The 255,332-nt window shown below is 34.5% G+C and overlaps 6 protein-coding genes and 2 long non-coding RNA genes across 9 annotated transcripts; 5 read left to right on the plus strand and 3 right to left on the minus strand.

The window, feature by feature from the left end:
* Positions 1 to 11,023: 11,023 nt before the first annotated feature.
* On the plus strand, positions 11,024 to 18,058 carry LOC128985725 (uncharacterized). The gene is made up of 3 exons (XR_008490066.1): positions 11,024 to 11,165; positions 13,247 to 13,349; positions 17,977 to 18,058. It is a non-coding gene; the product is annotated as an uncharacterized LOC128985725 (long non-coding RNA).
* A 31-nt stretch (positions 18,059 to 18,089) lies between these two features.
* Positions 18,090 to 123,532, plus strand: LOC128984127 (leucine-rich repeat serine/threonine-protein kinase 1-like). The gene is made up of 21 exons (XM_054403413.1): positions 18,090 to 18,200; positions 18,243 to 18,347; positions 18,513 to 18,617; positions 18,648 to 18,752; positions 18,918 to 19,074; positions 20,908 to 20,948; positions 23,506 to 23,671; positions 45,063 to 45,222; positions 47,091 to 47,235; positions 52,318 to 52,454; positions 54,769 to 54,852; positions 56,263 to 56,410; positions 112,486 to 112,782; positions 113,450 to 113,644; positions 116,117 to 116,296; positions 117,268 to 117,413; positions 118,669 to 118,813; positions 119,360 to 119,536; positions 120,093 to 120,229; positions 123,189 to 123,389; positions 123,421 to 123,532. The coding sequence occupies exons 1-21, from the start codon at positions 18,090 to 18,092 to the stop codon at positions 123,530 to 123,532; spliced, it is 3,054 nt and encodes a 1,017-aa protein (XP_054259388.1).
* On the minus strand, positions 57,795 to 66,482 carry LOC128985721 (ookinete maturation protein 1-like). Of its 2 annotated transcripts, none has more exons than XM_054405532.1 (2): positions 66,393 to 66,482; positions 57,795 to 61,040 (listed from the first exon to the last, which is right to left on the minus strand). In XM_054405532.1, the coding sequence occupies exon 2, from the start codon at positions 60,986 to 60,988 to the stop codon at positions 57,860 to 57,862; it is 3,129 nt and encodes a 1,042-aa protein (XP_054261507.1). In that variant the 5' UTR covers positions 60,989 to 61,040; positions 66,393 to 66,482; the 3' UTR covers positions 57,795 to 57,859. The 2 variants fall into 2 exon arrangements, with proteins under 2 accessions (XP_054261507.1, XP_054261506.1); XM_054405531.1 differs by having other exon boundaries at positions 57,795 to 61,112; positions 66,393 to 66,468.
* A 22-nt stretch (positions 123,533 to 123,554) lies between the features above and the next one.
* Positions 123,555 to 153,788, plus strand: LOC128984128 (leucine-rich repeat serine/threonine-protein kinase 1-like). The gene is made up of 20 exons (XM_054403415.1): positions 123,555 to 123,661; positions 124,581 to 124,762; positions 134,004 to 134,194; positions 135,106 to 135,253; positions 135,374 to 135,651; positions 137,838 to 137,983; positions 140,005 to 140,149; positions 140,589 to 140,695; positions 140,895 to 141,034; positions 143,166 to 143,390; positions 143,900 to 144,022; positions 146,369 to 146,565; positions 147,195 to 147,315; positions 148,098 to 148,270; positions 148,356 to 148,516; positions 150,186 to 150,421; positions 150,996 to 151,147; positions 152,037 to 152,149; positions 152,995 to 153,166; positions 153,573 to 153,788. The coding sequence occupies exons 2-20, from the start codon at positions 124,591 to 124,593 to the stop codon at positions 153,786 to 153,788; spliced, it is 3,216 nt and encodes a 1,071-aa protein (XP_054259390.1). The 5' UTR covers positions 123,555 to 123,661; positions 124,581 to 124,590.
* Positions 153,789 to 155,528: 1,740 nt separating this feature from the next.
* On the minus strand, positions 155,529 to 158,488 carry LOC128985722 (zinc finger BED domain-containing protein 4-like). The gene is made up of 2 exons (XM_054405533.1): positions 156,540 to 158,488; positions 155,529 to 156,066 (listed from the first exon to the last, which is right to left on the minus strand). Exons 1-2 carry the CDS (start codon positions 157,284 to 157,286, stop codon positions 155,764 to 155,766), a joined length of 1,050 nt encoding a protein of 349 aa, XP_054261508.1. The 5' UTR covers positions 157,287 to 158,488; the 3' UTR covers positions 155,529 to 155,763.
* A 778-nt stretch (positions 158,489 to 159,266) lies between these two features.
* Positions 159,267 to 172,604, plus strand: LOC128984129 (leucine-rich repeat serine/threonine-protein kinase 1-like). The gene is made up of 11 exons (XM_054403416.1): positions 159,267 to 159,312; positions 160,504 to 160,835; positions 163,879 to 164,130; positions 164,500 to 164,622; positions 165,559 to 165,751; positions 166,477 to 166,663; positions 167,590 to 167,677; positions 168,543 to 168,706; positions 170,938 to 171,137; positions 172,327 to 172,445; positions 172,563 to 172,604. The coding sequence occupies exons 1-11, from the start codon at positions 159,267 to 159,269 to the stop codon at positions 172,602 to 172,604; spliced, it is 1,746 nt and encodes a 581-aa protein (XP_054259391.1).
* An 81-nt stretch (positions 172,605 to 172,685) lies between these two features.
* On the plus strand, positions 172,686 to 178,290 carry LOC128985724 (uncharacterized). The gene is made up of 2 exons (XR_008490065.1): positions 172,686 to 172,814; positions 173,763 to 178,290. It is a non-coding gene; the product is annotated as an uncharacterized LOC128985724 (long non-coding RNA).
* Positions 178,291 to 178,823: 533 nt separating this feature from the next.
* LOC128986195 (zinc transporter ZIP3-like) lies at positions 178,824 to 198,142 on the minus strand. Its single transcript, XM_054406401.1, has 2 exons — positions 196,854 to 198,142; positions 178,824 to 179,094 (listed from the first exon to the last, which is right to left on the minus strand). The coding sequence occupies exon 1, from the start codon at positions 197,988 to 197,990 to the stop codon at positions 196,854 to 196,856; it is 1,137 nt and encodes a 378-aa protein (XP_054262376.1). The 5' UTR covers positions 197,991 to 198,142; the 3' UTR covers positions 178,824 to 179,094.
* Between the last annotated feature and the right edge of the window lie 57,190 nt (positions 198,143 to 255,332).

Genomic DNA, 255,332 nt, shown 5'->3' on the forward strand with positions numbered 1-255,332 from the left:
TAAAGTCTAGCTAACGAATTTGTTCTCAGCGTCCTAATAATGTTCGGACGAACATTTACCTATGTTGTTACGATATTCCCCAAAATTTTATCATTTTAAATTAAAGTATACACTTGGATGTACAACATATTAAAAAATCATTCAATTCTAAACATATATATTTAGGTTAATTTTAGCCTAAAGTCTAGCTAACGAATTTGTTCTCAGCGTCCTAATAATGTTCGGACGAACATTTACCTATGTTGTGACGGTATTCCCCAAAATTTTATCATTTTAAATTAAAGTATACACTTGAATGTACAACATATTAAAAAATCATTCAATTCTAAACATATATATTTAGGTTAATTTTAGCCTAAAGTCCAGCTAACGAATTTGTTCTCAGCGTCCTAATAATGTTCGGACAAACATTTACCTATGTTGTTACGATATTCCCCAAAATTTTATCATTTTAAATTAAAGTATACACTGGAATGTACAACATATTAAAAAATCATTCAATTCTAAACATATATATTTAGGTTAATTTTAGCCTAAAGTCTAGCTAACGAATTTGTTCTCAGCGTACTAATAATGTTCGGACGAACATTTACCTATGTTGTGACGGTATTCCCCAAAATTTTATCATTTTAAATTAAAGTATACACTTAAATGTAGCACATATTAAAAAATCATTAAAATCGAAACATATATATTTAGGTTAATTTTAGCTTAAAATCCAGCTAACGAATTTGTTCTCAGCGTCCTAATAATGTTCGGACAAACATTTACCTATGTTGTGACGATATTCCCCAAAATTTTATCATTTTAAATTAAAGTATACACTTAAATGTAGCACATATTATAAAATCATTAAAATCTAAACATATATATTTAGGTTAATTTTAGCCTAAAGTCTAGCTAACGAATTTGTTCTCAGCGTCCTAATAATGTTCGGACAAACATTTACCTATGTTGTTACGATATTCCCCAAAATTTTATCATTTTAAATTAAAGTATACACTTGGATGTACAACATATTAAAAAATCATTCAATTCTAAACATATATATTTAGGTTAATTTTAGCCTAAAGTCTAGCTAACGAATTTGTTCTCAGCGTCCTAATAATGTTCGGACAAACATTTACCTATGTTGTGACGATATTCCCCAAAATTTTATCATTTTAAATTAAAGTATACACTTAAATGTAGCACATATTATAAAATCATTAAAATCTAAACATATATATTTAGGTTAATTTTAGCTCAAAGTCCAGCTAACGAATTAGCGCTCAGCGTACTAAGAATGTTCGGACGAACATTTACCTATGTTGAGACGATATTCCCCAAAATTTTATCATTTTAAATTAAAGTATTCACTTAAATGTACAACATATTAAAAAATCATTCAATTCTAAACATATATATTTAGGTTAATTTTAGCCTAAAGTCTAGCTAACGAATTTGTTCTCAGCGTACTAATAATGTTCGGACGAACATTTACCTATGTTGTGACGATATTCCCCAAAATTTTATCATTTTAAATTAAAGTATACACTTAAATGTACAACATATTAAAAAATTATTAAAATCTAAACATATATATTTAGGTTAATTTTAGCCTAAAGTCTAGCTAACGAATTTGTTCTCAGCGTCCTAATAATGTTCGGACGAACATTTACCTATGTTGTTACGATATTCCCCAAAATTTTATCATTTTAAATTAAAGTATACACTTGGATGTACAACATATTAAAAAATCATTCAATTCTAAACATATATATTTAGGTTAATTTTAGCCTAAAGTCTAGCTAACGAATTTGTTCTCAGCGTCCTAATAATGTTCGGACAAACATTTACCTATGTTGTGACGATATTCCCCAACATTTTATCATTTTAAATTAAAGTATACACTTAAATGTAGCACATATTATAAAATCATTAAAATCTAAACATATATATTTAGGTTAATTTTAGCCTAAAGTCTAGCTAACGAATTTGTTCTCAGCGTCCTAATAATGTTCGGACAAACATTTAATTATGTTGTTACGATATTCCCCAAAATTTTATCATTTTAAATTAAAGTATACACTTGGATGTACAACATATTAAAAAATCATTCAATTCTAAACATATATATTTAGGTTAATTTTAGCCTAAAGTCTAGCTAACGAATTTGTTCTCAGCGTCCTAATAATGTTCGGACAAACATTTACCTATGTTGTGACGATATTCCCCAAAATTTTATCATTTTAAATTAAAGTATACACTTAAATGTAGCACATATTATAAAATCATTAAAATCTAAACATATATATTTAGGTTAATTTTAGCTCAAAGTCCAGCTAACGAATTAGCGCTCAGCGTACTAAGAATGTTCGGACGAACATTTACCTATGTTGAGACGATATTCCCCAAAATTTTATCATTTTAAATTAAAGTATTCACTTAAATGTACAACATATTAAAAAATCATTCAATTCTAAACATATATATTTAGGTTAATTTTAGCCTAAAGTCTAGCTAACGAATTTGTTCTCAGCGTACTAATAATGTTCGGACGAACATTTACCTATGTTGTGACGATATTCCCCAAAATTTTATCAATAACAATTTTATCAAATTTATTTTATTTAACAAATTTTATCAATAACATACCCAAAACAAAATGACGATTACAACTGTGGAATCTTTGTCATATATTACATGATGAAAACTGTTGAAATGGGATTAGAGAGTAATAAGCCATTTGAAGAATTTGATACACACGAGTTTAGAATAACATGCTTAATGATATTAGAAGATCCAACACAAAGTTTGATTCTTCCATGGATGGCAAACGGCTTGATTGCATTATCAAAGTATTACACTCCAGAAACAACAAAGATGAACTCAAAAGAAAAGGAATTAGTCCAGCGATTAACCGTAGCACGGATGAAAAACAAGAACATGGGAAGATACTTGGAACATATTTCACAAAAGGATTTTGCATCACTCACGAAAGGACACTGGCTGACTTCTGTCATAGTTGATTACTGCAATGCTACATATGTAAAAGATGGACAGTTTTGTTTCGCCATTGGGGAGGCTACATTTGCTCTCCAAGAGGGAAGACCTCGCTACACCCAGGTTTTCAAACCAATTTCAACTGAATTCAAGAAACTAAGTTTGGTCTTTGTCCCATACAACGAATGCAGTCACTTTTGTTTGTACGTTGTAGATCTGAAGAATAAATTGTTGACCCATCTAGACCCAATGAATGATAGTCCAACAACAAATGAAAGGAAATGTGAGAAAATCAAGGAATTCCTAAATATCAGAAACCGTTTATCTACAAAGGAATCAATAAATGTTGACGAATTAAACTTCATTAAAATAAACTATCCCCAGCAAACTGATGGCAACAGCTGTGGTGTTTACGTAATTTATTACATATCAGTATTAAGCGAAAAGAACATGATTGACAATATAGACATGACATTTGACAGCACGGAATTTAGAGAGAAACTTAAACTACGTTGTCTACGATTATCCGAGCGTATGATAGACATTTGCTTAGTATGCGGAAAAGGGTCTGATCAACGTCGTCATCAGTGGTGCCAGTGTCAAACATGCAAAAGATGGCTACATTACCTCTGCATGGAAACACAGCAATCCTACGAATGTCTTCAAAGAAGAAGCATTTCATTTCGATGTTTACTTTGTACTTTATATAAAGCAACTTAATTGTTCTCTATGGTTTATGTGGGTAAAATAGTATTCCCAAATTCATATTGTAAACTTAATGTATTCTTAATAGTGTTTAATTTAATTATGCACCCAATTTGTTCTGCGCCTACAATGGCTGCAATCATAATAATTACAAATTGTTTTCAATTTGTTCTGCGCCTATAATGGCTGCAATAATAATAATTAATTACAAATTGTGTTTCAATTTGTTCTGCGCCTACAATGGCTGCAACCATAATGATTACAAATTGGTTTCAATTTGTTGTGCGCCTACAATGGCAGCAATCATAATTAATACAAATTGTTTTACAATTTGTTCCGCGCCTACAATGGCTGCAACCATAATGATTACAAATTGGTTTCAATTTGTTATGCGCCTACAATGGCAGCAATCATAATTAATACAAATTGTTTTACAATTTGTTCTGCGCCTACAATGGCTGCAACCATGATGATTACAAATTGGTTTCAATTTGTTATGCGCCTACAATGGCAGCAATCATAATTAATACAAATTGTTTTACAATTTGTTCTGCGCCTACAATGGCTGCAATCATAATTAATACAAATTGTTTTACAATTTGTTCCGCGCCTACAATGGCTGCAACCATAATGATTACAAATTGGTTTCAATTTGTTATGCGCCTACAATGGCAGCAACCATGATGATTACAAATTGGTTTCAATTTGTTATGCGCCTACAATGGCTGCAATCATAATAATAACAAATTGTTTTTCAATTTTTTCTGCGCCTACAATGGCTGCAATCATAAACAATTTAACAATAACTTACTATGCGCCTAAAATGGCTGCAATATGGGAGATAACTGTTGTTCGCGTCCGTCAAACGGTATAGAAATAATGTTTCTATATTGTTTGGCACGTGTCTCCTGGGTAACGCTAAATGAACAACGCCTGTTAATATTTTGTTTAGGTATGTTTCAGGTAAAGTACAGTAAAATCACCATTGTAAAAAAACAGTCAGGAAGTAAGGCTGTTTAATAACTGGAGGGAGATAACAAAAAACTAGAAGTCAGACTAACATAAAGTCCTGAGGTAAGCCCAAGTTAACCTATATATATATATATATGTTTAGATTTTAATGAATTTTTAATATGTGCTACATTTAAGTGTATACTTTAATTTAAAATGATAAAATTTTGGGGAATACCGTCACAACATAGGTAAATGTTCGTCCGAACATTCTTAGTACGCTGAGCGCTAATTCGTTAGCTGGACTTTGAGCTAAAATTAACCTAAATATATATGTTTAGATTTTAATAATTTTATAATATGTGCTACATTTAAGTGTATACTTTAATTTAAAATGATAAAATTTTGGGGAATATCGTCACAACATAGGTAAATGTTTGTCCGAACATTATTAGGACGCTGAGAACAAATTCGTTAGCTGGATTTTAAGCTAAAATTAACCTAAATATATATGTTTCGATTTTAATGATTTTTTAATATGTGCTACATTTAAGTGTATACTTTAATTTAAAATGATAAAATTTTGGGGAATACCGTCACAACATAGGTAAATGTTCGTCCGAACATTCTTAGTACGCTAAGCGCTAATTCGTTAGCTGGACTTTGAGCTAAAATTAACCTAAATATATATGTTTAGATTTTAATAATTTTATAATATGTGCTACATTTAAGTGTATACTTTAATTTAAAATGATAAAATTTTGGGGAATATCGTCACAACATAGGTAAATGTTTGTCCGAATATTATTAGGACGCTGAGAACAAATTCGTTAGCTGGATTTTAAGCTAAAATTAACCTAAATATATATGTTTTGATTTTAATGATTTTTTAATATGTGCTACATTTAAGTGTATACTTTAATTTAAAATGATAAAATTTTGGGGAATATCGTCACAACATAGGTAAATGTTCGTCCGAACATTATTAGTACGCTGAGAACAAATTCGTTAGCTAGACTTTAGGCTAAAATTAACCTAAATATATATATTTAGAATTGAATGATTTTTTAATATGTTGTACATCCAAGTGTATACTTTAATTTAAAATGATAAAATGTTGGGGAATATCGTCACAACATAGGTAAATGTTTGTCCGAACATTATTAGGACGCTGAGAACAAATTCGTTAGCTAGACTTTAGGCTAAAATTAACCTAAATATATATGTTTAGAATTGAATGATTTTTTAATATGTTGTACATTCCAGTGTATACTTTAATTTAAAATGATAAAATTTTGGGGAATATCGTAACAACATAGGTAAATGTTTGTCCGAACATTATTAGGACGCTGAGAACAAATTCGTTAGCTGGACTTTAGGCTAAAATTAACCTAAATATATATGTTTAGAATTGAATGATTTTTTAATATGTTGTACATTCAAGTGTATACTTTAATTTAAAATGATAAAATTTTGGGGAATACCGTCACAACATAGGTAAATGTTCGTCCGAACATTATTAGTACGCTGAGAACAAATTCGTTAGCTAGACTTTAGGCTAAAATTAACCTAAATATATATGTTTAGAATTGAATGATTTTTTAATATGTTGTACATTTAAGTGAATACTTTAATTTAAAATGATAAAATTTTGGGGAATATCGTCTCAACATAGGTAAATGTTCGTCCGAACATTCTTAGTACGCTGAGCGCTAATTCGTTAGCTGGACTTTGAGCTAAAATTAACCTAAATATATATGTTTAGATTTTAATGATTTTATAATATGTGCTACATTTAAGTGTATACTTTAATTTAAAATGATAAAATTTTGGGGAATATCGTCACAACATAGGTAAATGTTTGTCCGAACATTATTAGGACGCTGAGAACAAATTCGTTAGCTAGACTTTAGGCTAAAATTAACCTAAATATATATGTTTAGAAATGAATGATTTTTTAATATGTTGTACATCCAAGTGTATACTTTAATTTAAAATGATAAAATTTTGGGGAATATCGTAACAACATAGGTAAATGTTTGTCCGAACATTATTAGGACGCTGAGAACAAATTCGTTAGCTAGACTTTAGGCTAAAATTAACCTAAATATATATGTTTAGATTTTAATGATTTTATAATATGTGCTACATTTAAGTGTATACTTTAATTTAAAATGATAAAATTTTGGGGAATATCGTCACAACATAGGTAAATGTTTGTCCGAACATTATTAGGACGCTGAGAACAAATTCGTTAGCTGGATTTTAAGCTAAAATTAACCTAAATATATATGTTTCGATTTTAATGATTTTTTAATATGTGCTACATTTAAGTGTATACTTTAATTTAAAATGATAAAATTTTGGGGAATACCGTCACAACATAGGTAAATGTTCGTCCGAACATTATTAGTACGCTGAGAACAAATTCGTTAGCTAGACTTTAGGCTAAAATTAACCTAAATATATATGTTTAGAATTGAATGATTTTTTAATATGTTGTACATTCCAGTGTATACTTTAATTTAAAATGATAAAATTTTGGGGAATATCGTAACAACATAGGTAAATGTTTGTCCGAACATTATTAGGACGCTGAGAACAAATTCGTTAGCTGGACTTTAGGCTAAAATTAACCTAAATATATATGTTTAGAATTGAATGATTTTTTAATATGTTGTACATTCAAGTGTATACTTTAATTTAAAATGATAAAATTTTGGGGAATACCGTCACAACATAGGTAAATGTTCGTCCGAACATTATTAGGACGCTGAGAACAAATTCGTTAGCTAGACTTTAGGCTAAAATTAACCTAAATATATATGTTTAGAATTGAATGATTTTTTAATATGTTGTACATCCAAGTGTATACTTTAATTTAAAATGATAAAATTTTGGGGAATATCGTCTCAACATAGGTAAATGTTCGTCCGAACATTCTTAGTACGCTGAGCGCTAATTCGTTAGCTGGACTTTGAGCTAAAATTAACCTAAATATATATGTTTAGATTTTAATAATTTTTTAATATGTTGTACATTTAAGTGTATACTTTAATTTAAAATGATAAAATTTTGGGGAATATCGTCACAACATAGGTAAATGTTCGTCCGAACATTATTAGTACGCTGAGAACAAATTCGTTAGCTAGACTTTAGGCTAAAATTAACCTAAATATATATGTTTAGAATTGAATGATTTTTTAATATGTTGTACATCCAAGTGTATACTTTAATTTAAAATGATAAAATTTTGGGGAATATCGTAACAACATAGGTAAATGTTCGTCCGAACATTATTAGGACGCTGAGAACAAATTCGTTAGCTAGACTTTAGGCTAAAATTAACCTAAATATATATGTTTAGAATTGAATGATTTTTTAATATGTTGTACATTTAAGTGTATACTTTAATTTAAAATGATAAAATTTTGGGGAATATCGTCACAACATAGGTAAATGTTTGTCCGAACATTATTAGGACGCTGAGAACAAATTCGTTAGCTAGACTTTAGGCTAAAATTAACCTAAATATATATGTTTAGAATTGAATGATTTTTTAATATGTTGTACATTCAAGTGTATACTTTAATTTAAAATGATAAAATTTTGGGGAATATCGTCTCAACATAGGTAAATGTTCGTCCGAACATTCTTAGTACGCTGAGCGCTAATTCGTTAGCTGGACTTTAAGCTAAAATTAACCTAAATATATATGTTTAGATTTTAATGATTTTTTAATATGTTGTACATTCAAGTGTATACTTCAAATTAAAATGATAAAATTTTGGGGAATACCGTCACAACATAGGTAAATGTTTGTCCGAACATTCTTAGTACGCCGAGCGCTGGATTTCAGACTCAAATTTACTTAAGATTTTATGTATATATTATTTTATATGTAATGAATTTAAGTATTTCCCCCCATTTCATTTGTGAAAATGTGCCGGAAAACGTTACAACATGTGTTATATCGTTTAAATTAAGGTTTTAACATTTTTAACACAGTTGAGGTCTATTATCGTTTTATTAGATTGTACACAGGTAGGGTAGTGGGGGTGTGGAATTCTCCGCCCGCCGTTAGCTGGCGATAGCTGTCTTCACGATCGTGTTTACTCTCAGCAGCAGATTAGTGGAATGGGCACACGGGAGGGACTAAGGCTAAGGTGTAGTGACGTAATTTCTCTAGTGGCTTATGTCTTCTCTTGAGGCAACACGATTACCGTAACGAAACGATGTGATTTCAGCGGCGTTCGTAGCATAGTTGGTAGCGTTTTGGATTGATGTTCAAGAGGTCCCGGGTTCGAATCCCGCTAGCAACACAAACTTTTTGTCAACAAATTTTTCATATCAGCAAGTTTGGTTGGTTAGGTTAGGTTATAACAGTTTAATTTTATAATACTAAATTTTAAAATTAATTTTATAATTAATTAAAAATTAAAAGTACTGTAATCATTAATTAGATTTGTATCTTATATAGTTTTTGTTATTATCAGCAAGTCTGGTTGGTTAGGTTATGTTATGACAGTTTAATTTTAAAAATTAATTTAATAATTTTAAAACAATATTTTATAGTTAAAAAGTTAATTTTATAACTAAAATTTAAATTTTTTCAACTTAGCAGTTCTAGCGGCGAACGCTGACACTACAAGATATGATAGCCTTAGTCCCTCCCGTGTGCCCCACCGGCAGATTAGTTGCCTAGAATAAATCAATGGCAAGAAGATAAACTGCGTATCGTTTCTTGTCATGTAAAATAGAACTTTATGAATCATAAATAGCTAATTGAACATTTTATAAGGTTCATCGCCATCATTTTTACTTTGAGACAGCTACGCACACCTAAATGCGTATTTTAAAGCGGAATATATAAATGCAAGGTAGAATGGGGCGAGGTTGTTTGTAGTTTAAGCTTTGTTACTGACTCAGATCAAATGTTTCTTTGTATTTGTTATGTCATGTTTCACAGCCTAGCTAAAGAAATTAATTCTAAAAGGATTTTACCAATAGCACAGAATAAATGTATTATAAGTGTAGTGTAAGCATTATGTTTTGCATTGCAGTGTCAAAGTCTGTCACGTCAGCTATTTTTTTCTTTTTTTTAATTATTGAACTATTGTTACCTTGGCCTTTGTTCTTTCAGAAAGATATTATAATCCTCCAATATAATTCGCCACAGTGTGTATGGCATCTTCAGGGAGACGAGAAGTACTATTTACACATTACAGTTTATACAAAACGGTGTATACACACATCACAACTACGTAAGTTTACGTCTCGGCGACTTACATATAGGAGAGTTTATTGGGGGGACTCATCGAGGAGCCTATTTTCAGATCCTAGCCAAATTATATCCGCCATGCCACATGTAAATATTGTATAAGTTATATTGTAAATAGTGTAAATATATGTTTTTATTGACAAACTAATATGAGTTGACGCAATCTATCCTACATTGTCACTCAAGGATGAAGACCTCAAGTATTTCAAGTATATAGGCACAGCCACCTTTACTCCAGACCGCGTGGTATTGGTGTATGGTGCGTCCGCGCCCGCGTTCGCGTTCGCGAAGTTGCCGTGACGCAAACTTGCGTAAATAACGTACCTAGTTGTGATGTGTGTATGTGTATACATCGTTGTGTATAAGCTGTATAGTGTGTAAATAATACCTCTCGTCTCCCTGAATATGCCACACACTGGTGAAATATATTGAACGATTATAACTTCTTTATTCTTTCTGCAAGAGCAAAGGCTAAGGTAACAATAATTCCATTATATTCTAGTTCTTGCCACTGGAAAATACATCAAATGATATTTGTTTTTTTGTGCCTATGGCCTATATGAAAATCATGGCCGGACATTGATTGGTATGTATAGAATTGCGTTTTCTTTTGCCGATTGTCATGAACTTTGTAGTTTTATCGACAATTAATAATTGCATTTCTTTTATTTAGCACCTTAGCTGATTAAAAACATTCATGTCATACTAGAGGATCCATGCTGCTCCGCAGCGTTAAACTAAAAATATAATATCCAAGAATTAATCAAATTTGTGATTTTGCAGAGTAGTACCTGCTGGTACGTGAGCACATTTCAGTTCATTTAGCTGTTTGTAGGTTAATTAATACTGTATAATTATCTTGACTTTAAATCTATAACAATTTTCACTTGTTACCCAATTCAACCATAGATAAAACATTCAACTTTGTGCTCTATACTTTTTTTTACTATACATACAGTTTATAAATCAGGTAAAAAGTATACATGAATTAAATGTGCTTGTTTTTTTCCTTCCGTCATGCGTGTGCTAGTTCCTGTTCCTGATAGGCAAGTCAGCTCAGCTGTTTTTGACACTGGAGCAACGGGACCCGTATAACGAACATATGTTTCGTTGGAGGTTAGTTTTTCAATTTATTCAATTCCAGTGTTGTTTCGTTTTCCGTCTGCTCTGCTGCAACAACAAACGAACCATGAAATCACTTCTCAGGAGGAGAAAGCTCTAACTTAAATAAAATTCTGTTCAGGTAAAGTTGATAATGATAACTATAATTATAATTAATTTAGTAAGTACTATATTATTAAAGAAAAAATTGCATCAGTATTCCAGTGATAATTTATTATAACGGTTGCCCTGTTTCTGTTAGACATGAATTTTAACCTAACAATAAGGATACAATTATAATTTAGGCATCCCTCGATATTTCACATTCATTAACTATTTTATTTCTCCATCTTTCGTATGATACCACTATCACAACTTTGCCTTTTTGTATAGTTTTAGGTAATTTTTGATTGTAGGCCTACACTCCAATCATCATCAGATCCAATACATTTAAGTGAGTCATATACATTTTTTGTACACAATCAAAGTCAATCCTTGAACGGTAGCCTACTAGATCCAATATTGAGCAGAGCATGTTTTAGTTCAGTGATTTGCTCACACACAATGCATTTTAATAAGTTATGTAAGTTAGAAGGGACCAATTTTTAGGCTAAGTTGCATCTTAACTTACCGGTACATCTGAAATCGGCTATTTCCAGCTATTCCAGTTGAGGTTTCTTTACCATAGGTTCAGACAACCATCTGACTTAGGCAGCACAATTTCAAATTGAAAAATACAAAAGGTCACGTAAACTTCTGTCACAAAATATACAGTAGGGAGCCTAACTTACTAGCAGAGAAATGAAATGAAATGAAATGAAAAATCATTTATTTATACAGGCAAAGTTAGGGCCACATGGCCCTTTCTTACAGTTAACCTGTACTTTAAAACATAATATAAATATTTTAACATAAATATTTTAGCAGAGTACCCGTCCTTCGAGGTTGACACATATTTGTCAAGGGCTTATTGCTGTAATACCCTTGCTTAACTTAGCGTTCACAACACAGTGAGAACACGGAAAATTGGGTCCTTAAAATTTACACTGTACAAAATAGTAACCGGTACACATCCGCCTGCCATTAATTTTGGGGACAAAATTCAATTACCACTACCGTCACCTCTAAGTTAATTGTCAAACTTTTTTTCATTTTTTAGTGAATTTCCCATATAAGGAATAAGCTATTACTGTAGGTCTCATGGTAGCCTAAGTAAAAACCATCAGATTTTGAAGTACGGTAATTTGGTTATAAAAACATGTAAACATGTGACGTTTATTCTAACGAGTTTCCAAACCAGCAAGAGTGGACTATGAGAACAGGGTTTGATGGGATAACAGTTGGTTTTCCTATTTTAGACCCACATAACATAAATTTTGCTATCTTGTCCAAACCATTTTCTAAAGCATTAAGAAACAAATAAGTTAGGTTAAGTTAGTATTAGTAAAGCACTATTGTCAGTGTCAAATGGTTACAGAGAAAATAAAATAAACTGTTTAAATTATAAATTCTCAAGTTATTCTTATAGAGAACTAGCTGAGTAGGGCCTACTCGTCCTGTGTAAGGAGTTGGCGTTTAAGTATAAAATGCGTATTGCAGTTATACTTATGCTTTGCGTAACTTGCGATGGGAGAGGACTCAGTTTAAGACAATTTGGTTCTTTTAATTTACGGTATGCTATAGTATAGCACATCCTAAGTTACCATGTAGCGTTAATGTTTAACTACTGCACCTAAAAAATAAAAAAAGTGAAATTCTCATAAACAAAATTAATAGTGCTGCACCATGGTGGTAAACCTTAATACCTTTGTAATGCTATTTTAATATCATAGAACCAACTTGTGTAGTTTAAACGGCTGACAAAATTCCTTTATTCCTTTAAAATATGAATACTCATAAGGTTAACATGGGAAAATCCAGAGCAACTGGGGCGGAGCCCGAAAGGATTTTTGAGATAAGAATATGTCTATATTGTGAGCTATCATAACACCAAATTTCAGCCCAATCCGACCAGTATTTTTTGCATTTACTTGTCACAAATATCTATCCATACCGGTACATCCAAACTTTCTCACTTATAACATCAGTCGCATATTTATAGGGGTTTCATGATAAAACTTTAGTTTAATGTTCTAACTAATACATATAACTATCAATATTTGATCTTATGCATACTCCTGAGAGCATGTGTAACATTATTAACCGTAAGTTTAATTTTCACAGCAGCTCCATTGGCAGTCGCTTGAGGCCAGTGGCCAGTTGGACTTTCATGATGGACTTGTCAACTCCTGAAGAGGAAGACTTTCCTGGTAGATTGCTACATCAGGTCTGTACCAACAATTCTCACAATGGCTTAACAATTTCAATTATAGAATAAATCAACTGTATGGATAACAGCTACTTTAAGCCCTTTGTAATATTAACAAAGAACGTTTTTTGGCTTTTCTGGCTTAGCTAAAACCTTCTCTTTATACAATAGGCTTGAATTAAGATAGGCCTACACTTAAGTTTTTGACTAGCCTACTACTTTTATTAAAACCATTTCATACTAAACACACCATGTGAATGCACAATAACTGGAAATGTGAGCTTCTTAAAAGTGATATACTTACTGATAAAACCAGTAAACCCTACTGTATTCAGTTGTTTACGATATTCAATATCCATTACAGAACATACTCCCCATCGTTCACACTATTATTTTTTGTATCGGTAGTGTTTGTTGTACTACCATTAAAAGAAGTTAAGTTCTGTATTTATTTTAGAAAGTAAGCTGTGATTAACTCACAGCCATTCCAGCCATTTCTGTATAAAATAATAGAACAATACTGTGTCACAAAAAAACTGTGAATTTAAGCTCAATTAGTGAATTTCCCATATTAGTCCAGGACCTGACTAGGGTTCTGTGTGCATGTCGTGTATAGAGAATTTTGCTTTTGCATTTCAATATAGGTGTATTAGGAAGTGTTTTCCACTCGGGTGTCAAGTTCGCACCTGGTACGTTTTCGAGCTATGACGTCATCAAGATGGCGGCTCGGCAATTTTTAAATGCGTATATTTCGCAAACCGTTTAACGGATCGGGATGATTCTTTTTTTGTTTGAAAGATATTTTTACAAGCAATCTTTTTTGTATTTACATATTTGTTGTAAACTTAATATTTACCGCACAATATTGAAAAACGTCGTTTTTATTGTTATTATATTTATTGTTATGCTTATAACTTCTTAACCGCTGATAAAATCAAATACCACCCATTGCAAAAGTTGCAGATAATTCTATACCCTTTCCAATGATATCAAACAATATGTGATTAGACCTAAAAACATAGACCCACAATATTAATAAATGTACATTTAATTGTTGTTTTTATTTTACTTTTGCTTATAACTTTTTGACAAATAGTAGGTTAACAACAAAAGTGTAAATACAAAAAAGATAGGCTTAAAAAATATCTTACAAACAAAAAAAGAATCATCCCGGTTCGTTAACCAGTATGCGAAATATACGCATTTGAAGAATTGTTCCAGCCGCAATATTTTTTGGACTTTCTACCATGTTAAGTGTTAGTTAACGGTTTATTTAATCTCTTGGCTTTAGTTTTAGTTTCAAACATTAATTGTTTGGTATCGATGGAAAGGGCATAAAATTATCTAAAACTTTTGTAATAGGTAGTTATTTCATTCTATAAGCGTTTAACAAGTTATGAGGAAAAATTCAAAAACAATGATATTAAAAACCACGTTTTTTAATATAGTGAGATAAATATTACGTTGACAACAAAAGTGTAAATACAAAAAACATTTCCTGTAAAATTATCTTTCAAACAAAAAAAGAATCATCCCGATCCATTAAACGGTATGCGAAATATACGCATTTAAAATTTGCCCTAGCCGCCATTTTGATGACGTCATAGCTGGAAAACGTAACAGGCGCGGACTTGACACCCGAGTGGAAAACACTTCCTAAGACACCTATATTGAAATGCAAAAGCAAAATTCTCTATACACGACATGCACACAGAACCCTAGTCATGTCCAGGACTGAATCTTTCCCGGACCGTACACCACTTTCAGTGTTTTTTTACGGTTTATTCAATCTCTTTGCTTTATTTTTAGGTCTAATCACATATTGTTTGATATCATTGGAAAGGGTATAGAATTATCTGCAACTTTTGCAATGGGTGGTATTTGATTTTATCAGCGGTTAAGAAGTTATAAGCATAACAATAAATATAATAACAATAAAAACGACGTTTTTCAATATTGTGCGGTAAATATTAAGTTTACAACAAATATGTAAATACAAAAAAGATTGCTTGTAAAAATATCTTTCAAACAAAAAAAGAATCATCCCGATCCGTTAAACGGTTTGCGAAATATACGCATTTAAAAATTGCCGAGCCGCCATCTTGATGACGTCATAGCTCGAAAACGTACCAGGTGCGAACTTGACACCCGAGTGGAAAACACTTCCTAATACACCTATATTGAAATGCAAAAGCAAAATTCTCTATACACGACATGCACACAGAATCCTAGTCAGGTCCTGGACTATATAGAGAATAAACTATTACTGTAGGTTTCATGGTAAGACCTAGACCCGGGACCGATTTACTTTTTAGTTTTATGTCTCCAGAGGCCAAAAAAACCATCTGTTCAATTTCATATATTTGGCCTGAATATACTAGTTTGAAAAATATATGTCCATTAGCACAATAACTCAAGCAAAAATCACCCAATCTTGATGAAATTTGGTACCGTACAAACGTGTTGGCTTAACTTACATTTATTTGAACAAGTTTCAGAACCAGCATGATCAGACCATGGGAACGGGGTTTTATAGGAGAAGAGGTTTTTTTTATTTCAAAACTCTAAAACATAAAATTTCCAAATTTTTCTTCATACTATCTTGTAGAGCTTAAAAAACAAATAATTTAGTATTTTGGAGTGTTAGTGTACGGTTGTTGGCTACGGAGAAAATTAATTTTTTTTTTTTTAATTCCTATGTTATTCTTATGGGTACCTAATCACTAAATTATTGTAGTTTACTTGTTTATGGATATATTTGTTAATCAAACTTGGCAAATTTATTTAATTTATACTATAAGCTATTACTATTTCACAAGAAAAAAACACCATTACCCTCTCTATAACTACAAACCTAGACCTACTTGTTAAATTTAATGTTTAAAATGTGAAAATCAAATCAAGTAAATGAAAATTCGCTTAGTCTGCAGGATTGCTGTAGCAGGGTTATTTAATACTTCTCTCATTATTATAAAATACACATTTTATGTCTTTTTTGTGTGTAAATTTGCAATGCAATTTTATTACACAATTATTAGGAACAAATTAGTTCCTCTAAAACAATTACAGTTGGCATCATGATAAGGTTTAGAACGGATTCTTTTCTAAAGGAACAGGTTTTAAAATTAAATCAAATGAATAATTAATTAGAAACATTACCGTTGTTTACTTACAGATGGTTCTTTAGGTGAACCATTCAGATGAATCACTGAGAGTGCCCCTTTTATAAATATAGTTGATAACACAGTGATAACTTGCGGACTCACGTGACCTTGTTTACAGACCAGCTCTGTTGGCAACATGTCTAATGAGATTCAGTTTAGTTGAAACAAACAGGTAGGCAACAGTCAAACAAACCAATGAAAACCAACTCATAGGTTTTAATAATCAGTGGTATTTTTTATTTTATTTGACTACAATAGCTTGTTTGAATGGCTTATGATTTCCAGATCCATGAAGTAAGTCATATTAAACCTAGTTTTTGTCTAGTTGAAAATTGAGACTGAGCTTTAATCATTCTTTGATGAAAACTATTATTGATATTTGGTTTTTATTAGAACTGTTTAAGTAGGGTACTCTTCTGAATTTCATATAAATTCATTTTCATTTAAAATGTAATTACTAATGATTAAATAGAAAAGAAAGAATATTATTTTAAATATCAACCTAAATTACTTGGATTGGTTTTGAAAATTATTGCTTGCTCATAGAGATTAGGTCTACATTCAGGTTATGCTAAACACCCAAATAAGCTTATATCCAAAACTATAAATTTGACAAAAAACAACATATTTTATACAATACACATTTACACAGATGCTCTATGGCAAACACAGTTTTGATATTCAGTGAAATTATGTTGTGATTAATCATACACGGAGGTGTAATCTCCAACACTTGTAAGATCAGCCTAGACTGAAGAGTTCACCATAGCAGCAAGGGTGCCGCTGATTAATATGAGCAAACCTCTATCTTGTTCCAGGAACCAGGGTAACGGTCATCACCTGTAAACTGTTTATATAAAATGCTTGTTTCTATAAAAAAAAAATGTTTTTGGGCTTTCTTAAAGCTATAATTCCCTTTCAAATACATTCTCATTATACTTACTTGTCTCTGCAATCTGTATGTGATGTTTAACTAGCCTAATCAAAACAATGTATAACACTGATGATACTATAATTTACCCTAAAAATGTAACATTTTAAATAATAAATTATGTAGGTGCAAAGGTAGCCCTGTTTGTTGTTTATAATTATCAAATAGCTTTCACCAGTCACTTGTTGCAACTGGAATAAGCTTTTACTGTAGTTCTTATTTTTGTCGATTTACTGTGTTTCCACACTGACAATAGTCACAGACAATAGCTCAACATTGTCCTATCAGGCTCCCATCCTCATACAAACAGAACTTATTAATTATTGATATTCAACTTTAGTTATTAAATGATTTGGTTCTTTTGGTTATGTATTACACCTCAGTTATTTTTTTACTAAAAATAAACCACACTGATTTTGGGACACTTTAAGTTATCCAACACAAAAAAAACTTTTTAAATTTTGTGTTACCACCCACGAGCCATGCCTTCCTTCCAAACCACATTAAGAGGTGATAAAAATATCATAACATATGATTGGATGGGTTGCAGGCAGCTCTGTGGGACAATGCAGAATTGTTGGAGGACTTGTTTAGAGGAGATCAATCTTTCCACATCAACAGCCAGGACTCATTGTTACTATTGTTAGACAAGGTATATATCTGATGATTGGATGGGTTGCAGGCAGCTCTGTGGGACAATGCGGAGTTGTTGGAGGACTTGTTGAGAGGAGATCAATCTTTCCATATCAACAGCCAGGACTCATTGTTACTATTGTTAGACAAGGTATATATATCTGATGATTGGATGGGTTGCAGGCAGCTCTGTGGGACAATGCGGAGTTGTTGGAGGACTTGTTGGGAGGAGATCAATCTTTCCATATCAACAGCCAGGACTCATTGTTGTTACTGTTGTTAGACAAGGTATATATCTGATGATTGGATGGGTTGCAGGCAGCTTTGTGGGACAATGCAGAGTTGTTGGAGGACTTGTTGAGAGGAGATTAATCTTTCCATATCAACAGCCAGGACTCATTGTTGTTACTGTTGTTAGACAAGGTATATATCTGATGATTGGATGGGTTGCAGGCAGCTCTGTGGGACAATGCAGAGTTGTTGGAGGACTTGTTGAGAGGAGATCAATCTTTCCATATCAACAGCCAGGACTCATTGTTGTTACTGTTGTTAGACAAGGTATATATCTGATGATTGGATGGGTTGCAGGCAGCTCTGTGGGACAATGCAGAGTTGTTGGAGGACTTGTTGAGAGGAGATCAATCTTTCCATATCAACAGCCAGGACTCATTGTTGTTACTGTTGTTAGACAAGGTATATATCTGATGATTGGATGGGTTGCAGGCAGCTTTTTGGGACAATGCAGAGTTGTTGGAGGACTTGTTGAGAGGAGATTAATCTTTCCATATCAACAGCCAGGACTCATTGTTGTTACTGTTGTTAGACAAGGTATATATCTGATGATTGGATGGGTTGCAGGCAGCTCTGTGGGACAATGCAGAGTTGTTGGAGGACTTGTTGAGAGGAGATCAATCCGTCCACATTAACAGCCAGGACTCATGGGGACGCACAGCCTTACATGCAGCAGCCACTACAGAAAACTCCCGTTGTTTGAGAGTCCTCTTGCAAGCAGGAGGTATGATACTTATATTTAATTTTTTTAGTTTATTAGGAAAATTAGAATAGATATGATAATTTAAATATTTTTGACCTGTTTGTCCTTTTCTAGTGGATATGATTTTATATGAAGACCAATTCGAACTTCATGCTCCATTTTACTACTAACCTCTTTTTAAGTATATTATTTAAAAAACCACTTTACAGTTTTTAAGAAGGATTTTATCCTCTCCAATAACATTATATTTTGTATTTTTACTCTGACAAGGCAGATATATAGGCCTAATTAATAATTATGTGTATTTTAAGATTAAGAGAATCAATAAGATAGCAGCTTTGTCAAGGGCAAATATCAGCTAGTTCTGTAGCCAGAACCATTTACTAAAATTCCTGAATCTTTTTGCTCATGTTGGATGTCTTAGCAAATATTCTTTTATAATATTCTTTTATTTTATGAAAAATAAAGTGAATAAAGTTAGTACAACACAGTAGAACTCCAACTATCCAAACTCCACCTATCTGTATAGCTAATTCTCTGAATCCCCTACAGAAAGAATATAAAAACTTAAAACTACAGTAATAAGAATTGTTGAAGCTTGAAGCCGTGATCAAGGCTAAATCCAGGTCTCACAACTGCCCAGAAGCTCTCATAAGCCCCGTGTACACGTAGCTAGTTTACTAGCAGCTAGTATTCGCTGCTAGCACTAGCTGGGCACACTAGCGCGAAAATTCCCATCTACACGTGGCTAGTTATTAGTGCTTATTATTAACGCTAGTCATGTAGAAGTGAAGTGTTCATTGGTCGCAATAGTCATTTCAGTTTAGCACAAAATGTCTTCTGTTCCCTTAAATCGAAATATTTTGAGACAAATTTTAAGAATTGGTGTACAAGAGTTGTGTGAACATGAACTTAATAAAAAGAGTCGATCTGTGTGGGTTCGAAAGTGGATTAAGAGGCGAGAACTTCTTGGTGCGTCCAATTCTATTTTAAGAGAACTGGCATTGGAAGACCCTACAGAGTATTTTAAGTTTTTGAGAATGAATGCTTTAAAGTTTGAAGAGCTGTTGGAAGTAATCACTCCACTGATTAAGAAAAATTATACTGTTATGAGAGAGGCTATAACGCCAAAAACTAAACTTCAAATAACTCTGAGGTATTTGGCAACAGGAGATTAATTTCCTTCTTTACAATACACAAACTGGCCACAACACACAACCACAACAACACACACAACAACAAACTGATCACCGGCGTGTGGCGAGTGGCGATTAGCACTAGCAGAAGTGCAAATGCCCCGCTAGTACCGCGCTAGTTCGCTAGCGCTAGTGGTCACGTGACCACCCCCTCCATTTATTAGCGCTAGTAATATCAAACATGTTCAAAACGACTAGCAGCGAGTAAAATGCTAGCGCGCTAGTAATTTTTTACGCTAGTAGACTGTTTACACGGAGCGAATTTACTAGCGCTAATCAACTAGCTGCTAGTACTAGCCTCGTGTACACGGGGCTATACACACAGTTTGAGATGTAAAGTTCCCAGATGTTAGAGGTTATGTTTGGAACTTAAAAGAGCTCAATGCAATAAAGAAAATTGAGTATCTGAGGCTATATTATGCATCTTTTTAACTTTAAAATATTGGAATGATTTTTTAAATATTAGATGCTTCATTGATGGAAAGGTCAAATGATAGTTAACAAATTATTTATGTTTGATTTATAGCCTAATAATATGTTACTGTAAATTAGTTCATTGTAATTTTGGTTTAAAATTTGGCTAAACTCCAATGCAACTGTATACGCACTTATGTTTATTTACAACAAAATGGAAATAATCTTTAACTTCTCTTTTCAGCTAATCCAAACATTCCATGTGGACCAAGAGGTGATAGTCGGGTGAGTAAAAATAATTAAATATCTAGACGGCCTTAGCAAAACACAATGCATGCGACAAACTAGTATATATAGAACACTCTGTGAAAATTGACATTTGCTAAAGCTTGCATTGTTTTGAATAAATTCTAAAACTAATACAACTACTCTAATAATACTTTCCTAAATTGTTAATATCAGTATTACATCAACCACTTAGTCATCTTTAAGTTTTAGCCGGGGGGCCGTTTGTAGGGGTAATTATGGGGGTTATGGTATGGTACCGGGAAGGGAATTCGGGTAATCAGGAGGGAATAAACAGGGTAATGCTAATAGGTTAGGAATAGGTGTGTCTGGACCAAACTTAATTTAAGCGTGCTGAATCTAATACCAATAAAATTAGGAAGATTGCTGGGGACCAGAGGGACGGAGACCTTTTACCCAGATCAGAACACTTGACTATCCAGTTTTGATTTGCACTAATTGAACTAAATATTTAAGTATTAACCTATCCTTCCAACTATGAACTGAACTTGGATAATTACTTACTAATATTGATGAGTGAGTGAAATAATATGTAAATTGAATACTGAATGGTAATATGTATGAATTTGATTGATAATTGCTAAGCTACATTCTGGGAACATGTGGATTAGTTTTTCATGTTTGAAAAGGTTGGTTGCAGAAGGCAACCAACCGACTGAGTTCTGATTTCCTACATTTCAATGGTCGGGTGAGCCAGAAAGGCTCCCCGCTTGTTACCTGACTTAGCCAACCATAATTGGTACTTATATCTATCTACATAACTAAACTAATTGTAACTTATCAGTTTCGGGTCACGGTCCTAGAAATTGGTTCTTGTTTCGTTTCAAGATGCCGAAGTTGAAGAGGGAAATCAGCCAAGACGGGGGACAAGAGTAGGAAGGTGGGGATAGAGCGTTGATGCAGTCGCGGCAGGCAACGAGATAGTCATGCAGCCCGGCTTCGCGAAATGCACACACTATATAAAATATAGCGTGTCGCTATGCGTCACAAAGGATCAGACCAACATTCATGATTTTTTGCAATCGTTATAGAGGTAGACATTGCTAGATTTCTGTCCCCCCTTATTGGAAATTTTTTGTGAATTCTTTCTCAACTTAGCATTTTTGAAAGCTCAAAAACAATGTAAAAATTATTATAAAAAATGCAGATGACACGACTCTTTTACTACCAAACAAGCCACCACAAACTCTACATGTAAAAGTACTATATTTAACTGGCAAGGCACTCCAATGCTCACTTTAAAATGATTCGACTATACATCCTTCTAAAACAACCCAGATAAATTTTTATCAGAAAATGGGAAAAATCCTGAAACTCCACATATTTTAGTTTAAGCAAACAAAACTGCTTTGAGGATTTATGCTGACCTGTCATGGACCAATCATATTCATGAACTAACCAGGAAGCTCTCATTGGGAAGACACGCAGTAAAGAGGATGATGTGGATTGAAGGAATAGAATCAGCTAAGGCAGCGCAATATGCCATGGTGGAATCACACATTAGGTACAGGCTGATTTGTTGAGGTAGCACCTCTGACAACAACCTCAATAAAATCCTGGTGGCTCAGAAAAAGACTTTTAGGATACTCTCTGGCCTCGATTCCTCAGTAAGCTGTAGCCTTTAAACCCCTCAAAGATTTAACAATTCCAGCACTCTATGTTCATGAAGTAGCAATGTAAACAAGCAAGCTAAATCCTCCTAGGAATCAGGATTTTCACAACACCATACTAGAGAAGCTAGAGACTACAGCCTTCCCATCCTCCTCACCACACAATTCAGTAAGAAACCATCGTATAGGCCTATTAGCTGCAAAATTTCTAATTCCCTCACACTGCACATAAAAACCTATCAGGAAAAAACTGAAAAAGAACTTTGCAACTTTCACTTGTAAATCAATTGGTGCACTCAATCAAGTAGTTTTTTTGCCAAACAAGATAATAGAAAACCAAAGAAACTACCTCAATAATCGTTGTAAACCAAGATCAATTTTATATTCTTTATCGTAATTTTCAATAGTATTTTAAATCAGAGGAATGATACAAGACCAAGAGGGCAAAGTACAGATGATAATGCCACCAACACAACACTGAAAGTATGATGCCAGTCAGCTACTTGCTCGAATGTGATTATGTGTGTAGAACAGGCCTGTTTCTTTAAAAAAAAACCGTTTATGTATATGTGTATATCGCGTGTGACAGTTTATGTTATGTCTATTAATGACACCATAAAGGCGGAACGACTGATGATGGCACAGAGATGCTGAAACCACCATAACATTTGTTACACTACTAGGAGCTGATTGACAAAGGTAATTCTATTTATTTAATGATTTAGTCAAAGAAAAAAGTCCAAAAAAAAGGAAAAAGTACAACGTATCTAAGCCTAAAAAAAATGTAATGTAAATATAATGTATTTAATATGAATTTTAATTTTTTACTTTGTAGAATAATTAAATTTAGGTAACGAGAAAAAAATGAGTCAGGTTTATTAATTTCCCAAAACAGATCTTGTAAATTGTAGTATTTTTGTTGACAGACAGCACTGCATGTAAGCGCAGAGCATGGGTTTGTGGGTAACGTGATGGTGCTGCTGGCTCACAACGCAGACATGCTAGCACGGGACTCTACTGGTCTGACACCGCTCGACATTGCAGAGAAGGGTGAACACGCAGAGTGTATGCAGGTCCTCAAACAGGCAGCCGGTGAGTGCAGATGTCTGGAACATTGATTTGTGAGTCTCATAGTAGATCGTATGACAGGTGTGTCAACTCGATAATACAGTAGACCTGATACTTAAGACTTCAGATAATCTGATTATCCAAAAAGTAATGTTTCTAAATCTTTCCGATATTTACTTGTGAATGTGCAATGTTCCTGGCTAAATCTGTTAAATATTTCTTGAGTAACCTCCTTCAGATACAAATGAAGAAACTCAAACGATACTTTTTTTGTAAAAGTGTTATGTGCATGTTAGAGTGATCAGTAAATTTACTGTACTCCAGCTGATTTTACTGTGCTTCAGCTGACTTTACCAAACTCCAGCTGATTTTACTCTTTACTGTACTCCAGCTGAAATTACTGACGGTCGCTTTCTATAAACAATGACTTTCTCGTGTACAAAGAATACAGAATCCAGCTTCTTAATGTTTTTAGTGTGGTGGAAAAAAATCATAGCATTTAAGACAATTCTATAGATTGCTATAAAAAGATATAAAATTATTTATCTTTTTGTGAATGTACATTTTACATAATATACTTTTGATTTTTTTAAATGCCAAGAAGTTTTACGTATTCTGAAATTATAGTTACTATAAGGTATAAGGTATCACAAAAATGTTCACCTACTGGAGCAAGCTATTCTAGTGAAAGCATCTGAATATGTTGCACAACTGACAAGTTAAACAGTGTATGCGTAAAGGGATCTTGGGTTTTGTTCTATGGTGTTTTGTCTCTCATAAATCTCAACTAAATTTGAATGGACCTTTGCCAGACATTGTAAAAACATCTAGAGACATCTATTTGATAATGTCTTGATGTGTTCGATGCAGTGTGTGTCCAGGGCCAGATTTAGCATTTTGGCGCTAAGTTGGTTCGGTTAAAGTTACTTTCCCTCAAATTGTTATTAAAAAACTATCAGGCATAATTCCTTTAATACCACTCCACGATGCAATGAAAGTTTTATCATTGCAAGTTTTTGGAAGAATTTACTTGGCTCTGGCCTTAACAAAATGCCATCTTAAACACTTATTAATTTTATGTATTTAATAGTAAGTTCACGTTTGTGGGATAGAGACAAAGCAATCTGATTAACCCACAGAGCATTCCAGCAAAAAAACCATGGCCATTGATGCTGCCACAGTGGTTTCAAATCTCAGACCAAAAACATGAACCCCATACATTACGTAATACCATAGATTAAACATACTTCCTTAAGGCCTTTTCACACCGGCATACTGGACGTGCTACAGAAACTACCAAAACGTCCACTTGTTCGTTTGCAGTCAGACAAGTAACACCCTCACTCGTTTCTAGCGTATTGATGTTAAGTGCATTTGTTACCTGTGTATATACAGTATGTCTCATCCACAAGTTCCTTGGTGTGAGCCTGGGTTTTCTGTGCCATGGATTAATGAACAGAGTGATAGTGATAGTGATGATGACCTAATGTTGTTATACTTGGTTACGAAAAGGAGCAAGTGGGTCATCCCAGATAACAGGATGATTACGAACTTCTTCAATTAACGCTTCCATGGTACACCAGCAGCGCCAAACACTAGGAACACCAAACAACAGCAACAAACACAGCAGACCCAACGATGTGCAGACCATGTGGCGGCCGAGCAACAATTTATCTATAAATTATAAACCACGTAGAATGTACTTACAATGGGTAATCAGGGTAATCTTTTTTAGTTTTTTCATGGGTAATATCACAGCCACCTCTAATACAAGGCCGCGGCGAGCAAAAAGTGGCAACGTCGCATCTTGGTCTTGGCGTGCGGTCGTCTTACCATTACAGTGACTGGAAGAGTCGCGTGCCGACGTACTTATTCGCGTTTATATTACCCTTAATCATTAGTAATGACATTGAAATTGCTACTGCATCGAGCCAGATAGATGTGTTGTGCCTGGGTGCAAGAGTAATTACGAAAGCTCGATTAAAACTAAAGGATACACGCAGTGTTTTAAAATTCCAAGTGATTCGGTGCGTAAGCAACCGTGGATTAGTGCTATTCCTCGGTCAGATTGGACACCTTCAAACAATTACCGTGTCTGCATGAAACATTTTCACAAAGATGACCTTAGTTTTGTGGAAAAATACAAGAATAAAGATGGTGATTGGTACGAATATAGACACGAGAAGCCAGTTTTAGGTGAGAATGCCGTACCTAGACTGTTTCCCAATTTACCTTAGTATCTTGATATACAAAAAACAACAAGGAGAAAGACTCCTGAAGAAAGAAGACAAGAGGAAGGCAACAGGATGAAGAAATTTGACTAGCAAAAGTAAGGGACTTTACTTCATTTTGCAACAATTAAGGCTGTATATTTAGCACATAATTAATAAATAAATAATTATAATAAATTAACGTGTATTATTTGCGTCATTTTGCACATTATAATGAATATGGAAAGCCATACGAAGGCCTAGCTTCTGAGATCGTGTCCACAATGGCAAACGTATTGCTAAATAGTTATTCAAAGAAAATAAACTATTCAGTCAGTAGGCCTTCAAACAAGAAAAGAAAACTTAAAATTTTGTCGTAGCTATCTAGACTTTTGGTTCGTCAGGTATGTTAAAACAATAATATGAATATTTAAAATTGAAAATAATTTATTTTAACAATCCAAGATATTTTTTTTATTTTACTCTTTCATTTGTAATTGGAAGTTTTACAAGACATTTTCACATGCATTGCAATTATTACAATACGATAAATAGGCATACAAGCAAACAGACATTATGTTTGTATTTTAGTACGAAAAGCACTATTATATGCGAGACGTAGGAATTGGCTAACTCAGGAACTCGCTAACTCGGTCGTGTGTCGGAACTGGCTAACTCTGGAACTGGCTAACCGGCTCAGTCAGGAATTGGCTAACTCTGGAACCCGCTAACTGGCTCAGTCAGGAATTGGCTAACTCTGGAACCCGCTAACTCGATTTTGTCTCGCGGCGGAATTCGCTAACTCTGGAAGTCGCTAACCCGGCCGCGCCCACTGCACGGAGCGTTGCCAACCTTGTACGACAAAATAATCGTACACTGCCGTATTTCAAAATGTCAGTGTCAATAAAGATACAGTAAATGTTATTGTTTTTTGTTATCAATTCCACTTTTAACACATAACTAGCCCAAAGTAATTCAAAGACAATTAAAAAATCACGAAAAAGTGTTTTTTAGCGAATTTCCCATATAGGGAATAAGCTATTACCGTAGTACTCATGGTAAGACCTGGACCCGGGACCGATTTACTTTTTCGTTTTGAGGTCCCTAGAGACCAAAAACACCATCAGTTCAAATTCATATATATATATAATTTATATATGTGTCCGTTAGCGCGATAGCTCGAGCAAAAATCATCCGATTTTGATGAAATTTGGTACAAACGTTTAAACCTACGTTTATTCGAACGAGTTCGCAAACCAGCATGATCGGACTATGGGAACAGGGGCTTATGGGGGGTTTTATGGGGTAAAAATTGGTTTTTCCCATTTTTGACCCAAAAAACTTAAAATTTAGCAATTTCTTTCTAAACCATTTTGTAGAGCTTAAAAAAACAAATAATTTTGTATATTGAAGCGTTATTATGCGCCTAATGGTTACGGAGAAAATTCAAAAAATCTGTAAATTTAAAATTCCCATGTTATTCTTATGGAGAATAAGTAAACTGTTGTAGTTTGCTTGTTTATGAACATATTTTGATTAAATTTAGAAAATGCATTCATTTCATACTAAACTATTACATTTTACAAATAAAACACCTTATTACCCTCCCTGTTGCAGCAAACCTAAATACTCTTGAAACTAATGTATTTAAATAGGGAATAAATGTGATATTTTTTAAAGAGACATTTGAGTTTAAATCCAATCAGGCAAATGGAAATTCGCTTAGTCTGCAGGTTTGCTGCGGTGGGGGTATTTTATTAAACTGTACAATGGCCAGTTAAATGTTTATGATTTCGATCTTAAATATAAATGCCATCAGTACATAAAGAAAATAATAGAATATGAAAAATATTGAAATTTTAGTTTAATTGAAACTAAATAATTTAACCTCTACGAAACTAAGCTAAAATACACGCAAGTTCTTAACACGTTCGCTACTGCAATAGTACGAAATTTTCCATTCACATGGACCAGCGACGCACATATGCGACGGCCGGTTTCCACCCATAGACTGCTGTCGCATATATGCGACGGCTAGTCACATTAAAATAGACTGCCGACGCATATTTGCGTCGGGGTTCTAATGTTATTAAAATGCTTATATCTTTGTAGTGGTCTATTTGAAGGCACTGAATACCCTGCAGTGGTCTACAGAGATGTCTGACGCACAACTGCGTCGCTTGGTCTGTGGATATGATGATTGGTGATGTCATATAATAGTTGGAAAATCTGGTCTTTACTTTTCTGCATCACTGTATGTATGTGTGCAGTATGTATGCTGCATTATCCTATGTAACTTTTATATTTGTTCAGTTATAAACTGTTCTTGAATAGTCTGTTTATTTTTTACTTACTTTTACCTTAAAACACAAAAAAATGAACTGTCGCATATATGCGACGTTTAGTCTATTTTAAGAAAACTGTATTAGTTTTCACTATTGTCTTCGCTGTAGACCGGGCGTCGCAAATATGCGACATTACAAAAGGTTATAAAAAATACAAAGAAACAAGAATAATTTATTTACAAACACGATTGTAGCATATTACAATGTAAATGATCACTGTTTTACAGGTTTTCGCCCGTGGTCTGTGTGTGCTGTTATCCAAGTGACAGCCGGTCTATGTGTAAGATTCAAATGTATACCTCGGTCTGTGGCAATGACCGCGGCGTCGCATATATGCGACGCTCAGTAGCGAACGTGTTAAACACGGAAAACAGATTTTTGTTACATGTTATAAAACCGTTTATAGATTGTACACCTAAGCACCACTAGTAAAAAATAGTAGAAGACATAATATTCATATAATAAAACGTGACACGGTAATTTTAATTCACGATTCTTAATAAACGAATTGACGGACTTTCCTGATTTGAGTGTTGGGTTACCACTACAATGTAATTCTTTAATGACGTTTAACGTGTAAATTTTATTATGATTTATGATTCAAGGTTACAAGCCCAGTATATAAAATACGAACTCAATAATTTTATTTGCAGAAATTTACAAAATGGTATTTATTTGAATAAAAGAAACAAATGGCGGACTACGAAAATAGATATTTCATAACATGTAATAGATCCAAATTAAATGTGCATTTTTATCTTTTTGCATACCAATAAGCTACTATTTAAGTAAGAAACCCACATATAAAACATACTCCCTTATATTAGTACATTTCTCATCCTTATGGATCAGCTGAAGACAGTTTTATTGTTAGTTCTGTCCGGTGCACTGTCTTTAGAGGTCGTGTTTTGTTTACAATTGTTTCTTGTTTTCAGTAATTTAAAACCTCGTTTAACCAAATAAAACGTTCTAATCACAACTAATAACACGTCCCCTAGTTATATAAGCAAACAGTAAAGAACAAATCATGAAGTTAACTATAAAAAAATAGAAACACAATTTTGTCGACACTAGCGATTAGTGTCACCGGACATGAATTTGACACGAAAAATGAGCTTCAAAGTTTACAATGGGATGTAAAGTTTACTTGTGTTGGTTAGTCTATGGTAAGACTATAATGAATTTTCCACAATAATAATCATAGGAATAATGTTAAACATACTTCTAAATATATTTATTTTATCGACTACGTTGCTCTAACTTCTAATTAATCGTAGGATACGACATTATGGTACCGATACAATACAGGTACTACACTTTCGGCAACACTGGCCAAAAATATTCGTGCTTGGCTCCCATTGGACGGCTCGCGAGGCTTCTGACTGGGAGTTAGCGAGTTCCGCCGAGGGACCGAGTTAGCGACTTCCGTGCGAGGACCGAATTCGCTAACCCGGCTCTAGAGCGGGTTAGCGGGTTCCGGAGTTAGCCAATTCCGAAACCGAACAAGTTAGCGAGTTCCTCTCATCGACCAAATTTGAAGATAGGGCGTTTAACATGGGGTTAGCGAGTTCCAGAGTTAGCCAATTCTGCGGACCCTTATATGCCATTTAAATATCTTTCATTCATCCTATAGAGCAGTGAAAACAGCATAACTCTCATTTAAGTTGTAGCCTAGCATGTGTGAAGACGGACCCAGAAGGGGTGTGATTGCGGGGTTGCCAGTTCGAACGTCACGGCCTTGTATTAGAGGTGGCTGTAGTAATATTCATCATGCTTATTTGACTTAGTTGTTTTTTCTCTTCCTGTGACTACATTCTCCTCCTAAATATCCTCTTTGACCAACGAAATCAGGCAAAAAAATAGTTATATTTTTAATATGATTTATTTTAGTTAGTCCTCCAGAGTCTTAATTATTTATTTTTATTTAAATTTTTAATACATTTCCAAAACTTGCTGTGGCTAAATATTTAAAAAATTACTTACTGAGTTGAAAGGGGGTAGGTTTTAAAACTCATTTAAAAAATATCATTTCTTTTTTTTAGCTTCTTTCTGTTTCAAGGACAAGTTTTTATAACCATTTCCTATAATAGTAAATCTTGATCAGTTTTAGCAAATTTCCCTATAGGGAAGTAGCTATTACCGTAGGTAGCACGGTAAGACCTAGACCCGGGACCGATTTACTTTTTCATTAAGATGTCCCCTGAGGCCAAAAACACCATTGGTTAAAATTTTTATATATATATATATATCCGTCCGTGAACGCGATAACTTGAGTAATTTTTGTCCGATTTTGATTAAATTTGGTTAAAATGTGTAAAGCGGGATAAACTTGAATGAGTTCGCGAACCAGCATGATCGGACCATGGGAACGGGGCTTTAAGGGGGGTTTTATGGGGTAAAAATTGGTTTTTCTCACTTTTGACCCTCAAAACACAAAATTTTCCAATTTCCCTTTAGACCCTTTTAAAGAGCTTAAAAAAACAAATAATTTAGTATATAAAAGTATTTTTGTTCGGTTATTAGTAACATAGAAAATTTAAAAAAATTTTAAATTTAAAATTCCTATGTTATTCTTATGGTGAATATTGTCAAATGTTGTAGTTTGCTTGTTTATGGATATATTTTGATCAAACTTGGCAAATTTATTTATTTTGTACTAAGCTATCAATATTTTACTAACAAACACACTTTATTAGTTTCCTTGTAGCAGCAAACCTAGGTACTCGTTAAACCTAATGTTATTAAAATATATTTAATTGAAAATCAATTCAGACAAATGGAAATTCGCTTAGTCGGCAGGTTTGCTGCGGCGGGGGTATTTTATGTAGACCATAGCATCTCTGTAGGATGTGTGCTTGTGTATCTACAAATTACAAAATAGGCAACACACAATCCTGCTACAAAAATATAAATTAGGTAACTAAAGATTTACAGAAATATCACAAGTTTGCATTACACCTTAAGTTTGGAATTTGTACACTTTTGTACTATGGTACCACTGTATATCCATGTTAAAAAAACTAATGGGATAGACTCAATGTATTGGAGATAAGCTCTATTATGAAAACATTATAGTCCTTAAAAATTTTAAGTTTGTTTTGTAATTCTTTATATTTATTTTCTTAAATTTTCCCTGGAATAGTGCTCAAGGTACATTTGTTACTGTGTAGCAGTACAGTAGTCAGTTTTGCACCAAGAAGGTTTGTGTTAATCTCGAGGAAGTGTTGAGGACAAGGAGAGGGGGCCTTGGTGTTATCTTGTTATCTGTTCAACTTCCTCTCTACTACCTGGGTGGTGAATGGAGGCAGGTGTGCATTCTACTTGACCTGTCCACTATTTTAAATTGAAGAAGCTTAAATTTATGTACTTGGTACTTGAGGACACTTATGGTCAAAAACTGGTTACCTTTATGTAGTATTCAAACTGTATAAGACAGGTAAATATATGGATGTTTTGGTATGCAATTTTGTGTGACACACCATTGTAGCTGAGCTGGTTCATGTTGCTGCTTGGAATCGATACAGTCAATCAGACTATCAAATTACCATTCCAGTAGTTGGCATGTATCAGCTGATTGACCAAAACTGTTTATATATAACTACTGTTTATACTTACTTACTGTTTATATATACTGTTTATATAGTGTTTATATATAGCCTACAGGTTGGGTATGCAACATCGTATGACAGACTAGTGTAGCTTAGCTGTATAATGAATCTGCTTGGAAGTTACACTGTCAATCATCTATCTTATACATAAAAAAAATGAAAAACTTATGACAGCTAGCCTAATTATACTACTGGACTGAATTATATGCGGTTGGTACCAAATGAAAGATATTTTCCTGTAGATGTGCAAAATCCCTTTATAAATTAAAACAGGCTCAAAAATAAGCATAAAAATCATTAATTTTAAATAAAAAAAAAAATTACATGGGCCTTATTGTTTGCCATGTTGGTGACGAAATAACAACAAAATATAAACAGAAAATCAAAACAAATTAAATAAATTCTAATCACATGTTTTATTTACAGCGTGGGTTGTAAATAGAGAAGTTTGCACAATACACATAATTTTAGTCGAGTTTTCGACCACGGCTCTCTATATAGATCTTGTCTTATATATTAAAAAAGTTTGCAAAACTTATGACAGATAGCCTGATCATACTACTGGACCAAATTACATGCGGGTTTTACCAAAATAAATGTTATGGGTCCTATATGTGCAAGTTTTATTTGTATTATGAAAATATTTATGTTAGTTGGGTCAAAAATGGAGATTCAACTTTTCTTATGGAGATTTAACATGGGCTAATTCTATACATCAATAGACAAGTGTTACGCTATCTCCAAAAGAGCACAATTTGTGCACGGCACTGTTTGTAAATTAGGTACGGTATTTAAATAAATAAACAAATAATAAAATTGTTATTTGTAATATAAAAGTGTATGGTAAAAAAAGTAATTTTCAGTGAACAGTTTTGGAGAATGCCTAGAGTATTCTATAGTCTTTCAATTGCTGGCCATGTTAAGAAGCTAACTCAAACCAAATGGTAAAATATACTATTCTAATGATAAAACTTGTTCATCTTACTGATTGAAAACAATTTTCACCGTGTCAATGTTTACAGTCTAAAGTTACTTGATTCAAATCTCTAAACATCTTTTTACTCAGATTAATCATCTTATGTGACTGAGTAAAACCATTAAAACACATAAATAAGTACTGTGGAATCTTGATAACAAGAGTCATGTTCAAATCCACTAGAATTTATTTTACACCTAAGCACACGTTATTTAAAACCTCAATAAGAATAATAAGATGTGAACCTTGAATCTTGATAACAAGTCTTAACACTCTCCATGAGAATCTTGCTATTGAGGTTCAACTGTACCTATAAATCTTATACCCAGTGTTGTACAGTATAAACCTGTTTGTACACCCCAAAACAGGTATAAGGAACAGGAGATTTTCTAAATACTAGATTTAATGCTCAAAACTAGCTTAGGTTCTTGTTTATATAATTTCCTGGACAACAAATATTTAATTGCAGGCGTCTTATATAAAAACATAGTTGAGTCTGATTTCCTGACACACTAGTCTGTGTAGACTATTGGCATGAATCCAAATGTTATCATTACCATATTATTGGCAACAGCAAGGTTGACCAGGGCTTATATAGTCGCAGGCCAGTTACTTATAAGGTGATTGGGATCAGTTTGGTCACCAACGGTGTATGCTATAAGTATCACATGGAAATTTGTTTGTAAATCTTTCCTCAAACAAACCCATTCTTAGTTTCTATTCTTCTTAGTACCTATTCTTATTTTCTTAGGCTTAGGTTACCAAAGTACCTTGTAACCTAGCCAAGTTTTTTTTTCAAACAAAAATCATAAGTAAAAATTTAAGATTAAAAGTTTGTTTTAGTTGACTCAATCCCAACCATAAGATCCTGATTCTCTTTAAATGAATATTGATTATAAAAATCAACAATTGTCTTTCCGAGTTTGTATAATAGCGTGAAGATACATCTGTTTGCCTCAGGAGTAAATGATAATGGGATTGGGACACAACTACATGTAGGGGGTTTGGGATACTCTTCAAGCCAGTAGGTGTAATCTATACTCAAATAAAATGCCTGTGTTATCAAACCTTCCATCCGATACATCTGTGAAATTTTTGTTAATTGTTTTATACGTCTATGAAGGTTTCTGTCTAATTTACAAATCTTAAAATCAGGAAGGACTCTACTCCAGGACTTTTGAAATTGTTACCATGTTAACCTTATGAGAATTAATTGTTTGATCAGTTTAAAAGAAGTAACAACAATAAAAATACAATATTTAAATGTATTTGTTTTAATTCATAAACTTTTTATATTTATACTGTCAAACAGGGATAGGTAAAATCAGATAAAATGTTATGTGTATGCCATTTACGAAAATAATAATAATAATTTAGATGTTTTCACAGCAACTTGGAAGAAAGAATTTCAATTTTAGTTGCTTAAGATTTGTAAAGCTACTACAGTATTGTTACTCAAGTTGTGTAGCAAATGCAGTACATAAGATTACACTTAGAGCTGTCAGTTGTCTGGTGTCAGGTGTACCCACTCTGTAGTAGATGTAGGGTTCAGACTGCTGTCAGTTGTCTGGTGTCAGGTGTACCCCACTCTGTAGTAGATGTAGGGTTCAGACTGCAATATCATCCATCCTTGACACAAGGTTTCTCTCCCCCACCTGTCTTACATGTCACTGCAACTCCCCTCTTAACTGGTAACATAGGGTCAATATCACATTTGGCAAAAATAAAATATTTTCCTCAAAAATTTATTTTTGGGATTTTGTAAAATTGCTTAGCTTCTATTATTATTTTAAACGAGGTGTTAGCCCGTCCTACGTACGGGGGTAGTCAGTTAAAACGGTGTAGGCCTATAATTCAGAACAGCTAGTTTACACGTATAAAGACAAATTTTATTGCAGCCTTCAGTAGAAAGAGTAATAATCAATTGAGAAGTGTATAGGCCTAGTCAATGATATCACCTTCCATCACATACCTACCTCTTCCATAATCAATATCACCACAATACAATTACTCATACTATACACAATTTCCAGTAGATCTGAATTGAAACTCTCTAAAATAAAACGAAAACATCCAATAAAATTCACAGTACACATAATTATAAAGTTGGTGTCCTGACATCATTAAACGAATCGTCCACACACATCCTTTATGCCAATTTCACTGCATCAATTGCTAAATAAATAAGCGTAAGCAAAGAAAAGTAAACACAACAACATATTAGTTTGTTTTGTAAACAGCTGAGTCAAAAATAATATTCATTTGAACAAAAGAACTGGTCACATGTTGAAGGAATTTAAAAAGTAAAACGCTATTAAAGCTAGTGACGTAATTAATTGTCTATGTCTATCATCCATTCCATCAGTTCCAATATCCTTGATATTTAAACCACCCTCATTGAATCAATGTACATCGTAATTCCCCATATTCATTTATTTAAACTATAAAATATTCAGCGCCTCCAAACGTAGCCACAACTAAACACACTCCAAACAACTTTTTAGATTTCATAAAAGGATGGTTAGTCTAATTGCAGTATCCTAGGTCAATGATGACGTTGTGTTCAATCTATGTCATTCATCTGTATATCTTTGGATAACACCCGTCTGAGGTTGTGGTGGTAATTTAAAATCGTATTCCTGAGGATTCTTGATCTCCATCTTTATGACATCAATATTTCCGGGCCTAATCCAAACAAAGTTCAAGCATTCAAAAACATTGATTGTAAACAAAAAGCTGCCAAGATGAATTAAAACCTGTAAACATTGTGATTTTCCTACCCTTTCCAAAAAAGTTGAGCAGTAAAATAATTTGCATATCTTTTTATTTAACTCGTGTACAGAGCCTCGACTTGTACACATCGATGGTGTTACTTATCTCGGTGGTCTACTAATCTTACTTATTTCCTATAATCAATGACAAAATCAGAGTAAATAACCTCATAGTTCTATAGGGCATTTTTATAACTAACCAGCTGTTAGTTAAAACAAATTATATTGCTCTAAAACAAATCGAAGATTACAAAGATTCCTTTAAAAAATAATTTGAACATCCTAGTATTTTACTATGTATATTAAATTAATCTGTCATCCTCTTACAGAAGAATTGAACGTATCAATGATTAGCATTACACATAGTATAAATAAGTCAACCCTAAGTATGTCTTTACATTTTTATCCAAATGCTGAATTTGTGACACAAAAGCTGAATGTTTACAGCTGTTATGTTCAGCAGATTATTTTATGCCAAAAGCTAGTTTAGAATCTTAGCGTCGGCTGCTAGACTTTTAAAAAATTAAAACTTAATTTCTAAAAAACTGGGACCCTAAACTAAAATTATGGCTTTGACATTCCCTAGTTCTCAAAATTATCTTTCTTTCAACACAAAAATCATGAAAATCCGTCGAGTGGTTGAATCAGAATCGTGAAATAAAAAAACACTCTTTCGTTTTAATATTATATAGATTTAACACTTTGTTATTTAAAGTGTATTTTATATTTAAAACTTAAAATATTTATCGGTTTAATGTAACACTGCCTACTAGTACCCCAAAGTTAATTTAAAAGTTTGATACTCCAATATGTAAGTTTATACCTACTATCCGAACCGTACATAAAATTGTGAAGAATGAATTGAAAACTAGAGGTGTAATCAAAGTTGGTTCTATACTTAATAATGAATTGACTTGTTCAGTCTAAGTGTATAAGGTTGTTTTTATGGAACCGACAGCAGAATTTCTTGAATGAATTCCATAAGGTAAGGACAATTTTTTTAATCCAAATAAATGTATACATTTAGGTGAATTTCCCTTTATGGATTTAGCTACGGTACTTTTTAATTTTTTTCTCTAATAAAAAAGTAAAATAACCAATATCTGGTCAAACTCGTAAAATTAGTTTCATCTTTGCATGTAGGTTATTTTACATATTGTGCATCAACAATGTTGTGACAAGTTGTAATAATAGTGATCGATGGTGACAAGTGGTAAAAAAATATATATGTTAAGGTAAATGATATGAATATATGTCTTAAAATTGTGCACTCTTAATATTATTAATGTTTTACCTTTTAATAAATCAAATCGAGATATTTAATATCGGTATTTCTGTTGATTTTATAGCCAAAATAAATTCTTAATTACAACTTTTTTTTTGTTTAAGATTAAGCGTCCAAAAAATCTAATTTCAAAAATCCTCTTTATTTAAAGAACTTTATTTTTATTTTTTAAGGTGGTTTTTATGTCTCGTCAAAATTTACAATTTGTTGATAAATTTTAAATCCTTGTATTATTTGTTCTTTCAATATTTTTTTAAAATTAATTTCTTACACAACAATAATTTATAAAGAAAATGTCAAGTAAAATATGTCTAATAAAATATATTTGTTATTTATTGCAAACGCTAAGACAAACAACACTAACATTATACCTAACAATCAATATGCACTACTTGTTTACTTTGATCACATAAGTAGTAGCCCTATAGTACTATAAAATGCAAACATAATGAATTGAATCAAATTGTTTTGTGTAAAGAGTTATAATTTCTGTTCATTGTTAACCCCAAATAATTATATTGTTGTTTATAATGTGTACACTAACTTACATAACTTCACACATAACACAACAAACCCACTTACAATAGTATATTGTTTTAAATAAGTCTTTCAAAATATTCCAAATATCTACATGTTTAAGTAGACGTTTGACATGAATGCAGTACACCCTATTGTTACATTTTCTGTAAGCATTTTTTCCCCTTTTAAAAACTAATTTGTTAATCATGAAACTCATTTTAAATTATCCTTCTTCCTATTACATAACCTGATTGTAAGATGTGCAGTTTCACATAACCTTGCAAAGACTAGCTGACTAGGGTTGATCGTGACGTGGTAATTGGCGGTAATCTCTGGCGAACAGACAGACAGATAGACAGACTATGTGTATGTGTGTGTGTGAGAGAGAGAGAGGGTGGGAGAGAGAGGGTCGAAAGTTTGCCGCCACCGCGCCAGTGACCAGTGTAAGTGTAGGGCCCGCGCCCGCTAGACCGGTTACGGAAGTGTCAGTCTGTGTAAATGCCGGTGGTGTTGGTTGAGACGATCTTGCTGTGTCACAATTATTGTGTTTATTGTTATAAGCTATTGTTTTTCTTGTTGTAGTCGAATTATCGTAGTGTTTTACCCACCGTTTAGTTTTGTAGGTATTCATCTAGGTAACCTTTAAATTCTAGTTAGGCGAGTTGAAACAAATTACAGTAATATCAATGTAATGATATTCTCTTATTTAACTCTTGGTTCAAATGTAAAAAAATAAATAAATAATAATCCTAAATTCATACACGTATTACTATTTTAAAACATTGTAAGCCTATAAAGTTTTTTACAATTTTGTGCAATTTCCTGTTAGTATTTTTACTTCAGGCTTTTATTGCCATGCAACTTTTTGTTTACATAAGATCATGCATGTTACAACACCTCTTAAAGTTAAACAATGAATATTAATGTAAACTGAAACTTGCATAGTTGTTGGTACGGTACATTTATCTCAAAAATAATCTTTAAATAGGCAGTTTGACTTTAAGAGATTTTGTAAAATTGCTACATTATATAATCAACACTTAAGATGCTTGAATCAAAATTATTCGTAGAGAAATTTTACTAACCTTGTAGATTGGTATATCTGTACATACTTATTATATTTTCAATCCTTTAGTTTCATTAATTTGTAACATACTAAAATATTAATTTACAGCACTGTATTTTTGTAAATAGTTTTTCTTCAAGGGACTAGGCTATTTCAAAAGAAAGGGGTTTTAAATTTTGAGGGTAATAATAGAGGTCATGTAAACAGGTACATTTTGGAACCAAGTTGGAAGGCTAAAAAAACTTCATTATGTAGGCCTACCTTTTATTTTAAAAACTAAAAACAAAACTGTAACTAAATCATATAGTTAATAAATTATTATGATATCTGTTTGTTTTATTATTCTAGTTAGTAAAGTATTCAGTAAATTATTGTTAAAACAATAATTACATTTGAATTTTGGCTCCTAGAAATTGATTAATAAAATGCTGAACATTTTATTGACCTTAAGGTTTGAGGTTCTAATAACAATCAATAACATTTTTATGACAGTCGATTTTAAACAAACATATTAAGTTAGTAGCTTTATTCTCATTAGGCCATAGCTATTTAAAATAGTAAATTACACTACATCTATATATACCCTACATATTAAAAAGGTAACTGGGATATATACATATATATAGTATTAATTGGAATGGCAGTGGGGCCCAATTTATATCTTAGGTCTACATCAAAACCCTGTCATATAACATATCCATTGAATATTGAACCATATGCAAAGCAAAATTTGAGAAAATTATCAAAAAATCCTATCTATGGGCTTGTTTTTTCCTATGATATACAGAATATCAAACAGATATAGAAAACAGTTTCTTACTATCTTCCTTAGGAAGTGAATACTGTACATGATTACACACATGATACAGATGACTGATTACTAAGTATTTGCCAATGTGTTATAAAAAGTAGAACATGTCACTCTTGAGAGTAAGAGTCCTTCAAGGTTCAGTTTATTCCCTGGTTGGTGGGAACAAAAAACCCATTAGCATACTCTGTGAATTCCTGTCATGGCTGGTAAACACCACACCACTCCACTTGGCGTAATGTACACCAACAGTCAACAGTCAACATTACCACAGAGAAGCACAACTTTCTCCTTAATACACTTACAAGTTACAACAGTAGTATCCTCTCAGTGATGCAGCATCGTGATTAAATGTTTATATATAAAATCAAAATACCCCCACCACAGCAAACCTGCAGACTAAGCGAATTTCCATTTGCCCGATTGTATTTTCAATAAAATTTATTTAATTATTCTTTTTTTTAAATAAGTACCTAGGTTTGCTGCTACGGGGAGGGCAATAAAGTGGGGTTTTTTTTTAAAGATCAATAGATTTGTGTAAAATAAGTTAATTGGCCAATTTGATCAAAATATGTCCGTAAACAACCAAACTACAACAGTTTAATCATTCTCCATAAGAATTGCATGGTAGTTTTAAATTTACAATTTTCCCATGATTAATAACTGTAAAAAAAACCTTCAATATACTAAATTATTTGTTTTTAAGCTCTTTAAAATGGTATCAAGAGAAATTGGGAATTTTTTGGTTTTGAGAATAAAAAATGAGAAAACCCAATTTTTACCCCATAAAACCCCCCCATATTCAGTAATTCCTTTTACATTTACAGAAGGTATATCATCTCTTCAGAAGAGTGATCTGGTGTTCATGGCAAATCAGCAAAATCTCTCTTTCTCTCTTCTTCAATCAGACACCACTTTTACTTCCATTGTTGAATACAACTCATTTTATTCAGCTATCCAACTGTTTATCTTTTAGTTTCTTATTTACTAACAATACAGTAAAGTTAAAGTGAAATTTAAGAGCTTATCACCCCATCCCACTGCTGATGGAATAGTTTGTTTTTACTATATCAGAAATGTGGAATAATCAAATTTAAAATCATACTATAAGCCAAATTCTTTTGTTTTCAGTCAATACATAGCACATAAAAATGACAAAATTTGAGTTAAAATGTATTAATTACATTAATATGTTCATTATTTTTTGATTTTCAAAAATACAAAATATGAAAAAAAATATTTAAGAGTCCCCTATATTTAAAGAGTTAATCTCAGTTTTCTGTCTTGTTATTGAATTATCACAACAAGTAAATATTTCTAAAAATGCATTTTCATGCAAAAATAGTGGTAGTTAACAAAAAAATAATAAATAATTATGAATACTTCCATTTATAAATAACAATTAAAATAATGAAACCATACACTGTATGCAATCATAATAGTCGAGGATTAAAATAATACAAAAGTTGGGAAATCAAATATTTCTGAAAACGGTTTTTAATTTCACAACAACTTCTAATGACTTGTGGACTATTTGATGTTTAATGTACACTATAGTCGCTTCTCCTGATGAAGGTATAAACTCAGTTGTTGACTGTAGGATGAGTAGTTGGTTATATAATGTTGATGTTGATATGAAGGTCGGTGCAGCAGAGGTTATATAATCTCCAGGACCTGTAGAGGTCACTGGACTATATTGGCATCTCCCTCTCACCAATCACCAGCCACCACTGGTACCGTTAGCTTACCTCACAAACCCTCTATTATGTAATAATATAATATGGATAATAATTAGATTGTGATATCAAGGAATAAGAGTTTAAAATGGCTTCAAACATACTTTACAACAACAATCACTTAGATTGTTAGCCATTTATGTAGTTGGAGAGAAATCCCAGACACACTCAATAGGGAATTAAAGAAAGTAGAGTAAGACTCTCTAAATACTTCTTCTGAAAGGCGATGCATTGATGTTTTCTAGCTATATGTAAAGAAACATTTTCTTGTTGATAAATTAAGACAATTTAGAAGGTATTACATAATACAGAAATTTTACATATCCACATTACAAATTCCACTTCGCCAAGTTTTAAATTTTCTTTCTTTCTGACTTGATAACCTAATCATAATCACCAAATTTTATAGTTGAACATATAGGAATAAAAATGTTGGAAGGTAAAAATCACATCTGTTTTAGATTAAGTAAAAAGAGAACGTAATTTCATAACATAAACCCCTGTGTTTAATTTAGTTTGAATGTCCAAGTAAAATATATTATATCATTTACATTTTGACAATAGTATTGTTGTAGCTAACTGACTACTTTTATGCATTCTTTTTGCAGCAAAGTTCACTGAAAAATAAAGGTACTCTATACAAAAGAGTACCGTACTATAGTTGGCCAGTACAAAAAAATTACACTGAATGGATTGGAAAGGTAAAACTCAACAGTTACAAATCGTGCAATACAAAAAAATTAAAACAATAAAATTAATAGTTACATTTTCTATTCTGAAAAGTTCATAAGTTGTAAATTGGTATTCAGAAACCAAATGCAAAATTTCCGTTTACAAGTTCATTAATAGTTAATTTGTGTTTGTTATAAAACATATTTTTTAAGGTTATCAACCTCTTAAAGACTGGATACAGTGAAAGTTACCGAACAGTGTCTGTGATATTCATTCTACTGGTGCTACATGGTGTTTTCTGTATGGTGCTGTATGGTGTTTTCCGGTGCTACATGGTGCTATGGTGTTTTGTGTGCTATCTGCCAAGTGTTGTTTGTGTTTGACCTGTGACCTGCCTGGTCATGACTGAAGATTTCCTGCAGTTGATCTTTGATGATGATCTAGTCAAATCTCCAGATCTCCCTGAAACTGCTTTTGAGGCTTGCAGTTACTTCGTTGAAGATGTTGAATTTGAAACTGGTATGATTCTTAAGTCTTATTGTAGGATAAACTATTTTATCATTTTTACATAGTTATATTTTTGCATAGTTACTTTGAATGTGAGGGATTATTATTTATTTTTTTGGGAAATGTGTCATATTATGGATGATTATTTAACGTTTATAACTGTTACATTTGAGGAAATATTATTTATTTAAGTTTAACAGCATGACTGTACAAACCTTTAAAATTCCTCCCTTAATCCACTCTCTCTGTGACTTAGATAAGTGCCTGTTTAGTTTTAATCATAACTTTTTATTGGTTTTGGGTGTTTGTAGAAAGCAGGATTCATGTGCTTCCCTTTATCCCATTTTCTACAGGGCGTGTTCTCACAGTGATGCATTATATAAAATGATGTTCAAATCAATTAATTGGATTCTTATAATAGGATTTGTCAGTGCTTGTCATTTAGCACAAAACCAAGCACTGAAAATACAATGCTGGTATTATTGAGCCAGTAAGTGTGGCAAGTGCTGAAAGGACATTCAGCAGCCTTAAGCTCGTAAAATCTTGGCTACGTACAAGAATGGTTGAATGGATTATGTCTCTTCATGTTTCAAGTATAGGTGGCAGAGAAGGAAAGGACAACATTTTTTTTTTGTCTATCACCTTGACAATAAATAATCTTTTGATTATTACATACTTTTTAGGTTAGTTTAGTCTTAGATAAAGGTTTACCGCTGTTAAAGTAAAAAGACAATTTTTTTATACTTTTTGGAGTTTTTTAAACTTTTTTCAGGGGGAAATGGGTTTTTTAAATCTCTCATAACTTTTTAACTAATGAACCAATTTTATTGTTTGATGTCTCATCTTAAAGAGCAAAGAAGTAATAACTTTTTCTGCTTACTCATGTTTTTTCTTAATTAGTTTAATAAATAACTTTAACAAAATTCCTATGCAATTAGTATTTTATTTAATATTTTTGTTCATATACTTGTATTAAACCTATTACAATATCCATGGACAAAAAGCTGCTTTATAATATAAACAATGTGTGTTAAAAATTTCATTTGTATACCTTTAATAGTTAAAAAGTTATAAGAATTTATATGTAAAAAATAACAACGTTTTAAAGTTGCGGAAAACAGCGGTTGAAGTTTATACTAACCAGCTGCCTGGCTCAGTCTGATGCCTGAAAACAGGTGTGCTCGCTCCACTTCAAATATTTTTTTCACAGTGGTAAAAATATAGATTAGGTATACCATATGTTATGTTTTTCTGAAACTTTATAGAACAAGAAAAAAATCATATTTTTACAAAATTAGTCATTTTCAGTAGCGACTCCCCTTAAGTAGATAAAGTGAGTACTGGGCGTCCAAAAATAACCCAGTTACCGATACGGTAATAGAAAATATTTTGACTTGTGGGCTGCCTAACCAGCTTCCTAACACCTGAGGATCTAGCTAGACTACTGTATTGTAATGGGAAAATATGTTGTAATAACCATGTTTATGCATATTATTTATCCCACCTGTCTACCCAAGCAACAGCCATTCAAAATCCTGGCATTCCTTTTGGAGGCTGTAAGTGGTAAACGATTTGTCCAAAAAATAGTCCAAGAATCTACTAGTGTGGAAGTATGAGGTGCCTTGACAAATTAGCATGCTGCGTACTATTTGCTGTACTAATTTGAAAGTAGCTCAAGAACAGGTTTTGATAACTGGCAAGGTCAGGTTCCTACTGTATTAGTTTTGATTCTAGACAGAACTAATAAGTGTGAAATAATAGTAAATACCCCCGCCGCAGCAAACCTGCCGACTAAGCGAATTTCCATTTGTCTGAATTGATTCAGTTAAATATATTTTAATAACATTAGGTTTAACGAGTACCTAGGTTTGCTGCTACAAGGAAACTAATAAAGTGTGTTTTTGAGTAAAATATTGATAGCTTAGTACAAAATAAATAAATTTGCCAAGTTTGATCAAAATATATCCACAAACAAGCAAACTACAACATTTGACAAATTTTCCATAAGAATAACATGGGAATTTTAAATTTAAAATTTTTTTAATTTTCTCCGTTACTAATAATCGAACAAAAATACTTTTGTATACTAAATTATTTGTTTTTTTAAGCTCTTTAATAAGGCCTAAAGAGAAATCGGGAAATTTTGTGTTTTGAGGGTCAAAAGTGAGAAAAACCAATTTTTACCCCATAAAACCCCCCGTAAAGCCCCGTTCCCATGGTCCGATCGTGCTGGTTCGCGAACTCATTCAAGTTTATCCCGCTTTACACCTTTAAACCAAATTTCATCAAAATCGGACAAAAATTACTCAAGTGATCGCGTTCACGGACGTATATATATATATATGTCTATATATATATATATATATACATATATAAAAATTTGAACGAATGGTGTTTTTGGCCTCTGGGGACATCAAAATGAAAAAGTAAATCGGTCCCGGGTCTAGGTCTTACCGTGCCACCTACGGTAATAGCTACTTCCCTATAGGGAAATTCGCTAAAATTTGAAGTTTATTAAAATAATTGTCAATACTCACTTTTTATCTGCAATATATAAAGTGTATTATATAAAAGTGTAATATATAAAGTATTTTATCATGGTCATGCAATAAACGGCCAAAACTCAATTCCTCTCTACTCTGGGCTACCCTTCTCCATTAGCATGGTGATTATTCAGTCAGTTCCTATCGTAAATGGAAAATGGTTCCAAAACGCAGAACATTTTTACACAGTGTAAAATGAACACAACGAATATTCTTCTGTAAGCTGAAAGCTCTTCAGCATAATCAATTAACCAACCTCCAATCTACAAGAACTTAAGGTGATGTCAAAAAGAATTAGGAAAAGGAAAGTACTGGAAGAATTGGCATATCTATTAGACTATTTATCTAAAGCTGTTGTCTGTTTTGCAGATTCCAGAGAACAAGTGCGTCACAACTTCCACCAATCTCTGAGAGAAGCTTGTAGTAATGGAGACATTGCTCTGGTGAGGTCTCTCATCTCTCAACTGAGCTCAGAGGCTGAACTGGTGGTCAACATGGCTCCCAATGGCTCCAACACGCTGCTTTATACGTGAGTATCCTCAATCCTCACATGTTAATACGTGATACATGTTTTAGATTGTGTTGTGACAGTGGCGGATCCTAGGGGGGGGGGGGGCAAAGGGGGCAATTTGCCCCCTCCCACCAAGAATTTGAAAACAAAAAAAATTGTGATTTGTTTCTAATATCAATTCAGGTTAACGAGTGCCACTGAGTCACTGTCACGCAAAACAGATAGAATAATATTTATCAAATCAGTGCCATAAGACATTAAATTTACTTGCTGGAAAGCTACGGGGCGCAGGCTCTAGCAGTATAAATTAGAAGCCTACCTAACTTTGGCCGCTGAGTCTAGATCGTGTGCAAAATAGTTCCTTAACCTTATCCATTCTGCATCGTTGTTTTACTTAGGTTGGTAATGTTTTTGTGTTGAGCTGTAACTGAGACTGCTGATGTTATGAAACAAGCTACCAAAATGACATTGTCCTTCAAATAGTTAAAGGCAACGCCAGGTAAGCTTACTCTATTTCATATGTCATCATAATGATAGTTAGTAGGTTTAATAGTTCACCTACACCTAACAACATAACCTTCGATTGGTGCTCGTCCATGACAGATCTAGAGCATGTGAAAACTCTTTAAAAATTATTCATAAAGCTATGCTATACCATGTTAAGACCTACTAACCACCTCTTAAAAGCTGGGCGTTTAGCGAAAAATGCCCAGAGTAGTAAAAACCCAAAGGCATAGAGAAAACCATGAAGCAGAGTCAGTGATGGAATATTATAGAAAGTCCATGTGCATTCCCCTTCTCGACCATGTCATCAATGATCTACAAACCAGATTCTCCAAAGAAAATCTGTTGTGCTTCGACCACAACCTTTTAATGCCAGCAAGTATATTCAACAATGTCAACAAAAAAGGTTTAAAGTTGAACGAGAGACTGCATAAAGTTTTCAAAACTTTAAAACTCTTTTGCCTAATGATTCTGAAGCTGTATTTGAAGGGGAGTCAAGCATTTGGAGAGCTGAGTGATCAAGGGAGAAAGAAGAAGGAATGAAAAATCCTAACTTTGCCATAGAAGTGTTCAAATGCTGCGAACAAGATATATTTCCAACTATACGAACTCTTCTACAAGTACTCATCACACTACCAGTAAGTGTGGCAAGTGCTGAAAGGACATTCAGCAGCCTTAAGCTCGTAAAATCTTTGCTACGTAAAAGAATGGTTGAAGTCAGGTTGAATGGATTATGTCTGTTATGCATACATCACAATTTTGAGGTGAATGTTGAAAACGTAATTTAGCGTTTTGCTAAAGGAGGAAAAAGAAGGCTCGACTTGGAACTTGTTGTTTAAGTTTTATGGAGAAAAGTTTGTAAATAATAAATTTAAGGTTTGAACCTTCAAATTGGTCTTTTGTGTTTTTATTTCCCTTATCAAGTAGACTATTGTAAATAGATCTAATTAAAAACTATAGATTTAAATTGCAAAAATAATCAGGACTTTGTCTCTAGTTGGACTACTAACACGAGTTTTCAGTTTAAATTTTCCAAAATTTTCCGGGGGTGGACCCCAGAGCCCCCTCCAATGGGGGGTTATCCTTACCCCCCAATCCCCAAAGATTGCCCTCATCATCGAACTTGCCCCCCCCCCCCCCCCCGAAATAATGCCTTGGATCCGCCACTGTATTGTGAGCTTGGTAGTGATGACTCAAGTTTGCAGTTTACATGTTTAAGTTCATGATGCTCAAGTTGCTCTGGCTACATGTTTATAATGTGATACAACATTGCAGAGCATGTGAGCTTGGTCGTAATGACTCAAATTTGCAGTTTACATGTTTAATTTCATGATGCTCAAGTTGCTCTGGCTACATGTTTATAATGTGATACAACATTGCAGAGCATGTGAGCTAGGTCGCAAAGACATAGTGAAGGCACTGTTAGATGCTGAGGCTGATGGTCGTATTCACCCTGTCACTCGCTATTCTCCTCTGTACATCGCTTGCTTCAAGGGTCACAAGGACGTTGCTGAACTTTTACTCAAGGTAAATATCTATCCAACTAGCCTAATAAGAACTTAACATTAGGAATATTTTAAACTGTGATTTTATTCACAAAATGAAATAACGTAAGGGTTTGTTATTTGAAATCATTACTTTGCAAATAAGTGTATTTTATAAAGCTCACTTTCTGATTCCACTATATGAATTTAAGGACTTGAGTGTTAATTATTCCATGCTGTATGCGGCCTGAGAATTCAAACACTGATCTTTAGGATTTCAACAACTTATAGATAGACTATTTTGAACAACAACAAAACAAACAACATCACAACTATTTAAGGATGTTCAAATAATTTATAAAACTGTTTATACTTATTCACAAAAGCTCAGTAAAAAGGATGTACTATGTGGTATGTCCCATATCAAGCAAGGTATAGTCTTCAAAGTACCGGTACCGGTACCCATGCTGTTTCACCCATAAATTATATTTATTTTGTATCTTTTTTAAAAAACCATGAAAATGGTATATGCTGCTTTGGGCATTGTAAAATGTAATAAACAAATAAATAACTGTTGAACTCTTATAAAAAGGTGTCCTACTGATTGTAAAACCAGAAATTGTTTTGGCTACTAAAAATTCTACGAAGTATTAATCATGTGCTGGAAAGTTTTGAATTATTATCATTATGGCATGTTACATCATTATTGTGGTCTGTTAGTTGTTTTTTCACATCGTTGTGTCAAGTAACTAAATCATGGGAACAGATCTTGATATTTCCCAGTCATTGGAAAAACATGATATTCTGCAATCGCAGGAGAGGTACTTGACATTGCTGGGGTTCTGGAATGAACAGTTTTAATAGTAGCTCCAATAAAGGTTTTGTATATTTAGAACGGTTTTACTTTTGGGACTACTCTTTTAAAGATTTTGATGTGAGAATTGAAATTTGTGGATTTTATAATCACTAATATAATAACTAATGATTGGTCGGTTTTTAACGTCGGTTATTGGTTTTAGCCTATCAGTTTTAACAAAAAAATCAAACTGAATATTTAAATAAAGATCAGTTTTGGATTATCGGTTACTGTGCAATCATATTTTGCGACGATCGCTGGTTCGTTAGAAGTAATAAAATGTTAATCAGGTGTTTGTTTATGACTTTCATAATTTATTAGTACTATCTGTGGTGACGACGATGAATTATACCCAAAATCCAATGATAAAATAGGCCTACACCATAGTAATCTAAAGGGAAGGTTGGGAATAGAGAATAGGGTGCTATACTTTGGAGGATTTTTCAAAGGACAATTTATATGTTTTTATTAATTCATATAATTTCCGACAGTTTTTTTTATGTAGGCTATCTTCATCACGTTAGAGTATGTAGGCTATCTTCAATTTTTTAAGTAGTTATGTTTATTTGATAATTTTGTAGACTTTAATTCAACATGTTTACTGTTTTGAATTTTTATTTGTGTCCTCAATGAGTTTTTGACGATGTACCTGTTTGTGTCACCTTTGTAATGATTAAATTTTAGGTGCAAATGAATGGTACTTACTAATAAATTATAAGACTTATAAATTACTTATGACTTATAAAAGTGAAGTAAAAAATATCAGTAAAGTCACAGAAAACGTACTACTATAACCCAGAATGCCAACCGCATAGTAAAAAGCATTAAGTGTTTTGAGAGAGCTTTGCCTGTCAATCCGTAGGCAGCGCCACCAGCGTTGCTATGCAATAGCATGGCAACGCTGGTGGCGCTGCCTACGGATTGACAGGCAAAGCTCTCTCAAACCGCTTAACAGGGCCGGAACAAGGGGGGGGGGCAGAGGGGGCGGTTGCCCCGGGCGGCAGGGTTGAGGGGTGGCAAATTTCTGGTTGCAGTAAATTTGTTTAATACAGTTTGTAAAAAGTTTTTAATGAGCCGAACGTCATAAGGAACGTCAATTAAGTAATTTCAAAACTGCATAACGTAATAAACAAACAATAATTTTACAATAGAAATCAATATAAATTGCAACGGAGTAGAAAACACTGAGAGCCCTAATAGCATAGTTAGCAGCACAGAAAAGTTTGTTTATAATTTCAGCTGATCGCCATCCCTGTCAAGGCGCCATGCCGCCCTGCCTCACTGCCGTGGTTCGTTATATAGAGGTTAGGTTTGCAGGAATTTCGCTAAGTCGAGGTTCAGAACCAGCGTCGATCAATATAGGTCGGGACTTGACCTCATTAAAATACAGTACAATTAAAGTAGCATGGGCTACAATACTTTACAGTACAGTGTTTACATTGTACAGTAGAACCTAAATTATCCGGCATAATAAAGGGGAGGGATCTTGAATATTGCGCAATCATGACAATGGCATTGACCTTGGTACAGGTTAAAAACTATAAGTTTAAAATCACAGCTTGTTTCTAACCCTCCTAAAACCTAGCCAAACACTGTATTGCGTAGTCATAAATTATGTAAAGAACAAAACAAAACAGTAGAAAGTTTTGTAAGCTACTGCCCGCGATAGGCCGGTAGGCTACTTACAGTACAGTACTGATTTATCACAACAGAGGAATGTCAATAATAATCATTAACTATAGCATTGGTGTTGCTAATGCTAGTTGAAACAAATCGTATTGAAAACAATAAATTATTAGATAAGTCATTATAAAAGTGTATAATCATAGCCAACTTAAGGATAGTAAAAATACTCGTAAAAGGAATGTTAAAAAAACGATGTTGTTATTCTTTCTCTTTGGTTTTGTTTTTATATTCTTTCTTAGGTTTTTCTTTATCAAAAAAATTGTACAATTCACCATAGTTATCCCATATTGCCCAATCACAGCTTACTAAACATTACGTCGTCATCAGTCCTCAGTGAATGAAATCAGTTCTCAATTGCAACATAGCGCGCGCAGAGACAGCAGACAAAGATGTAAAACGGAGCAGACGAATGTTAGCGCAAGCGATGACGTGACCTTTCCATTTCATTTGATAAAGAAACAGATTTTCCCAAAACAATAATTGGGTGGGGGATTTGTTATATCGAGGGAAAGACGTAGACAATTTGTTATGCAGAGGTTAAATTCGCAATGTAGAGGTTCTGACAATGATAAATTTGTTATATTGAGGTGTCTTATTTTAGCCGAAATCACGAAAAATTCGTTAAATCAAGGTCGTTGTTATAGTTTGTTCGTTATGTAGAGGTAAAATATACATTGTGTCTTATGGAGAGTTCTAGGGGATTTAAAAAAATTCGTTATGTCAAGGAATTCGTTATATCTACCTATTCCACTTTACCCTCCATTTTTGTTTAATTTGTGAGGGATTTTTTGTTGTGGGTGAAGGGGGGGGAGGGGCGGCAAATTTTAGTTTGCCCCCACTCAAAAATTGTCTAGATCCGGCCCTGCCGCTTAATGCTTTTTACCATGCGGTTGGCATTCTGGGTTATAGTAGTACGTTTTCTGTGGTAAAGTAGATATACTTTCACATATTTTCTATTGTGTAATCAGCATTTGCATATTATTATGGAGAGAGGAAGTAGAAAACCTATTAGACATTCTGGCTCATTCTTCCATAAAGAATTTCTTTTCTCTCGGTCATAAATGTTAATAGCCTTATCTAAATATACAGTTCCGCCCTGTAGCCTACACTCTCTGTTCCAATTAGCTGCATTCAGTTGTGAATGATAGACTGTTGTAAACTACACTTCCCTGTATTTAGTCAGTCTTGACTACCTAGAATAGTGTAAGTGATTACGGAAGTTTCATGGTCAACTTTGTAAAATTTGCAGATATAGCTACGTCCTATTTAAAAGAATGCAGGTTAACTTAACAACACTTTTAACTTCTGTTAATACAAATCTAGAGAGTTAAGGGGGAAAACATGTATTGAAAAAGATTTGTTAATAGAAGCAGTAAAAATCTGCTTTATTGCTGTCAGCTTCTATGTCTATTGTCTCTTGTTCAGAAAAAATATTAAAATTGAATTTGTCTATAGCTAACCAGTATTATGTTCCTCCTTAAAAAAATTGGAGTAGACTAGTTTTATGTCGGGTTTACCAATATCAACCAACTCACCAAATGATAAATACAAAAGCCAATGAAATCACTTGAACTTAGTAATCTCAGTAAACTATGCAAATTTAAATTTAACTTTGAAGTTTATTTCTGGTACAGTGCTAATTCAGTATCATTCAAACTTCAAACTTCAGCACATTCAAAACCCTAAAGTAATGTAAAGGTTCTATTTTATATGGCTTTTGATCGTGTTTAGTTGAGTTTGAGTTCAATTAGCTAAGATAGGGTACAAATCTTAGAGTACACACAAAAATGGGCTGGTACCTGAACAAGTCTGTACGACTTTTGAAAACAGTATTCCCACAATCCTTGGAATAACAGCTATTTTCAGCTACACTCAGTAATCCATGCTAAATTTGTGGACGTACTGAGTTAGGCCGGGGCCACACTTGTAATTTTCAACCAGCGAGACTGTTTTTTCCGTTTTCACGTGCAACGCCTGTGAAACAGTTTGCCCGTGGCCACACTCGTCTTACGAGATAGGTTTTTCGAGCAAACCAGCGAGACTGATAGAGCATGCCACACTGGCAATAAAAATCGTCCGTGTCCGTAATACGCACTCCCCCCCCTTCCACGCTCTCTATACAGGTTAAAACTAGAAACGTCCGTGGAAAAAGTTCAGCGAGATAAGATGAGTGTGTTCACTCCCATAAGCCGCAATGCCCCGCGACTAGTTTTACGTGCAACGCCCGTGGGATGTTAGTAGAGAATACACGTGCAATTCCGTTTGTCAGTCTCGCTGGTAAAACCAGTGAGACTGACAAACGCGTTCACGGACGTTTTTACTCTAGTGTGGCCTGCCCCATATACCGTAATGTATCTCTCAAACCCACGGGTAACGCCCGTGGAAAAAATTCAGCGAGATAAGACGAGTGTGGCCCCGGCCTTAGCAAACCTCTACTGTTCTGCATTGGCAGAAAAATTCTAAACTTAATTCTTCTATGGCGGTAACCAAATAATTCATTATTATCAAAGTACTGTAATACAAATTTGATAACGTATAGCATCTCTTTACACTGTAGATACTGACCTTTTATGTTGTACACAGAGGTTTCCCCAGCTTGTGCAGCTGTACACAGTAGAGAAGTGGCTGCCTATCCATGCAGCTTGTATCAACAACCATGTACATATCATGGAGCTGCTACTCAAGTTCAACTATCCACCACAGCTACTCTCCACATACAGGTAATAAACCAGATGTTGTAGATGAGGCAGTCAAGACCTAACATATCCTGTTATGTCTGGATAATGATGTGGCTATTAATCGCATAATTCTCTTTAAAGTGTTGACATAAAATAGATAAAATATAGTGCCTCAAAAAATAATTGAAAACTATTATCAGAGCATTCCTACACTTTGTTTACATCCTGCTACATTAAAGTGAATATTCCATCTCTATTTTATTCATAATTTGCCTCCAGGATTGGTTAAATGACAACAATCATAGGTTACTAACCTGTTGTCAATCAATCCTAATTTGACAGGACGACTAGTTTCTGGCTTGACAATTGTCAAAAAAAAAAGGATTTGAAAACAGGGTTTTAACCCTGAAACTAGCAATCCACAACAAATTAGGATTGATTGACAGGTTTGTAACCTATTATTTTTGTCACTATATCTCTAGTTTTTTGTCTGCAATGGAGCTTTAAAATGAGTGCTATCATTGCACGGTTCTGCTATTTGTGAAGTGGGCTCTGTGATCAGATTTTTGTTTGCACCAATTCATATGTCAATTGAAATGTATTACCAGGTTTGGGGTTTTTATGGCAAAAGAGCGATGGATGAAGGCCAAGTGAGCAATCGTACTTGTAGTTTTCCAGGAACGTTGGTGCTGGAGCAAGTCTCAGTTTTTGCGATTATCTGTAAAAAACTAGAGGGCAGAAAATTTGTGGTACCATGTTTTTTATGCTATTTTATGAACCAAACTATGTGAAATTTGGAGAACGATTTCCATAATTGTGAACCAGCAATTGTCACAGATTTCGTTGTTTCCCTACTAGTTAAACAGCCACTAGACTAGGCCTAACATTGTGGTCCTGATCGTAACATTTGTTCAGATATTTTTTAAGTTAATGCTCCATTGTCACCCCACACAGTCTTCACTCGTCACTCTAGTGCAGTAAACACATCGCCTTATACATGGCGATAAATTTCAATTTGCTTTTGGTTTTTTTCCTAAAAAAAACTGATCACAGAGCATGCTGCACAACTCGTGGGATTTGTAATGACAGTGCTAATTTTAACACTCCACTACAGGAAAGATATTATTCGCATGCTCCAATGGCTGGATGCATACTGAGTGTGGAAAAGCTCTGATGCTAAGATGACGATGGTAGCAATGTCTCTAGCGGCGCACACATGAAACTTCTGTTTTCTAGACAGCCCTTGTACGTATAAGATAATATAATTGATTTTTAATGCCAGGAACACTAAGATGGAATATACAGCATTGTTTATAAACAAGTAAAAAATTGTTCAAAAAATAGAAATATTGATTTGATTAGTAAAAAAATTGCTTCAAGGATTTTTTAAACATGCTTTAAAAGGGCATTTACTCAGGGGAGGTATAGAAGAGGCTACGATGACAGCTGTGGGCTTCTTATTAGCTGAGGGAACGCCATTACCGTAACAAAACGATCAGTAGTCATCGGCTTCGGTGGTCTTATGGTTAGCGTGCCGGGCTGATATGCTGAAGGTCCCGGGTTCAAATCCCACTCGTGGCATTAACTTTTTGTCCAAGATTTTTTTATTATCAGCAAGTTTGGTTGGTTTGGTTCGGTTATGACAGTTTAATTTTATTATTAAGTCATTATAAAATTTTAATAGAGCAATTTCTAGTTTTATTTAATAAACAGAATTATTTTTTCTATTAATAAACTTTTGTTATATTATTTCATTATCAGCAAGTTTGGTTAGTTCGGTTAGGTTATGATAGTTTAATTTTATAATTAAAAAATAATAAAATTGAATTTGAGGCATTTATAATTTTATTTTATGAACAGAACTATTTTTGCGATTAGTAAACCTTCTTTGCCAAAGTACTCTCTACTACAGCGCTGTTCACGGAGGAATTTTGAACTAATGCCTCATTCGTAACTCCCCTAAGTCAGACCCCTTTAAAAGTATTAAAAATATCACAACCAGGTTGTATATGTATAGGGGTTTTATGATGGCTATACTGCATGTCAAAATTTTCTGGGCAAAAATTTAAAAATTCAGACAGTTTTGCAATCACAGTCAAAGCCTGGTAATCACAATACATTAAAGGAAAATCAGTGTAACCCTTTCAAAGTCAATCTTGTATATTTTAAAGAGGTTTAGTTTAAAGAGGTTAAAAGATGTCTTGGTCATATCTCGTAGAACACATACCTACCAAACAAAAATGGCTTTATTTTCTTTAGAAACATCTTCTTTTTTTTAAATAACCTAAGTGTGTAGTCATTAGTAAGTTTTTTTCTTGAATTGGGAATTCAGTTTTTGGTTGAATTTATGTTGAAGGGTTCGAGCTTATCATTCTAGTGACATGGAGACTTCATGGCTCAGTATCTGGGCAGCAATTCAAAATGACTTCCAGCTGTTGAGGTGGTTTGATCACTTGCATTTTGGGGTTTGGTTAACTCTGCTAACAGCTGGTTGTCTTTTGGTTTTGTGTGTTTTTCATACTAGACTTGCCTTTAAAACACTGATAATGGGTACCTATGCAAAAGTGTCATGATCATTATGTCATTTTGAGCTGTTCTTGTGATGTTAATAATGTATCCGGAAATTAGGAAAAAGTGTGTTACCACCAGTAAGCGTGTTGTGGATAAGTTTTGTATGGTTTCTGTCCCATTCCATTTATTCAACTTTCCGCCACTACATATGACACAATGTTGTGTTAAATCAGTCACAATGACTCAACAGGTATATGCTATACACTCATCACTTACTAACATTAAAAATAGAATGTTGAATTTCTATTTTTTGACATAACGTATTGACTGATCAAAATTTCAAGCACTTAAAAATTGGGTTTGCTTGGAGTCAGTGGCATAAATAATAACCCTTGCAACCCCCGCAGTGCAGAGGGGGGGAGCGCTTAGCTTAGGTCCAATTCTCACCGCCCACCTCAATCGGTAAAAAGGTGAGATTGTTTTCGTGACCGCGGTAGAGGAAGATAATGTCTTGCAAGATCAAAGAATTAATTTATGATTTTGACGCAACCACTGAAAAAAATTACGTTGTTTTCTTGACCGTGGGAGACGAACATGATGTCTACAAAACCAAAGAATAAATTCAGGATTTTGCTGCAATCACGGAAAAAGATGACATTGTTTCCATGACCGCAGGAGACGAAGATGGTGTCTTCAAGACCAAAGAATAATGCATGATTTTGCCGCAAGTCTACATGAACGCAGGAGATATTTAAGATTCGGCCACAATCACGGAAAACGATGACGATGTTTTCATCACCAATGTATGGAAAACTATGGAGGTGATGAAAAACATTCGCGAGATTTTTTGGATTTTTCCGCGATCACGGCTTTTGCTGAGATAAACGAATAAAACATAAGTGGGGACGTTTTACACATGTCCTGTGGGGGTCTCCACTCATTGTACTTACGCCACTGCTTGGAGTGCTGTGCTGTTAACTCATGAAAAAATCTTGATATGTAGTTTTAGTAAGCAAGGTTTTCTGCATTACATAAATGCAAATTAATTATAATGGCTATAACTATCTTATGTCAAAAGAGATTCCCCAAAAGTCATATTTTACTATTTTTTGCTGAAGTATCATAATATCTTAAAATGTAAAAAAATAGTACATAAAAAATATATTTATTTATAACTGTACTAGACGTTAATCTGATCGTTTCCCTAAAAACCTTTGATTTCTTTCATTGTCTAAAGTAAATTCTTTTATTAAGTGCAATATCAAAACAATTTTGTTATTGAACTAGTAGTATCAACAACATATGAATATGAAAATAACTAATGGTTTGTGTGTTACAGGGATGGAGATTGGGAGTATCAGCTGGCTTTTGACCTCAACATGAAGGATGTGACAGGTCAGAATGTGCTGTACCTAGCATGTCTCCTGGGCAACTACAAGATGGTGGATCTACTACTCAAGTTCAAAGTCAAGGCTTCAAGGATCAAGGTAAACAACTTCAATGATTTACTTCAATCAAACTTTTTGTAAATTAAGTTACATATTTAATCAATAGATTAACAATCTAGGATAGGTGAAGATAAGAAATAGTGATCAACACTGTCAGTAGAATTGCTGCTTCATTATTTCACCTCAGTTCAAATCTTAAGAGCTGACTCTGTAGTTGTTCCATGGAGTGTAGAAGAAGACAGGTGGTATAGACATACAGTTCCTGTAAGTTCCAGGGATGGCGAGTGTGGCAAAGCCATAACAGTACCAAAAAGACTGTTTTTAACATATGTTATTAATACCATATGTTGTGATTATAAAAAGAAAATAAAGTGAGTTGGACTATTGAATTATTTGCAAAAAGATAATGTTAACTGAAACTGAAATACTTTAATTGTCAAAAATAAAACTTCTTTCACACTTCCACATTTATATATTTACTTAAATTAGAACAAACTAATAACTCCGCGACAGCCAGTTTTTAAAGAAGTTAAAAAAAACCCCTAATACCGAGAATTGTTGAAAAGTGTTGGCATAGACTAAGCAATACAAGTAGACTCCTCATCCCATTGCAAATTTTGAAGCTTTTTTTTCGTGTCTAGTTCATGTACGTCCACACTGATCGCTGGGGTAGACAAAATTTTGTTTCTATCATTTTAGGATTATTTTCATGATTTGTGCTTTACTATGTGGTTATATAACTAGGAGACCAGTTATTGTTTATGATTATATCGTTTTATTTGGTTAAATGGGGTTTTAAATGACTGAAATTACAAGAAACAAATTGTAAACAAAACACGACCTGACCTCTACAGTTGGATGTACATAACTAACAATAAAATTGGCTTCAGCTGTTCCATAAGGATGACAAATCTACTAAGGGAGTACATATGTATCTATGGTGTGGGCTAGATTTTTTGGTTACCATGCCATATTTTTGCTGCAATTGTGGGATACAATAATGATGTCTTAACAATTACATGGGACAGTCAAGATTGTACTGCAATCGCAGGAGACAATCATGATGACTTTGCAATCGCATGATTTGTTTATCATTATGCTATGATCACATTAGACGATGATGATGTTGTCACGATTGCAGGAGATGTTCAAAATCTTGCCGTGATAGGGAGAGATGATTGTGATAGTTCTGGGATCATGGATTATATTCATTATGACGTTATGATAAATAAATGCACACTTTGCTAAATTTATGATCACTAAAGCTAATACTGCTTTTCTATTGGCAACCATTCAAGGGATGCAATCAAACACTATATAGTTACAATGATTAACTATTTTTATTGTCACATAAACTAGCCGCTTACCGTGTAGTTTGGAAAATAATAACCATTTTCTTTCAAAAAAAATATTTTATGTCCATCAACCACAGAATACATTGATTAGAGCCGATAGAACATTAGTGTCGCTGTAAGGCTAACTAATTATTCACTTAAAGTTTCCCAAAACTTCTATAACTTTGTCATAGGTGGATACACCTAAAATGAACTGTGATATTTGGAAACAACAAATGATGAAATTAGATATATCATAACCAAAAACTTGAATTGAGGAGTAGCCGGAAACATGCGATTCAGCTTCTTTTGGTTGTTTTGAAACAGCTTTCACCTTTGAGGCTCCAACTAATTGTGATACGCTTCTTCTATTCTGACTGTTTCTGTTACTGGGATCTCTCTCGGATAGTTTTCTTGTACATATATTGCTAGATTCTCTTGTGCTGTTTTTTTGGTTTGTAGGAATTTCTTTTTTGACCTTAACACTAGACTTTTTGTCTTGTACCACGTTTTGAACAGTTTCATGATCACGTTTTAGTTCACTAATAGGTTTATACAAACTGCCTTGTGCCAAGCTTTTTTTATCAAACCTTTTAAAGACAGAACTTCTTTCCATAGTTGTACTTTTTGGCATGTTCTGTACATCTTCTAGAAGGTTTTTGTCTTCCGTTCTGCTGATCAAACTCTTTTTATCCTTCAAGGATTCTTTAAATAGTTTTCTATTAATCGTGCTTGTCTCTTCCTGCCTATTTTCTGACACAGCACTTTTATTTGGACTGTTGAAATTGGTTCCTATCTCATTATTTTGTGTAACTATTAGTTCTTCTTGTGGAGTATTTGGGAATACTCTACTTATTTTTGATCCTTCATTAGCTTTGCGTTGCACTTGGCTACCCCTTGCACCTGATATATCTCTTACAGGTTTATCCTTGTCTATATTAGTTTCCTCTTTACTTTGAAGTTTGAACAGCTGACTTTTCCTTTGTTCTGTGTTTTTGATTTCCTCTGAAACACCACCAGTTCCTTTAAGAGTACTTTTATTGATATCCATCTGGTCTCTACTTAGATTTTCATTAACCTTACTTTTCCATTGAATTACACTCTGCCTCACCATCAATGATTTGTTTCCCCCTGTATCATTTTCAGTGCCCTTTTCAGTAACATTTGTATCTGAGAGTGGAATTTTTAAATTGCTATTTCTCTTATTATCTTGGTTGATTAGTATGGTGTTGTTTTCATTCTTTGCTACACTTAAACGTTGTTCTCTACCTGTTTCAGTTCCTTTTACTAAGCTTCTTTTGCTACTCTGTAATGTTTGGTTTTGTACCGACTGTCTGCTTCCAGTATTATCTCTTTTCATTTCATTTTTGATCTCTTCAGGTTGCATCAAACTCTGTCGTTGAGGAACATTTGTTCCTTTAATTGTTTTGCTTTCTCTTACAATACTTGGAATATTACCCAGCACTATTTTTTCTGTGTCAGGCCCTTGACTTTTAAAACAGGTGTTATCTATATTATCATTTTTAATTTCATTATTTACCGATTTACTGATTGCACTCTCTTTAAAAGAGATAGGCCTATTAGATTCCTCTAAGGGTTTTGTGTCTTTTGAGTTTTCTTTATTCATTCCCAACTGTTTGTTCGGAGCTTCATTGTAGCAAGAAAAACTGTTATGAACATTCATTGCTGATTCAGTTATTGGAATTCCTACTTTTGAATAGTTACTGTTCCCAACATTTTTGTCACTAATTTTGTTTTTTTTAAACATTGATGATATAGATCTAAACGACATTTGAGATTTATTATTACTTACTGATTTAGTTCTTGAGTTTTTCTGTTTTTCTCTCACTTCATCAAAAGTACTACTTGTTTCACCTTTTAATTCTTCAGGCTCTTGTGCTTTTCCTCTAGACATTATTGATGACTTTTTATCATTTTTAACACTCTTTCTCTCCTTGGGTATTGGTTTTGAGGAACTAACACTTGCGATTGAATGGTTACTTCTAATTTGGTTTGGATTTGATGTCATATTAGTTGAAATTTCACTTTTTCTAGTTCCGGGCATTCTTAATATTGAAGGCAAATAAGTATATGAACATTTTGATTTAGGCTTTTTTGAAACTTTGGTTATCTCAGATTCACTGTCTACGCTGTTTGGCATGTGGTTTAAATCTGACAACACACTTTCTGCCTTTAATACTGATGACCTTAGCTGCCTATTTTCATTAATATTACTGGAGCGCTGTGGGTTATTGATACTTTCCTGAGTTACATTTTCAAAGATACTTTTGCCTCCTGCATTTACAGAGTATACCTTTACACTCTCCACGGGGTTTAATAACTTGTCAATATTTGTATCGTCAAATAACTCATTGTTAATATTTTTAGAATCCAACACATTATTCTTGTTTTCCATTACAATGACTGGTAAGTAAACCACTCTAGACATGGATTTTTGGACTGAAGTAATCCCGGTTTGATTTTTAAATGCCAGTATTGGGATTTTATCATAGTCGGTTACTGAGATCAGCTTTTCTATAGTCTCATTTGGCGATTCTTTGTTGAATGGTCCAGAAGTGACAACCTCAGTTGTGTTTGTTGAATATATTTGGTACTTTGGTTGATTGACTTTAATATCTGTAGGTTTCTGGTTTTCACCCTCTGTGTCTGTCACTGACTCCTCCAGCAAAGTCTCTGGCTCTGATGGGTTAGTTAAATTGTGATAATGTTGATGTTTGATACTAAATGGTTTATGTTTTTTTGGTTGCTGAGCATAATAAACCTTAAGGCTACCATCAAAGGAACTGGTCCCAATATCTGTTGGCTTTTTTGGAGCTCTATTATTTGATTTGAATTTACGATTGTGGCTTTGTCTTTGTTTTGGCAGGTAATCAAAGCTGCTACGGTTATAACCAGATTCTCCTATAGTGTATGCCGAGTCTGTATCTGGGTATCTCGTACGTCGTGGAGATTGCTGATATTGGCTGTATTCACTGTCATCTGAATCATACTTGTAATACTCTTTTTCCGCTTCATATAAATTACTGGAGCCATAAAGATAAGGATAACTGTATACATCCTTAGTTCTTCCATTATAAAAATCATCATGTGAGGAATAATCATATTCCTTGTCAAATTTTACATGTTTTGAATTCTTGGAATTCTTAGAAAATTCCCACGTTGATGACACCAGTGATGTTTCTGATTCAGAATATATGTCATATTTAGGCCTATAATATGGACTACTTTTTTTGTGATACTTGGGCTCTTTTCGGTAGGACATGTTCTTGAAATGACTCCAGGATACAAAATCAGTCACCCTGATAAATGTATATCTGGAATACAATATAATACAGAATACAATAAAATAACTTTGATCAACAGCTTCAAGCATAGAATGGTGTCATCTGAAACAATCCATCAAAAATAATTTTACGCCACACTACATTATTTTGACAAACTTCCCATGCAAGGATTTAGTCCAGAAAACAGCTGTTTGCCGCCAGCTTATTCAAATGGGGTTTCATTGCGTACTACTGTGCTGCAATGAGTTTTGCCGGACACCAATCAGCTGATTATACTGTATTTAGGTGGCAGTGAGTGGTTATAAACAAAAACATAACCTCTCTTAGAGGTTATGACTAGTGATTTTTAGTCCTTTAGTTGGTGGAAATATATAAGGATTTGTACGGATTTAGTAGTATTGCGTAAACTATCGTACGTAACTCGTCCAAAATGTGTGTACCGGACTCGTATGGTAATCCCGTACTCGACTTCGTCTCGCACGGGAACGACCACACTCGTCCGGTAAACACTTATTTTCAGGACTAGTAACGTAATATACTATAACATCACACTGTAAGAATAATACAAATTTATTGTTTCAATACAATAAGAATAACTATCAATTTTTACCACGTGTACGTACCTGAAGCAACTGCTAGTATTGGGAGGTCATTTATTCTTTCTAGAGGACATATATAAGCAAGTTCCTGCATTACAGAATCTGACCAAATCTTAGAGCCCAAGCTTATCTATTGCTGTGATTTAATTCTCAGTTTTCTAGACTGTTTACCCAAATTCAACAGTAAAATTAACTTTGCTCCCCTTTATGTTTTCAGAAAACTCTTTAGAAAGGTCTTCACAATCTTCACTATATCAATTTGAATACTTATTTCTATCATATTATCTGTGTATGTCGGCTTAGACAGCAAACAGAATAAGGGAACTTGTATCCCTGCTTAAGGTGCGTCCACACCTAGGACGAACATTTCCCTGTTCATCAGCATACGTTATATGATCGCTTGGTGTAGAAGCCTCGGGGGTAGCGCATCAACATTTTTGTTTAGCCTAAATGCGTATTGCACATTTTTGTTCTGAACTCTATAAGCAAACTTTTGTCAAGTTCGTTGAAAGCAGCCCTTTCTATTGTGACCCATTTTTATGTGCAGCCTGTTTTTATGTGTATACTGTGAAAGTTTGTGTGGTGTTTGTAATTTTGTATCATTATAATGATGAATAAAGACCAGTTTTGGATCAAGTAAAACATTGTTACTTTAAATTAAGTTGTATGAACAACACAGCATTCTGTGGAACCCATGAGAAGTAAACTACAAAATAGACTTAATGACAGCTTAAGAGAATCACTAGAGGAATTGGGGCTGGTTTGGATTTCATAAGAAAAAAATCTAAAATTTTTTAGCACCGAATAGGAAAGAGAAAATTTTTTTTTTCGTACGTCTTCCTGATAAGTAGGCTAATTGAAAATTCTTTTCTTGCCGCCTTTATTATGTGGCCCAGGGTAGGGTTTCATTATGTTTTCATGAATCACTAAAGCGTCATCCTCTACAATTATGAAAGGCACCGCAAAAACCCTACCAGGTTCTCAACATATAACCAGGGGTGCCCACAAGGGGGGGCTGTGACGCAGACTGCGTCATTGAAATTTTGGGGGGGGGGGGTGTGGCTAAAGTTGATTGCAACAGGGTTCAACGTGACGACAATCAAAAATATTTTACAAGTCACCAGATAGAAAGTGGATTAATTAATGTCAATAGTTATATTATTGAATTCAAGTAGTTAAAATAGGATTTTAGGATAGTTTAGGATTCGTGTAGGAAGTTATTATTCAAGATTAGACAGACGTGAGATCTAGGAGGGAGGGCACGGAATAGCTTAACTGCTGAGATAGATAAAGATAACGTGTGGTACAGACAGGTCCAGCTACACCGCGACTCAGCACAGAACGCTGTGTTTGTTTACATAAAGCTCATTAAAATACAATCAAGTAGCACAGGCTACAATACTTTACACTATTGTGTATATATTATAGATACTCGATTACCTGAGCTAGTGGGGGGGGGGAGGTAATAAAAAATGTGGTTAATCCCATACAGTATAGAAACAGATGACAAACCAAACAAAATTAAAAACTCTGTAAACAGCCTTTAACGTCATGATTTGCATTTTTATAAACGAAATTCAATATTACACAATCATTATTATTGTGCAATTATGACATTTCAAATTATTTATCTTGGTTCAGTTGTACAAACGGCAACGTTTAAAATTATAGCTAACTCAAACTCAACTAATAACTAGCCAAACACTGAATTGCTATAAATAACGTAGGCCTAAATATTAAACCTTAGAAAGTGTTATTAGCTACTGCTCATGATAGACAGATAGGCTACCGGTAGGTGCTGTATCACAACATAGGAATTGATAGATAAGTATTAAAAAAGTTTAAAATTATATTTAGAGATAGTAAAAATACTCTTAAAAAAGAATGTAATAAGAACAATCTTGTTATTCTTTTTCTTTGTTCTTCTGTCATTTATTAGGTTTCTCTTCAATTCATACACAAATTCAACAAGTCGCCATTATTTAAGCCTACTCGTTGCCCAATCAGAGCCTTGATTCCCCAGCCGTTGTATCTCAAATCTGTTGTAACATAGCGCACAGCAGACAGACTGAGCAGACGATTGTTGGCGCAAGCGTTGTTTCCTTTTCATTTTCATCAAAGGAGCTGTGATGTTTCAAAAGGGAGGGATAGGGGGTCGTTAAATCAAGAGATAGACGCTGACAATTCGTTAAGCAGAGGTTACGAACGCTATATTCTGGCAATAATACATTCCTTAAATTGAGGTGACTTATAAAACTCTAATTTCATTTATATAGAAAGATAAGTTTTCCAGTCCTGTACAACATTGATTCACGGTCTTTCCCCGGTAATCAAAATTCAAGTACAACTTGATACACACAGAATCTCCGGTTCCCGACCTAGATGATATGGCTAGTCATTTAATTTAATTTACAGTTGCATATTACCCGTGATAAATCAAACCTGTTATGTGAGCCAAAGTCACACGGTTATTAATCTCACTTGGTTTTGGATTTGTTTACAAACGTGATCGGAAATGGTTACAAACGTGATCGAATTGGTTAGGGCCTACAATCGTGGGGCCTGGGTGTAGGCACATGACCGAGGCTGTAATCCTCTTAATCACGGTCGGTTGACCTGTCAGTTTTAGGTTGGTGTCGAACGCTTCCACATCATACCATGCATAGCCGAACTGTTCGCGGCAAATTGTTAGCTCTATCACCGTCGCTGTCAAAACGTATCGTTTGTAGGTTAAATTTAAATTTAATTCAACTGTCATAACCTAACCGAACTTGCTGATAATGAAAAATCGAATGAAGGTTTACTAATAAAAAATAGTTCTGTTCATAACATAAAACTACAAATGCCTAACATTTAATTTTATAATTTTTTAATTATAAAATTAAACTATCATAACCTTACCAAACCAACCAAACTTGCTGATAACTAAAAAATCGAATAATGGTTAATAATCGAAAAATAGTTTTGGTCATAAAGTTATAAATTATAACAAAAGATGTACAGTTAAGAAGTAATCACATTCTAAGCGAAATCTTTGACAAAAAGTTAACGCCTCCGGTAGGATTCAGAATTCTCGATTCCCCACCCCTCCACTGGTGACCACTACCCTCAGGCCAAAGAGGCCATAAATCAGGGGATTAACTCAAACAAAGATCTGGGACGCTGTCCGTCTCCCGTGGGGCCTACACAGTATTCGTAAACAACATTTATGTAAACATATCAGTGACATCTAGAAAAAGGAATCTTTATCAAAACAGCTGTTCGTAATTTCATATATGACGTGTTCTCTTAACAGATTATTAGCATTTCATAAATGACGTATGTAGTAAACATGGAGAAAAAAACTTGAAAAATCACACAAAACTGTGTTTTTGATAGTCTGTTATTTTATTTCCAAAATAGTGAGGCCATATTTTAATGGCTAAGGACACTCTCGCCAATCCTGTGAAGTGTGAATACAATTAAACCATTAGAATCATAATCAGTACTCTAGTTTTCTTTAGAATAGGCTGCGTAAAATGCCTTCTGGGCCGTGACAGACGGACATAAATTGAGATAAGACATGTTTCAACTTCTTCAATGTATAGAACGTAAAAATAACCCAAAATATGTATAATTCTGAGCAATGTACAGACAAAACAACATCTTTATTTATATAGATTAACTAGGTTTGAATTTGACATTTGATACCTATTTTATTTTAATATCTCATTTGAATTTTCAATATCTAAAAAAAGTATAAAACTTCTTTTAGTTTTACAAATAATGCTGGGCGGGGAATAATCTTTCTCCATTTATGAGGGGGGGCTGTTGCTCAATTGGAAGGGGGGGGGGGTTGCGTCATGAGTCTAGGGGGGATGGGCACCCCTGATATAACCTTAAGATAACTGCTAATTGAGCTTTCAAACTTATTGATTCATTGATTCACAAAAATGTGTATTCTTTTTTGAAATTTTAGGACCTATCTATACCAGCATTTCAAAATCAGAGTTTGACATGCGAGTAAAGTTGGAGAGCAAGCAACCAGCTATCAAGTCTGCTCTGAAGTACTGCCCACTATATTCGTGTTGTCTTCTTAATAACTGTCTCTGTTACCAGCGACAACACTGTTGTTAGCTGATAAGTAATATGCACTAGAAACATCAGTAGACAAAAGTAAATGCTGACGCCTACGCACATCAATCTTCACTAACAAAAAACCTAAATATGATAAATGAAATTAAATGAAAAATTATTTATCTATACACTATACAGTCAAAGTTTATACTGAGCTTAGAGCGATTATCATAATTATATTGTACGTCGAACGGCTGCACTTTACTTTACGTCCTACACTCATTCGAATGAAAATATCGATTATTCGATTGTTTCATTCGATATATTGGTTGGTTAGTTAGGTTAGGTTAACCTTACCTAACTAACCAAATGATATAACTTATTGAATAATCGATATATCGATCGATATTATTTTCATTCGAATGAGTGTAGGACGTAAAGTAAAGTGCAGCCCATCGAACAACTTAAATATATGTTCAGTGTACCAGTATATCTCTTTTTAGTTTGGCGAACAAATTATATTTAAAATGTTCTTAGCGAACGTTTGCCTCAATTGGATGCACCTTTATATGAAGAGAGACGTATGGCGAGGGAACTAAATACTATTTTAAAAACTAATCCAGCTTGATTAACTGATCACTAGTGGTTAAGAAGTACAGAAGTATGGCAGGAGCATGAGACACCACAGAACATAAAAAAGTCAGATACATTTCTTCAGATAACTTACTCAAGGTGTTATTCCAGGCAATGAAATTTTTCTAAGTGTCAGATCTAAACAATTTTCTCAACTTGGAGTAACTTTTAATCTATAACTCCATATAATATTTATACTAAACATAAAAATTTTAATATTTTTTAATACAAAAATATTTTTAAGTATAACACTTGCAGTATGATACAATTTTAAAAGTTTGTAAACAACTAATTGGTAAAAAAATAACAATCTTATAAGTTACAGCTGATGTAACCTGTTTATTACTTATGTAGGCTGCTTACAGACCCGGAGTCAGAACATTTTTATGGTAAAAACCATGGATAAAACAAAACCATTCTGAGGCAGTTGTAACTAGCAAACAAAGAAACACATAGCATTGTGCTCCATCTCAATCCACTCTCCACCTGTATCCAAACCTTAAAATTGTGCAGATGTTGAATAAATGTAAGTTAAATTTAGCAGTTTACCCTTATTTAAGAAAAACATTTTTATAATAGGCCTAGAAGAGTTTATTTCCATTTATTATAACAAATTAAAAAAATGGTTTAACCTAAATAGTAAGTCTCCAGTCTGTTATTTTTGTCTTCATATCCATACATTGAATGGGTTTGTAAAAAGTACAAAAACTAATAAAAGTACTGTATAGTAGTTTGTGAATGTACAAACAAAAAGTACAGACATACTTTGGTGTCAGTACATCAACAAACTATACAATGCCTTTTATTGTAGTGTTGAGATGCAGGTAGTAAATGACACTTGCTGAAATCTTTGTCTCAGATTACTGAAATAAAATAAAATTACCTGCTAACTTAATGAAATATAACATTTAGTCCTGATTAAACTTAACATAAACCTTGACCCTTTGAACCCTTATGCCCCCAGTACACTTTCACCGAGACAAGGCAAGCGAGTGTGAGTGCGAGAGTATACTCAGTGCGTTCGGCTTCTCTTGCCCTGATTCGGGTTGTCTCACCTCGGCAACTATAGGCGCTCGCTTGCCCACAATCAAATCTATGTATACCGTACAGCAATAATAATAAGACAAAAAATATTAGCCCATATTTGAACAGAATTGTTTTTATTGTACAAACAATAACTATAAAATATCTTCACTGTAAAACATTTCAGCCAGATTTATAAGTTTGTCAAAGCTAGTTGCTCCCAAAATGTACGTTGCTGCTTGAAAACCAATTTTTATGACAGTTTGAGAGTGTTGAAGTACTGTAGAAGATTCCTCAAGCAGGGTCTTCTCTGATTCGTTCATTTCAAATTGCTGAGAATTATTTGCACTTAGCAAGTGCAAACTTTTTTCAGGGGGTGGATAAATGACTTCTAATGGTGGATTTTCCTCCCTCGCATTTGCAGATAAATTGTCCAAATCAGGTTGAGATTGGAAATTGTTTACATCCTCAAAATGTAAATCATTAGAACATGTTGGAACAGCTTTAAGCTCATCTTCTTTTATATTGTCATCATATTTAAGTACTAGAGACTTCTTAAAAGGTTGTGTCTCTATTGGAATGTTCGATGTCTGCATTTTCATAATATGTTTACTAACTTCTTGAGATCCATTTGCATTCTCCTCACATACCTTATTGTTTGACTGACTTTCTCCCTTATCTTTCTTATCTTTTGGTATTTTTACTCTTTTTAATATCTCTCTCTTGAATTTACTCTTTGTGTTGGATAACAATTCTTTCTTTTTTCTGTTTTGAATATTTTTCTCTGAATTTTTATTTATATCATCCACCAATATGTCTGTTGAATATTTGTTGTTATTTGCTACAAAAAATACTTCCACATCATTCTGCCTTGGAGATGGGTTCTTAAATTCTTCTTGTGGCTGCATCGTGGTATAATCAGTTCCCATTCTGTAACTATTTTCATAAAATTCTGAATCTTCGTGAATAATTCCACTTATCTCACCCGTTATACATTCCTCTACTTCCTCTGAAGGAGTGAAACTTTGATACAAGTTTAAATTATTTTGACTTGAAACCGGTATCTGGGAATTTCCTGGGATTTTTTTGTCCTGTGAAGCTACACTGAAAATTCTTGAAACCAAACTAGGTTTTCTGTTGGCCATTTCTTGTTTTTGGGAAACATCAGAATTGTAGTTATCACCGAGGTTATTTGATGTATTACAAGATGTTGAACTAATTTCTTCTGTTTGATCTTTGCCTGTCATTATTGGACTTACTCTTTTATATTGAGAATTATTTGACAAACCGTTATTTTCTGGTGAGTTGTTTGTTATGTTTATAATGATGTTTTGCCCATCATCAATCTGTTCTACATTTAAATTCATGTTTGGTACATTTTTACACTTCTCTTTTGACGCTTTGTTTTTACATGGTTGTCCATCCACACTAATTGTATTCATTAAAGTGTTTTTTCTTTCATTTTTTATTTTATTTTTCTCTATTTCAAGTATCTGGTCTTTTATAGAGTGAGAACGTGTTTTTTTAGCATCACGATGGGCTTCGCTTTTATCTTCATGATTTTCTATTGCAGTTAGTGGAATACTACTTTTTTTCCTTTTAAATTCCTTGGAGACCCTTATTAACGACAGCAGAGCACCAGCAGGGGTAGATTTTGGTACTGGATGAGCAGCAATTAAGGATTCATAGCTTTTAACAGACATTGCTGTTTCCAACCGTGAGTCATATAACTTCTCTTTAACGTCCTCCTGTTGATTGGTTTTTGATGTACTTTGTTTATTCATACAATCATTTGTTTGTCCTGTTTTTGAACATCTTGTTTCATTGTTTAATTTATTTGTCTTGTGTTCAAAAACGTTACTCTGGTCCATACTCAGGGATGGATAGACTGCCATGAGATATGATGAGTTGCCCATTGCATCAGTGTTGTTAGCAAACGCTCCAGGGAGCACACCTATCTTGTTGTTGTTCTGGACATAGACTGGCAAGTAGAACAGTTGAGTTGTACCATTAGCAATATTAGCACTCACGTCTCCAGTAATCTGTTGGATATTGTTTAGTTGGGACTCTGTTAGTGCAGAGTAGATTTTAGGAGAGTCACCTTGTTGCTGTTGATCAAATGATGTTTTTGGTAAACTGTTTTTCATGGTTTTGTCTTTTACCTCATAATCTCCTAGTGGTTTTGATTCCTTCGGTGGAATTCTAAACACTGTTTTTTCTTTGGCCTTTGAACTCTTAGTCTTTGGTTTTTTAAGGCCAATTTGGCTCTGATATTGTAAGGTAATTGGTTGTGGGCTGATGTAAACATTATAATCTCCTCCATTAATAAATCCTCCGTTTTCTATCATAAATTTCCTCTTTTGTGTGGAACTATTGTTTTTTTTATGTGCTTTGTTGTGATTGTATTGTAAAGTGTCTAATTCTTTTTTATTTATTACTTTGCTGTTTCTCTCTTTTTTATATGATTTTTTTGGAATCAACTCAGTTTCACTAGGGTTTGAATTGCTACCTGAGCCTGATTCATATTGTGTCTTTTCAGTATCATGTGAGGAATCTGATTCAAAAGAAAGGTCATTGTATTTGTACTTGTGCTCCTTATAACTGTCCCTGTAATATGGGGAACTAAATGATCTTTTGTATGAACTTTCCTTGTTGTGAGGTTTAATACTTCTACCAAATCCTTTCTTATGCTTTCTCAATATTTGTTCTGACTCTACATCAAAGTCTAACTCTAATTGGTTAGCAGCTTTACTTCTTTTGAAATAAAGTGGCTGTTTACTTGTCATGTTATAACTATAGCTGTAACACCCAGATCGTAACTATAACTGGAACAGGATGTATGTATGTAGCTTTTACTTAGTTACAGCTAAGTAAAGTTGTCATATCTCACCAAGATAAGACACAAATTGTTTATAACATCAAAAACAAAGAAAGCTTATCAATTTCAGTGTTAATTTTTAGCAAATACTTAAATACATCTTCATATCACATACTTGCGCAAAATATTTGGTTTAATGTGAAGAAGTGGGAAAGTTTCCTCCAAGTCGTTAGCAAAATTGCACTGTGACTTTATTATCACAAGCCTAAAACATTTTTCACTACAAAATTTATACTATATAACCTAAAAACATAACTAATATTTATAAACAAACATTATAGAACCTTTTTATAAATAACAAAACTTTTACAAAACAGCTGCAGTTTGATAAAAAATAATCTCTTTAATCAGTTACATATGGATATGTCTATCACTAACCAAAGCTTCAACCAATAAATTAAACTTTGTAAAAGCAATGTTCACACCAGCTGGTAAAAAATGATAAAACAATATTTACTTTGGATACCACAATGATCTTATCATATTGCTTGTTTCATCTGTATCAGAGGAAGAGCAAAACTAATACAAGACTGTTAAAAAGCTAAGCTGCTGTGCAAATTCCATCCAACCAATTTAAAGGCAGATAAATAGGACATTTTTGACCTGAAAATGCATCTAAGAGTTTAAAATATTTAAAAAATCATACTAACTAATAAGTTTATCAACAGAAATCTGTAACCCAACCATTCACAAGACAGGACCTACTGAGCTAACAACATCCAAGTAGCAGAGCAAGTATGATGCAACTTAACAGAAAAATATTATTTCATTCACTGATGAAATGAGAGGATGATAGTGGTGATATTAGTTTGTTTCTGGAAAATTTTGAGCTTGCTGTGAAAAAGCTGTTAAAGTCATTTAAATTTGTAGCCATTGCAGGTGATTTTAACATAGAAATGATAAAAATGGAAAAAAAGACATCTATTGAATTTGCCAATCTGTTGCGAAGTCTAAATTTAGTTTGTACAAATAAAAAACCTACAAGAGGAAAATCATGTATAGATAATATAATTGTAAACTTTTCATCAGATTTATATAACATAAATACAGTAGGAGGTTGTTTTGCAGACCATGAACCTTTAATATTAGATTTTTTTCAGAAAACTATAAAACAATGTAACAACTCAAAAGAAGGAACAAAACAAATAATGCGAAGGCAAAATGAAAGTAATATTAAACACTTTGTTGATCAATTGGTACAAGAGAAATGGGAAATGATAATGGACTATAAAATGGGTAAAATAAATGAGCAATTACTTTTTGATGAATTTTTTAAGAGATTAGTATCTTTGTGGCATTTTAGTTCCCCATTAGTTAAGTGCAAACAAAACAATAGACATAAGAAAGGAAAACTTAATTGGTATAATGAAAAGTTAAGGAAACTTAGGGAAAAAATGCTTCTTTGTTTTTCTGTTTATAAGAGCTTACTCAAACATAAATCAAATAATTTGGAAAATGCCTATAGAACCTATATTGATTGTAAAAAGGCCTACAATCGTGAAATAAAATTAGCCAAAAAGCAAGCTTTTGAAAGATATATTGATAAGGCCCCCAACAGGTGCAAGGCTGCTTGGGAAGTTATATCGCATGAATATTCTCCTACATCAACTAAGTCGGAGGTTTTGGATGCTGACAATCTCAATAACTATTTTATTGAATGTGTTAATGAGCTAGAAAACGAAATCCCTCTCACCAACACACCTTCGCATGAGTTGCTGGGGACTCCCCCTATAGGACAATTACATTTCCAATGGAGGGAGGTATCATGGCAAGAGGTTAACAATGTTGTAGCTAATTTCTCAAATTCAAAAGCTATGGATCATTACTGGTTTTCAAATTATAGCATCAAACAAATAATTCATTTTATAAGTGAGCCTCTGGCTTTTTGTATTAGTAAATGTTTGAAAATTGGTTATTTCTCTGACCTTCTCAAAATTTCTAAAATTATTCCAGTATATAAAAAAGGTGATAAAAATCTTCCTAGTAATTATCACCCTATTTCAATAGTGCCAATCTTTCCCAAAATTTTTGAATGTCCCATGCATAAACAAATGAATGAATATTTTGAAAATAACAATTTATTGACAAATTCACAGTTTGGATTTCGAGAGGGTAAATCAACAACTGCAGCTGTCTTAGAAGTAATTAATAAATCTTTAAATGCATTTGAAAATAAAGAAACTGTTTCATTAACTTTATTTGATCTTACAAAAGCTTTTGACTCTGTACCTTTTGATATTTTATTCAAAAAACTTGAATTTTATGGTATTAAAGGTGAAACTTTAAAAATTTTAAAATCCTATTTAACTAATAGAAAGCAGTATGTATCTGTTGGAGGCAGTCAGTCTAGCTTAAGATTGGTTGAAGTAGGTGTTCCACAGGGCTCGGTTTTGGGACCCTTCTTGTTTTTAATCTCGATAAATGACCTGCCGAGGAATGTTGATGTAGACACTGTTGTATATGCTGATGACACAACTTTGATTGTAACAAATAGAGATATCCATGAGCTTGATTTAATTACTAATGAATCAATAACATCAGCACTCAATTGGTTTTCTTCAAATAAATTGACGTGTAATCAAGAAAAAACACAGAAAATTCTTTTGAGTCTATCCCCACTTGACAATGAATTAAAATCTGTAAAATTATTAGGATTCCAAATTGATTCAAAATTAAATTGGCAAGAGCACATAGAAATCACTTGTAAAAAAATTTCCAGAGTAAATTATCTAATTTGGAAACTCAGAGATCATTGTTAGTAATGAATACCTTCGGATTACTTATTTTGGTTTTTTTCAATCTCATATTTCTTACGGGATTATACTATGGGGACACTCCCCCCACACCCATGAAATTCTTTTATTACAAAAAAAGTCATACGAACAATCTGTGGGGCTGGCCCTGTGGATAGCTGTCGACTTCTTTTTACAGACCTTAAAATTATGACCGTTGTAAATTTGTATATTTTTCACATACTCCTCTACACTAAAGCCAATCTTCATCAATTCACTTGTAGAGAGAGTATACACTCTTACAATACAAGAGGCAAATCCAATCTAGATATCCCTGCCCATAGATTGGCCAAAACAGATAACTGCCATAAAATAAATTGCATACGGTTTTTTAACAAATTAGGTCTGGCAGTAAAACAGGTTCCTTTTAATAGGTTTAAGTCTAAAATGTTTGAGTGGCTCATCCAAAATCCATATTACTGTATAACAGAGTACTTAGTTTCTGATGTTAATATTAATTTTTAATTTAGAACCCACTGTATTTTATAGCCTTAGTTTTTATTTTCTATTTTTGACTATGTCTATTCCTTGTAAAAGGTCAATGACAATAAAGATCTTGATTCTTGATGTTATGAAGAACATAGCATAAATATTTTGCTGTGCCTGTTGACGATTTTTCAGAGTAACACAAAATAAAAACTTAAATTCAACAGAAGAAGAGAAGACTACAAATTAGCATCGAGTTAATTTGGGTACTGAATTTAGAATTCAAAGGACGTGTAACTACCACGTAACTACGTGATATGTGTAACTTCCAAGAATTAGAATTCAATAGCCTTCAAGACACAGAAGTAGAATGAATACTAAACTCATGAATATGAAAACAAAATAAATTAATAATTCATTATAGTTAATGTACAAAATCAATAAAAACTATTGAAATATCCCTTGAAAATCAATATCATAAAAATATTGAAATAGCATTGTCCATTTTATCCAAAAATGTTGTTGAAAGAATTCAATTCATTGATTGGTTTTAGTATATGATTTATAAAAACAGCAATAATTTATTTATCTGTTGTTACCTATGACTGCTAGGTAAAACCCATTTTTCTAACAGATTTATGCTTTAAAAATAATTAGTTGGGTTTTTTCTCATGCAAATAAAAGCCTGGGCCAAATGCATCTATAATAAAAAACAAAACAATGTTTGTAGTAGTCAATTTCTTCCATGCCACTGATATGGTACGTCTGTAAATATCCACATGAGGTGATCCAGAAATAAAACTGTTCTAAACTAACCTAACATAACTAACCAAACTTGCTGTACCATTTCAAAATTTTGTTGTAGGAAACGGGATTTGGAAATGTTACAGCAAGTTTGGTTGGTTAGGTAAGGTTAGTTTAGAACAGTTTCATTTCAATGTATAATATTTTTAAATTGTTTGTTAATACTAAACAATATTTACTTAATGTAGTTGTCAGCTGATATCTCGTTCATTAATATCGGTATATCGGATCAAAAAATAAAATATCGATGTATCGAAAAAAATCATCAATAATAATGAATGTTTCCTTTAACAGGAAAGTACCGTTTTGTCAATGAAATTTGAATTCTTCTTTAACACATATGGTTAGTTATGTGGCTTTATTTACAATTATTTTTACCAAATTTTGCAGGGCTCTTACATAGATTTAAAGTATACTTTTCCTTATAATGTAGGTATGTAATTGCAACATTAGGCCATAATAAACGATCATCACAATTCTCTTTACCTTTTATTGAGCGGAGCGAGCGAAGCTCTTATACGTCGACTCTTATGCATTTTGTAATACGCAAACTCCTCCTAGCTGAATCAATCGTTTTCAAATTTTGCATGGTGATAAAGACCATATCGGGGTGAGTGCACACATCTATATGGCGTTAAAAAAGTCTCTCAGGAATCCGCCCCACTGGGTCTCAAAGTTTCAATGCAATCCTTATGGAAGCAGTATTTGACACATAAACAAAGATATATGATCAGCTGTTGACTTTTGAATGCAGTAGATAAAGAAATAGCTGATAGCATTATTCCACAGATATTAGAACAGAAACGGTATGGATCATTAATATAATCAAATGACGAAACTAGCTTGGGGTCCGTGACGTATGAAGAGGTTAAGGAAGTAGTAAAGGTGAGCAGTCTGGAGTATGGAAACTGTTTATGACGATTAGATTAAGGTATCTGCATTCCTAAAATTCTATGGGAAGGGAGGAAAACAGGTCCGCGACGTAGGAAGTGGTGAAGGAAGTAGTAAAGGCGAGCAGTCTGGAGTGTGGAAACTGTTTATGGCGATTAGATTAAGGTATCTGTATTCCTAAAATTCTATGGGAAGGGAAGAAAACAGGTCCGCGACGTAGGAAGTGGTGAAGGAAGCAATAAAGGCGAGCTGTCCAGAGTGTGGGAACTGTTTATGACGATTAGATTAAGGTATCTGCAATCCTAAAATGCTAAGGAAAGGGAGGGAAACAGGTCCGCGACGTAGGAAGTGATGAAGGAAGCAATAAAGGCGAGCTGTCCAGAGTGTGGGAACTGTTTATGACGATTAAAATTAAGGTATCTGCAATCCTAAAATGCTAAGGAAAGGGAGGGAAACAGGTCCGCAATGTAGGAAGAGGTGAAAGAAGTAGTAAGGTGAGCAGTGTGGCGTGTGGGAACTGGAAACTGTTTGGAGCAGTTTTAATGTATCTGCAATGGTGAAATGCTATGAGAAGGGATGGAATCATGCCCACGACATAGGGAATGGTGAAAAAAGTAGTAAAGGCTAGCAGTACGGAGTGCGGAAATGTTTGTGGTAATTAGATTAACTTATCTAAAATACTAAAATGCAATGGAAAGTAATGAATACAGGTCCAAGACGTAGGAAGTGGCTTAGGAAGTAGTAAAGTATGAGCATCAGCATAGTGTGAGATCTGTCTGTGGCAGTTAGATTAGACAATAGACAATAGACAAAGCTTTAATGTACATAACGCCTGATACAATAATTACAAAAGTAATTCCCAAGCTGGTACATGGTCAATTTATATCTAATTTATATCTAGGTTCCTTAATCTAATTATACCCTGACAAGAGTAAAAACTATTACAATTTATCTTTAAAAAACGTCTGAATTTTGTAATACGCTTTTTGGCTCAAAGTCTCTTTCAGTTTATATGTAAAATTTGATTTTGATAAAGTTCTGTATGAATTAGGTAAATGATTGTAGATTTTTAATCCCATGTAAAGAGGCCCAGTTTCAAATTTTGTGTGCGAATGTTTGGGATATTGAAAAGTTTTGTTATTATTTCTCGTTTGATAGTTATGATTTATCTTATATTTTTCAAAAAAGAAAGGATTTGCATGAACATACTTTGCTATTTCAAATATATAAAGAGAAGGTAATGTTAAAATGGAATGTTTTTTGAAAAAAGGTTTACAGCTTTTTTTAGACTTCTGGTGAAAAATAGTTCTGAGAATTGACTTTTGGCAAGTGAACACTTTCTTGGCCTCTGCAGAGTTACCCCATAGAGTGACGCCATAAGCCAGCAAAGAATGAACATACGCATGATATACTGTCAAGCAGACTTCTAGCGGCGTGACCTTGGATAGTACACTTAGTGAATACCTTGTTGACCTTAATTTTTTATTTAGATGATGAATGTGATCAGACCATTTTAATTTTGAGTCTAAATTTAGACCTAAAAACTTAACAATTTTTGTATTACTGATTGTGGTGTCTGTAACTCTGTTTCTGAGTTTAAATTGAAGAATGTTAGTTTTACATTCATTTAATTTCAGGCCATGGCTCTCAAACCATTCATTGATTTGTTTAATTGTGCTGACAAAAGTTAATTTAAGTTCACTTAGTGTTTTTCTTTTTAAAAGAGCAGTTGTGTCATCGGCATACAAAGTGAAAGCACAGGAATTTGTGGAAAGGCAATTAGGCAAGTCATTAATAAATATAATAAATAATAAAGGCCCAAGTATGGAACCTTGGGGAACACCATATGTAACGCTGGCCCAGTTAGAATAATATTTTATTAGCGAATTTCCCTATAGGGAAGTATTAGCGAATTTCCCTATAGGGAAGTAGCTATTACCGTAGGTGGCACGGTAAGACCTAGACCCGGGACCGATTTACTTTTTCATTTTGATGTCCCCAGAGGCCAAAAACACCATTCGTTCAAATTTTTATATATGTATATATATATATATACATATAGACATATATATATATATATATATATACGTCCGTGAACGCGATAACTTGAGTAATTTTTGTCCGATTTTGATGAAATTTGGTTTAAAGGTGTAAAGCGGGATAAACTTGAATGAGTTCGCGAACCAGCAAGATCGGACCATGGGAACGGGGCTTTACGGGGGGTTTTATGGGGTAAAAATTGGTTTTTCTCACTTTTGACCCTCAAAACACAAAATTTCCCGATTTCTCTTTAGACCTTTTTAAAGAGCTTAAAAAAACAAATAGTATACAAAAGTATTTTTGTTCGATTATTAGTAACGGAGAAAATTAAAAAAATTGTAAATTTAAAATTCCCATGTTATTCTTATGGAGAATATTGTCAAATGTTGTAGTTTGCTTGTTTATGGATATATTTTGATCAAACTTGGCAAATTTATTTATTTTGTACTAAGCTATCAATATTTTACTCAAAAACACACTTTATTAGTTTCCTTGTAGCAGCAAACCTAGGTACTCGTTAAACCTAATGTTATTAAAATATATTTAACTGGAAATCAATTCAGACAAATGGAAATTCGCTTAGTCGGCAGGTTTGCTGCGGCGGGGGTATTGATTTTTTTTATTACTATTGTGCGCTGCTTTCGATTGAATAGGTATGATCGTAATAATTCTAGTGCCATTCCCTCCAGGCCAATATTCTTCAATTTGATCAGCAGCAACCTGTGGTCCACACAGTCAAAAGCCCTGGATAAGTCACAGAAAACTCCTGCAGTCAACTGTGACTGATCCAGAGCTTCAAGGACACTACTAATATAAGTAAAAAGAGCATTATGTGTGCTTAGATTTCTTCTAAAACCAAACTGCTCTTGACACAGTTTTGAGTTACATTCCAGGTAATTTGCAATTCTAAGATGAATAATTTTTTCAAAAATTTTAGATACATTACTGAGTAAAGAAATTGGTCTGTAATTTTGACTATTATTATGTGTGCCTTTTTTTAAAATTGGTCTGATTTCAGACAATTTTAGCAAGTCTGGAAATTCACCCTCACTAAATGATTGATTGATGAGTCTAGCTATAATATCAGAAATAATGTCAGCAGTCCATTTCAATATTAATTAATGTATCCTCAATACTAAAATGCTATGAGAAGGGAAGTAAACAGGCCCCACGACGTAGGATGTGGTGAAGGAAGAAGTAAAGGCTGGCAGTGCAGAGTGGGGGAACCATTTGGGCAGTTAGATAAATGTATCTGTAATATTTAAATGCTATGAGAAAGGAAGGAAACAGGTCTATGACATAGTAAATGGTGAAGGAAGTAGTAAGGCTAGCAGTGCAGAGTATGGGAACTGTCTTTGGCAATTACATTAATGTATCTGCAATCCTAAAATGCTATGGGAAGATAGGGAAACAGGTCCACGACGTAGGGTGTGGCGAAGGAAGTAGTAAAGGTGAGCAGTGTTGAGTTTGGGATTGGATTAATGTATCTGCAATGCTAAAAGGCTACGGGTAGAGACTGTAGACTGTATGTTAAAATGATTACGAAGCACGAAACGATACCTATTTTCTATACATGCAATCGTTTACAATCGAAATTTACAAATGAATGGAAACAACAAATGATGAAATTAGATATATCATAACCAAAAACTTGAATTGAGGAGTAGCCGGAAACATGCGATTCAGCTTCTTTTGGTTGTTTTGAAACAGCTTTCACCTTTGAGGCTCCAACTAATTGTGATACGCTTCTTCTATTCTGACTGTTTCTGTTACTGGGATCTCTCTCGGATAGTTTTCTTGTACATATATTGCTAGATTCTCTTGTGCTGTTTTTTTGGTTTGTAGGAATTTCTTTTTTGACCTTAACACTAGACTTTTTGTCTTGTACCACGTTTTGAACAGTTTCATGATCACGTTTTAGTTCACTAATAGGTTTATACAAACTGCCTTGTGCCAAGCTTTTTTTATCAAACCTTTTAAAGACAGAACTTCTTTCCATAGTTGTACTTTTTGGCATGTTCTGTACATCTTCTAGAAGGTTTTTGTCTTCCGTTCTGCTGATCAAACTCTTTTTATCCTTCAAGGATTCTTTAAATAGTTTTCTATTAATCGTGCTTGTCTCTTCCTGCCTATTTTCTGACACAGCACTTTTATTTGGACTGTTGAAATTGGTTCCTATCTCATTATTTTGTGTAACTATTAGTTCTTCTTGTGGAGTATTTGGGAATACTCTACTTATTTTTGATCCTTCATTAGCTTTGCGTTGCACTTGGCTACCCCTTGCACCTGATATATCTCTTACAGGTTTATCCTTGTCTATATTAGTTTCCTCTTTACTTTGAAGTTTGAACAGCTGACTTTTCCTTTGTTCTGTGTTTTTGATTTCCTCTGAAACACCACCAGTTCCTTTAAGAGTACTTTTATTGATATCCATCTGGTCTCTACTTAGATTTTCATTAACCTTACTTTTCCATTGAATTACACTCTGCCTCACCATCAATGATTTGTTTCCCCCTGTATCATTTTCAGTGCCCTTTTCAGTAACATTTGTATCTGAGAGTGGAATTTTTAAATTGCTATTTCTCTTATTATCTTGGTTGATTAGTATGGTGTTGTTTTCATTCTTTGCTACACTTAAACGTTGTTCTCTACCTGTTTCAGTTCCTTTTACTAAGCTTCTTTTGCTACTCTGTAATGTTTGGTTTTGTACCGACTGTCTGCTTCCAGTATTATCTCTTTTCATTTCATTTTTGATCTCTTCAGGTTGCATCAAACTCTGTCGTTGAGGAACATTTGTTCCTTTAATTGTTTTGCTTTCTCTTACAATACTTGGAATATTACCCAGCACTATTTTTTCTGTGTCAGGCCCTTGACTTTTAAAACAGGTGTTATCTATATTATCATTTTTAATTTCATTATTTACCGATTTACTGATTGCACTCTCTTTAAAAGAGATAGGCCTATTAGATTCCTCTAAGGGTTTTGTGTCTTTTGAGTTTTCTTTATTCATTCCCAACTGTTTGTTCGGAGCTTCATTGTAGCAAGAAAAACTGTTATGAACATTCATTGCTGATTCAGTTATTGGAATTCCTACTTTTGAATAGTTACTGTTCCCAACATTTTTGTCACTAATTTTGTTTTTTTTAAACATTGATGATATAGATCTAAACGACATTTGAGATTTATTATTACTTACTGATTTAGTTCTTGAGTTTTTCTGTTTTTCTCTCACTTCATCAAAAGTACTACTTGTTTCACCTTTTAATTCTTCAGGCTCTTGTGCTTTTCCTCTAGACATTATTGATGACTTTTTATCATTTTTAACACTCTTTCTCTCCTTGGGTATTGGTTTTGAGGAACTAACACTTGCGATTGAATGGTTACTTCTAATTTGGTTTGGATTTGATGTCATATTAGTTGAAATTTCACTTTTTCTAGTTCCGGGCATTCTTAATATTGAAGGCAAATAAGTATATGAACATTTTGATTTAGGCTTTTTTGAAACTTTGGTTATCTCAGATTCACTGTCTACGCTGTTTGGCATGTGGTTTAAATCTGACAACACACTTTCTGCCTTTAATACTGATGACCTTAGCTGCCTATTTTCATTAATATTACTGGAGCGCTGTGGGTTATTGATACTTTCCTGAGTTACATTTTCAAAGATACTTTTGCCTCCTGCATTTACAGAGTATACCTTTACACTCTCCACGGGGTTTAATAACTTGTCAATATTTGTATCGTCAAATAACTCATTGTTAATATTTTTAGAATCCAACACATTATTCTTGTTTTCCATTACAATGACTGGTAAGTAAACCACTCTAGACATGGATTTTTGGACTGAAGTAATCCCGGTTTGATTTTTAAATGCCAGTATTGGGATTTTATCATAGTCGGTTACTGAGATCAGCTTTTCTATAGTCTCATTTGGCGATTCTTTGTTGAATGGTCCAGAAGTGACAACCTCAGTTGTGTTTGTTGAATATATTTGGTACTTTGGTTGATTGACTTTAATATCTGTAGGTTTCTGGTTTTCACCCTCTGTGTCTGTCACTGACTCCTCCAGCAAAGTCTCTGGCTCTGATGGGTTAGTTAAATTGTGATAATGTTGATGTTTGATACTAAATGGTTTATGTTTTTTTGGTTGCTGAGCATAATAAACCTTAAGGCTACCATCAAAGGAACTGGTCCCAATATCTGTTGGCTTTTTTGGAGCTCTATTATTTGATTTGAATTTACGATTGTGGCTTTGTCTTTGTTTTGGCAGGTAATCAAAGCTGCTACGGTTATAACCAGATTCTCCTATAGTGTATGCCGAGTCTGTATCTGGGTATCTCGTACGTCGTGGAGATTGCTGATATTGGCTGTATTCACTGTCATCTGAATCATACTTGTAATACTCTTTTTCCGCTTCATATAAATTACTGGAGCCATAAAGATAAGGATAACTGTATACATCCTTAGTTCTTCCATTATAAAAATCATCATGTGAGGAATAATCATATTCCTTGTCAAATTTTACATGTTTTGAATTCTTGGAATTCTTAGAAAATTCCCACGTTGATGACACCAGTGATGTTTCTGATTCAGAATATATGTCATATTTAGGCCTATAATATGGACTACTTTTTTTGTGATACTTGGGCTCTTTTCGGTAGGACATGTTCTTGAAATGACTCCAGGATACAAAATCAGTCACCCTGATAAATGTATATCTGGAATACAATATAATACAGAATACAATAAAATAACTTTGATCAACAGCTTCAAGCATAGAATGGTGTCATCTGAAACAATCCATCAAAAATAATTTTACGCCACACTACATTATTTTGACAAACTTCCCATGCAAGGATTTAGTCCAGAAAACAGCTGTTTGCCGCCAGCTTATTCAAATGGGGTTTCATTGCGTACTACTGTGCTGCAATGAGTTTTGCCGGACACCAATCAGCTGATTATACTGTATTTAGGTGGCAGTGAGTGGTTATAAACAAAAACATAACCTCTCTTAGAGGTTATGACTAGTGATTTTTAGTCCTTTAGTTGGTGGAAATATATAAGGATTTGTACGGATTTAGTAGTATTGCGTAAACTATCGTACGTAACTCGTCCAAAATGTGTGTACCGGACTCGTATGGTAATCCCGTACTCGACTTCGTCTCGCACGGGAACGACCACACTCGTCCGGTAAACACTTATTTTCAGGACTAGTAACGTAATATACTATAACATCACACTGTAAGAATAATACAAATTTATTGTTTCAATACAATAAGAATAACTATCAATTTTTACCACGTGTACGTACCTGAAGCAACTGCTAGTATTGGGAGGTCATTTATTCTTTCTAGAGGACATATATAAGCAAGTTCCTGCATTACAGAATCTGACCAAATCTTAGAGCCCAAGCTTATCTATTGCTGTGATTTAATTCTCAGTTTTCTAGACTGTTTACCCAAATTCAACAGTAAAATTAACTTTGCTCCCCTTTATGTTTTCAGAAAACTCTTTAGAAAGGTCTTCACAATCTTCACTATATCAATTTGAATACTTATTTCTATCATATTATCTGTGTATGTCGGCTTAGACAGCAAACAGAATAAGGGAACTTGTATCCCTGCTTAAGGTGCGTCCACACCTAGGACGAACATTTCCCTGTTCATCAGCATACGTTATATGATCGCTTGGTGTAGAAGCCTCGGGGGTAGCGCATCAACATTTTTGTTTAGCCTAAATGCGTATTGCACATTTTTGTTCTGAACTCTATAAGCAAACTTTTGTCAAGTTCGTTGAAAGCAGCCCTTTCTATTGTGACCCATTTTTATGTGCAGCCTGTTTTTATGTGTATACTGTGAAAGTTTGTGTGGTGTTTGTAATTTTGTATCATTATAATGATGAATAAAGACCAGTTTTGGATCAAGTAAAACATTGTTACTTTAAATTAAGTTGTATGAACAACACAGCATTCTGTGGAACCCATGAGAAGTAAACTACAAAATAGACTTAATGACAGCTTAAGAGAATCACTAGAGGAATTGGGGCTGGTTTGGATTTCATAAGAAAAAAATCTAAAATTTTTTAGCACCGAATAGGAAAGAGAAAATTTTTTTTTTCGTACGTCTTCCTGATAAGTAGGCTAATTGAAAATTCTTTTCTTGCCGCCTTTATTATGTGGCCCAGGGTAGGGTTTCATTATGTTTTCATGAATCACTAAAGCGTCATCCTCTACAATTATGAAAGGCACCGCAAAAACCCTACCAGGTTCTCAACATATAACCAGGGGTGCCCACAAGGGGGGGCTGTGACGCAGACTGCGTCATTGAAATTTTGGGGGGGGGGGGTGTGGCTAAAGTTGATTGCAACAGGGTTCAACGTGACGACAATCAAAAATATTTTACAAGTCACCAGATAGAAAGTGGATTAATTAATGTCAATAGTTATATTATTGAATTCAAGTAGTTAAAATAGGATTTTAGGATAGTTTAGGATTCGTGTAGGAAGTTATTATTCAAGATTAGACAGACGTGAGATCTAGGAGGGAGGGCACGGAATAGCTTAACTGCTGAGATAGATAAAGATAACGTGTGGTACAGACAGGTCCAGCTACACCGCGACTCAGCACAGAACGCTGTGTTTGTTTACATAAAGCTCATTAAAATACAATCAAGTAGCACAGGCTACAATACTTTACACTATTGTGTATATATTATAGATACTCGATTACCTGAGCTAGTGGGGGGGGGGAGGTAATAAAAAATGTGGTTAATCCCATACAGTATAGAAACAGATGACAAACCAAACAAAATTAAAAACTCTGTAAACAGCCTTTAACGTCATGATTTGCATTTTTATAAACGAAATTCAATATTACACAATCATTATTATTGTGCAATTATGACATTTCAAATTATTTATCTTGGTTCAGTTGTACAAACGGCAACGTTTAAAATTATAGCTAACTCAAACTCAACTAATAACTAGCCAAACACTGAATTGCTATAAATAACGTAGGCCTAAATATTAAACCTTAGAAAGTGTTATTAGCTACTGCTCATGATAGACAGATAGGCTACCGGTAGGTGCTGTATCACAACATAGGAATTGATAGATAAGTATTAAAAAAGTTTAAAATTATATTTAGAGATAGTAAAAATACTCTTAAAAAAGAATGTAATAAGAACAATCTTGTTATTCTTTTTCTTTGTTCTTCTGTCATTTATTAGGTTTCTCTTCAATTCATACACAAATTCAACAAGTCGCCATTATTTAAGCCTACTCGTTGCCCAATCAGAGCCTTGATTCCCCAGCCGTTGTATCTCAAATCTGTTGTAACATAGCGCACAGCAGACAGACTGAGCAGACGATTGTTGGCGCAAGCGTTGTTTCCTTTTCATTTTCATCAAAGGAGCTGTGATGTTTCAAAAGGGAGGGATAGGGGGTCGTTAAATCAAGAGATAGACGCTGACAATTCGTTAAGCAGAGGTTACGAACGCTATATTCTGGCAATAATACATTCCTTAAATTGAGGTGACTTATAAAACTCTAATTTCATTTATATAGAAAGATAAGTTTTCCAGTCCTGTACAACATTGATTCACGGTCTTTCCCCGGTAATCAAAATTCAAGTACAACTTGATACACACAGAATCTCCGGTTCCCGACCTAGATGATATGGCTAGTCATTTAATTTAATTTACAGTTGCATATTACCCGTGATAAATCAAACCTGTTATGTGAGCCAAAGTCACACGGTTATTAATCTCACTTGGTTTTGGATTTGTTTACAAACGTGATCGGAAATGGTTACAAACGTGATCGAATTGGTTAGGGCCTACAATCGTGGGGCCTGGGTGTAGGCACATGACCGAGGCTGTAATCCTCTTAATCACGGTCGGTTGACCTGTCAGTTTTAGGTTGGTGTCGAACGCTTCCACATCATACCATGCATAGCCGAACTGTTCGCGGCAAATTGTTAGCTCTATCACCGTCGCTGTCAAAACGTATCGTTTGTAGGTTAAATTTAAATTTAATTCAACTGTCATAACCTAACCGAACTTGCTGATAATGAAAAATCGAATGAAGGTTTACTAATAAAAAATAGTTCTGTTCATAACATAAAACTACAAATGCCTAACATTTAATTTTATAATTTTTTAATTATAAAATTAAACTATCATAACCTTACCAAACCAACCAAACTTGCTGATAACTAAAAAATCGAATAATGGTTAATAATCGAAAAATAGTTTTGGTCATAAAGTTATAAATTATAACAAAAGATGTACAGTTAAGAAGTAATCACATTCTAAGCGAAATCTTTGACAAAAAGTTAACGCCTCCGGTAGGATTCAGAATTCTCGATTCCCCACCCCTCCACTGGTGACCACTACCCTCAGGCCAAAGAGGCCATAAATCAGGGGATTAACTCAAACAAAGATCTGGGACGCTGTCCGTCTCCCGTGGGGCCTACACAGTATTCGTAAACAACATTTATGTAAACATATCAGTGACATCTAGAAAAAGGAATCTTTATCAAAACAGCTGTTCGTAATTTCATATATGACGTGTTCTCTTAACAGATTATTAGCATTTCATAAATGACGTATGTAGTAAACATGGAGAAAAAAACTTGAAAAATCACACAAAACTGTGTTTTTGATAGTCTGTTATTTTATTTCCAAAATAGTGAGGCCATATTTTAATGGCTAAGGACACTCTCGCCAATCCTGTGAAGTGTGAATACAATTAAACCATTAGAATCATAATCAGTACTCTAGTTTTCTTTAGAATAGGCTGCGTAAAATGCCTTCTGGGCCGTGACAGACGGACATAAATTGAGATAAGACATGTTTCAACTTCTTCAATGTATAGAACGTAAAAATAACCCAAAATATGTATAATTCTGAGCAATGTACAGACAAAACAACATCTTTATTTATATAGATTAACTAGGTTTGAATTTGACATTTGATACCTATTTTATTTTAATATCTCATTTGAATTTTCAATATCTAAAAAAAGTATAAAACTTCTTTTAGTTTTACAAATAATGCTGGGCGGGGAATAATCTTTCTCCATTTATGAGGGGGGGCTGTTGCTCAATTGGAAGGGGGGGGGGGTTGCGTCATGAGTCTAGGGGGGATGGGCACCCCTGATATAACCTTAAGATAACTGCTAATTGAGCTTTCAAACTTATTGATTCATTGATTCACAAAAATGTGTATTCTTTTTTGAAATTTTAGGACCTATCTATACCAGCATTTCAAAATCAGAGTTTGACATGCGAGTAAAGTTGGAGAGCAAGCAACCAGCTATCAAGTCTGCTCTGAAGTACTGCCCACTATATTCGTGTTGTCTTCTTAATAACTGTCTCTGTTACCAGCGACAACACTGTTGTTAGCTGATAAGTAATATGCACTAGAAACATCAGTAGACAAAAGTAAATGCTGACGCCTACGCACATCAATCTTCACTAACAAAAAACCTAAATATGATAAATGAAATTAAATGAAAAATTATTTATCTATACACTATACAGTCAAAGTTTATACTGAGCTTAGAGCGATTATCATAATTATATTGTACGTCGAACGGCTGCACTTTACTTTACGTCCTACACTCATTCGAATGAAAATATCGATTATTCGATTGTTTCATTCGATATATTGGTTGGTTAGTTAGGTTAGGTTAACCTTACCTAACTAACCAAATGATATAACTTATTGAATAATCGATATATCGATCGATATTATTTTCATTCGAATGAGTGTAGGACGTAAAGTAAAGTGCAGCCCATCGAACAACTTAAATATATGTTCAGTGTACCAGTATATCTCTTTTTAGTTTGGCGAACAAATTATATTTAAAATGTTCTTAGCGAACGTTTGCCTCAATTGGATGCACCTTTATATGAAGAGAGACGTATGGCGAGGGAACTAAATACTATTTTAAAAACTAATCCAGCTTGATTAACTGATCACTAGTGGTTAAGAAGTACAGAAGTATGGCAGGAGCATGAGACACCACAGAACATAAAAAAGTCAGATACATTTCTTCAGATAACTTACTCAAGGTGTTATTCCAGGCAATGAAATTTTTCTAAGTGTCAGATCTAAACAATTTTCTCAACTTGGAGTAACTTTTAATCTATAACTCCATATAATATTTATACTAAACATAAAAATTTTAATATTTTTTAATACAAAAATATTTTTAAGTATAACACTTGCAGTATGATACAATTTTAAAAGTTTGTAAACAACTAATTGGTAAAAAAATAACAATCTTATAAGTTACAGCTGATGTAACCTGTTTATTACTTATGTAGGCTGCTTACAGACCCGGAGTCAGAACATTTTTATGGTAAAAACCATGGATAAAACAAAACCATTCTGAGGCAGTTGTAACTAGCAAACAAAGAAACACATAGCATTGTGCTCCATCTCAATCCACTCTCCACCTGTATCCAAACCTTAAAATTGTGCAGATGTTGAATAAATGTAAGTTAAATTTAGCAGTTTACCCTTATTTAAGAAAAACATTTTTATAATAGGCCTAGAAGAGTTTATTTCCATTTATTATAACAAATTAAAAAAATGGTTTAACCTAAATAGTAAGTCTCCAGTCTGTTATTTTTGTCTTCATATCCATACATTGAATGGGTTTGTAAAAAGTACAAAAACTAATAAAAGTACTGTATAGTAGTTTGTGAATGTACAAACAAAAAGTACAGACATACTTTGGTGTCAGTACATCAACAAACTATACAATGCCTTTTATTGTAGTGTTGAGATGCAGGTAGTAAATGACACTTGCTGAAATCTTTGTCTCAGATTACTGAAATAAAATAAAATTACCTGCTAACTTAATGAAATATAACATTTAGTCCTGATTAAACTTAACATAAACCTTGACCCTTTGAACCCTTATGCCCCCAGTACACTTTCACCGAGACAAGGCAAGCGAGTGTGAGTGCGAGAGTATACTCAGTGCGTTCGGCTTCTCTTGCCCTGATTCGGGTTGTCTCACCTCGGCAACTATAGGCGCTCGCTTGCCCACAATCAAATCTATGTATACCGTACAGCAATAATAATAAGACAAAAAATATTAGCCCATATTTGAACAGAATTGTTTTTATTGTACAAACAATAACTATAAAATATCTTCACTGTAAAACATTTCAGCCAGATTTATAAGTTTGTCAAAGCTAGTTGCTCCCAAAATGTACGTTGCTGCTTGAAAACCAATTTTTATGACAGTTTGAGAGTGTTGAAGTACTGTAGAAGATTCCTCAAGCAGGGTCTTCTCTGATTCGTTCATTTCAAATTGCTGAGAATTATTTGCACTTAGCAAGTGCAAACTTTTTTCAGGGGGTGGATAAATGACTTCTAATGGTGGATTTTCCTCCCTCGCATTTGCAGATAAATTGTCCAAATCAGGTTGAGATTGGAAATTGTTTACATCCTCAAAATGTAAATCATTAGAACATGTTGGAACAGCTTTAAGCTCATCTTCTTTTATATTGTCATCATATTTAAGTACTAGAGACTTCTTAAAAGGTTGTGTCTCTATTGGAATGTTCGATGTCTGCATTTTCATAATATGTTTACTAACTTCTTGAGATCCATTTGCATTCTCCTCACATACCTTATTGTTTGACTGACTTTCTCCCTTATCTTTCTTATCTTTTGGTATTTTTACTCTTTTTAATATCTCTCTCTTGAATTTACTCTTTGTGTTGGATAACAATTCTTTCTTTTTTCTGTTTTGAATATTTTTCTCTGAATTTTTATTTATATCATCCACCAATATGTCTGTTGAATATTTGTTGTTATTTGCTACAAAAAATACTTCCACATCATTCTGCCTTGGAGATGGGTTCTTAAATTCTTCTTGTGGCTGCATCGTGGTATAATCAGTTCCCATTCTGTAACTATTTTCATAAAATTCTGAATCTTCGTGAATAATTCCACTTATCTCACCCGTTATACATTCCTCTACTTCCTCTGAAGGAGTGAAACTTTGATACAAGTTTAAATTATTTTGACTTGAAACCGGTATCTGGGAATTTCCTGGGATTTTTTTGTCCTGTGAAGCTACACTGAAAATTCTTGAAACCAAACTAGGTTTTCTGTTGGCCATTTCTTGTTTTTGGGAAACATCAGAATTGTAGTTATCACCGAGGTTATTTGATGTATTACAAGATGTTGAACTAATTTCTTCTGTTTGATCTTTGCCTGTCATTATTGGACTTACTCTTTTATATTGAGAATTATTTGACAAACCGTTATTTTCTGGTGAGTTGTTTGTTATGTTTATAATGATGTTTTGCCCATCATCAATCTGTTCTACATTTAAATTCATGTTTGGTACATTTTTACACTTCTCTTTTGACGCTTTGTTTTTACATGGTTGTCCATCCACACTAATTGTATTCATTAAAGTGTTTTTTCTTTCATTTTTTATTTTATTTTTCTCTATTTCAAGTATCTGGTCTTTTATAGAGTGAGAACGTGTTTTTTTAGCATCACGATGGGCTTCGCTTTTATCTTCATGATTTTCTATTGCAGTTAGTGGAATACTACTTTTTTTCCTTTTAAATTCCTTGGAGACCCTTATTAACGACAGCAGAGCACCAGCAGGGGTAGATTTTGGTACTGGATGAGCAGCAATTAAGGATTCATAGCTTTTAACAGACATTGCTGTTTCCAACCGTGAGTCATATAACTTCTCTTTAACGTCCTCCTGTTGATTGGTTTTTGATGTACTTTGTTTATTCATACAATCATTTGTTTGTCCTGTTTTTGAACATCTTGTTTCATTGTTTAATTTATTTGTCTTGTGTTCAAAAACGTTACTCTGGTCCATACTCAGGGATGGATAGACTGCCATGAGATATGATGAGTTGCCCATTGCATCAGTGTTGTTAGCAAACGCTCCAGGGAGCACACCTATCTTGTTGTTGTTCTGGACATAGACTGGCAAGTAGAACAGTTGAGTTGTACCATTAGCAATATTAGCACTCACGTCTCCAGTAATCTGTTGGATATTGTTTAGTTGGGACTCTGTTAGTGCAGAGTAGATTTTAGGAGAGTCACCTTGTTGCTGTTGATCAAATGATGTTTTTGGTAAACTGTTTTTCATGGTTTTGTCTTTTACCTCATAATCTCCTAGTGGTTTTGATTCCTTCGGTGGAATTCTAAACACTGTTTTTTCTTTGGCCTTTGAACTCTTAGTCTTTGGTTTTTTAAGGCCAATTTGGCTCTGATATTGTAAGGTAATTGGTTGTGGGCTGATGTAAACATTATAATCTCCTCCATTAATAAATCCTCCGTTTTCTATCATAAATTTCCTCTTTTGTGTGGAACTATTGTTTTTTTTATGTGCTTTGTTGTGATTGTATTGTAAAGTGTCTAATTCTTTTTTATTTATTACTTTGCTGTTTCTCTCTTTTTTATATGATTTTTTTGGAATCAACTCAGTTTCACTAGGGTTTGAATTGCTACCTGAGCCTGATTCATATTGTGTCTTTTCAGTATCATGTGAGGAATCTGATTCAAAAGAAAGGTCATTGTATTTGTACTTGTGCTCCTTATAACTGTCCCTGTAATATGGGGAACTAAATGATCTTTTGTATGAACTTTCCTTGTTGTGAGGTTTAATACTTCTACCAAATCCTTTCTTATGCTTTCTCAATATTTGTTCTGACTCTACATCAAAGTCTAACTCTAATTGGTTAGCAGCTTTACTTCTTTTGAAATAAAGTGGCTGTTTACTTGTCATGTTATAACTATAGCTGTAACACCCAGATCGTAACTATAACTGGAACAGGATGTATGTATGTAGCTTTTACTTAGTTACAGCTAAGTAAAGTTGTCATATCTCACCAAGATAAGACACAAATTGTTTATAACATCAAAAACAAAGAAAGCTTATCAATTTCAGTGTTAATTTTTAGCAAATACTTAAATACATCTTCATATCACATACTTGCGCAAAATATTTGGTTTAATGTGAAGAAGTGGGAAAGTTTCCTCCAAGTCGTTAGCAAAATTGCACTGTGACTTTATTATCACAAGCCTAAAACATTTTTCACTACAAAATTTATACTATATAACCTAAAAACATAACTAATATTTATAAACAAACATTATAGAACCTTTTTATAAATAACAAAACTTTTACAAAACAGCTGCAGTTTGATAAAAAATAATCTCTTTAATCAGTTACATATGGATATGTCTATCACTAACCAAAGCTTCAACCAATAAATTAAACTTTGTAAAAGCAATGTTCACACCAGCTGGTAAAAAATGATAAAACAATATTTACTTTGGATACCACAATGATCTTATCATATTGCTTGTTTCATCTGTATCAGAGGAAGAGCAAAACTAATACAAGACTGTTAAAAAGCTAAGCTGCTGTGCAAATTCCATCCAACCAATTTAAAGGCAGATAAATAGGACATTTTTGACCTGAAAATGCATCTAAGAGTTTAAAATATTTAAAAAATCATACTAACTAATAAGTTTATCAACAGAAATCTGTAACCCAACCATTCACAAGACAGGACCTACTGAGCTAACAACATCCAAGTAGCAGAGCAAGTATGATGCAACTTAACAGAAAAATATTATTTCATTCACTGATGAAATGAGAGGATGATAGTGGTGATATTAGTTTGTTTCTGGAAAATTTTGAGCTTGCTGTGAAAAAGCTGTTAAAGTCATTTAAATTTGTAGCCATTGCAGGTGATTTTAACATAGAAATGATAAAAATGGAAAAAAAGACATCTATTGAATTTGCCAATCTGTTGCGAAGTCTAAATTTAGTTTGTACAAATAAAAAACCTACAAGAGGAAAATCATGTATAGATAATATAATTGTAAACTTTTCATCAGATTTATATAACATAAATACAGTAGGAGGTTGTTTTGCAGACCATGAACCTTTAATATTAGATTTTTTTCAGAAAACTATAAAACAATGTAACAACTCAAAAGAAGGAACAAAACAAATAATGCGAAGGCAAAATGAAAGTAATATTAAACACTTTGTTGATCAATTGGTACAAGAGAAATGGGAAATGATAATGGACTATAAAATGGGTAAAATAAATGAGCAATTACTTTTTGATGAATTTTTTAAGAGATTAGTATCTTTGTGGCATTTTAGTTCCCCATTAGTTAAGTGCAAACAAAACAATAGACATAAGAAAGGAAAACTTAATTGGTATAATGAAAAGTTAAGGAAACTTAGGGAAAAAATGCTTCTTTGTTTTTCTGTTTATAAGAGCTTACTCAAACATAAATCAAATAATTTGGAAAATGCCTATAGAACCTATATTGATTGTAAAAAGGCCTACAATCGTGAAATAAAATTAGCCAAAAAGCAAGCTTTTGAAAGATATATTGATAAGGCCCCCAACAGGTGCAAGGCTGCTTGGGAAGTTATATCGCATGAATATTCTCCTACATCAACTAAGTCGGAGGTTTTGGATGCTGACAATCTCAATAACTATTTTATTGAATGTGTTAATGAGCTAGAAAACGAAATCCCTCTCACCAACACACCTTCGCATGAGTTGCTGGGGACTCCCCCTATAGGACAATTACATTTCCAATGGAGGGAGGTATCATGGCAAGAGGTTAACAATGTTGTAGCTAATTTCTCAAATTCAAAAGCTATGGATCATTACTGGTTTTCAAATTATAGCATCAAACAAATAATTCATTTTATAAGTGAGCCTCTGGCTTTTTGTATTAGTAAATGTTTGAAAATTGGTTATTTCTCTGACCTTCTCAAAATTTCTAAAATTATTCCAGTATATAAAAAAGGTGATAAAAATCTTCCTAGTAATTATCACCCTATTTCAATAGTGCCAATCTTTCCCAAAATTTTTGAATGTCCCATGCATAAACAAATGAATGAATATTTTGAAAATAACAATTTATTGACAAATTCACAGTTTGGATTTCGAGAGGGTAAATCAACAACTGCAGCTGTCTTAGAAGTAATTAATAAATCTTTAAATGCATTTGAAAATAAAGAAACTGTTTCATTAACTTTATTTGATCTTACAAAAGCTTTTGACTCTGTACCTTTTGATATTTTATTCAAAAAACTTGAATTTTATGGTATTAAAGGTGAAACTTTAAAAATTTTAAAATCCTATTTAACTAATAGAAAGCAGTATGTATCTGTTGGAGGCAGTCAGTCTAGCTTAAGATTGGTTGAAGTAGGTGTTCCACAGGGCTCGGTTTTGGGACCCTTCTTGTTTTTAATCTCGATAAATGACCTGCCGAGGAATGTTGATGTAGACACTGTTGTATATGCTGATGACACAACTTTGATTGTAACAAATAGAGATATCCATGAGCTTGATTTAATTACTAATGAATCAATAACATCAGCACTCAATTGGTTTTCTTCAAATAAATTGACGTGTAATCAAGAAAAAACACAGAAAATTCTTTTGAGTCTATCCCCACTTGACAATGAATTAAAATCTGTAAAATTATTAGGATTCCAAATTGATTCAAAATTAAATTGGCAAGAGCACATAGAAATCACTTGTAAAAAAATTTCCAGAGTAAATTATCTAATTTGGAAACTCAGAGATCATTGTTAGTAATGAATACCTTCGGATTACTTATTTTGGTTTTTTTCAATCTCATATTTCTTACGGGATTATACTATGGGGACACTCCCCCCACACCCATGAAATTCTTTTATTACAAAAAAAGTCATACGAACAATCTGTGGGGCTGGCCCTGTGGATAGCTGTCGACTTCTTTTTACAGACCTTAAAATTATGACCGTTGTAAATTTGTATATTTTTCACATACTCCTCTACACTAAAGCCAATCTTCATCAATTCACTTGTAGAGAGAGTATACACTCTTACAATACAAGAGGCAAATCCAATCTAGATATCCCTGCCCATAGATTGGCCAAAACAGATAACTGCCATAAAATAAATTGCATACGGTTTTTTAACAAATTAGGTCTGGCAGTAAAACAGGTTCCTTTTAATAGGTTTAAGTCTAAAATGTTTGAGTGGCTCATCCAAAATCCATATTACTGTATAACAGAGTACTTAGTTTCTGATGTTAATATTAATTTTTAATTTAGAACCCACTGTATTTTATAGCCTTAGTTTTTATTTTCTATTTTTGACTATGTCTATTCCTTGTAAAAGGTCAATGACAATAAAGATCTTGATTCTTGATGTTATGAAGAACATAGCATAAATATTTTGCTGTGCCTGTTGACGATTTTTCAGAGTAACACAAAATAAAAACTTAAATTCAACAGAAGAAGAGAAGACTACAAATTAGCATCGAGTTAATTTGGGTACTGAATTTAGAATTCAAAGGACGTGTAACTACCACGTAACTACGTGATATGTGTAACTTCCAAGAATTAGAATTCAATAGCCTTCAAGACACAGAAGTAGAATGAATACTAAACTCATGAATATGAAAACAAAATAAATTAATAATTCATTATAGTTAATGTACAAAATCAATAAAAACTATTGAAATATCCCTTGAAAATCAATATCATAAAAATATTGAAATAGCATTGTCCATTTTATCCAAAAATGTTGTTGAAAGAATTCAATTCATTGATTGGTTTTAGTATATGATTTATAAAAACAGCAATAATTTATTTATCTGTTGTTACCTATGACTGCTAGGTAAAACCCATTTTTCTAACAGATTTATGCTTTAAAAATAATTAGTTGGGTTTTTTCTCATGCAAATAAAAGCCTGGGCCAAATGCATCTATAATAAAAAACAAAACAATGTTTGTAGTAGTCAATTTCTTCCATGCCACTGATATGGTACGTCTGTAAATATCCACATGAGGTGATCCAGAAATAAAACTGTTCTAAACTAACCTAACATAACTAACCAAACTTGCTGTACCATTTCAAAATTTTGTTGTAGGAAACGGGATTTGGAAATGTTACAGCAAGTTTGGTTGGTTAGGTAAGGTTAGTTTAGAACAGTTTCATTTCAATGTATAATATTTTTAAATTGTTTGTTAATACTAAACAATATTTACTTAATGTAGTTGTCAGCTGATATCTCGTTCATTAATATCGGTATATCGGATCAAAAAATAAAATATCGATGTATCGAAAAAAATCATCAATAATAATGAATGTTTCCTTTAACAGGAAAGTACCGTTTTGTCAATGAAATTTGAATTCTTCTTTAACACATATGGTTAGTTATGTGGCTTTATTTACAATTATTTTTACCAAATTTTGCAGGGCTCTTACATAGATTTAAAGTATACTTTTCCTTATAATGTAGGTATGTAATTGCAACATTAGGCCATAATAAACGATCATCACAATTCTCTTTACCTTTTATTGAGCGGAGCGAGCGAAGCTCTTATACGTCGACTCTTATGCATTTTGTAATACGCAAACTCCTCCTAGCTGAATCAATCGTTTTCAAATTTTGCATGGTGATAAAGACCATATCGGGGTGAGTGCACACATCTATATGGCGTTAAAAAAGTCTCTCAGGAATCCGCCCCACTGGGTCTCAAAGTTTCAATGCAATCCTTATGGAAGCAGTATTTGACACATAAACAAAGATATATGATCAGCTGTTGACTTTTGAATGCAGTAGATAAAGAAATAGCTGATAGCATTATTCCACAGATATTAGAACAGAAACGGTATGGATCATTAATATAATCAAATGACGAAACTAGCTTGGGGTCCGTGACGTATGAAGAGGTTAAGGAAGTAGTAAAGGTGAGCAGTCTGGAGTATGGAAACTGTTTATGACGATTAGATTAAGGTATCTGCATTCCTAAAATTCTATGGGAAGGGAGGAAAACAGGTCCGCGACGTAGGAAGTGGTGAAGGAAGTAGTAAAGGCGAGCAGTCTGGAGTGTGGAAACTGTTTATGGCGATTAGATTAAGGTATCTGTATTCCTAAAATTCTATGGGAAGGGAAGAAAACAGGTCCGCGACGTAGGAAGTGGTGAAGGAAGCAATAAAGGCGAGCTGTCCAGAGTGTGGGAACTGTTTATGACGATTAGATTAAGGTATCTGCAATCCTAAAATGCTAAGGAAAGGGAGGGAAACAGGTCCGCGACGTAGGAAGTGATGAAGGAAGCAATAAAGGCGAGCTGTCCAGAGTGTGGGAACTGTTTATGACGATTAAAATTAAGGTATCTGCAATCCTAAAATGCTAAGGAAAGGGAGGGAAACAGGTCCGCAATGTAGGAAGAGGTGAAAGAAGTAGTAAGGTGAGCAGTGTGGCGTGTGGGAACTGGAAACTGTTTGGAGCAGTTTTAATGTATCTGCAATGGTGAAATGCTATGAGAAGGGATGGAATCATGCCCACGACATAGGGAATGGTGAAAAAAGTAGTAAAGGCTAGCAGTACGGAGTGCGGAAATGTTTGTGGTAATTAGATTAACTTATCTAAAATACTAAAATGCAATGGAAAGTAATGAATACAGGTCCAAGACGTAGGAAGTGGCTTAGGAAGTAGTAAAGTATGAGCATCAGCATAGTGTGAGATCTGTCTGTGGCAGTTAGATTAGACAATAGACAATAGACAAAGCTTTAATGTACATAACGCCTGATACAATAATTACAAAAGTAATTCCCAAGCTGGTACATGGTCAATTTATATCTAATTTATATCTAGGTTCCTTAATCTAATTATACCCTGACAAGAGTAAAAACTATTACAATTTATCTTTAAAAAACGTCTGAATTTTGTAATACGCTTTTTGGCTCAAAGTCTCTTTCAGTTTATATGTAAAATTTGATTTTGATAAAGTTCTGTATGAATTAGGTAAATGATTGTAGATTTTTAATCCCATGTAAAGAGGCCCAGTTTCAAATTTTGTGTGCGAATGTTTGGGATATTGAAAAGTTTTGTTATTATTTCTCGTTTGATAGTTATGATTTATCTTATATTTTTCAAAAAAGAAAGGATTTGCATGAACATACTTTGCTATTTCAAATATATAAAGAGAAGGTAATGTTAAAATGGAATGTTTTTTGAAAAAAGGTTTACAGCTTTTTTTAGACTTCTGGTGAAAAATAGTTCTGAGAATTGACTTTTGGCAAGTGAACACTTTCTTGGCCTCTGCAGAGTTACCCCATAGAGTGACGCCATAAGCCAGCAAAGAATGAACATACGCATGATATACTGTCAAGCAGACTTCTAGCGGCGTGACCTTGGATAGTACACTTAGTGAATACCTTGTTGACCTTAATTTTTTATTTAGATGATGAATGTGATCAGACCATTTTAATTTTGAGTCTAAATTTAGACCTAAAAACTTAACAATTTTTGTATTACTGATTGTGGTGTCTGTAACTCTGTTTCTGAGTTTAAATTGAAGAATGTTAGTTTTACATTCATTTAATTTCAGGCCATGGCTCTCAAACCATTCATTGATTTGTTTAATTGTGCTGACAAAAGTTAATTTAAGTTCACTTAGTGTTTTTCTTTTTAAAAGAGCAGTTGTGTCATCGGCATACAAAGTGAAAGCACAGGAATTTGTGGAAAGGCAATTAGGCAAGTCATTAATAAATATAATAAATAATAAAGGCCCAAGTATGGAACCTTGGGGAACACCATATGTAACGCTGGCCCAGTTAGAATAATATTTTATTAGCGAATTTCCCTATAGGGAAGTATTAGCGAATTTCCCTATAGGGAAGTAGCTATTACCGTAGGTGGCACGGTAAGACCTAGACCCGGGACCGATTTACTTTTTCATTTTGATGTCCCCAGAGGCCAAAAACACCATTCGTTCAAATTTTTATATATGTATATATATATATATACATATAGACATATATATATATATATATATATATACGTCCGTGAACGCGATAACTTGAGTAATTTTTGTCCGATTTTGATGAAATTTGGTTTAAAGGTGTAAAGCGGGATAAACTTGAATGAGTTCGCGAACCAGCAAGATCGGACCATGGGAACGGGGCTTTACGGGGGGTTTTATGGGGTAAAAATTGGTTTTTCTCACTTTTGACCCTCAAAACACAAAATTTCCCGATTTCTCTTTAGACCTTTTTAAAGAGCTTAAAAAAACAAATAGTATACAAAAGTATTTTTGTTCGATTATTAGTAACGGAGAAAATTAAAAAAATTGTAAATTTAAAATTCCCATGTTATTCTTATGGAGAATATTGTCAAATGTTGTAGTTTGCTTGTTTATGGATATATTTTGATCAAACTTGGCAAATTTATTTATTTTGTACTAAGCTATCAATATTTTACTCAAAAACACACTTTATTAGTTTCCTTGTAGCAGCAAACCTAGGTACTCGTTAAACCTAATGTTATTAAAATATATTTAACTGGAAATCAATTCAGACAAATGGAAATTCGCTTAGTCGGCAGGTTTGCTGCGGCGGGGGTATTGATTTTTTTTATTACTATTGTGCGCTGCTTTCGATTGAATAGGTATGATCGTAATAATTCTAGTGCCATTCCCTCCAGGCCAATATTCTTCAATTTGATCAGCAGCAACCTGTGGTCCACACAGTCAAAAGCCCTGGATAAGTCACAGAAAACTCCTGCAGTCAACTGTGACTGATCCAGAGCTTCAAGGACACTACTAATATAAGTAAAAAGAGCATTATGTGTGCTTAGATTTCTTCTAAAACCAAACTGCTCTTGACACAGTTTTGAGTTACATTCCAGGTAATTTGCAATTCTAAGATGAATAATTTTTTCAAAAATTTTAGATACATTACTGAGTAAAGAAATTGGTCTGTAATTTTGACTATTATTATGTGTGCCTTTTTTTAAAATTGGTCTGATTTCAGACAATTTTAGCAAGTCTGGAAATTCACCCTCACTAAATGATTGATTGATGAGTCTAGCTATAATATCAGAAATAATGTCAGCAGTCCATTTCAATATTAATTAATGTATCCTCAATACTAAAATGCTATGAGAAGGGAAGTAAACAGGCCCCACGACGTAGGATGTGGTGAAGGAAGAAGTAAAGGCTGGCAGTGCAGAGTGGGGGAACCATTTGGGCAGTTAGATAAATGTATCTGTAATATTTAAATGCTATGAGAAAGGAAGGAAACAGGTCTATGACATAGTAAATGGTGAAGGAAGTAGTAAGGCTAGCAGTGCAGAGTATGGGAACTGTCTTTGGCAATTACATTAATGTATCTGCAATCCTAAAATGCTATGGGAAGATAGGGAAACAGGTCCACGACGTAGGGTGTGGCGAAGGAAGTAGTAAAGGTGAGCAGTGTTGAGTTTGGGATTGGATTAATGTATCTGCAATGCTAAAAGGCTACGGGTAGAGACTGTAGACTGTATGTTAAAATGATTACGAAGCACGAAACGATACCTATTTTCTATACATGCAATCGTTTACAATCGAAATTTACAACTTAGTTGACAACAGCTGATTTTTACTCTGTAGAGGCTAAAAACTATTTTTAGTCCCTAAATATTTAAAATGCTAATTTAGACCCGCAACACATGCATTAAAAACTACTGTTTTTACTGCAGTATGACAAAAACAACATAATATGGACCCTTGATGACTCCACTCCGCTCAATATTGGGGATGCCTCTGCGAACGCCACCTAGTCTAAAGGAGTTATTTCTTGTTGTAACTAATTTTGAATTTTGACTTGTCAAATGTTTTTTTTATGGTTTATCAATCAAATTAACCAATGTAAGTAAGTAATGGGAGACATTTGAAGTCTTTTTTCTGTTTTTCTTTTTTACGTCCCTGATAACTTAAGGAATATTTTGTTTGATGTTTGATCAAATTTGGCTTGAAGATGTAGGGTAGTATCAACTTGAATGAGTTTGCGAACCAGCATGATCGAACCATGGGAACGGGGGTTTTATGGGGTAAAAATAGGTTTTTTCTTATTTTTGACCCCCAAAACATAAAACTTCCCAACTTCTCTAGATCATTTTAAAGAGAGAAAACAAATAATTTAGTGCTGTATATTAAAGTGTTTTCGTACAGTTATTGGTTATAGAAAAAAATTTAAAATCATAATTTTAAAATGCTCATGTTATTTAATTTTATGGAGAATAAGTTAACTATTATAGTTTGTTTGTTTATGGATTTATTTTGATCAATTTTTTTTAACAAGTATTTATTTACAATCTATTGTATACTAGAACAATAAGTAAATTTAATAACCATTTTAACATGAGTTAGTTACACTCCATCAAGTGCACTAACATACAAAAACTTTTAAAAAGTTTAACTAAAAACGATTTGGAAGGTCAAATCAAATCAAATCAAATCAAAATAATTTTTATTCATTTTTATATACAATATGTATACATAAATGGCGTCAATATAAAACTATTACTAAACTTAAAGACTAACATAGTGTTGCTTAGTTTTTGTATGGAATTCATTAAAACTATAAAATGCACCTTCAATAAGAAAAGATTTTAAAACATTTTTAAAATTGCCAGAGGTTATTTTATTTTTAATTGAAATTGGTAGGCTGTTAAAAAAGTTAATCCCATTATAGCTTGGCTTCTTTTTAAAAAAAACTCTTTGTTATGTTTTGTAATTTGAAAATCATGTCTATGTCTAGTATTATATTATATGTTCATGTCTATTGGATTAACTTTTTTGAGCCTATATGTAGCTTCACTATTATTGAGGAGGTTAACTGCCAGGAAATTTGGATGGCTTTCTAATTCTCTTTGATATTTTTCACTTCGTTTTTTTGTTTATTCTCTAACATAGGGTAATTTTGTATCTTGATGAATTACTTTATTTGTGACAAACCAAGGTGCTTGTAAAATTTTTCTCAGTGTTTTCGATTGAAATCTTTGAACTATTTCTATGTTTGAGTTGGAAGTGGTTCCCCAGAGTTGGATACCGTAGGTCCAAATAGGTTTCAATATAATTTTGTATAAAAGTAATTTATTTTCAACAGATAATTTTGAATTTCGACCAATGAGCCAATTTAGTTTGTTTGTTTTTAAATTTAAATGAAGTCGTTTGTTCCAAATGTGTGAATGCCATGTAAGCCGTCTGTCGAGATGCATACCAAGGTACTTAACTTCGTTGGATTGTGTAAGCATGACATTATTCAATGTTACTGGGGGACAAGTTCTTGTAGACATAGTAAATGTAACTTGAACGGATTTTGTTTCATTTACTTTAATTTTCCAATTCTGTAGCCACTGAGACAAATCGTCTAATGCAGCCTGAAGGTTTGATGATGCCAGAATAGGATCCTGATTTTATGATAAAAAAGCAGTGTCATCTGCAAATGTTGCAACCGTAATACCCTGAGTACTTGGAAGGTCATAAGTGAACAAAATGTACAAAACAGGCCCAAGAACACTACCTTGTGGTACACCTGATTCAATTTCATGCACATCTGTAACTACATCTTGATATTTAATTTGAAAAAAGCATTTGGACAAATACGATTTCAACACTCCATAGTATGTATGGGGCAGCAAAGTTTTAATTTTGAACAATAATCCTGTGTGCCAGACTTTATCAAACGCCTGGGCTACGTCCTAAAAAGCAGATGAACAAAAACGTTTATTTATTTTGTACTAAGATATTGATATTTTTAAATAAAACCCCCACTTCATAACCCTCCCTGTAGCAGCAAACCTAGGTACTTGTTAAGTATAATGTTATTTAAATAGATTTAATTGGAAATCCGATCAGGCATATGGAAATTCGCTTAGTCTGCAGGTTTGCTGCGGCAGGAGTATATTAATGTTTTGCATAAAAGTTGTTTAAATTGTTTCTCAAATACCAAGTAGTAATCGGCTATTTACTACAATGCACCATCTCATACAGTAGTTCTCTTTGGCTTTAGTTGATTTATACAAGACTTTATTATTTAGGTTTAAAGCAGTAACCTTCGTGATAAATCAGAATCGAGGATAAATGAATACCGGATAACCGAGGTTTTAGTGCTATACTACAATTCTGTCGTCTCTTATAGACTGTTATATCTATTACCTATTATCTATCTATTATAGACTCTTAAAAACTGTTGTGAGACAGTTAGTTATGGTATGCATGTTGCAGTTTTACATTAAAGATGTCTTGTTTTCATTTGATTTTTTCTTATTTAAGATTTTATAACTATTAAAGTTCTGTAAGCTTTTGTTATTTTCTACACTCTTTTTGTATCGACTTTTGTAATAAATTATTACTTATTGCACTTTAAGTTTTTGTTTTATTATAGTTTTATTGTTATTTATTAACCATTGTAAATCTGCGCATCGAATAATTTCCTAAATTAATAAGATCCATACAGATCTATAACATACATGTATCCAATTTTTGTTCAATAAACAAATTGATTAATTGATAATGTTGTCTCGATCTCGTCTCGAATTATGATGAGAAAATAGAATTTTGTCTTAAACTCAAAATCCAGTCTCGTCCAACCCTATTAAACAGTTATGTATAATTTGGACAAATGTGCCATGTAGCAATCTTAGTGTTTGATTTTTTTATTAGAACAACTTTGAAAATTGAGAGAAGAATTCTGATATCTGATATCGAACCAGAGTTGTCAAACTGTAACAGAAAACATTATCGTATTTTCAGAATTAACCTTTTTACATTTACAGAAAAAAGGAGTGATTGTGTTTTTGTACAACACTATTTTAATTTAACTGAGGAGAATATCACAAAACTAAGCTGTACGCAATAGAGTTTTGCTCCTAAAATAAATTAAATATATGTTAGCATAGATAAATGGCATCTGGGTGTGGTAAAGATCTCACTTGGAATCAAACCAAAGACTTGCAGATTTAAAGACTAGCAATAATGTTTTTGAACTATTAAATACCAGTTTGAGTAGGAAATGTATTGATCATTAAAAAAGTGACATTATTAAATATTATGGTTTATCCTAAACCTAGCCAAACTATAACAATAAAATAAGTATCCATAGAGACGGCTCATTTTCATTATTTTGAGAATTGCCAACACAAGCTAATTTCTTTTACTAATAATTCTATTCTACTTTTTTGACACGTAAGTAATTACAATGAGTCATATACTTTCTATTGCGGTAGGTGTAGGTGTTGGGTTGGCAGTTAGTTGGCTGTTGGACCAAGTTTTGGGACCTCCTCCTCCTCCTGCTGCTGCTCCTCCTGTGTTAGGTGGGGCAGTAGCGTTTCACGGCCACCCTCCCCCTCAAGCAGCCGGGGGGTAAAAGTGCAGGGACAAGTGCGGGGGTATGGCCACATAAAACAAGAACAAGAACAGAAAGAAAGACCCAGTAAGAGTAAATACCCTGCAAACCTGCAGACTATTTAACAAGCCACGCCTTAAAGCTACCTGTAAAATGAGCATAAAATTGGTGAGCCGCTAGATGATCAATGGAGTCATTACTTGGAACTGTAGAGGATGGAGAAAAAGCTGAGGAACAAGAGACTGCTGAACAACGATTGAAACAGATCACAAATGGAGGATTGACAAGATAGAGGAGGATTGACATCTTGATCAAGGACTTGAATCCAACCATGAAAAACATAATTTGTCAAGATAAATTAAATCAAGAAGACGAACAATGAATTTTGCAAGACTTGTAATGACGACAATTGCATGGAAAGAAACAAACAAGGAAAATCCAAACCTGCTCAGTCTGTGAACGTGAGACCTACACCAACACTCCTAAAATATACGTTGATACATTGTTCCTTTAAAATGTGTTTTTTTTTTTTTTGCATAGTATTTGAACCCGAGCAACAGGTTTCTCTGCTAGGTTACAATAAGCCTGGCATCCGTTTTAGCTCATGGAATATCTCTGTTCTGCGTGTTTGTTAAGATTGTGTGACCCTAGGATCGCTGAACTACCTCAGTCGCTTGTCCATGTGCAGGACCCATGATGTTAAAGGTTTTTATTAATGATAAAATAAATGACTCGGAGATTTTATTTTTTAAATGTTGTTTAGACAAACAGAAATATTGCATAGTAAAAACTGAAAGTATAACATAATAATTATGGAATACATGACCACGCTTGTAGCTAAAACTTCCGACCTAGTGACATTGTTTTGCTTCAAGTTAGTATTGTTACCTAATTTAAAATTTTTGAGAATATTTGGATGTCAAGCATGGTGCATGTGCCAAAGCAGAAAAGGGAGAAATTGGACGTTAAGTCTGAAGAATGCATAGTGGTGGGATATTGTGAACATTCTAAAGGATATCGCCTCTTGTCATAAAGAATTAATAGTGCTGCACCCTCCCGACAACATCGTTGGAGCTATGATACAGGGGGAAGGAAACTGGAACTGTGTAAAGCAGTTCGTCGAAGCCATACTTCGGGATAAGAAGGTCGACCTCGATCGGCCTTAGTTTTCTGAGGAAACCAGAAGGAAAGCCCTAGGGGCGTAGTATAAAAGGCCTAGCCCGAAGTAATGTGCGAAACAGTTCCAGGCTAGTGTCCTAGGAGACGAGGGGGTTTTTTAGCCGGTAGTCCGGGGACAATGAGCCCGCGGGAGTCCGGCACTACTGAGTGGCCTACTGAGCGGCACCTCAGTGTGCGTAAATGCATTTTTACCTCCTCCCCATAAAAAAAAAAAAAAAAAATAGTGCTGCACCCTGTTGGTAAACCTTATAACCTTTTAATGCTATTTATTTTAAATCCGATAATTTTACAATAAAACAGCAATTCTGCAATTTTTACAATGTGAAAAGTGTTGAAGTGAGATTTGCAGCCGATTCGCACAGACACACACTGATTATAAGTAGCCTACAGTAGAGAGAGTAATAGTCAATTGAGAAGTGTATAGACTTAGTCAACGATACCACCTTCCATAGCATACCTCTACCATAATTATTATCATCACAATACAACTACTATACACAATTTCCAGTAGGTCTGAATAGAAACGACCTAAAATAAAACGATAATATCCAATAAAATTCACAGTACACATAAATCGTCACACCTATCCTTTATATCGATTTCACTGCATTAATTGCTAAATAAATAAGTGTAAACAAAGAAAAGTAAAAAAACAATAACAGTTTGTTTTGAAACAGCTGTTTGGTTCAAATAACATTCATTTGAAAAAAAAGAACTCACGATTACTAAAAGAACTGGTCACATGTAGCAGGAATATAAAAAGTAAACACGCTAATAAAGCTAATGACGTAATTGTCAATGTTTATTATCCATACCGTTATCAGTTCTATCCTTAATAATTACCCACCCTCATTGAATAAGTGTACATCGTAATTTCTCATATTAGTTAATTTAAACTACAATATATTCATAGTTGAAATAAAGGTGATATTTTCACGTTTGGGGGCGCTGATAGGCACCCCCAAACGTAACCACACTGAACACGATTTCATAAAAGGATGGTTTGTCTAATTGCAGTATCCTAGGTCAATGTTGACGTTGTGTTCAATCTTTGAATAAAACTCGGCTGAGGCTGTGGTGGTAATTTAAAATCGTGATTCCTGATTATTCTTGATCTTCTTTTTATGACATCAATATTTCCGGGCCTAATCCAAACAAAGTTAAAGCAGACAAACATTAATTGTAAACAAAAAGCTAACATGAAGAATTAAAACGTGTAAACATTGTAGAACATTATAGAAAAATACTCTTCTTTCCTCTAAAAGTGGAATAGTAAAATAATTTGCATTTATCCTTTTTTATTAAGACTCGTATATAGAGCCTCGATTTGAACTGTGGTTTAATTAATTTTGGTCTAAACTAGTTTAAACTGTGGTCTAATTATCTCTACTAATCTTACTTATTTCCTATAATCAATGACAAAATAAGAGTAAATAAAATAACCTCATAGTTCCATAGTTTATATTTAACCAGCTGTTAGTTAAAACAAAATTATATTGCTCTAAAACAAATCAAAGATTGCTTTAAAAACATAATTTGAACATCCTAGTCTATATGAAAATTAAATAAAAAATCATATGTTGAGGGAAACAAGACTGCCAGAAATTAGCTTTTGTTTACAAATATTCCAAATTCTAGTCTCAGTAAAAATGTTTTTTGATCTATAAAAATAATTTTGAATTTAAATTGATACACTTAAATGTATTAGGGCAATATTGTACACTTCAAAAGGCTTCAACTTATAAACCCATGAATGCAGGAGTGTAATGTGCAATATCCAAGTCCTCTTTGCTATTTAATAACATCTTATTAAAAAATTGTACTCTGACATAAAAATATATACATTCTTCAAATTAGGCCAGAAAGGTTTTCATAGAAACTTCCTACTTAGAACATCATTTTAAACAGATGAAATATTATTTGGTCTTGTGAAGTGTACACGTTTCATACCTCAAGAGAAAGTAATTGCAGTGTTTTGAATTCATAAACTTTTTTTACAAACGTCAATGTCTTACCAATTTAATTGATTACAGCATTAATATTTTTCAAAGTTGTGTCCTAACATGAATAGAAGAAGAGAAATAAGTAAAAGAACCAGAAATCAACGTAGAATGAAATCATCTAGACCGTATTATAGTTATTCTACAGCATCTGTTCGAAGAAATGAAGATAGATATGGGAGGACTTCATTGAAAAGATCAAGGGAACGACCACAGAGTGATTATAGCTATACCACTATTGAAGAGCCATACAATGATTGGAAAGATATTTATGAACCAGAATACAAGAGAAACAAATATAGTGTTTATAATGACCAGTATGATACTGATGATGAAATCTACCGATACAAAGTAAGAAAAGAATATAAGGAGGACTACTATGACAATGATACAGACCATTTATCATATTATAATGATGACTCTGATTACTCAGATGAAGAGTTTCATCATAAATGTAGGACATGCAACCATAGAGGTAGAGGAAGGTCGTTAATGTTTGATGATGCAAAATATCTGCACAGTTATATTGACAATGATTACAGACACAGACATAATCATAATGCCTATGACAAGTATGACAAAAAGTATAACATCAGAGAAACTGATCGGCTTAGGTACAGAAATAATATGGACATTTATCATGCAGGATTATATAATATTTCACCTCAAAATAAATATAAAAGTTACAAAAAACCCCTGTTAGAACCAAATAAAACAAAAACATTTAGTGAAAGTGACATATTTACAGGTTATACAAAATCAATTGAGAAAAATATAAAACCTGAATTTAATATTTACAGTGCAAAAATTATAGATCATGCGAATGTGTTTAGCAAAAACAATAAAATCCGATTACCCGAAAGGCTAATTTCTGTAACTGATTATGAACCACCTCCTGCTCTACCAATAGAAACTGAAATGAAAACCGATTCTTCACTGATTGATGGGTCTGATTTTGTTTACTTACCTGTGGTTATGAAAGATAAAGAAATTATATATCCTAATAAAAGAAACTTGAATTTGTATCCCAGACATCAGACATCCACAGAGACAGCTGAGAAACCTTTGGAGGATAGTATAAACAAACAAGGAGGGATTAAATTGAAAAAGAATAACATGTTTTCATTCAAAAACTGTATAAAGCCCTATACAAACTTCAACACTTTTATGGAAAATCAGAAAGATTTCAATGTTTACAGAGTTTCTAGTGAACCATCTCAATTTTTTCGAAACTCATCTGTAAACAGAAAAGATTTGAAAAAAAGTGTTACCAGTCTCAAAACGGACGATTTCCAAGAGGAAATTCCAGGTACACAATTAGCAGATGTTGAAGCAAGAAATAGAACTTCAAGTAATGATTTAATTAACTCAGAACCTAGTAACAGTAAGGTCAGTACAGAGGCACCATTGAAAGGGGAAAGTATTGAAGGGAAACGGAAAATTAGCGTTGCTTCCAAAAATAAAAATGCCGACAGAAACATCAAAGGATCCATTATTAGTACAAAAAGAAATAAAAGTGTTGCGAGAAATAGCAAAGCTGATGCTAAGCCAAGTTATATACACACATACACTGAAGCTTTGGATACAGATAACCAACAACAAAACACCTACCAAAGTGATGCAAACCAATCTTTGGATTATCCAACAAATAAAAGTCTTGTAAATAGGAAACATAATGTGGGCACTGACTACACATTTACAAATGATGTACAAGGTAAAACCTCGAATAATAGACCCTTAAAGAGTATTGTTAAAAAGAGCACTGTTTCCCGGGCTAAAAGTGTGCCAAAAAGCAAATATGCTGCAGATACACAAAACTTGGGTTATACCTCCCAATACCAAGGAAATAGTGTATCTGATATAGGGTCAGGAGGTCAAGACAACCTAAGGAGTCCTTTAAGCCAAAGTATGGTGATGTCAACCACAGAAAGTAAACGTTTGACTCAACAGACTAGGCCAAAAAGTTTTGTACAGCAAAACCAAAATAAAAGTCTGTTAAGTAAAAGCAGTGCCATTCAAAGAAGTCAGAGCTTTGTTGAGAGAGAAGAAATTCCAGGAATCCAAGAGCAGTATATCACAGCAAACATTGGTAGATCCAGCGAAGTTCAACAAGAACGTAGAGACATGGGGCAAGAAAGTGTTGTTCAACAGAAAGAGCAAAGCTCAATTGTTAATGATCAAAAGATGGGAACAAAAGGACAAAGTTTAGTGAAACAAAAAAGTGTAGTTTCAAGGTCTCAGAGTGTTGCAAACAATGATTTGATAAGGAGTAAATTAAGAAAAAGTGAAGCAGGGAGAAATAAAGCAGCTGACCAGACAGTCTATGGTGTTGCAGGCGAGAATCAAATACCAAACATGGAAAAACAAACAGCTCAAAAAAGTTTCTTAAGTAGAACCAGTATTCCTTTAGGAAATCAGAGTGTCCTGAGAAAGAGTCAAGCAGTGGGACAACAAGGACCAAGAACCAGTAAAATCACAACAAGACAAAGTAGTGTAGTTCAAAGAGATCAAAACAAGATACTTGAAACAGACTCAGACGAATTTGAGAAAAGAAGAGCAAGTCAAGGTAGGAAAAGTGTAAAAAAAAATAATGAAATATTAGAAACAGATGAAAAGAACTTGAAATATATTTTAGCAAGGCAGGATTCTCTAGCGAGAGATCAGAGTTTTGAAGATCAAGATAAAGCAATCGAAACGAAAAGGCAAAGCACCCGTAAAAGTGTTACAAAGCAAAGTGTGGCCCAAAGAGGTCAGAGTTCAGTAAAAAGGGATAAAACATATAATACAACAAGTAGTGTAGCTCAAAGAGGCCAGAGTTCAGTTGGAAGGGATATACCACTCGAAACCAAAACGTATGAAACAAAAAGTAGTGTAGCTCAAAGAGGCCGGAGTTCAGTAGGAAGAGATATACCACTCGAAACCAAAACGTATGATACAAAAAGTAGTGTAGCTCAAAGAGGCCGGAGTTCAGTAGGAAGAGATATACCACTCGAAACCAAAACGTATGATACAAAAAGTAGTGTAGATCAAAGAGGCCGGAGTTCAGTAGGAAGAGATATACCACTCGAAAAAAAAACGTATAATACAACAAGTAGTGTAGCTCAAAGAGATCAAACTTTACAGATTCAAGATAGTAGGCTTAAAAGTACACCAGGGGATAACAAAAGCCTAGCAAGGTCAAGTAATGTGGCTACGAGAGAACAAAGTTTTGAGGGCAGATATGACACATTGGATAATAATAGGTCAAAGAGAATTCAGGACAAAGAAAACCAGAGTTTAGTGAAGCGCAATAACACAAGACAAGGAAGCCAAAGTAAAAGTGTTGCAAGGCAGAGTAATGCTGCCGGAGAAAGAAAGAGCATAATGGATCAAAAATATGTATTAGAATCATCAGAAGAACAAGACTTAAAGAAAAATACCTATCAAAGCAGTAGGCCCATGTCTCAAAAACCTCAGAGTTTTGTAATTAGTGATCAAATGATGAAATCAGATAAGCAAAACACAAGGGATTTGCAAAGGCCAAGTAGTGTAGCTCAAAGTAACAAAGATGTGGGTAAAAGTCAAGTGAAAGCTAAAAGTATCCTAAAAAGCTCCAATAAACAAGATTTTGTCCCTGAAAAAGAACATAGTTCAGTACTCAGAGGTAATATTGCAATAGAAAATAGAGGATATCATAATGATACAAGCCCAAACCGTTTGGCTTCATCCCCACCAAATTTCAATGAATCAAGAGAAAGTTTGTTGCACACTAGTGTATCTAATATAAATCAATCAAAAAGATCAATTGTTAGGCAATCAGGTGTTAATAAAATAAAACCAGCAAAAACAGGAAAACTTGAAAGCAAATCTGAAAATCAACCACAGAATGTACAAATAAAGCAAATGTCAAAGCTGAAAAAAGCATTAGCCAAGATGGGATCAAGAACAAAAAAACAAGGAAATATTGAAAAAGATCAAGATACTGATACAATACCTGAAGATGTATCGAGTGAGGGAAACATAGTGGAGAAACCCAAAAGATCTACAAAAAGTAAGCTTGGTAATCCCTTAAAAAACTTATTGAAAAGGTCAAGAAAAACCGAGTCAAGACTTACACGTTCAAAAGACGGAGAGTCTTCTCAAGATGCGGATAAAATATATACTGAATTAAAACATCAACATTCCGATGAGTACAGTGAACAACACTCTGCAATTGGACAAATGTCAGATGAAACCTCAAACCAGACTGAAGCAGACCTTACATCTAATGAAGAATTAAATGCTACAAAACGATCTTCTCTTGATAACTTTCCATACAAACTGGGAGGATATGATTTAAGTTTGATGTTTTATTTACTTAACTTTGCTCAGTTTATTATTGGGGCTACTATGTATGATAAACTAATGGAGGTTTTTTCTATTTTATAAATTTGTTAATATACATTTTTACTATAAGTAGTGTCCGTTTATACTTATCATTACAATTTAAACAAAACCTGTGTATTATTATTTTGATGGTGTTATTTTTTGGTGACATAAAATACCAAAAGAACAAACCTAAGGACCGTTTGGTTTTTTTTTGTCCTAGGGCGTTAGGCACAAGCTCGGGATTGTTTTTCGGCCAAAACTTCTGTGGGCGAGGACGGGTCGCTACTAGCCGAACTAAATCATACGGCTACCGGTTATTGGCAGTGCTGGTGGTAGAGGAGAATGAGTAGCAAAACACAAATGTTTTCACAAAAGTACCTCCGCCAACCCCCTTGCAATCTAGACCCAACCAGATATGGTTGCACACACAGAAATTTTGGCCAAACTGTACAATGGATCGGGTCGAACTTGATGGGATGGGTGAATCCTTTGTAATGTTAACCTCAAATCAGGAATTTTGCTACTTTTTTGTTATCCTTACTGTGTAGGCCTAAGTGTCTCCATCAAAAAACTTGTGTTTCCATTAGATGAGGGAAACATGTCAAAAATAGACATTGTTAAATCACTAAAAATGTAAAATAATAGTGGTTTAGTTACCTTTACTTTCATCCCAGTTCAATAAAAAGTAGTAATATCTACAACCATGGTTTCGACGCTAGTTGGTCACGTAGTTAGCAAGTCGAGAAGTATCTTGTCATAGTCGGTCGCTTGGACGTCGTCATATTTACACAAACACTGAATATAAATCAATTCTATACAATTCTATACAATTTCTATAACTTGTACCGTCGCGGGAGCCGGCAGGAGAACACTGAGGGCGACGGCGTCTGTGATTACATGACCCTTGCACCTTCTTTGGACATGGACTCGTCCTGTAGGCTAACTGTTCACCACAGGCCTGTGTTCCGTCCACGAGAACCTTTTATTTTAATCAATGTACGTGTGTGTTTATGTCCGTGTCCGTGTTTGTGTAAATATGACGACGTCCAAGCGACCGACTATGACAAGATACTTCTCGACTTGCTAACTACGTGACCATGACGCAACTAGCGTCGAAACCATGGTTGTAGATATTATAACTTTTTATTGAACTGGGACGAAAGTAAAGGTAACCAAACCACTATTATTTTATATTTGTCTTACCAGTTCAGGGGCAAGCCACAACAATGAGTACACTAAAAATGGTTTTTGCCCCATTTGGATTTTTCACACACAAAATATATAAATACTGCACTTATAATTATTCCAACTTTTGGTTAAACATTGTTTGTGAAGACATTTGAAACTTTCAGTCTAAATTTACTCTTAAAATTAAGATCATGTTACATTCACAGCAAGTATAAAACCAATAGTCAATGATAAAACCCAATAAAGTTGTTAAAAATGTGCTGTTAGAAGGTTTACTGAAATAGAAACACTTCATATTCAGAGTTTTAAGGACATAATCGAAGGATATTAAATTACAACCTGTAACTAGCCTACTGTTTTTATTTCACACCAAGCATGGTTACTGACCAGTTCCATTGCGTCTATCTGTGTAGGAGCAGACGACCGATGGGGAGGGCGAAGAAGATGATGAAGTAGTGAGCCCGACCCGAGGCCGTCGCATCTCCGACGGCATCCTCGGCATCATGTCCCGTCTGAACCTGAGTGCTAGAGGAACTACAGAGGGCACAGAACGCCTGGTGTGTCCCTGGGACCTGGATGCTTACTGCAGCAACGGCTCAGAGACTGCTCTGCACGTAGCGGTGCGTGGTCGCCACGGGGACATTGCGGGACTGCTTTTAGCAGCTGGAGCCAATCCCAACCTTGCCACACGACGACCTCTCACTGACCAGGTACTGTAGTAGTAGATACAGCTTACTGCTACCCAGCTGTGCTTTTTGATGGTGGAAACTTGGACCCAACTGTCTTTGATCCCAGCTGTTGTGCTCCTTGATGAATGGTTCTGGCTATAGAATCAGGCTATATTAGAGAGTTTTATAAAGGTATCGTCCCATTCATTCCTCACTAATAAACTATGGTACTTGTTGTACATATTAACAAGTGTACTACTCAAACATAGTAATTAGTGAAATTATAAATAGATTTATTATGAAATACTAATGCACAAAAATTGTTGTAAGATATGCTGAACTTTCTTAAAAAACAATGAATGTGTTATACAATATTGAGTCTCAGTACTTGTCCTCTCATAAGAGGTCTCTGTTCACACCGCGACTAAGATGTGTTGAGTTGGTATGTAGGTATTAGGAGTTGACAAACAAAGCCTGGTGCGTATCCTCCAAATATATATCTCAATAATATACAGTCATACCACATTGAAATAGCAAGCGATCCTCGCAGGGAGGGTTAAAAAAAACATGGAAGGATAACTGAAGATCAGATACAATAGTTTATAAGAAATAACAATATCTTTGCTATCAGTATTGATTTAGTTTTGGAGTTTAGTTCCCAGAATTTAAAACTCATTAATAGAGTTATGCTTATTAACTGTGGTTGCAGCCAATGGTAGGCCAGCAGGTACGTTCGGGCTGTGATGAGGCTATGACTGCGCTTGAGCAGGCTTGTATCAACCGTGACATCGCCACTGTGGATCTGCTGCTGAGACACGGAGCTAGAGACGATGACTCCAGGGCACTCGCTGTCGTCGTCACCAACAAGGATGATATCCTCACAGCCAAACTTCTGTCCATCAAGGTAAAATGGTCCATGACTGTGTGGCCAGACACATACTGCACATTCCTGGCCACTCAAACTGTAAAAGTGTTTCACCTCATGGCCACTCAAACTGTAAAAGTGTTTCACCTCATAGACAAATTGCCTCCAACTCAGCATGCCTTGCATAGCTTACAACTAGTCCTAGGAATTTGAATTCTTCCAATTAATACATTTATCTGGGTTTACTTATACAGGGTGTTTCACGAGAGGTGTCTCAAATTGATTACGGAAAAACGGCTTAACGTACAAGGATGAAATAAAATTATTTCCCGCTAAATCGACCCCGAGGAATAACATAAAAATATTTTTAACTTTTTCTCAATTCAGGGTGTACCAAAAACTGAGGGTCACTAGTTCGAATCTCGGAATTTTCAAATGTAAACATATGTCATGTTATACATCATTTTAAAGGTATTTGATAGACAAACATTTTGAGGAAAACAGAAATTAATTATCTTTTTCCGTTTCAAAATGGTGGCAGTTTGTTTTTTAAATCTATTTTTTTTAATACTCTGTGTTTCCTATACCAATGCATTTGGCGCTTCTCCGGTTGAATTTCCTTACTCGTTATGAAATTAGCTTTACTTTGATATGCTACAAGCAACGGTTATTTGAAATGATAAAAATTCAAAAAAAAATTTTTTTTTTATTTGTGAATGCTCATTCTTCAAAAATTTTAAATAGCAACATATGTCAAGTGGCACATCATTTTATAGGTTTTTTAATTTCTAACAACTTTGTAATTTACACTTACTTTGTATTTCTTTTAGTTTTTGCGTAAATAACAAAAAACCTAATTTTCCTATATCAAATGCATGTTATTTGGGTTTAACAGTGAAGGCCCCATAAACCACGTCATACCCAAATAACATGCATTTGATATAGGAAAATTAGGTTTTTTGTTATTTACGCAAAAACTAAAAGAGATACGAAGTAAGTGTAAATTACAAAGTTGTTAGGAATTAAAAAACCTATAAAATGATGTGCCACTTGACATATGTTGCTATTTTAAATTTTTGAAAAATGAGCATTCGCAAATTTTCCAAAATAATTGTTTTGGAATTTTTATCATTTCAAATAACCGTTGCTTGTACATATCAAAGTAAAGCTAATTTCATAACGAGTAAGGAAATTCAACCGGAGAAGCGCCAAATGCATTAGTATAGGAAACACAGATTAAAAAAACTGCCGCCATTTTGAAACGGAAAAAGATAATTAATTTCTGTTTTCGCCAAAATGTTTGTCTATCAAATACCTTTATAATAATGTATAACATGACATATGTTTAAATTTGAAAATTCCGAGATTCGAACTAGTGACCCTCAGTTTTTGGCTTACCCTGTATTGAAAAAATAAAAAAGTTAAAAATATTTTTACGTTATTCCTTTGGGGTCGATTTAGCAGGAAATAATTTTATTTCATCCTTGTACGTTAAGCCGTTTTTCCGTAATCAATTTGAGACACCTCTCGTGAAACACCCTGTACAACTGCTCCCTTCTTAATGCATTGTGTTTTATTTCCAGTTATTTAGCTTTTTACTTATTTTATGACTATATATATATACTAGCTGACCCGGCGAACTTCGTATCGCCTAAGTTATAGGTTTCCCCTAAGACAGACCGATGGAAAGAAAGTACCGTTACGTTTAATTTTCAAGATGATCTCGTTCGCATCGCTCAATCACGTCCTGGTTGAAGTTCGTTCGCTACGCTCACTCACCTTTGGGTTGGAGCTCGTTCGCTACGCTCACTCACCTTTAGGTTGGAGCTCGTTCGCTGCGCTCACTTGCCTTCAGGTTAGCTCGTTCGCTACGCTAACTCGCCTCCAGGTTGAAGTTTGTTCGCTACGCTCACTCACCTTTGGGTTGGAGCTCGTTCGCTACGCTCACTCACCTTTAGGTTGGAGCTCGTTCGCTGCGCTCACTTGCCTTCAGGTTAGCTCGTTCGCTACGCTAACTCGCCTCCAGGTTGAAGTTCGTTCGCTACGCTCACTCACCTTTTGGTTGCAAATTAGCTGTTGTCATAAATGTAAAAGAAATAATAGTGCTGCACCCTGTTGGTAATCCTTGTAACTTTAATGCTATTGAACATCATAGAACAGAACCAACTTGTTTAATTGAAACAGCTGTTAAGATTCATTAATTCCATTTCTCATAAGGTTAACATGGGAAACTCCAGAGCCACTGGGGCGGAGCCCTTTTAAGAATTTCGAAACGGGAAATAGTTTACGTCCGACTCGCATACCTACAGAATTTACACACCAAATTTCATAACGATCGGTGAAGTCGTTCCGGAGGAGTTTGCAGACAAACACTGTGACACGAGAATTTTATATATTAGATATTTTACTGATGATGTCCTGGAAAAATCAGGCTGTAACTCAGATTTGCTTGCAATTAAGGCAATTTCATCTAATTATTCATAAGTTGTTTTTTTCTTGTGATGTGTGTAGGCCCACCCTGACCCTGAGAATAGGATCAACAAAAAGGCTATGAGCGAGCAGATCCCAGCAGCCAGTGGTCAGTTCAGTGTACAGAGTCTCACATACAGCAACATGTTTGCCAACACGCCTGTCATGATCAACTGGCATTGTCAGCGTTGTCAACTCACCCAGATACGACCTCAGTGGCTGGTCAGTGCCTTAGTTTGCAACTATCTTGTGAATTTTAAATTGAGACAGTTTAGTTTGATCTTTAACAATCAATTTGTAGAAATAATAAACTGTCTGAATAATCTCATATGGATGGATCAGTTTGCAGGTGCCTGTGTTGTCATTAGCCATTCAGCCTAATAAAGCCATATGTATATGTATATTTTTTAAATTTCTAACTAGAGGTTTTGTTTAAGAATTGTATGAAAACAAATTGAATATATTTCTTACTCGACTGTGGCAAGATCAGATACGCAGAGAGGTAAGACAATAGAGAAAAAAATTGAAACATGAAAAATAATTCACTAAAATAAAAAATAAAGTTTATTATTGAAACGAAAAAATTTTAAAATACACATTAATAATTTCACAATAAGCAAATTAACTCCATAGGTTTTTTTTCAACCAATCATCACTGTTTAAAAGATAAACAACAAAGTAAAAGCACCACTACTGAAACAAAATTAACTATAAGGTAAAGCAATACTTGTCCACTAAGCCAAAAATAAGGCATGAGAACTAGGTGGACTGTGTGGTATCTTTATCTATAGTGGTGTGCAAGTGTGGGAAAACAAAGGGTTAATTGCAGTCAATTTGCAGGCAACTAAAGCTTGCCCCATCTTTGAGCTCAGTCAGGGATGGCTAAAGGGTTGTCTTGACACATCAATGTCTCACAGTACTCGGTTGTTTAGAGGCGATCAAAGATCGGATAATGGGGACTCTACTGTACTAAAAATAAAACCCTTTTTAAATAAATAAACTTCTATTTCAAAAGAAGATCAGACCAGACCCATGGTTTGCATGTGGTGCGCTATGGATCTGAGAGACAATTGTGCCTCTCCTCCTACCTTGTGGGGAAATTTTTCTCTTCCTCGCTCCTCCAACAAAGTTAAAACCTCTTGCAACCCTGATGGATTAGACAGTAGACATGCAAAAATTGATGTCGGTTGCAGGTAGATGCAGCGCTCCATGTCAACCCCAAGTTACGTCTGAACCCTCGCAGTCAAGATGTGGTGTTGTATGCCATCACCAGGATAGATGTGTCCAACAACTCCCTCACTTGGCTGCCTCCTGTGGTCTTCCAGCTGCAGAGTCTCAGGTCAGTAGACTAACACTGACCAAGCAAAATGAAGAGGTGATGCCGTTTCAAATTACTTATAAGTTCAGTTTATCAATTTTTAGAATTCAAAGACTATTTCGGTTAAAAGAGGTCTACAACAACTATTAGCGAATTTCCCTATAGGGAAGTAGCTATTACCGTAGGTGGCACGGTAAGACCCAGGCCCGGGACCGATTTACTTTTTCATTTTGATGTCCCCAGAGGCTAAAAACACCATTCGTTCAAATTTTTATATATGTATATATATATATATATACGTCCGTGAACGCGATAACTTGAGTAATTTTTGTCCGATTTTGATGAAATTTAGTTTAAAGGTGTAACGCGGAATAAACTTGAATGAGTTCGCGAAGCAGCATGATCGGACCATGGGAATGGGGTTTTACGGGGGGTTTTATGGGGTAAAAAATGGGTTTTCTCATTTTTGACCCTCAAAATACAAAATTTCCCAATTTATCTCTAGACCTTTTTAAAGAGCTTAAAAAAACAAATAATTTAGTATATTAAAGTGTTTTTGTACGGTTATAGGTAACGGAGAAAATTCAAAAAATTGTAAATTTAAAATTCCCATGTTATTCTTATGGAGAATATTTTAAAATGTTGTTGTTTGCTTGTTTAGTTTATGGATATATTTTGATCAAACTTAGCAAATTTATTTGTTTTATACTAAGCTATGAATATTTTACTAAAAAATACATTTTATTAGTTTCTTTGTAGCAGCAAACCTAGGTACTCAGTCTTATGTTATTTAAGTAGATAGATTTATTTAAAAATCAACTCAGACAAATGGAAATTCGCTTAGTATGCAGGTTTGCTGCGGCGGGGGTATTTTTAACATTATTTCAATTAGGCCTACTGTAATTTAAAATATTTACAATAATTATACGCAAAATATATTTCTTAAAATAATTTACAGTACTTATTATCTAAATTTGATCATTATCACGGTATGAGATAACCAACATACACGATCACGGGATCTTTAAAAGCACCGTATGGAAATAAATCAAAAGCTTGGGGGGCGAAGTACTAAAGGAAATTCCTGTTTAGCTACCATTTGTCCCTGCGCTAGATTATTAGCTTTAAAATAACACCTCAGTTTTTAAATATCACTTAAGGAGGATTGGTGAAAAAGGAATGTTACAGAGAAAACCTTTTTTACATTAAGTATATAGATTTTTTGAAATTTTAACTTTGAACAAAAATCCATCAAATGAGTCCCTGATTGTTCCAGGTACCTGAATCTTGCACATAACAAGATAGAGAAGCTGCCCAGTGACAAGGATTCGCCACAGTGGGATGACAACAATAGAAAGAAGAAACTGAGACACAATCTCAAGCTGTACTCTGCTCCTCTGTTGGAAGAGTTGTATCTCCAGGTCAGTGTTAACACAGTCACCCACATCAACATCCAATGAATTACTGATAATGATAGAAGGTGTCCCCAACTGGGAATAAAGCTTTTATGTCAGTGGTTTATTTTCAACAGATGTTGTAATCATTCTTGGTTCAACAGACTAGTACTGTTTGTTTCGTTGTTGATTGTGACTCAATTAAAAAATCTTGTCATCTAAGCATTTTACAAAGTTTCTGATAAATTAGCAATTAGTTTATATCATAGACAAATAGAATAAATATAGACCGTCAGCAGTGCTGCTGTTAGCATATGTTCCAGCGCACACCGCTAGGAGTGCTGTGTAGTTACGGCGCACACCGCTGCAGCGTCTGCTGGTAGCATACGGCAAATAGTCTACGACGCCTGCAGCGGTGTGCGCCGTAACTACACGGCACTCCTAGTGGCACATCGCGGAACCTTCCTTTGACAGTCTATATTTATTCTATTTGTCTATGGTTATGTTTAAACATGGCTCACATAATGTATTTACCAAGCCGAAGTACAAGGGGGTTCTGTTGTTGTGTTGCAGTACAACAGACTGGAGGTGTTGCCAGATGAGGTGTTTGTGTTGCCAGGACTTGTGACTCTGGATGTATCCAACAACAAACTCTCCTGTTTGCCTCACAGAATGTGGCGAGCTCCCAAACTCAAGGAGCTCAATGCAGCGTTCAACCTCCTCAGAGATCTACCTACTCTTCAACCAGATGTTAGTAACGCCAAAAGTTTAAAAATTTACACACTTCATTGTTTTATTTTACTCTAAAAAATGAATCAAGTTGAATTTAGTATTTTATTTTTGCCTTATCAAATTCTAAATTTGACGAATCATCTGAAGAAAATTAAATATTGAATGTTTAACTAAGGTAAAACATATTGTGTATTTCCTGTGTTTTCTCTTTATGTACTCTGACCCTTTAGGGTTTAAATTTATCAGTTTGATCACTTATTTCCCTTTAATTGACAGAATGTCTAGTTTCAGGAGCTTTCTTTATCATGTCATTAGACTAAACCTCTTGTTCCACTTCCCTACCTGCTAGGACTGTAGAACCAGAATGGAAATCATGAGACTCCTGTCGCCACAAAGAGGCGACACAGTGTCACAGTACCTGAACACAGTGTCTGATTACCAAGTATGTCAAATTATAATTAGTAATTGAGTTGTCAAATGATAAATGTATAAGCCAAACAAAGTGTCAGGGGCTTTCTTTTTAAATGCTAAGAATCAATTTAATGTGTTACTTTCACTGACTATTGACACACAGGACATGAGTGACTCGGCCAGTGTGTGCTCCATCGAGTCATCTCGCAGTGTAGACTCTCAGCTCAGCTCTGTGGCTGACTCTCCTCTCCCTCCTCCCACGCCCGACCATGACAGCACTCCCAAGGATAGAAACGTTCGGTCAGTGTACATCCAACTGCCCAAGTAGTTAAACAAATCATGTACTAAATTCTCGTTCAGTTAGCTGTATAAGGTAAGGTAATGAAATATTATTTTAGCAAACATTAATTATATACTAGCTGTTGGCCTGTCCTACGTACGGTAATAAAATAGTCGATTAAAACTGAACATACTTACACGCATAAAGAACCATTCTGGCAGTTTTAACAGGGAAAATCATCTTGTAAACAAATATCACGTAGCCACCTAGGCCTATTTCTTTCATCCGAGGCCTATACGATATGCATTTTAAATCCATTAATTTTACATTAAAACAGTGATTGTGTTGATTTGAAAAGCCTTGTGAGTGAGATTGGTGGTCGATTCACATACACTGGTTACTGCTTTACCAGTAGCTACACCAGCTTCCAATGCATAATTTCACTACATATAGTACCTTATTTTACCTCAGTGGCCACTGAAATCTTAAGAGAATTTGCTTCCCATTGTCTTATATCCCTTGCCACTTTCTAATGTTGATCCCAGTCTGGAGAAGTCTTTCATTGCTAGGTCCTCCAAGTGGTCGTCTTACTTGCGGTACTCCTTTGAATAAATTTTTTAAAGTTGGTGTATCTCCTCCCCCATGCATAGCCTGTCCATCCGAGCCTTTTACTTCTGGAAAGCACCCATATATCTGGGTGTTTAAAACATTCCTCTTAGCTGTCTGTTCTTTCGTATCTCAACTGCCGTTATCTTGAAATGGTCCGTATATTTTCTCTGCACTGGCACTCCATTCTCAAACCCAGCAATAAGAATATTTGGTTCTTTGGTCAGGGTCCAAGTTTCTGAACTATAGTACTACTGGGATAATATGGTATGGTATGACTGGCACCCTGCAGCTTATTGGACAGTCTTCTATAGACTAACCACACCAATTGACATTTGCTTTACTAACCAAAAGTTTGGTATGCCGACATAGTTTTGACATTATTAAGTGAATGAATGAATGAATTACGAATTTATTCCACCACATATATAAAATTACACAACCAAATGTACAAAAGAAAAAAAAAGGGTTTTGTGCAAAACTAAACTAATTAACTATAACTAATTAACTATATACATGTGTCAAAGGTTGTTCCTATAGCAGACATAGGCTGTGCCTGTGCGTCTGCTAAGTAGCTATAAAGATTGAATGAAGTTAAGTGGTGCAATTTAGTTTTATTATTTTGTATGAGTGAAAAGTATATTTAAATGACTTTCAGCAGTTAAGAAATAGTAATGTAATAAGTGAACAGTACTCTACAACGAAAAAGAACATGCAATCATCATCCAACAATAGAAGCGATTTATACAAGTAAATCGTCCATACCTATCCTTTATATCAATTTCACTGCATTAATTGCTAAATAAATAATTAAACAAAGAAAAGTACAAAAAATGACATATAGTTTGTTTTAAAGCAGCTGTTTATTTTAAAATGACATAATTTTTCTATGTTTATTATCTATACCGTTATCCGTTCTAATATCCGTGATAGTTACCCACTGTCATTTGAATCTATATAAATCCTAATTTGTCATACTCATTTATTCAAACTATATAAGATATAGTTTAAATAAATGTGATATTTTGCATACATCAGCGCACCCAAACGTAACCACACGTGAACACACCCCAAACATTTTAGAATTTACAAAAGGATAGTAAGTCTACTTGCTGTATCCTAGGTCAGTGATAACATTGTGTTTAATCTATGCCATCCATCTGTTTATCTCTGGATAACCGTTAGAGGTTTGATAGTAATATAAAATTACAAAATTATTCCTGGTCATCCTTGATCTCCTTGTTTGATAACATCAATATTTTCAGGCCTAATTCAAACAAAGTTAAAACAGTCAAACATTTATTGTAAACAAAACGCTGCCAAGATTAATTAAAACTTGTTAACATTGTTATCTTCCTACTCTAAAAAATTCAAGCAGTAAAATAATTTGCTTAGGCTTTTCTTTGAAGACTCGTGGGTAGAGCCTCGATTTGCACAGTATACAGCAATGGTCTTGGTCATCTCTATTGTCTACTCATCTCTACTAATCTTACATATTTTCTTTATCCAATGCTAAAGTCATAGACTAAATATAATATCCTCATTGTTCTATAGAATATTTATATATATATATATATATATATATATATATATATATCCAGCTGTAAGTTTAAAGTAATAATTACACTAAAACAAAGATTCTAAAATCTGCTCTAAAATATATATATATATATTAGAACATCTAGCATTTTACTATTAACTGTTGGATACTGAAGGATACTATTGCTGTATTAATAGTCAAAGATTTTACTGTAAATTTAAATAATCTGTCATCCTCTTACCAAATAAATGAACGTATCAATGATTATAGCATTATACATAGTATAAATAAGTCAGCCCTACTTATGTCATCTAATTTTTATCCAAATGCTTAACTTGTGTCACAAACGCTGAATGTTTACAGCTGTTACGTTAAGCAAATGGTATTATACCAAAAGCTAGTCTTGAATGTTAGAATCGGCTGCCAGACTTTAAAAAAATTAAAACTTAATTTATACAAACTGAAACCCTAAACTAAAACTATGGCTTCGACATTCCCTAGTTCTCAAAATTATCATTCTTTCAACAACAAAATCATGAAAATCAGTCAAGTGGTTGATTCAGAATCATGAAATAAAAAAAACCCTGTCACGTTTTAAAATATAATATGATGATTGTAATAGCTCAAGCTACTCTGGATATCTGGCAGTCTAGTAACGATCTGGCTCAACAAAATCAGTTCTTTTACAAGCAGATATTTGAATTTTAGTTTGGAACTTGGATCATACAATCAGCATTCTAATCTAATCCTGTTGAAGACAAATTCATGATTTATCAGGAGTAACTTTTTAGTGCTATCTAGGAATGAGTTACAATATGAATTGCCATTTGTAGATTACTAAACCTGGTCCAACACAACTTGTGGAGTCGCAGTGTACAAGTCATGGAGCAAATCAGCAGTGGAGATGAAAATAATCAGCAGAACTGTAGTCATCTGTCAGCTCTCAACCTGGCACACAACCAGTTCACCTCCATACCCAATACACTGGCCTGCCTGGCAGTCAACCTCACTAGACTCAACCTGGCCTACAACAGGTACTGACTAGGATATTATACCTAACTGTAGTCATCTGTCAGCTCTCAACCTGGCACACAACCAGTTCACCTCCATACCCAATACACTGGCCTGCCTGGCAGTCAACCTCACTAGACTCAACCTGGCCTACAACAGGTACTGACTAGGATATTATACCTAACTGTAGTCATCTGTCAGCTCTCAACCTGGCACACAACCAGTTCACCTCCATACCTAATACACTGGCCTGCCTGGCAGTCAACCTCACTAGACTCAACCTGGCCTACAACAGGTACTGACTAGGATATTATACCTAACTGTAGTCATCTGTCAGCTCTCAACCTGGCATACAACCAGTTCACCTCCATACCCAATACACTGGCCTGCCTGGCAGTCAACCTCACTAGACTCATCCTGGCCTACAACAAGTACTGACTAGGATATTATACCTAACTGTAGTCATCTGCCAGCTCTCAACCTGGCACACAACCAGTTCAACTCCATACCCAATACACTGGCATGCATGGCAGTCGACCTTACTTGACTCAACCTGGCCTACAACAGGTACTGACTAGGATATTATACCTAACTGTAGTCATCTGTCAGCTCTCGACCTGGCACACAACCAGTTCACCTCCATACCCAATACACTGGCCTGCCTTGCAGTCGACCTTACTTGACTCAACCTGGCCTACAACAGGTACTGACTAGGATATTATACCTAACTGTAGTCATCTGTCAGCTCTCGACCTGGCACACAACCAGTTCACCTCCATACCCAATAAACTGGCATGCCTGGCAGTCAACCTCACTAGACTCATCCTGGCCTACAACAGGTACTGACTAGGATATTAAACCTAACTGTAGACATATGTCAGCTCTCAACCTGGCACACAACCAGTTTAACTCCATACCAAATACACTGGCCTCTGGCAGTCAACCTCACTAGATTCAAACTGGCTTTCAACAGTTAACAAAGGGTATTCAATTAGTATTTGGAATTTCTTTCCAATTATTACTCACGATTTTTAGCCATCTTATTAAAAATGTTACTCATGTGGTCATATGTGTATAACATTAGTTAAAAGTCAATATAACGGTTTCCATGATTAAGGTTTAAGAGATCCCCCAATTGGAGGATCAAGGGCAATACAGTATACTCCGAGTATTTCGACCATGGAGGACTGATTGACTGTACTGTTGGTATGTAGCCTGCGCAGTATGGGCCACATGACATCGTACCCTGCCAGCCTCAAGCAGCTAGACCTGAGTCACAACCAAGTGTGCTGTTGGCCTAGTCTACCTCAGATAGAGCTACTGGATGCCATGGAACAGGCGGCAATTACATGCTACTCTGGCGATGCTTGCAGTAAACCCGCCAGACCCGTATCTGGTAAGCCTACTCTTGGTAACGCATATTTGCATCCATTTAAATATCAAATCATCAATATAATTTCAAGTGTTTTTTTCAATTTCAGAGGCTTTTAATTGGACCTGTTAACAATGTCCAATTAGTTAACTATTCCATCAGAGGGCCAATACAATGTAAAGCGATATCCCCCAACGTTGAACTTTCCATTTTAGGCAACAACTTTCCAATGTAGCCCAACAATATGTGATACCAGAGATATTACTAATTCAAAATTATGTTGGTAAGTTGAACAATTTTTGCCAAATTATAAAGGGTTTCACATGTACTATTTGGTATGTTTTCAACATAAATTAAGTTTCCAGAAGTTGATTCATGGCATATATTAAGAAGCTAATGAGTGTGAGAGTAAAGATTGTCTTAGGTTTGAGTTTCAGCATGTAATAACATTGTTTTTTTTTCTAATTTCTTAGATTGATTGTGAATTAGTGATACTCACAATATTCACCAACTTAATTGCTAATCATCAAAGTCCTAGATGCTCTCAAATATTCTGTGGTTACTACTGATTACCAAACCAATGATATACAATAGCAATTATGACAACTGTTCTTAACAAGGATAGTTCGGATAACCTCATTGTTGCAGAGTAAAATATCCTTTATGTCTACAAGCATCTGGTGGGTTTATTGTGCCGATTTTTAAATCAAAAGATTCAAAATCCGCGACAGGCAATGGACAAGTCAGTCCAACATGACGTAACGCGGAAGGATACGAAGACCGGGGAACCGCGTCGTCTGCAAAGCGTCTCGTCGTCCTCGTCACTCGTGGCTCAGTACTCGCGTAGTCAACATGTGAAGTCGCGTTTTGTCGCTGGTGTAGGACAAATTCATTAATATCTTAATTCGTAGCTCGGAAATTAGCGTTCGGGCGGAAATTGTACGTGCATCAAACGATCGCAATTGTCAAAATTTCGCCGAATTGCATTTGGGGGTGTGTTTTATTAGTATTAAGTCGAGACAGTTGAGATGCCGGATTGATTGTTCGCGTTCGTGATGAAAATTCGTACATGCATCATACCGATAGCAAATGTCAGTTTCTAGCGAATCGCGGGTCGTCGTGACGGTATTTTCAATTGAATCATTAAACGCCAGCTCGAAAAAACAAGAATTAATAAGTCCTACACCAGAAAAAACCGTGTCGTGATGTTCCGCTCGGTCAGACAAAAAGTCACAAATTACCACGAGTCAGTTTTTAAATGTTCGGTACGCGTGAATCTTCGTCGGAATGAATGTGTATGTGTCGACATGTGTACGTAAGTAAATGTTTGTGTTATTTGTGTTTTAGTATTAAAATAGTCTTGCCAATCTGCCACATTTTTTCACATGTACCACTCGTTTTACAAGTTATGAATCATGTTTTGTTTGGTCTGAGATTTTCGTGTTTCATTTGGTCTACTTAGAGCACATGGTCACGATTCAGGATAAAATGTTTTATTAAATTTGATCATGTCATACAAAGAATTTAAGTTATAATGGTGAACCTAGTCAAATGAAAATTATTTATTAAATTGAATTGAAATGGTATATTAATTTAAAGAGCATTATATCACATTATATCTGTGATATTATTATTTTTGTATTCTATGTAAAGTCAGATTCTATCATCATCAGTATTATTATTTAAAACGTTTGAATTTCATGTGTAGAATAATTTTTGAACAGTATTACATTTTTTTTAATAGTGAGAGTTTGATTGTGTAACGTAAATGGGGGTAACAGAGTGCTCGGTCGAAGGCTAGGGTTGATAAAGGGTCATGAGGATAGACTCCCATTAAATTCATAAATATTAAATACTAAAAAAAAAAAAAATTATCAAATAATCGACTCAGCAGTCGATTGGCCCCGTTGCACTGATCAGCAAGGAGTGATGTAGATCACAAACCTACATAATAGTCCCTGTTTGATTAAATTGTAAACTGGCCAGTTTGATAATTACGAACATCTTTGGGGAGTCTGGTGATCCAAAACAAATAAATAAAATCATCAAGGCTAGGTTTTCCTGAGACTTTGCAGTTTTAAAAAAAATGAACAAACCGCCAATTTGAGCATTCAATCTTACAATCAACTCTCTCACTCTCTCTTTCAAAATATTGTTAAATTGTGCACAAAAAAGGTTATTACATCGTTTATATTTGTTACTTGTATCACAGCTCAATTCGACTCATTATACAGTATTTTTACAAATCACCATCTTTTCATTATCCTGTGTTTCAGCTGTTAGTATCATTAGTATAAAACTGGTAAAGTAAAGAGGTAAATGGCTTAACTGAAAGAGGTATACAAAGTATTCACAATGAGTGTAGATGATCACATTTTGTAAATATATTCTGACAGTGCAATTTTTATAAGCTCAGTTCATAATATTTAATATTAAATTGGTGAATTCATGAGCAATCGGCTTAACCGAATCCAGTATATATAAACATCTTGAAGTCATTCTTTTGATAAATATTTCCTGAACAAACAGTTTCACAAATATTTTCAATCAATATTTCAATATTATTATTTGCAATTTTACAGTTTTACAGAGTATCAATTCATATCACAATCTTTCATCAGAACAGCACATTTTAATTCGTGGAGTGTTCAAATAGACACATCTATTAGTTTTAAGAAGTGTTAGAATTAAGCTGAAGAAGGTGTGAAGGAGGACAACATATCAGACCTCTCACGGTCCATAAATCGGACTTCTGGGATATTTAATTACAGGGCCCACACTTAACATCTTTATTTCCACTGCGCAGCTCTGTGATTGTAATGTCCTCAGTAGTTCAATTAAAAGTGTAAAATAAATTCATTAAAACCCCACCAGGGGGCAACTTTTTGTTATACTCACACCTGTATGAAATACCTAAATTGTATTACATAAAGGTGTGAGGTGATTTTGCTTGATGGAATGATCAATTAAGTAAAGAGTATATTTTGAATATAAGTGAAGAGAATTTCTCTTTTTTTCTTTACATTATACAACTTCTGATATATTATATTTTTATATCAAAGTTGTTGTTTATCATCTAAAATGACTCCAGAAAAAAATAAATTTAGTGCAGGAGATAGAGTATTTGCTAAAGTTAAAGGCCATCCATACTGGCCTGCAAGGATAGATTCAATTGACACAACCTCAAATATTACAAAATATTCTGTAACCTTTTATAGCTCACATAAAATAGGTAAAAACATAAAAGAAAATGACATTTGCTTGTTCTCAGAAAATAAAGCTCGTTTTTGCCAGCTGTATCAAAAATCCAAAACCTTTACTATAGCTGTAAAGGAGGCAGACTCTAGCCTAATGAAAAAAAATCCTAAAAACTTCCATAAATGAATCATTAGGTAAAAGTAAAGGTACCGACTCAATTGTCACCAATCATTCAATTACTGATTCTTCTATTCACACAGAAAGTAACATGGAAAATGATAACAAATTACCTAATGAACAAATCAATGAAATACTAAGCCAATGTGTATCAGACTCGATATCTGGGCCCTTAGCTAACAGTAGCCCAGTATTAACCATTGAAAATCATTTGAGGTGTAGCGAGACAAATGACTCAATAACCAGCACTAAAAAACTAAGCTTCAATGGTTCTGACACTTTGGAACACATTATAACCATTCTCGGACCTAATTGGATTGTAGATAGGACTATCTGGAAGTATTTTGACCTGTTAAACAGCACTGTATTGAAAAGTAAACAAATAATATGCGTTGATCCAACAGTCTCTCAGGCAATTAAGATGCTATCTGACAACGATTTTATTTTAGACAGTCTAAATGTAAGAAATGCAAAATATCTTTTTTTACCAGTAAATGACAGTACTGATCTTAATGAAAACTCTGTTAACAAAACTAATGAGGTGAAGGGAAACGGAACGCATTGGAGCTTGTTGATTTATGACATCCTTTATGACAGATTTTTATATTGTGACTCACTGAATAAATATAATGTTGACCATGCTAAGACATTGGCAAAGAAAGTATTTCTCTATTTCAATGAAAACAGAGAACATGATTTCAACTTTGTACTGGTCGATGGAATACCGCAACAGGAGAATAATCATGACTGTGGAATCTTCACAATTGCTTACACAGAAATAATAATTAACTACATACTGCAGCAATCTCCTGACTCTCCACTCTCCTTCAGTGACCTCACCTTCCCTCTACTGAATGAAGCCACCATTCTCACTAAACGAACCCAAGTTGCCTATCTTTTACTCAACAGTACTCATATCAACTCCAGTCTCGTCAGTGCCCTACTACTACAGCCTATGAATAACAAGAATATCCCTGCCAGTGCCAAGTGTACGAGTAAACCGTCTCTTAATGCTGAAACACAGACTGACTGGGTTAAGGTCTCCAGCAAAAATAAAAAAATACCGATCAGTCAAGGAAAAGTTGATGAACCAAGTGGAATTACAACCTCCAATAAGTATGCACTACTGAGAAATGATTTAAAGACCAAAGACCTAAATATGAGTGGAAACAACAGTTTGCCGAAACATTACTCTCATCTCAATAAAAATAAAAGAGGACCGAAGTCAATCAAGCCTCCACAGCTAGTGCCATCAAAAAGAGCGGTTAACCTTTCAATATTTTCGGATAGCCAGGGGCGAAATATTAGTGAAAACTTTGACGGGTGTCTCAACTTCGTTAATGTGACTGCAAATGTAATGCCAAACGCAAAACTCGAACATGTAGTAGAAGCTGCTTTAAACTCTACACGAAGCGATGCCTTTGTCCTCATAGGAGGGACTAACAATGCACTTCAAGACAACGTGAATTCGATTTATCAAACACTTGAGAACTCCCTTATTTCTCTCAGCAGAAAAATGCCTGTTATTTTATGTACCATTCCAAACCGTTATGATCTTAATCCATCCCATTATATTCATAGCAAAGTCAATAAAGTAAACAACTACATCAAAGAGCTTGCAGCTCGTCTGAACTCTGTATATTTGATTGAACTAGACCTGTTTGACAGATTTTATCATACCAAACAGGGCCTTCACCTGAACAAAAATGGAAAGCTAAAAATCGCTAAACTAATAAAGGAAACACTGAACGTTGTTTTCTCTGAAAATTTTAACAGGGACAATATAAACATTATTAATGGCAATATGAAGAATGTAATTAAAAAGTTTCAGTTTGATGAGTCTGCTGTCTTTGCCCATTGCATTTCTGACGATCTGGGGGACGCCAAACACATGAGTGCCGGAGTAGCAACTATATTTGGTGAGCATTTCGGGAAGCCAAAAGCAACAAACAAAATATCGAAAAACTTGACATACCAGAAGTACACAAATGGAAGTTCTGTATATGGGCTTATTACCAAAAACCATTACTATAACAAACCTACGGAAAACAGTTACAGCAGTGCTTTTAAGAGCCTAATTGAAGATTTTAAAAGAAAAAATCTTAAGAGCTTGACGTGTTCCCCCATGGGTTGCCTGCGAGATAAAATATCACCTGAGACATTCATTAAAAACATAACTGATTTTCAAGAAGAAACTGGTGCCTATGTTAACATCATTATTTATGACAGACTGTCCTTCAAAAAGTCAAAAAATGGCATCACAAATAAAGTGTTGCAAGAAAAAATAGAAGAACTGACTCTACAACAGAAAAAATGTCCTCCCTTAAATCATAAGACCTTGCCTCCAGTGAAGATAACTGATGCCTGCGCTGACCCTCCGAACTCCCATCAACACCAGCTGCTTGTATCCAAAAATCAATCCGTGACAGTAGACCTGACACAGCAGACGAGTAGCCAACCACATCCACCTGCATCACCTATCTCAGCGGCTCCCCTCAACCCTCAGCTGATTGAATCATCGCCAGTGAAATTTGTGTGTGATGTGAATATGGGCAATAATGTGATTACATCAAGCTCTGTGAGTAATATAAATAATTCACCCTTACATGTTACTGAAAGTATATGTAGAAATCTGAATCATGCTAGTGACCCTTCTGCCTCACCTTTTTTAGTATTAAAAAAGTAGTTTCAACAACAAAAAATAAAATAAATAAGATTAAAGTCTTCCACCAAAACATTCAACATTTGAGCTCTAGAATTGATATCTTAGAAATTACAATTGATGAAATTTGTCCACACATAATAATTTTAACAGAACACGATGTTAAAAACAATGAGATGTCACGAATAAACATAAAAAACTATCAAATTAATGCTTTTCACTCCAGGCAAAATACAAATAAAGGTGGGGTTCTAATTCTTTCTCAAACTAATATTAAGTGGAAGCAGGTGGTTTTTCCTCAATTATTTTATGACCAACTCTTAGAAGATAAAGTGTTTGAATTCTGTGCTGCTAGTTACAGTATTGGTAATTATAAATTTGTAGTTGTAGGATTGTATAGATCCCCTGCTTCTGATACTGTTACTTTTTTAAATAGACTAGACATTTTGATAGATTTTATTAGCAAAAAATATGACTCAATAATAATAGGAGGTGACATAAATATTAATGTTTTGAAAAATAATAGAAATTATAGATTATTGACAGAAATTCTTATAAGTAATGCTATGTGTTATTTGGTAGATTTTCCCACCAGGGTAGTAGATAACACAAAAACTGCTATTGACAATTTTTTTGTTAAAAATATAGATAAGTCTAACATGGTGGTAGAAGGAATCATAACATGTCTATCTGATCATGACGGTCAAATTTTGTCAATTAATGTTCCAAATCAACAACAAAAAAAGAAACAACCTTTTAAAAAGGAGATGCGTAAATTTTCTCCTGAAAACATTAGTCATTTTTCAAATCTATTAAGGAAGGAATCGTGGGAAGATGTGTATTTTGCCCCTGTTGAATTTAAATATGATTTGTTTTACAATACTTTTAGTTACATTTTCAATCAAGCTTTTCCTAAAACTTTAATAACTTTTAAAAACAATAATAAAAATTGGGCTACTAAAGACATCAGAAGTACAAATAATCAAATTGTTCAATTAACAAGAGAAATTAGAAGAACTAGGAACTCTAAGTTATCAAAATTACTTAAAAAATTGAAATGTAACCTCAAGCATATGTTAGTAAAATCAAAAAGGGAACATTTTGAGAAGAAAATTAATAACTCAAATAATGTACAAAAAACTGTGTGGGGTCTGATTAACTCAGAGGTTGGGGATAAGCCCAGAAACAGAGTTAATAATGTTCAGTTAAATATTGAAGGAAAGAAAGTATCAAATCCAAAAATTGTGTCTAATTATTTTAATGACTATTTTTCTAGTATAGTTAAAGACAGTAATCCAAATGTTAATGCTTTGAATATTCAAAATAACTCAAAATGTAAAAGTATAGCAGATAGACTACTTAAACCTATGTTCTGTTTTACTCCTGTAAACAGTGATGAGGTGGAAAAAATCATAACCTCATTGAAAAATACGAAGTCGAGTGGGTATGATGAGGTCCCAGTAACTGTGTTAAAGGAAGTGAAAAGGGATATCAGTAAAATTCTTAGTCACCTGATCAATTCTTCATTTATCACTGGTTCATATCCAACTAAATTTAAAAAATCTAAAATTATCCCGGTACCAAAAAAAGGTGATGCTTCAGATGTAAACAACTATCGTCCAATATCTCTGCTTCCATCTTTATCTAAAGTTTTTGAGAAAATAGCTTCAATCCAGTTAAGTAATTATTTAGAAAAATACAACTTATTGGATGATATTCAACACGGCTTTAGATCTGGTAGATCAGTTGTTAGTGCCGCAGTCTCATTTGTGGAATCTGTAATTGAGTCTGTTGACCAAGGAAAATTTACAACTGGCATTTTTTTGGACTTGTCTAAAGCCTTTGACAGTGTAAAGCACTCAATTTTATTACAAAAATTACAATCTTTAGGAATGTCGAAAAATTCTCTAAATTGGTTTCAGTCATATCTTTGTGACCGCAGTCAGTATGTCGAAGTAACGTTCCTATCAAACTCAAATAAACTTATTAGTATATCTTCAGAAACTCGGCCTGTTAAATTTTGCGTCCCACAAGGTTCAATATTAGGTCCTCTGTTATTTTTATGTTATATGAAAAACATGGAAAATGCCTTGTTATTCCAACCTAATTCAAAATTAATTTTATATGCCGATGATTCAAACTTGAAATTATCATCAGAGACTTTGGAAGAAGCTGAAGTAAATTGTAAACTAGAATTAGAAAACATCAATAAATTTCTCAAGGATAATAATTTATTTTTGAATGTAGGAAAAACTAATTGTATTAATTTTAAAACAAAACAAAACAGAAATAAGAGAAAACCAGTGATAGATTTGAATTCTCAGCAAATTATAACAAAACCAAATGCTCAGTTTCTTGGCTTAACTATTGATCAGCATCTAGATTGGAATAACCATGTGGACAAAATTTTACCAAAAATTAGTTCTGGAATATTTGCTTTGAGGAAAATGTCTTTTTATTGTAATATTGAAACAATGCGTAAAATCTATTTTGCATACATACATTCCCATATTGCTTTTGGGATTTGTTTATTTGGAGTAACTTCAAAAATTAATCTTGAAAATATATTAAAAAAACAAGAATATGCAATTAGAATAATGCTAAAACTACAGCGTGATGCCTCTGTGAAAAAACACTTCGTTGAACTCAATATTTTGACAGTCTACGGACAGTATATTTTTGACTGCATTTTAATGGCAATTAAGAAAGCTGATTCTCGTCCTTCAGATTATATTTCAACCCTTCATAAATACAATACTCGACATAAAGACTCCATAATAACATATAAACATCAAACAAAATTTTTTGAAAAGAAACCTTCCTACATCGGTCAAAGATATTTAAATACAATTCCAAAAGAAATTAAAAAAGAAAGTAATAAAAACAAATTTAAAAAAAGATTAAAAGAATATCTGATTAAAACAGCTCCGTATTCTTTTGAAGATTTTTTCCACCCATCACAGTCATAATGAATAGGTACATAAACGCTTTTTCAGTCTCCTGCATAGAGTGGATAAGATTGTCACTTAGGCTAGTTTGAGTTGTTGTACAACCTGACACTATTCGATGTATATATTGTACAAAATAATGAATAAAGAAGTTTGAATTGAATTGAATTGAATTGAATTAGAATGACTGGCCAGTACTTGAAAAATTCCCATTGCAACCAAAGGACAATAAAAAAATTAAATATCTGAGAGGCCTATAATTATTTACGTTGGTTTACAGGTCGTAGACAAGCAGGTCGGTCATTGAGAACTGCTATACTCAACAGTCTATGTACTCACCGTAGACATCTGCGTCTAGACAACCTGAGGACCCTGGTGTTGGCTGATAACCAAGTACAGAGGATACAACTGACCACTGATGATGATGGCCTCAACATCTCTCAAGACAGCGAGGAGCACGACCCTGACTGGGTCAGTAATATTAGATGTGCAAAGGGAAAATACTATGACATTATTTGCTGTGGTCGTGGAAGACATTCACAATTCAGCCGAGATCGCAGAATATGCTCTTGAGTTTGATACGATTGCGAAAGATGTTCTCAATTTTGCAATGACCGCAGAAAATATTCTTAATATCTCCATGACTATGGAAGATGTTCATGATTTTACCATGATCACGAATGAAGCAATGATTTTTCCGAGGCTGCAGAAGATGTTTTTTATTTCTCTGTGACTCCAGTTGGGGAGATCATGTTCAATATTGTCAATATTATGTTCAATATCATGTTCAACAAAGTAAAAAATATTTTGTTTAGAAGTTAATGAACGCAAAACATTTCTCTGGTTTAAATTTAAAATAGTGAAATGATATACAATTCAGCTAAAATACAATTCAGCTAAAATTTAATTTTTCTTTTGGTCTATTTTTTTTCTTTTTGGTCTGTTCTTGATCAAATGCTAATATTAAAAACTCTTTCTTATTTATTTGTTCATCTTTACATTTTCTCTTTCTTGGCATAACTTTATAAAACAAAACTTTATATCTGCTCAAGTTTCATTAATCATGGCTATAAAAATCTTGAAGTAGAATACTTAAATCATTTGACATTTTCATCAAGAAAACTATTAATTGGTATTTTTTGTTATCAAGACTTTCTTAATAGATAGCATACCATTAATAGATTTCTCAACACTATTAATATTTTTGAAAATAAATATCATAAAAACCTGATCCTATTTAAAAAAATCTTTGTTTGGTTTTATTTGGTTGCTGCCTGGCTGGTCTTCAAATAAAATTTTTTTTTTAGGTAACATATCTGTTAAGGTTTGTTTCTATTGTCCTGTATTACTGTACCATTGTATACTGGTGGTTGTGTTGGCAGGACATGATGGCAGTCAGTGGAGTGAAAGTGAAGCTCATGTTCCCAGCACTCAGCATGTTAGACATCAGCAACAACAACCTGAAGGAGATCCCTGTCAGTATACACGAGCTCAGCAATCTGTCTGTCCTCAACGTCAGCGGAAACCCAGGTTTGTAGTCTTGTACTCTTAGAATTTTACATGAAATAATATGACGTCAATCGTCACATTTCCTCTAGCTGTAAATTGTGGTTGAATTTGTGTCAAACTAACATCATTTTTGTTGTGTAGACATCAGTGAGCTGCCGCCGCAGATGGGGTTGTTGTCTCGACTATGGAACCTCAACACTCGAGGATGCAGTCTACAAGAGCCACTCAAGTCCATGATAGACTCGAAGAAGTACAAGACAATGGACGTAGTGGGGTATCTCAAGTCAGTGCTGGAGGATGCTAAACCGTATGCTCGCATGAAGCTGATGATTGTCGGGATACAAGGAATCGGCAAAACATCTCTACTGGAACAACTGAGAATGGAAGGCACTGGCTCATACAAGAAAAAACCAACTGAGGTATTTTATCTTTTTATCTCAGTTTTTTAAAAGATTTTTTGGACACTTCGACCTTTTGTCCCTTTGATAGCCCAATGACAAATGGCATCTGGGTCTAGTACCAACATTCAGCGATCTTCAGATTTGAAAGCGAGTATTATAACCAAGCATTATAGCCCCATAGCATATCATAGCATGCTATGATAGCATGCTATTTTCATCATTGCTATGGTCATTGCATTGGTGCTATAGATCATTGCTATGATCTATTTGCTATGGGGTGTCATAGCATTATAGTTGAGCATTATAGCCAAGTGGCTATCCAGACAACAATCGACAATCAAGAATCGATTATAATATGAGCATTAGACAACTGAATAGGGTGCGATATCAATGTAAGCTTGTAAGGTACTAAAATTATATTAAAAATATTATTAGTATTACCATGGTGGTACTTTTAAGTATTTTCTTTTGTAGTGCTATTATTGCTGTTATTGTTTTTTCAAAAGTAATTTCATGAAAACCTGTACCTAGTTTGTTGAGGTTCAGACTGGTTACTATTATTTTGTTATTCACTCTTTTCTTAATTATACCCTGCATAATGTTCAATATGAGAAAATTTTACTTATCATTCTTTAAGTTCAGTATTCTTTAAAAGAATATATAAATTAAAATGTTCCCTCCTTTCATGCATTAGTTATGTCCCAAATTTTAATTAATGTGTTAGGAATTTTTAAAGGATTTTTAGGCTTACCTGAATGGGAAAGAGTCCAAACTGGTTCAGTATACACAAAACTTTACACTATATACACAAAACATTAGAATATTTCACTGTCACTTAAGCCTGGTTTACACGGGTCGAGTACGGCGGACGAGTCAGTGTGCGAGTTGCCACTCGCTCTCTAACTCGCATGGTGTAGACATGCAGGCGAGTCGAGCAACGAGCGAGTTGAAAAAGAGGTCAGTTGAGAGCGAGTCGAGCGATTTAGTTGAAAACCGAGTTGCTCGGCCCAGTAGCAACCCCCCCCCCCCCCACCACGATTTGCCTGGGAAACATCTGTTTACTGCTATCAAGTAAGTCTAGCGACCACAGAATTATTTTTTAAATTTGTTTGTGGTCGCTGAGTGAGTTGATCACACACAACGATCAGTTAACGAAACAAAGTTAGTTCAGTGAGTGGTGGCCTACTCACCCTCAATGTTCAATGGTTTACTTAAACAGTACAAGTGATTTTGTACAAGTACAAGTTGAACAGTACTGTGTTGCATTGTCTCTTAAATCTAATCTTATAGAATTCAGTTTTCAAAATTGTTGTAAAACTTAAGATCTACAGTTATACTGGACCGATTTTATTAATCAATGGGTCGTTAGAAAGCTCACTCCCTAAAAATGTATTCTTTCAGAAATAAATTGAAAACACTGTTTTAAAATTTTTTATTTGGAGGCAACTTTTGGCTGCCTTTATATATTATTTTAAAGAAATGCAGTATAGTAAGTAATTTGTAACAAATCTTATTCTCTTTCAGAATATCACCTTTCACTTTGGTCTATTTCCTCACCGTTTACAAGTTATTTGCAAAAAAGCTTTTAAGCAACCTCTGAATTTAAGTGGTGATTCAGTTTTATATATAATAATCTAATTCAGTGATTTAATTCAGTTACTCAGTATTAAACTATTAAAGGGCTATTTTAAACTCAAACTACATTTAACACGAAAGCTACGGTATACCGTATACCCTACACCATGGAGAAATAATAAAAATGACTTCTCTGTGCCTACACTGTCCCTGTTTGAAATAGGAATGCGTGTAGACAGTCCAGTCAAGTACCGGGCGAGTTGAACAAATCAACAACTGGGCCTAGTAACTGGGCCGAATAACTCGTCTGACATACTCGACCCGTGTAAACCAGGCTTTACAGCATGTTCAACTATGGAAGATAGAGTTTTCTTAAGCTCCAATATGGATAAAGAAACAATACGACCATATTGAACCTAAAGAAAACCCTCTCTTCCTTAGTTGAAAATGCTGTCAGTGACAGTGAAGTACTGTATTCTAATGTTTTGTGTATATACTGTAAAGTTTTGTGTATACTGTACCAGTTTGGATTCTTTCCCATTCAGGTAAGCCTGCTATCCACACAAAAAATCCTAAAAACCAAGGCCCTTGTCCTATATGTTACACCTTTAATTAATGCTTGTTTATAGCACTGGGCCAAGCGGATGGGCAACAAGAACATCAATGTGAAGACCTCACGGGGCACCAACATGTCTACTGTAGGGGTGGACATTGGAGATTGGGTGTATGAGAAGAAGGTGCGCGGCCACTCCAATCACGGACCTGTAGTCTTCAGGTCAGCTAACATAAACTCTTCTTTTCTTTAAAAAATCTTATACATGATTGTTGTTTACTACTTGTAATTTTGGCAACAACCCTCTCTCAAAAATGAGTTACAACCAATGAACCAAATATTGTTCTTGTAATGATTTCATGTTTTTTACCGGTGTTGAAGTGTGAAAATTATAAGTAAAAGTAAATAAAATAGTTTAATCATATTTTTATTTGAACTTATTTTTTCTTAAGCAGCGTGTAGGCGGGGACATTAGGGATGGCAAGTTGCTGGCTGCAAGTACTTGCCAGTTGCACTTACTGCATACTTACCTTGTGTGTAGGGATACTTTCGTTTCCAGCGGCAAGTATTTGCATGGTTGTGAAATCAGAGTTGATCGTGTTTATAGAAGTAACAATGTGATTGGTTAAAATGTCAGACAAGGGCATTTCTGATTAGAAAAATTCATTAAATGGAGCTGTGATGACATCACTAAGTTTTTGGAGATTTATCTAAATTACAAAGTTTTGTGGAACATACTTCTTTTTTGAAAAAAATAATATGCTGACAAAATTCTTTGTCACAATCAGATATGCTCAACAGTCAACACAATTCAATTCAACTATCAACACTATTCACTCGCGTCCTCAAAGTAGACTGGCTGCAAGTTCTTTCCTTGTCACTTGCCGATAGTACTTACCCAGTGTATAGGAAAACATATGGCAAGTGACGTAATGGACAGTACTTGCAGCCAGCTACTTGCCATCTCTACTGTTCCCGTCTATAGCAGCTTATAGACAGGGGCAGTAGAGACGGCAAGTAGCTGGCTGCAAGTACTTGCCATTTGCACTTACTGCATACTTTCCTTGTGTATAGTGTTCTTTCCTTTCCAGCGGCAAGTATTTGCTGGCAGCAAGAAAACCCAAACATATTTGATTTTACTGGCCTGGCCGCGGCAAGTAATGGGTCACGTGGCTGGTCACGTGACTACTGGCGGCCAGAACTTTCCTGTCAAAACGTGTACTTGCCATGCACTTGCCGCCAGTAGAGCAGAGTGGCAAGTGAAATTATAGTTGATCAGTTGATCGTGTTTATAGAAGTGACAAAGTTGTTTGTTAAAAGTACAAAGTTTGTTTAAAATGTCAGAGTTCCCTGTTGAGAAAGAAAAAAACATAAAGTGGAGCTGTGTTGACATCACTAAGTTTTTATATAGACTTTTCAAAATTACGAACTATTCTGGAACATACGTCATATTTATGCTAAAAAAACTTCTTAACAATCAGACAAGCTCAACACAAATTAAATTCAACTATTGACACAACTCGCAAACTCAAAGCAGACTGGCTGCAAGTTCTTTCCTTATCACTTGCCGATAGTACTTACCCGGTGTATAGGAAAACATAACGGCAAGTGACATAATGGACAGTACTTGCAGCCAGCAACTTGCCGTCTCTACTGTCCCCGTCTATACGCTGCAATGTTAGACTTCTATGGCCAACATAACCTTATTGGGTTAGTTCAAACAGTTATCATACTGAAAGGGAAACAAATTGTTCAATTAAAACAATTGAATAGGTCAGTGGGTTGTAGGTCTTTCATTTGTTCATAGCTGAATGTGTACTAGCACTGAGCAATCTTACCTTAACAATTTAGTCAAAACATCTGTTACTTTCTAGACAGTCCTCTTATTTCACTGTTTGCATAAAAGTATTATCCTCCGTTCACAAAATTTAGGTGGTTTTAGCGGAAGAAATCTATTGACTTAGTCTTGATCCTACCATTGCGACATAGCACAATAGCTGAGATTTGTCAAAAGTCAATCAGCAACATACATTAAGCAGAATAAAGTGGTGGGGAACATCCCCTCAAACCGCCTAAATTTTGTGAACGGACCATAAGTTTGTAAACCAACTCAATTTATACTTCATAACAATTTTAAAATCTTTTTAAACGTTTCCATAATGTTAGGCTATATCGTATACCTATTTATGAAACAACGAGAGTCAGCTTAAAATGAAAATAATTGTTATTAAATCACTATTCAGGACATGGGACTTTGGAGGGCAGAGGGAGTACTATGCTACTCATCAGTACTTCTTGAGCAAACGCAGTCTGTATCTGGTGGTCTGGAGGATACCTGACGGACAACGAGGCATTGCAGAGATACTACAGTGGCTAGTCAATATACAGGTGAGTCAGACATGGCTTACTGAAAACCATGCTGTGTTATAGTGTAAACAGTAGTTAGAAAACGTGTCATGTCAATGATAATTGATAAATGCCCTAATTTGAATGTTGAAGATAATATTATGTATAGCTAACGAGTTTAAATTAAAAATGTGTTTTTATAATAATATTGGTTTTGGTCTTCTCCTTTTTTTATATTTTAAAACCACTGACCTTTTCTAGTCAGCCTTTGTTTTTATGTGATCTAAAATTTATATGTTTAAAATTTAAAAATTTATAACCTTTCAGTTTCTAGGATCCTTTATAATGCTTTACAAAACCCTAGTGAAAAGCCTCAAATCCTGTTGGCTGTGTGGGTTTTAAGACATTGCAAAGAGATATTCATTAGTGATGATTGTTATTGTTGGTTGACAACCATAACTAAGTTTCATATATTTTGTAGGCTCGAGCACCCAACTCTCCTGTTCTAATAATCGGCACTCATTACGACATGATGCAGCAGTATCCATCCTCACGCTCAGAAGATTTGCAGCAACTCATCCGAGACAAGTAAGTTTACTAACACTCCAACAGGCAAACTTGCTTTTACTCTGATACCATTTTAGATTTGTTTTACTTAGTGTACTAACATTCATCTATGCTTCAGAGTATTTTTAACTAAAACGACATGCTAGTTTTTAATTTCGGTGTTCACTATCAACTATCACATTAACATATTACATGTTAACCGTTGTGTCTGATGCCGCAGGTTCATCAATGTAGTGGATGCAGAGAAGTGTGGTCTGCCTCGAGTGTTGGACACCATTGAGGTCAGCTGCAAGACACGACACAACATCAAACTGTTGTGCAACCTCATCTACGACACTGTCTTCAGCCTTCGCCCACCAGGTACACCCTACAGTAGGCTTAGTGTTGACCAGAAGGTTGCAGAGTTTAAAAGTTCTAGGATATTGGGAAAAAGCCTTAAATTAATACTGTGACGAACACTTTACAAATTTTTTTCTAAAAAGAAGTTTGAATTACCTTGTTTTGTCAAGTGCCCTAAAGGTACCATTGACTTTTGGATATTGAAGTAGGTAAGGCATCCAATTTATGATGCCTGGTATTTATATGAACCAGCTGTCCCCAATTTTTCACTGTAAGAGTCCAGGGACTAATAGGTACACAATAAAAGAACACAAAACATAACATCGATATTTCGTCCTGATGTAGGACTTCTTCAGTAAGTAGATTGAAAAAAATAATAATTTTCATTACGTGAGAAAATCATTCTTCTTTAACCTTTTATTCTTGAAGATGTCCTAGATATAAAGGGGAAATGTCTGTGTTATGTTTTGTAGCCATAATGAAACATATGTAGCCGTGGGGGTAAGAAGGAAGGAGGGAGACTATTGTTTGCTATTGCGGGTTCGGGGGCGATATATGGTGGTTATGGGATAATGGCGGGAATTCGGGAAATCGGAGGGAATAACAGGGTAATGCTAATAGGGTTGGAATTGCTATGTCTGGACCAAACTTAACTTAAGCGTGCTGAATCTGCTACCAATAAAATTAGGAAGATTGCTGGGGACCAGAGGGACGGAGATCTTTACCCAAATCAGAACACCTGCCTAGCCAGCTTTGATTTACACTAACTTAACTAACTATTTAAATTGTGTACCTATCCTTCCAACTATGAACTGAACATGGATAATTACTCAGAAATATTGCAAGGTGAATGGGATAGTACGTAAATTGAATACTGAATGTGAAATATGTATGAATTTAATTGATAATTGCTAAGCTACATTCTAGGATCATGTGGTTTAATTTTTCATGTTTGAAAAGGTTGGTTGCAGAAGGTAGCCAACCAACTAAGTTGTGATTCCCTACATTTCAATGGTCGGGTGAGCCAGAAAGGCTCCCCGGTGTTTCCTGACTTAGCCAACCATAATTGGTACTTATATCCTACATAATTATAACTAAATATAAACTTATCAGTTTGCGGTCGCCGGAGTTAGCAATTTCACAGTTTTCTCTTCGAAGGATCTTAGACCAAGACAAGAAGGAGGACAAGAGTAGGAAGGTGGGGATAGAGCGTTGATGCAGTCGCGGCAGGCAACGAGATGGTCATGCAGCCCGGCTTCGCGAAATGCTTACACTATATAAAATATAGCGTGCCGCTATGCGTCACAGTTTTGTGTTATTTAATTGTGTATCTATAAGCCCCATGCACTCTCATTTTCTCAGTTAAGCCAGCTGAACTCTAACCCTTTTCAAAAAGTTCCTTACTTGCCAAATGGCTTTCCTTTAAAATATAATTTCCAACAACACAATCTGCCAGTGGCTCAATTCAATTTAGTCCAATGTGAATAAAATACTGGAATATCTAGTTCTATCAATCAATAAGGTAGTACACTACTGCAGTTTTAACCTACTAGAGCCTATCTTCAAATGTGACAAAAACATAATTTAAAAATGTAATTGAAGCTTTTTTAGCTTGAATTCAGCGATTTAGAGGCTATTTCACCATTAAATGAATTTTTATAGTTTATGCTAAGATGCTAGATTAAATACCATAACATTAAAATACATAAACCTAGCTTGTTTTAAATTAAATAAATACATTACTTCATTTTATTTAAAGAATCCATAGTTATTGTGCTGATTAAATGGCTATCAACTGAGTCATCAGGTATAATTGACTACTTCTCTGAGGCTCGTACAAGGCAATGTAATGTATAACAATTGAATCTATTATGTTCCACAGTTTGCCACCCGGGTCACTCGCAGGGTTGTAAACAATAATGGCGTAGGGTCCCGTGTAACCTTTTTAAAATTCTACACAGGTTCACTGAGAAATCCAGAGTACCACCAAAATACCAGGTACCACAGGTACCAAGTTGGAATTTTGCAGTTTTAAGGTTTGCTAAATCTAACACAAAAGGATATAAATTTGGAAAAAAACCTAGTGGGTTAACTTTAAAGTTAATTAATGGGTTAATCTATGAGTTTGAATCAGTCTGGTGGCTGGTTGCAGGCAGCAAAGAGTTATTGCTAGAGCAGCGTGTGCCAGCCAGCTACCTAGCCCTGGAGGACGTAGTTGCACACATCGCAGCAGAACGTCGCGTAGCTGGAGCAGACCCTGTGTTGGACGCTGAGACTTATCGTACGTTCGTGTGGTCAGAAATGCAACATCGCTATCAGAGAACCTTCCGTGATGTGGCCGAACTGCACCAGGCTACATTGTTCCTACATGATAATGGTTAGTCAGAACTCTTACAATCCACCTAAACTAACTGAACAACTACGACTCTCAGAATGTCTCCAATTTGGACTGAAGATGTTTGTGTCACTGGTCGATTGATTGACAATGTAACATCCTTGGCATGTATGTGTGAATGTTTACAGCTAAATGTAGATGTATAAACAAGTGATGGTTATGTATTTGATTACACTTGTGAAATATTATCAGACACATTTCAATTCATATGTGTGTGACTATTGCCCAGGTTAAAATATAGTTCAGACAGTAGATACAGCTGAATCCACCTTTTAGAAAAACTATTTTCACATTTTGGTTATTATTTCATGTATTAAATGCACAACTTTTAGAGTACAGCTGTTTTGAATATTTTTATTTTATTATTTCCATAATGTGTTTCCATAATTTACATATTACAATACATTAGTTTTTTTTTTATGTTTTTAGTCTTATTTTTATGTTTAAAAACATATTATTAATTGTATTATATTGTAACTAACAAATTTCAGGAGTTCTCCTGCATTATGATGATGCAACATTGAAGGACCTCTACTTCCTTGACCCCCAGTGGCTGTGTGACATGTTGGCACATGTTGTGACCATCCGGGAAATAAACCCGTTTGCTAGAACTGGTAAGTAGACTATCTAGCAAGCAACTAGGTTTTGAAATAGCAGTTATAAAAAAAGTTAAAATTAATTGAGTTGGAATATTTAGCTCATGCCTTATATATATTTTGGTTTTAATTCATAAATTAGACAAACATTAGAATTTTAACTAGAGAACCCGTGCGGCTCAATGAGCCGCATAGTATGAAACATAACGCCGAAAAAAAAAAAAACGTTATGCTTAAAGTCGAGTAATTCCAGTTACATCTTAGAGTTGTTTAAACACTTGTTAGAAACTAATTTTAAATATCTCTATTTGCGTCGTCAAGGTTCACCGACATTATTTCTGCTCTAAGTTTTAACTGATAACTTCTAATGAATTCTAAACTAAGTCTGCTTCCAATTCGAGTTAACATGTTGCAACAAAGTTTGTCCAGCATTGAGAATTGAAGAAAACTTGTGCGTTACTGATAACCTGTGTTAATTAATTTAACTTGGGTTATTTTATTTCTTTTATTTTTGAGTCATCCCCCTAAACCAACGAATTTTCACCGTAGAGAATCCTGAAAAGTGGGGTGATATCAACCATTTTATGTGCTCCATTTTTTACACATAAACTCTGGGTTACCAACTGGGCAGCCATAATCTGCTTAGAATAGGCTAAAGCAGCAACACCATTGAACATTGGTTACGGTAACGTATTTTAACGTGTTGTCTGTCAGTCACAGTATATGCCCTGCATCAGAACTTTCTCACGTTGTTTAGTGGAATTTATCTTAATACCTGTCCCAAAGTTTTGAAAGTATGGATTCATTTATCGAAATAAGTTTGATAACTCTTGTAGCTATAAGATTTTTGGATAGAAATTATCATTTTCTCTTTTTGAGCAGCTTGACCGCAACTACTTGATCGTTGAATACATGAACACTAATTCCTTCACCTATGTTTGGTCTAATATTGCCACTAAAACTTTCAACAGCAATTGAGTTTTTGAAAATTCTTATTTTTGACTTGAAATGTCTGGATTGTGTTGGTGAATTCAGTCAAAATACTTGTATAAGTTTGTCAGAGGAACTGGCAACATATCCTAGAAGTAAACAATCCAATTGCGTTTTTCTCAATTGAAGTAGAGCGAGTAATACAACAGTTTACAATAAAAACATAAGGTCCGCCAAGATTTGGTATAATCTTACTACTTGAACTTACCATAAGCAAGGCATTATTATAGTGTCTACTAAATGTTTTGAAATATCTCGATCTGTCAGTGTCAGAAGTAAACATTTCTTGCATGCATTCATTTTATCTGACATTAGGCAAGTTTACTTTACCACCGTGACAACACTATGTGCTTCGTATATTTTTCACTTCCAAAGTAAATTGCATAGCAGAACTGGCAAATATTATTCATCTCACCAAGTGAATGTGGTGTATCTGGATGGGTATCTGTTAGACCAGGCCTCTCTTTTTCTACTCTCCTCATACGCATAAGATATCTTACTATTAATTGTCTCCACCTCCCGTTTTCAATATTTCTCCTTTGAACTTGAGGCATTTTCTGTTCTTCCAACAAAACTGATTAACTGTTTAACTTGGTCTTAACCTACTGAATATTACAAACATCTATATATAAAGCCAAAAGTACCCATGAACTTTTGAGAAAACTACAAGTCACACCCCCATAAACCATATACTTAAAATGTCCGTCATGACGAGAAACCTTGCACAAAATTATCCATTATTTCATAAGTTGCCCTATAAGGTCATAATTGCTTTCCAAAGGGAACTTTCCATTTACCTAATGTTAAAAATACCTCAGCTTTTATTATTTGTTTTGTTTGTATTCTGCTTTGTTTATTTAATCTTAACTTAACCAATCAATAGTTTTATTAATACTAATGTAGTAAAATGGGGTGGAGCCCGTGGGTAACAGCTAGTTAATATTTACTCACAAAAAGCTAATGAGTTTCTTTTTATAAACAGCTGTTTTTTGTTTTTAAATTTTCTCTATGTATTTCTTATGGGGAAAACCCGACCTTTGAGAGAGTCTCACACCCTTAAGAGTAGGAATTTTTAAATTCTAAAACCTTATTGCAAAACTTCATATTGAGTTAGATCTTTTGACACCTTAAACGTTGAAATTGGTCCACAAATAAGGGAGGAGTTGTGTTAACAAAAAACGGCTTCACGTATTATATAGATAGATTTGGCTTTGTTACAAATCTGTAGGTATAGTACTTCTTTTGAAAATTTTAAATTTTAACAAATACTGTACAAACCAGTCCACACTCTCACATCTGCCTGAGTATGATACATGTTAGGTAACAATGTAGGTTTCTTTTTTTATATAAAAAAGAGTTTTTTCTTGTTATCAGGCATAATGAAGCTGGATGACCTGAAGCATGTGTTCAAGTCCAGCAACCTAGGTCCAGTAGACACCAGGGGCTACATTGTCAACTTGCTCAACAAGTTTGAAGTTGCACTGACGTGGGACAACCGCACACTGCTTATCCCCTCCCTGCTGCCAGCTGAACAGGACGTCAGCAACCACACGGCCGGGGTCAAAGTCAAGGTCAACGATTGATTTTGTCCAAATAATCAAACTATAGTGAAGTATCATTTCCGAATCAGGAATCCTCTAAATTTCATGAAAATATTCAAATTTAAAATTTGACTACCTATCTTGAATTGAAAATCAAATCACATAGGCTATTTAGACACACCTTTTGTTTGTCTGCGCTTTCATAACCGGTGTGTTTGTTTGAGGCAGGAAACATAATAAAATCTGAGTAAGGATCTCAAACCAACAAAATTTGGTGTTCCTCTCCTCTTTTTGTAAAACAATGCTTGAGTTCTTACATAATCTGTTCCTGTTGACTTATTGTCCGGGTGACTTGTTTGCTATTGTGGTATTTTTACTTTGAAAAATCAGAGAAAACCCATCACTGTAGGACTACCTAATCAGTAATCATGTGTGTCTATGTGTGTGTTTTTATGGCAATTCTTAATTCATGCAACATTCAATGGTGTAGATCACCATAGAAGGTTTCCAAAACAAATTTGTGAAATGTTTAGAATTTGAAGCATTAATTGTACTCAAATTGTATAACATGTACCTAACTGTAGTAGCTGAAGCTCATTATGGCCTATACTGTTTGAGATGTTAGTTATTAAATACTTATCAGATCATGTCTTCTGCAGATCCCAGTAAGGTCCCGGGGATGGGCTGTGCGCAACAAGAAGGTCTCTACGGGCTCAGCCACTGCCACAACCCTGGTCGGAAACTCTTCCTTCTACGCTTCACCCCCTACTCCCGTTCACGGTATGTTTTCATATGGGTTTGATTAAGTTTTTTTAAATCAGTTTTGATCATATGTTGCACCTGTGTATGATCAAGCAAGCTAGGATTCGTCCTCTTTGATAAATTCTTTGTTTGAAGTTCATTTTTGGCGAAGGTGATTTAATCTTATTTGAAGGATTTTTGCAGATAATTTTCATTATAAATAGTTAAACCGAGTGTTCACAACATTCTTATGAGAAAGTACCTAAAACATAACAAGATTATAGAACACAAACCCAGCAAATCTGGAAAATCACCATATAAAAACCACTTAGAGGAATGTAAGTTAGTTAAAATAAGAACCACAAAATCCTGAATAAGCAACTAGTAAAAACAGAAGTTAGGCAAAAACAATAGACAAGCTTGCACAAGATGGTGGCTCTAGCAAGACACGCCCTCAAATAATATTAATCCTCCTATAAGGTGTGCGATTGATGGCTTTTTATGTTAAACATGGTTTGATGTTGCGCCTGTGTATGAGACCGGCTAGTTCGGTTATATATCTCTATTGAAGACATGTTACTTTTTTGCACTGCAAAATATTGGGAGTTTGAAACACTATAAGTTTTGGGGGGTAGTAGTACGTGATAAAACTCAAAACTATTTTGAATGGATCGAGGAACATAGAAAATAATATTAGGTAATGATTCCCAAAGTGAATAACGAGAGGAAAGCCTGATTAATTCAAACATGTTTTAATTCTTTCTTTCATTAAAATTTCAACACAATATATTAATTTATTACTCTATGTGTTGTTGTTACAGAGGTACCCTCGGAGCTGGAGTTGACTCACCGCAGCGATCCTGAGGTTTGTGTCACCAGACTGTTGCTTATGTCATACTTCCCATCGGGCTTCTGGTCTCGTCTGATTACTCGCATATTGGCTGACGACTCCATAGTCGACATCATTCGCTCATTCTTCATCATCCCTAAAGAGGTAATAGAGTTTTACTGAATTGTGTTCACCAATAACTTCCCAAGATTTGACCAGTTTTTGTCAGTAATGTACTCTGTTGCGCTAGGTGACGCAGGATGCTCGGTTGGCCCGGTTGCTAGATGTGAAGGCTGAGTGGGTGTTGTGGCAGACAGGGATGGAGCTGCGATACGCAGACTCAGTGTTGTTCCGCATGAAAGAAGTCATTCCTGCACTTCGTAGTGTACCAACAGACTACAAGAAACTCAAGTAGGTCACAATTAGGCGTATGGGCTGCGTGTGCGACAACTATAATTATGTGTATCGTCTGCTGAGGTTTCACTTGTCCTATTATGAGTTACATATGTTCCTACATTTAGTGATCAGTATTGCAACTGAAGATGCAACTGATGTGAACTATTTTTTGAGTTACATATGTTCCTACATTTAGTGATCAGTATTGCAACTGAAGATGCAACTGATGTGAACTATTTTTTACTTATTTGAGCTATGATTTGAATTAGAAAAGAAATTATTTAGGTTGCAGACTACACTTGACTTAAAAAACTGTTATTTAACAAAAACTACTGCTCAAATCATATAGAAATTTTAAGGTTATAAAATAATGTAATCCTTGGCTTTTACTTACAGGTTTTGTTTTAAGTTTTTACACAATTTGAAATACTGTATAATTGTTATGATGTTTCTAAAACAATTTCTCGTGAAGATTTTCATCATACTGCAGCATAACGGCTGTTTTCAATTCTGCAATACTGTACTTTTGTTGGGGAGCTGGAGTAGTTAATTTTATCCATTATACATAAATGAATCTAGCAAATACCGATATCAGTGCTGTGCATTTTTATAGCTATAAAAGTCGTCCGCTAGTCACGCCGAAGTAAATAGATCTGATTAACACCTTAATACCATTGTACATTATTATTAACATTTTTGTTTAGTGGGTTTATCATTGTGTTATATTTTACTACAAACTTAGCCTAACCCTTTATCAACATTTATATCAGTTAAAATGTAAAATTAAAATATTATGAATTTATTATTGTGTTGGTGGAGTAATGCATATTACTCTAAATCATAGCATCTAAATGATAGTAACGGCTGTTTGTAAATTATCTGTGTAAAAAGTACTTTTTTTAAGCACTTGTGATTTGTATATTAAGTTATTAATTCACAATAAATGCCATTTTATTATGACAATAAAAAAATAATACAATTTTTATTTTGGCACTCAATCTTCAGACTGTATCTTAGTATTTTTAGAGTCAGCCTTAAGATGGCGCCATAGAGTGTTAACATATATTAGCTCCTAATTACTATTTTGTAGTTTGTAGTTTATTGTCAGTTGAAAATTTACGTAGCCTACGCTGTGTTTTGTGTGCTTATCAACAAAACATGAGCATGAGGAAAATAAAAGGGAAATAAATTTAGTATATATCTGTATGGTGATGTTTTTGGAATAGGGGGGCGGTTATTAATTTCTGCTCCAGGGCGCTCCAAACCTGGCTACCCCACTGAAATATAAGTAGGTTTTTTCAACTACAGTAAATAAATGTTTAAATAAGTGTATCTTTTACAAATTGTGTACGATTCAATTTGTAAAAGATACACTTTCATTATTATCATACTTGCATCAGCGCCTATCATAATATAGTTTACATTATAAGATTTAATCTCCAATTACCTGTATTTAAAGAATGAACATTTCATTAAACTAAATGTGGTAACGATTAATTTTGTTTCTAAAATCAAAGTAAGACATGTTAATATTTTATTTAGCAGATTTAAAAAACAAAATTTTCTCATTTGTGTCCTCTCCCACTGCAAAGTATGGGTACAGCAGCTAGTAGTTTATAAAATAAAAATTTTTATGGTGTCATTACAAAGTCATTGCAGTATATATTAGTTATAATTGTGGCAGGCTGAGGCTGAAGCAGGAGGGGGTGTGGGGAGACGTGGACCTGGTCAACTGTTCTATACTGGAGGTGCTGCTGCCATTGGATACACTGGTGATCAAACGACCAATCACAGATGAGGACCAGGCTATCGGCTACCAGGCTATAGTGTTGGACCCCAGCCCAGAGTGTTCAGCCCAACTACTGGCTGCAGCTGTGGACCACATAGACACCCTACTGGAGGACTGGTACCCAACACTCGGTAAGATGTACACAGTCACTCATTAGTATCAAAACTCAAAACTAGAGCAGCAGTGAAATTCAGCAACATATTTATTTCACAAGAAGAAGTAAGGTTACAATTAGCTACAAATTTGTAGTCTTGTAGGTAAAACCATGTAAATTTGCTAATAACATGATCTGATGTTTCGCCTCGTTGTAAATGGTCATTTTCAGGGCTGTATTAGAAAAACGCTCATTAGCTACGATATTTAGAATCTTTGTTAGTGTTATTTATAACAGCTACCTATTAATAATCTTGTTTTGAAGTTATGATTTAATATTAAGTTTTGTTTTATTTGTTTGGAGAATTGTTCAATACATACTTTTCTGCATACATAAATCATCTAGAGTTCCACTAGTTTTATTACAGTACCAAAAATGTACAGAGTTTTCTGGTTATTAGTTTAACTATTTTTACCACCAATCTTGCTTCCATTTAAGATTGGTCTTTAAAAACATTCTACCTTTCATTTAAATATGTTATATCTTAAGAAAAATTTTGAATTTTCCTTTTTTCTTTGTTATGATCTGCGATTCTCTCTATTGTGTTGTAGGTACAAGGTTTGTCCACACTTCAGAAGGCAAGTTCCTAGTGACTAGGCTAGTGCCTTGTCCGAGGTGCCTTGCCTCAGTCCAAGACCAAGATGTTGACCTGAATAGCAAACCTCAACATTTGCAGCAGCCTCAGCCTCCCCACCTTGCTGAGGTCAGTTAACTCATTATCTCCAGTATCCCCACTTCCCAATCATTTACTTGGCAATAGTGTGGCTAAATGACTGGTTCTAGTATTACAGGTAGTAATATGGTATTTTTAGACAGTAGGATTTTTTACAACAGACTTTTTTAAACGTTTCCTACACATTGGCAAGAAAACAGAAGATCTAACTAATAGCAACCACTCTGGCATTGATGTAAAACTAAAACAAGGGATTTTTTAGCACTAATTAAAATACCCCCGCCGCAACAAACCTGCAGGCTAAGTGAATTTCCATTTGCCTGATTGGATTTACATTAAAATGTCTCCTTAAAAATATCACATTTATTCCCAATTTAAACAGCATTAGTTTAACGAGTACATAGGTTTTATACAACAGGGAGGGTAAGCTCTACATTATGGTTTGGTAGGTAAGAATTTGCTAAATTTTTTTGTTTTTATGGTTAACAATGGGAAAAAACAAAAACCAAAAACCCCATAATACCCCCCATAAACACCCATTCCTGTAGTCCGATCATGCTGGTTCGTGAACATGTCCGAATAAATGTAGGTTTACACATTTATACCAAATTTTATCAAAATCGGATAAATTTTGCTCGATTTATCTTGCTAACGGATATATATATAATATATATGAATTTGAACGGATGGTGTTTTAGGCCTCTAGGGACCTCAAACGAAAAAGTAAATTGGTTCCGGGTCCAGGTCTTACCATGATTACTACGGTAATAGCTTACTCCCTATATGGGAAATTTGCTAAAAGCGGGTTGCATCAACTCTAAAGACTAAGCTTTACCAATCTAAAGTATTAATTTTTTTCTAAATAAAGAGATCTCCCTCTTCACTATGAATAATGTTGATTGGATATGCAATGTTGTAGGCACTGCAAGTTGCAGAAGCAGAAGGTCGTCACTCTCGCAGAGTACGCAAGTCTCAAGAGAGCTACACCAGTGATGTAGACAGTGGAGTGGACCCTGACAGCACAGGCTCTAGGTAGGTAATGATAAATAAAACTAAAAACTATCATAGTTGGTTGTTTTAGTTTTAATGGCAGAATTACAGTCGGCATTCCATGAAAATGAATAATCAAGCCTCGCCTAATATCAAAACTTGAACTATTAAAACTATTTACATAATATCATCTTATTATGGAGTCCTTGTCAGACTATGAGAAAAAAATCTGTGATGTTTTAACACGTTGACTGCGCACGCCGACTTCACGTCGCCAGCGCTCCCAGGTGGCGCGCGCCGACAAAAGTCGGCACCAGACCAACAGAAATATATTGAGTAAGTGTGAGCTTAGCCTCAGACGGAGACGTTATAATCGTTGCCAGCCTGCCAGCTTAGAATGCGAGCTTTACTTTGGTGTAGGTTGGTACTAAAATTTCCCGTAATATCCTGTCTGGCAATGCTTTTGTCCCGGTTTCGGGGATTTTCTCTCTTCAACCCACATTACAAAGACACTGGATACGGATCCGTGCAGTGCTGCTACCTTTGGGTGTTTCAGTGAACTACATCCACTCTCGGGGTAACGCAGCACAGTCACCACTGCTCTTTTGTGATTCGTCAGACTGAAATATTTGAATGCCAATTGCGTTCGCTGATTCGGTTGCGCGCCGGGGCTTCGCCCGCCACTGGGGAGCGCCTGTATTGTCGGCACGCGCAGTCAACGTGTTAAGTTACTTGTGTTACATAATCGTTTATATAACTAAAAAAATTACTTTGCAACATAACTAAATACATTTTATCTACTCTATATTGATTAATAGTGTTGCTGACCGCAAGTTCCTTATTATCTACACAGCAAATGACAACATATTTGTTATTTGTATCCGCAGCCGCAAGACGTCTGTTGAAGGCCACCCTGGACTGGCAGGAGAGACTGTAGAGGACAAGCTGCCGCAGTACTCGTGGATGGTGGAGGAATGTATTCTGGCTGCATATGACAAGTCCTGTGTCAAGTGTCCAACCCATGGAGAGATATCTCTGGCCCACATCGCCCCGGACACTGTAAGTACATCAATACCATTATCATTACTACTCGTAAAGTTTATAAATCGAGATGTGTTGTAAGACATAATTTTTTCTCTTATCAACCCATAAAACCATAAAAGACCATAAAAACCATAAAACCATAAAAGAAGTCTTTAGATTCAGGTTGTACTGTGAATTTAATTGTTAATCTCAACGTTCTTTGAATGTAGAAGAATATTTTTATTTCATCAGGCTACTAAGGCACTCTAATTATGTTGCACATTATTCCTTTCCATCTTGCCTTGTAGGCACCTAAAAGACGTTTCCAGTTCAAATTGACGGTATCCTTAAAATCATCTGTGTCACTGTCAATTCATTGCCAGAGTCTTTGATTATTTTCAGTAGACATAGTCTTTTGCATGTTCATTGTTCTGCCTGTCAGATGTTCCTGGACCTGGGAGAGAGACATCTAATCAGACCCAACAGTCTGGTGAGGGGCAAGTTGCTGGGTCGAGGTGCGTTTGGCTTTGTGTTTAAAGGCACATGTCGCATCCGAGGCTCCAACGACACCATACAGGTGGCCATGAAGATGCTGCAGCCCGTGCCTCCAGGACCCAACGCTAGCCACTCTGCTGTCATAGCTTACAAGGTACTATGATTAAACAATTAAGTACTGAGAATAAAGCTTTCCCCTAAAACACAAACATGAAACAACGATGTAAGTCATAGTATACCAAGTCTTACATTTATATGACTACATCTGTTAACTTAGCATTAAAATTTGAATTAAAACAAATAAAAATACACTCGCCACAGCAAACCTGCAGACTCTTAAGCGAATTTCCATTGGCTGATTAGATTTTAACTAGTGATGGGTCGATTCCAAAATTATTCGATTCCGATTCTGAAATTTGGGATTCGATTCTCGATTCCGGGTTCGATTCCGAATACCATGGTTCAGGATGACAAAAAGGTTTTTAGAAATTAATTATTAAATAAAACCCAAACATTATTAGAACGAAACACACAATTTTAATGAGGATAAACACAATAATAATAATAATAATACAATAACAGTGAAAGAAAACGAATGAACGTAAACCGTCAAATTAAACCTACAGCACATTTTTTCAAACATTTTTAACAATGACTTTTACTTTTAAATATAGGCCTAGAGCTTATAGGCCTACAAGTTTACAATTACCACTCAACGTGAACAAAAGTGATTTTAAAAATAATTTTAAAGGTTTTTAGAAATTAATTATTAAACCCCAAACATTATTAGAACGAAACACACAATTTTAATGAGGATAAACACAATAATAATAATAATAATACAATAACAGTGAAAGAAAACGAATGAACGTAAACCGTAAAATTAAACCTACAGCACATTTTTTCAAAAATTTTTACAATGACTTTTACTTTTAAATATAGGCCTAGAGCTTATAGGCCTACAAGTTTACAATTACCACTCAATGTGAACAAAACTGATTTTAAATATAATTTTAGTCCTACCACTGGGATTATAAATGGCAATGCAGCATAATAATTGCAATTTATTTTAATTGAATTTTAGCCTCCTGATCGCATTTAAATACTATAAATTGGTGTAAAATACCTGCATTTATGCGATCTTGTGTTGTAGCTGAGTTGCTACCGGTTTCAACTCACATTGGAGTCATCTTCAGGCAGTTATAAGATGTCTTCTCGCTTCATTCGAAGGTCGTCAAATGGATAATAAATAAACAAAACACAAACACGTACACGGACATAAAAAAGAACATTTAAAGCTGTAAAAATACTGAAAACGGTAGGCCTACGGGACACGACACGACGTGATCGGGCGAAAGTTATGTCTAGACTCGAATGAAGCGAGAAGACATCTTATAACTGCCTGAAGATGACTCCAATGTGAGTTGAAACCGGTAGCAACTCAGCTACAACACAAGATCGCATAAATGCAGGTATTTTACACCAATTTATAGTATTTATTTTAAGACTGGTAGCCTACACATGTTGCATAGGGTTCCCTACCCCCATTGAAAAACGTCAGAAAACCGCTTCGCGCGGTATCATATAGCGATTCTAGTTTTGACATTTAAATTGTGAACCAAACGCCTTTTTGTACATAAAGAGTGGTTCTACTAAGTTTGCTTTTTAAAAAATGTCTATGCTTACGCAATCAAGGGCAACGACTTGTCAAAGTTAGTGAACTTTACAGTTAAAGTTCACTAACTTTGACAAGACGTTGCCCTTGATTGCGTAAGCATAGACATTTTTTAAAAAGCAAACTTAGTAGAACCACTCTTTATGTACAAAAAGGCGTTTGGTTCACAATTTAAATGTCAAAACTAGAATCGCTATATGATACCGCGCGAAGCGGTTTTCTGACGTTTTTCAATGGGGGTAGGGAACCCTCTTAACAAACTATTGACAATGGTAGGACTAATATTTGTAATATTCTATTGACAATTGATTTTGTTTGCATTAGGCTATAAAAAAAACATGTTTAGTTTTTTAACAAAATGCAGAGTATAAAATCAATAGAATGTGATTACAAGTTGAAGTTTGCATTGTACTTTAGATTTCTGTTCAAAAAAACAAGCATTTGAACTCTCTGAGGGTCCAGTCTATTTCTTTTTTTTATCACAAATGATCCCAGAGGTGGAGAAAAGCCTCTCTGAGAACACGGTTGCAGGAGGGGCAGAGAGGTACTTTTTTGATAACTTGCTTAGTCTAGGGTATGTTGCATTAACACTTGTCCAATATTCACAGACATTTTGTTCGGGGCTAGCCAAAGGTTCGAGTAGATATTGGTTTACTTCTCTTTCAGCGGACATGTCAATTGTAGATGTGGTAGCTGTAGCTTCATTCATAAGTACGGAATATCTCTTCCACATGGTCAGTTTCAGTGTCTCATTGGCAACAGGTGACTGAAAAAAAAACAGCCTTAGTGAACACTGACTAACCAGTTACAGGTAAGTTTAAGTATAAAATGAAAAAGGGTATGTTCAAGAATTGGCCTACCCATGGAAGTCTGCTACTGCTGCTGCTGTTAAGTGTCTGTTACTGTTAGTTTGGCTAATGTAACAAATACGGTAATTGGTTGGTTGTTGCACTGACTACCTGATGTGGGTTTACCTTTATGAATGCATTTATGGATTTTATGATTTAATAATGTTTTGTTTTATTATAAATTTTACAAAGCAACCATTAAAAAGTGTGATGATTAGGCTAAATTGAGCTAAGAGATTACAAGAGTATTTTTTAATTAGTGGCTCCCACATAACACGTAAGTAGGCCTACAGTTTTTCAAAAAATTAACAATGTATGAAAAATTACTAAAATTGGAGGCCTAATTAATTTAATTTGTATTACCTACTGATAATAATGAGTGATAACTTACTTTGGTTGAACTTGAAGTGGAGGATTGTTGATTTGTTTTTGTTTGCCCTGTTGTTAGTTGTGGGGTGGTCCCATTCCCATCAATCATTTTGGCCTCTTCTAGGAGCTGTGACTTTGCATTGTTTAAACAGTCCTGGCTAACAAAAACACTCCCCTTTAAACGGGGATCTAGGAGGGTAGCCAAAGAGTATGCTTTTACTTCCTCCAGGTCATTGTACCGTTTGTTGAGGGACTCGATCAGGTCCCTTGAAAATGTCACGACACTACTACTAGGTGTTAATTGTAACATTTCCAACTCCTTTTTGGCACTGTTTACAATAGGGATTATCTCAGAGATGGTAGTTTGTGCTGAACTACTTTGGAAAGTAGCATCATCAAAAATTTTTAATAGTTTTACAACACTAGCCATTAGCTCCCAATCTTGGTTTGTTAATTCGACTGGTCTTTTTAAGTCAGGCACAATGTACATGATTGCTCGCCTTTGCTCCAAAAGGCGGTCCATCATATGCTTGGTGGAGTTCCACCTTGTGGGTTCATCCTGCACCAGCTTGTGTTGTTTTATGCCTAAAGTTTGCTGGGCAGATTTCAGCATCTTGCAGGCTTGTGCTGAATGTTTGAAGTGGCCAACCAGTCGTCTACAAGATGAACTCATATTCTGAATAGCTCTTTGGTTAAGTAGGCCATCTTTAACAACTAGTTGTAATGTATGTGCTATACATGGTATGCCTTCAAAGTTTCCCGACGACATAGCTGCTACCACATTCCTACCATTATCCCTTACAACAACGTGCAATTTGTCATAAATGTTCCATTTCTTGAGGACTTCGGTTAAGAACTTGCTTATAGATTCAGCAGAGTGGCTTATTTCAGGAAATGGAATGCATTCGAGGGATATATGATTCCATTCTCCCTCAGTTACAAAATGACATGTTACGCTTAGATAGTTTCGTCATTGGCGGTAGACGTCCATAGGTCAGTAGTAATACTGACATGTTCTGCTGTCTGTACCAGGTTGTAAACTATTGTTTTAGTTTGTTCATAAAGCCTAGGTACTTCAACTGTGGTGAAATACTTGCGTTTTGGGATGTCATACCTAGGTTCTAAAAAGTTCACGAGTCGGGTGAAGCCGAGGTTTTCAACAATACTAAACGGTTGGTTGTCGAGGCAAATCATTTCCCCTATTTTTTTTGTGATGGCCCTAGCTTTCGCATCATCTTGACTCAATTTTGCCTTTCGCTTAATAAAGCCACTTAGAGTAGGTTGTTTTGTACATAGGCCTAACTCTGAATTTTGAGGTGGAGTAATAGATGTGGTACTAAAATTTGGGGAAACCACACTTGCACTACTAGATGGACCGGAAATATCCGAAGCAGTTTGTTTAGGACTTGTCAAACTTGGGATCTCTATTTCAACTGGTTCTGTGCAAGTTTGGCTAGTGCTAGTACCAATACCAAAGTTGAATAAAGTAGGCCTAGATGCTCCAAGACTAGTACTAGGCCTACCAGGTTGATCTAGGCCTACATCTTCATCATCATAACCTAGAAGCTGGTCATTTTCCTGTTTTTGATGTTTAAGTTTATTAAATTCGAGAGCATGAAAAGTCCTAATATGTTTAAACAAGTTGGATGTGGTATGTGACTTACCACCTCTTGATAGTCGTTTTTTGCATATATTGCAAGTAGCAAAAAGGCTTTCGTCATTTTCCTTTGTAAAAAAGTCCCACACTCACTTTTCTTCCTTCTAGACATGATTTTTAGTCCAAATAAACCTAACAATAACACAAACTAACAATCACGATACGATAACTAAAAACAAGGCAAGTTCAATACGTATTACTTTTGGGGTTTAATTTGATCTTAAAAATTGACGACTCTGCCTATCGGCCATTAAAATACCCAGTGTTCGAAGATTTACCCGTTGATTGCAACACTAAACAAGTTTATTTACAATTTCACGCACTTGAACATTTATAGGTTGTTAAAACCTTCCAATCCAATTCACTGTACAAAATTATATTCCCAAGTCGCTTTTAGGCTAAATAAAAAGGACGATCGCTCTAGTCTCGTTCAGTAGTGAAGTGACGTTTCGGGACCGACGGACCGACGAATCAGTGTTTCCACACGACCAAAAAAATAATCCCGCTTACAGGGTCGAAAAATCCCGTTTTATCCCGCTTTTAAATCGGTGAAAAATCCCGTTTTATCCCGCATGATTTTTTTGGTACAATTCCTAGTATTAAACTTTACGTATCATTTTTATAAGTTGTTTAATCATCACTAATATATTTTGCTACAGTATTTAAACAATTTGAGTTAGTTTTCTCTAAAATTGAGTAGAAAAAAAATAAAAATAGTCGTCAGCCGAAAATCCCGTTTTATCCCGCATCCCGTTTTAATCCCGCTCAAGGTCTAAAAATCCCGTTTTCGGGATAATAATCCCGCGAATGGAAACACTGCGACGAATACGAATAGAAGTGTTTTGTTAGACTTTGGTAATGAATGGTAGCTCAGCAGTCGGCTCTGTTTAGGGATGAGCATCGATAGTCGATGTTTTCGCATCACCGATTTTTTCTATCGATTTTCGTTGTTTTTCACATCGATGTTTTTGACCAAGTATATTGAGATATCGATGCTTTCCGTTACTGGAGAGTACAGAGACCAGACGAAAAATTAAAGAAAAAAATCTATGTCTTAGTCCCAAAGGCCAAAAACATCGATTTTTCACAACGATGTTATCGGTTACTGATAACATCGTTGTACCGATGCAATGCTTCAGTTAGTAGCACGAATACTAGAAAAATACCTGTATGGATCATGAACATAAACAAATGACGTCGTTGGCCCGAATCCTATACGAATAGCATTGAACATATGTTTTGGGTTTGGCAGTTCCATTTAAGCAATGTGAAATAATGTTTATTTTCGGGCCAAAAATGTCATTTGTTTATGGATGTTTATGATCCATACCAGTATTTTTCTACTTTTCTAGTATTCGTGGTTAGTAGCCTTGGTACCGCTGGTTGATCTAAATCGATGCTCATCCTTTCCTTGTATGTCTTGTGAGCTGTGACGCAATGCTTACTCGCTCCAGTCCAGTTTGCCCGAATCTCCAATTCCCATCGGTTAACTGTTTCTCATTGTACTAAGCCTCTGTATTGAGTTCGCATCTATTATTTCATTTGCAATACGCTCGCTCTAGTCTCGCTGACTTAGTGACGATACGACCAGAACTTGTTGTTTGCTCAGAGTTGCAAGCAAATCATTACTAGCAATCTGAATTTATTTTGTTTCTTTGTTGCTTTATATGACGTTTGTGGCTGATTTTAACCAATTTTATGAAAGAATCGAAGACAGTTGGAATCGATCCCAAACCCACGGAGATTCGAATCGAATGCTCGATTCGATTCCGGCGGAATCGAGAGTATTTTGGAATCGAGAATCGGAATCGGCTCATCACTAATTTTAACTCAATTATTTTCTTAATGTTTTTCAGATTTATTCTCTATTTAAATAACATTAAGTTTAATGAGTACTTAGGTTTGCTGCTACAGGGAATAAAATACAGTTTTTTTGTGAAATGTAGATAGCTTAGTAGGTATCCATGTAATAAATAGTTTTGTCAAATTGTATTAAATTTTATTCATAAATAAGCAGACTACAAGAGTTTTCCTATTCTTTGTAAGAATAACATGGGTTTTAAAATTTTACTCTGTAGTCATTTAGCATACAAAAGCGGTTCTATTTGTTTTTTTAGCTCCACTTAATTAACGGTTCAGAAAGAAACAAAAATGGGAAAAACACATTTTCATTTTTTACTCTACAAAACCCCTCATAAAACTCCGTTCCTATAGCCCGATGAAGCTGGTTCACAAAATCGTTTGAGTACATGTTTTTAGCGAATTTCCCACTCTAGGGAATAAGCTATTACGGTAAGTCTCATAATACCCAGCCTTTTTTTGTTTTGAGGTCCCAAGAAGCCAAATAAATCATCCATTCAAATTCATATACATAATTTTATATTATCAGAGTGTTTCTCTCACTTACAGGGAGCGCAGGGCAAGTGGGACCGAGACCCTCTGCAGTACGCCAGCAAGGCCTACTGTACGGCACGTCAGGAGCTGAACATCCTATTGACCTTGCGCCATCCCCACATAGTGCCACTGGTGGGAGTGTGTACACGACCTCTGGCTCTGGTACTGGACCTGGCACCCCTCGGGGCTTTGGACATAACACTGCGGCACTACAGACGGAGTGGAGCTAAGCTGCCTACTTACACACTGCAAGCTGTTATACTGCAGGTACTCTAGCTACTGCACACTACTACTTTCAGTACATTGTTATAGATTAAATGTGACTATGATATGTAACACAATGTTAAAATAAACATTCCTGCTTTCAAACAGAATCTAATTTAGACAATAAAGGTTTCCGTGTTTTTACCTGTTTGTCTTAGTTGCACATCCATTAAAGAGAAAGAGAGATAGGTTTTCTGACAGATTACTAATAATTACCAATACAAGGGCTCTTCCAAGGCCACACTACAAAAACAGGCAGTAATGCTCATCAAGCATGACGTCACGATAGAAGACGGCAATGACGTAGGTATTTATTTATTTATTTTCCGAGGAAAGATTAAAACAAGCAGCTGATCACAAACGGCAAACATTACGTCGTTGCCCTCTTCTATCGTGACGTCATGCTTGACGAGCATTACGGCCTGTTTTTTTAGTGTGGCCTTGGCTCTTCCTTTCCCCTTAAATAGGCCTGGTTCCTAATCTAATGAATTTAAGACTCTTATACAACTAGTTTTATCTCGTGTAGAATACGAGGCATTTTTTTTAGTACGTACAGTTTTTAAATTTCTCCGTTCCAGCGCTTCGATTGGCATTTTGGACATTTGTGCTGTGTGTGTGAATCTATTGGAAAGCCTGCGCCGGAAATTCGGCAACAATCGGCTAGTTTACATCTGGTTTTGAGCATTTAAAATGGTGCCGCCAATTGAGACTGCCGCCGACTGTGAAGTGCACGCTGTAATTCGATTTTTAAGAGATAAAGGTGTGAAAGCCATTGAAATTCATTGACAGATTAGCAGGGCCGGATTTAGCATTTTTGCGCCCCTAGGCCCAAATAATTTTCCGCCCCCTAGTCTGGTCACAGTTACTTTCCTTCAAACCTTTATTAAAAACTATATCATGCCCATTGACCTAAGTTTATTGCTTAAATACCACTCCTCGTTGGAATCATTGCAAGTTTTTTTTAAGAATTGACTTGTTTATAGCCTTAACAAAATGCCGTCTTAAACACTTTTGTCAATTTTATGCTTTTGGCAAATGCTCACGCTTGTGGGACTGAAACAAAACAACTCAACCCACCGAGCATTCCTGAAAAAAAAACATGGCCATTGATTCCAATTCCAGGCCAAAAAACATGATCTCCAAACAGTACGTGATACCATAGATTAAACATACTCCTTTAGTAGATTTGTCATCATTTTGGATTAGCTGAAAACAATTCTTGTTATTTAATAGTACCTAGTATGTTTGATCTATGTTTAAACCACGATTACTAGAAAAATACCTGTATGGATCATAAACATAAACAAATGACAATTTTGGCCCGAAAAAAACATGATTTAACATTGCTTAAATGGAACTGCCAAAACATATGTTCAATGCTATTAGTATAGGATTCGGGCCAACAACGTCATTTGTTTATGTTTATGATCCATAGCGGTATTTTTCTAGTAATCGTGGTTTAAACCTAGTTTATCTAAAATAAAACGATCTAATCATCAACAATAGGTCGTCTCCTGGTTATATTAAAAGAAATTGAAACACACATCATAGAACTAACCCTAAAATAATGGAAACAAAATTACGTCAAAACTAACGTCCAGTGTCACCAACATGAACTAGACATTAAAAAAATTTGAATTAACAATGTCATAAGAAGTCGACTTGAGTTATATTTAATCTATGGTCGTACTGCATCTAGGTTATATATTTCCAAAGCAAAACAGAGAAATATTCCGGCCAACCGTCGATCCTTAGGTCTGAGGAGAAAATGACAGCATTATTGGTGCATTGGAGGGTATTGAATTTTTCTAATGCAAACTGAGATTAATATTTTTGGTTAATTTTAATGGTAAATTCATCGTTGTATTAATATTCAACACAACTTATTAACTTGATCCTGCAGATTGTTGTAAACTAATCAAAAGATTAGTTAATAACTTTTGTTTTGTGAGGTGAGGGTAGTAACAATGTCTAGCACGCATGCGCCCCTAATCACTCTGATCAGTAGTGCCGAGCCCAAACCAGCATAGTGGCAGTGCAGTGGCAATACGATGCGTACTCCTTGGGCACTCGTAAACGTCAACATCCCTACAGCCTACTCCCGTATAACCAATGTTCGTTACCAATTTTGAAACGAAATTGATACGTAATTCTGGAAAATAGTTTAGATTTCGTAACAATTATTTCTTCTTATGAACTTCAGAATCACAATGCTTTGGAGTTTTTTTTATCAACTGTGACTATTTATTTTTTTTATTTTTAGATAGCCTAGGTATAAAAAAAAATACTCTCGGCCGTGCGCCCTCTGGGACCTTGCGCCCATAGGCCCGGGCCTATTGGGAAATCCGGCCCTGCAGATTAGTGAAGTGTATGGCGAGAACATTATTAGTGACGTGATGGTACGAAAGTTGGTAAGGGATTAAAGACGGCCCCACCAACGTTCATGATGAGCAACACACTGGGTGGCCATCTGTCATTACTGAATTGGTGCGTAAAGTTGATGAAAAAGTGAGAGAGAATAGACGGATTACGATCTCATCATTATATGATGAGTTTCCTTTACTCATAATGTTGTCGCCATACATTTCACTAATCTGTCAATGAATTCCAATGGCTTTCACACCTTTAGCATTTAAAAATCTAATTACAGCATGCACTTCACAGTCGGCAGCAGTCTCAATTGGCGGCACCATTTTACATGCTCAAAACCGGATGTAAACACAGCCGATTGTTGCCGAATTTCCGGCGCAGGATTTCCAATAGATGCACGTACACAGCGCAAATGTCCAAAATGCCAATCGCAGCGCTAGAACAGAGAAATTTAAAAACCGTACTTACTTAAAAAACATGCCTCGTATTGTACACAAGATAAAACTAGTTTTATAAGAGTCTTAAATTCATTAGATTAGGAACGCATTTGAATTGACCCTAAATATACTTTGAATGACTGACAAAGTGTTTATTGGATAAAATGGCTACTGTATTATCTGAAAGTCTGTACAGTAGGTCTAGGTAAAGTTTAATATGCTTAAAACACTTGTTACAGACGGCGAAGGCAATAGAGTATCTTCATCAGCAGCATATCATCTACAGAGACCTGAAGAGTGAGAATGTGTTGGTGTGGTCTATTCCTCCTCCCTTCCACGATCACATGGAGGTGCCTGTACACATCAAGCTGGCAGACTATGGTATCAGCCGACTGACCTTACCTTCTGGCACCAAAGGGTTTGGAGGGACAGAGGGATTCATGGCTCCGGAAATCATGAGATATAATGGTGAAGAAGAATACACAGAAAAGGTAAATATTGGTTATATAGATCTATCCATACCATAACTAATTGATACCTTTTACAACTTTCATATAGGACAAATATGCACAATCTTGGTAGAATATGTAGAATTGGTAGAATCATTGTGTAAAATAGATAGGTTAGTAATAGGTACATTTTTATGAGTTTTTTACGTGTGTTATTGGATGTGGAACACCACAGTTCTGTTAAAAACAAAATATTTCAGAGTAGAATCTATGGCAGAAGATTTTTACCTTTGTCACAATCAATCTCACAGTATATAATAGAGGAGAATATTTCTACACAATGTGTACACTGTGCAAGCGCAAGGTAAATATTTTTGTAATTATTCTTATCTCAATCTACTCTGTCTGCAGGTGGACTGTTTCTCCTTTGGTATGTTCATATACGAGCTGCTCACACTTCATCAACCGTTTGAGAGCCATGAGTCTGTCAAGGAGTGTATCCTGGAAGGTGGCCGACCTCCTCTCACTCACAGGGTCAGCACCACAAACGTTACTGATCCACATATTTTTAACAATTAAATTTCACCTGTGCAATTTTAAACATAAAAAAAAGTTCATCCTTTTAAAACTGAGTTACCAATTCACTAACCGATCTATTTAACATGTTTTAAGTAAATCAAATCAAATCTCTTTATTGTTTTCAGCTCTAGAAAAGCAATTGACATTGTCAAATGGCATCTTATCGTTAAAGCATTAAACATAGACCTGGATAAATAACAGGAACCTTGATATTAAATTATTTAAAAAATTTGTCTAAAACCTCCAAGGACAAGAACTTATCTACAGACAGAGTAAAAACATTTTAATTTTAACCATGAATCAAGGATGGTTTTTAATTTGTCATAGGAATTGTTACCGGTACTGCAGAAGGGGACAATTTATTAAAAGATTTCATACTAAGATATTTGTAGCTATTGTGTGTAAGTGTAAGTCTTGTAAGTGGTAAATTGAGATGATGGCTATTTATTGTGTAATGTGCATGTATGTCAGATCGGTGCTATACTGGTCTATATTCTCTTTTACGTATAATAAGATATTTCAAATGTATAAAGATGGAAGGGTTAGGATTTTTAAGGCCTTAAAATCTACTCTGCAATCGTCCCTGGGCTTTGTTCCTCTAATGCACCTAACTGCTTTCCTTTGCCATTTGAAAACGGTTTTGGCTCCTACAGAGTTACAGGTCCTAGCCTAAGAGAACATCATATTGTAGGTTAGAATGTAAAAATGCATAATAACAATTTAGAATAATTTGTTCACTTACATTGTCCATTAATCTTTTAAACAAAAATACAGTTCTAGCCAATTATAACTGTAACTAAAATACAGTAAATAGGGAACTGCTTGGAAGGAAATTTTCCCTAAAAACTAAATCTTGCATCCAATTGGTAATTAATAATTTTAATGTTGCAGGAAACCTTGTACCCAACCTACATGCTGGACCTAATGGTGCTGTGCTGGTGTCAGCAACCACGAGATCGACCTTCAGCCAGCCAGATAGTGTCTATCGCCTCAGCCCCAGAGTTCACCCATCTCCATGACATTGTGTCACTAGACCATTCTGCTCCTGTAACTGCCACTGTGGCCGCCCCACTTCTACACACTGGTATGCTACAGTGGTGTACACTATAGTGGTACTGTTGTTTAGTAATGGTTTAAATAAAGGTCTGATATTTTCAGATCGGGTCAGACCAGCGGTTTGGGTTAAGCCGAGCCAACCTTTTATTTTCGCAATGGCAGAAAGAGACGTGTTCTCAAATACTGACAAATTTTGATTGTGACAGTTCAACATGACAGCGACCACAGGTTATGTTAACAATTTTGTCACAATCATGGGAGACGGTGATGATTTTACCTCGACCACTGAAGATGCTCTCAATTTTGTCATGAAAGGGAAAGATGTTCATAATTTCACCATGTCTGCAGAAGATTTTTGATTTTATTATGACCTCAATTTTTGAGCAGCCCGAGACCCCATAAGTTGTTTATTCAACCTCACTCGAAGATAAAAATTCTGGCCCACAGACCCATAGTTTGAAATAATTTTTTTTTTTTTTTTTAGGTATGTAATTTGTAATGACTCAAAAACAATCATCAACCTAAACCTAAATTTGTTGATTGGTAGTAAAACAACAACACAGTGTCAATATATTTTAATATTTAAAAAAGTGCAGCTACAAGGATCTGCAAATTTACAAAATCTGTAAGCAATGGCAAAGTAATTGTTATCACTCTTTTTTACTGATTGAAAGTTTTACTGGAATTCCGGGAGCTAAGAGCAATAAAGTGCTCATCATAGGTGATAGTCTACTTAATGTTATACTGTTACAGAGGAGGGAGGTGTCGGAGGAGAGCTGTGGCTAGCCTGTGGCAACTCTCGTACAGACCAGTTGGTTGTCAGTGGCCACACTTGTGTACAGTACTCTACACTGTCCCTTCCTGAATGCCCGACTGCTGCTTGTCTCGTAGACAACTGTGTGTGGCTTGGCGACAATGCTGGGACTATTCATGTCTTTAGGTATGATTTAGGCATACTTCAAATAATTTACTTGAGGTGAATCTCGGGTTAGAATAGGACCACAGTCTTCCCCGGCATATGGTAAGAGGCGACTATCAGGGGTTGGGAGATCCTTATCTTTCGTTGAGGCCAAGTTCCCTTCGTATCTATGGCTTGGTTCTCAAAATCTTTTGTCTTTCCTTTTATTTTCCTACTTTCAACCCCATTTCAATATTTATTATGTATTCCTCCTTTTTCACTGGTGGGCACAATTAAACCCTGGGAATGTTCTTATAGTGCAGAGTGGCTCGCGCTTCTGATGGAATTCTTTGGCACGTCGTCAGGAACCAGCCTCTTTGGGCTCTAGTCACAGAGTGCAGCATGTGTTCAGAAGTCCAGCTCTGCCGCGGGCAATCCCTGATGTGATAGGATTTCAGATACTAGGCCAACAGAGGTCAGGCTGTGAGGAATCAGGGTAAGGGCTTGGTCCCGAAGGGTGTATCCGTTCCCAGTTATCCCAGACAGTCCCATGCAGGACAATGCTCTGGCTCAAGTTTTAATGGAATTGTAAATTTTAGGAAGCATATTCTAGCCCTTTTTCCCAGCTCACTTGCTGCATCCAATGTGTGATTTTTGAAGGGTGAACGACGTCCTACTCTTCAGTTTGGAGCAGTTGGAGACCGCTGTTTTATCACTGAAAAGGCTTCTAAATCTGAGGGGGTAGCTGTGGTTTTGCATGTATGTTGGTATCTTATGTTATGTCACACACAGACTGATGAAACACGGTTTTATGGCTCATGCCAACGGCTTACTTTTTCAGAGGATATTTTCTAGCAATATCTGGTTAAGGGGTCTCAATCATGCATCACTCTCTGGCAACTTCATCGTTTAACATTTGTGTTTGGTCTTTGCCCTACCTGATACATGAATGTTTGTTACTTGTGCAGGGCGGGAGACTGCAGCCATGTGTTTAGCTACACTCTGGACCCTGCGGACACAGTTAGGGTGTGTTCTCTGCTCTACCTTAGCAATCAGGTGAGATCTCTTGTATTGTACAGTACTGTCCATAATGCAGATGTTACTTGTTCTCTAATATCTCTTTGTAAGCTCAGTTTTTCCGCTTCCTTGAAATAGTGTACAATTATAAGAAGAAATCTTTTACTATTCTCCAACATTGTTTTTGTTTTATTTTATTAGGTTGGTGAAATGAAGCTTTAGTTCGTCAATCGAAGTTGATAATATTCTTAATTTTGTCAATAAATTACCAACTTTGTACTCTAAACTATCAATTGTCAATTGCTGTCCGAGCCTTAAATTAACTATGATATTAGACATAAGTAGTCACTTGATCTAACCAGAGCTCAAGTCACTAGCCTAATTTATGTAGAAAGCTCCAGATCAGAAATGGCTGTGGAGAAAGGTGATTTAAGAATTGGTATATATGGAACAGGTTGGAGACAAATTAACAACAATTTGGAACAACTTAATTAGGTTAAATCACTTAGCTGTAAATGACATGCAGGGCAACACTAAACTGTTTAGGTAATAATACTAATAGATTAAACAAGTTGTAGAATTAAAAACCCAAAATGCAATATAGACCTACCAAAGTAGCATCAGTTGAGAGCCGTTTAACAGGTATCAAATTAACAGAGATTATTAGTTAAACCGTGATATTGAATCATTTTATTTGTATTTATAATATTTAAAAAAAAATACTTAACATTACTGGGCTTCCTAATTCCCTTTAGATTAAACTCGGTCGGGCGGCAGTAATAAAGGATCGGCCGTTGTTTCGCTGATCAATAATTGGGCTGATCAATACATGGTGCCTCTATCCAATGCACCATATATAGGCACAATGGTACAAATGTCTAACCATACATTTTTTGTTTGTCAGGCTCGTGTAGCAGTCGGGCTGAGCAATGGCCGTGTGTTCTTGGTCTGCAGTGACTCATCTCCCCCCTCCCACACCTCAGCTGAAGGTAGCTTTGTCATGACTGAGCTAGGTAGCAGCACTGTGCTCCACGCCATCACTGCTGTGTACTGCAGTGACGATGGAAGGTGCTTATATTAAAAAGAAATATTCAGTTGTGCTTAGATATTTTCTTGTGATTTAAATTCATTATTCTTATTAACCCTTACAGGTCAAATTTTTTTTCCTTCTTTCGGCAAGTATAGATTTCCATCTGAGCAGTCCAAAACATGGTGTGCGGCGACCACTTAATATGAAAACAAATCCAAGATTATAGCCTAAAATTGTTACAAATAAATTTACAAAAACCCGTTACAAAATAATTCTACCATAAACCCTATTATACTTTAAGAAGGAAGGTTAAGATTCAACTACTCTAACTCATTCATTCCGGTATGTTTTTTTTTTGTGATGGAATTATCATTATTATCCTTGGTTTGTCGTTTACTCATTACTAAATTATACACAATTACTAAAAAAAGTGGTATATTTCGATTTTTTATCAAAAACCATCCTCAGCCTCTGGTAACAACATATTAGGTAAATAAACAATGATTTATAATGTTTGTTTATAAATTAACATATGTTTGAATTATTTTAAAACCAGGCTAACTCACTAAGCAGAGTTCCAAGGAGGTGATAGCACTCAAAAAGTAAAAAAAAAAACAACACGGTTTAGGGAATTTTTAGCATTCTTTCAACATCCAGGATTGTTTTTATGGAAATGAGAGTCAAATCATTCCTTAAGAGTTTGCTGAACATGTTGTTAGGATTGTTAGGATACAGGGCGAGGCAATGAGGAGCATCCCAATTTTCTTTTACTGTCACATGATAGGAAGTGCAACAATGAATGAACAGCTGTGCTAATAATCTCAATTAAACTATTCCACTTTAGTTAACATGGTGCTAATGGGTTGTTAAAACTTTGATTTTGCTGTTGAAACCTTAAGAATAGTAATTCTTTTGCAAACACTCAGAAGTTGTTTGGACCACATTTCATCGCTGGTTACATGGCACTGTTTCAGATCAGAAAATGATAGGGAACTGGGTTAACGTTTTAAAAATAACAGCCTAAATTGTAAAAATAATCGGTGGAATCTGCCAAGCCCTTCATACACCTGTAAATGTGGAAGAAAGAGTGCAAATTGCAGTAACTCAAAAGTCCAAAGAGGTTTGCCAGGAACTAGGAAGCCTCTGTTGTTGGAAGCTTACCATTGGGTCTTTTCTTTCTTTGGGTTTTGGGTTTTCTTTAAGGTTTTTCAAAGTCGCCCCAAAGATTTGCTTGACCTAAGCTGAGGATTTTTCAGGAAACTTAAGCGATTCCTGAAGAAATCCTGGGGCAAGTATTCGATGGAATTTTCAAGTGGCTAAACTAACGTAAAATAGGATAAGGACTCACTTAACAAACCAAGAAATGGGAAAATGTCCCGATTGAGTTAAAATGGCATAAGATAAGCTATGTTTTGATGTGCTATTTATATGTATAGGGTAGGCTAAATTGTATTAAATTCATACTATTAAAAAATTGTGGCACTCTCATTGCCACGCCCTACATGCATGGAAGAAATTTTGTAAAATCACTATTCCCACCTTTTAAGAAAAGCATTACAGTTGAACCTCGTTTGTACGAACCTCGATAAAACGAATTCCTCGATAAGACGAATTTTTTAAATCCCCTTGACACTTTCATATAGGTCAATGCTAAAAACACCTCTATACAACGTTGTAATTAAGTTAAAAACCTCCATAAGACGAATTTGTTTGTGACATGGGCTAGGACTGATTAACCTCTATACAACGAATATTCTTAGCACAAAACCTCTACAAGACTAACGTGACCTCTATAAGACGAATTTATCATAATCTTAACCTCCATAGTACGTAGTTTTCAAAACAAACAGAAGCTTGTCTCAACATGAAACCCCCACCCATCCCTCCTCCTTCCTCAGTCATTGTTTGGAGAAACCTTGGAGCGAGGAGAAACCTCTATAAGAAGAATAACAGCAGCATTAAACCTCGATAAAACGACCCTCTTTATTAAGAATACCTCTATAGTACGATTTTTTCCCGTACCTCTTGAAATTCGTCTTATAGAGGTTCAACTGTACCATAGACAATCCTAACTACACAGAAGGTCAGATTCTGTTGTAGATCTATTTCCTTCGATTACATCCTAGGACACTTAGGCTCTAGCCCAAAATTGGGACCTAGTTCTAGAGAACCAGTATTATTACATGGGTGATTAACGGGATTTGAACTTTGGACCTCGGAGACTAAAGCCCGCTCACTTTTTCTGCTACAGTAGTTTTATTTGTGACAGTGAGTGTGAGTTGTGGTGTGGGGAGAGCCACGGAGCATTGTCTATCTACGCCATGAAGGACAACGTGGTGACAGGACATGAGTTGCTGAACCACTATGAGCCAGTCATCGCCAACGTGGACGTGCTACAGGTGGTGTCATCTCACGCTCCTGTCCACTACAGGGACTGGCCAGCCTCCGTGTGGACCTACGTCTACCCTGGTATGTTATTGTCCCTGTTGCTGCTAATAATGCTACGAATTAAAATTATTAATACACAAAAATATGTCTTGTGGTTATTTTTATTTGCTGTTTTAGCTATAACAGTGTTATCTTTTAGCAATATACTGTTCTTGGCTTTAAGAGATTGTTTTGTAAAAAATTTCTTTTAAGAGAATTAGGCTCATATTTAGAATGTTGCGTTAGTACTTTTTAGAATCTTAATTTTCAAACTGAACCAAAAGCTTGTCTTTCTGGGATATTATTGTGATCGCTGAAAGCGTCTGCAAAGGTTACACAATGGGAAAGTCATGATTTTATCTCGATGGCAGGAGACTAAACATAATGTTCCCACGATCGGGGGGGGGGGGGGGGGATGTTCATGATCTTGATTACTGATATAATTAATAATTATGATTATCATGGAAAGAAAGATGACATTTTTAAATGCATGTCACACCTAATTTATACTTATTCTTATTTCTATTCTACTGTTAACAGTATCAAACATGTTTAAGAATCTACATACAGTAGACTCCCTCTTATTAGGAGAGCATTGTATTTAGACACGCGATCACTGGTCCCAAATCTTTCCCACGAGAACAGTCGTTTCAGTACCGCCCACTTCCTGCCAATCTAGTCCGGTTAAACCGATGTCATTTCCGCCGAGTTTAGTCCGGTTAAAAGGCGTCTGGATAAGAGGGAGTCTACTGTAAGCTAATTTAAATCTACAAAAATTAAATAATGAGGTTTGATTTTGATTTTTTCTCAAGTTTTTAATAATTATCAACCAAATAACTTCTTGATCAGCATTGTACGTGTTATTAAATTTTCAGAAAGTAAATAAAGAAACGTCTTATAACACTTAAAACATATATTTACGCTTATACTGTTACTCACAGAACGGTAAATATACAAAAAAGATGGTAAGTGGTGATCGATTTCGATTGGACACTCCAATCATCATCAGACCCCATAAGCGAACACTTACCATCTTTTTTGTATATTTACCGTCTTGTGAGTAACAGTATAAGTGTAAATATATGTTTTAAGTGTTAAGACGTTTATTTTATTTACTTTCCGTAATTATCATCCATCAAAACTCTCTAGGTGTTGTTAAAGGTATAGGCACTGCCACTTCATTTTGATCAGTCCGAGTCAATCAGTATAAGGGTATTGTGTTGTGTTTCAGGGTGTGTTGTTTACCAATGGGACCCTGCAACCAGAGCTATAGTTAACAAGCTGGACTGTTCCAAGCTGGTGCCGTGTTCTGAGAGCCTCAAGTATAAGGGTATTGTGTTGTGTTTCAGGGTGTGTTGTTTACCAATGGGACCCTGCAACCAGAGCTATAGTTAACAAGCTGGACTGTTCCAAGCTGGTGCCGTGTTCTGAGAGCTTCAAGTATAAGGGTATTATGTTGTGTTTCAGGGTGTGTTGTTTACCAATGGGACCCTGCAACCAGAGCTATAGTTAACAAGCTGGACTGTTCCAAGCTGGTGCCGTGTTCTGAGAGCCTCAAGTATAAGGGTATTATGTTGTGTTTCAGGGTGTGTTGTTTACCAATGGGACCCTGCAACCAGAGCTATAGTTAACAAGCTGGACTGTTCCAAGCTGGTGCCGTGTTCTGAGAGCCTCAAGTCTATCAGTATAGAAGAGCATCTCAGTCCAGGCCGCTGTCAGGTTTGATCTCACTTTCATACAATAATATCCTTAAAAAAATCATGTTTTTCCATCATTCAATCAACCTCATGATTGTTCGATGTTTCTTGTCTTAATACAATGATCAACAAAGCCAAAATGAATTTTGTTAAATCGTTAAATGCTTCAACTCAACAAAACTGTTGAGGCTACAAAGCTTTTTATGGTACCCTTACTCTTGCTTGAGGGACTGATATAGGCCTAGTAATGATTTTACAATTTGTCTTGACAATACTTTTCATAAGTAAACTTACTGGTGTTTTGTAATCAATCATAGTTTGAGTGTGGAAATCTATCATCATCAGTATGAAACAATGTTTACCGGTAATGGTTATTAAGTGATGTTAATGCTCTATGAAGCTTGATAATCCGTGACAATAAAGGCCTTATCTAATGTAATCTCATACTAAGCCCAAAAATAACACTCTCAACTGGTTTGCTTGTGGTAATCCACTTGAAACCAGTTGTTTTGTTCTCATGATCTGTTCAGCACTTGAAAGTCACCAGTTTTTTTGATAAGTAAAATTTTACACCACCAATTTTTTATAACTTTTTACCAATTTTTTTTTATCATTACAAATACAACCAACTAGTAAAGCTTCTCTTCTACTTACCCCAAAATTAAACTTAAACCTTATCAATCAACACAAAACAAATTACAAATGTCTAAAATTTTATTTGTATCATGTTGTCCATTGTTGTTCTAGAACCGTATTAAAAGTGTATGATACCAGTCCTACACGTAAACATTTTCTGCCAGAATATGACTTCATCAGTATTGTCTTATCTGTGGAACCCACTCAATCAAATAAGGAGAATATGGCAATTCATCATTGTTATGTTTAAGACTGTCATACACTCACCTCTCCCCGAGCCAGCACAGGCAGCAACAATACACATTAAGTCACTGTATCACTGTGTGTTTGTCAGGTGACCAGTCTGTGTGTGCTGGACTCCGAGGTTTACATCGGCACAACCTGGGGATGTATCGTGGTGGCAGAGCAAGCGACCATGCGACCAATCACAGTGTTCCGGCCCTTCCAGGAGGAAGTGTCGGCCATCTTGGCTTTACAGCCTCCATCAGGGGGTGAGACTGTCCTAGTCACTGTGGGTAGAGGCTACCGCAGTCTCATCAAGAGATACAAGGATGTGACGGGCACCTCCACAGTCAACACACAGGCTGCTACGTACGCCTTGCTGTGGGCCACTCGCAACTGGGCTGCAGTCTAGTCTGTCAATCCTTCCTAAAGTACGGCCTAAAGTTACTAATACATAAGACGTTTGTAGTGAGAATATTCTATAACCAATTGATATTAGTTTTATTTTAGATTTTTAAAATATGACGAGCGTAATCTTTGCTTCTTTTGAGATCTCGAAGCAAAACTACTGAATGCTTGTATTTATATGTATTTACAATGACTAGAGGTAACAATGAGTTTCACTGCTAGTTGGAGAATGGTAACGATAATTTAATACGTAACCAGGTAGTGAAGATGTATTTTTACATTTAACCCTTTGGAGACCAACCCTATAGTATATGACGCGCTGCTTAGGACCGGGGTACTTTTAACAGTTTCTGCAATGTTTTAAAAAAAATACTATAAGTTTTGAATAGCACCTCTCTATCACATTTTTTGCATGCTGTTCTAGATATAAAAAAAAGTTAAATAATCGTTTGTTTAAACTGCCGATATATCGGAAGTTCATCGTTAATAGCAAAAACACCAACTTCCGAAAAATCGGGAGGTTGGTCTCTCAAGGGTTAAAATAGGTTAAGTTATGCATTCAATTATTTTTTTTTTCATTTCAACAAAATTATATTTTAAAAGTCATTTAAGCCATTCTCAAAAAAAATTAAGCTATATTTTTACTGTGACAAAACTTAACATAGGAAAATGCAAACTATTATTTTTTTTTATTTAGTTTACTCCTTAAAACTTAGAAAAATCAATTTGATTAATAATTTTTTAATGTGTGAATATGTCAGTCTAATACTCATCAAATAATATTAATAATTGACAGTAATAATTGTTTGTTTTTTTCTACTGTGAGTTAAAAGAGTACTACGCTCACTTGTCCATTCCCCCGAGAGCTAACTAGGAAATGTGATATTTATACTTTCTTAGCTTTATTTTGGAATATCATATTTTCATGTCCAAATATAATAAGAGTTAGTAATTTAGTTTCTATCTATACTACAAAAGTCCCTCCTATGCTACTTACTGTGTCTCTAAGTCAAATTACCATCCATTTGTGAACAAATTATGATTATTATGATTTAAGTTAAAAGACGTTCCAAACGAATCAGTCATTCAATGTGTTTGTTATTTTTTTTTTTGTTTTTTTTTTTAATCAACAGTCAATAATTTCATTTCTTACATTAAAATGTGAAAATGAAAAATGTAAACCTCTGTTTTCAAAAGTATTTTAATACTTTAATACTTTACTTTGAAATGGCGATCATACGAATGTTTTTATTTTAAACAAAGTATGAATGGAGATGAGTATAGGATGAGTGGCGCGATCTTGTAGTGTTGTTAGTGACTTTGGCCGACATATCCCTTAGACACCGGAACTAATAATAAATTACTTTTGACATCAAGTAAAGTCCATCGTATAAACAAGAATATTATTTTATGTGTGGATGGTAATCTAACCTTGCTTTAAAAGACTTTGCCCTCTATCATAGTCTACTTTTTATCAAAGTTTAGAACAACATTAGAATAGTCACTTCACTCCACTATAGTTATTGATTTCTTAAGTACATTTTAAAAATGTAAAGTTTAAGTTCATTCATTTTAATGCAGTCATGACTGATATTAAATTATATATAATGTGAAAATATTACTATGAAATATGTTTTTTTTATTATTCAAGATGTGTATTTTTTCAGTGTTCTGAACGATAGTAGTGTTTCAAACTTTTTAATGTCTTAAAATTCTCTTGTATCTCTTTTAGTTTTATTCTTGTATCTGTATTATTTTTTTTTATTTTATTTGATAGAAATTATTTTTGTATATTTGTTTGGGTAATTTATAGGTTATTATAATCTAGTTGTGTAGATCACACCAACTAGAATAGCTTTACAGTATGTGACATATGCCATATGCATGTTTGGTGACATTGTAGTTTTGTTGTGAAATGTATAGTTTTTGATGGATTTTGCTCTCGCTGCTGATCTATTACACACAGTATGATAGATATTGTAATCAGCTAGCAAACACCAGCCTATTGTGCATTGTGTGTATGTCACTTACTGTTATTGTTATTAGCAAGCTTGGTATGAAACACAATGTATTCACAACTGCTAGTCATTAGAACTTAGGGTTTTGGTTGTTTTTACTTTTTTAGATTAACTGTTTATAGTCAAGTAAACATTTTTAGGGCCTAATACAACTAGTCTCTTCGTTAAGTAAAATAATTGTATGTTAAAACTTCAGTTATTCTTTTCCTTAATAATTGAATTGAAGACAGATCTGTACAAAATACTGAAACCAAAGTGTCAAAATGTGTTTCAAAGATATAAAAGTTTTATCTCATCAGTTTTATGGTTGAAAACAATACATTTAAATCACAACAATCCAAGTATTTGATCAAATAATTTCTAGTTAAAGTCTAATACAAAAATGTACTTTTATGTAACTTGTATTTTTTTTACAAAAGTACTATAAAATATTTTTTTAATGTTATATCATGTGAAACAGTTGAACCTTTCAGTTATAAACAACAACAAAGGGTATTTTTTTAAAATACTTAATATCTTTTAATGATTTCACCTGTAAATTGAGTCTGAATTGAATTGTATACCGTACTTTTATTTCTATTGGGTTTATAATGTGAAATTGAAATGGCTTTAACAATAAACAATTAAATGATTGGTTCTTGATCAGAAGCATTCCTTAATGAAAACATTTGACTCTGGGCTTAGTTTTGTTCCAGGAAAGTCTCTAGGCCAGGATTTTGAATTTTAGAATAAGGAGGAGCAGCTAGCTTGTCTAGAAGAAGTGTATGTAGGCTACAGAACACACAGAAGAGACACTCAATACACAATTTTTCGTCCCCTGGAGGGCTTAGTCAAGTGTAGAAAAAGTGATTAAGTTTACAAAATGGGTACCTATGTCTTTGTGTTCTATGGTCTACCTACACTTCTTCTAGGTAAGCTAGCTGTTTTCCTGCTTATTCTGCAATGACACTGGGTTTATTTTCTAGTAGTCTTGCATGATTCATTTCTATTTTAACTTAGGAGAATCTTCTTAAAAAATGAAATAACAGTTTTAACTGTATTAATTCTTTTATGTTTGTCCGGACTACAAGATACAGAATGTGTAAGTGTTGATATTTATATAAGTAATTAAGTATGTTAGCTAAGCTATTTATCTGTTGATATATATGAATATCTTTATTTTGTAATAAAGAGAAGTTTGAATGATCAATCAACTATGTCAATGTTAAGAGCATTGGTCTTGAAAAGTTGTCTATATCTGTGAACTCTTGTTAACGAATGCATTTCCTGAATGTCCGACTTAGACATAGCTTACAGCACTTTTTGTCAGTGGAATTAATAAAGTACCGTGAATGGCAAATGTCAATGGCTATAATATTCCATTGCCTTTTAAAAATTAGTTATAATATAGCCTATATTTCTTATTTGCTTTCAAAATATTTCATAAGATATGGTTATTTCTGAGATAGTGTAATAATTTTCGTATAGAACTAATATTTAAATCGGTGAAAGTTCACCACCGGATTTTATAGGTTGATGAAACCAAACTGATAGCATTCAAAATAAGCCGTCCATAATATTTTAATATTAATGCAAAGCTGTTGGCTCACAAGTATTATATTTATGAACATTATTCTCTGTAAAAACCAAGATACATACTAAACTTTAATTATCCCCTGCCTGCTGATTTTATTTATTATCCTGATATTTTATATTTTGCCCAAATCAAAAGTAACTTTTAACATCTTTAATATATACATTTGATCTCTGGAATGTATTTGATTCATTTAGTGGAACACAATTAGAAAATGTGATTAGTTTTTCTCTGTAGTATATTTAATATTTTACATTTAATTGTAATCGTTAAGGTTGTGTAATTCATTTACATTTTTAACCAAATTTTACCATTGTACTTAAAAGAATAATCATTTCATAAATCTGATAAAGTTAACTTAATGAAACTTGAAAAAATAATTAAAACTTAGCATAAAATGTTGCTACTTTTTGAAAATAACTAATCAATACATTTGTCATTCATGTTTTTATCACTTAAAAATGACTGTGTCTGCAACTTCCACTAACATTGTATTGTATTGTAAGATACCTTGTCTTGTATTGTATAGGTATTGTATTGTAAAATACCTCGTCTTTCAGTATCAATCTCATGTGTCAAATTACGCCGTTCACATACCTTAACATGAAGACAAGTTATCAATAAACAGTTAAACAAACCTTCTTTAGGTTTTATTTTTCCTCCCTAGTTGATTTTACACTCATTTGAATGTGTGATTGTAAAAAAATACCAAGAAGATGGTTTGACTGCGGCGAAGAACATGGCAGTTTTGTGCTCTTAAAAATGTGTTTTCTTCTTTGTGGTTGCCATTTTAAAAAACATGCAAGCAACATAACAGCATAAAATAAAAAAAATAAAAAAACATAGCATGAAACATAACAAGCCAAGAACAACTTAAAAAGCCTTGATTGACAAAGACACAGCTTAACCATCTTAATTTTCAATACCGGTACATATCTTTACAGGGTTGCATTCATCAGGTGTTACGATCAAGGGATTTAGAAGTTGATTCTATTTAGTTTTGTCCCATTAAAAACTTAAAACGGCGATTTAAAAAACAACCAGAATAAATTAAGGGAACATATAATTTTTATAAAAGGGCGAATTAGGGATGAAAATTAATACCATTTTCGGTTGGTTACCAACATTTGTAGATAGGATGAAGGGTTTACAACTAATACAATATTAATTTTGTTAGTAAGTTTAATAAGAAAATACAATAATAGTTAAAAAAATACTGATAATAAACAATACAACTTTTTTTTATTTCTCAACATTTTGCTTGCATTCAATGGCAATATTTCATTTGAATATCTAGTTAATAGGTTCATAGTATATTTTGAAAATCACACACATTAACCTTGGACTATAAAATCAACAGTTTCACAAATAGTAGTATAAATTCATACACATGAATAAATCAATCACGAAGGCTGAAGAACTTCATGGTACGCTGCATCCTTTATCTGAAAAAAAGTTTGTATCAAAATAAGTCATACCAAACCTACATTCCACTGAGGTGATATGAAACATATGTTATTATAACTCACAGAATCAGAACACTTGTAGCTGCTAAATAAGGATAGAAATATAGTAGTCTAAGCAAAAGTTTCAAAACTATATAAAATGCATTTAACTAAATCCTGATAACGTTCAAAGTTCATACATATTATCTGAATGACAAGGACAATGATAATTATTTAATAATAAAAGAACTTATAGTCAGATTTAAAGAGAGAAGAGAATCTGTTAATGTCTTATACATTTTTGTTCAAAACTGATTGAATATGTTGTGAACCTGTAGATTTGTTAAAAAGGATTTTAAAATCAGCTCACTCTGCTCATTTCATAGGCCAGACTTCATATAAAACAATAAGGCTACTTACTTGTGTGGGAAAAGGAGATATGGGTATTTTAACAATTTTTAATTTAGCATAACATACTGATGATTATTTAAATTTAAGTTGTTGATTTAATTATAAAGGCGAATAAACCTGTAAGCTTTGTAGGTTTATAGAGATCATAAGACAATGGGGTTGGTGTTTGGTTGTGTTATATTATTTTAATACTGTTAGCAGAAAAGTATACTGTAATGAATTTATATGAAGTGTATAGTGTGAACGCAGTATAGATATCTTAAATCTGTTAAATATTATACAGTCCATTCAATAAGTATCGGGACTGGTTCACTGTAGCCTCAAAAGAGCAGTGCAGGGGGGTGCGACAGGTTGGGTTCGATAGAAGGGTCCTTCACCATTCAGGAGCAGTTTGGTAATTGGTTTAGTCGCCTACGGCATCTGTTGGGACAGGAGGTTGATATTACCGCCGAGTGTTTTTTCATTGTGTCGTCAACATAGAGCTGTCGTCAAGGAACGCTGTGAAGTTTTGTTTTAAACTCGGAAAATCTGTGTTTATAACCAAGTAATAAGGTTGTACAAAAAATTTGACTCTTGCTGGGCGCACCTCAAAATTTCTTGCAAATTCTCCACCCTTGACAGTTTTTGTTCCTCGCTCAGGACTTTCGGCGGCTTTGCGTGGACTCTTCTCATTGCCAACGCCAAATTCTCCGTTACGATAGTGTGGATGGTTCCCAATGAAAGGCCTGTCTTCTCACTGGTGTGGGCGATGGTTAGGTGCATGTCAGAAACCAAAACTTCTTTTACTTTGATCACGCGAGCCTCGGATAGAGCGGTCGAAGTACTCATCTTAGTCATCTTTGACGAGTTACCGGCCTTCCTTAAACATTTGGTGCATATCAAAAACTCTTATGCGTCTTAAAGCATTATCCCCATAAGCCTGTTTAATGAGGGCAAGGGTCTCCAACGTGGATCTTCCCTGGTCCTAGTGATATCCTTCAAGTGCCCGTCTGTGCTTGAGATGGGTAGTGTTAAGTAATTTACCCTGGCATACACAGACAGACACTAGGATGGATTTATTCATATTGGTTTCATCTACAAGTGTATGGACATGCTTAAATCATTTTTAGATAACCTGTGGTCAAGACCTGCTCTATAACCTTCAAGTGATTTGGTCATTTGTATGAAATATCCGTCTGTGGTAAGGATATAACCTGGGAAGGATGTATGAAGTTTGACTGTTACTTTTTCAATCACGATCCTGGGGGTTTTCACTCCCCCAAATTCTACAATTGTGACTGTTAGCCTTCCCAATTAAACTCGTTCTATGAACTGCTATATAGAATTGGGTATCGTGATACCACAAAACACACTGTGATTTCTGTTGTAAACTCATAATTTTGAATCATAAATGTATTGTTGTCAATCAGCTGTGTTTAGGTGTTACCAACTTCATTAAATACAATTTGATTAAATTCCCTTCAAATCAAGGCATAAAAGTTAAGTAGTGTTTTACATCTTAACAGGTTAAAGTGGTAGGGTATCATTATGTCCCTTTAATTTCATATTTAGTGATCAGTGAGACCTTTTTGTCCTCTAAGTACCTCGCGATCATAGTTGAGAAATGGACATTCAAAAACTTCCTCAATTTGTCGAAAAGTTCCTAATTTCTTACTAGGTATTGGTAAATGACCAATTTAGCAATGGTAATTTGAGGTAAGTCAGTTTTTACGCAGGTAAATTCCTCTGTCTTAAATCTAGCAATCACAGACATAACCATCTTTTGAGCAGTTCTAGCTTGTTGATAGTTGTTACATAGTTTAATATTTTAGATAATATTTAACATTGATGTTAGCTAAACAATACAGAAGATTATGTACTAATATTTAGTTTAGATGAATCAGCATACGCACTAAACTCCCATTGTCTTTCCACGTATTAACTTATTTTACCTTTGTATGATGAAATGACATGTGGTTTGTTCAGAAAGACTAACACATTTTTTTAAAGAGCAGTTTGGCTCGTGATTTAATAAATAGTTAAAGGAAATGTGCAATATCTGTTTCTTAATTAGTTAAGGGATATACTCTGCATGAAGAAAGAGATGTCGGTACATAACAGAAGTTGGTCCACGTAAGGTAAGGTAGGTCCACAAAATATTCTTGCATACAAGACTTCATCGTAATCAAGTTAGGCAAATTTATATTTGATAAATTCGTCAAAATCGTGACTTTGAATGTTCCTCCTACTCATGATTAATAACTGTGAATGTATAAGTTAAATAAACGTCAAAAAAGCTTGTTAAAATTACGTTGTTGCGTCATAGAATGACTCTTTCTATGTTTCCAAAAAGCTACATTTGAAAGTCCTTATAAGCTCTAGGCTAATAATAGTAACTAGAAGTCGTCCAGTGGTCGAAAACTAGACCAAAAATATGTAATGTACAACAGACTTATCTATTTCCACCCTACACTGTAAATAAAACATGTGATTGGAGTTTCTTCCATTTGTTTTGATTTTCTGTTTATATTGCGTTGTTATTTCGTCACCAATAACAAGGTAACCCATAAGGTCCATGTTAATGTTTTAAAGATTTTAAATTCAATTTTTGTGCTTATTTTTTAGCCTATTTTAATTTATGAAGGGATTCTGCACATCTACAGGAAAATATCTTTCCAACAGTACTCGTAGATTCTCCCTGTGGTGCAAACGAGCTGAGAAAAAAGGTGTTAAAGAAACACGCTTGCCTATTAATATATAGATTGTTTTAGCACCGTATGTTGTTTGAGCCTTAATAATTTAGACATATCCTATAAGCAACTATATTTTTATATGTTCAATACAATTAGCCCTTTTACTGTATATCCATAGACAAATTTTGAATATCTTTCATTCATGATTTAATTAATGGCAGCTTGGTACTAAACTGAGGGAGGAGATATTAAATTATAAACAAAAAAATATCTAGAAAAATGCTTAGTAGCTTAACATTTTAAATAGAAAAAATAAAATGTTTCAATATGATATTGATTAAGATGGTTCAATTGGCCTACTAAAATTGTTGCAATACAAATGCGGTGTGAAAATTACTATAGATTTAATTAATCCCCTCAAATCCAGTAGGCCTAGTTTCCTTAACTAAGTAACTTTGAGAGCCAAAAACAGTAGCACAATATGAAAAAGGTATATTTGTAATTCAGGTGAACAAGATATCATAGTTTGTGCTAGAGGCTTTGGAGTTTCCCATGTTAACCTTATGAGTATTGATATTTAAATGGAATTGAAGAATCTTAACAGCTGGTTTAACGGTTTAACTAAACAATTTGTTTTTGTGATGTTCAATAGCATTATAAAGTTAATAGGTTTACCAACAGGGTGCAGCACTATTATTTTTATAAATTTATGACAACAGCTAATTTGCAACCAAAAGGTGAGTGAGCTTAGCGAACGAACTTCAACCTGGAGGCGAGCTAGCGTAGCGAACGAGCTAACCTAAAGGTAAGTGAGCGCAACGAACGAGCTCCGCTCCAACCTAAAGGTGAGTGAGCGTAGCGAACGAACTTCAACCAGGACGGGATTGAGGATGGATTGAGCCATGCAAACGAGCTCATCTTGAAAATGAACGAGCATTGACATCAAACCACATTAGGACAGGACGACGTCTGTCGGGCCAGCTAGTCCATCTATCTATTATAAGTATAAAAGAGGATGTTTGTATATATATTTGTTTGTTTGTTTGGCAGTGATAAACTCAGACACCGCTGAACCGATTGCCACGAAACTTGGTACATACGTGTAGAATGTCATGGAATAGGTTTATACACCATCAATTTCGTGATCCGTCCAATCGGCTCCGCCCCAGTGGCTCTGGAGTTTCCCATGTTAACCTTATGAGAAATGGAATTAATGAATCTTAACAGCTGTTTCAATTAAACAAGTTGGTTCTGTTCTATGATGTTCAATAGCATTAAAGTTACAAGGATTAGCAACAGGGTGCAGCACTATTATTTCTTTTACATTTATGACAACAGCTAATTTGCAACCAAAAGGTGAGTGAGCGTAGCGAACGAACTTCAACCTGGAGGCGAGTTAGCGTAGCGAACGAGCTAACCTGAAGGCAAGTGAGCGTAGCGAACGAGCTAACCTGAAGGCAAGTGAGCGCAGCGAACGAGCTCAAACCTAAAGGTGAGTGAGCGTAGCGAACAAACTTCAACCAGGACGTGATTGAGCCATGCGAACGAGATCATCTTGAAAATTAAGAAGTTAAACGGGGCAAAGCCCGCGGGTTACAGCTAGTCTATAATATTAAAACGAAACAGTGTTTTTTTATTTCACGATTCTGAATCAACCACTTGACGGATTTTCATGATTTTTGTGTTGAAAGAAAGATAATTTTGAGAACTAGGGAATGTCGAAGCCATAATTTTAGTTTAGGGTCCCAGTTTTTTAGAAATTAAGTTTTAATTTTAAAAAAGTATAGCAGCCGACGCTAAGATTCTAAACTAGCTTTTGGCATAAAATAGGTTGCTTAACATAACAGCTGGTAATATTAGTCTAGTTGCCAAAAGGCATTTTTCACCCAAACCTGAAAGTAAGGTCCACCCGAAGTTTTATGGTGTTTTCTGTTTCTTCAAGACCTACATAACTAAAATCTGCAAGGTGCCACTTTGTCACCCTTGAGCAAATTGAAATATTCAAGATGGCGGCCAAGATGGCTTAAAAACTGTATATTTGCTGTATCTTTCCCTATAGAAGAGACAGGATAATAACTTTTGTGTCTAATTTTATGTTTTAAGGGTCAGAGAATACCAATTATTGATTATCTTAGTAATAAAAAGACCCCCGCCACAGCAAACCTGCCGACTAAGCGAATTTCCAGTTGCCTGAATTGATTTTCAATTAAATGTATTTAATTAACATTAATTTTAATGAGTACTTAGGCTTGCTGCTACAGGGAGGGTAAAAAAGTGTTTTTTTTTGTGAAATATTAATAACTTAGTATAAAATAAATAAATTTACCAAGTTTGATCAAAATATATCCATAAACAAGCAGACTACAACATTTTACAATACTCCCCATAAGAATAACATAGGAATTTTAAAATAACAATTATTTAAATTTTCTCCGTATCTAATAATGGTACAAAAACACTTTGATATACTAAATTATTTGCTTTTTTAAGCTCTTTAAGAGGGTTTGAAGAGAAATTGGAAAATTTTGCGTTTAGAGGGTCAAAAATTAGAAAAAACAATTTTTACTCCATAAAACCCCACGTAAAACCCCGTTCCCATGGTCCGATCATGCTAGTTCTCGAACTCATTCAAGTTTATCCTGCCTTACACCTTCAAACCAAATTTCATCAAAATTGTATAAAAATTACTCAAGTTATCGTGTTCACGGACACATATATGTAATTGTCTATTATGAAAAATCGAATTTTGGTATGTTTCAAAACCCCAACTTTTTCAATCAATCAATCAATCAATCAATCAATTTATTTATTGAACTATAATGAATACATGCATATTATACAATAGGTGCAAAAACCATACAAGGCTTGTCTGCACCAACATATTATGAAAAACAGTGTTCAGTGTTCTCATGCTAGGATTTTGTCAGATCTTTTTATGCATTGCCCTATATGTATGAATGTATGATTCCAAAATATGTTTTAAATGTTCTCAAAAGCAATTTTTCCCACCTCAAAGTGCATTTTAATCGAACTAGATGTAGTGGTGCAGCCCGCGTCATGACTAGCGTTCCAAGTTGAAGACTAATAACAATATATCCCATAATATATCTTCAAAGCAATAGGCCTATACAAACTGATATGAGGTTGATAATTGTTGAAAATTGTATTCAGATTCTTTTAAGAGCCACAAAATATGAATGTTCTTATCACCTGAGTTTGTATTTGCAAACATTTAAAGGTTTTGCAAAAAAAATCTTCGAAATTTGCTATTGTTTCAATTTAAAGCTGTCTATTTTAAATAAATCAATAATGAAATGGTATAAGGTTATTATTATCTTAAAGTAAACTTGAAGAGGAATCTATTAAGACAAACCGCAAATCGTTAAGACGATTAGTTGTCAAATAATTGATGTTTTACTAAAAGCTTACATAAATCCAATATGGCGGAAGTTTTTTCAAAAATGGCGGCTTTCCACCACTTGGATTTTCTTGATTTTTAGTATAATATTCTTGACACCTTTTTTGACAAAATCCCATATATTTTGGAATATATGGGGAAGAAATATATTTTATTTCTTTTACCTTAAGTTTGATGTTGGACCGTATTTTGACTAGCCTAAAGAACAGTGTTTTTTTCTTAATTCAAGAAAACTATAATTTAAAAAGCAGTTGATAAAGTCATTCACTGTTCCTGAAGAAGGATAATGCACTGTCCCCAGTACAGCACAAGCATCAATTAGGAGAACTGCTTGTAAGTTAACTGATTTGATGACTGTGTTCTGTTTGAATGTAGCACTTATCCTCAGAAACCATAGATATAATGTTTTAAGTCAAGTAAATACTTTAAAACATTGTTAATAAGGTAACTTGGCAACAAATTAATGTGGAAATTTATTAAAAACTTATATTGATTTATTATTTTGGGTAATTTTCTAATTAAAACATCAAACTATGCACAAAATGATTATCCTGTCTCTTCTATAGGGAAAGATACAGCAGATATACAGGATTAGTAAACCGAACCGGCATGATCGGACCATGGGAACGGGGTTTTACGTGGGGTTTTATGGGGTAAAAATTTGTTTTTCTAATTTTTGACCCTCTAAACGCAAAATTTTCCAATTTCTCTTCAAACCTTCTTAAAGAGCTTAAAAGAACAAATAATTTAGTATATTAAAGTGTTTTTGTACCATTATTAGTTACGGAGAAAATACAAATAATTGTTATTTTAAAATTCACATGTTATTCTTGATTATATTTTATATATTTTTTATATTAGGATATATTTTGATCAAAATTGGTAAATTTATTTATTTTATACTAATTTATTAATATTTCACAAAAAAAAACACTTTTTTACCCTCCCTGTAGCAGCAAGCCTAAGTACTCATAAAAATTAATGTTAATTAAATACATTTAATTGAAAATCAATTCAGGCAACTGGAAATTCGCTTAGTCGGCAGGTTTGCTGTGGCGGGGGTATTTTATTACTAAGATAATCAATAATTGGTATTCTCTGACCCTTAAAACATAAAATTAGACACACAAATTATTATCCTGTCTCTTCTATAGGGAAAGATACAGCAAATATACAGTTTTTAAGCCATCTTGGCCGCCATCTTGAATATTTCAATTTGCTCAAGGGTGACAAAGTGGCACCTTGCAGATTTTAGTTATGTAGGTCTTGAAGAAACAGAAAACACCATAAAACTTCGGGTGGACCTTACTTCCAGGTTTTTTGACCGGCAACCAGACTATATTCAGCTTTTGTGTCACAAATTCAGCATTTGGATAATAATTACATGCATAGGGTTGACTTATTTATACTATGTGTAATGCTATGCTCATTGATACGTCCATTTTATGGGTAAGAGGATGGCAGACTATTTAAATGTTCATGGTAAAATGATAGATGTTCTAATTTATTTTTTAGAGCAATCTTTAAAATTTTAAGTTTGTTTTAGTGCAATTAATTTGTTTTAACTAACAGCTGGTTGAATATAAAAGTTGTCTTTCAAACTAACAGGTTAGTTTATTATTCTGGGATGTTGGCATTGAATATAGAAAATAAGTAAGATTCAAGATTCTATAACCACTGATGTATACAAATCGAGGCTCTGCCCCCCGAGTATTCAAAGGAAAAATTATGCAAATTATTTTTCTGTTCGACGTTTTGAGGAAAGAATAGGAAAATAACAATGTGTACATGTTTTAATTCATCTTGGCAGCTTTTTGTTTACAGGAAATGGTTAACTGCTTGAACTTTGCTTGGATTAGAAATGGAAATATTAATCTAATTTCAGTTTTAGTTGACTTTTCAATCCCGTACGTAGGACGGGCCAACAGCTCGTATATATATAAAATCCAAAGTTTGTTTGGTTTGTTTGTACTTTATGGACTCCGAAACCGCTAGTCAGATTGTAATGAAACTTTCAGGCATTATTAAGCATTATTCAAGGATGGTTTGTGTGAAGTTTGGTGCAGATCCGTCAAAAGGGCCCCGCCCCAGTGGCTCTGGAGTTTCTCATGTTAACCTTATGAGTACTTATATTTAAATGGAATTAATGAATCTTAACAGCTGGTTCAACTAAACAATTTGTTTTTGTGATGTTCAATAGCATTATAAAGTTAATAGGTTTACCAACAGGGTGCAGCACTATTATTTTTATAAATTTATGACAACAGCTAATTTGCAACCAAAAGGTGAGTGAGCTTAGCGAACGAACTTCAACCTGGAGGCGAGCTAGCGTAGCGAACGAGCTAACCTAAAGGTAAGTGAGCGCAACGAACGAGCTCCGCTCCAACCTAAAGGTGAGTGAGCGTAGCGAACGAACTTCAACCAGGACGGGATTGAGGATGGATTGAGCCATGCAAACGAGCTCATCTTGAAAATGAACGAGCATTGACATCAAACCACATTAGGACAGGACGACGTCTGTCGGGCCAGCTAGTCTATCTATCTATTATAAGTATAAAAGAGGATGTTTGTATATATATTTGTTTGTTTGTTTGGCAGTGATAAACTCAGACACCGCTGAACCGATTGCCACGAAACTTGGTACATACGTGTAGAATGTCATGGAATAGGTTTATACACCATCAATTTCGTGATCCGTCCAATCGGCTCCGCCCCAGTGGCTCTGGAGTTTCCCATGTTAACCTTATGAGAAATGGAATTAATGAATCTTAACAGCTGTTTCAATTAAACAAGTTGGTTCTGTTCTATGATGTTCAATAGCATTAAAGTTACAAGGATTACCAACAGGGTGCAGCACTATTATTTCTTTTACATTTATGACAACAGCTAATTTGCAACCAAAAGGTGAGTGAGCGTAGCGAACGAACTTCAACCTGGAGGCGAGTTAGCGTAGCGAACGAGCTAACCTGAAGGCAAGTGAGCGTAGCGAACGAGCTAACCTGAAGGCAAGTGAGCGCAGCGAACGAGCTCAAACCTAAAGGTGAGTGAGCGTAGCGAACAAACTTCAACCAGGACGTGATTGAGCCATGCGAACGAGATCATCTTGAAAATTAAGAAGTTAAACGGGGCAAAGCCCGCGGGTTACAGCTAGTCTATAATATTAAAACGAAACAGTGTTTTTTTATTTCACGATTCTGAATCAACCACTCGACGGATTTTCATGATTTTTGTGTTGAAAGAAAGATAATTTTGAGAACTAGGGAATGTCGAAGCCATAATTTTAGTTTAGGGTCCCAGTTTTTTAGAAATTAAGTTTTAATTTTAAAAAAGTATAGCAGCCGACGCTAAGATTCTAAACTAGCTTTTGGCATAAAATAGGTTGCTTAACATAACAGCTGGTAATATTCAGCTTTTGTGTCACAAATTCAGCATTTGGATAATAATTACATGCATAGGGTTGACTTATTTATACTATGTGTAATGCTATGCTCATTGATACGTCCATTTTATGGGTAAGAGGATGGCAGACTATTTAAATGTTCATGGTAAAATGATAGATGTTCTAATTTATTTTTTAGAGCAATCTTTAAAATTTTAAGTTTGTTTTAGTGCAATTAATTTGTTTTAACTAACAGCTGGTTGAATATAAAAGTTGTCTTTCAAACTAACAGGTTAGTTTATTATTCTGGGATGTTGGCATTGAATATAGAAAATAAGTAAGATTCAAGATTCTATAACCACTGATGTATACAAATCGAGGCTCTGCCCCCCGAGTATTCAAAGGAAAAATTATGCAAATTATTTTTCTGTTCGACGTTTTGAGGAAAGAATAGGAAAATAACAATGTGTACATGTTTTAATTCATCTTGGCAGCTTTTTGTTTACAGGAAATGGTTAACTGCTTGAACTTTGCTTGGATTAGAAATGGAAATATTAATCTAATTTCAGTTTTAGTTGACTTTTCAATCCCGTACGTAGGACGGGCCAACAGCTCGTATATATATAAAATCCAAAGTTTGTTTGGTTTGTTTGTACTTTATGGACTCCGAAACCGCTAGTCAGATTGTAATGAAACTTTCAGGCATTATTAAGCATTATTCAAGGATGGTTTGTGTGAAGTTTGGTGCAGATCCGTCAAAAGGGCCCCGCCCCAGTGGCTCTGGAGTTTCTCATGTTAACCTTATGAGTACTTATATTTAAATGGAATTAATGAATCTTAACAGCTGGTTCAACTAAACAATTTGTTTTTGTGATGTTCAATAGCATTATAAAGTTAATAGGTTTACCAACAGGGTGCAGCACTATTATTTTTTAAATTTATGACAACTAACAGACAGATTGCAACCATAAGGTGAGTGAGCGTAGCGAACGAACTTCAACTGGAGGCGAGTTAGCGTAGCGAACGAGCTAAACCTGAAGGCAAGTGAGCGCAGCGAACGAGCTCCATTGTTTATAAAAAAGCCCTTGAATAAATGTTTGAAAGCAAAACTACTTTTTCAATTTTATATAAATTAGGTAATAAATATGTTTTATTGACATTAACACAATAACACATTTTGACACCGATGAAACCTGGTATGTATGTTAAAATACAAAAGACCCGTGTCGTGTGGGAAGGCAGCTATTCAGATTTTAAAATTTAAATTACAATGAAATGGCTGATTTAAAAAAAATCTCAAGAACACTTTTGTATAACATTTTTAATTTTATACCAAACTACACCTAATTCAAATACCCCCGCCACAGCAAACCTGCAGACTAAGCAAATTTCAACTTGTCTCATACATTTTTACTAAAACATTTCCATAAATAAGACATATTTATTCCCAAGTTAAATAACATTAGATTTAACGAGTGCTTAGGTTTGCTGCTATGGGGAAGGTAACAGTGTTTTTTGATCATACGTCAATAGTACAGGATGAAATAAAATAAATTTGCCAAATTTTATCAATATATATCCATAAACAAGTAAACTACAACAGTTTTCATTTTCTCCATAAGAATAGCATTGGAATTTTAAATTACACTATTTTTGAATTTTCTCCGTGACCGTTAGGCATACAAGAGCGTTTCAATATACCAATTATTTCTTTTTTTAAGCTCTATAAAACGGTTTAGAAAGAAATTGCAAAATTTTTTGTTTTTAGGGTGAAAAATGAGAAAACCCATTTTTAACCCATACAACCCCCCATAAACCCCCGTTCCCATGGTCCGATTAGCTAGGGTTTCCAAGATCACGCCGGGCGGACAGCGTGAGTGGACAAGCGTATTTACGTAATCAAGTTTAAATTGAAGCCAAAATAGTTAATAGTTAATAAATAGTTAATTTTTATGTGGGTGCGGTTTCCAAGCGCGAGCGATGACATGAGTTTTCCCGCCATCTGTCCGGCGTGAGTCCAGAGCGTGGCACGCTGGAAATGACCCAAGTCATTTCTGGCGTGCACGCCGAGCGGACAAGTTATTTTGAACTAGTTTTTTTAAATTGTGCCTAGGGTGTTAAATTTGTGCCTAGAGAGTATTAATTGTCAGTATGGAGTCGAAAGTATTTTCATTGGTAAAAGATGAGAAACTTATTTATTTAGTTCGTAGTTTTCCGGTGCTATATGACATGAGTAGGAAGAACTACAAGGACAATATGGAAGCAGCCCTCATCTTTTCTTTTATCATACATCGGGTGTGGTTCCATAAGAACAAACCCTTCCAATAACATGGACTCTTCCTCCTCCTCTTCTTCCAGCAACAGAGCAATAGTTACAACGTCCATGTTGGTTAAAAACTGACAACTATATAGCTCATTCCCCAAGAGAAATAAGCGCGAATGTCCGCTTTCTTGCAAACCACTCTCACACCGAGCTTGATAGGACATCCGCCGGACCTTAAATTGGCGCCAACGGGTATCACGCCGGACAGATCACGCTGGTGTGTTCTTGGAAACCCTAGCTTATGCTGGTTTGTGAACTCGTTCAAATAAACGTAGGTTTACACGTTTGTACCAAATTTCATCAAAATCAGATAATTTTTGCTCGAGTTATCACGCTAACGGACACACACACATATATATATATATATATGAATTTGAACGGATGGTGTTTTTGGTCTCTAGGGACCTCAAAACGAAAAATTAAATCGGTCCCGGGTCCAGGTCATACCATGAGTACTACGGTAATAGCTTATTCCCTATATGGGAAATTCGCTAAAAGTTGGAATAACAAACAACTGAAATATGGATACTTTTTAGTTGTAAAATGATGCAAACCTAGACTAGCTTAGCCGTATTCTACCTCATGTACAAGTAAAAATCGTGATATTAAAGATTGTTGTCATTTCATTCCTACGGGACACCCTGTATAAATCGTGGTTAACTGGTTTACCGTCATTTATATTTTGAAATAAGTAGTAAATTTAATTATAGAGATAATCATATGATTAAATAAACAGTTTGCTAATTTTGAGGTCGAAACTTAATAACCTCACATTGGTATCCGGGTATCTAATTCCAATTTCCATAAGAACAACAACATTAGAGGAGAGGCTGGTCTCTATACCCCCCCCCCCTCCCCCTGGTGGGAATTTTTTAAATATACATTTTTGTGCTCGTATTGACACGTACTTTAAGATTTTAGGTGTTTACCACTTGTGAATTACATCATGTTCGAGAAAACACGAAAATATTACAATAGTTAGAATATATATACATAATTTTTTTTTCTTTTCCGATTTCGTTAGGCTCTTTTACACGCCGATTTTCATTATTGAGGTCTCAAATTGAAGGTATTAACGTACAGATTGCACATCAAGCATCGGCATATATTTGTCTACAGTCCCACTCGGCTTATACGTAAACGACATTTTCTCCCCATGTATTTCTTATGGGAGTTAAATTTGGTTTTTCTTTTCCAAGTTCGTTTGGCGCTTCTACCCACCCGATTTTCATAATTGAGGTCCCAAATTGAAGGTATGCACGCACAGATTTAACATCAAGCATCAGTATATATTTATCGACAGTCCCACTCGGCTTATACGTAAATCAAATTTGCCCCCATGTATTTCTAAAGGGAGTTAAATTTGTTTTTTTTTTCTTTTCCGAGTTTCTTTGGCTCTTCTACACATCAGATCTTTATGATTGAGGTCTTAAATTGATAGTATGCACACATATATTTCACATCAAGCATCATCGTATATTTATCTACTTTATTACTCGACCAAAAACATAGATTTGATATATTTTTTAATTCGTATTTCAATTTAAATTGTACGGTTTTTACCATTTATAATTATATTACCCTATATATTTTGGTCTAAGAACCTTTAGTGAAATACCGGCTTGCATTTAAGATATTAGTTATTCAAATCGGACGGGTTTCAAGCAAACGCAAGGTGAACATCCAACATAAAAAATTATAAGGTTTTTCTATGATTGAATATCAATAGCTCCAGTATTGTTTACGTTTTTTATATGTTTTAGACTCAAAATAATCAGTCAATTGTAGGCTTTAATTTGAGCTATTGATCGTTTGAATCAGTTAAGTTTAAGATACTGTATTACACAATCAAAAATCATAAATTTGATTATTTCTCGGATATGATATTTATTATAACGCTGCAGTGCAGCATGGGTCCTTTAGTATAGATTTTTTAGTTTGATTTGATTTGATTAGTTGATTCCTGTGCGTAGGACGGGCCCACAGCTAGTTAGAATCTCACAGTGACATGCAAGCAAATGAAATTAAACGAAGTTAGCAAAGTATTGTGCAAGTACTGTACTTGATGCTTTTGAACAATGCATTATTCTGCTTGAAGTTGAAACCCGTGATCAGAATTCCTAGATGGCCTGTTTATCAGCTGGAAGACCTGTACCCGAATCGGTGGAAGACAATTTACTCAATGTAGATAATCTAGGGAAAGCTGCATGCAAACGTATTAGTTAAGATAAGAGCTAAAAGAAATATTGTTCTGGAGTTTTACTGCTGTCCCAGGAACGTGATATTAGCCTTGAGAAGCTGATGGCATACCCATTAGATCCAGTACCATGGGCATTATCCACTGCCGATGGATGCCCAACAAAAACAGAAAAGGCCAAACTGCTCCATGCTTTGGAGAACAAGGGTATCGTAGACGAACCTCCCAAGATTGAAGAATGTATGTATGTAATTGACGGTATGGCTTACTTTTAGGTTGTTACTAATATTCCAGAAACCTCTGGTGAACTAGCACAGATTGCCTTCAGCCGTTTTCCGAAATTCAGCAGGATATACTTTATTACGGATACCTATTTAGATGTATCTATTAAAAACATTGAAAGAGAGAAGGGGATTTGGAGAAACGTTTTTAATGAGAGGTCCAAAATCAAGATCCCACGGGATGGGAAAAAATCCTAGCTAATGGTAAAAATAAGGAACAACGGGTTAACCTGCTAAATAATGAATGGTCTCAGCACAAATATGCATAAATTCAAACAAGCTTCAATACACGTTTCTAGGGTAATGTAAGGTTCTTTTTGGTGATATTTTGAAATTCACCCCCCACCCACAAACAGGGTTGCTGAGAGGAACTTAATTTCTCTTAAATGGCAACCCATATCAATCAGCACATTATTTTAATGAGATTTAAAAAAAGAAAATTACTGTCGCAAATCCGATTTTGATACGAGGAAAACAAAGTTTTAGACGTTAGTCTTACTGGAACCTTACATTCCAGTAAAATTTACGTCTAAAATGTATCTATATATTAATTTGAAACTGTTTTTCTTTGTGACAGCTATTTTGAGAGAACGGCTGGGCGTAGAAACTCGGTAGAGGTGTCTAAAGAAAGGTCCCGGTCTGTAGATGAGCCATCAAAAGAGAAACATGGAGAATTCTCTCGGGGCTCTGACCCAGTGGCCTTTAAATTCCCGTCCCATGTTATTCTTATGGAGGAAAACGAGGTTTTTGTCACAGCTAATTTGAGAGAACGGCTGGGCGTAGAAACTTGGTAGGGGTGTCTAAAGAAAGGTATTGGTCAGTAGGTGAGCCCTCAAAAGATAAACGAGGTAAATTTCCTTGGGGCTCTGCCCCAGAGGCCTTTAAAGTTCACTCTGCAATTTTGTTTACATTTCGACCATATGGATAATTTTACACTACTTTTAATGAACCAGCTGTTAATATTAAAATTGCATTCAAAGGTATACTGAAACTGTCAAAATTAAATGTTTACATTATCATTTATGATTTTAAATGGATTCTCCACTGCATGGCAAGTTTTTTATAGTTTCAACAAAATGATGAATTTATGATACGTTTTAAATGTTTTGTTCAAAAATATATGATTTATTGCTCTTAGAAAATTTTAAATTATGAAATAAGTGTGACATATCAATTTCAAAGTAACATATAACTATTCCTTATCGGGTTAGCTTATATTTATTGTAAGGTTGGCACTTGCCTTTTTTCCCTACTTTCAATCACCATTTATTTTTAAATTCAAGAAAGAACACCTGAGATTCATTTATTGGTATAAAAGGTTTTGATAATCGGGTTGAAAATTGTGTCATAGATGAGTACGTTGAGGATGAGAGCTGTGTTCAAGTTTTGGAATAGACTAACTACGGAGTCTATGGTTTTGTTAAAGTAGGTGAACTAATGTCAATTCAGGTATTAAAAAAAAAATGTGTACACAGTTTTTACTTTGATGTACACATGTAGCTAGGTCGAACAACGCATCTAAACCTCACTACATACAAAACATTCGGAAACACAACAAGTGTCATCACATCTCATCGCATTTGCATAATTTGTTACCAAGGCTGGACTAGGTTATGGATTTGATTCCGCAAATGTTCAATATTTGTGATAAAATTTCCTACAATTATGGTTAATTCCAATCCACGAAATACATGCACAGCTTTATGTGATCTATATGGCCAAGGCAAAACTACCCCACAAGTTAATGAATTATCTAGTAAGAACAGGATGATTAAATACATGGGTCGATGTGGCAAGAGAAGGAATTAAAATTGCTGAGATCGAAGTAAGAATGTTACTGCTTTCTGGAGAATCAGTTATTTTTATCAAACAAAAAAACTGATTTAATATGCTGATAGAATTCTGTATTTTTATGACCAAAGATGAAGATTACTTATAAATCAGGATACAATCTGAATGATTTTCCTAAAGCAGATGGAATTAGTGGTTAGTAATAAAATTTACTCTTTCCGTAACATGATAGGCTAATTATATGAACTCATTCTCCTATATAGTGAAAGTGGCTTTGGTATGAAACAAACTCATGAACAAACAATTATAAGACTCCTAAAAAACCCTTAGGGCAACCTAAAGCCGACAAAAAGGTAGGAAATATTGTGTTAAACGAATACATCAATCACGTTTATAGGGAACACAATCGTCATACTTATTATTGCTTATCCTCCCTTCATTTAACTAAGATTTTAATGACTTCACTCTATCCATTGCAGTTAGCTGAATTTACATAAAACCTCAAGATTAACCGTCGATTTCGACGGGGTTCCATTAGTTTAATTTAAATAGAATCTCTTAAAATCTCTTTCCTTGAGGTACTCGTTAAATCTAATGTTATTTAAATATATTTAATTGAAAAACAATTCAGGCAAATTTGAAATCCGCATTGCCTACAGGTTTGCTGCAGCGGGGGTATTTTAAAAACGTTTTTATTTTCATTTGAAGCCTTTGAATACATACTGAAGAAGTCCATAAAAAAATATTGCACCGGTAATTAACGCAGGCTACCCTTATGTAATTTAAATAAATCAGTTTTTAAATTTAACAGTTTTTCTTTATTTTCCGGAATACGCTGTAATTTAAAAGAAGCAAACAAATGAATTCTTAATCTGGTAGGTAATAAAAAAAAAGTATAAGTCATAAATTCCCACAGGGGGGGAGGGTTTCATATTGGTGGCTCATGGTCTACATATCTTTATAGATGCGTTGTTATGAAGTTCTAGTAAACAAATATTAGGCGTATTATCTCCGAAACAGACAAAGAATTCGGTTCCTTGATACAAATTACAAAATATCAATTCGTATTCGTTTTTATCCCCAATGCTTAATTTGATGCCATGTTTTTAAAACTGGCAATCAGCGTAAACAATGTTATCTACGATAACAAATCTTGTGATATTTCTTTCCGTCAATCAACTATAGGTGAGGTGAATAATATTTGTTGTTTGCACTTAGTAACACCTATAAACATTGCTCGACTAAAAGATTAATAGGATACTGAAACAATAAAACAAATGGACTAACCTAAGCGTTGATGAGGATGGCGAGAACCGCCATTGCGACAAATCCTAGGATAACGACGACCATCTGCGACAATCCCCTCCCGTTGGTGTCTCTCTTCAGGATCTCGAAGAAGACGACGTAGAGCAGCGTCCCTGTGGCCATGCCCTGCAGCAGGACCGACATGAGCGCGGTGAAGTTGCTGTCGTTGGAGGCGGATAGTGCGAGGCCGATGCCGATGCCGAAGGGAGACGCACACGAGTACACGAACGCGTAGAACACCGAGAGTGCCACAGACACTTTCCCGGAGACCAACTCGACACCGATACAGAAGGCGATGACACACTTGTGGACGGCCACGGCAGTCATGAGGTACCAAACCGCGGCCACAGAGTCCTCCAGGCCGATGGCGAGGCCCTCAAACCCCTCGTGGACTGTCAGTGCCAGGACTATGAGCAACTCGCGGAGAGAGGGCAGGTCCTCGGTGACGATGGTGTGGTCGTGCGAGTGTGGTTGGTGGTCGTGGTCGACATGGCTGTCCCTGTCATCCTCGTGGAACAAATGTTGGTGGTTGTGGCAGTGCTGCGACGGATTGCCGCACGTAGAATAATTCTTCTGGGTTACCGTCACGATGTTCACGTCCTCTTCACAAGGAGGTGCGAAAGTTACTTTCAACGAATTTTGATCGAATATTTTTAACGAATCTGTCATCGACAAATCCGCGTCTACTAGTACCGCCGAGGATACGCTTAACGGATTTTTCTTTCGCAATGAATTTTTTACATTCCGTGAGTGGAGTAGCTTATGGACTACTTCCTCAACAATGTACATAGTGAAAAAACCGCAGCACATCACTAACTCCGGCAGCGGCAAAGGGAAGTTCTTCGGTATCCCTCCATTCTCCTGCAATGTCTCGATGCTCTCCGACACTTCTGGCAGCAAGTGGAGGAACGTCGTACACAACAACACACCTCCACCGAACGCTTGGCACAGGGAGAGTATGAAGTTAGAGTTGTTACTCTTCTTCGGCGCCTGAGGTGTTGTCGTGATTCTCTTGCTGATGAACACAGGGATGAGAGTGACTATGAAGGCTGCTCCCCCCAGCACCACCATCGACGTCACCTTGGCCACAGTGATGTCCGTGTTGTAGTCCGTACCCATGTCCGCTGCCGGAGTGTACTCGGTCTGCCGTCGGACGACGGACTGCCTCAACTGCCACCGTCGAGTAACCCTCTCCCCACCATCACAACTCGATTCGTGATTAAGATTAGATATCAGGTTTCTCTAGATACTGAGATTTGTTTTATCACACGTTTTGTTATTCTTTAGGACCATCCGTCCCTCACTGATACGTTATCACCTTGTTAAGTTCTTGTCAAACAGCGCTATCTCGATCGCGACAATGTAAATATCAGTCTCCGTGTTAAGCGTCGTTTCACAATTAACGGCGTTCAGTTTGTCTTCAACTATATAAAATAGCTCATACGAGAGCTCTCCCCGTGGTCAAGACTCGACCAAAAGTATGCATTGTGCAAACTTATCTATTTTCAACCCACGCTGTAAATAAAACATGTGATTGGAATTTCTTTAATTTGTTTTGATTTCTGTTTATATTTTGTTGTTATTTCATCACCAACATGGCAACCCACAAGGCCCGTGTTACTTTTTTTAAATTTAAAATTCATTTTTGTGCTTATTTATGAGCCTATTTTAATTTATAAAGGGATTCTGCACATCTACAGGAAAATATATTTAATTTGGTACCAACCGCGTGTAATTCGGTCCAGTTGTATGGTCAGGCTATCTGTCATAAGTTTTGCAAAATATAGTATATAACGAAAGCTCGCCCTGAGGTCAAAAACTCGACCAAAAGTATGTATTGTGCAAACTTCTCTAATTTCACCCCACATTGTAAATAAAACATGTGATTGGAATTTCTTCAATTTGTTTTGATTTTCTATTTATATTTTGTTGTTATTACGTCACCAACATGGCAACCCATAAGACCCATTGGTAACCCATGTTAATTTTGTTAAACTTTCAAATTCAAGTTTCGTGCTTATTTTTGAGTCTATGTTAATTTATAAAATGATTCTGCACATCTAAAGAAAAATATCTTTCATTTGGTACCAACCACGTATAATTCGGTCCCGTAGTATGGCCAGGCTAGCTATCATAAGTTTTGCAATAGTTCTTTAGTATATAAGATATATTGGTGCGTACTTATTTTAAATAGATACATTTTTTAATGCAAACAATATTAACATATTTTAGTCAGTACTGTACTGTATTTGCAGCCAAATTTACGTTATGGTATGGTGTAGTTTGTTGATATGGTGTTGTTAACTACCAGTGTCCACCACCTGAACGCTTGTATTTTTTTTCAATTGTCAATCATTAAATGAATATTTGTATAGCGCACATATATTGGGTGATGAAACATAACTTAGGTAGGTTGTGAAACACTGAAACATACAAGAATGATTTTTCTCAAATATTTTTTATCAACGTCCATGCTTACTTACAGGCTAATGCATATCATATCCTGTAATATCATGGTAATTTGTTACTTATCCGAGCTATCATTTTGATGTTCAAATTACAATGCTCTTGTGCATGTGTAATTCGACAAGCTTTAAAATTTCAATTTTTAATTGTAGGAATAGGCTTTTGTATAATATATTAAAACAAAATTATACTTCTTCTTAATGAAAATGTTGTCATGTTTACAATTGTTTATTTTCAAAGTGAAGCTATTGCTTGTCGTTGTCTACATAGGTGAGTCTACTCTGACAGAAATAATCATACATTTATAATATACATAGAACGGCTCTGATAACAATCTAATGACTCCCAGCGTTGAGTAAACAACACAGATTAGATCTCTAATTATGTTATAATGAAAAATGAATCACGTTGATTTGCAATAAACACGAATGACCTAGTTATAATTCATTTAAATATGTATTTTACTAGATGTACGACGTTATTATGCTTGTTGCACTGGGAACTACATTTTCCTACACTTAAGGTTGTGGTCTGTGTGGCCATTATTATATTCTTAGTCACAAGTTACCAAAAACAATTACGAATACATTTGTGACAAAGTTATCTGTCTTTCAAAATGTAAAAATAAGTTAAAAGATAGCGGTACCGAGGTGAATTAGAAGAAAAATAATTTAATCAGTGGTGTAGAAAAACACGAATAATAAATGTATCAAAATGCAGTAAATGTGAACTTCAAGCTATGTTAAGATGAAATTAATGTTAAGAGTATTTGGTATTACCATTATTTATTAATTAAATACTAGCAACCTGCGTCACTTCATGACATAAAAATCCGTGATATATTTTATATATAGTTTACGGGGGAAACGGTTATTTCTCATCATATCCCTATCATTTGCATTTCGTGCGCGATCTCTTCGAGGTATCATAGAAAAATGTCTAATGCTAATGAAACATACTACGAAAACACAAAATCCAACAGCACAAAATCTAACATAAGTCATTTTCTTCTTTACGTTTCATACGAATAACATAAAACAACATTTTACTTGAATTCACTGAAACATCACCGACAGAACCCCATTTTCGTTTTTTTCACAGCATTTATTTCTGGTTCAATTATGACATTATTCACAGAAGTGTTAACAAAATAAACAAGAAATGAACAATAATAACCTCGTGGGTTCGTCCAGACCTGAGACACCCTTTAACATAATTAATTTAGAGAAATATATTTAATCTTCTTTAGGCTTCATTCATCCAATTGATCTTTCGACGTAGCCCCCTGTTCTCAGTTACTTCGCCAAGATGAAAAGTTAATGCACCGGGAACATGTTTAAAGATTTCAGAAATTTTGAGGTGGTTTTTTCAAAGGCCGAGATAGACTCCACTCCTAGCTCTTCGTGTATATGCCTGTTTCTAACAAACCAGGGAGCATTCACCGCTATTCTTAGAATTTTGTTTTGAATCACTTGAATTTTGAAGAGTTTGTTTTTTTTATATAGCTAATCCCCAGATAGGAGATGCATATGTAATCAAAGGCCGAATTATTGATTTGTAGATTAGAACTGTACAAGCTTCAGAGTAGATTTCCTATTGATTAAACGGAAAAGCTTTGCAAGGCGTGCATAACCTTGTGAAAGTTTTTTATTGACGTGGTAGTTCCAATTAAGTTTTTTGTCCAGCCATACTCCAAGATATTTTATGGCCTGGTCATCAGGGTTCCAAGGTAAAAAGTTACCATGTATTTTAATTTCATGTGGCAATGTATTTTTTTTTTCAAGGAGAATATTTTGGTCTCACTTAGTTGAATTTAGGCGAAATTTCCACTTGTAGAACCAATCAATGAGAACATCCACAGAGGATACGTGGCCTCGTGGATATCGGAATGTTAGCACAGGATAGCAGTGTCATCGGCGTAAAGAGCTAACGAGTCGTCTTCTGGAAGAGGACATGTACAGATTGAACAATACAGGGCCCAATATTGAACCTTGTGGAACTCCTGCATTGACTCGTCGAATGTATGATTTAAAGGAACATATTTTAACAGAGATGGTCCTGTGACAAAGAAACGATTATTTTACAATATCGGTTAAATATTTTGGAAATCCAAAATGAATCAATTTAAACACAAGACCGACATGCCATACCTTATCGAATGTCTGCGGCAAGAATTCCACTACTGTACTGTGTTCTGTTTCCTCTCAAACCCTTTCTTTTCTCGTGTCTACGCCAGTGGCATTTTTTTAATGATGCTGAATTCAATGACCTTTGACTATCGTTTCATATATACGTAAGATTTTGTGTATGGGCGAATGTTTTGGCCGAAATCCAAATTGATGAGCAGGAATTATATTTGCAGCATCCATGTAACAGGCAATTCGTTTCAAGATGATTTTTCAAAGACTTTAGAAAGTGTAGACAGTAAGCTGATTGGACGGTAACTCGGTGGAGAAGACTTTGGTTTATTGGGTTTATGAATAACTGAAACATCACCAACTACAGATAAACCCAATTTTCGTATGGATGTAAACACAATTTTATCATGACCATATGTTTTGATGTAAACAAATGTAAACTTGAAAAATTTCAGGTGATTGACGACAGAATTTAGCACTAACTACGAAACTTTAAAAGCCTATAGGACGAAGGGCTTTCCCGGGATATCACCAAAAGCCGCAAAAGGCACATCTAAATACCAAATATACCTATAAAAATAAATATTTATGGGTGAATTTTCTGCACACAAAAATCCAACAAATTATCTATATATAAAGCCAAAAGTACCCATGAACTTTTGAGAAAACTACAAGTCACACCAACATAAACCATATACTTAAAATGTTCGTCATGACGAGAAAAAATTATTCATTATTTCATAAATTGCCCTATAAGATCGTAATTGCTTTCCAAAGGGAACTTTCCATTTACCTAATGTTAAAAATACCTCAGCTGTTATTATTTGTTTGTATTACCATTACTGTATTCTGTTTTGTTTATTTCATCTTAACTTAACCAATCAATAGTTTTATTAATACTAATGTAGTAAAACGGGGTGGAGCCCGTGGGTAACAGCTAGTTTTAATAATATAGATAGTTACACATATACCACAGATTTTAGAACACAAAAATCAAAGGCGTACAATTTAGTTATTTATGCTATTATTTTAGTTTAATTTAAGCATAGGTGTAGCAATAAATTTACAAAATTTACCTAAATATCAGAAAATCAATGTAAAGTGCAAGTTATGTTTAGGTAATCCAACACATGCTAAAAAGTTTGAATTAAAAAATATAGCCTCAAAATTAATACAAAATATCTATATACATTGCAATTTCCATACTGTTTCCATGAAAATATATCAATAACATTATTTTCATAACTTAGACACTTTAAAAATCAAAAGCAGACCTGAGTGTATACATCAACGGTTTTAGCATCTCTTTTTGATTTCTATAATAATTTACATTGTTTTAGAATCCTACTAATATTATAAATGAGAAAGTTTGGATGTATGGATGTATGGATGTATGGATGTATGGGTGTATGGGTGTATGTTTGTGACAAGTGAACGCGAAAAATACTGGTCGGATTGGGCTGAAATTTGGCATGATGATAGCTCACATTCCCGATTAACATATAGGCATATTCTTATTTCAAAAATCCTTTCGGGCTCCGCCCCAGTGGCTCTGGAGTTTCCCATGTTAACCTTGTGAGAAATGGAATTATTGAATCTTAACAGCTGTTTCAATTAAACAAGTTGGTTCTGTTCTATGATGTTCAATAGCATTAAAGTTACAAGGATTACCAACAGGGTGCAGCACTATTATTTCTTTTACATTTATGACAACAGCTAATTTGCAACCAAAAGGTGAGTGAGCGTAGCGAACGAACTTCAACCTGGAGGCGAGTTAGCGTAGCGAACGAGCTAACCTGAAGGCAAGTGAGCGCAGCGAACGAGCTCCAACCTAAAGGTGAGTGAGCGTAGCGAACAAACTTCAACCAGGACGTGATTAAGCCATGCGAACGAGATAATCTTGAAAATTAAGAAGTTAAACAGGGCAAAGCCCGCGGGTTACAGCTAGTCAATAATATATGATAAAGTTTTAGATTAAATAAACCTACCGCATTCTTTGGATCAGCTGATGAAATAAGTGTGAAATATGCAATTTGGCAGTTGTTTAAATTTAAACATTGTGAGTATTCTCATTGCAGTCATGGAGACCAATCATATTTACTTTTAAAATCCTCACCTCAGAACATTTAAAACCAATTAAGCAAAGCCCACGGTCAGTATCGAAGTGTGCATAGTCCTATTATCATTCTTGGTATGGTAGCTATATTTTTGTAAAATTTAAGCCCAGTCGATTCAGTAGTTTTGCGCTTTAGTAATACACTTACATACAGACATTATCAGATTTGTATAGTAGTATGGACTAACAGCCTGCGTCACTTCGTGACTTCAAAATCCGTGATATATTTTATATATATATATATATGATAAGGGTAAAAACGATTATTTCTCATCATATCCCTATTATTTGTATTGCGTTCACTATTATTTCCATTGTGTGCAAAAAAAAAACAAATGCTAAAATTACAAATGCTAATGAAACATACTATGAAAACACGAAATCCAATTAACTAGTTAACTAAAAACTAGTTTATGATAGTACTTGTTGATGCCATTCTGTACTCTATGTGTACATAATGAATAAAGAAAATTTTAATTTGATTTGATTTGAATTGATGCCTTTGCCTACTTTGCCGCACAATTTTACTTCGTCCCACAGTTTTTACTTTGTTGCACACCAGTATTCCAACCAAACAACACAAAACAGCGTGCTTTAATTATGGAAGTAATCCGTGTACCAAGCGTACGCGTGCATACCAAGCGAAATAGGTTGGCAACACTTAAAGATACTACGACTAAGATCAGCTAGCTGGTGTAGCGTTTCCCATTTCGTTCAATGTTTTGATTTAACCTAACCTAAAAACGTGTTGTACAGTGTTTGAAAAACTTATTATTTATACGCTTTATAGTAACTGTAGGAAAAATATAGTGTGTAACGCGAGTGCAAAATGCCTTTGCTGCACTCGAGAACCTTACCACCTTACTCCCCATACGGCTCGTGCATAAACATTTCTGTCGTGTGCAGCAAAGAGCTACTTCGCCCACTATAGCTACACAATAGTTATTTGTGTAACTAGTGAGCAAAGTGGCACTTTGCAAAGGCCTTTTGCACTCGTGTTACACATTATATTTTCCTACAGTCACTATAAAGCATATAAATATTGTCTTTCAAACACTATACAACACGATTTTAGGTTCACCTGGCAACACAAATAGGTGCCCTAGAGAAAGTAGTCCCCGGTCCGTATCACTCCGCTATTTTCTCATCTGTAAGCAATGTGCTCCGCGACTTGAGAAAATAGTTCCGTATGTTTTTGTAATTTAAAGTGGTTTCCGCGCCTAAAAAATGCTTTAAAGGTATTTTCCTGTTTATTAAGATCGTAGGAATGTTTTTAAAATGTTTCAAAGAAAAGTACAGAAAGTTCAGAAGTACCGAAACTATAACACGAAATGACACGTTATATCGTAGTTATAATAGTCAATCAGCTGCTCATAGTATTATAATCTTTAAGTGTTGCCAACCTATTTCCAAGCGTACACGGATTACGTGCATAATAGGACCACGCTGTTTTGTGTTGTTTCGTTGGAATCCTGATGTGCGCCAAAATATCGTGGTAAAAACGTACGACAAAGTATAAACCGTACGACAAAGTATAAATATGCAGCAATTAGCAGCTTTCTGAACTATAAACAGTACAATGAAGCCAACTTTGTCGGGTGACTGTAGGAAAATAACATTGCATTAACTTGTGCGTGTTTGCTGCGCAATAAACATAACCATAAACTTGAACTTCTAATTTTCTCGTTTTGATATAGGTTTGTTATAACCTTTGCTTTTATGTTTATATTAAAATACAGTAATATTAAATTGGAAATATACGGTAATAGTTTAAGTTTTACTGAGGTCTTTTATTCTTTGTGTGAGTATTTTTACACCGGGAGGAAAAGTATCGTTCATAACTTTTACCAAATGTGATTTCGTCACTTGCTCCAATAATTCTCATCCATGGCTTCACCTCGTACGTGAAATTTGGTGTCCCTATGTTGGGCTTTGTCTCACACATGTGCGCGCACCGGAAAATGTCACTTTTGGTTCTACCTTAGACTATAATATACAATGGTAAATGAATGTAATGTAGGTTTACTACTAATGAAATAGACTGCTACCTCCTCTCCCTGTAAAAAATATACGACAATTCTAGAAACATATAGGCATTTATAGGCAGGTAAACATCATGAACTGATATCCCCGTTAGAGGAATAGAGGAATAACAATATTCAGCATTGTTAAATAGCCATATAATAATCCTAGGTTTGGGATAACCCTCAAGATTAGAGCTATCTCTGCAGATTATGTCGCCAATTGACATACGCTATCTTCAAGTGATCCTCTGCAAAAATGGCCTTCTCTACATAAAATATTTAAATATAAATAAATGAGAGGGTTATTTATTTCGTCAAGCCGCATTCCTTCATTATATATATAATCTCACCCAACATTTAAACCAGTAACACAATAACATAAATAATGTATACTGAAGAATACATTTTGCAGTCGTATACATTTAAAAAAGTTTTCGTCATGACTACAAATTTACCAATTTCACAGTTTGAAACCTAGTAATTTTTGTAATGTAATTCTACATTTTAAATTACAAAAAGCCAATATATCATAAACTAGGTGAACCCGTGCGAATTCGCACGAATAATAAATTAGGATATTATAGCAACGTCGATAGAAGTTACGTCGTTGTATTGACGTTGGTCTTGAGCTCAATCGTTGGCTATATGCATTCTAAGTTCTTTTGCTGTTCATTTAGGAGTATTTTGCAGGACGAAACTAATCATGCTAAAAACTTGCGCGTATGGATTAAAATCAACCAAGTTGAGTCAAAATGTGCATGAGTTAAGTGCTGCAAGAACCATTAGCTTTGTTTAGCATTCTTCCTTGAACAGCGGTTTTGACGTTCGTAGATATAAATTTGGGCATATGTGGGATTCTCCCCTTCTGACGGTTAAAAGGTGCCAATTGAGTGATAAAATGTGCACCTTATACATGAAAGGCCCTCCACCGTTATGTTCTTCAATTTTAGCTCGAGTGCTGACCATTGCGAGCGCAGAGTTGTACGATCTAATGTTCTCTTTGTAGTTTCTGCTCAAATGATTTGCTCCATTAAGTAAGCTCTCGATATAATAGATTTCTTGGTTAGTGATAGATTCACTTTTCTTTTATGGCAGCAGAATAAAATCCTTCACCTCGTCCTCTTTGTTCTTCTTTAAAATGTAGCGCACCACATTTCTGACATTTTAATGCCATCTCGCCAAGTGAATGCTGCTGAATTATTGTACAGTATTTGTCAGTGTAATTTTGTAAGTACACGTTGCCACTAACTGTTCCAGCTCCTCGTCTGGGCTCCTTACGTTTTGCATTGCAGGCCCTATGTTGACTCACCGTGTCCGACCGGCAATATTTCTTTGTCGTCGGGTCCTTGACATGTTTCAACGAAAATATAATGTAAAACTTTTCTCCCGTCGTGTCCTATAGGTAACATTTCTCTGCCGGGTTTCTAATTATTTTTAAAAACATGCAAACTGTTTACATTTCAAAACCAAACAAAACAGCTGGGATTTAATTTTTGTTTAAACTAATGTAATGACATCTGTTTCAGAATATAATAACATTCAAATCAATCACAATGTTATCCTTATGGAAGGAACTTTGAGGGCAGCCCACGCCCTTAAAAAGACATATTTCGAAAATCTAAAGCCAGTTTGCACATCTACACACCTAGACGAAAATTTTGGTATATAATATGTGGGGTTAAATCTTAAAACAAAAAAGCCTTATTGTTCACAAAGTTTCATGTTGCGTATTAAATATATAGATTAAGGAATATTATGCTTTTTAAACTTTAAAATTTAGAATTACGATACATTAATTTGCCAATATCTAAAATATAAATAGTTAGTAATTCTCGTCAATTCTTTAGATAACTTAAACAAATGAATCTTAGATAGTCGTCCCTGAGAAGGTCTTGCGCAAAGAAATGTTTTAATATAATTAGTCATGAACATAAAATAAAACATTAACGATCATGGGCGTAGAATGTTAAATTGTGACCAGGGCCAGACTTAAGGATATTTCAGTTTTTTAATCACCTTTTAATCATAATGAATATGATTAAATTACATACTTTTCCGTTCGAAACCCGTTCGAAATTTTTAATTCGTTGGAAAAGGAAATTTACGAAGCGTCACTTATGCATGCTTACGGTTTTTTAATTCATCAACGATTAGAGCGTCAACGAAGTACCTGAAGATACAGCTGTTGCAGATGACAGCACAAATTAATTACATAACAGGGTATCGTGAGGTACGAGAAGTATTTAGTAAACAATGTACCTCAGTCTCAATACAATGACGTGACGACGACCAAGGCTTGTGCTGACTCGTGAAACGTGACTCTACTCACTACACTCACACGCGCAGATACAACAAAACAACTCTACAAGTTGATGTTTTGGACAAGGTGAATCCCCCCCCTTGGCAAAATAATACTAAATAGGCCCAGAAATACTGCAAATATATATACATCGGAATTTTTTCAGCTTAGGAAACAAAAATTAACTTTAGGATAAGTGACATGCACGTATTCTGTGGTCACTAAAAACAGTAGGTACTTGACCGAAAGTGAAATGTGGTGTTTTGATTAGCTGCTGCGTTCTCATTATTACACTGGGGAGTTGTTTTACTCTCGAGATAAGAAATAAAAATTGCCGCGCCACGCCCGCCGCGCCACGCCCGCCGCACCAAACCTGCAGACCATACGAATATTCCCCTGATTAGATTTTCTCTAAAAGATCTCCTTATTTAAATAACATTAGATTTAATGAGTACTTATGTTTGCTGCTCAGAGAAGTTAAAAAGAGTTTTAGTGAAAGGTTATTAGTTTAGTATGAAATAAATAAACATTCCAAATATGATCTAAATTTATCCATAAACAAGCAAACTACAACATTTTACTTATTCTCCATAAAAGTAACATAGCAATTTTAAATTCACAGTTATTTTTTTAATTTTTTCCATAGCTATTAAACGTATAAAATCAAATCAAAATATCTTTATTTTGCACAGAAAATTTGTGTATAGCGTCACAAGGTTTATAAAACATGATACAAATAAAACTAAACTCAAAAAAAATACTAAAACTAACAGAATATTATGCCTTAATTTGTTTGGCAAATTAAAAAATCTTTCATAGAGTATTGACACAGACATTGAGCTCGTTCTACTAGTCGGCGTTTCACCGCTCTCCCAAATTTGTCGGTTCTTCCTCCACTCAGGGGTTCAGGCAACACATTAAAGCAATTAAAAGACTATTTGCAAATGTATATGGTTGAATTCCCTACTCAGAAATACCATGTATTAAATATTTATAATTTGTTTCAAGGTCAGTATTACTTTTTCAAAGTTTATAATTTATAAAAACATAATGGCATATTTCTTTTTATTTTAATTTTGCGCCCTAATTACTCAAAATATGACTAAAATATATATTATAAAAATTGTAGACCTTTAAATTTTGCATCGAATACGTCCATTGGATGCTTTGTTGGACCAAGGGTAACGCCAGAACAAAGCGTTAGAAAATAATTTTTTTATTGATTTTCAATGAAAAATAAGGATATTTTATACGTTCAATAAAATTTTAACACCTTTCCTGAGAATATCCGGTACACCTCTCAGGCTGTTTTTGGTATTAAAATGTTCGTAAATTACCAAATTTCATTTGAACTATTAACTATTTATATTCCATATATTTATATTTATTATATTACTATATTATATTTATATATTTATTATATTACATTTATATCCATATTTATGTTCCATGAAAGCCAGTAGGTTACCGACTGTTTTCATATGAAAACATAAAGATATAGGCTTTGATGAGACTTTTTGTATTATTAAAATTACTCTTTTTTTGGGGGGTCCATAACTAGCTTTTTAAACATTCTAAGATTTAAATTATAATTAGCGTAAATAAGAGCCGTTGGTTTATCGAGAATTTTGATACCAAAAAAGTAGAAAAGAACTACAGCATATTCTTAGGAAGGACTATAAAAATTATTTTCATTTATTAGATACCCCTCTATATCATAAAAAAATATAAAAGTTATTTTTTTACGCTTTGTTGTGACGTTATCCTTGATCGATCAAAGATCTCTTTAGAAGCATTGGATGCACAATTTCAATATCTACAACTTTTGTAACATATATCATGGCCTTTTTTCAGAGATTTTAGCACAAAGTCGAAAAAAGTGGGGATAGAACATATTTTTTATCCAAGTTATTAACTTTAAAAAGAAATACTGGCCTTAAAACACACAATATATAATTAAAATATGAGATTTTCCTGCATTGAATTTCACTGTGAGTATTTTAAAAGCGTTTACACTGCTGTAGATAGCATGGTATTTTCATAACATAGTTTTAAGTAAAAGCTTACACTGTAAATTACGTTTTCCGCCATTTTTCAAGATGGCGGGTGTTGCCCAAGGGTATTGCCCAAAAAAGTACCTGGTGGTTTTATGGTCTACATACCCTAAATAACTCAAATCAATAATAAAAAAAACTTAATAGAACAAAACCAGGTTAGCGACAAAATCCTCATTTGGCTGCCGGACTATTATAGATATATGAGGCATAGCCCTATGTTAGGCCTATAATTGAAAGCTACTTTCCACACTGGTTAAAAGTATAGTTAAAATACTACCTCAACATCACCATCCATTGCACACTTTAATGAGGTAGAAATTTTCATTATGAAAGTGGCTCTTGCCTTTTCCGCGAAACACTGAGAAATAAGGACATACTAATGCGTGACCAACAGACATACACAAAAAAATACACAATTCAATTAGGACATTTAACCAAAGCAAAGTACATCAAATATTAGTATTTGAAATCTTTGATAGTGTCATTAAATTTTATCATATCGTATTTACTTATCGCGTGTAGTGCTAATGTCGTCTGTAATAACAATTTATATATGCTTAATCCGAAGATGACCCGAAAGATGTCGAAATATGACGGCATACTATATGAAACGAAACACTAAAGACGATTTAAATTGGTAATTTACAATATGCCTACACAGGTCACGAACTATTGGTACGTAAACAACGTAAAGTGTAAACTATTTATGATGGTTTGCTAAAAAAAATGCTTCACTCAAATGTGTTAACGTTTTCATAGCATAAATTAACATTTTGGAATCCAGACAGAAAACGCAGAACCTATACAGTAAGACATTAATATGACTTTAAGAAATAAGGTGAAACACCAACGATAACTAATTAATTTGTAAATTACAGTGCAGTGATGTATTGGTACGTAAGTCAAAGTCAAAGTCCTTTATTAAGCCAGATTAACAATACATTTCTGCATGGCCAAGTCAAGAGATTACATTTATTACGTAAAAATGATTATCGCTACCACCGGTTCTAAAAAAAGTACCAGTACCAAAAACCAACGTTTACAGTTAGATAAGAACTAGTACTTCAAAACAGTTAAATGTTTTTGGTTTTGGATTTTTTTACAAAAAGTTAAATTGGAAATCAAAGTTATTTCCCATTAATTGCATTATTTGTAGGTTTTTGGTTAGGTTAAGACAGTTTAATTTTATAATTATAAAATTATAAAATTGAATTTGGGGCATTTAAAATTTTATTTCATAAACAGAACTATTTTTCCGACTAGTAAACCTTCATTAGAGTTTTTTCACTATCAGCAAGTTTGATTAGGTTATGACAGTTAAATTAAATTAAATTTCAATTTAACCTACAAAAGATACGTTTTGACAGCGACTGCGATAGAGTAACAATTTGCCTCGAACAGTTCAGCTATGCATGGTATGATGCGATCGGCACGGCGCGGTGGTGGGCGGTGGTTTCCAGTCGGGAAGGTCTCGTGCAAACAAGTCGTGCGCTTACTTAGGTCCAGTAGTATGGTCAGGCTAGCTGTCATAAGCTTTGCAAAAGTTTTTAGTATATAAGATTAATATTAAATATTGATCAATATAAATATTGAATACATTAAATATTTATTTCAATTAAACCATAGTTTGTTAAATCTGTCTCAGTACTTCGGAGATTAAGTTTTGGCAGGAGAGAGATAAGTAAAATAATCAGTTGATCGGAACTACAGTATTTTTTCCTATATCGAGTAAACTTTAGTGTAATCTTTGCTCAATAGTAACAACTGAAGTTGCTAGTAGACTTTTCTGTAGTTGATGGCTATATAAACATATTTATAAACATGTCATGTTACAAGTCTTTTGTTTACTTTTTCCTTGTTATTTTGTTCAACCAACATAGTTACTTGTCAACGCATAAAGCCCATAAGGAGTCAACCAAATCGACCGGTAGCATTCTTCTCCCGAACTGTGTCAGACCCAGGGAAACGCAATTTCTCTGTGACTCATCACTGACCAAAGAACTGTTTCATTCATGTTTTATTTAAAACATTAGAGTAAGATTAAGAACGAGAAGATAGTAGTGGCAATAGGACAATATGAAGCCACTTTAGGCATTTTTCCCCATGTTATTCTTATGGGGATTAATTTTAGCAATTTTTTAAGACCCTGATCTTTGCCTGTACACCCCTATATAAATGTTCAATGCCATTGTACAACTCCATAAACATTTCAATCCACTTCCATTCACATGTATATTCTCAAAATCAAGCGAGGTTTGCACGCGAACTCCGGCGCGCTCCCTTGGACATCCTTAGTGGAAATCCATGAGTTCTGGCTACTTGGGAACCCAAGCCATTTGACATACAATAAATCACCCTTTCTCCTAATCACCTTCTCTACCAAATAACTGTTTTAGAATCCTCCCCTGATTATATTGTCATTTTCATCTTTCAAAATATAAGTCACAGGGTTTGTATTCTTAACTTCTGCTATTGTAAATAACTCCCCTGTCCAATTTGGGGTATATCCTTTACTAAACACATGTTTATACTTGAAAATCCTCACGTTATCACCCAAATAATATCTTGGCTTTTTAAATTGCACTACTTTAGAAGTCAACCTCTCATGCACATATTTACCTTTCTTAACACTCACTTGGTTAGGCTTCATTCCTATAGATATATGCACTTTATTATTATATTTTCTAATTAACTTTGGAAGTAAATCCAACCATTTATAACTTCCCTGAGCACTAAAATCCCTATATAACCAATTCTTTAAAGTTCTCTGAAACCTCTCCACAATTGCAGCCTTAGTTGTAGAAAAAGTGTGATAGTGATTAATATTTAGTTTTTTCATTAGTTTGCTAAAATATTGATTAAAAAATTCTTTTCCATTGTCAGATTGAATGTTTTTAACCCCCTTTGGTAGAATGGTTTTAATGGCTTCTGTAACCACCAACCCTGTCTTATTCTTTAGTGGAGCAGCATAAGCTTTTTTAGAAAATGTATCTATTAAAGTTAAAATATATTTATTGCCAGAATTCTCTCTAGCATAGTTTTGCATATCAATTAAATTAAATTAAACCTTCTAATGTAATTCTTTCTTGCAGGCTTATGAAGTTCGCATGCAATTTCATTCATTGTTTATAACATCATACTTCTTTTAACTGTAAATATATTACCATTAGCCCCAATCAATAGATTATCTCCTTTTCTTTTAAATACATAGTTTCTGGTATATATGGTCTATTATCTATATACTTAAAACCATTTAAAGATGTGGGGTCGGCAACTAATAAATCAGGATTGTATTCCATCAAATATTTTTTTTCTCCATATACAAATGTCGATCCACCATAATGCATCGCCTGTGATATTAGACATATATCATCCAAATGTTCCCCTCTGGTAGATTCTTTATAAATAGTGTTTTGACATCCCAACATTTATGTTTTTTATTAAAAGTTATAGTCTGTTCTTTTGTAACACAGTCAGTGTCATCAATGGCAGGTTTAACACGTACTAACCTTTTATTATTAAAATCCCAATAGCGTGCTTCCATTTTTGGAACTTGTGAAACATTCACAGCATCTTTACTATCTATACCTTCCATTAAATCACAAATGTTCTGTTTCTTAGCATTCCAAAAACCATTCTCTGATTCTAAAAATTCATAATTATTATCATCTTGTACAAAGGTACCACCATCTTTTCTTATTAAAGTCTGTTCTGTTAAAGTGGGCACATCATTTAAACTTTCACCCTTTTTCACATTAGTAATTTTCTGTCTTTTAGCATTCCAATTTTTATTCTTAGATTCTAAAAACTCATATTTAGTTTTACCTTGTACAAATACATCACCTTTTCTAGTTAATGTCTGTCCCAAAGTTGATACATCATCTACAAACTCTCCATCTTTAACATTACCAATTTAACGGTTTAAACAATTCCAACTATCGTCTTTTAAATTTAAAGTAGGTTCATTGATAGCCCTAGGTTCTGCTGGCTTATTATATGGATTATATAAACGATAAACTTTATCCATAAACATATTTTTATTTGATAAATAATTTCACTTTCTCTCAATTCCTCAATAATAGAATCTATTTCATTATCCACTCCTGAGTTACCGGCTTGGCGACTTAGCCAAAGAAGTCTTAACCTATCTACAAGCTCATTAGGATCATCCCAATAAATATAGTCTATTTTATTACCAGTCACTTGTCTCAAACCTTCACCAACAGACTTAAAAAGAGGTTTAATTATATTAAGATATTTAGTATGTCTATTACTTGAAATTGGTGCACCATCTTTGTAACTTCTTAAATGTCCGTTTGTAGCTTCCAAAATCTCTTTATAATTTTGCAAATCAGACGGTGTATAATCCTCAGGTTCTTTTAAAGTTAACAACTCCCACAAACCTTTTGTCCCCTTGTAGGTTTTATTTGCAACTGTAACATCATCACTGGCAATTTCAACTTCCTTATTTCCAATAAAAAATTTATTTGCTTCTCGTCTAATACCATATGTAGTGTCTGTCATACTACTTTTACTGAGATAATTTCCTAAATAGTCTGATGCTAAAAGACCATAATCTAATTTCTGTGGGGTGGATGTAATCTGTGGTTGTAATCTTGGTATCATTGGTATTCTAGATGGAGTCATTGGGAGAATCTTCATTCGAGGTCTCTCTGTTTTGGAGGCCATAGTGGTGATTTTTTTTTATTCTTGCAATGGCTCTATTAAAGGTTGGAATATTTGGAACCTCTCTTCAGCCTCTAGAAACTTGCCCCGTTTTAAAGCTCTATATTTCTCTCGTATTTGATTTGCAGAGTCAACCAATACTTGTTGAATGTTTTTCATCTTTTATTTACATTTTATTTCTCATTTGTCAAAGGATTGTACTCAAACATTTTATCATATATTATTAAACAACTAGAGAACCCGTGCGGCTCAATGAGCCGCATAGTATGAAACATGACGCCGAGAAAAACGTTATGCCAAAATACGTGTAATTCTAGTTACAACTTAGAGTTGTTCGAGTTAACATGTTGCAACAAAGTTTTTCCAGCATTGAGAATTGAAGAAAACTGTTGCCTTACTGATAACCTGTGTTCAGTAATTTAAGTTGGGTCATTTTATTTCTTTAATTTGAGACATCCCCCTAATCAAATGAATTTTATTCGTAGAGAATCCTGAAAAGTGGGGTAATATCAACCATTTCATGTGTTCCATTTTTACCCACAAACACTTGGTTACCAATTAGACAGCCATAATCTGCTTTGTATAGGATAAAGCAGCAACACCATTGAAAGTTGTTTAACGTATTTTAACGTGGTGTCTGTCAGTCTCACGCTGTTTAGTGGAGTTTCTCTTAATACCACTGTCCCAAAATTTTGAAAGTTTGGGTTCGTCTGTCAAAATAGTTTGGATAACTCTTGTAGCAATAAGATTTGGATAGCAATTTACATTTTCTCTTTTTGAACAGCGTATATTATTTGACTCTCCTGAATCAGAAAAATAAACTTGACCGTAACTATACATAAACACTGAATACATAAACACTGATTCCTTCACTTGTGTTTTGTCTTATATTGCCACTAAAACTTTCAATAGCAAATGAGTTTTTGAAACTTCTTATTTTTGACTTAAAATGTCTGGATTGTGTTGGTGAATTCAGGCAAAAACTTTGTATAAGTTTGTCCGAGGAACTGTCAACATAACCTAGAAGTAAACAATCCATTTCCTTTTTTTATCAATTATTGGAGTAGAGCAATTAATACAAAAGTTAACAATAAAAGCAAAAGGTCCACCATGATTTCGTATAATCTTACTACTTGAAATTATCATTGTCAAGGCATTATTATAGTTTCTACTAAATGTTTTGAAATATCACGATCTGGCAGGGTCTGAAGTAAACATTTCTTGCATGTATTCATTTGATCAGACATTAGGCAAGATTACTTTACCACCTTGACAACATGTGCTTCGTATATTTTTTTCACTTCCAAAGTAAGTTGCTTAGCAGAACTGGCAAATATTATTCATCTCACTCATTGATCTCTATTATTACATCTCACTAAGTGAATGTGTATCTGGATGGGTATCTGTTAGACCAGGCCTCTCTTTTTCTACTCTCCTCACACGCATAAGATATCTTATTATTAATTGTCTCCTCCTCCCATTTCAATATTTTTTCTGTGAACTTGAGACGTTTTCTGTTCTTCCAACAAAACTGATTAACTGTTATTTTGGCCTTAACCATCTTAACCTACTCAATATTACAAACATTAATATTTACTCCCAAAAAGCCAATGCGTTTCTTTTTATAAACAGCTGTTTTTAAATTTGTTCTATGTATTTCTTATGGGGAAAACCCGACCTTTGAGAGGGTCTCACGCCCTTAAGAGTGGAAATTTGAAAGTTCTAAAACCTTATTGCAAAACTACATATTGAGACGAATCTTTTGACACCTTAAACGTTGAAATTGGTCCACAAATAAGGGAGGAGTTGCGTTAACAAAATACGGCTTCACGTATTATATATATATATAAGATATAAGATATAAGATATAAGATATATATAAGATAGATATGCAGATGTATTTGCTGGCACATTTTCTGCAGTTTTAATCTCTAATTTAATATCAAAAATTCCTTCCTTCACTGTTTCGTTCTGTCTAGAACAATCTATCACAATTAGTGGATATTTCTTCATAAACTCAGCCCTACTAATCATAGGATCTGGGATAGTATTTTAGTAAGTCTCTCTAAACCTCATAAACATCTCATATGCTTTAGAGACATCTCCATTTTCAAAGTCAAGATTTAAATCACTATAAGGATAATATTTAGAGTTTAGAAACACTTTAAGATTTTTTAATTTACAGTAATCAAATTCATCAGTTCTTTTTCGTGCACTATTATCCCTAGCTGTTTGGAAACCAAATATAATATACCTAGGCTTCTCCAAACTAGAAGACGTCTTTACTGACCATGTATGTCTTGTGGTATTGGGATATGATGGAAGTTCATGCAGCTCCAAACTTCTAAATGCAATTTGCAAATTTTTATTTTGCAATAACAACTTTGTAATTGTAACTTCTACCCATCTGATGGTATCACATGTGGCATCCATCACCCATTGAATTGAGTTAAGTGTAATTTTGGGAATCATATCAGCAGTGCCACTGGCTAAAGCACTAGTGGTTGTTAATATTCAATTCAAATAAATTTTGGATCTTTTCAACACTAATTCTTGTTTGACATTTACTAATACCTTATTAAAATCCTCAAATACACCCATTAACATCTCTAATGGTAAACATGTACTAAACTTGCCACCTTTATGGAACTCTTTTAAATTCGTGTCAGAATCAAATGCTACATTTGACAATTTAGTAGTTTTATTGTAAGAGCTCAATATTTTCATTGGACTAGAAATTCCTGGGTTTCTTACAATGTCAATTTCTTTACCTGCAACTTCGTATCTAATTTCATCAAATAAGAATGCAAATGCATTATTTATAAAATGACCTTTATCATGATTATCAATTTCTCCCTTAATATACAGATAACTCCTACATGGGAGAGTTAGCAAATCTTGATTATTAATACATATTCGAATTTCATCAGAATTATTTATTGCTAAAGTGTTGTGTGGAACATAGGAGTGATTTGTAATTTTAACCACACTATCGTCGAATTGGGATTTCCCTGTAACGTCTAGAAAATCTTCCATTTTTATTAATAGAAAATTTTAACTTTAGTCCTATTGATCGTAGGGACCTAGCATTTTGTACACTTATAAATAGCTGCCCACTCTTATAAATTCTCATATTTTTTTATATTACAAGTAATTGTAGTTTCTTCTCCGTTAAAGTCAATTGCCTTGTCGTGCTGATCGGCAAATGTAATGACAACATCTAAACTTCTCTTATTTACAGGAAAATATATAATATTTCTTGGAACTTCAATAATTTTGTAGCCAGGAGGAGCTTCTGGATAAAAGCTGTGTATGGTGTGTGATTTGTTGCCATGTAAATAGGACCCATTAGCAATATTACATTTTACTCTAATCACATTTACATTATTAATGTTTATTTTATTTGTAGACACGAACGGAGCACCAGGTGTAGAAACTCCTTTAAATCCCAATAAAACAGACCCTAAACATGGTTTTGTAAAATCAAACACGTGGCTAGAATGTAATGTCGCTTTCATAGTTTTATTATTAGCTGTAAGTAAAAAGTCTGGGATTTGTTTTTGAATTTCCTTTGCAAGCTCAACCACCTCATATGTACCTTAAAAATGTCTATTATAATTGGAGCTTTGTGGTTATAAAAGAAAACATCCTCACCTTCTCCAATGGTTAATTTGTTGTCTTTAAGTTGATTTAATTTTGGAATAAGCCCTTTTAATATAAGTTTGGATTTAGTATTAATTATTATTTCTCAATTTTTATGTACTATAATTTTAATTTTGCCATCTAATAACTGGTTTAAATCATCAACTAAGATCTCTCCTTTTGGTAATGCTATTTTCTCTACTTTGTAATATGTTAAAGTATTTAGTGGTTTTTTACATTAAATATAGAATTATAACTTTGAAAATCTACCAATCCAATTACATAATCATCATTTAATTCTATAGGAGGGAAGAACACCGACATTAGCTCTGGTTCTGTACCAGAAAATGTTATAGTAAATTAATCCATTTTTATAAACAAAATTTTTTATGAATGATAAACATAAAATTCCACATATGGAACTATTTAAATCTTGTATTTGATCGGTTGTATAGTAGATGTTTTGTCCCTCAAAATATTTAATTACTTCTTTTGGAGGTTGCATTCCAAATGGGTCAAAATAAATTACAATATCTTTATTTTTACGATATGCTGTCCAGTGTGTGCCAGACGAACTGTCTAAATTAACTATTCCGCACTCTTTTACTTTTGGTGTTAGATTTTTTAACTCGTTTTTTAGGTACACCCCCCGGAAGTGAGGCACGTCTTTTGCGGCCTCTAAAAGCTGGTAGTTGTCCATCTTTTTATTAAATATTTATCCCATTCCCATTTTTGCTTTTGCCTTCATCAAATTTGTCGCGGAATACGCAGCTGCTTTTTCAGCGAGATTTGCATCCTTGGCAGTAACTCTAGTCCAAGCTAAGTCTGCTAATCTCATGTCCGATTTGTTCCGAGCAGCGGTATCAGATTTATTCATGTAGAATATGTCATGCTCTTTACAATAAGAGTCTAGCTTATTTTTAGAGGTACATTTTTGGCTAAATTTTCACGTATATTAGTTCCAGGTCCACAGTACCGATACGATGGCACGTGAAGTGGTAATGGAAGGTTATTTATACGAGTATTCAATAACCCTCGACCCCTGTAGGGCTTTAAGAATAAACCTTTACCCTTTTTACATGTTTTCTTATAATTTTTATTATATAAAAAATGTCTTTTATTCAACAAAAACACAAATTTAAAATAGTACATATTAAGGAAAATATACCAAAGAAGTTGGGTCTATTTCCTACCAATATTCGATGTGTTATTTGTGGCCCAAGTGGAAGTGGAAAGACGGTTGTAATTTATAATTTAATTGTAAGAAAGGAAGGATTAACATTTACAAACTTATATTTAATATCTAAATCTTTAGAACAAGAAAAATATAAAAAAATAATTGAAATATTTAGTTTGTGTGACGAAGTAAAATTACACACGTTTATGTTCTTTAGTTAGATTGATGTAAAATGCTTCTATTGGAGGAAGAGACTCTACAAACTTATCTGGTCCCGTCATATATTCATAGGGAAATACACCTTTGCGTTGTAGTAGTGGATTGTCTATAAATCTAGATGTATTTAAATTGGAAGCTAATTTGTGTAATGGAAGGGACAGAAAGTTATAGGAATCTAAAAATATTAAATCATCAACAGAGAATGATATGTACTTTCCCATATCTTTGGCTATGCAATTTAATTTACGATTAAACTTTCCTAAGTGTTGCATTATCATATGTCCATCATAATTTTTACTTTCTCCCTCTATACCATAGTATATGGAGAAAGTATTGTTTTCGTCAAAATTGTCGAGTTTGAGTTTTGAGTGGATATATTTGTTTTGGGTCGCCCTGGACCCAAAAAAGTGGTTTTCGAAGTGATGACTGTGTATGTGTGTGTGTGTCTGGATAAGTACAGAGCTAGGGACTACACCTGTGGTCTAATAACCATGACATTTGGTATGTAGGTTCTAATCCATGGTATCTCCAGATGTGTTTTTTTCATTTTTTTGAAATTTTGATTTTTAATGGGAATTTTCCCATAAAAAACGGAAAAATCGGATTTTCTCAAAAATGGCCCGAACGATTATGATAAAAATTTAGTATGTTGTAGTCCTTTAAATTCTAAATAAAATGGTACAAATCCCATTTCTGTAAAAATTACGGTTAAAAAGATATTATAAATTATGTTATTTTCCCATAAAATAACGAACCATAATAAAAAAATAAATTAAGCTCTGGATTTTAGAAAAAAATCCGGTTTTGATTTAACAAAGTATGTTATGGTCCTTACAATTTTAATAGTTTTTTTTTCATTTTTTAGAAAATTTTGATTTTTAATGGGGATTTCCCCATAAAACCCCAAAAATAACGGAAAAATTGAATTTTCTAAAAAATGGCCCGAGCGATTTTGATAAAAATTTAGTATAGTCCATTATATTCTGAACAAAATGGTACAAATCCCATTTCTGTAAAAATTACGGTTCAAAAGTTATTGTAAATTATGTTATTTTCCCGTAAAAACCCCATAAAATAACGGAAAAATCGGATTATCCCAAAAATGGCTCGAACAATTTTGATAAAAAATTTGTATGTTATTGTCCTTTAAATTCTGAACAAAATTGTACAAATCCCATTTCCGTATATTTACTCTCACCGCTTACACATGATAAAGGTTGTTGTAGTATGGGAGAAAGTATGTGTCAGAATGTTGATACCGTTTATTAAAGTTATGGAAGAATACTGGTATTTTCTTTGTTACTTTATAGTTTAAATTACAATCATTGTGAGCAGCTCCACGGAATCGGCCAGATGAATGGCAATGAACTCTCACCCTATCAAAATATAGAGGCTTTTCGCAAATATGACAATGTTTTGAGGTTTGGAAAGGTGCCTCTTGCTCAGGAGTCATTACTAGGGGAATATATATCGCCATTTGACTTTTAATAAAATCATAAGTCTCAAATAACCTTTTGAAAAACACGTCCATAACATTTGCGCCACTATATAAACTCTTCAGAAATAATCTTAGAATCTCTCACTACAAGGAATGAAAATCCAGATGGAGTATGGTTGTTAGAGTTTACAAAACATTCAAAATCTGCATAAATCACAAATGGGGCTTTAAGTTTATATTTATAATTTTTAAATTGTAATGTATCTTGTTTAGACATTTCCACTCGTTGGGCATCAAAGTTTTTACAATATATTATGTGACGTTCTAATTTATCATTAGTGAAAAATGTTGAAAACACAACTTGCAGAAATGCTTCTTATGGTCTTGTTTTGTAGACCGTAGCATTAACCTATTAAAATCACAAATTAAACAGTAATGTGATTTACGACCTTCTTGTAATAATAATAAATCTATGTTAGTATTACTATTTAGTTTGGTTATTCTTAATGGATATAGATACATTTCTGGTCTTCAACTCCAAATAAAATTAACACTTATATTATTCTGTCTTTCAAATTTATCTATATCAGATATTTTCACGGGATACTTTTTGTTTGTCATATTCAATTGACTTTCATGGGGTACATAATTGGAGACTCTATTGGCATGTTCATTTGTACAATTCATTGGATGTAAAGCCGCTAAAATTGACCAAAGGAAGCATTTATTGTCTGAGTTTTTTATATTTAGAACTGCTTTTGTCAATTTAATACTTACTGGTGTGGGGATATACATATGTATGACTTTGGAGTAAGGAGCTTATACTTGTAAACATGCAACTACCAATATTTAGTATGGTCAAATATCCATCCACTACCTTGGGCTTGATATTTATGCATCGACGCGTCAATCTTTAAAAGTGCATTTTCAATTTGAGGCTTTAAATCTCTCTTCTCACAAGTTAAGGTAGTAATTAAGGCTTCTAAAATCCGCTATACATTTTTTTTAATTAACTAATTTTCCATTTTAATACAATGAATATTTTATAAAATTGATTCTCCTAACTAGAGTCCATTTTATCGGCAGAGGACAAGACTTAAGCCCTGTACACACCGGAGCGATACTTTATCGCTAGAGTGGCGCGATACTATTCTTAGAATTTTATCTGCGATATTTGGGCGATAATATCGCAGCGAAAACAGGTGCTTCCACACCAGAGCGGGAAAGGGACGCGCGGGAAAGCCAGTACACCTCAGAGGGTGCGGTGGTTGTGAGACTCTCTAGTTGCAAAAGTGTTGTGTTATAGTTAGTGTTTGTATACTGTACCATAGACTAAGGGAGTATGTTTTATCTATGACTGTACTGAGTGTAAACTTAAAACTATGACATGGTCTGATGAAGAAGAAGCTTTTCTGTTAACTATCCGTGCTATTATAGAAGACTAGCTGTTCTACCCGTGCTTTGCAACGGGAAGAGGACACAAAATAGAAATATTTTAATCTTTACATCTGTTGCATATAATAGTTACACATCCGCCAACGCTTTTAGAAACAAAATTCAACTTTTATAGCCTTAATAGATACGTTTAAGTTATGACTTTTAAATCTGGTAAGTAGTGGATACCACCATTTTGGGTTTGATTAATTTTAAATCTTGTGTAGGCTGATATGAGAAAAACTGACCAAATCTTTGAATAAAACTTTGACATACATGATTTACCTTCATCTCCCTTAATAGTTAATAACATATCTTTTAATTTATTATTGACATTTTAAATTTCAATTTGGAAGTTGCAAAAATACTAATTATTAAATGTAAATGAATTTTTTTTTTATTTCACTCTTCTTTATATTAAATCACACATTAATTCTTCCATCTTCAGTTTCTTCACTAACAATAAATCATTAGCAAAACTAAGTCAGCTGTTATAAGCTTTAGAAATATTGCTGTGCCTTATAAATACAGTCTTTTGAAATAGGCTTATTAAAGAAACTATATCTAGAGGTACTATAAAAAATGTTAAACAAATAATTTAGCATTAAAGACAGCAGACAAAACTAATAAGATTATCAAAGCATCAAGGACTAAAAAATGTAATAGCAAATACAGTACATGTTTCATTGCATCTCTGATTCTACTCTACAAAAATATTAACAAACATCTTAAACCAGTTCTTTTAATCAGTTCCATCGTCCATTGCCTTTACATTTTCACACTTACCATTAAGTAATTATAGTAACAGATATTTCATTAATATTAGAAACAAAAGAGCACTGTGTACTGCTTAGTTTTATGATATTTTCCTTGGATTAATTTAATCAGTGGTGTGGCAAAACACAAATAATAAAAGTATCAAATAAAGTAAATGTGAACTGAAAGCTGTGTTAAGATAAAATAAGAGTATTTTGTATTACCATTTGATAATTAAATATAGTTACACATATAGGCCCTAAAACAGATTTTAGAAAACAAAAATCAACGACGTACAATTTAGTTATTGATGATATTCTTTAGTTAAATTAAAGCATAGGTTTAGCAAAACACAACAACTTAATTTACCTAAACATGCATATAAAAAACAATGTGATGTGCAAGTTATGTTAAGTTAATATAACACATAGCAGTTAGGATTTATTTAAAGTAGCCTCCAAATTCATACCAACATATATACATTGTAATTTTCATACTGTTTCCATGAAAACATCTCAATAACATTATTTTCATAACTTAGACGCTTTAAAAAATCAAAATCAAAGCCGGAGTTGATACAGCAAAGGTTATAGAATTTTTTTCTATAATCATTGACATAGTATCAGCTGTCTGAAATTAATTGTAAAATAATGCAGTTTAGCAGTTCTTCTTGTTTACATTGAAATGTCAAAACATATGTAAACAAACATTGTTAGTGTTCTCATCGCAGCCATGGAGACCTATCAATATTTACTTTTAAAATGTTCACCTCAGAGCTTTTAAATCCAAAGGGGCAAAGCCTACGGTCAGTATCGAAATGTGAATAGTCCTATAATGGTCCTTGGTATGGTAGGTATATTTTTGTAAAATTTAAGCCCAGTTGGTTTAGTAGTTTTTGCACCTATTAGTAATACACATACAGACAGACACCATTAGATTTTTATATAATAGTATAGATGAGAGAGCAAGGAAAATGTGGGTATACGACATAAATAAAGAACGGCTGCGATTTGGCGAGTACCATATACGCTCATGACCCACTTAAGAAAAGATTAAACAAGATTCTACATATTCTGGAATTAATCAGGAATGTTTTGACGAGTTGCTGAGTTTGATTTCTGGCATTATCGAAAAGGAAAGTACCCACCCCCGTGAAGCGAGTGCCGAAGAACGGCTAGCAATCACTAGGCACGAGCCTGGGAGTGTTTTTCACATTACTTCAGGCTAGACCTAGGGGTTGCGGCATTACCAGTTAGATAAAATCCATTGGTGACTTGGCGGGGATCCAACCCAGGACCTCAGGGACCCGCGCTCTAACCACTACGCCAGCTCGCTCCCCAATCACTTAAAGGTAAGACTGTGTTTGTTTTGTTGTGAACTGATGTTCTTGAAATGATTATTTGATAGAAAAAATGTAGATTAAATTAAAAACACTGTGATGTGAACAAAAGAATGTGTATTATTATTGAAAACTGTTTACAAAAATTAATAATGATTAATAACATGTGTTAATAACAAAAGTACAAGAGAAAACTGTCTATACAGACCAAGGGATGAAATTAAATGCTTTTAACATAACTCCCCCGCAAAAAAAAAAATTATTAGGTGGGAACTTTTATCAACTTGTTGATTGGTCTTTTTATTAGTCCGTTTTGAGTTTTCACTTCCACAACTCTTACAATGTTGTCTAGTCCAGGAAATGTTTTAACTATTCGTCCCATGGCGTACTTCATTGGTGGCATATTGTCTTCTTTGACTAAAACAACTTCACCTTCTTTGACATTACCGTTTTGAAATTTCCACTTGTGCCTCTGTTGAAGAGTATGAAGATACTCCTTTTGCCATATTGTCCAAAATGAATTTTTTATTCTTTGAATAAGCCTCCATCTCTTGTTGTAGTTGATATGTCCAGCATCCAATTTTTCCGGGATAGAAACTAGATTTTCACCAATTAGGAAGTGTGCAGGAGTTAAAATATTAATTTCAGCTTGATCATCATATACTTTGCAGAGGGGTCGTGAGTTTAAAATTGCTTCTATTTGAATGATTAATGTGTTTAGTTCTTCAAAAGATAATATTTGATCTCCAATGACACGTTTTAGATGAAATTTTGAAGATTTGACAGCCGATTCCCAAAGTCCTCCCATATTTGGTGCATGGGGAGGGATGAAGTGCCAATTGATATGTCTTTCTGAGGCAGGGCCGATTTACCGAATAGGCACGGTAGGCACGTGCCTAGGGCGCGAGGCAATTGGCTTTTTTTGGGGGCGCCAAAAATTTTGAAATTAAAAAAATATCGTGGTAGTATTTGCATGCTATTGCGGTAAACTTCTGATAACCCCTCGCGGCCGTGTAGGCATCGTAATCGTCTCCCGCGTTTGCGGCAAGGTTCTTACTATTTTCTGCAGTCAAGTCGTTTAGACATAAAATTATCGTCTTCCATGATCAAGGCAAAATATAAGCATATCCAGCGGTCGTGAGGAGATTATCATCGTCTACCGCAAATGAGGCGAAATTCTGATATTTTCCCGCGGTCGTGAGGACATTATTCTCGTCTTGCGCGATCGCGGTCTAATTCTGTCCACCCCTCGTGCCCCACGGTCGTGTGGACATAGTAATCACCTCCCGCGATTGTAGAAAAACGGTAATCATCTCCCTCAGTCTTGTGGAGGTCATCATCCTCTTACGCAAATTAGGCAACATTGTGACCTTTTCCCGCGATCGTGTGGCCATAATCATCGTCTTGCGCGATTGCGATAAAATTCTGATCACCCCTCGCGGCCGTGAAAACATCATTATATCGTCCCCGTTGGTCGTTTGGACATAGTGATCGCCTCCCGCGATTGCGGCAAAATGGTAATCATCTCCCGCGGACACATGGAGATAATCGTCTTCGGCTAATGAGGCAAAATTCTGATCTTTTCCCGCGGTCATGTGGACATTATCATCGTTTTGAGCGATCGCGGCTTTATTGTGATCATCCCTCGTGGCCGCGTAGAAATCATTATTGTATTCCGCGGTTCTGTAGACATCGTAATCGTTTCCCGCAGTTGTGAAGACATCGTAATCGTCTCCCGCGATTGCGGGAAAATGTTAATAATGTCCTCCAGTCGTGTGGAGATCATCATCGTCTTCTACGATCGCGACAAAATTCTTGCAGTTTCCCGCGGTCGTGTGGACATTATCATCGTCTTCTGTGATCGCGGCAATACTCTAATTATCCGTTGCGGCTCTGTAGATACCATCATCGTCTTCTGCAATCGCGGAAAATTCTGATCATCCCTCGCGGCCGTGTGTAGACATATTATCGTCTCCCGCGATCACGGAAACGCCACTTTTGTCATGCGCGATCACGGTAAATTGAAAACTCCAGGTATAAATACAAAATTCACGGTTCAAAAATCCCCCGCATGATTCCCGGATTTCCCGGTCGGTGGACACCCTGTTATATATATATATATATATTGCAAAGGGGCGCTACTATTAGATGTGCCTAGGGCGCTGACAGGGTAAAAAACGGGCCTGTTCTGAGGTGGATTCCTTGATAACATCTTGACTTTCCTTGAGAAACTTTCTTATACTAGTCGAGGCGCTGAGGGGGTTTGAGCATGCATAAAAGTGTAACGAAATTTGACTTTTGATTGTTGCTATGGGTACCTAGTAGATAAAGAAAATCGATGTTGTCGCATTTCTAGGTGGTTAATAACATGGGGGTGAGGGGGTGAAGTTAAGGGGGCCGCCCGGGGGGCCGCCGCGCACAAAATAGCTTATATCTCGTAAACCAAAAGTCATATGAATACGTTAGACACGTCAAACTGTGCAGAAAAATGCATTCTACAAATAGATTATGTAGTAGTTTCACAGAAATTGACAAGAAGTTACTAGAAATTATATTTTTTAAATATACGATTTTATAATGGTTTTTGTTGTTGTTTAGAACCATTAATTTTTTAATTGACAACTTTTGAGAGTAGTACACTATAGGTAAATAATACTTCTGTATAATGAAACTATTGCGGTACATAACTTAACAGCTATACAATCCTCAGATCCAATAAACATAACACAAACAAAGGCGCAAAACGCGTCGCGGTCATTGTTCCTGCTGCCTTAACTATTAATGGCGAGTACAGTTCAAGCTGAGACTTATATTATACTTTTAGAACGATGGAGATTCTGAGGATTCATTTTCATATATATAAAATAGTATTGAGGGACTATTATGTAGCGAGAAATATAGTTTGTAAAAGAAGAGAGTTTATAAAAAATTTGCTAGTTGAACGTTTCCATCATCTGACCAGGCTGCACAATTGGTGCAACAGCTGCTGTTTCGGCGATCGCGTAAAGGTAGTGTAAACGATACGAGTAGAAAATGTTAAATACAAGCCTTAGCGAGTGCCTTAAAAACTTCTACGAGTGTCGTTGACACTATTTACGCGAGTTGTGTGCATTAATTAACCTGCAACAGTATTTTAATTACCAAAAACCACTACTCAAAACTTAAAAAGAGAGGTTATTTTTTCTTTGCCCCTCATTGTCTCTGACAGTAATGCAACGAATCATAGCACCAATCGTTAACAATTAAATTGACCTGAACAGCTGATTAGTTGAAGTTCGAAGCATTATAATTTTACTTCTTATCTCTCAATCCTTTTACCCTATCTGGGTACCAGTGGTGGTTATATTTTGGCCTTTTGTAGTGGTACCATATAATTCATCAGAGAACAGTTACATGTGCATATAAGTAGATATCTATTATATATTATGTTTCAGTGATAAATGTAGAATATAATAATATAAAAATATATATTTTTCAGCAATGCTTTTAGGCGTAGTAGCAAGAGGTTTGCAAATTTTTGGATTATTAAACTTAGAAATGTCTAAATCAACCCGCAAAAATCATAAAAATAATGTTTTTATCCATATTATCCAAATGTTAAGGTTGTGTAAAATATGATTCCTTACGTAGAAATATCAATGTTTTTTTTTTATACGCATAAAAATAAAATTATAAAAAACTACCAAACTACTTTAATTACCAAATTGTATTTAATTGTTGTATGAGAAATAAATTTATTGCATCAACAGTAAATAAATATTATACTGCTGTAACAATTTAGTATTTTCACAAAAATTTTCAATAGAATAATTTAATTTTTACCATATGTTTTTACTTTTATCAATATGCCAATATATCTCTCTTTATCAAACCTTGTATAATATATGGCCAAACAGACCAATAATTGATTCAATACATTATAATATAGAACATTTTCAAATAACCTTATTTCATTTAAATATATAACAACCTATAACTTTTTGTAACAAAGTTGCTTCAATTTCAATATAATGTTATTTAAATAACTTGTCAAAATTCAAATTTAGCTCTATGGCAAATGAAAATTGTTATAATATATGTGTGAACAGTGGCCTACAATTTTCCGTGATAAAGTCAGCATTGACATATGTGAATGCAACAATGCATCAAACCTTCCTCACTTCTTAAGAGTGCTGAGCTAGTATGAAGATATAAATTGTAAACTGCATATTTTAATATAAATATTTTTTTTTTTAAGTGCATATATTTGGAATAAATTAGTGAAATTTGATTAAAGAAGATCCGTCCTTGTTACAAACATTAATAACTACACAACATCAAGAAATTTAACTGTGAAGAAGACATCAATTTTGGTGAGATCACTCCAGTAGACATTTTCTTTTCTTGGATCGAAGCCATTACAACACTTTTAAGCCTAACTTTTGAACTTTTGTACCAGAATTTAAAAGTCAAGAAACTAATAGAAGGTTATATAGAACATAAATTAATTAACCTTTCAGAAAATAATTCGAACATAATTTATATTTCAAAACAAAATTTAATTAGGCTATATATAATCACAAGATTAAATTCAAACGCCGCTCGATCACCCCACCTGAGATAAAGATCCATGCAATATAACCCCTCAACCTAAATTAGAACTATTGTAATAGGCCTAGCCTAAAGCTTAATTTAGTAAATTCATTTGCCACCCTTTGTAAACTTTTATTGTGAACCCTTAGTTTCTGTTCTTTTACCATCAATTTTGTATTGTAATGAAATAAATTTAAGTTTAGATACTGTACATGGAGTTTCCATTGTATTCCTAGCTTGTATTTGTAGCCTTATTACACTGCATAATTTAAGAGTAAAAGCTCTTTCTAAAAATGTATAGTTAAAATGTAGTTGAAATCGAAATTTCCTGAGTAATTTACGTCAAAATGTGAAATGTTAACATTTTTTTTACGAAAACATAATTTTTATGAACTTTTCAAAACTACATAAAATTGTTATAACCAACCTCAGATTCGGAGATGTATAAATTGTAGGGAATTTATTGCAGTTTCAGATGGTGATGGAAACGATCCACCACCAAAATATATTTTGAACTCTCTTCTTTTACAAACTAAATTTCCCGCTACATAATGGTCGCTCAATACTATTTTATATATATATATGAAAATGAATCCTCAGAATCTCCATCTTTCTAAAAGTACAGGGAGCGGCAAAATGATCTGACGGTTTTCTTTGCTGCCCTGTCAAGTGAGTGATTGGCGTAGGGTGGTGGGAATAGAGGCGTTACAAAGCCAACGTGTGAACATTTTTAGTAGCCACGGAGCCGTGGGACAGCTGAGCACCATGACTTTGTAGTAGAAGTGTTTTTAAAAGTGGCAATTCCTGTGTAGCTGTTCAGTACACGTTTCAATGTGGGTCAATGAAGAAAAGTCCCAACTCGAAACACCATTTTGCTGTAGGTGGGTAACTTTAGAGCTACTAGTTCAGCATTGAAACTAAAATCTGACTACGTGGTGTAAAACTAAAGATAGTGAGAAAGACTATGTGGCGTGATTGAAAGTGTGATTCGTCACTCATAATGACAACTTTGTCATCACTACTTGTTCTGAAAAAGAGATGCGCTTTGCATAACCACTGGGCTTCAACTGTTGCAGTTGCACGATTGCCATTTTGTATGAATGAAAATGCAGATGGTATTGTAATACTTTTCTACTGAGCGGCCAGACAAGTGCAGAGCTGCAGCTTATTTACGTTTAGGCTGCTGAGGACTAACTTCCACAGCGTATCTCACTCTCTCGGCGCTCTCTGGTGTCCGAGCTGACATTGGACAGCCTGTTGACTTTTTTCAATGCTATACTAGTAGCTCTAAAGTTACCTACTCACAGCAAAATGGTTTTTTGAGTTGGGACTTTTCCCCTTGGACCCATATTGAAAGGTGTACTGAACAGCTACACAGGAATTTCCACTTTTAAAAACACTTCTACTACAAATACATGTTTCTCAGCTATCCCACGGCTCCATGGCTACTAAAAATGTCCACATGTTGGCTTTGTAACGCCCCTATTCCCACCACCCTACGCCACTCATTCGCTCGACAGGGCGGCAAAGAAAACCGTCAGATCATTTTGCCGCTCCCTGTATAATATAAGTCTCAGCTTGAACTGTACTCGCCATTAATAGTTAAGGCAGCAGGAACAATGACCGCGACGCGTTTTGCGCCTTTGTTTGTGTTATGTTTATTGGATCTGAGGATTGTATAGCTGTTAAGTTATGTACCGCAATAGTTTCATTATACAGAAGTACTATTTACCTATTGTGTACTACTCTCAAAAGTTGTCAATTAAAAAATTAGTGGTTCTAAACAACAACAAAAACCATTATACTCCTGATTATACTTATCGTAAATTTAAAAAATATAATTTTTAGTAACTTCTTGTCAATTTCCGTGAAACTACTACATAATCTATTTGTAGAATGCATTTTTCTGCACAGTTTGACATGTCTAACGTATTCATATGACTTTTAGTTCTCGATATATAAGCTATTTTGTGCGTGGCGGCCCCCCAACTTCACCCCCTCCCACCATGTTATTAACCACCTAGAAATGCGACAACATCGATTTTCTTCATCTACTAGGTACCCATAGCAACAATCAAAAGTCAAATTTCGTTACACTTTTATGCATGCTCAAACCCCCTCAGCGCCTGGACTATACTGTTGTTTGCTCCAACAAAACTTGTTCCATTGTCTGAATACATATGTGCAGGAATGCCTCTTCTACTGACAAAACGGTTGAAAGCTGCTAAAAAGGTATCTGTTGTAAGGTCTGAAACTAGTTCATTTTTTATGGATAAAGCTTGATCTACAGTATTGGCTCCACTTACAAGATCGTCAACATAAAAGTCTTCTTTCAATATCCTAGCCACTTCAGGAGAATAATCCTTAATGTGGTCAGATAGTTGATGTAAACAACGTATGGATAAGAATGGTGCGCATGATGTTCCATAAGTAACTGTGTTAAGGTCATAAGACTTAATCGGTTCTTCTGGTGATGATCTCCAAAGTATTCTTTGATAGCATTGATCAGATTTGCTCACTAAAATTTGCCTGTAAAACTTCTCAATGTCTGCCGTAAATACAATTTTATGCAATCGAAATCTAATTAGCAAATTCATTATGTCAGTTTGAAGTTTTGGACCAGTATACAGATGATCATTCAATGATGTACCTGATGTTGTTTTGCATGATGCATCAAAAACAACTCTGGTTTTAGTTGTTGAACTTGAATCTCTATATACTGCATGATGAGGTAGATAGTATTGTTTGTTACTGTCAATGGATGATAATTCGCTGGGTGTTTGATGCATGTGACCTAAATCAATGTATTCTTTCATGAAAGACTGATAACTTTCACGTCTGTCAGAAGTGAGTGTCGATTCTAGTCTTTTAAATCTGCTTAATGCTGTTGAATAAGAATCACCAAGCTCAGTAATTGATGGTTTAAAAGGAAGACAAACACAAAATCTTCCGGATTCATCTCGAGAATGTGTGGCCATAAAATGATTTTCACAATTGTCATTATCTTGCAATTGAGAAGTAGGTTCATGACTGATAGACTAGGCCTGTTTTAAAAAAAAGGCAATGCAAGAAGCATTTCATGTAACAATTGAGGAAACAGCGTTTTTAGGGTATTTCGACCCTGCTGAGTACGAATCTGCCTGTTGCCAAAGCGAAATTTGAACCGGAAGTGCGGTATCCAAGATGGCGGCCAAAACTCTGATTTCCCTATATCTCCCTTATTAGTTGGCCTAAAATAATGGTTTAAACTTGTATATAGGGGTTTTTCAGATGCCAAATACCTTACAACACTCAAAATTTACTTAAATTAAGTTTTGAGGGCATATCTTCCAAAATGGCGCCCAAGATGGCCGCCGAAAACTCTAATTTTCGCATATCTCCCTTGTTTTTTGGCTTAAAATAATTGTTTAGACGTCTGCATAGGAGTTTTCTCGGATGCCAAACACATTGCAACACCCAAAATTTACTTACGTTTTAAGTTTTGGTGGCATATATTCCAAGATGGCACCCGAGATGGCCGCCAAAAACTCTTATTTCCGTATATATATATACCTATACCTGTTTTTTAAAATTAATTATTTTTAAGTCTAGAGAGGTATTTTCTCGTATGTTAATCGCATTGCAACACTCATTATTTACTTCCTTTGAGTTTAGAGGACATATGTTTCCAAGATGGCAATAAAAACTTTGTTGTGCTTACGTAAAATCCGTATTATTGTATTTAGTGAAACCAGTCAGATATCTCTTAGTGGCTGAATATGTTGTACTATTTTTGAAATGTCAATTGAAATTTTGCATTTAATGTTAAAGTAGAAGGCAAGTTGTTTTGTACTCTGGTGGCACCATAGATAACGCGTAGTCCAACAGAATATGTAAAAATTATATTTTAGACAATACCAATAATCTGAAAGAGGTGGTGCATGTAATTTAAATTAAACAAAGGTACTTTAAAACATATTAATAAATAATAATAAACAATTTTGTTATAAAATTAATAATGATATTGCACTGTTAAACAGTAAACGCAATACGTTATTTTCACATTTAATAATTGAGAAAACATAACGAGTAGCGTTTGCCGTGATTATTTAACGAATGGTTCAAAAGCTCCCTATTGCTCTAAGTTTGATTTGGAGAAATAGCCTCTGTATCGTTATTAATCATTATTATAATCTAAGGCTTACCTTACGATCCAATTAATTTATTGTGGAGACCTAGGTTTCTACGCCGGAGCGTTATCGTCAGTCCTAGGCTAAGCTAAACTTTTTGTGTTTCATCTCTTGAGATGAAACTTTTTGTGTTTCATCTCTTGAAGAGATGAAACACAAAAAGTTTAGCTTAGCCTAGGACTGACGATAACGCTCCGGCGTAGAAACCTAGGTCTCCACAATAAATTAATTGGATCGTAAGGTAAGCCTTAGATTATAATAATCTAAGTTTGAATAAACCTAGGATTGCAAATTGTACGTACCTCAAATAATTATTTCGTAGCAATGCATAAAAATGTTTACTTTCTCTTCATAAACAAACATTCATAGACGGTTGGAAAACAAAAGATGTTACCTTATTAACAATTATTTTGTACGTATGTATTCAATTTCCAGTTCAAGCTTTTTTTTAATTTACAGCAACATCTGAACATAATTTCTGATTGGTTTAAAACATGGAGATTCAAAATGAGCAAAAACTAAAACTGTCCACTTTTTTTTCTCTAAATCGAAATTCTTGTCCTCCTGTCACAATAAACAACACCCAACTTCCTGAAGTAACTGAAGTTAAATACTTAGGTATCCATTTAGATACGAAATTAACATGGAAAACACACATTTGGAGAAAATGGCAACAACTAAATTTAAAATTTAATCAGTTAAATTGGCTCTTCGGAAGAAAATCAAAACTAAGCCTAGAAAATAAATTGTTGCTATATAAACCAATCTGGACATATGGAGTTCAACTATGGGGCTCGGTGAGTACTTCAAATATCGAAATTATACAAAGATACCAATCAAAAATGCTGAGACAGATAACTAATGCACCTTGGTATGTCACCAATAGAACGCTACATGAAGACCTTTAGATCCCTACAGTTAAGGACGAAATCGTTACCTTAAGTGAAAGATATATTTCGAAATTAGAATGTCATAAAAATAATTTAGCAATTGAACTTACTAAACAACACGGATACGGTTTATGCCATCAATTCTGGACCTGCCCTTCAGATTTTTGAAAAGTCTTTTATCGAAAAATATTGTTGTTGACAGTGCTTAACAGCTATTTTTAATGCTCAAAAGTTACTTTGTTGTATTGCATGGAATTTGCATGGAAATGTGATTTTTCCATGTTAATTTCCTATCTAAATGGATACCTTACCTAAGTATTTAACCTCAGTTACTTCAGGAAGCTGGGTGCTGCGTATTGTGACAGGAGGACAAGAATTTATATTTAGAGTAAAATATATGTGGACAGATTTAGTTTCATTAATTTTGAATCTCCATGTTTTAAACCAATCAGTAATTATGTTCAGATTTTGCTGTAAATTTAGAGAGGCTTGAACTGGAAATTGTCGACATGTGTACAAAATAATTGTTAATAAGGTAACATCTTTTGTTATCCAACCGTCTATAAAAGTTTGTTTATGAATAGAATAGTTATTTGTAAAACTAGTGAGCAAAGACAATGTTAACATTGTCTCACTGATGAGCGAATTGGCCACTTTCATTCCTTCACGTTGCTAGTCTGGAGTGAGACAAAGTAATTAGACTGAAAAGCGAAATGTCCACTTTGCTTTCTCAAATCAGTGAGAAAACATGTACATTGTTAGGTAACTGTAGGAAAAGTAAACATTTTTATGCATATTATAACCGTATAACCATATCATATTACAACCAAATTGTTTATAATTATTTATTAATATGTTTTAAAGTACCTTTGTTTAGTTTAATTTACATGCACCACCTCTTAATACGGAGCTCACGTAAGCACAACAAAGTTTTTATTGCCATCTTGGAAACACATGTCCTCTAAACTCAAAGGAAGTAAATAATGAGTGTTGCAATGCGATTAACATACGAGAAAATACCTTTCTAGACGTTAAAATAATTAATTTAAACAAACAAACAGGGATATATATATTTACGGAAATAAGAGTTTTTGGCGGCCATCTCGGGTACCATCTTGGAATATATGCCACCAAAACTTAATGTAAGTAAACTTTGGGTGTTGCAATGTGTTTGGCATCTGAGAAAACCCCTATGCAGACGTCTAAACAATTATTTTAAGCCAAAAAACAAGGGAGATATGCGGAAATTAGAGTTTTCGGAGTCCATCTTGGACGCCATTTTGGAAGATATGCCCTCAAAACTTAATTTAAGTAAATTTTGAGTGTTGTAATGTATTTGGCATCTAAAAACCCCCTATATACAAGTTTAAACCATTATTTTAGGCCAACTAACAAGTGAGATATAGGGAAAACAGAGTTTTGGCCGCCATCTTGGATACCGCACTTCCGGTTCAAATTTCGCTTTGGCAACAGGCAGATTCGTACTCAGTAGGGTCGAAATACCCTAAAAACGCTGTTTCCTCAATTGTTACATGAAATGCTTCTTGCACTTTGTAGAGAGGGATTTTATAATTATGGGCCTGCTCTATGACCTCTTCTATCTTCCAAAAACGCTCTACTGCAGTGTTTATGTAATTGTTTTGAATAGATAATCTGAATGAATGAATACCTTCAGATGATGGATCTGATAATCTTCCTGACAACAAGTAACCTAGTTTGGAATTGATAGCTGATGGAGTGTTTTCTGGACCTCTAACTATACCATCTATCAATAGATCTACGTAAATGTCAGCTCCTAGAATGATATCTATTTGACCTGATTGGTAGAAGTATGGATCAGCAAGTTCAAGGTTTTGAATGTGAAACCAATGATCAAAGGATGCGTTGAGTGAGGAAACGTTAGTTAGCTTGTTCAAGATGTATGCTGTAACTTGAATGTCTGTATCTTGCTTGGTTTGAATGAAAAGTGACGTTAATCCTCGTGTATAACCAGCATGGCTGTTACCTACTCCGTAGACTGAAACGTTGAATGGTTGTCGTGATAATCCTAACTTTTGAAAACAGGTTTGAGAAATGAAGCTTCCCTCACTCCCGGGATCTATCAAAGCCCTACAGTATTGATACTCACCCCAGCAGTCCTTTACCTTGATCCTGGCTGTGGACAGCATCACTCTTGTAGGAGAACCAATGCCTGCTGATAATAGTTTTGTACTATTACTACATTTTGGATTATTCTTTTCTTCTGATTTGCTGGAACCACTGTTGTGTGAGCTAACTTCAGGTTTGGGCTTAGCTTGAAATCCTGTGTCAAGTTTATGCTTAGAACTAACTTTAGGGTCTAATTCTGGCATATACTCTTTAGAGATATGTAATAAGGTATTGTGAGCTCTGGAGCAGACCTTGCATTTGGATGCTTTGCAAGTGTCAACCATGTGAGTAGCTGATAAGCAATTGAAACATCTATGAAGCTGTTTGACCTTTTGAATTCTATCATAGGGTTTGAGACTTAAAAACTCTGTACATTTAAACAAGGGATGATCTTGTACACATAAAGGACAACTCTGTGTAGTACCTTTAAATATTTCAGTTGAATTTGTCCTAATGTGTCTAAATACATTAGTACCTTTGCTGGTATCTTGACTTGTTTCTAAAGCTTGAATATACTGATTAAGAAATTGTTCCAATTGTGTGAAAGTGCCTACTTCTTTGGTTGTATTACTCAATTCCCATTTGGTTCTTAAATTTTGATCCAATTTTGATGTTAGCAAATGAACTAGTAATACATCCCACTCCTCAGTCTTGTACCCAAGGTTGTTCAATGCCCTCACATTTACATTGGTGATGTCTAATAAAGATTTCAAATCTGATAGTGAGTTTACATTGGGCAGTGAAAACAAAGCTTTAAGGTGAGTGTTAACAATTATTTTCTTGTTGCAATACCTCTCTTTTAAGAGTTCAATCGCAACTAAGTAGTTGGACTGAGTCAGGGGCAAAGTTGAAAGGAGATTTAAAGGTTCCCCTTTCAAACATGACTTGAGGTAGAAAAACCTTTGCACATCTGATAAACACTGATTTGCATGAATCGTTGATTGGAATAGGTCGTAAAATGAAACCCAATTTTCATATTTTCCATCAAATGGTTGTAAATTGAATTTAGGAAGTTTTAAAAAGTTTGATTCTTGTGACACATTGCCAATTGAACTACCAGAACTTGAATGATTCAAATTAGGCCTTGAAAGATTCTTATTTGTATCCAAAATTTCCTTGAAAGCTACTTTTACCATGTAGTAATTTTCTTCAAATTCATCAAAACTGTTGTCAGTTTCATCTAAAGTGATTGCAACTATTTTGCTATGAATGTCTGTGAATTCACTGTACAACTGTTCTAACTTTTCATTTCTGATTTCAATATCTAATAAATTACCTGTATTGATGTCAAAATTGTTCACGAAGGTCTTCATTTTTGAGAGAGAGCCTTTGATTGAAGCTCTCTTGTTTTGTAGAAGCCTAAGTTCTGCCATGATTGTTTGAAATAAAAATTAAAACTTACTGTGATGATTCAATGAACTGTAGAAAAATAAATCCATTGGCTCGAAGGACCATGTTTGTTTTGTTGTGAACTGATGTTCTTGAAATGATTATTTGATAGAAAAAATGTAGATTAAATTAGAAACACTGTGATGTGAACAAAAGAATGTGTATTATTATTGAAAACTGTTTACAAAAATTAATAATGATTAATAACATGTGTTAATAACAAAAGTACAAGAGAAAACTGTATATACAGACCAAGGGATGAAATTAAATGCTTTTAACAGACTGGTATGTAGATATATTTTTCAATGAGTTGACGGATCAATTAGCATTCCACCCACCTCCATTACCATTACCATTACCTACCATCTCTCTAGTTCGTCTATTCTGACTAGCAAAACCTCTACAATATGCTGTGCTATAGCTAATACAATATTGTATGAACTATTAAATAGTAATTTGAATCATCATCAAACCAGTATTAAATACGTTATTCTGTCAGCAATCACCCAACATTGGATTGACAGCGGCACTGGAAAAACTATTGATAATTCAAATCAAATGTTTAAGTGTTAAAATAATTAATAAATCCAAGATGTCTGAATGTTTGGGAATTCTATTGTAAATTCTTCAGAAAAACGTAGTTTAATAACAAATAATGAAGACGAACCCTATTTTAAATTTCTAGTTGCTAAAACGTGATATAAATCATAGTGCATCGGGTATGTATAAACAACTTCAAGTAAATGTTCGGTGATACACGACATGTTGTTGTTACTTTTGGTGGAGAACGACACGGAGCAGTGTAGACATCAGGCTGATGTCACCTCTATATATAGACTTTTGGAAAATGTCAAAATTTGTAACTAGAAATTATGTAATTTTGTAAAATTTAATTTTACTAATTAAGAATTTAATAAATTAAGCATTTTTATAATTGAGAATTTTATAAATTTAGAAGTTAAAAAGTTGTATTTACAATTTTCGTGGTAACTTTTATTTGTACCCATATAAAATAGTGTTAAATTTTTTTTAGAATTTTTGATTTTTTTATGTGTGCACGGCAACAAATATCACCCCGCAAGAAAGAATGTTTGGCTTTTCCAGACGTTCTGCTATGGCATATCAACACCAAGGCGTATATATTTCATACGCCTTGTATCAACTCCATCTTGGCATTTAACATCAGGCACATAGTTATGCGTAAACGTAACCGGACTTCTAAATTCATAACCCATTAGTAGAAGTGACACTCCTTTGAAGGAAATCCTGACTTAGTGACTCAGAGATATCCGATATCCAGATGAAACAGAAACTACTGTTTCATTCAACACACCACTTAGCCCCTTTGTGCGTCAAGATGAGTAAAGCTTCTGAGCAAGACATTGAAAATAACAATCTACCAGATGTGGATGAGATTGATGAGACTACTTCTGACGATTCTACTTTCAAGATTGTAGCCCTACTAGCTGTCCAACAATCCGAAACCACTAGTAGGATAGTGAAAATAATTTGAAAAATAACAAGGAGCCAATTGTAAAAAGTAATAGACCGTGGAAGCTTTCTATCTATTTGAAGAACTACTTTCATTCCAAGGAGGGAAGAATGTTATAATATGTTATTTACGTACTGCTTTTCCTTCTTTACTTAGTGTTAGTGTTATAGATTGTTAATCACACGTTACTTATTGAGCGGAGCGAGCGAAGCGAGCGAAGCTCTTATACGTCGACTTTTATGCATTTCGTAATACGCAAACTCCTCCTAGACGGCTGAATCAATCGTTTTCAAATTTTGCATGGTGATAAAGACCATATCGGTGAGTGCCAACATCTATATGGCGTTAAAAAAGTCTCTCAGGAATCCGTAGAAAAATGAAACTGAAAATGACATTTTCTTAACATTAGTCTTATGGGTTGCTAGGTAACCATGTTGGCTGAATTAAATAACAAGTAAAAAGTAAACAAAAGATTTGAAGTTTTAGCATGTGTTCATAATAAGCCAACTACCCACAGTATACTAGGAAATTACAAATACAGTACAAAAGGAAAAACATCACTTGTTAATATTGAGCAAAGATTATACTTAAGATTACTCGATACATTGTAGTCAAGGGTAGCAGTGCGAAGTCTAGGATCTGTTTATGACGAATACATTAAGGTATCTGCAATCCTAAAATGCTATGGGAAGGGAAGGAAACAGGTCCGTGACATAGGAAGTAGTGAAGGAAGTAGTAAAGGCAATCATAAAATGCTATGGGAATAGAGGGAAACAGGTCCGTGACGTAGGAAGTGATATGAAGGAAGTAGTAAATGCGAGCAGTCCGGAGTGTGGGGACTGTTTATGACGATAAGATTAGGGTATCTGCAATCCTAAAATGCTATGGGAAGGGAGGAAAACAGGTCCGCGACGTAGGAAGTGGTGAAGGAAGTAGTCAAGGCGAGTAGTCCGGAGTGCGGGAACTGTTTATGACGATTAGATTAAGGTATCTGCAATCTTTAAGTGCAATGGAAAGGGAGGGAAACAGGTCCGCGACGTAGGAAGTGGTGAAGGAAGTAGTCAAGGCGAGCTGTCCGGAGTGTTGGAACTATTATGACGATTAGATAAGGGTATGGGCAATCAAAAATGCTATGGGAAAGGGAGGGAAACAGGCCCGTGACGTAGGAAGTGGTGAAGGAAGTTGTCAAAGCGAGCTGTCCGGAGTGTGGGAACTGTTTATGACGATAAGATAAGGGTATGGGCAATCCTAAAATGCTATGGGAAGGGAGGGAAAAAGGTCCGCGACGTAAGAAGTGGTGAAGGAAGTAGTCAAGGCGAGCTGTCAGGAGTGAGGGAACTGTTTATGGCGATTAGATAAGGGTATGGGCAATCCTAAAATGCCATGGGAAGGGAGGGAAACAGGTCCGTGACGTAAGAAGTGGTGAAGGAAGTAGTCAAGGCGAGCTATCTGGAGCGTGGGAACTGTTTATGATGATTAGATTAAGGTATTTGCAATCCTAAAATGCTATGGAAAGGGAGGAAAATAGGTCCGCGACGTAGGAAGTGGTGAAGGAAGTAGTCTAGGCGAGTTGTCCGGAGTGTTGGAAATGTTTATGACAATTAGATTAAGGTATCAGCAAACCTAAAATGCTACGGGAAGGGAGGAAAACAGGTCCGCGACGTAGGAAGTGATGAAGGAAGTAGTCAAGGTGAGCTGTCCGGAGTGTGGGAACTGTTTATGATGATTAGATTAAGGTATTTGCAATCCTAAAATGCTATGGAAAGGGAGGAAAATAGGTCCGCGACGTAGGAAGTGGTGAAGGAAGTAGTCTAGGCGAGTTGTCCGGAGTGTTGGAAATGTTTATGACAATTAGATTAAGGTATCAGCAAACCTAAAATGCTACGGGAAGGGAGGAAAACAGGTCCGCGACGTAGGAAGTGATGAAGGAAGTAGTCAAGGTGAGCTGTCCGGAGTGTGGGAACTGTTTATGACGATTAGATTAAGGTATTTGCAATTCTAAAATGCTATGGAAAGGGAGGAAAATAGGTCCGCGACGTAGGAAGTGGTGAAGGAAGTAGTCTAGGCGAGTTGTCCGGAGTGTTGGAAATGTTTATGACAATTAGATTATGGTATCAGCAAACCTAAAATGCTACGGGAAGGGAGGAAAACAGGTCCGCAACGTTGGAAGTGATGAAGGAAGTAGTCAAGGTGAGCTGTCCGGAGTGTGGGAACTGTTTATGACGATTAGATAAAGGTATTTGCAATCCTAAAATGCTATGGGAAGGGAGGGAAACAGGTCCGCGACGTAGAAAGTGGTGAAGGAAGTAGTCAAGGCGAGTAGTCCGGAGTGTGGGAACTGTTTATGACGATTAGATTAACGTATCTGCAATCTTTAAATGCAATGGAATGGAGGGAAACAGGTCCATGACGTAGGAAATTGTGTAGGATGCAGATGTGTGGATTTATGTATCTCCAATACTACGGTGCTTTCAGAGTGAACTAATGATTTTCCCCGAGCAAAGCTCGGTCCCCAGGTACTATAATCAAATGACGACACTAGCTTGAGGTTCGTGACGTATGAAGAGGTCAAGGAAGTAGTAAATGTGAACAGTCTGGAGTGTGGAAACTGTTTATGACGATTAGATTAGGGTATCTGCAATCCTAAAATGCTATGGGAAGGGAGGAAAACAGGTCCGCGACGTAGGAAGTGGTGAAGGAAGTAGTCAAGGCGAGTAGTCCGGAGTGCGGGAACTGTTTATGACGATTAGATTAAGGTATCTGCAATCTTTAAGTGCAATGGGAAGGGAGGGAAACAGGTCCGCGACGTAGGAAGTGGTGAAGGAAGTAGTCAAGGCGAGCTGTCCGGAGTGTTGGAACTATTATGACGATTAGATAAGGGTATGGGCAATCAAAAATGCTATGGGAAAGGGAGGGAAACAGGCCCGTGATGTAGGAAGTGGTGAAGGAAGTTGTCAAAGCGAGCTGTCCGGAGTGTGGGAACTGTTTATGACGATAAGATAAGGGTATGGGCAATCCTAAAATGCTATGGGAAGGGAGGGAAAAAGGTCCGTGACGTAAGAAGTGGTGAAGGAAGTAGTCAAAGCGAGCTGTCCGGAGTGTGGGAACTGTTTATAACGATAAGATAAGGGTATCTGCAATCTTAAAATGCTATGGGAAGAGAGGGAAACAGATCCGCGACGTAGGAACAGGTGAAAGAAGTAGTAAGGTGAGCAGTGTGGAGTGTGGGAACTGGAAACCGTTTGTAGCAGTTTTAATGTATCTGCAATGCTGAAATGCTATGAGAAGGGATGGAAGCATGCCCAAGACATAGGAAATTGTGAAAGAAGTAGTAAAGTCTAGCAGTACGGACAGTGGGGATGTTTGTTGCAATTAGATTAACGTATCTAAAATACTAAAATGCTATGGAAAGCGATGAATACAGGTCCACGACGTAAGTGGTGAAGGAAGTAGTAAAGGCTGGCAGTGCTGAGTGGGGGAACCGTTTGAGCAGATGGATAAGTGAATTTGTAATACTTAAATGCTATGAGAAAGGAAGGAAACAGGCCAATGACGTAGTAAATGGTGAAGGAAGTAGTAAGGCTAACAGCGCAGAGTGTGGGAACTGTCTTTGGCAATTACATTAATGTATCTGCAATCCTAAAATGCTATGGGAAGAGAGGGAAACAGGTCCACGACGTAGGGTGTGGTGAAGGAAGTAGTAAATGTGAGCAGTGTTGAATTTGGGAATGGATTAATGTATCTGCAATGCTAAAATGCTACGGGAAGAGACTGTAGACTGTAATATGTTAAAAATGATTACGAAGCACAAATCGATACATATTTTCGATACATGCAATCGGTTACAATCGAAATTTACAACTGAGTTGACAACAGCTGATTTTTACTCCATAGAGGCTAAAAACGATTTTTACTCCCTAAATATTAAAAATGCTACTTTAGACCCGCAGCGCATGCATGAAAAAATACTGTTTTTACTGCAGTAAGACAAAAACAATATAATATGAACCCTTGATGACTCCGCTCAATTTTGTGGATGCCTCTGCGAACGCCACCTAGTTTTATTTATTTATTGACTGTGTGTACATACTCCTAACATGTTTCAAGTGTGATTATTTAGTGATTGGAGCCTTTTTGTTTAGGGGGAAATACTGTATTCTCTTTTGTACAACAATATAAATTACAGAAAAGTGAGAATTAAGCTTCATGGGGAAAAAAGGCCTTGTTTTAGGCGTAGAAAAAAACAAAGCTGGGCATGGAAATATTGGAATTGGACTATTGGAGGTAGTGTTCGGACATCGATAGATCACCATCGATGTTACCATCGATAGCAACATCGAACTATCACCATCGATGTTGCAAAACCATCGGTTCAAAAACATCGATATTTTCATGCGAAAAACATCGATGTTTTTAAGTGAAAAACATCGAAGTTTATAATCTCAGTATTCCGTTATTCATTAAAAAATGCGTGAATACATGTTAAAGTCAACGACCTTTAAAACGCCCAGGTTGGATAAATTACTCTTTGACTTTATAACTTCTTGATTAGCATTTTATACGTGTTGTTGTAATTACTGGATGTACTACTGGATGTATTACTGGACATCTAGTCTTTGACTTTGGTATTCCATATTCAAATAGGTACAATCAAAAATATGTGTTATTACATATCATATGTATGATGTAGTACTATCATTTGAATGAGAAACGGTTAGGGTTCACTTACTCTACGAATCATTGACACAATGAGCCTCCAAATATGTAATTCTTAAAACACATGGCTCACTTACTCTACAAATCATAGTCTATACGAGCTTCGTAAATAATATTGAAGGTTCACTTGCACTACAGGCTCGTATACTATACGAGCCGATCAAAAATATCAAATAAATTAAGAGGGTTCACTTACTCTACAGATCATTGTGCCTATGAGCCAAGCGTATGAATTCTTGAATAATTCAGGAATAAGCTCGTATAGTATACGAGCCAAAATACTGAATTTAAATAAATTACAGGAGTAGGCTCGTATACTATACGAGCCTATTTCATGATAACTATTACACAAATAGAAGACGGCTCACTTACTCTACAGTTCATTGGCACAATGATCTGTAGAGTAAGTGAACCCTCTACAAATATTAGAAGGCTCACTTACTCTACGGTTCATTTAGCTACTCGTCGCGCGGTTTGCAGCGCATCGTTGCAGGCGTGTATGGTAAACCAATACCGCAGTTCTGCCGTTCTGCCTTACTTCTGCCGTTTACTAGTCTTGCAGCGTGAAAGAGAGCTTGTTATGTTAATGCATTGTTGAATTTTTAACTTGTGTACTCGTTGCTAGAAATCAAGCAATTATCAAGTACCGGTACAGGAGCTATTTTAAGAGTTATTACAGACTTAATTTTCAATTAATTAAAAAGACTCACGTAAAAGCTTATGCAACTAATGGAATTACTTACTGTGTTATGAACATTTCTATATAATTAAAGTTGTAAATATTTTAAAATTGTTTAGAAGATTGCCTTTTTAGTGTTTTCTACAAACGTGTCTCAACTTATACACATAGACTGGTGGAGTGGTAATTTATATTTCTAATCATTTAACTTTAAATTATGAACGCTTTCAGTCACGTGAAGTTGAATTAATTAAACTGACATTAGTTTTTACCATAAATGATAAACCTTTTGAAATTGACTTAATAGCTTTGTATAGAAACTATAAATATGATTTTTATTTTTTCCGCAATGATTTGCAACGTATTTTGAGTAATTGTAAAAACACAGCTATTATGTTAGGAGATATAAATTTATGCATTTTAGAACAAAATAACAGTGTCATTGATTATTTAAGTATAATGAACTCATTTGGTTTTGAGTCGTTTATAAATGAGCCAACTTGGGGGAGAGAAAATTGGGTAAAGTGTTTAGACCATGTATTCATCAGAAGTAAGACTAATTTAATTTTTCATAGTAATTTAGAAAACTATGACTTTACTGATCATGCTGGAGTTAATGTAAATTGCGTAACAAGTTGTGATAGTGCTTTGAAAGAGGAGTTTGTCAAGGCTGTAGATCATTCAATTTTAAAAAGAAGGTTGGCTGAAGTGAGCTGGATGCCAGTGTTTGATTGTGAGGATGTTGATAAATCTCTAACAGTTTTTTACGATATTTATAATAAATGTATTGAGCAATCAAGTTTTTTAAGGCCTATTAACAGTAAAAATAGGCATCGAACTCCATGGATATCGGACACACTAATTAAAAAGATAAATGAAAAAACAGACTTCACTCTCGATTGAAAAAGCACTATGACATACATTTGTTTAATAGATATAAAGAACTCTCTAGAGAATGTTCTAATTTGAAAAGACGGGAAAAAATTAATTATTACTCATCTAAAATTGAAGCAGTAAAGGGCTGCATCAAAGTCTTATTGGAATATATGCAAATCTATTATGAGAAAGTCAAAAAATGAACTAACATCGATTAATATAGATGATGAAATTGTACAGGTTGAGGGTAATGAAAAAATAGTTGCTGACTCATTCAATAACAATTTTACTGGTATGCCGGATAAGCTGATTAGAGAATTGTATGGGCCGGGATTCCCCGCCATGCCGGATATCGGTCTAGCGTGCAGCTCAAGGTTACGTTTATCTGAAATTACTGAGGTAGAATTAGAAAGTTTAATCTTAAGCAAACCAAATAAACAGTCTGTTGGCTTTGATGGTATTTCCATAAATACTATAAAAGAAAATGTTAAGATTTTTGTCCCAATATTACGTCACATTTTTAATTTATGTATAAAGCTAGGTTACTTTCCTTCTAGTCTAAAAACAGCACTCATTGTTCCAGTATATAAGGCAGCTGATCCATTGCAAATGAATAATTACCGACCGATCACTTTTAAATACCTTTGCTAAGCTGTTAGAAACTTGTGTGAAAAGCCAATTAGTTAAATATTTTTCAGATAACAATTTATTTTCAAATAATCAATTTGGGTTCATGAAAGGTAAAAATACTGACCTAGCAGTTGAAAGACATATAAGCGAGATAGTTAATCATGTTGATGAGCGTAAACCAACAATAGGAGTTTATCTTGACTTTACTAAGGCATTTCACTCAGTTAATCAAGACATATTATTACATAAACTAAAGTTATATGGAATTCAGGGAAATAGTTTTAAGTGGTTTGAGACTTTTTTAAATGAAAGAAAACGGATGGTTAAGATAAAAAACGTTTACTCAGATGTATGTTCTCAAAGGCTTGGCGTCCCTTAAGGGGGAGTGCTTGGACCAATTTTATTCACAATTTATATTAATGACATGTTATCAATGGATTTAAAATCGAAGATATATGCTTTTGCTGATGATACATCTTTAGTATGCAGTGCTAACAATTATGATTTACTGAGGATGAAAATTAATAATGATTTGGACGTAATATCAAATTGGGTGATAAGAAACAAATTAATCGTCAATACTTTTAAATCTAATGCAATGATATTTACTTACAAACCTCATTTGACAGAGTCGTTGAAAGAAGAGATCGATCTACGTTGTCATTTAGTTACTTGTTTTCGTGATTGTTGCTGTACAAAAATAAATTTTGTTGATTCGGTCAAGTATCTTGGCCTTCATATAGATTCAGATTTAAAATGGCATACACATGTTAATCAACTATGTAAAAAACGTAGAAAAATTAACTATAATTTCTTTCATTTGAGACAGTTTATTACTCCTAAACTTCTTAGAACGCTATTTATCCTGGTTTGAATCTACTCTTAAGTATGGTTTAATTCATTGGGGAGGGACGTTTTCAACAATACTTAAACCAATTGTAATAATGCAAAAGCTTACATTAAAAACTATTTGTGGTGTAAAGAAATTTGACTCAGCTGCACCACTGTTTCAGTACTTGGACGTAATGCAGCTAGAGAAGATATATTTATATTCAAATAGCTGTAACCCGCGGGCTCTGTCCCGTTTAACTTCTTAATTTTCAAGATTATCTCGTTCGCATGGCTCAATCACGTCCTGGTTGAAGTTTGTTCGCTACGCTCACTCACCTTTAGGTTGGAGCTCGTTCGCTGCACTCACTTGCCTTCAGGTTAGCTCGTTCGCTACGCTAACTCGCCTCCAGGTTGAAGTTCGTTCGCTACTCTCACTCACCTTTTGGTTGCAAATTAGCTGTTGTCATAAATGTAAAAGAAATAATAGTGCTGCACCCTGTTGGTAATCCTTGTAACTTTAATGCCATTGAACATCATAGAACAGAACCAACTTGTTTAATTGAAACAGCTGTTAAGATTCAATAATTCCATTTCTCATAAGGTTAACATGGGAAACTCCAGAGCCACTGGGGCGGAGCCCGAAAGGATTTTTGAACTAAGAATATGCCTATATGTTAATCGGGAATGTGAGCTATCATCATGCCAAATTTCAGCCCAATCCGACCAGTATTTTTCGCGTTCACTTGTCACAAACATACATCCATACATCCATCCATACATCCATACATCCAAACTTTCTCATTTATAATATTAGTAGGATAAAAAGTTTACTAGTTTATTTCAAACAGTTGTTATTAATAGGAGTACGAGAAACTATACTGAGGGTATGCTTATGATACCACCTGTTATGAAAGACACAAGCAGGTTACAGTGTTACCATAAAGTAGTAAAATGTTTTAACTTTAATTTTAGAGTACTCAAAAATATGCAGGATTTGAAAATTGAATTATATAAAAATAAATTAAAGGAATTGATAAAGAATAACTCAATCAAACAAAGTGAAATAATTAATTATCGAATGTAGCATATACCGTTAAACGATTTGTAAATATAAAATAGTATGTAAGAGTGAATAGCCAGTGAAGGGATGAACCATAAGTGTTTGAGAAAAATCTAATTAGATATAAGGTATCAGTGACAGTGAATTTAAAGTTAAACATAAAAAAGACAGTTAAAATAAAATGAACCTACTCAAGACAGTGTTAAGTTTTTCAACCACACGTGTTTTACAACACATGGTTGAATATTTGTATAAAAAAATGTTTTTTATGTGAATAAAGATTTTTGAACTGAACTGAACTGAACATAGCCGCATTAATGTTAATGTGCATGTGCATTTTCACCAATGATAATGTACCAATGTCGACCGTACCAATGTCTAAACTTTACTTTCAAATGAATTTGTTGTTAAATTTTTTTATGTTTATACATCATACAGAATTTAAATGTTTTTACGTGACAAAAATAACGAAATATAACAAGCTACATTACATACAATATAATTTAGGCTTGAGCTAATGGAAAACTGTAGTTTTCGCATACTTGTCTTAACTTACAGATTCAATTACATCCTTTGTTTACCAAACAAGATATTTACATTTATTGAAAAAATAACACTTAGACAGATCAATAATTGTAAATTACGATGACAACTGCATTTACATAACAATCCTTATACAAAGAAGTATGTTTTTGTGACAAAGACCGGCCTTTTACAGTAATATGGTTTACAGTACTTATTAATTGCGCGGTTGTTAAATGCCCTTATAAACATATGGAAATTAAAAATTTAAATTATTAAATCATTTTCTTTACATACTCATGAACAATACAAAACGTTCGCTGACCCCTCATAGGAATGAAAAGTAAAGATGATCGCAAGATCTCAAGTTCAAGTCACGTTCTCATGGGCAAAGACCTGGCTGAGAACAAGCCAGGCATAGATTGAATTTCGATCTGGAATGCATCGTAGAAGAAATTGTAACCGATGGGAACAATCGACGAGAAACAATATTGTTCCCATCGATTCCGAGAAATTTTACATGCATAAAGAAATAATTTTACTTACGGTCAGCACCACGCCATCTGGAGGCTGGTCATGAGGGGAGAAGCCAATGAGGACGATGATCGAAGATATTCCACCGATGATTGGAGGGTAGGCGTTTCCCGAAGACATCGGGGGGAAGAACCGATAATCCAGGAGGGGAAAGGAGGTCTTGGGGAAGAAAAGTGTTAATCAGTCTTGGAGAGGTCTCAAGAAGTAGCACTTCAAAGAAGAAACCGTCGGGAGTCCCGGATCGAGTAGGGACAGTGACTTAACAGGGTAGTTTGAAGCACCTATTAAGATCCCGACCAGACTCAAGATCACGAGGACACAACCACGGCTATTCTTCAAGACCAAAGGCACCACTACACTACCACGCTACCAAGGACCAAAGCAACCCGAAGAGGACGGCCCATAGGACGAGCGACCGACGACGAGAGGAAGGACTACGCTTGGATCAACCCTTGAGTCTCGAGCGAACAACCCCGGAGTCTACGCCCGCACCAAAGCACAGAAAACGTACTACTATAACCATAGGGTTATAGGTACGTAGTAGTAGGTCATAGTAGTACGTTTTCTGTAACCAAAGGAACGCCCCGGGGAACCTTCCAATCGTTGCCCAACTGCCTCGTCTTGTGGTATGTCCAAATATCTTCACTCAATTGGTAGCGTGCACAACTTAAATGTTAAGGAGAAACTCCATAAGATATAACAAAATCTATATATAAATGAAATAAATAAACTATAAGAAAGATAAAGTAAATATATAAAAATAGGGCAGACGAAGTAGAGTTACTTTAAAATTCATATAAACTTCATCCCTCAATTAAACTAAAAGGGGTCAACCTAAACAAGAGCAATTTTGAAGTTTGAATAAAACAGGATTCAAAACGAATCCAAATAAATAAACCTGTTAGTTAGACTATTAATATAGACGTGTATATAATAATAGAGGCAATTTCAAATATGAGTAAATAATTGAAAATTAGGGTGTTAACCACGTAAGCACGTATTTTAAATGTATGTTTAGTTAATATATATTATCAGAGGGATGAACTAACTTGTATGTAAATATTGGGTTTAATTTAGCTTAGAATGTTTTAAGTGTTTACGATTCATATAACTAATAACATTTAAGTCTCAAGGGAAATATTTTATTTCTTATCATTTTGTATAAAGAAATTTTAAATACAATTTAAGTGTTAAGGGAAATTTTCTTTAAATATCCTTATACAAGAAACAGAGTATAAAAACAAAATAGGCTCTAAATAGTCATTTATATTATTTCAATTTTATTTGTAATTTTTCTATTCTGAATAATAATAATATCACTGTATAACAATTATCTTCATTTTATGTACTTATTTTATGTGTGCACATTTAGTTATTTTTATTAAATCATAATTATTATACTGGAACTGGTGTTCACTTATTCCACGATCCTAGAGGTCCTCCACCTAGTGAGTACTCTACCCTAGTTACATTCCCCCCTTTGAAGTAAATTTTGTTTGGTCAAGGTTTTCGTAAGTTTCTTTTACCTCTACAGAGGAGTAGAGGCTAGAGAGTTTTACACCCTCAAGAACTAACTGTGTAAATTTCTTTAGTGTGTTACGTTATATGAAAGATCCATGGTTTAAAAAGATCAAAATCACTCATAGAGAGGCTTACTGATGTGATGAGGTGAGGGAATTTACTTAGCTAAATATATAGTAATCCTGGTAATTATATCTCAGTACAATTATATCTATTGTACCAACACGTACAATAGATATAAGATAATTCGATAAGAAATTATTTTAAGAGTTATTGTAGTATTCAGATTTTCCAAAGATTTCGTAATTGATCGTTATATTGCAAAACATCAGATGATGCAGAACAAAATATCATCATCATCATCATCTATATATACTAGGTGTGCAATGCAGTTGTATGCTTGCAATATTGAGCGGAGCAAGTATATTAATAATTTTTTAAGTCAATGCTACGTCTGTTATATGTAAATGGAATGTCTACTTGCTGTATCCAAAGTCAATGCTAAATCTAGTTCACGTAATTGAGACATCTCCTGGTTGAATCCTCTTATTCAGTGGTACGTTTGGTTCACATAAACAATGGAATGTCTACTTGCAGAACCCAAAGGTAATGCTTCATTTGTTATACGTAAATGGGAAGTATACTTACAGTATCCAAAGTCAATGCTCCTTTTGGTTAACGTAAATGAGATGTCTCTTTGCAGTATCCAGTGTCAATGGTGCATTTATATCACGTAAACGGGATGTCTAGTCTACTTGCAGTATCCCAAGTCAATGGTACAATTGGTTCACGTTAATGAGATGTATACTTGCAGTACCTATCTAAATCCAATGGTCTTTCTGTTTTTATAAATTAAATGTCTATTGATGTATCCAATGCAAATGGCACATTTTGGTTCAAGTAAATGGAATGTCTACTTGCAGTATCCAAAGTCAATGGTACATTTGGTTCACGTAATGAGATGTCTCCTTAACGAATCCTAAGTCAATGGTACGTATGATTCACATAAATAATGGAATGTCTACTTGCAGTATCCAAAGTCAATGGTACATTTGGTTCACGTAATGAGATGTCTCCTTAACGAATCCTAAGTCAATGGTACGTATGATTCACATAAATAATGGAATGTCTACTTGCAGAACCCAAATGTTTTATATGTAAAGGGGATGTCTTCTTACAGTATCCGAAGTCAATGGTCTATCCGGTTCTAATAAATTAAATGTCTACTTGAAGTATCTAATGTCAATGGCACATTTGGTTCACGCAAATGAAATGTATACTTGCAGTAGATATTTCATTTCAACAAAGTCAGTAAATGTTTGTAGTAAACTGTTAAATTAGCAAACTTATTGACTGTTTTCAATTCACATATTTTCTTTTTCTCACTTTTAATTTCTGACAACAGTTGGAGTTGCATAACAATGTCAACAAAACACACCCTACATGAGCATGGTGGTTTTTTGTGTTTATTACCATGTTAATCTTATGGAGAAATACGAAACTTTAAAGGGCTCCAGGGCCTCACTCTCTAATTATTTCCCTAAAAGAAAGTTTCCTGCACAACTTCACGTTACGGTCTTTCCAATGACACCAAAAACATGTCAATCGGTTCAGTAGTTTCTGAGGAGTAATTGTCACAAAAAACCTGCTTGCGTATTAAATAAGTATAGATATATGGATTTGCTTATGTTAAATTTATTATTTTAAGAGCAACCATCACTTAATTTGAAGACGATAATTAAATAATATATAAATTGTTTTTATAAATTAAATGTCTATTGATGTATCCAATGCAAATGGCACATTTTGGTTCAAGTAAATGGAATGTCTACTTGCAGTATCCAAAGTCAATGGTACATTTGGTTCACGTAATGAGATGTCTCCTTAACGAATCCTAAGTCAATGGTACGTATGATTCACATAAATAATGGAATGTCTACTTGCAGTATCCAAAGTCAATGGTACATTTGGTTCACGTAATGAGATGTCTCCTTAACGAATCCTAAGTCAATGGTACGTATGATTCACATAAATAATGGAATGTCTACTTGCAGAACCCAAATGTGTTATATGTAAAGGGGATGTCTTCTTACAGTATCCGAAGTCAATGGTCTATCCGGTTCTAATAAATTAAATGTCTACTTGAAGTATCTAATGTCAATGGCACATTTGGTTCACGCAAATGAAATGTATACTTGCAGTATTTAAAGTCGATGGTTCATCTGGTTCTCATAAATTACATGTCTACTTGCAGTATCTAAAGTCAATGGCACGTCTGGTTCAAGTTAATGGAATGTCTACTTGCAGTACCTATCCAAAGTTAATGATACATTTGGTTCACGTAAATCGGATGTCTACTTGTAGTATCAAAGTCAATGTCTCTGTTTCTTGTAAATGGGATATCTATACTTCCAGTATCTAAAGTCAATAATGCATCTGGTTCACGTTAATGTAATGTCTAATTGCTGTATCCAAAGTTAATGATATATTTGGTTCACATAATTTGGAATCCCTATGTGCAGTATTCAAAGTAAATTGTACGTCTGGTTCACGTAAATGAAAAATGTCTACTTGTATCATCAAAAGCCAATGGTGCATAATCCTTATTGGTTATACATTTTGTAGCAAATAATGCTCAACGGTATCAATCCGATTGTTCTCCCCTTTTGTTCTCTATTTTGCAATGTGCTAGTTTAGATGATTTATTTGTAAACACATGTTACAACTTTTGTTTACCTTTTTGAACGGAGCGAAGCTCTTATACTACACTCCTGCTTTAGTTTTACAAATACTCCTCATGAACGGCTGAAGCGATCTGCATGAAATTTAGCACAGTCATAGTACCCAACCACGGGAAGGTATAAATCTGAAATGGAACAAATCGGACCACGGGGGTTTTCCCTATGTGAATTTAAACTTTTAGAAATTTAACATGGGCCTTATGGGTTAAGTGGATGCCATGACAGTATTTGCAAGATAACAATAAAAAGGTATTATTCCCCTAAAATGAAAGTCTCCTGCACAACTTCACGTTACGCTCTTTCCAATGAGACCAAAAACATGTCAATCGGTTCAGTAGTTTCGGAGGAGTAATTGTCACAAAAATCCTGCTTGCGTATTAAATAAGTACTAGTGTCCCTCTTGCTCGAATTCGAGCAATTGCTAAGTATTACAGGCGTTATTTTAAAACGAATAACATTCATAATTTCTGATGACTTTAAAAGATTCGACTCAAAGATTATGGAAATACTCAATATGTACATAACAGGTCGATATAATCAACATTTCTTGTAAATATCTTATCATTTTTCAAAAGATGATCTTGTTTTTTAGAGTTTTCTACAAATAGACTTACTCATAGCCGCATTAGGTTGTCTATAATAACGATTATAAACGAAAAAAAACATTATTTCTATTTCTACTCCTTGGTGGTGTTTTACTACTTTCCTATGTTTACATAGTTTGCAAATCGACTCTAGATATTTCATTTCAACAAAGTCAGTAAATGTTTGTAGTAAACTGTTAAATTAGCAAACTTATTGACTGTTTTCAATTCACATATTTTCTTTTTCTCACTTTTAATTTCTGACAACAGTTGGAGTTGCATAACAATGTCAACAAAACACACCCTACATGAGCATGGTGGTTTTTTGTGTTTATTACCATGTTAATCTTATGGAGAAATACGAAACTTTAAAGGGCTCCAGGGCCTCACTCTCTAATTATTTCCCTAAAAGAAAGTTTCCTGCACAACTTCACGTTACGGTCTTTCCAATGACACCAAAAACATGTCAATCGGTTCAGTAGTTTCTGAGGAGTAATTGTCACAAAAAACCTGCTTGCGTATTAAATAAGTATAGATATATGGATTTGCTTATGTTAAATTTATTATTTTAAGAGCAACCATCACTTAATTTGAAGACGATAATTAAATAATAAATAATAATTAGTTGATTTGGAATTAGGTAGCTGGTGCCCATTCTACGTACGGGAATCTTAGTAGAAATTTCTTAAATTCAGAACAGGAGTTGGTTTCCATATTTAGTGTGCACTTTTCCAGATATGCTGGGAAAACTATTACTGTATAGGAATACATATAAACCTTCGCAAATACAATATCTGACAGTTTCAAGCCAAAACGAATGCTTCGCAATTAAATGTTACCCAATCTTGTTAGTCCATATTTTATATCTAATGAAGGAAGCAAAGGAACTGCTTTATAGATCTACTAGCAACAGTGCCCGTTATGGTTAAACACAACGGTCTCTAGTAAAATAATGGTTATGAAATCCATACACCACTTTACTCACTAATATTAACTAGTGCACATGTTGCTCGAATTCGAGCAATTGCAAAGTAATACAGGAGTTATTTCAAAACGAATAACAGTCATATTTAAAATGAGTTTAAAAGAGTCAACTCAAAGATTATCAACGTGTAACAAAAAAAGCTATTCACGATTTATATAACATTTATCAACGTTTCCTGTAAATATTGCATCATATTTCATACCCTGGAGTTGCTTTTTAATGTTTTCGACAATCATTTCTTGACTTATAGCACAGAAAACATACTAATATTTTCTGTGTAAATAGCCATATAAGGTTGTCCATGTTTATCTTTGTTATTGATAAACCTAAA

Source organism: Macrosteles quadrilineatus, unplaced genomic scaffold (genome assembly GCF_028750875.1).
Source record: "Macrosteles quadrilineatus isolate MER2022 unplaced genomic scaffold, UCM_ALF_1.0 Scaffold_2__2_contigs__length_208266976, whole genome shotgun sequence".
Taxonomy (NCBI): domain Eukaryota; kingdom Metazoa; phylum Arthropoda; class Insecta; order Hemiptera; family Cicadellidae; genus Macrosteles; species Macrosteles quadrilineatus.

Coding starts and splice junctions, on each gene's coding strand:
- LOC128985721 (XM_054405531.1), bottom strand. CDS start 61,099: ATGCTTGAAGCTGTTGATCAAAGTTATTTTATTGTATTCTGTATTATA.
- LOC128986195 (XM_054406401.1), bottom strand. CDS start 197,990: ATGGGTACGGACTACAACACGGACATCACTGTGGCCAAGGTGACGTCG.
- LOC128984128 (XM_054403415.1), top strand. CDS start 124,591: ATGGGCCACATGACATCGTACCCTGCCAGCCTCAAGCAGCTAGACCTG. Junction 141,035..143,165: donor CTTCAGCCTTCGCCCACCAG/GTACACCCTACA, acceptor GGCTGGTTGCAG/GCAGCAAAGAGTTATTGCTA. Junction 143,391..143,899: donor ATTGTTCCTACATGATAATG/GTTAGTCAGAAC, acceptor AACAAATTTCAG/GAGTTCTCCTGCATTATGAT.
- LOC128984127 (XM_054403413.1), top strand. CDS start 18,090: ATGATTGGATGGGTTGCAGGCAGCTCTGTGGGACAATGCGGAGTTGTT. Junction 47,236..52,317: donor TTGCTGAACTTTTACTCAAG/GTAAATATCTAT, acceptor TGTTGTACACAG/AGGTTTCCCCAGCTTGTGCA. Junction 52,455..54,768: donor CAGCTACTCTCCACATACAG/GTAATAAACCAG, acceptor TTTATGTTGAAG/GGTTCGAGCTTATCATTCTA.
- LOC128985722 (XM_054405533.1), bottom strand. CDS start 157,286: ATGTCGTCGGGAAACTTTGAAGGCATACCATGTATAGCACATACATTA. Junction 156,067..156,539: donor CCACTTCAAGTTCAACCAAA/GTAAGTTATCAC, acceptor TTTTTTTTTCAG/TCACCTGTTGCCAATGAGAC.
- LOC128984129 (XM_054403416.1), top strand. CDS start 159,267: ATGTTATCGGTTACTGATAACATCGTTGTACCGATGCAATGCTTCA. Junction 160,836..163,878: donor TGCAAGCTGTTATACTGCAG/GTACTCTAGCTA, acceptor CACTTGTTACAG/ACGGCGAAGGCAATAGAGTA. Junction 164,623..165,558: donor GACCTCCTCTCACTCACAGG/GTCAGCACCACA, acceptor TTAATGTTGCAG/GAAACCTTGTACCCAACCTA.